We start from the raw sequence: 270,002 nt of genomic DNA, 5'->3' as shown, positions 1-270,002 counted from the left end.
CGTTTCGGAATGACCCAAAAACTTAGAGGAAACCTGGTTGGTAAATCTTGCAGACAAAGTATCTCTGAGTGTATGTTAAAGCGACTCACCCTTGGTGACGTTTTACCTAAAACCAGAATTTTAGCTTCACAGGATTGGGTTCCCTTCTTTAAAGAGGTTTATAACTCAGGAAGGTTCTGTGTTCTTTCCTTAGATAGGTACTTAGTTTCTTGTATTCAATTCTCGTGTATATGTATGTAATATTTTTTGTGCTCACAACACCCAAGATTTTTTGTGCAACAGTTACAAAGATGAGTAAAACAATCCCTTCTCTCGAGTACCTTACAATCTAATTAGAGCCTTGGGAGAAGGTTCAGAACAGTTTTTCACATGCCTTTAAAGAAAAAAAAAAATTAACTCCCCATAAAAGCTAAGGAGAGCTGGTCTGGGGAAAGCAAAGGTGGCCGAGACCCAGGCCCCTGCCCTCAAGAAGCTTCGAGAATGCATCCTCCTAAAGCAGCCAGGACTGGTCCCCTGAACAATATTCCCTGTCACTGAATGTGTCAGTTTGTTATTTAATTGGCCCTTTTCACGCCCAACTTTTCCCGAACTTTTCTTCTGTTTTAATCTGCCTGATGTCGAGTGGCTCAAGAGCTAACTCAGTTTATAAAAGTAAAACTGTGTCAACCGTGTAGGGGAGAATGATCATTTTTTATTGGTCATAAGAGAAGGATGCTCATGCTTAAAAAGTGAATCTGGCTGTTCAGACGGACAATAAAAGAAATCTAAAATATATTGCCTGTTTTACTTTTAATTTAGGAGTGGATGTCCTATGAAGGCAAGGATCATGCTTATTGTGGTTGCCACTGCTCCCCATCTCCCATCCTATGCCTGACAGAGAGCAAATGCTCCGTAAATATTAATTAACTCGATCAATTAAAGAATGAGTGGGTGATATGATGAGCGCACCGAGAGACAAGCCGTGTCTTCTGGCTTGTCTGTTACTATGTCAGAGTACAGGCCTTGAGGAAGATAAGAGCCGTCCGCAGCCAACACCCATCACGGTGTGTTTCTAGCCTGTGCCTGTCCTCTGGCTAAGGAGCTCTGGCATCCCCCCACCCCTACCCCAATCTGGCTAACTCACAGAGCTGGGGTTTTGTTCTGGGTGACAATGCTCCCAGTTCAGAGACACAGTCCTCCCCCTCCCCCGCTGTGAGAATGACCCAGGTTCCGGCCAAGAGTCTCTAAGTGGAGAATTTTGTGGGGGAAGGACTGAACAGAGCCAGACTCATCTGGAATGCTTGCCCCCTCGGCTCGCAGGAATCATTGGAGCCACAGCAGCCATCTTGCAACCATGAGAGCGAATTTCGTAGCTGAAGATGGTAGACGGGAGGTGAGACTCTGAGGCTTCCCGGCAATGCTGAACAGCGGCCCAGGCTGCCTTTGTCTGGACTTCTCGTTAGGTGAGAAAAAGAAACCCCTTTGTCGTTGTAGTTGGATATTTTGTTACCTGTCGCCTGATGTAGTGATTAGGAATCCGCTTCAGAAACTAAAAGCAAAAGATCTTACGTTGCTCTCACCTGCTTTCTCAGTAAGGACAAAGAGCACCATGTCGCTCAACAGCGAGCAGTTACACTTGGATCCCGCTTATGTCCCAGAGAAAAATATTAAAGTATGATGAAATGTGGGATAGAGTTTGAAGGAGATATCTACTAAACCAACACATCTGAAATGTGGAAAAAAAAAAAAAAAGCTTATAATTTGGGGGAAAAAATAGCATAAATGACACTCTGAGGCCGTTCCAGGGAACCTAGGCCGCGTTCATTAGGGGAAGGGGCTTGTCGCTCCGTGGGGAGCTTTTGGAGGCAAAATATCTTTTCCCAGAACCCTTTTCAGCCTGAGGGCTCTTATCAAAAGTGTTGTAAATGAGGTCACTGGAATCTAGCTGGGGAGCGCTCACGGAGCCACGAATGCCCAGAAAGCAAACTGCCAGAGATAAGAGTCAAAGAAAGAAAACACCGTCCTCCACGGAGGGAGACGCGTCGTCCTGGTTCCGTCTGTTGCCCGGGTGACTGTGTCTTCAAACCTGCCTTCGGTATTGGTCCCGCCGTTAGCCTACTCCTGGATCCCTAACAGGGTCCCGGCGCCCCTGAAAGAGATCACACTCCTGGGCCTCGGTCCGCTACCTAAGACAGGAGCTGAGTCCCTGGGTTTCCACCCTGTATGGTCAGCCCCAAACATTGTGTCCTGCCCCATCAGAGAGCTCGAAACATCGGTGTCAACTGGTTGGCATTCCAGGGCTCCTAAATTCTAATCCCTTTTTAAAAATACGCAAAGATGTCGTAGACGACGTTAAGCGAGTAGTCTTTTTACAGTAGAAAGTGGGACTGGCCTGTTCCATGCGGAGCTTGCAAATCTAATTTAAAAGTGATAATATCATGGCATTAATCTTAAGGGTGTTTTGTTTGTTTGTTTGTTTTTCAGAATTGTGGATAGCTACACATTAGAACAGGGTACATGAATGATTGATCTGTGGCGTTACTCCAGGGACTTGACAACAACAAATACTGAACATATACTGTAAAAAATAGTAACACCAAAAAAGAAAAGTAATGCCAGCATAAGACCACGCAGAGAGAAAACAAAATGACTTAGCTGTTTATAAGTATTTACTGTATGATTAAGTTGATAGATCAGTGGGGGGATATACTAATTCATTCAATCATTGGTTAAATATTTGAAAAAAAAAAGATAAAATTCAATTCTGATGGATCAAAAACTCAAGGATTTTTTTTTAAGATTTTATTTATTTATTTGACAGAGAGAGATCACAAGTAGGCAGAGAGGCAGGCAGAGAGAGAGGGGGAAGCAGGCTCCCCACTGAGCGGAGAGCCCGATGCGGGACTCGATCCCAGGACCCCGGGATCATGACCTGAGCCAAAGGCAGAGGCTTAACCTACTGAGCCACCCAGGCGCCCCCTCAAGGATGATTTTATGACACCGAAGGACAAGCGGAAAATAGAAATGAAAATTTACGTATTTTGAGCATAAATCAAAGGCAGAAACCACAAAAGAAAAAAAAAAAGATCAGGGATTTGACTGCGTAAGTTTTCAGTCTTCTAAATGCAGAAACATCTACAGATGATGTATTGTGGAAGATATGCTGTAAAAAAGTCCTCTGGGGAAGAGGAGAGGAGGGAAGATACACGTGAAGGGAAGCTGATGAGTGTGATTTGATAATTAAGGCATTTCAGTGATGAGTTGATGGGCACATAAGGCTGTGATGTGTTATTCTGTACTTTAGACAAAAGTTTGAGATTCTCCACACTAAAAAATTTACATCCTCTAATCTTCAGAATTCTGAGGAACTAGGCAAAAATATTTGCTCTAAGTTCATTTAAAATAAAAGACCCCGGAGCGCCCAGGTGGCTTAGTCAGTTAAGCATCTGACTCTTGATCTCAGCTCAGGTCATGATCTCAAGGTCTGGAGTTCAAGCCCCAAGCTGGGGGAGCCCGGTTCTAGGCACGGAGCCTGTTTAAAAAAAAAAAAAAAATTAACTTTAAAAAAAAAAAAAACCCAACAAGGAAAAGGGGCAACATGCACGGACAAGAATTTTATTACAGTGATCAGGGGCGCCTGGGTGGCTCAGTGGGTTAAGCCTCTGCCTTCGGCTCAGGTCAAGATCCCAGGATCCTGGGATCGAGCCCTGCATCAGGCTCTCTGCTCAGTGGTGAACCTACTTCCCCCTCTCTCTCTGCCTGCCTCTCTGCCTGCTTGTGATCTCTGTCTGTCAAATAAATAAATAAAATCTTTAAAAAAAAAAAAAGAATTTTATTATAGTGATCATAGGTACTATATGAAAGAAGGAATAATCTCCTTAGTTTTTTAAATTTTATTTTATTTATTTATTTGAGAACGCACGCATGGGGGAGGGGCAGAGAAAGAATGAGAAAGGAGAGAGAGAGAGAGAGAGAGAAGCAGACTCCTGCTGAGCAGAGAGCCTGATGCGGGGCTCAATCCCAGGACCCTGGGATCATGACCAGAGCCGAAGGCAGACGCCTTAACCCACTGAGCCACCCAGGCGCCCCTAGATTCCTTAGTTTTTAAACAGCATATTTTAAATACATATATTAACCTTCTTCAGTTGATCCAAAAAACTTTTGAAGGAGGTCAGCGACCCCTAGAACTCTGTGGGACGTGATGTGGAAAAGCAAGCGCTCTGATCTCCAGCCTTCAGGCGGGCGTGTTCATTGATAGGCTTTCTAGAAGGAAACTTGACAATACATACCGGAGGACTTGAAAGCATACCACATCTATAGTCAAGAAATTCTGCTTGGAATGTAGCCTAAGGAAATAACTTGTTTTGAACATAGATTTTTAAATAGTAGGATGTTTATGACAGCCTAGTTTATAATAGCCAAGAAAAAAAAATGGACAGCATCAAAGCCTGAAGTAAGTGATAGCACGTTCAGACGATGGACCAACGTCTGTCGTTAGAACAGAAATTGAGGGACCGCGTTTAGTATCATAGGAAAACATCTGTAATGAGCTGAATAAACACAGAGCACAAAATAGGTACAACGCCGTGTAAATATACTTTAAAAGTTTAAGCTTGGGGGGCGGGGAGTGGAATCTGTCCCTGGCCAGTGAGATTACAGAGTTTTTTTTTTTAATTTGGTTGGTTGTTCATTTCTGGTGTGTACATTCTGTAAGCTCTAGGCATGTCCTATTTTTATAATTAGGTGGGGATAATAAAGGTCATTTTAAGCCAAACAGGAGAACGGAAGAGGAAAGAAAGTGCTCTAGAGTAATGAAGATGTTCTAGTTATTCCAAGATCCTTCAGAAGTTAACATCCCAAAGATTGAGTAAACGTTCCAGTCACATGGGAGTAAGATGCTGTTATGACGGCCGAGGTCAGCGGAGCTTGGCTGAGACCTACTATGCTCCAGGAATGTGTGGTTCCTGCCGCAAATGCAAAGAGAGACGAGATCCCAGAGGACCTGTTTTTCTTCTCTCTGCTTCGGAGTCTGCGTTATCTGATCGTAGGACCTTTCTGGTACGTGTGCCCAGCCCAGGAATGCGCTTCCTGTCTGCGGTGTTTTCTGCACTGGCTTCCTCCCTCCCTCTCCACCCTTCTCTGACTTCCTTTCCCTGATGATGAAGCTGGTCTCCGTGACCGCCGCCGCAATTTGGAGGGAGAGCCAGGACTCCTCTGTGGGCCCGTGTCTCCTGATCTCTTCCCGCTTCTCCACGGAACTGCTCACAGACGTTATCATCCGCTGGACCTTGTCCACACCTGGCACTCCGTCATGGCTGGAGGGTGAACTTCCTTCCCCGCCTGCAAGTGCCTCCTCTTCTGCCCCCTTTCCTTCCGTCCCGCTGAACCTCTTCCACATTCTCTGGTTGTCCCCCCCCCCCATCATACCGCCCAGGATGGCCAAATGGACGGGAGCTCACGTCTATCACATTCTTGTTGGCACCTTCTCACGCACTCTGCACCACCCTTGTTGTCCCTCTGCCATGCCCACTTTGCTGGGTCCCTTCCCTGGTTAGACCAAATGTTCCACAAAACATTATCGAGCACCCGTTCAACGCAGGAAAGAGCTGGAATACCCCGATCTCGTCCTTTTTTAAGAACTGCTTTTCTGTGGTTGAGTGTAGTAGAGTGGGAGATAGCTGGGTTCAGTGCAGTAGCCCAGGGTAGGGCATGGGACCGACCGGATTAGAGTCCAGACGTTACCACGTAGGGCAGATTCCTTCTCTGGCCTCTAGTTACCCCATCTGTAGAAGGGAGTGACCGTACCTCTTAGGAAAGAAGTGCCTTGTAAACTGGTAAAAGCTCAAAGGTCAGGAAGGGAAACACTTGTGCAGGCTTGAACTCCAGCCTCTCAGCAACAGCTACTGCACCCTCCCCCCACCCCCGTCCTGGGCTTCATGACTGATAATTCTTGTGACTTTACATCCTTTGTGTGGATGTATTGAAACTACGCCTTCAGTCAAAACGACCCTGGTTTTCAGTCCCCAGAGTGGGGAACCCAGATGCAGAGGGAGCTACTTGCCGAGCCCCCGTCAGCCGGTCATAATCCGCGTGTTCTTGATCTGATCCACGGGCTCCGGCTTCCCAGCACGGAGACGCATTCTGCACCTCCACTCTCTTGAATTCAGGTTCCCCTGTGTTTGCTCCAAGGAGCAGAACACGGTAGGCGTGATTCTGCCAGACTTCCCACGCTGGGTTCCAAGGAGCCTCCCAGCTTCTGTCGGACCCTCGTGATCCGTTTCCTTTGGGGAAAGCCGGCTGCCATGCTGGGAGGAAACTCACATTATCCGCAAGGGGAGAGACATCAGAGCACCCCCAGCCCCTGCAACCACGCGGGCCGGGTGGCGGACACGCTCCGTGGGAGAGAAGGTGGCAGCCCCAGCCATCAGCTGACGCAGCCTTGGGAAGGACGGCACTTGGGAACCGCCTAGCTAAGCCCGTCAGCCCGTGAAAACAAGGGGAGATGAGAAATCATCTTGGCCCCCAAGCTTTGGAGCGACTTGCCACGTACATTAGATAACGGGGGCCAGAATATTTTTCATCATGCCACTGAAAATCGTCTTTATTAGAACCCATTGGGAGAGGTTTGCATTGAAGCTGGATGCCAAACAGACTTGAGGAACGAGTCGTCCCTCTGTCGTCCACTCACTTCCAACCACCACTGTGAGTCTTACGGTCCAGACGCCATCCTTTCACGTTGGCTGGACCAGAAAGCTCAGAGCCGTAGGCTGCCCTTTTCGAAGATGGCATGTAGGTGATACTTCGCAAGTATGGTTTCTTTTGTATTCTATTCTTTGGCCTCTCTGTTTTCTTTTTTCCCTTTATTTTTAAACCCCTGCTTTCTTGCTAACTTAAAATTTCCATACCCCCGTAAGCTTTCTGAAATCATTTCTGTAAAAAGGTAGGGAGTAAGCCACTTAAATAAATAGAGTATTTTCCAGGAACTGCACGGAACTTCCAAAGAGGTCACAAAGTTGAATGAGGCTAAGGTTCTTACAGAAATGTCTCTTGTGGATGTTATATAACCCTCATGATAACCATGACAGGAGAAATGTAGAAAGTGCTCCAAGAATACAGAATAATTCGCTCCCATGTGGGGTTGGCGGTAGACACCTGCTCTGAGCTGGGCGTGGAAGGAACGAGGGGTCGTTCTAAGCAGAGAGTACACTACAAAGAATAGGTATTTTCTCCTCCTAAGATACATTCCCCCACTACTGCCACTGACCCGTCCGCTCCAGGATTATTCTAGAAACTTCTCACACTATCCGCTTTCATCTTTACCATGCCCTGGAGTCTTTCCTTTAGCTGACAAGGATTTCCAAGTTTCCCCACCTTGTAAACCAACAAACAGAGCCTCATCTTCCTGGCACCCTCCTATCCCTCAGGCTTCTGTGCCTGTGTCCCTTCACCGCCACGCTTTTGGAAAGAGCGGTCCACACTCACGACCTCCACTTCGTCCACACCCGGTGGTTCTCAGACTGGACGACCCATTAAAACTCTGAGTATTTCTTTAAACTTCCAGAGCCCAGGGTACACCCCAGAGCGATGATCACAATCTCTGGGGGCAGGACCCGGGAGTTCGTGTGTGAAACTCCCCCAGGAAATGCCAGTTTCGGTTGGGAGTCCCTGCCACGGCCCCTGGCAGCCGCTTTCCTCCAAGGCCACCGGTCACGTGACTCTCCCCGGGCTGAATCCGTCGCTACCTTCTGACCCTTGACCCTGCCTTGTCCCGAAGCGTTGAAAGTAATTGCCCACCAGCCGAGTACGAAGTCCGAGCGTTCAAAGCCTTCCACGCCGTGACCTCTCACCGAGCCCGAGCTGGCGCTGCTCAGCTACACGGCTTCGGTGGGACGGAAGAGAAAGCGCTGGGGCGGGACTCGGAACCCAGAGACGATGCCCGTTCTGTAACCTGGAACGCGCCCAGGAGGGTGGGCCCGGCCTGCGACCGCAGGGCGGCATCCCGGGAGGCAGGCAGAACGCGTCTGTTCACTCGGCACCCATGCTGTTCCCGGTCCGTGCAGGCGCGGGGGACGCGCTGGTGCAGGCAAACAGGAAAGGCTGGGGGTGCCCGGGGCGTGCTCGCGCTCCGCCCCGGGGAAGGGCTCCGCAGACAGAGTCCCTCCGGAGCCAGAGTCAGGGTCCAGAGCGTGTAGGGACAGGCGGTGTCCGTGGCAGGCAGGATTCCGGGGGAGAGAATTCCCACCCGTGGAGCCCCACCCCTGTACCAGGCAGTAAATAGGACATTGTCCGCTCCGCGCCCGAGGAGGCAGACTGCGTCTCTGAGACAGAGATAAGCCTGTAGGAAGTGGACGGGGCAGTGCTCTTGACACCGGCCCGTGAAAGGGAGGGGGACGGGAATGGACGAGTGGGGAAGCTGGAGGGTTCTCCGGCTGGTGCTCGAGCCGCACGCGTGGTTCTCTGCCCGGAGGACGAGCAGGGGACAAGGCTGGAAGGGCTGACACGGAGAGCTGAGGCCCGGAGCCTCGCACTGGAATGTGACAGTGTGTGACCAGCAGCAGCGAGGACCGGGCGGAGGCTCCAGAAAGCCAGTCATTGAGACAGAACTTGGCTGAGTCATGACGTTGCCCGAACCGGCCTGCCGAGCTTGACCAACCCTCGAGCTTCCCGAGGGATCTCGGGGCAGGGTCTTCATCTTTGAAATGACTCACCTAATTTAAAAAAGCAAAACCTAAGCATCACGTCCACCAGAAGGGGAAAAAACAAAAACAAAACAGCGCACATTGGGTTGGCTCCATAGTCCGTGCCGAAAACATTTCTAACAGATCCACCCCCGCATTCAAGTAACTGCCAGATCGGCGAACCTGGGGCATGCGATGGACGCGTTGCAGTGAAAGAAGGAAATCTGGGGAGACTTGAGAGGGGCGGTCGTGCTCTCCAGTCGGATAGGGAAGGGCAGGGGGGTGTCCCTTCCCTACAGATCCTGCCGTAGATTCGGGGGACGGCTGGGCAGAGAACGTCTCGTATCCATGCGCCTTGCTGTGCCCTTGAACTGCACATGACTCCAAGAGCTGCTGGGACCCCACCAGTACCTCCGTGGGGCTGCTGCCGGTCAGAGTGGTCACCGTATCCGTTCATGAACACAGTTCTGTCCGAGTCTCTGCAGTCAGGGTCCGTGCTCATTCTGTCGGGGGGATCAGCAAGGGCGAGGATGGTGGGATCCTACATTCTTATTTCAGATGCAGACAACCCTCCCTTCCCTGCCCCGAGCTCCACTGTCCAGTCGGGAGATGTGGGAGACCCAGGACGGACTAGCGAGCTCTTAGACCCAGGCGACGAAGGACCAAAGACACCAGAGCTAGCTCAGCCTAAAGGAGAGGGGGAGCCTTGTGACTGCTCTTGGCTTGATGTGCTGGTGGGAGCCAAGACTGTAGGCTCCGGATGTTCCAGTGCTCGGGTTGGGCAAGTCCGGTCCTCAGAAGTTTGAGCTGAAGAAAGTATGTTTCTGCCGTGAGGCTGGAGTCTCAGTGTCCCATTACCCTACACAACCCTGCCCAACAGACCTTTGCCTTGGTCCCGGTGCTTAACCTCCACCAAGCTGCCCAGGTGACCTGGGAATGCGACTCACAGGTGCCGTCCTTAGAGCACTGGTCCGTGCCCTGTTTCTCCATCTGGACGAGCCGGAGAACAGGAACGTCTGGTACCCCACGTATGTTGAAAGATTTAGATTAAGGCAACCCACATACAACATGATTAAAGAGCACTGCGAAAATGTCAAATGCTATAAATATGGATAATATAATGATAACTGAGAAGCAGCTTGGTTAATTGAAGCCAGTCCCCAGAGCTCTCCTGTAATTATGGGATGCTTGTGTCGGATCTGCCCCGAAGCGCGGCAGGGACCTCTTATGCAAACAGGCAGGTCACATAATTTGCATCTCGCAAGTATCTGAGATACAGCTTAAACCCAGGGGACGGCGAGACGCATTCCTACGAGTTTTGACACGTCAAGAGGATTTCTTGACCCGAGCGCTGTTTGTCTATCTGTCTTTATAGCGTGTGACCTCAGTCAAAGACCAGCAGTTCTGAGACGGGGCACTCCACAAACCCACCTGAGTGTGAACGCCCAGGAAAGGGCTCCCTTCGGCCTGGACCGGTGCAAAAGAAATAGGAAACCTCAGGGATAAGGGAAATACACTTTGAAGGTCGACAATTCCTAAATCAGTGACTAGGTCTTCAGTGTTTACAGTAACATGACCTGCGGATGTGTTACTAGACTTTTGGCTTCTGCATTCAGATCTTGATGTGTTCCCGTGTCCCCCAAGAAGGCGATGACGTTCTCAATTTGGCAGACTGGAACCGAACCCGTGTAGATCTATTTATTTAAAAAGGAAAATGTTGTTGAGGAGTGAGTCTGGATGGGACTGGTGTCAACACTCGTACCCACACCACAGTGTACCACAGACCGAAGTGCACATAGGATTTCACTGTGGGACGTCTTGCCGGATGACCTCGGCCTCCAGGTCTTGAACACCAGCACCCTCTCTCCTCACCCCTGGGATCCCCGAGGGGTCCCAGGCCTCTTCTACTCAACACGTCCGCATCTGAGCTCAGTTTCCTTTCTGACCCCCACTCCACAAAGTCAGAACCTCCTCCCGTGTTCCCACTCACTGTCTAGAAGCCAGAGCCCGAAGTTCTGGTATTATCTTCGATGTCTTCCGTTCCCACTCCCTGTTTCCAGCTAATGTGGGTTTGCCAGCTCTGATTTCCGTCATTGACTCCACCCCCACCTTAGTCCACATTATGATCCTTTCTCGCCTAGATCTCCGTCTTAGTTTCCAGGCTCTGGAAACTCCATTCTTACTGCCCATTAAATTTGACCACGACGTCCCTGCTTCAGTTATAGAATATAAAATCCTTCCATTGTGTCCTTGGATACCAGATAAGGTCTAAATTCCTTTATATGGCCTCTGAGCCCCTTCTTCTCTCCCCAGCTTCATCACTGGTCACTCCCTAGCTCACAAGAACCTCCTCTCAATCCTTCCTACACTCTCCCACTAGACCGTAGGCTCCGTGAGGGCAGGAAACGTGTCTGTCTCAAACACCATCCCATCCCCAGGACCGGGTGCGTCGCCCTCAATCCACAGCGTGCTCTATATGCCTGGAACCCTATTCCACTTTCCCTTCTAAGTGATCATTGAAAAAAAAAAAGTTTGCCCTTTTTAATCCCTGTACTCCTGCCCTGAGTTCTTATCACACCAAGTCACCTGATCTTTGTGAGCCTCTATCGCGACCTCAAATCACATTACTGCTGGAGAAGTGTGCGTTGCTCTGTAGGCGGCCTGGGCCACACCCATCCTTTATGGCCCTCTTACAAATCCCTTTCCCGGGTCACGGGGAGGCTCCTGCTGTGTAAGTCCCACCTGCCCTCCACAGCAACTGGCTTCCCAGGTCTGTCTGGGCATCCGTCACCCTCTTCTAAATCCAGTCTGAAGCCCTGCTGAGCAGGTCACACTGCCTCCAGGACACCAGCGTCCATCCCAACACTCCCAACGGGCGTTCCTTCCTTAGTCGAGGGGCAGGGGGCTGTTTCAAAGAATGCTGGTGTTGGGCTTGGTTGCTGTGTTATTTAGAGACCCCGACAGTCAGAATTTCTTCTTTATGGCTACCAAGTTACTCTGGCTCTAATTTCAAGTATTCCTCCCCTTTGAGACTGTCAGCCGGGGAAGGGAGAGTTTCACACGTCCTCCCACTTGATCCCCACCTTCACCCCCAAACTAAGAGTAGAGACCCCTGAAGGGACGGGTCTCTTCCTTCACTGCACCTGGCCCTGCAGCCTGATTCTCACTTGTTTACAGAAGAACCCTGATCACGGGTGACTCAGAAATTCCACTTTGTTTTTGAACATCTAATGACATGAGGTTTATTTTATTGTTTAATATAATCTCTATTAAAAGAATCATTGATCTGTCATGCTTTAAGACATATATTATTTGGAATATAACGTGAAAAATCCCCTGCCATTTGCCATGTCAAATAAATTTTTATTTATTTTTTTAAAGATTTTTTTTTAAATTTGACAGACAGAGATCACAAGTAGGCAGAGAGGCAGGCAGAAAGAGGAGGGAGCAGGCTCCCCGCTGAGCAGAGAGCCCGATGCGGAGCCCGATCCCACGACCCTGGGATCATGACCTGAGCCGAAGGCAGAGGCTTTAACCCACTGAGCCACCCAGGTGCCCCTGTCAAATAAATTTTTAAAAAAATCAGATCAGTGCCCTCTAGTTCCATCCACGTCATTGCAAATGGCAAGATTTCATTTTTGATGGCTGCATAGTATTCCATTGTGTGTGTGTGTGTGTGTGTGTGTGTGTGTGTGTGTGTATACAACATCTTGTTTATCCATTCATCTGTCTGTGGACATCTGGAGGGTATTATGCTAAGCAAAATAAGTCAATCAGAAAAACACAACTATCATATGATCTCACTGATATGTGGAATTTAAGTGAAACAGAGGATCGTAGGGGAAGAGAAGAAAAAATAAAATACGACACAACCAGAGATGGAGACAAACCATAAGAGACTCTTAACTCCAGGAAACAAACTGAGGGTTGCTGGAGGGGAGGGCGTGAAGGGATGGGGTAGTTGGGCGACCGGCATTAACGAGCAGGTGAGGTAAGAGCCTTGAGTCTTATATAAGACTAATGAATCACAGGCCTGTACCTCTGAAAACAATGACACATTCTATGTTAATTTTTTTAAAAAGGAAGAAAAAAAAGTCAAGGCACATTTTGTTTTAAAAAACAGATCAACAAACTCTGAGAATGTAGAGCAGAAAATCTGGTCAAATTCGCTTTAGATGCCGCAGCCTTCGGCAAGGAAGGGACTGAGAGGATGGTGTGAGGGAGAGGGTGGGATGGGGCGGCACGGATTTCCAGAGTGGTTCTGTCCTTCGCCTCCTGCTCTTACCTGCCCGTCCTCAGTCTTGGATTAATGTAAGCCCCGTCCCCTGTGTTCTTCATCGGGGACGGCCACGCAGTGCGATGAAAAACTGGACCATGTTCCGCAACATCAAGTCTGCCCTCAGCACCACCCACGGTCCTCCCACTCCTTGCTCATGGCCGTTCCCAAGACACCCGCACCTGAGTGTCGCGTGCGACTCCAGAGCCGCGGCTCCAGGGAGACGGAGACGAGCTGACCCATGCTCGGAGGCTCCCGGACTCAATCCCGGCCTCCCGAGGGTTCTTGGAAGAGTGCTGGGTGTGGAGCCCGAGGCACAGCAGAGCTGGTGTCTGAGGTCGGGTAGTGCTTCAGGAGGTGGTGAGGAGGAGAGCTCGGGCTGACTGGCCAGAGCGGCCGAGAGCAGCGTTCGAGGGTCGGTCTAGGAAAGGACGTTGCAAGAGCTCTCCACAAACGGAGTGGGTTGTGTCAGGAGACAGTTTCCTCTCGCTGGAGCCGACGGTATCGGTCTTATCTTCAACAGGCGGCTGGACTAGAGTTCGGGAGCCCTCAAAATCAGGAGAGCCCATTCTGTACTGTAGCCTTCCCGGGTACTAAGAGATTCACTCGAGGGACGCCGGCGGGGCTCAGTCGGTTGGGCCTCTGCCTTCTGCTCAGGTCATGATCCTGGGGTCCTGGGATCGAGTCCCGCATCGGGCTCTCTGCTCAGAGGGGAGGCTGCTTGCCCCTCTCCCACTCCCCCTGCTTGTGTTCCCTCTCTCGCTGTGTCTCTGTCAAATAAATTAAAAAATTAAAAAAAAGAGAGAGAGAGAGTCACTCGGCACGTACAAGGGATATGCTCCTCGTAACTGAGAGTGGGGGGTAGGCGGATACAAACGTGAAAAGGTCACTGCCGTGTGATATTGGAAATGCCACACTTGGAGGGTCGGTGAGACAGCTTGTGGGAGGCTGCGCACAGCTTGAGAAGTCAGAGAAGGTTTTCTATCAAAGAGATGAGTTTCCAACTCAGTCTTGTCAAATTTGGCCAGCGTGATCGTAAAGAGGAGGGGGCATGTGGAGAAGGGCAGAAGCAGACGCAGGCGTGCGTGTGCATATGTCCAATGGTGCAAACGGCAAGAGGCTTTAAAGGCAGTCTAAGACCAGATTGTAAGTGGCCGTGATGCCTCACGGTGGTTGGGCAACATCGGAGCCCAGAACACAGTCAGTACGCTGGCGTGGTGGGCGGCGGGAGGGGTTGTGTGAGCTAGTGTGGGCTCCGGGGCGGGAGAGGCTGGGAGGATTCTGTATCGGGGCGTGGAGCAGGGGTAAGGAGGACGAGGAGGAGGAGATAATATTTCAGAGGTCGAATCCACAAAGCTGAGAGATGAGTCTGGGGTGGGGAAGCCGGGTGGGTTGAAAACGACTCAGAAATTTCTGGCTGGAGCGGCTCAGTGGAGGAGGAGCCGACCGGCAGGACGGGAACGTGGTTGAGGTCGAGTCTGAGCACATCGAGGTACTGGTGCCCACGGGACTACTGGTGCCCACGGGACATCCTCAGAAGTGTGGGCCCAGAGCCCAGGGGAGAGCAGCAGGTAGCAGACCGTCAGACGTCAGCATGGACTGGGGGTGCGGCTCTGCCTGGGCTCCCTTCCTCCCTCTCTGTGCAGACAGAACCCCTTTTTGTCTGGCAATGGCGCTAACCTTCCTGCCCCATAGTCCGAGACATGAGGTTCTCACCAGAGCCAAGTGCGCACGTCACCACGCGTCCTGCACATGTGGCTTGACCCAAGGTTGGTCCAAGACACATGAACCCGATTCCTTCGTGGAATGTAAAGAAAATTTCCAACGTATGTGAAGGTGGGGCACATGCATGAGACAGCCCCGGGCCGGGAATCCGCGGCTTCCGCAAGGACCGACTCGTGGCCAGTCGTGTTTCCTGCATCTACGTCCTCTCCTCCCATGTTATTTTGTCTCGAGTCCCAGACACCTGGGGGCTCGCTCTCTGGTACAGGAAGGTGTGGGATGTGTGTAAAAGACAGGAATTTCTGCGGTCGTGTTGCTGTCGTGTTTGAAGCCTGTCTGACGTAAGAGAGCGTGAAACCGGCCTGAAGACGCGCTCGAGAGAAAGAGCCCTGGCCCCCTTGGCTTCTGTGGTTCCCGAGTCCCAGAGCCCTCCTCACTGTCTGGAGCCCATGGATCCAGCCCATGGATTCCCTGAGTCCAAAATCGCTCTTCCTGCCTTCACCAGGTCAAGTGGGGTTTCTGTCCCTGCAACCCAGCTTCCCAACTAACACACATCCGCGTTCCCCGACCGACGGCAGCGGTGCCGGCGAGTGTGTCCTGTAAAAACACCCTCCTCCACCCGTGAGCGTCCAAATCCCCCAGTGCCTCCTTAACGAGAGCTTCCGTCACCTCGGGATTACAGGGTCATGACTCACCTTCCCTGTTGTCCCACAGCCGTGCGGGTGTGCCTGTTGGCACTCTGCCCCAGACCGGGAGCCCCCAAAACAGGGGCTTGTCCATAGCTCTTCTCCCCCGCTTCACCCCCCAACATCACCCACAGGGTCGGTTCTCACAAATCTGCAGGCTGAGGGGGGCCCGGGTGGCTCAGTCTTCAAGCGTCCACCTTCGGCTCAGGTCATGATCCCAGGGTCCTGGGATCGAGCCCCGCATCGGGCTCCCTGCTCAGTGGGGAGCCTGCTTCTCCCTCTCCCACCCCCCCTGCTTGTGCTCCCTCTCTCGCTGTCTCTCTCTGGCAATTAATTAAATAAATAAAGTCCTTTTTAAAAACCCTGCTGGCTGAATGAAAAAGCAAGGTTTAATTTTGTTAAACAAAGGTTCAACGCCACCTCGAGCCTGAGAGACATGGACAGAGAGACATTTCGGGCAGTTTCTCCAGGGTTCTTTCAAATCAATCCGTGCCGTGGAGAGGGAGTCCGGGACGATGGTTCAGAAATTAAGCCCTAATAAAACCAAGAGAGCAACATTAGTCACATGATATTAATTTAATGAGAACCCAAAGGCCACCAACTCCTGCCCTGCTCGGTAACTCCCACCGGGGAAATGTCCCGGACCGTGTTTCCTTCTGGTAAAGCAGAACCGCATGTTTTCTATCAGATGCTTCTGGGCCTGGAGCTTGAGCTGTGCTCTTCCTCGGGGTCTGCGTCAGTAGGCCTGGCCCCCGGCCGAGGCGAGGCCCTACTGATGCTCACGCCGCGGGCTCGTGGGCCACGTGCTGAGTGTGGACGCTGCCGACCAGCGCCCTCGGCCTACAGCCACGCGCCCAGACCTCAGCTTTCCCACCCCCAGATGTTGTGGCTTGACGCCCCAGGGGTGTGGCTGGGCTTTGGAAATTCTAAAAACACCCTCAAGGGATGTGAGCGTGCCGACAAGTTTGGGAACCTCAGCACTCTCTTCAAGACAGAATTAGAGTCCCAACAGCCGGCCGTGGGTCCCACATCTGCCACTTTGTGAGGACAGGTCATCGTGGGCAAGACAGCTCACCTGTCTGAGCAGCGTGGAGGTGATCAAACACACCTCTCCTCTCTCTCTCTTGCTCCCTCCCGCTCTCTCAAGGAATAATTTAGAAAACCTCTCAAGTTTACGGTGGGAGGGAGGCATTCCTGGGGCCGCGTCCGGATCGGAGCGCTCCCGCTCACCGCCCGCCACCCACAACTGTCGGCCCTCGACGTGTCACTGGTGCCTCCTGTCGACAATATTTCCGATATTCTGGATTAAACTAAATATATTATTAAAATTCATTTTGCCCGTTTCATTTTCTCCTTTTGCAATGTGGCCGCTGGAGAACGTACGTAACGTACGTAGCTCGCGTCGTGTCTGTGCTGGAGAGCGCTGGCCTGGACCCCTGGAAGGGACGGTAGGTGATACGTTGCCGAAGAGGAACTCCGAACTCCTCGGGCAGGCCGGTAAATGCATAAAAGAATGTCTGCAATGAATGGGCTACTCCTCTGCCCTGGCGGTCGGTGGCCGGACGTAGATTTAGTTTCAAGGTGCTCATGGGGAAGAGGCTGTCGGAGGAGGCGGAACGCAAACCATAAACTGTGTCCTCAAAAGGGAAAAGAGATCGATGGACCCTGAAACAGATGTGGTGCCGGAGAACACCGTCATCGGGCGGGGAGCGTGGCCGACAGGATCTGGGACCTCTGCCCCCACCCCTCCTTCCCCCTGGGCCTCCTGGGCCTTTCCACGGTCCTACAAGACAACCTGACTTCTGGCCGCCCGGGCTTCCCGGCCAGAGCCCACGGCAAAAAGAACGCTGCCCCGGGTTCGGGACGGCGATACAAGCAGCCCCACCACGAGGGCCACAGGATTCAGCACATTTCACGGGGCCAGTGGATTTCACAGCAGTCGGAGTCCCTCTGAAGTCGGAGGGTCCAGCCCTGCTCCCGGTCCAGCCCTGCTCCCGGTCCAGCCCTGCTCCCGGAGCTCTGAACAGGCCGCGTCACCCACAGCAGAGAACTAGTCTCCATTTGAAAAGCAGATCCCGGCACGCTCCTGGGTCCTAGGTGAGAGTGTGTGTTGGATGTGAGTCACTGAAGGGCCAAGCCTGCCCTTACGATCTGGGTGCTGGGAACCCCCCGAGCCATTGGGGACGGGGCACAGGAGCCGTGCGCCACGGGGATGGTGGGGCTGAGGCGGGTCTGAATGGGGCGGAGGCAGAAGTAAGTTCACACACGGGACCCGAGTCCAGTCCGCCGCCTCTGTCCCACTAAGGCAACAGCTCACACCGTGGCCTCCTGGGGAGAGCTCCCAACGACGGCTAGTGGGGGAAGGAGGAACCGAGGTCGGATCATGAAGCGGTCAGCTCAGTGTGTTGGTTCCTGCCCCAGAGGGGCTGCGGCCGGGACAGGGACACCAGGTGGTCCTGAGAACAGCAGGAAAGGAACAGATGGGGCCCCTCGCGGAGCACAACGTCCGAACACGCACCTGGTCGTTCCCTGACATGAAGGGAGAAGTCGCTCAAGACAGTAAAATTGTCATCCTGGAAAAGAGAAAAGCAAACCTCCTCAAGAAAAAATGGGCTTGGGACGTCTGCATGGCTCAGTTGCTAAGTGTCTGCCTTTGGCTCAGATTATGATCCCAGGGTCCTGGGATGGAGCCCCGCCTCGGGCTCCCTGCTCCGCGGGAGGCCTGCTTCTCCCTCTCCCACTCCCCCTGCTCGTGTTCCCTCTCTCGCTGTGTCTCTGTCAAATAAATAAGTAAATTTTTTTTAAAAGAAAAAGAAAGGAAAGAAGAAAGAAAAATGGGCTTGTCGAGCGGTGCCGGTTCAGCTTGTGGGGATGACTTCTAAGCCGAACGTGTCGCCCAGAGTCTCGCGCACCCTGGTGTAGCCACACTCAGGGGGTCGGAAGCAGGTGCAAGGAAAGCCGTGGGGTGGGTCCGGCCCGGACTGGAGTCTGGCCGGCCAGCTCTGACAGGGGACAAAGGGCGAAGGGAAGTGACAGTAATTGAAAGAACGGATGGCAATGGTGGCAAGCAAAGAGGCAGGGCGGGGACGGGACCTGCAGATAAAAGAGGGAGGGGACCTGGAGGATTGATGTCAAAGGTTATTGAAGTGGATTCCAGAGACGGTAGGTCAGAAGGAGACCAGGCTGCTTGAAACGAAGTTTCCCGCAAAGGAAAATTTACCGGGTGTGCTAGGTCTGGACCCTGATGATGCCACGGGGCTGCGCTGGGGTGGACAGAAGGAGGTGAAGGGACGGCGAGGCCGACGCTGGATAGTTAGAGACCGAAGTCCGCAGGAGGAGGCAGGAGCGTGGGTGGGGAGGAAGACAGCCGGGGGCCCAAGCCCTTCACCGATGGGGCAAGAGGGACCTAGAGGTCAGCGGGTATCTGCGGGGAGGTAGGAGGCTGCTCAGAGGGCTGGATGGAAGGAGCTGGAAGGCACTGGGTGCAGGGAGGGCGGGAGGCGGGGAGTCAGAAGAGGTTTGGAAAGGGCAGTGGGGCCCAAATAAGATCTCTGGGCTCCCCTGCTGGTTCCCTGTAAATCTGCAGTTGGGCTTGGTTTAAGCAGCTCTCGGTCGTTGGGAATTTATTGCTCAACAATAGCTCAACTGTGGGAGAGCCCAGGGGTCCTCCGACGGCTGAATGGATAAAGATGTGGAGTGTGCGTGTGCGTGTGCGTGCGTGCGCGCGCGTGTGTGTGTGTGCGTGTGTGTGTGTGTGATGGACTATTACTCAGCCATCAAAAAGAATGAAATCCTGCCATCTGCGACGGCGTGGATGGACCTCGAGTGGATTACACTAGGCAAACTAAGACAGAGATAGATACCGTATGATTTCACTTTAATTTAGGAAACAAAACAGATGAACCTACAAGAATGGGGATAAAAAGGAGAGAGGGAGGCAAACCACAAGACACTCTTTTTAAATTTAATTTTATTTTTCCAGCGTTCCCAGATTCCTTGTTCATGCACCACACCCAGTGTTCCACGCAATCCGTCCCTCCGTAATACCCACCACCAGGCTCCCCCAACCCCCACCGCCCTCCCCTCCAAAACCCTGTTTGTTTCTCAGAGTCCACAGAGGCCTCAGGGTCTCTCCTGGGTCGAAGAGACTCTTAAATATAGAGAACAAACTGAGGGTTGACGGAGGGAGGTGGGCGGGGGATGGGCTAGGTGGGGGATGGGCGTCAACGAGGCTCCTGTTGGGACGGGCACTGGGTGTTGTAGGCAGGTGATGAACCACTGAATTCTACTCCTGAAACCAATACTGCACTGCATCTTTGCGAAGTCAAATTTAAATAAAAATTTTTTTAGAAACAATTGATTGCCAACCGCAAATAAAGCAGAAACCCTCTGACGTAGGTATCATTCCCATTTCACGGATTCGGAAGCAGAGGAATTCCCGTACCCCCACGGCACAGACGCACGGCCAAGTGGGCGACTCAGGTGCACTTGGCTTAAACTGAATTAGTAGCTTTAAGTAAGAGAAAACTTTCGTGAAAACTTCCAGATCTTCAAGCTGCTGGTGAGGGAGGAGTTCTTATTACGAAAACAATACATGTGTGTGGCAACGTGTGAACACAGGCGGGCAGAGAACACAAAGAAACCGGCAATCTGACCGACTGTGTCACCTGTCACTAATTCGTCAACATGTGTCCTGCCGACCAGGCCCATGCATCTATGTGTCTATGCACACACAAAGAATTACGTTTCCACCCCAGTAGAATCATATTCTACCATTCTTTGATTCACCATAATTGATGTAAGCAATCTGCCCGTTTGGAGACATTTATGTTGTTGGAAGAGCTGGTTTTTTAAACTGTTCTGTGCTCAGTTTCTGTGCTACACTACGGATTTCGCCAATTGCTTTATTCTGTTTTTATTTGAGCATTTTTTTCTTATGATCTCAGCCATTTGCATTTCTTTTAAGATTTCATTTTTCAAGTCATCTCTACACCCAGCGTGGGGCTCAAACTCACAACCCCGAGATCGAGAGTTACCGGCTTTTCTGAGCCAGCCAGGTACCCCAATTTGCATTTTTAATTAAATATTCTGTTCAATCTTCCTGCTTTTATTTCTATTACGAAAGGTCAAAATTCATTACATAATCTTGCAAGTCAAAATTACTACAATGCACTTCATAACAACTGCAGGCTCGTTTTCAAGCTGAGTCCTACAATTTGTTTTGTTTTGTTTTGCTAACATGGTCCTTGTGTTTTCTGGTTGGTTGCCAAATTTGGGACTGAACCAAAGTGTCTTCCGACCACTTTCAGACTCTGCTCTCCAGAGGATAGAGAGGGAGGTCAATCTTGCCCCCTCTCTGTATCCTTCGTGTGCAAGAACTTCACCCCTAAACCTGAAATTAACATTTAAATGCACCATGTCCAGCTTAATTTGGGAAATCTAGTAAGCATTCAACCGGAATGTTCCTCCAGGTTTGTTCTATCTTTTCAGACCTTAACGTATCCCCTCCGTTAGGTGGTAAGTTTTCCGGATGTTGATATTCCACGCCACAGGAAAGCCACTCCCCATTCTATATCATCCCTGGGGCTCTTCTCTGAGCCTCCTTTACGGCCACTCTGGGATAACAGAGCATCTCAGGCTGTAATTCATTTTCCGACCTTCCTTTCCTTTCCGTGGGCTCCATATGGAGGCGGACAAATGGGAACATGGGAGGGTTGAACTGAAGCTCAGAAACTCTCTCAAAACCGGGGTGCAGGGAAGCAGGGCCACAGAGACCAGGCATCTTGCCCTGTGCATTGGAGTTTAGGCCCAGCGGTTGCTGGGCTTTGGGGTCAGTGTACCTATAAGAAGAGAGCCTCAGAAAAGGAGTGAAAAAAAATCTGCAAAAACAAATTTTCCCCATCATACCTTTGGCGGAGCCCTACACAGTGCCTGGTAGGCGGAGACCCAGGGTCAGCTGGAGGCTGTGGGGTGGGGAAGGGTTTCAGAGATGGTGCAGGGCTGAGTAAGCCCATGGTGCAGGAGCGGCCAGAGGAGACCTGCGGAGTCAGCGCCTGAGCCCTGGGCCGAGGCTCCGGAAGGACCACACCCTCGCAGTGAGGACAGGTACTGGGAGGAAGGGCTGCACCCTCACCGCGGGGGTAGGACTGCAAAGACTTGCTCTAACCGAGCCTGAAACCAGCGCTCACGTCTCAACATGACCAAGGCAACGCTTCGGGGATTTCATTGTGGGCAAGAACAGAACCTCCTCGTCTCCAGAGGAATCAGACAACCCAGGGCCTGTCATCTGCTGTGTACAGCATTTGGTGAAAGAGAAAATCAGTAGACGTGCGAAGGGACGGGGTAAAGAGACCAACGAACAAGAAATGAAACAGTCCTTAGATGCGGGCTCTGAGATGACCTTCAGGCCAGAGAGGTAGAAGACAGAGTTGCTTTTGAGCTATGTTTTTGAGAAAATAGAGGGGGAAAATGGATGAAAAGGATAGACGTTTCAATAGCGAACTAAAATACTTTTTTGAATTTTTAAAAGATTTTATTTATTTATTTATTTGAGAGAGAGAAGACGCACACGAGCAGGGGGGGCAACAGAGGGAGAAGCAGACTCTCCGCTGAGCAAGGAGCCCCATGTGGGACTCGATCCCACGCCCCCGAGATCATGACCTGAGCTGAAGGCAGATGCTTAACCAACTAAGCCATCCAGGTGCCCCTAAAATATACTTTTAAAGAATGTTCTAGAAATATGAAACACAGCGTCTGAAGTTGGTGCTTATTAGAACGGCTTGCAGGAGACGGAGCAGAGCAGGGAACAGAATTAAGTGCAGGTGGGGACAAATCGATTGGAGCACAGAGTGGGGAAAGGAGCAGAGTTTCCTCTTGTCTCTCCACTCCCCGAGACGGCCCCGGGGAGTGATGAGGATCTCCAGGCTCGTTAACAATTGCAACTTCTCTTTCCTTCCAGGTTGAGAGTGTCCCTCCTTCCTTCTGCAGCTCTGAACTGGACAGGCTGAAGGAGGCTTGTCCTCCTCACCCTGTTCTCCTGCCTCTCCTCACACATCTTGCGAGCCACTCTCTGCTCTCCAGAGCTGGAGCCGGGCAGGCTGCAGGGCAGAATGGAGGGGGAAATTTCCCCATGGGTGACCCCCTGGGCACGACAGGGTTGGATGGTTACCCTTTCTCTTTCATAGCATTTAAAAGCGTTCTTCAAAAACCCCTCCATTCCCCATCTCTGGCTTGATGCATTTTTTCCTGGTTGGTTGCTTACAGCTCCTTCCTTCACCCCTGAGAATCCCATGGTCTGGTCCCCTGTTGGACTAACCTTGACCAGGACCTAAGAAGATCCTAAACTGACTCTCTCTTTCCCTCCTGCCACTGGAAACACTCACCTGTTTTTGGTTCCAGAATACTCTGGGAGGGCCGTCAGATCCCAAGGCCTGGTCGCCAGAGCGGCCACGCCAGTGTTTCCTAAGTTAGATTCCTCAGGTGTCAATCAAGCATCAGTCCCTCGGTTTCTGAAACTTCTAGACACATGCCTGGATCTTCAGTGGTCCCTTCCGAGCCCATTTTCCTCAGAAAGTTCGGCAAGTCTGAAGCGAGGGGCAGGCTGCCCAGACAGCCCAGTCTCTCCAAACCTTTCCTGGAGTTTTCTGGAGCCTGGAGGTAGGTGGTTGCCTAAGGCTCACAAAATCTTCTACAAATGCCAGTGGTGGTCTCGCATCTCACTTTGGGTTGGTCCAGGGTTGGACAATAAAGGGTTAACTCAGCAGGCCTGCGATAGTCATGCTTGCACATTCCGAAGGAAGGACTAGGCCGTCTCAGTCTCCTGTGATGTAACCTATGAGTCCCTGGAATGTTCTGCCTGATAAGACTATCTTCACGTACCTGGGACCTCGGACCACACCAGATAGCTTCCTGTTAACAATGTGCTTTCTGATGAGGGTCTCGGGCTGCAGTGTATCTCTCTGACCTCTGGAGATCCAGAAGCTGTGGCTAAGGTCCGCTGAGCAGGTGCTCCGTGCCCACATGACCGACCCTGGGTAAGCCCCGGGCACCAGCACGCGGCCGAGCTTTCCGGGTCGGGGAACATTGCGTGCGTTGTCACACCTCATTTCTGAGAGAATTCAGTGCTACCCGCACGGCGGTGCTGGGAGAGGACAAAGGAAGCTCATTCCCCGTCGCCCAGACTCTGCCCTACTTCCCTTTTTCCCTTTGCGGCGTCTCCCCTCGGTCCTTCTGCCACGCGACACTCTCCGTCCTGCGGCTTCCCCGGGTTCTGCGCACCGTCCGGATCGAGGACTCTGAAAACGGTTCTGGAAACCCCAACACGGGACCCGCAGTAGAACTGCCGCCGTCAGTCTCAGAACAGCTGCGGTATTAAAAAAATCTCAAACCCCCAGAAAATCACGAAAATAATGAACACCCATGCACCCATCACACAGAACAAATGAACAAATTTTGTCACACTTGCTTCACTTCCTTGTTTTCTTTTTTTGGTTAAGAAATAAAACCTACTAGGGGCGCCTGGGGGGCTCCGTGGGTTAAAGCCTCTGCCTTCAGCTCAGGTCACGATCCCTGGGTCCTGGGATCGAGCCCCGCATTGGGCTCTCCGCTCAGCGGGGGCCTGCTTCCTCCTCTCTCTCTGCCTGCCTCTCTGCCTGCTTGTGATCTCTGTCTGTCCAATAAATAAATAAAATCTTTTAAAAAAAGAAAGAAAGAAAGAAAGAAAGAAAGAAAGAAAGAAAGAAAGAAAACCTACTAGACACAAATCAGATTTCCTGGAACCCACCCCGGTCCTGGTCCCCGTGGCGGTCATTACTCTTGGGCTGGTGTATGGTCTTCCTTTCTGGGTGTTTGTATTTATTCCTGTATACGTGCATCTCCCTTGACGGAGCTGTACGGCCTCGGAGCGCGGAGGTCTGGCTGTCTTCGTTGTATCATCCCAGTTCTGACAGACAACTTGGCGGAATGCGCGTTCGTAACTTAACTTCAGCCCAGCACGTGTGTATCACACAGTGCTCGCTCGCAAAGTGCCAGGCACCGGGGCTGGGGACACGACGGGGTCGCTCTGCTGCACTCGTGGGAACTTCTATCCTGGGGAAGGTAGAGACAGTAAAGCTTGCTGAATCCAATACCCGTTTTCTGAACGGTCCTTCCTAACACCCCCCATGCCTACATCCCCAGAGGATTCGTCCCCCGAGTCACGCACGGCAGGGGAGAGTATGGGGATCAGATCAAGGGTGTGGTCGGGTGCAGTGCTCTGCGATATGGCTTGATCAGACCCCGCCGTGTCTTATCTAGAAGGTGAATACAGGTGAGACCCGCTTTCTTGGCCCTTGACTTGCCTTGATGAATCCTTCTGTGTCTCTCCGTCTTGGTTTCCCGATCTCTGCTCGGAGGGCTGTGCCAACCCTCACATCCTAGGCCTCGAAAACTCTGTGGACCTCAAAATAGCAACAACATGAATGAGGAAATTCTGCGAACCTCACAGTGAGTGAAAGATGAAGATATTACGGACAGGGCATGGGGTCTCAGAGTCAATGGTCTTCCCTAGAACATTGGGAATATTGCTTCTGACAATGTAAGAGAAAAAAAAAAAAAGGATCCTGGTACACAGAATATTCCAGAATGATTCTTTCCATGCTGCTATGAACAAAATCGGTTCAGTTTTCTGCTAACATGCATTCGGTGATCCCTGACTGAGCACTTCCCACATGCCAGGCCATTTGCCCTGGAGTGGACAAGGGGAAAGGGGTGGGGGTAAAAGAGAGGCTCGGACTCGTGTAGAAAACCCTCCCAGGTTGGAAGGATCACGGAAGTCTTCCTGGAGAAGGTGGCATAGCAAATGTATTCCTTAGATATTTATATTTAATTACTACGCATTTTTGAGCCATTACTGTGTCCCATGCCCTGCACAATGTGAAGGCCGAGGGGCTACCGTGATGAATACAACAAAGCCAGACCCCGCCTCTGCAGAGTTCCTACCAAGCGTGGGTCACCTAGTGTGTGGCAGAGGTGAACGGAAGGCCCTACAGCCGGGGGAGGGACAGGTCACCGCCCCAAGGACGGGCTTGTGAAAGCTTCGGAGACAGGGCCAGGGCCAGCCTTGTGCTTGAAGGATGTACAAGATCGATGGAAGCAGAGAGTGAAAGGAAAGGCACTCTGCAAAGCCCGCAGCACGTGCAAAGGCACGGTGGTAGGAGGGAGGTCCTCGGTCGATCTTCCCAGAGCAGACCGGCTGCGATAGAAAGTGACTCAGTGAATGGCGGGGGTCTGTTTAAGATGAGCTGAGGGATGCCTGAACGTGGACAGCTGCTCGGCAAAGTGAACCTAGTGGAATAAAACCCAGGAGAGAACGGCGGGCACGCGTATCGGACGCCTCACATTTCTCGCGTGACGATCATCCCTCACGTGTGACTTAAAGACTCATCTTGGGAAAAAAGGAGAGGAAATGGGACTTATCACGTATCGGACAATTGAATTTTCCATTTTCTCCTAACACGGAGCTCGCTTCTCTGCCGGAAAGCCACAAGCCACAGCAGAGGAGTCTAAATGAGGCACCGACATTAACACACGTCCCCGAAGGGCAGTCGGTGGACAAAGGCTTCCTCAGGACACGCGCCAGCTGATGTCATAGCGAAGTCAGACACAATTACTCATCACCGTTCCGTTAACAAACGGAGAAGGGGGGAAACCCGGGGAAGGTTAAGAAAACCGTGGATTACAAATTATTCCAGGCACAGACACTGTACCAGGCCCCTCTGCGTGTGCTCTCCTGCGGCAACGAAGGGAAGATTCTTCTGGAAGCTGCTCTTTCTGTGCTCACCCCTGGGGTCCCTCTGGATTACAGCGGCCTTGGACCGTGCCGTCATCCAAGCCCAGAGTCACGGAGCAGAACAGCCTCTCGGGGGGTCTGGCTCGGTCACTCCGTGCTCTGCCCGGAGGGCAGACCTGCTGCAGGCCTGTTTTTAATCCCGTTCCAGGGCCCTGAGTCCTGCCCTCCCTCCGCATGGCCCTCGCTGCTGCTCTACCGCTTGTGAACTGAACAGAGCCGCCTTCCTCCGGCTCCTTCCAGAAATCCCCATACAGCCACCCACCTCCCTCTTCTCTGAACCCACTCGTGCTCTTCTACAGCTGAACCAAGGCCGTGGGATTTTAGTTTGCATCAGTAGAAATGCAGACCCCAGGAGGAGAGGACTGCCCCGCTCCGAGCCGTCCCAGCAACCCAGTGGCAGGGTGGTGCTGAGGGTCGCGCGTGGGGCACGCAGCACGGTGGCCAGTACTGTGCAGTGTACAGTCATCATCTGTTATTAGTATTATTGTTCTGTTCTTGGAACGGCGTCGCCTGCCACACACAGCCCAGGACCGCAGCCCCAAGGCATCCGTGCGTCTCTGCGACAATCTGCGCCAGGGACGCCTAGGCCCGGTGGGTCAGCGTCTCCACCTCCAGGAAGCCCCACGTGTGGCAGGAGGAAGAGGAGGCTCCACAGAGAGTTTCAGGGAAAGCAGAGGGTCGGAAGGGGGCTGAAAGAAACGGCCCTCTCCCGGACGAATCCCACCAGCGGTGTTTGCTCCCGGAGGGGAGCCCGAGGTGGTCAGCCAGGCCTGGGGCAGCCCGCCTCCAGGCGGGGCTGCTGGAGCCCCTGTCCGGACCTGAGCCCCCACATGCGTCCAGGTTGGTCCCAGTCCCAGTGTGATGGGCAAGTGGCCCAGCAACCCCCCAAGGGGCCCTGGATGGAGGCGGCAGGGGACCTTCCCTCCCTCCATGAAAGCACCACGAAGATGCAGATCGGGTCTCGCAGCCAGTCGCTAAGGAACCGCCCATCCCTCACCCCTGCCCTTGGCTGGCTGGGTCCCGGGCAGCTCCATGGTCCACAGACTTGGAAGAGAAGGAAGAGGGTAGACAACGTCCCTGTGGTCATAGCCACTCATCCAGCTCATGACCATTGGGTCACCACGAGCCAGTGACGTTCCTTATGCAGCAGGGGGATGGGGCTCGCCGGGCCCTCCTGGGAAGCAGACCCCACCTCCCCCGTGCAGACGCCGCAGACCTCAGGAGGCTGGGCTAAGTCTACACGGTCAGACACAACCACATTTGGAAACTGTGAGGGGAGAGCTCAGGTGACCGTGAGTCAGCCTTCTGGTGCTCCCCAGCCCTGGCCGGCAAGGACGCGTTCACAGAGCGGGACGCTCATGGTACCTGGGTGACCGGCCACCACTTTGCCCGGGTCTGAGGGATTCCCAGGGTGTGGGGTCTTCAGTGCTAAACACATAGCAGCTTGGTCCATTCCCCAGCCGGGCCTGTCGTCTATGGGGCAGTTAGTCACACACCCTACTCCCATCTCTACCGCCCCTGACAGCGGCTGGCGCTCAGGGCTGGCTGCCGGCCGGCCCTCTTCTGCACGGTGTGTGCGTGTGCCTGTGCATGTGTCTGTGTGTGCACATGTGTGTCTGTGGGTTTGTGTGTGTGTATGCGTGTCTCTGTGTGTGCGGGCGTGTGTGTATGCGTGTCTGTGTGTTTTTGCGTGCGTGTCTCTGTATGTGCGTGTGTGTGTGTGCGTGTGTGTGTCTGTGTGTGTGTGCGTGCGTGTGCGGGCGTGTGTGTGTGTGCGTGTGCGTGTGTTTGCCCGTGGAGTCCTCAGAGCCAGCGTAGGAGGCAGGACACTGTCATCTCCGTTTTGCAGAGGGGGACACAGAAGAGGCAGGATTTGAACCGGGAACCCGCAATCCGACCCCTTGCGGCTCTCACTCACGCGCTGCGCCCCCTTTCCTCACGATGTCCCACGCATTGCTCCAGGAGCTTAAACCGTGCTAATTCAGTTATTTCTCACAATGACCCCGTGAGCGCTATCACGGACCAAGAAGAAAGGACGGCTCTCCAGGGAGAGCGGGAGCCCGGGGCACGGGCTGGGCACGGGCTGGGCGGGCTCTGTCGTTGGTGTCGAGAGCCCACGGGCCAGAAGCCTCCCCGGACCAGCAAACCAGGGCTCTTCTGCTGCATAGACGCTAATACACAGCAGCTAGCGTTCCCCCACCCCGCCCCCCCGACCACCCCAGAGGGGTGTGATTAGCCAACGGGAGCACAGATACAGGTGCCTCCTTCCCGGTGATCAAGGAGATGTAGAAAGCATCACAGTGAACGTCAACGCTTAGCCGGTGAGTCATCGTTTCCAGGGACCGTAAGGGCACCAGCAGGCAGGTTTGGGGATGCTGCGGGCTCCCGCGGGGTCCCGGGGGGAGCGGGAACAGCTGAGTTCAGACCTGGGCCGGGCTGTGTTGACCACAACGTAACATTTTTGCATAAATGTCACCGGGGCTTGGAAAGGAACTTGGAAAAATAAAAGCCTCTCATGTGTGGGGGGAACCTGCAGTGATCTTCCCGCTTTTCCCCTCGTTTGCGTCGTTGCTGTTTGTTTGTGGCAGGGCAAGGCCGACAGCCCACACTGACTCATCCAGTGTGCGCAGTCCTGCCCCTCCTCACCCCCCACCCAGGCCTCCTCCCTGCACACCCCCCACCCCAGGCTCCTGCTTCCCCTGCTCAGGGTCCTTCCTTCCAGGGTGTAGCCTGGGGCCTGCAGGGGCGGAGCAGGGCCCCTCCCCCTCCCTCTGGGCCCAGCAAACGGGACCCGGGACAGCCAGGAGAGGTTAGACGGCTCCAAGTGCCCCACAGCGGCTGGAAGGGAGCCCGTGAGTGGGGACGAGCGAGGTAATTCGGAATCCCTCAGGGAGGTGGGACCCACGAAGGCAGAATACCAGTCCATTCCGCTGGCCCACAGCCTGTGGGAATGAGGGAGGGAAACACGGGGGACGCATGTCCCCTCGGGCCCACCCAGCCCCACCTCCCACCTCGTCGGTGCAGGACCTGCTGTCGGCCAGGCCTACGCCCTTCTGTGTCCCCCCGAGGGCTGGCTTCGGCCCCAGCAGCAGCTGTCCCTCCAGCCTGCTAAAGCACCGGAAATTTCCGTCATCCCTGAGTCAGTGGTTCCCTCTGGGAATCTCATTTTCATCCACGGAGGTCACAGGAAGTATTAGTCCAGTTTCTTGAAAGTGACCCCTTGTGAGCCATTGTGGACACGGTTATCTCAGGCTGGGTCACTCTATGCGAGGGCCACCCTTCCCCAGGCCCAGGTGGACTTGGGAAAGGAAGGGGATAGACTTGCATGGGAAACGGGACTAGGGAGTGAAACCCAGAGCGGTTGGCTGGCAGAAGGAGGGAGGTGGGTGGGGACAGCCAGGTGCCGTCAGGGGGACACCCCCCCCCGGGGGCCTCTTCCGGGTAATCACCCATGATCTTGAGCAAGGCCTTCTGAGAGCCGGCTTCCTCATTCCCAGAAGGGGGTGGTGGCCGCAGCCCTCACTGACGGCTACGGAAAGGGTCAAAGGAGACAAGGTCCCAGCACAGCTGGGCCGGGAAAGAGAGAGGTGCTCGCTCAAGGTCACGGGGCAGGTCCCGCAGGCGAAGCTGGGGCTACAGCAGTCTGTCACCCAGTCCCAGTGTCTCATGGCGGCTATGAGAGGCCTTTGATGACCACAGAAAATGCTGAGGATTCTCACACAATCAGAGTAATCGCCGGGTGGGCTGTCAGCAGGGTTTGGTGGGTCGGATGAGTGGCTGTGTTTTGGGCAAGAATGTTCAGAAATCACTGGTCTAGACACTCCCCCCTCCCTTCCTTCCTTCTAGATTTTATCTATTTGACAGAGAGAGAGAGAGAGAGACGGCGAGAGAGGGAACACAAGCAGGGGGAGTGGGAGAGGGAGAAGCAGACTCCCCACCAAGCAGGGAGCCCGATGCGGGACTCGATCCCTGGACCCCGAGATCATGACCAGAGCCGAAGGCAGGTGCTTCACCAGCTGAGCCACCCGGGTGCCCCGAGACACTCCTCTCTGCTCCCAGATCCCAAACTGCTGTCTTCCCTCTTTTGTGGACCGAGCGGCCTTCCCCACCACCAGCGTGTGAGGGGTCAGTGCCTTCTCCCAGGACCCGGGGGAAACGGAGTGCCAGGGCCGGAAGCAGGAACAAGGTCCCAGCTCAGGTTCTGCTCTGTGTCTCCTGGGAATTAACCCACTGGGTCCTCCCACTAGCTCTGCGAGTCCACATTTTACAGAGGAGGAAACTGAGGCACAGAGTGGTTCTCACAGCTCGTGCCAGTGGAGGCAGGATCTGAACCTGCACCTGGGGACGCCGAGCGGTCCTGCATGTCACCACTCGCATGAGACAGCCACCTGGTGACAATGGAGACTGTTGTCCCCACTGCGTCATCTGCAAAGTCACACCTAATGGAGGTGGCAAGAGGCTGGTCCCGTTCCCAGCTCCTGATCTCTCGCCCAACCCTGAGCACCGCCCTGGGAGGCTGTCGGGGTCTCGGGGTCTCAGTGCCCCAGCTGCGGAACGGGGGTTGCTGGGGGAGCCCTCAGCTCCTCTGTGGAAACTTCCCGGCAGCACTACCGGCTGTCCGCTTAGGTCCGCAGAGGCAGACTCGACCGGAGGCTCGAGGCTTCCAAAGTGGAGAACAGTTGTTTTGCAAAACAGTCTCAAAGATGAACAGAACTTGTCGAAAGCAATGGAGGCATTTTCTTTTATTTCCAAAGGAAGTGATTCAACCTAAGGAAAGGTCACTCTTGAAAGAGAGGAGTTCGGTCACGTAAACATCAGAGATACCGCAGCTGTTGCCAGCAGGCGGGAGGGACAGCCTGGGCTTGTGCCGTGTGGTGTGTGTGTGTGTGTGTGTGTGCGCGCGTGCGTGCATGGGTGCCTGTTTCCTTCTTCAAGCTTCCGCCCAAAACTTTCCTCTTTAAAAGTGTGGTCTTTGGGGTGCCTGGGTGGCTCCGTGGGTTAAAGCCTCTGCCTTCGGCTCAGGTCATGATCTCAGGGTCCCGGGATCGAGCCCCGCATCGGGCTCTCTGCTCGGCGGGGAGCCTGCTTCCCCCCTCTCTCTCTCTGCCTGCCTCTCTGCCTACTTGCGATCTCTGTCTGTCAAATAAATAAATAAAATCTTAAAAAATAAATAAATAAATCAAAGTGTGGTCTTCAAACGCGGCTGCGCAGAGCTCCGCGGAGAACTTAACAAGCCCCCAGTGACTGGGGCACACTGGAAGCCGCTAGAAGGGGCTCGCCCAGGCTGTGGAGTCCAGACATCGGCCAGTGTTCAGCCAGAGGTTTCCCACTCTGCTCGCGTGAGCTCTCGCGGCCGCGCACTTGGACCTGGAAAGAGCCGCGGGGACCAGCGCAGACTGCGGCTCGCTGGCGGGAGAGCAAGGGAGGGCGGAGGCCTTTCCCCAGCGCGCGGGGCCGCACCAGGAGTTTAAGGAGCTGATCGTCTTTCAGAAACAGGGCACGGCGGGACCATCTCGGGATTCGTTCTCCAGGGAAGAGCCGCTGGTCTTTTGTGAGGGGAATTTACATTTACAAGGGAAATCCGCATCTGTAAGGGTGTCCCCATTCGTACCTCTGGCCCAGAGGAAGCGGATTCCAGTCACTAGAAACACTTTCCCACCGGAGCCCCGCAGACCTCCATCGGCATAGCAAGCCTTACCCCTGCGGACCGGGCCCTTCCTGGGAACCCTGACACTGCCCCCCACCCGCTCCCGACAGCTTTCTTTTGCTTTCAGCCCAAAATGATATTTCAAGTGGTGGCTCGGGGAATTTTACTCTGTTTTCCTGGGTTTCTCCCACATATATGAGGTTTCCTGTAATTAAACTTCTGTTGGTTTTTCCTCGCTAACCTGCCTTTTATAACATGGGGTCTCAGCCACGGAAGCTAGAGGGTAGAGGGGGAGTTACGGCCCCCACCGCACAGCAGCACCGTCCCACATCGGGCCCGGGGGTCCCAGGGGCGGGAGTGGGGGTGGGGGGCCCTGAGGGGTGGGCCGCCGAGCTGGGAGAGGCTGCAGGAGGCTGGCGGGCAGGGCAGCTCTGCACCCCACTGCCTTGCCTACCTGTTGGGTTCCTTGACACACTTACTCAGCGCCATCTTGATGTGTGGAAGCTTCTGGACCCACGTCTCCCGGAGGCAATGACAGAGTCCAATAGGTGGTTCCGTCTTGGCTTCCGGCTGTGACCCACCGTGCTTACCCCTTTTTAGGAAGCACGATAGAACCAACTGAGACAGAATGTTCGTCCTTCCGATACCCCGGGGATGGCTGGCCCAGGGGAAATCATGCCAGCCTCACACAGCCCCGATGCCCCGACCCCAGCAGAATGTTCCCGGCTCCTTTGCCATGAGCCCGACCTGGGGACTCCTCGAGAACCAGGTGCACCAAGAGATGGGAGCCACTCACACAAATATGCCTACATTTTGGAGGTGGGGAGACCGTGTAGACTAGGCTAGGACGTGTTCTGCAAGCCTGACTGTGCCTTGTCATCACCTGACATGTTCCCCTGAGACCCGAGTCCCACCCACTCAGTCAGAATGACCATTTAATTGGTTTGGGGCGTAGCCGGGACATAGGAGCCTTAAGAAACCTCCCTTTAAAAAAAACATCTTTCATACATGTACGTGCATTGTGCTTGTGTGTGTAGATGCACATAGTACACACGTACTATGCATTAAATATGTATTATGTATTATACAGATATGTATTATGTATTAAATACACGTGTGTATGTGTATTTAATACAAGCAGACTCATTCCACATGCACCCACTATTTATTTTTAAATTGGTGGGCTTTCTAGTTTTTTTGTTTTTTTTTTTACTTTATCAAGTAATATTATTCTACAGACATTTCTAGGTCAGTAGGTACTCATTTACGGGACTATTTTAATATACTATTTAGACATTTTAAGGGTACTATTACATTCAGACTAAGTAGTACATTTAATACATTTTAAACATATTATTTAGACATCTAAATGCCTAAAAAGTATTTTGTGTTATGGACTTACAGTAATTTATTTAATGTCATGCTACTATCAGTTGTCTGGGTTACTCGAACTTCTTATTAACTTCTTCACCACCGTGAATAACCATCGAATACACAACCCATTACGTAATCTATTTTGCTCCATTAATGATAATTTACTGAGAATCAATGGTTATCACCCTGATAACTTTGTGAACATAGGTGGAAAACGGCATTTCTTTTTTTTATTAATTATTTTTATTAACATATAATGTATTATTAGCTCCAGGGGTACAGGTCTGTGAGTCGTCAGGTTTACACACTTCACAGCACTCACCATAGCACATCCCCTCCCTAATGTCCATAACCCCACCCCCCTCTCCCGACCCCCTCCCCGCTCCCCCCAGCAACCCTCAGTTTGTTTTGTGAGATTAAGAGTCTCTTATGGTTTGTCTCCCTCCCGATCCCATCTTGTTTCATTTATTCTTTTCCTGCCCCCCAAACCCTCCACGTTGCCTCTCAACTTCCTCATATCAGGGAGATCATACGATAGTTGTCTTTCTCCGATTGACTTATTTCGCCAAGCACGATACCCTCTAGTTCCATCCACATTGTCACAAATGGCAAGATTTCATTTCTTTTGATGGCTGCATAGTATTCTGTTGTATATATATACCACCTCTTCTTTTTTTTTTTTTTAAGATTTTATTTTATTTGACAGAGAGAGAGAGAGATCACAAGTAGGCAGAGAGGCAGGCAGAGAGAGAGGAGGAAGCAGGCCCCCCGCTGAGCAGAGAGCCCAATGCGGGGCTCGATCCCAGGACCCTGGGATCATGACCTGAGCCTAAGGCAGAGGCTTTAACCCACTGAGCCACCCAGGCGCCCCTATACCACCTCTTCTTTATCCATTCATCTGTTGATGGACATCTAGATTCTTTCCGTAGTTTGGCTAGTGTGGACATTGCTGCTATAAACATTTGGGTGTGCGTGCCCCTTCGGATCACTACGTTTGTGTCTTTAGGGTAAATACCCAGTAGTGCAATTGCAGGGTCATAGGGTAGCTCTATTTTCAACTTTTGGAGGAACCTCCATGCTGTTTTCCAGAGCGGCTGCACCAGCTTGCATTCCCACCAGCAGTGTAGGAAGGTTCCCCTCTCTCCGCATCCTCGCCAGCATCTGTCATTTCCTGACTTGTTAATTTTAGCCATTCTGACTGGTGTGAGGTGGTAACTCACTGTGGTTTTGATTTCTATTTCCCTGATGCCGAGTGATGTGGAGCACTTTCTCATGGGTCTGTTGGCCATCTGGATGTCTCCTTTGCAGAAATGTCTGTTCATGGGAAACAGCACTTCTGATTTTTCATTCCTTTTTAAGACATGTTGGTAGAGTTGAACACGTCTGTACGTGGCTGACTGCATTAGATTTTGTTTTGTTTCAGCCATTCATGCGTTTTTCTCTGAATTGCCTCTTTGAGTCCTTCGTCCTCCGTGTGTGGGGGGAGCTGGCGTCCTAGGTGTGCCTTGCTTCTTGCGGTGATATGTGCCCCGGTTCGTCCAGAGCCTGACAGACATGTTCGGGGTGACCGTCTAGAACTTCTGATGCCACTTGATTTGTCCCTCAGACCTGGCGTTCCATAGGCAGGGCTGGTCCTGGGGGTGCCGGAGGAGGTCGGAGGCAGAGGCAGAGGCAGAGGCCGCTGCTGGCTGGAGGAGTCCCCCTCCTCCCTCCTCTCTGCTTTCCATTTCTCTCTAGTGCCGCCTTTTGGCAAAACCTAAAAGGCATCCATCTGGCCAGTGATTCTGGAAAATTGGGTTTGCCAGCCCCAGCCCCAGCCCCAGCCGCATCAAGTAGCGCGTATAAGGGCGGATCTGTAAGCAGCACGTGGAAGGGAGAGGCATGGGCCACACTCATGGGGTGCAGCTCTCCGGGTTTCTGTCCCCCATCTGTCCCGTCTGCTTCTCTGAGCTCCTGACACTGGCAGGGCCCTCGCAGGGGTGGTCCATTCCAGGGCGGGGAGGCTCCTCCACACACCAGCTGCTGCCCTGCCCTGCGCCGCGCCTCCCCCTGCGGGCTGGCCACTCCCCTGCCAACTCTGGTTTTGGAACGAGGCTTCACCAAGGCCCACCAAGTCGATGTAACTTCAGCCACAAAATGTTACGTGCCAGACAGGAAATGAAATATTTCGCTGTCACATCCACGGGACAGAGCGAGGCCAGCAGCCTTCGGATTTTCACACAATGACGTATGGACCCACACACCTGCGGCTTCCCTCCTCCTGCTGAGTCTCTGCACTGAGGCCACTCTGGCCACAGGCCACTCCGTGGCCGAGCACAGCAGAAGCGTGCTGACCGGCTGACAGCCACCGGGCTCTCCTCTAGGACACGCGCTGGGTTTGCCCACGTGGAAGTCAGGCTGCTGTCCGGAGCCCTGCGGCTTCCCAGTGCCGCCTGCTTCTCCCATGCATCCGTCCGTCTGTCCTTCTTCTGCGCTCTGTCTGCAACTCAGCACCTGGCCCCAGAGATCCAGAGACCAGGGATGGGAGGAACTGCAACTCTGCACCTGGCTCACCGGGAGTGTCACCTGCCGGGCAGTCCTGGCAGCGGCTCAGCAGGCGTCTGGAAGGTCTCTACGGGACCCAGCATCCCACCAGCTGAACTGGACCGTCCCCCCACGTCCAGGAGTGAGACCACAGGGCAGGTAGGGGAGGAATCGTCAGCGATCTGGGAAGCCCTCCTCTGCCCTGGCACGGCCTCGCCCCTCCCCCCGTGCCTCTGGGGACCTTCTCAGAGCTCCCCTCCCGAGCCCCCGATTCTGTTGCTGACTCACTGCTGTGGACCCGTCACTGCGGAGTCCTTTTCTGTCTTTTGCTTTCTCTTCCGGGCTCCACCTTGGGCACTCCCTTGCTTTCATGCCCACCCCGCCCAGCCTAGCTCACCTCCATTCCCTGGGGCCACTCTGACCTGCAGATCGACCTCTTCCTCAAGGGCCTTCGTTCCCTTTCCTCGGGTCTGCCCTTCCCGGCTCCCACAGAGGTTTCTCTGACTCTGTTTGAGGCCCTTGCCGGAGGAGCTGGAAGCTGATTTTGAAGGACGAAAATGGGCCGGGCCGGGCCTAGGGCCTCTTCTTGCCGTCATCGGTCCTCTCTCCCCCCCCAGCACGAAGCGATGGGAACTGCAGGACACAACTCGGCAGAGCCCCGCTCCCCAGCCCACCGTCTGCCACCCGTCCTGACATCCAGGAGGTTGGGCACTGGGGAGCTCATCTCATCCCTGCGAACGCTGCCCAGGACACCTGTCCTTCCTCCAGATTCCCAAGCACCTGCAGGAGCCTTACGGCCGACAGCCATGACCCTTGCCGGCCCCCCGGCTCCTCTCTGATGTCTCTGCCGGAAGCCGACAGGGAGACTGGCTGTGAACCCCATCGTAGAAGTGGGTTGTTACAGAACATGACAAACCCCATTTAGAGTTCAGTGCCAGAGAAGGTCCCGTTCGAAACCAGAGGCTGGGTTTCTCTGTCTTTTTATCAAAAAGAGTGATGCGAAACCAGGCTCTGCTCTCCCCAGGGTACACCGAGCCAGGAGTGATGACAGAATGGACAACAGAATCAGCCTCCTGGTCCATTCACAGAGCCCCCTTGGGTTGCCACCATCCTGTCCCCTGTCCCACCATCCGGGCCCCAGGGCCCCAGGCTCTGTGAGGGGCAAAGGATCCCAGGGAGCACTGGCAATCACAAACAGGGGCTCTGTGCACCGTGAGTGGGATGAGAGAAAAACCCAGCAGGCGCACCTGCCAATGCCTGAGTGAATGTGTAGGGCCGATGTCCTCCAAGTTCACGTTCTGCCCAGGGTGGGTGCACAGGAGGTCGTTTCTGTCTCTGTCTCAGTGTCTCGGGCCCTGAGAGGTTCTGCACTCTCTGAGCTGGTCATTTGCCCCCCCACCCCAGCCCCATTACCCCCTCCTCCAGGGGCAGGAGGCTGCGACCCCACACACTGCCCTTAGACGCTGCCTCCTGGTTCCCGGTGGTCCCTGGGGAAGGGGGCACCTGCAGGAGACCGGAAGGCGGGAGGCAGAGTAGCCCTTCCTGGTGAGGGTTCCTGCAGCAGGGGGCAGGCGGGATTCCCTTCCAACAGCAGCAGCGCGCACGGCACCCTCTCCACAGTGAGATGCTGGGTGGGGCCGGGGCACAGCTCTGGCTGCGTCATGGCCGGCGGGGGCGGGGGGCGGGGGAGACCTGGCTGGCTGCCCGCCCCCAATAGCAGCATCAGGGGCAGCATCAAGCCCCCTCCTCGTGCATCATGAATCTAGATCCCAGACTCCAGGGTGGCCCCATGGCCCTGGTAGCACTCTTGTCCAAGAGGCACCCCCGAGCCCCCGAGGCCCCCTGCCCCTTGAATCTGCTCTTCCAGCTCTTCCGGGGCTGCTGTCTTCTGTTCCCTCTGCGGGGTCACACGGAGCAACGTCTGTTTCCCCGAAGGACAGGGACCCACACCCTCACCTCTGTGGCTCAGGGACGGCACCGAGACCGCCTTGAACGTTATCCCCTAACACATGGGCACCTGCAAGTGAGCGGGAGTGGGGCAGCCGTCGGTGGGTGGGTCTGTGCAGGCTTCGAGGAGGCTGGCTCTTCCCCGAAGACGCACGCCACCGTCTGTCGGCTCCTGCTGGCGAGGCAGGACGGGTCCCCGTGGCTGCAGTGGACAGAGGCGACCTACCTCCAGGCTCCGGGGGGAGGCGGCCGGGCCGGCAGCTCAGTCAGGCTGCCGGAAGTATGGTTCACCCCGCTGGGCGACGTCCCACCTTCTGAGCTCCACACCAGTCTCCTCGCCCCTCGCCCAGGGGCTCAGATCGGGGGCGGCAGGCTGAGGCCACACAGCAAACGTGCTTTGGTTAGCCTCAGTGGTTTCTAAAGACGGGGAGGCGCCCCCCCAACCCAGATTTTCTGGAAGTAAAAGCAACCCAGAGGCTTGGGCATCCCTGGGCCAGCATCCCACACGTGGCCACCCTCGTCTGGAGCTGAGTAGCCCCAGGGTGTGGTCTGCGTGGGATGCGAGGTCCTCGGGTGGCCCCTGTGCCCCCTCTCGGCTCCTCACCCTTCACTTCACCTACTTGGGCCCCAGAGAGGCAAGGACGCCCGGCGGGTGGAGGAACCCAGCCTCTGGACAGCTGCTCACTAACCCTCCCACCAGGCACTGCCCAGAGCTGTCTATCTAGACAATAGGGTCCCCAAACTTGGCTGTGCAGGAGAATCACCTGCCGATGTTGTTCCTTTTAATTCCAAAGCCTGGCCCCTCCGCAGACCCCTGAGTCCACAGTCTCTGGAGGTGGGGGGTGGGCACGGGCAGCGGTGCACCGGTCAGAGCTGAACAACTGGCTCCCCGGTCGGCAGCATCTGCTACCTTCTGTGGCATGAACAGCCCCGAGGGGCTAGTTTTCACCTGCCTGCTGAACGCGGAGTCGGGAGGAGACGCCGGGTGCCGAAACCATTGCACAGCGTTTTCATCCCGCAGATGAAGACAGGTATAAGTACTCTCAAGGATATCGATCCTAGTAAAATGCGGTAAGATAATTTGGAGGAGATGAGTTTTGAATACTTACTATTTTTAATAAATGCAACTGCAAGTGTGTGTCTGATTTCCAGGGCGTCTGTGCTAAAAACCTGGGCTGGGTGCCCACATTTTCTGAAATTTTTAACAATCGGCTCTTGTGAGCTGGCAGGGACTGGTTCCAGTCCACTACCTGGACAGCCATCAGAATTTTCTGGAAATCCCCAGTTAGATAAATTGGATTAGATAAATTAGATTAGATAAATTTGGAATCCACCGCTTTTGAACAATGCTCAAACTTTAACTCGCACCGGGACAGGGTCCTGGGATGGAGCCCTGCATCAGGCTCCCTGCTCCATGGGGGGTCTGCCTCTCCCTCTCTCTCTGCCCTTCCCCCTGCTTATGCTCTCTATCTCTCAAATAAATAAAATCTTTTTTATTTTTTAAAGATTTTATTTATTTATCTGTCAGAGAGAGAGTACACACAAGCAGGCAGAGAGGCAGGCAGAGGCAGAGAGAGAAGCAGGCTCCACGTTGAGCAAGGAGCCAGATCCGGGACTTGATCCCACGACCCTGGGATCATGACCTGAGCCGAAGGCAGCAGCTGAACCTCTGAGCCATCTAGGCATCTCATCAAATAAATAAAATCTTATTTAAAAAATTGGAAAAAGAAAGAAAAATAATTCTGTAAAAAAATTCTGTAGAAGACTAATGATATGAAAATAAATAGTTGGAAAAAATACAGGCTCTACAACATGACATTCTTAATTTTAAAGCTTTTTTTTTTTGAAGATTGTATTTATTTATTTGACAGACAGAGATCACAGGTAGGCAGAGAGGCAGGCAGAGAGAGAGGGGAAGGGAAGCAGGTTCCCTGCTGAGCAGAGAGCCTGATGCGGGGCTCAATCCCAGGACCCTGGGATCATGACCTGAGCCGAAGGCAGAGGCTTAACCCACTGAGCCACCCAGGTGCCCTAACATTCTTAATTTTATTTAAAAATGTATATATATATGGAAAAAGGGCTGTAAAAATGTACACCAGAATGCTAACCATGGTTATGGATAGTTTTTTGTTGTTAACAGCTTTTGGAAATGTAATTCACATACTACAAGATTCATCTATTTAAGATACACAATTCAGTGATGTTCGTACATTCACAGGTGGGCAACCATTAGTGCAATCAATTTCAGAACATCTTTGTCACCCCCAGAAGAAGCTCCGTACCAATTAGCAGTCGCTCTCCATGTTGCACCTGCTCCCCTAGACCGAGGCAAGCAGTTAACTGACTTTGTCTCTCCCGATTTGTCGAAGCTGCACATTTCATGCCCATGAAATCATACAGTATGTGGTCTTCCGTGTCTGGCTTCTTTCACTCAGAATAATGCTTTCCACGTTTATCCCTGTTGCAGCCTGACTCACGACCTCCTCACTCTTTTATGACTGAATAATACTATATTGCATGGCTATACCACACACTGTATTTATTCGTTCATTGCTTGATTGAAATTTGGGCTTGATTGAAATTTCCGCTCTCAGCTGCTAGGAATGATGCTGCTATGAACATTCAGGTACAAGTTTTCACGTGGATATATGTTTGCATTTCTCTTGGGTGTGTTCCTAGGAGCGGAGCCGCTGGGTCCTGTGGTAACTCTGTGTCTTCTGAGAAACTAACTGCCAGACTGTCTCTACACCACTTTACAATCCCTCCAACCGTGCATGGCAGTTACATTTGATTACCTTTTTAAGACCTCATCCGGTGTGAGGTAGGGGTCCAATTCTGCTTTTGCATGTGCATATACAGTGTTCCAGAACCGTTCTTGGAAACACTGTTCATTCCCCAGCACAGGGTCTTGGCAGTCTTGTGGAAAACCGATTGGCTGTAGGCGTGAGGGCTTGTTTCTGGACTCTCGGTTCTATTCTGTTGACCTATGACCTTTCTTCAGTACAACAGTTCTGCAGTAAGTTTAAAATTGGGAAGTCTGAGTTTCCCAGCTTCGTTCTCTTCTTCTTAAAAGTGCTTTGGCCAGGGGCTGCCGGCTGGCTCGGCCAGTGGATCATACAACTCTCGATCTCAGGCTTGGGTGTGGAGAAAACTTAAAAATCTCGAAAGGAAATTTTTGGCTAGTCTGAGTCCCTTAAATTTCCACATAAATTTTAGAATTGGCTCATCATTCTGCCAAGAGGTTGACTGAGGTTGTGACGAGCACTGCGTTGGACCTGGAGATCACTTTGCATGGGTCCCGTCTGTACTGACACCCTAACAATTAGTTACGTCTTCTAGTTCATGAACAGAAGACACTTTTGATTTATTTAGATCTTCTACACTTTTTCTTTCAACAACTTTTGATGGTTTTTGGAGTATAGGTTTTGTACTTGTTTTTTTAATGGATAATTTTTTCTTATGATAAAAGATACATCATGTGGAACTTACCATTTTATCCATTTTTAAATGTGCAGCTCAGCGGTGGTAAATACATCCCCTTGCTGTGAACGAGCCTCCAGAACTCCATCTTCCCAGAGCGAAACTCTGTGCGCACGAAACAGTAGCCACCCACCTACTTTCGGTCCCTACTAATTTGATTACTGTTGTCACCTCATATGAGTGAAGTCATACAACATTTTTCTTTTTCGCTTTAGTGTATTTCATTAGCACATTGTCTTCAAAGTTCCTCTATGTTGCAGCAGGTGTCAGAACTCCTTCCCTTTTAGGGTTGAGTAATAAATAACCCATTGTGTGTGTGCTGGAGTTAATCCATGCCTCTGTGTGCGCACGCCTGGGTTGTTTCCACTTTTTGACTCTTGTGACTGATGTTGCTATGAACATGGGTGTGGATGTATCTGTCTGAGTCCCTGGTTTCAAATCTTTTGAATATATGCCTCGAAGTAGAATTTCTGGGTCCCACGGCAATTCTATGTTTAATTATTTGAGGAATGGATCGCTTTAATTCATCACTGTCTGTTTTTATGCTTTTTCGTATTTCTTATATAATCTACAAACTATTCTTAAGAATCAATTATGTGTCGTAAATGGACATTTGGAAGCCCTTCAACACTTCCCATAATCTGTGAACTAGCCTGTATTTGCAATGGAGCCACTGGGTTTCACGTAGTCACTTTACCGACGGCTTGAAAACCTGTTGTCATTCCTTCCTCACACTTGGGGGTCAGAACAGGGTTGACATAGGTCCTCCGGCTTTGTTTTGTCTTTTTCTGAGAAGTGAGATTGGACTCGTGTCTACTCTACACTCTCACCCCACCTTCCTGACCCAGTACCTGGGGGATTTATGCCCATTCCCGGGTATGGAACAGTGACGGAGAGTTCATTGACCTGTTGCCTGGTGACCCCAACTGTGTGGTCTTCCTTTTCCCCAGCAGCACATAAAATGGAAGGGAAAATGAGTTCAACCAAGCTGCTTTGACGAACAAGCCAACACGCAAACAGGAACAAGAGCCCTGGGACTTTCCTAAGACAAACAAAGGGTTTGAGAGAAATAACAATATTTAGCAAAAATCAAAACTCCCACTTCCAGATTAAGAAAAACAACTTGCTGCAAACAACTTAAAATAATATTGAAAGTAGCTCTGGGGTTTTACAAAAGCTCTATCGTAACACCGAAAGTTGCTTAGATTGAGTTTGGGGAATGTTTGTAAGATTGGAAAATACCTGTTTTTAGCTCAAAGAAGATCTACTGCGTCCTCAGCTGGTCCAGCTCAATGGCCCGTTCCAGCTCTGGGTTCGCTCCAGCTTCTCCGAGGGCCTCGCTTCCCATTAAAACGCTATTGTCCCTAAACCTCCAGGTCTTTTCTTAATCACAGATCCTCCACTAGGAAATTAACTTTTAGGCATTTTCCCTTTTGCAGCCATGAGTCAAAGCTCAAGACAGCTGTCAGATATTCCCCTCGTGCCAGCCAAGCCTTCCAAGGAGTCACACTACAAAGTTAAGACGCAAACGGATGTGATGAGGCGGCTGATGTTGGGCTTGGCACGGCCATGGGCAGAGGAGTGGGGATGCAGAGGAAGAAACCATGCTGAGACAGGATGCACATTATCTCCAAAGGAGTCATCAAGGATATACGTTCCACACGACCCAAATTCAGAGTCTGGAGCCCACAGCCCTTTGGCAGATCATACGGTCCAGAGTCTCTGACCCTGGCTGACAACTAGGATCAGTGAACGTTCTAGAACAGCTGTCTGAAAACTATGGCGTGTGGGCTAACTTATGGTCTTCTGCCTGTTTTTTATAGCTGGGCAACCTAGGAATGATTTTTAAATTTTTAAATATCTGAAAAACATAGGTAATGTTTTTGAAGCTAAGATTGTATAAAATTCAAATTTCAGTGTCCAACATTAATGTTTTGTTGATCACGATACCCATTCGTCTTGGCTGCTTTCTTGCCACAGTGGAAGGGTAGCATTGTGTCCGAAACTATATGGCCCCAAAGCCTAAAATATTTCCTCTCTGGCCTTTGTCATCTCTCTTTAAAGTTCTTTTTCACAAAACGCAGCAGCGACAGAAGAGAGAGGAGCAGGGGAAGGAAGAGCCAAGCCATAACCATCACCTCCAAGATGGGGAACGTAGGCTTGCTGGGGAGGAACGGGCTTGGGAATCACTGGTTAGGTCTGGCCACTGTGTTTCCGTAAGGGATGCTCTGGTTGCAGCAAGAGGATGGGACAGACCCAGTGACTGTCCTACTGAGCTTCTCACCCTGTGAAGTCCTTTCCTCATCACTGTGTCTCCGGACCATCATTAGGAGAGTTATTCCTTCTTAGGTCCCAAGGGGAGAAAAACACCTCAATTCAGGTCCATTTGAGAAAAACGTAGCAGGTGGAGAATTTAGATGTTGGTTCAAGAAGGACCTTAGATGGAGAAGCAGCAGTGCTGAGTGCCACAAACATACTCATGGCCGGTCCCCTCTCTGCATCCAGCTCCCATGCTAGCCCCTCGTCGAGTCCCAGGGCTCAGTCCTGTGTCCTGGTGCAGCCCAGCACGGGGGGCATTGTCTCTAGACACTTTGAAGGCCATCTTGTGGAGGACAGTTCTATGGGGATCCAAAATAGTACCAATCGGCAGAGTCATCATAAACTTGGACTCAACTCGGAGAAGACTTTGTTCACTTTGTTCACAGTGTTTTCTGAGCAGAGCTGGGACAAGCTGCCTTGGGAGGCAAGGGGCTTGCTGCTTTCGCAGGAACGCTAACGTCGGTCAGAAAGGTGGTGCACGAGATGCCTCGGGGTGCTAGAATTACACGACTCAGAGAGCATGTGCGGGTCAAGGGGGTGGGGGAGTGAGAGGACTCCGATGTCGCCCACAGTAGCCAAGAGCGTGGGCTTTGAAGTCAAAGCAGAAAGCAGTTCAGATCACTGCTCTGTCACCCAGCGGCGTGTTGGTAGAATTAGCAGGGATGGGGTTCAGCTCCACATCCGTAAACTGTGGATTCCGGTCATGACCTCACCGGGATGCTGTGAGGGATCCTTACAGGGCATCCAGGTCGACAAAGGGCGGCTGCTGTAGAACATGGCAGGGAGGCTGACTGCCTTGTCTACCAACCGAGTCCAGCACTTGGTAGGAAAATGCCTTTTTTTTTTTTTTAAACTTCCTCAATGTCAAAGTCATTTGAGGGCAGGGAAGAAAGGAAATGAAGAAACACAAAACAGAGCTCTCTGGGATTATGTACCAGGCTTCAGCAGGAGAGGGTGACTGTCCTGTGTGTGTGTCTCCCTGGGCTCAGGGACATCAATGTGCCCTTCCTCGGGACTTCTGCCTCAGTCGGACTGTCAAGTCTCACCCCAGGACTCAAAAGGCTTGGGCAGGGAGGAGAGACGCTCGTCCCTTGCCAGACTGGCGATGTGTTACAGATGGCGGTTGGCAGGGATTCGGGAATCAGACAACATCACGTTAAATTGTTTTTATATTCTCCCCAAGTGTTTTACAAAACCATTAATCAAGAAGCCCGGTTTGGCTGAAAAGCAAATGTCAGCGGTGAGTAACGGCTACCAGCTTCCATCATAGCTGCCCTTTTCGGTAGTTTCTGACGTTCTGGGTTCGCTGGCTTCACGGTTGAGCTGCCACCAAGGGAGAGTTTCATAAACTGCGGGGTCGACAGGCCGTTTTCCCGACGTCCGGTGAACGACGAGCCGAGCTCAGGCAGGACAGCTCAGCATCTGCTGTGGAAAGCAGATTTCTTAGCTCGTTTTAATTCAGCTCCTACTGGGTGCCAAGCCCAGTAGGACACACGGGAGACACAGAGGTGAGTGTGACATGGCCCTTGCCCCTTAAGAGGACCATCCGGTGCGAAATACACCAGGTCCTTCCGTGCACGGGAGCGAGTGTGTGCGTGTGCCCTGGAGCGCCCCGCATGGGCCGGGGGGCCAGGAAAGGTTTCCCGGACGGGTCGTGCTTAAGCTGAGTTGTACAGGGCCTTGAACCGAGGCGAAGGCATTGGAAGCAGAGCTGCTGAGTGGTCAGCGGCCGGCCGCATGGCCGACAGAGGCAGCGCGCACCTGCAGAAGTAGCCGAGCGGAGGTAATGCCGGCGGGGGCGGGGGGGGGAGGAGCTGGGGCTGGGGTGATGAGTGGGGCTCTGAGGGCAAGCCTGGGAGGCCAAGTGGGAGAGCCCGGATTCCTCGGGGAAGGAAAGCACAGCGGCAGCCAGGAAAGGCTCTAGGAAGAGCTGTGGGTCGAAGGGACTTGCACATGTAGGTCGCTACCTGGGGACCCACAGTGTGGAAGATGGGCTAGAAGGGATGCGCCAGGGCTGTGAGTTCGCCAAGGGACGGCTCCCCTCCCTCTGCGGCGCTCACCATCCGCCTGGGGTCATGTCCTCACGGGGTCACCCCGTCTTCACCGACCGAGGTGGACGTTGTCCAGCAGGCCCACGTGTCCTGGAGAGGCGCTGACAGCCAAGCCGTGCGTGTGACTGTGTGTGCGTGCGCGTGTGAGGGGGCTTCCCGCTGACCCCAACAACGACGGGAGGCCAGGCATGCCTGAGCTGCCCCGCACGACAAAGTCACACGGGAGTCATTTGCATTTTGAGTTCAAGAGGCCCTCATTTACGTCCTCTGGGGAGGACCCATCGCCTCCAGCCCTCAGCCTACTCGATCATGATCACGGTCACACTTGGTGCTCACAGGTGCCGCGGGCAAGAGGGAGGGGTGCAGGCTTCATCGCCAGGCTGGCGGAAGACGGGGCACACGGATGGCGGGAGGCGGGTTCCCGGGTGCAGGCGGCATTTCCCACAGGCAGCAGTTCCCTGTGTCCAGAGCAGCACGGTGACACTCCCGTCTACACCCGAAGACCCCGGCGTTCACAAACGAGAAGTAGGGCACCCACGGGAGGTGCACAGACACGCTCCGGACGCATCTGGGATTCTGGCTGCTCCCGCTCCGTCCACGGGAGGAAAGCCAGGGAGCAGCCGCACTGTAGGAGAGCCCCCCCCCATTTGATAATGACGGCCCTCCCCACAGCATGAGGCTGCCGTCCTCTAGCCAGCAGGGCGGGCTGGACAAGCGGCCCCCAAAGATGTCCACGTCTCAACCCCTGGAACCGCAAATGTGTTACCTTCCCCGGCAAAAGACACTTTGCAAATGTGACATAAAGATCCCGAGAGGGGAAGAGAGTCCCGGACATCCGGGTGGGTCCAAGGCAGGCGCAGTGTCCTCTGAAAGCGGGTCAAGAGGGTCGGGACTCGTCGCTGTGACCCTGCAAACAGGAGGTGACCCTCTTGTGAGGAAGGGATTCAGGAGCGGAGGAAACCGGGCACCCGTAGGGGCGGGAAAGGTGGGGAAGAGATTCTCCCCGGACCCTCCCCAGGCAACCAGCCGGCCGACACCCCGATTTTCACCCAGTGAGATTGGTTTTGGACTTCCAGCCTCCAGAAAGACTGGAGATAAATGCCTTCATGGTGATTCGTTACAGTAGCACCCGGACCTCGCAGGTTTGGAAACAGGGTCCAACCCAGGCTGCTGATTCAAAGCTTCTTGGAAAAACCTATTTCGGAGGAGCTAATGGATCTGATGCTACATTTGCTCTTTGGAATAAATATCCTCAGTGGTAGTGTGAGCCCACCTTTGTGGTGACGTTCGGCAAATAGTCGCTGAGCCACCGAGGTCAGGCTCCGGCCCCGCTGAACCCAAGGTAGAGTCCGCAGTTCCCATTCAGGGAGCTCCGGGTCTGCGAAGGGAGCCGATGGACGTGCACCGACGGCGGGAATGGAGGCAGAAAATGCTCTCACAGAGGCTCGCGGTGCAGCGATGAGAATCACGTGGGAGGCCTCTCCGGGGTCGGGAGGGCTGTGGACGGTCGGAAATGAGCTTGGATTTGGGATGGGGCCCAGGGGCAAACCGAGGCAGGCCTGGGTGAGGCAGAGGCCTGGAAGTGCCCCGGGGAGGTAGCTGGGGTCCAGTGAGGTGGTAGGAGTGGGGCCCTCCTCCAGGAGGACTGGTGTCGTGAAGGATAAGGAAGAGCCGCGGGGGAGCTCCGTCCCCGCACACACGGAGGAAAGGGGCCGAGGAGGCAGCCGTTGCGAGCCGGAGCCAGGACCCCGTCCCGCTGCGCCGGCATCTGGGGCGTCCAGCCTTGGGGCTCTGAGAAGACCCGTCTCCGCTAGGGAAGGCAGCAGCTCTGGCGGTCCCCCCGGCATCCGGAGTGGAGGGGACACAGAGGTCCCTGAGCCGGCAGGGTCGATGGGCCCACAGGATGACGGGGAGGGGCAGTGAGGGTCAGAGCGTCTGAGCAGAACCTTGGAGAAAACCCCGAGTCCTTCAGAGGTCAGCCTGGGGGAGGATACGAGTGAGGGGCCGGGTGGGGGCAACTGGGGTCAAGGCTGCGCGCTCCCTTCCAAGGGCAGGTCCAGGAACGATGGGCCGAGCCGCCAGACTGGGGTCAGCAGAACGCAGTGGAAAGGGCTCTTCTTCTTCTTCCGGCCAAAGAGCGGCGGTGGGGTAAGCAAGGTGTGTTGGTTCCTCGGGGCTGTCTTGGGGAGGGACAGTGTGGAAGCTGGGGGTGGGGAGGGGCCCTCTGCGTTCCCACCTCCAGACCCCTGCAGCGCACACACACAGACACGCACAGACACGCACGGACACGCCCCAACGAGGATGCCCTCTGGTGTCAGCCCCTGGCCTGGATGGCTTTGCTCTTGGACTTGGTCCCCCGCCCCTCCCCCGTGCCTGCCCTGTTAATCCAAACACGGTCTTGGAAATGCCGAGACGCCCAGGCAGAAGCAGGGACCTAAGTCCTGCTTTGCTTTCTCTGCTTCCCAGACGCCCTGGACACGTCTGCACGGGCTGCTGGCGGACGCAGCTGTCGCTTTGGTGTGGTGTTCCAACACCGGCCGGATTTCCTCCAAGGTTGGAGGGGCCAGTCTGCGGGAGTGGCCAGCGGTCGGCTCGATGACAGGAGGACACGGGGTCCCGGTCGCCTGGAAGGACCCGTCTCTTGCTCCTGGAGGAACAGCTCGGGCTTAGCGTAGCTCTCGTAGGAGAGCCCAGAAACCTGTGCCCCCCGATTCCCGGCCACACCTCCCCGTGCGACGCAGCCACACACCACTGCGGCCGAAACGGACGGACGGTTCCGAATCCTTCGCTCTCCCACGCGCGCAGCTCACCACACAACCCCTTGTCCGGCCGCCAGAGAGCTCCCCGCGACAGCGCACCCGACACGCACACCCACGCGTCCTCCGCGGGCGGATGTGGCTTCCGTGCCTGGGACTGGACTGAGCTGGGCTCCAGAGACGGCAGGAAACCATCCTCCACTCAGTGTTGCTTCAAAAGGATCTTTTGGATCCAGTTTGAGACTCTCCCCATTCTTTCCTTTCCGGGGCCCAAGGGGCTACTTCTTTGTGCCATTCTCTGTTGTGTCGAGGCTGGGGGCGTGCGGGTTTGGAGCCTGGGGGCGGGCATCGGCAGCTGATGTCCACGGTCCCCGGCTTTGGTCAACAGGAGACTATGTTCCCTGTGTCATCCTCGTTCCAACCCCACACCTCTGAGGCCACCAGCGTCCTCAGCCTTGCTGCAACCCCCGTGGACAGAGGGGCCCGCACACACCCTCGGCGCCCACCTGACCCTTCCCGCCTTCAGTTTAGGTGCTGAGCTGCTTTGCTATCAAGGAGGCAGAGCCCTGCTGGTCAGGGACACCCACCAACCCTGGGGACGGTCACCACATGGGGGCCAGGCTTCCTCGAGATCTCAGCATCGGCGCTCCAGGCTTGCCCATTCCCAGTCTCCTCTCTGGTCTGCAGGACAGTCTCTTACTCCCCTCCGGGTGTGCAGGGGAGGAAATACCATTTCCCCGCGACTCCTCTAGATCCTTGCCCGAGACACCCCCAGGCCCTCGCTAGAGTAACAGGAGAAAGACGAACGACTCACATGTGCGCATACGGGCAGGAGCCCACGGGACGGGAGACTCAGGGCAGTGGCCAGAGCAGGAGGCGTTCATACGTGTTGGACAAAGAATCCCTACGTTTGTGAAGAACGGACAAGACGAGGGGCTTGGGGCGTGGGAGGTGAGTGCCGAGGAGGTCCCAAGGCCTTCTCGCTCCTCGGTTCCCCGTCTCAGCGGATGGGTCCCGCCCACCCGCCGTTCTCGGGGGGGGGGCCGGGTCTCCTGCTTGCAGGGGTAAACGAAGGAGGGGTGGTGCCCTTGCGCATGCGGTTTCTCAAGCTCCTGCCAAAGCGGTCCCTCTCGGGGTGACATATTCTGAGCCCCCAGCCCCCAGTTTCCGATCACTCTTGGGGAAGGAGCTCGAGTCTTCCTTCCTCAATGGGAAGTTAAAACTCCACTCGGCTCTCCAAGCTTCTCACTTTTGAATTCCAGATCCTGGAATACCTAGAAAACGCTTTTAAGCTTTCGGTAAAGGTTGGATCTCGCAAAGTACCTTGACTTGTGCCTTGTGTACCTCGGGTCGTCACGTCACCCCTGCATTTCCTTCTGAGCCACTTTCTAGCAGGAGAGAAGGGCGGGGGGCTCTTCCTGCGACCGGAGTGGAGGTGGGTAGAGACAAAGGCAGCTGGTATTAAATCGTTACCCTATCACGTAAATGGAGCTGAAATGAAGAATTTTGTGGGTTTAGCTCTTCCTTCTACTGAGTAATAAATTCCCAGGTCCTGGGTGAGCGGGTGGGGGTGCACACAGAGGTCTGGTGGCTTCTGACCTCCCGCTGAACAGCAGGCAGGAACCTGCAATGGTCTTTTCTGGGCCCCGGGGGACCGGTGCTCTATGGCCGAGATCAATAATGACCACTTAGCAGAGGAAGAACAGCCCACGCAGGTCCCATTTTTTATGTTCCCGACAGTTGCAGAATGCCGTGCTTTGAGGCCACGTGCAACCTGCGTGAGCACGTGAGCTGGGACCCTTGTGGGTTTCCGTGACGAGCCTCGTGCCCCGCGAGCCGGTGCTTGTGTGTGCGGAAGCGTCCGTCGGGCCCCCGGCCTCATCCCCGGCTCCTCCCCGCTGCGGTCACGTCCGCCTGCGGGTTGTGTCCAGCTCCCGGAGCCATCGGGCCAACTTGCCGTTCCGTCCACTGGTGCAGCCTTGTCTCTGAAATCTAGGTGTCGCCTTGGGCTCCCCGGGTGGCGGTCGTGCTGGTATCTTTTTCCCGGTGTCTGGATCCTGTTCTGAATGCCCTCCAGGGCTTAGTCCTCAAGGACAAGGCACCTGACCCCTGCCTCGCCCTCGCTGCTGGATTTCACTTGCTGGGTCCCCAGGGACTCCTGAACTCCAGAGCCCGTGGACACTTCCCAGGTCAGATCTTGATAGCAACGTCCTCAGACACAGCTGATGCCACTTCCTTAATACACGTCTGCTACAAAAAATGATGGTTCCCTCTTGGCCTTCCTGAGTGTCGGGAGCGAGCTCACGCTAGCACGACGGGAAAGCACGAGGGGCAGAGCGGGAGCTGGAAAAGCGTTTTGTAGTTTATAAATACGCTGCATTTAGGCTGCGCCAAAGCCCCGTTTTAAAACGGACTCTCTATTTTGAACGAATTCTAGATTCGCAGGAGTTGCAAAGAAAGGTCGGGAGGGGGTGGGAGGCGCCCCTTTCTTGCCCCTGCCCCCTCGTTCCCTCTGACGGGTTTCTACAGACATAGAACAGTGTCCTGACACAGGGACCCTGGGGCGACCCAGAGCTCACCGGGAGTTCTCCGGTTCTAGACACACTCGTATGAGTGTGCGCTGCGTGTGCATGAGTGTGTGCAGGATGCAGCTGTACCAACAGCCCGGCTCTTGTTGCCCTCCATAGCCTCACCCCTACTCCCCGCAACTGCCCGCCCATTCCCTGTTCCTGGACTGTTCCTCTCTGAACGTCACAGTAACTAGAATCAAGCAGCAGGTGTCCTCTCGCTCAGCTCGACTTCCCTGAGGATTAGCCGAGGCCTCATGCGAACCAACACCTCGTTCCCTTTACTGGCTGGGTCGATTCTATGGTATGGAGGCCGCCTAGGGGCTTTGGGTTTTTTTTGTTGTGTTTTGTTTTTATCCATTGAAGAACACTTTTACTTATGCATAAAGCTGTTAGGAACATTCCTTTATAAATTCTTGGGTGAAAAAAAAAGTCTTGGGGCGCCTGGGTGGCTCACTGGGTTAAAGCCTCTGCCTTTGGCTCAGGTCATGGTCTCAGGGTCCTGGGATCAAGCCCCACGTCAGGCTCTCTGCTCAGCGGGGAGCCTGCTTCCTCCTCTCTCTCTGCCTACTTGTGATCTCTCTGTCAAACAAATAAATAAAATCTTAAAAAAAAAAAAAAAGTCTTCATTTTCCCGGGACGAAAGGCTAACACTGCAACGGCTGGGTCATGGTACCTCTACTCGCAGTTTTGAAAGGACCCGCTGAATGACCTCTGAGTGGCCAAACCGTTTCCTGTCCCCATGGGCCCCCTCTGGGTAACCCGTCTTCATGCCCGTGCTGGCACTCGGCGCTGTCATTCTGGTTCACTTTCGCCGTACTATTGTCTCATCCACGTGTTAATTTAGCGAATCCTCTCATGGCCGAAAATCCCATATTGTTAACAGGAAAAGCTTAGCTTTGAACTTGGACATCCTCTACATCAAAAGACGTCCGTCCGTTGCAGTGGGCACGAGGCCTAAAGTCGGGTGGAGAATATCTTGGAGTCACCTGCTCATGTCTTTTCCCGTTTAGCAAAGTGGGTGTTCTCCTTCTGTGGGCCCTTCTGTCATTAGGCAGATTGCACGGGGACTCTAACCCCAAGGAGAGGGAGGGGGGCTGCGACCTAGAACAGTACAGTCCTTTGTACCCAATAGGAAGAAAAAGAAAAGAAAAAGAAAAGTTTTGCGGCAGACAAGAGAGGGAAATTCAGAAGTAAGTAATTTAGCAAATACTGTGTATCCCCCACTTGTCCGGTAATACATCCTCTGCTCTTGGGACCAAAACAAGATCCTGGACCTCACGGAGCTGAGGATGCCGCCCTCGGCCTAAAGGAGGACGGAGGAAACAAACCCAGAAACGAAAGAGACCGCTTGCAGCCGCACTCTGGAGGGAAGGATCGGAGACGATCTTTGCTGGCTTCCGCGTCCCCCTGCCGCAGCCAGCCTGGGCCGGGCCAGGACCTTGGGGGACAGCGGGCAACTGTACGAGGATGCAGGTGGGAGAAAGGGTCAGAACAGGTGTCTAGCCCCTCCCAGCAGCGAGCAGTTCCCAATGCCCCACACAGCGGGATTCACAGGTGCAAGGAGACCCCCAGAGTGGCAGGTCTGGGGCTTGGGCGGGAGCGGGGGGAGATGGGGCCCTACGGTCGGAGGCTGAGGCCAGCTTCAGGCTTCCGCATAGATACCAGCCTGACTCCAAAAAGTGAGGCAGGAGGCATCTGCTTCTAGCCGAGGTGGAGAAACAGGGGCTCCTCCCTGAGTCAGATAACCCAGAGAAAATGCATGAAACAGGGGTTCTGCAACGCTGGTGACAGGAGACAGCGACTCCCAAGGGAGCGGAAGCGGAGGTTAGCGGAGGTTAATGCCCCAGTGTAGGGCCTGTGTTTCTTCTAGAATGCTGCACAGAGAGAGAGGGCATCTGGGCAGTGTCTGGGGCCGCTGGACTTAAGAGAAAGAGCTTGGAGTCCAGGGAGGCCCAGGAGGCTGGTGTCTGCGGGGCACAGTGTCAGCTCGAGACCGTGGGGCACAGGCATGCACGCACCTTACCGGCCTCTGTTCTGATCACGGGGCTCTTCAGAGAGGGTTTCTTGAGGCTTCCCTCGGCGAGAGTAATCAAGGAGGGAACGGTTTAAGTTCAGGGAAAGAGCAGCCCGAGAGGAGCAGAGAGTGTGTCTCTTGGTGCCCCCACAGATCAGGGACTGGCTCCGGCATCCAGAGCTGGAAACGGGAGCTTCACAGTCCGCGGCATCGGTGGGGGGGGGGGACACGCTCCGAGGGCACCACCTCATGAAAGGGCAACAGTGACCTATCCCTCCTGCAACAGCTTAAAAGCAAGATTCGAAAGACTCAGCCCGTTTCTGTGACTCCGCTGTGTTCCAGAACAAAACTGCGGATATGTGTGAGGACAGGAAGCGACCCAGCGTCCACAAAGATGAAGCCGATGTCTGTCATCCAGCCAAAACCGCCGAGGCCCTTGAAGAAACAGGGAAATGCCACCATGACGAGTAGGCAATTCAGCGACAGATAATGATGCAGGTGACAAAATGAGCAGAAAAGAACCTCAAACCCATTTTTATCGTGTAGTCAACACGGGGCCAGAGGGGGCCCCGGGATGATGTTCCCTAGACGCACAGGAGATGTCAAAAAGCCCCGCTTGGACTTGTAGGTGAAAACCACAATGTCTGAGATGAGAAAGAATAGGGAGGGGGCTTCACGGAGGACGGGCCCTGCCGAGGGAAAGGGCCTGTCACGGACACGCGCCGCATTCGTAGAACGGGGGACGGAAGCCTCGTCGATGATCGTAGCAAACGCAATTGAGGCAGAAGAAACACTGCACAAAATCCAGCACCCTTGAGCACAGAAACACGCACCAAACGAGGGTGGGGGCATTTGCAAAGAGCACATCGCACTGGGCGATGGCAGAACGAAGGGTTTTCCCTCCAGGTCAGGAGCGAGCCAGGGCCACCGGCTCTCAGGGCAGCCGTGCGACCCTGAGCTGGAGCTTCTGCCTGCCCGGGGAGGTAGAGAACGAAGCAAGAGCCATCCCAGCTGGAAAGCAGGAGAGAAACTACGTCTATTCGCAGGGGACATGATCTCTACCGATACCGAGAAACCGCAAGGTGTCTGCGGACGGGCAAAAGGCCACTGGAACCCCTCAGTGAGTCGCCAAGGCCTCGAGGCCCAAGATGGGTGCGCATGTCGGCGGTGTTTGCACCAGCAATGAGTGTCCGGAAAACGAAAGCCGGACGGCGATTGCATTTACACGATCAAGAGCCATTTGGGAATAAATCAAACAACAGACGTGTACGACTCGGACGCTTGAAACTAAAAGGTAATTAGTTTTTTAATTAATTAATAAAAATTAATCAAGCAAGCAGGCAAGCAACCGTATAAAAAAGAAAAAAGGAAACTAAAACCTTGTTGAAGGAACTAAAAACCTAAATAAATGAACCGAGTTCCGTGTTTGTGGGTTGTGAGGCCAAGTGCTGTTAAGAGAGTGAGCCCCCGAACGGATCCACGGGCTGCCTGCTACGTCTGCAGAGCCCCAGCTGCCCTTCCGCTAGAGCGACGAGCCGGTTCTAGAATTACTCCTATTCATAGACGGGCACATTCCTGGTCATAAAATTCATTCATTCACGCAGAAATGCAAGGGACCGGAGGAGTCAAGCAGGCCTTCGGGGAAACAGAGAGGGAGGGCTCGTAACTTCCCAATTTCGAAAATCCCCATGAAGCTGCAGCAAGTCAAGACTGGGGGGCTGGCGCGAGTGTAGACAGGTCTATCATCGGAATGAAACGGAGAGTCTAGGGGCGCCTGGGTGGCTCCGTGGGTTAAAGCCTCTGCCTTAGGCTCAGGTCATGATCCCAGGGTCCTGGGATCGAGCCCCACATCGGGCTCTCTGCTCAACAGGGAGCCTGCTTCCTCCTCTCTCTCTGCCTGCCTCTCTGCCTACTTGTGATCTCTGCCTGTCAAATAAATAAATAAAATCTTTTAAAAAAAAACAAAGAAAGAAAGAAAGAAACGGAGAGTCTAGAACCGAATCCTCACACCGATGGTTTGCTTCCCGCCCCGGGGGAAGAGGAGCGAGGCCTCTGTGACAAACAGGGCCGGGACAGCTGCATTTCTACGTGCAGAAGGACCCATTTGGACCACCACCTCATCCACAAAAATTAACTCAACACGGGCCTAAGCGCAAAGCAGAGGGCAGAAACGATACAAGTCCTACAACAACCATGGGTGCCGGGCTCTTTGACCCCAGCGTGGACACCGGTTTCTTCCATACGACTCTGAAGGCACGAAAAGAACCGCAGAAGGTAGATGGGACCCATCAAAACTGGGGACCTTCATGCTTCACAGGACACCCCACCAAGAAGGTGAGGAGAGAAGCGCGGAGTGGGAGAGAAACGTTGCAAATCATAACTCTTACACCTCAGCCGTACCAAAGACAAAAGATCCAATTCAATACGAGCAAAGGATCTGAACGGGCATTTCTCCAAAGCAGCTGGACCCACGGACATTGAATACGCGAGGAGACATCGACGCCGTCAGCCGTCAAGGCCGTGTGAAGAAACCGCCGGGGAGCTACCCACGACCCCCACTAGCGCGGCGACAAAGTCAGAGGTGGGAGGGGGATGGGCAGGGGAGACCAGGGCCGCTGATGGTGGCAGGGGCGGCTCCTCAGAAAGGGAAATGCGGCCTTACCCCGCGACCCCGCAGCGACCCCACCCTTCCCCGTCGTCCGCACCAACCGTGAACGGACGCTCAGCCTGATTTTACCCACAATATCCAAAATGTGGAAACGATCCCAAAGGGCCACCAGGGAATAAGATCTGGCAATAGAAGGGCCGAGACACGGAGAAGCTCCAGGAGGGGTGAGGCTCGCGCAGACACAAGAGGTCACATGCAGCCCGGCTCCTCGGCCCGCAGGCTCCAGCGCAGACGTGGCCGTCAGGCAGGCGCTGAGGCAACAAGGCAAGAGGGACTGAGGCTAACGGGCACGGGTGTCCTCGCGGGACGACGAGACGGTCGGGAGGAACACGCCGATGGCCACACAAGCTTGTTCGTGGTCTGAAACCACCGGACCGTCCAATTTAACACGGTGGACTTGACGGTATGTGAATTTTATCTCAAAAACATACAATGTAGGGGCATCGGGCTGGATCAGTCGGAAGCACACGTGACTTGTGGACTGGGGTTGTGGGTTCGAGCCCCACCTTGGGGGTAGAGATGACTTAAAAATAGAATCTTCAAAAAAAACACAAGGTGCATCACGGGACATTTCAGTAAAGGACACGTAACGATCGCCCTCTTTCCAGAATAACCCTCCTAAAACACACTCCATCCATGTTTATGTTTTTCCTCATGAACAGAAAGGAGGGAAGACATCTTGAGTGACGCACCTCTTCAGAACAGGTAGTGCTCCCCAACTCCGAACTCGTGGGCGTGCTCCCTAACTCAGTACTCCGTGCTCCCTAACTCATGCAGCACGCTCCCTAACTCGGTGCTTCAGGTCCCTAACGCGGTGCTCCAGGGTGGGTGCTGTCCCCAGCACAGCCTCTCGCCCGCGCGGGAAGCCAGGCCGTGTCTCCATGGGGTCAGCACGGGCTCTCCCTCTGACGCTAGGAGACATGTGTGTCCTCACCCCGTTGAGCTGGAAACAGGCTTCTCCTTCGGGAACCGCCCTCACAGGGGGTCGCTGTTCCTGAGAAACGCAGACGCACGGCACATGGGACAATCCCACATGGGGCACCCCGCCCCCATCACGCTCCATTCCGCAGACGCCTTTCTCCTCCCAAATCACACTCAGCCTCCTCTCAGCGGGCGCTCAGACTCGGCGCTGCAGTGAGGCCTGGCTAGGCCCCACACCCTCTGTGTTTCCCCCTCCCACACCTGTTGTGCCCGCGCATTCGGGGGCGTTTTCAGCACATACTTCCCCAGGTCCCCACCCAGCAGCGAGGGGGCGATGGGCCACTCCTGAATTCCGGGACCTTCCATTTGGCCATCTCCGTGCTTCTGAACAGTCCGCATTCCTGCCAGCCTTTGCAGAAGACCCGGCCACCAAAACTGTCCCTCGCGCCTTGCTGCGTGCACTGGGTTGAGCTGTGTTTCCCGAAATAGGTCCGAGTCGTCGGTCCCGGTGCACGGAAAGTGGCCTTACCTGGAAATAGGGTCTTCGCAGACATAATGAGGTTAAGGATCCTGAAATTAGATCCCGGATTTACGGTCAGCTCTACACCAGCGGGTGGGTCCCTGTAAGAGAAAGGAGGGGGAGATGGGAGACCCAGGGACTCAGGAAGGTCTTGCGGACACGCAGGCGGAGACTGGGGCTGACACGCGCTGAGGAACACCGAGGCTGGCTGGCAGCCACCAAAACCTTGGAGAGGCACAGCTCAGACGCTCCCTTGCGACTTCCGGGCCGAGCCCGCCCTGCCAGCACCCTGATTCCAGAGCGCGGTCTCCAGAAGCCCAAGAACGCACCGCCGCTGGCTGAAGCCGCCCGGGCTGTGCCAGCTTGTCACGGAGGCCCGGGGGGAGACGTGGCCTCCATGTGGGACTCTCTGTGGCGGGCCGAGCACTGGGCCATGCGCTCTGTGTGGCCCCCGCCCGCGGCCTGTCTGCCCCGGGCCTCTTCCCCTTCTCCTCCCCTGGGACAGGCTCTGGGTCCTCAGGGTCCTCCGAGGGGCTGCTGAGACCACAGGGATCGTGTGCTGGGTTTCCTCAGGGTGGACACTGCTATTCCGCACAGAAAACCAGCCTCGAAGACTCCAGGCTTCCCTCAACAGACCAAGCTGCCAGGCTGGGTGGCCTTCTCGGCCGTTCCCTTGCCATCCTTCTTGGGTGGGACACGCGCCGCTGCCCCGGGTCAGGGGGGACGCGTCATTCTCCACAGGCCCGGAAGTTCACCCGTTGCTGGTGGCCTGGAAGATCCTGGCTTTGGAACGCCCGGGCGGCTCCGTCGGTGAGGCGTCCGACTCTTGATCTCGGGGGTGTGGGTTCAGGTCCTGAATGGGGATCCAGGCTGGGCTAGATCCTAGCTGAAAGGAAAAAAAGAAAGAAAGAAAATCCCCCACTTTCTGTGGGATCCGTGCGGGTCTGATTAGCGGCCTCATTCATCGAGACCATCAGGGCCGAGAGGAGCCTTCCTCTACGGCTAAACGTTCTGGGAAACAAGGCAAGATTCGGGTGAACTTCCGGCCTCCCTTTCCTCTCCTGTCACCTAAGAATGCTGCTCTCAGTTCCCACGGAAATCTTGTACCGCTCCAGCCATCTGCAGTCTTGCGAAAGCTTGTCGGTGTCTTTCTTCCTGTCCAGGGCGCTGCTGTCACTGCCAGCAAACAGTGGGGTCCCCGGTGGGTGACCCGATGTCCTTGTCTTCTTTGTTTTGGGGATGTGGGCTCCCACGGCTGCGACTGGAAAGTCCCAGGTAAACGGGGGGTGAGCTACTCTTCCAGGCCCTGGAAAGGAATACTCGAGGGCAGAGTCCCGTCCCAGGCACAGCATCAAATATTACCAAAAATATTTGTGTTTTTATTGACAAGTAATGACTCAATCCTCTGTATGAACAGCTCTTTTTTTTTTTTTAAAGATTTTATTTATTTATTTGACAGACAGAGATCACAAGGAGGCAGAGAGGCAGGCAGAGAGAGAGAAGGAAGCAGGCTCCCCACTGAGCAGAGAGCCCGATGCGGGGCTCGATCCCAGGACGCTGGGATCATGACCTGAGCCGAAGGCAGCGGCTTTAACCCACGGAGCCCTCCAGGCGCCCCTGTACAGCTCTTTACAAGACGTCTTCTTTTCTTTTGTTCTGCCAGAACGATGCGGCGGCCGCGTGTTCTGAATTCTATGTCCGTGTTTGGTGTGAGGCTGGGGTCTCCAGAAGCAGCTCTAAGAAGCGTGTTCTCGTGCGAGGGCTCCAAGGGCCCCCCAGGAAGGCCGGGCCGGGAGGAGGCTCGTCCGTCTGCCATCACCTCCACCGTGCAGCCGTCCGGGCTGGAGGGGGCACTGCTCACGGAGACTCGGGATGGCGGATCTTGACCGCCAGGGAAGGGAGACACCTCCCCGCTCGGCGAGTGGGATCGGAAAGGGAGACAGAGCAGGTCCCGGTGTCCGGCAAATAGGGTTTCCACAGAGGGTCAGTGTATCTCCGTCTCCCAGGAAGGCTCGAGCACCCAGAGAGCACCCGGACAGCACCCGGACAGGACAGTGTGGAGAGTCCTCAGCAGGGAGTGAGGGAGCAGGGCAGCAGGGGAGCGGGGGAGCGGGGGAGCGGGGGAGCGGGGGAGCGGGGGCTTTTGGCACCCCTGCACCCGTGGGTCCTTGCTAAGGGGCAGCTCCTGTTGAGATAGAAGATCCCAGGCGCCCCGGCCTTGTACGTTGGCAGAGTGCGGCCCAGGAGCCGAGGACAGTCCTTCCACAGAGCTGGGGTTCCTACGCCCGAGAGGGAAGGCCGAGAGGGCTGGAGTGAGGGAGAGCGGACAGCAGGGCCCCCAGCAGCTTGTCCCCCACTGGCCGTCCGTGGTCTCCTCAGAGGGGGCTGTGTTCTCCTCCCGCCGGCCCGTGCCCTGTGCTCAGGACCCTCTGGGGCCTGGAGTCCTTGGGTCCAGGACACACTGGGGACCAGCGTCCCTATTCGGGCCTGGGCCACAGTCTGACCTGCCTTTCCCCCATTGCTTCTTGCCTTCAGATTTTCCGTCCCAGGTGTGGCCTCTCTTGTCAGGCGACAGGGAGGGCCTCCATGCCTGGGTGTCCCAGCCTTCCCAGGTCGTCCCTCCCCAGGCCGCCTTCCGAGCCTGGCTCGGGTCAAACGCCCGCCTCCCCTCATACGGCCTCCCTGCCTCACTCACATGGAGGGGAAAACAGTCCCCTGGACGTTTCTGGCGATAAACAGGGCCATGCTCCGTGGTCCCAGAGGGGAGGCGCTTGTGTCCCATTCCTGCTGACCGCGGTCCTTGTCCACACGGCCCCAGACGGGCCGTCTGCCTGGGGCTCAGTCGGTGGCCACCAGCTGTGACTCCCCGACTCTCGGCTGCCCTCCCTCTTGTCTGTGCAGGAGCCACAGGCCTGCAGGTGCCACCCCACCTGGGCAGACACCCCACCCCGCACCTCCACCGGCCCCTGCGAGCTCAGATCTTGATGGTTGCTGGGCTGACCGGCCCCCACCGTGGCTCCGTGGCTCCGCCTAGCCCGGACATGGCCACGGGGCGAACCCGGTGGCCATTCTGGGGGCAGCGGTTCCATGAGGCCCAGTAGTGGACGCGGGTCCTGTGCCCGAGGACCCTCGTGGAGGAGGACTGCTCTGGTGCTGGCGGACGGCCACTGTGCACCTGCTGCGTTCTCCCCCGGGGCAGCCTCTGGCCGCCCTCTTGGCTTTCCAGGCCCACGTGTGACTCGGCCGTGAAATCCCTGGGAAGAACGGGGAGCTGGGCTGTAACCAGAGGGAGTGGTGTTCCAGGACTTTCCCACCGGTGTCCCGCCGAGGGGCGGCATACCCGCTCCGGGGCCTGTAAGGGACGGGGCCTTAGAGGTGGGAACCCGTGAAGTGTCGTCTGAGCCCCCAGGCTGGGCTCTCGGGGGAAGGCTGTGTGGTTGACGGGCCCAGCCAGGCCCTGTTGGTGGAGCCAAACCCATCAGGCCCTTCCACACGCCCCGGGCCTCCCCCGCCCCTGCTCCCTGTCCGTGCTGGTGCGGGAGGGGGTCCTCTCCACCCAAACCCTTCGCACATTCTGGAATGTCATATTCTGTCTGCCCACCTCTCTCCCCGGGAACGGGGTTTCCAGGGGTGCGGCGCGTCTTCCCTGGGGAGCCCCAGCCCCCTGCCAGCAGGTGGTCTGAGAACACGCGGGGGAGAGTCCGGGAGAGAAACAGGCTCACAACGGTCAGGCCCGAAGCAGGATGGCTCTGTGTGTGTTCACACACGGAGGTGACGCTGTGTGACATTTAATGGAAGGGTTTTTTTTTTTTTTTTAGATTTTATATATTTATTTGACAGACAGAGATCACAAGTAGGCAGAGAGGCAGCAGAGAGAGAGGGGGAAAAGCAGGCTCCCCGCTGAGCAGAGAGCCCGATGCGGGGCTCAATTCCAGGACCCTGAGATCATGATCTGAGCCGAAGGCAGAAGCTTAACCCACTGAGCCCCGCAGCCGTCCTGGAAGGATCGTTTTTGATTTGTGTTTCCCTGAGACTGAATAGCTACTTTCTCATTTACTGACTTGGGGCACTTATCAGCTGTTTCCAGAACACGGCAGATCTGAGAGAAGGGGCCATACTCTGTCCACCGTCGTCTCGGCTCGGCGCCCAGATGAGACCCGCTGTTGGACGTTTTGCCCTAACTCTTCAGATCCCTTCCTTCTGCCCTTGACTTTCGAACCACCCCCTTCTTTCTTAATCCATTTGAAGAAACTCAGCCGTAGAAGCCATCTCTTCTGGTCACACCATCCCTTCGCCGCTCTATCCGGGGCTGTACCTGTCGGTCCGTCCACGAGACTCTTCTCCAGACTCGAACTACTCATCTGTTTATGCACAAAATAGGTGATTGTGCTGAGTTACAAAAATACAAAGCATATTTTAAATTCGGTGCCCAGTTTTAGAGCTTTTGCACGCTGCAACGAGACCCCTTTCCGGGCCACAGCACATCCCTGTGTGTGACGAGATGAGTTTATTCTTGTCTCCACCGAGGGACGGTTCCGTGTCTCTCACTTTTCGCTGCTACGCGTGGCATGACGAATCCCCTTTTCACTGTCGTCTCCCGCTCCTGCAGGACGCTTCCTAGGACAGGGCTTGGAGTTGGGGTCCCTGAGGCAGGGGTCCCGTACATCCCTGACCTGCTGGGATGTCTCCTAACTCGCCAGAGCGTCCTGCCCACTTCCCACCAGCAGGCCTCCCTGCTTCCCCACATCCTCAGTAACAACTGTGTTTATCAGAGCTGGGTGGGTCCGAGGACGTGGTTATCTTGTTTCAGTTTTGCATTTCCCTGATTACTAGGGAGGTCCGGCCCCTCCTGATGTGTTTGGGCCATGCGAGTTTTATGAATGGACAGCTGAGACCCTGTGGTCGGGTTGTATTTTTCTCATCGGTTTTAATGAATCCTTCACATACGCCGAGTACTTTGTCCCGATACTACTCTGTTGGGCACAGACAATGTAAATCACAAACACTTCCTACCACTTCACACCGGTTGTCTTTTCACATATTTTTAAGCTGGGCATTTTTTTAGTGAGTTCAAACACTCACTGGGGTTGAGGGCCTGTGGTCTCCTGGTGTGAGAAATCCCAGATTTGATTCCATAAATATAGTTTCCTAGTTTCGTTTTGTTTTCCCTAAATGTTCTAATGTACCACTTTCCGACGTTCAGGTATTCTCACCTTGGTGGAGCGTCTTTTCTGCAGACTGCATTTTGCAACTTGTGTGAGTGAGATAAGGATCAAATGTTTTGTTTCTGCCCTTTCCCTGCCACCACTGACGGGTAGCCTGGGCCCCGTGACCCGTGGTGTGGGCTCTCCTCTCCTCTCCCAAAGGACGATCTGACTTCTGACTGCGTGTCCTCCTGGGTTCTTTGCCATGTTCCCCTGGTCTAGGGTTCCAGACCCACGCCAAAACCACATTTTTCATCACAAGGCTTCTGGGGTCTGGAAGGCTAAATGCTCCATTTTTCTCCTCTTTTTCCTCTTCCTCCTTCTCTCCTTTAAATATCTCATTCAATTAAATGTCTTGGCTATTGTTTTTCTTTATTTCCATAGGAAATTTGGGATTATCTTACAAATGGCACAATAAACCTCCCCTCTGATTATTTTTATATCAACTTAATTCGGGTAGAATTTAAACATATTAGAACTTAAAGGGCCCCTCTTCAGTGGACAGTTTGATGATTTACATCATTTGTATACACCTCTGTGACCACCCATCAAATCTAGAACTGTCCCATCCCCTCTTCTGTCCTCCTTCCCTCCAGCCCCAGAACCACGGACATGCTTCCCGTCCTGCTGATTAGCTGGTTCTTTCCTGAAATGTCGTCTCTTCGCAATCAGGTCGCACCTTTGTGCCTGGACGCTTTTGTTCTGTGATGTTTTTGAGATCTATCTTATCGTCACTTACATCCACACTCTGTTCCCGTCGTCGCTGAGTAGTGTTCATTGTGTGGATCTACCCCGATTTCCCCACTCACCTTGTGATGGACATTTTAGGTGGTTTCTGGGTCTCGGTGATTACAAACACAGCTGCAATGAATAGTCCCATTGCGGTCTTGGTGGGGAAACATGTTTTCATTTCCGCTGGGAAAATAAACACCTAGATGTGGAAAGACTAGGTCATTTGGTGCGTGCGTGCTTAACTTTATAAGAAGCTGCCTCGCTGTTGTGCAAAGGGACTGCGGCACTAGCAGTACGTGGGGATGTCTAGGCACTCCACAGGCTGGACAAGATCTGCTGCCATCAGTCTGTTTAAATGTTAGAACATTCTAACAGCTCGTGGAATTAGAATGTGCATTTCCCTGATGACGAATGACCCCGGCCACGTTTTCCTGAGTTTATTTCCCACTTCATATCTTCTTTGGTGAAGTGTCTGTCCAAATCTTATTTTTATTTTTTAAGATTTTATTTATTTATTTATTTGACAGACAGAGATCACAAGTAGGCAGAGAGGCAGGCAGAGAGAGAGGGGGAAGCAGGCTCCCCGCTGAGCAGAGAGCCCGATGCGGGGCTCGATCACCAGGACCCTGAGATCATGACCTGAGCCGAAGGCAGAGGCTTAACCCACGGAGCCACCCAGGCGCCCTGTCTGTCCAAATCTTTTGCCTGCTTTGTACTGACTTGTTTATTGAATCATAAGCGTTCTTAACATATTTTGGATACAAGTCCTTTGTCAGATACATGGCTCACAAACGTTTCCTCCCAGTCGATGGGGGATCTTTCCATCCTGCTAACTGTGTCCTTAAAGAGCAAAGGTTTGAATTTTTTTAAAAGTCCAATTTGTAATTTTATTCTTCTATAGATCATGCTTTGGGTGGCTTATCTAAGCCTAACTCAAGGTCACAGAATTTTCTCCCGTGTATGCTTTAAATACATGCGGTTTATTTTGTATCAATCATAGCTCAACAAAGCTGTAAAAAAAATAGGACTGGTAGACGTTTAGTGGGAAAGCGTTTAAATGATTTCACTCTGGCATTTTGCTAGACCCCAAATAGTCATCTCTCCACAGAGAAAGGTTAGAATTTGTAAGTATTTCCTAGAGGCATGAGCATATTGAAATACTAACGTATGGAAGAATTTTTTAAAAATTAAAAAAAAATAAAAAGAGCATTTGAAGAAGACGGCAGATACAGGGTTTAGAATGAGGGCTGAGATCAAATCCCGGATCTGCCACTTCCTTCCTGTCTGTTCTCAGGTAGTCCCTGCGCTTCTCGAGTCCCGGTTCATGATGGAGGAACTGGGACTGACAAGCAAGTAGCCCAGGTCTGCCACGATTCACGGGGCAGCACAGAGCCTTCTGGAGAGCTGTGCCTGCCGACAAGGGCAAGCACCTTCCTCTCCTATGTAGCCAGACCCCCGGAAGGGCCCCTTGTTAGTGCCCAGGGACTCTCCGCTCCTGGCTGGCACTGAGAGACGGAGCAGAGCCCTCAGCAAGAGCGAGAGGCGTGAACCCGGATACACCCCCGAGTCCAGGAGAAGGCTCCCCGGGCCGCTCAGTCACGACGCTGGCCGCGCGGTTCACTGTTCAGAGCAAAGTCATCTTTATTGTGAGGAAATCTGAAAAGGCAGTTACATTAGTTACACATATACACAACCAACTCAATAACCGTTAGTCTGAGAGAACATTCCAGAAATACACAGGAGGATGTATCCACAGCACAGCTCACAGCCATACGAAGAAAGGCTACAAGGGAAATGACGGCGTGCTCACAGCGTCCACGGAAGCCCGTCCTCGCCGAAGAACAAGGCTGTCCCGGGGAGCCAGTCGCCCCACATCCGGCCAGCCTGGCCCCTCCCCAGTGGGTGGCCCCACGCAGGCTTTGGGGGGCTGTGGGACTGCAACACCAGCTTTGGCCACCAGACCCAGGCACATCTCTAGGCGAACAGCGGCCTGCAGCCCGGCGGGGTGCCTCTCTGAGTTGTGTCGGGCCCCGAGCAGCCGAGGGAAAGGTGGAGCGGCCCCTTAGCCCACCCCACGAGGATCTGGCAGAGGGAGGAGGGAAGGGACCCCTGGCCAGGAACGACCAGACTCAGGGTTTCTGGTGCAACCAAGCCCACTTGTGCCCTGACTCGTGACCCATCAGCACTTTGGTCGGTCTGGCTACGTGACAGGTCATACTGGCAGGGAGCCTGTGGGCCGGGCAGAGCTCGGCTGCTCCCAGGGGCTGGCGTACAAGGATGAGGCCACGGCTCATTTCCCCGGGGTTGTCCCATCACTTGGCGAAGGCTCGCGGACGTGGATGGGAGGTCCCAGGCACACGTGGCTAATCTGGGGGAGACACGGTCTCTTCACTGGCTGAGAGGTCCGAGCCCCCGAAGGAAGTTCCCTCAACTCTCAGCAGCTCCCACTCTGTAACGGGCGCGTGAAACAGCGTAGAGGGTGTGTTTAACGTCTCGGGAAGCCGAGGAGAATGCGGCTGTTTGTGATGGTGCTGTCACTCCCTGAAACCGCAGCTAAAGACAAAACTCGTGGGAGGGACACATAGGTGGAATGTTCTAGAACCTCCTTGCCCATGGCCACCATCACTAGCCAAGTCTTGGGTGAGCCTCAAAATGGCTGCTTCGTGTCCTCGCCCAGGGCCCAGGCCTGTTCTGTGGAAGGCCTACCCTCAGGGCTCAAGGAGGGCGGGCGTGAGTGAGGGAGTGAGTCCCGGCCCAGCTGCGCTGCGTCTCCGGCGGGACAGGAGTCTGGGCTGGGCCTGGCTGGAGGACGTGCCAACAGCTGGGTCCACGCACGGTCCCCGCTTGGCTGCACCGGCCTGGCACGGGGCGCTCCCCTCCAAACCGGGGTGAGACCCCCAGCAGCCTGGACTCTTCTTCTGCTCTGTCACAAGATTCCTCGAGGGGACATCTCTTGGGTCAGAGATCCTCCCAGTCCTGTTTTTGTACTGGCCACGGGATGGCTTCCAGGAATCACAAGCAAGGAGCAGGGTGGGGAGTGGCGAGGCCAGAGCACTCACGCCGGCCCGTCGGACTGCCATCGGCCTCCCTGTGGCCGCTCCTGGGACGGGGCTGGGAGGCCGGGAGGCCGGGCCGCCCAGTCACGACATTCCCCATCATGCCCGGCCTACGGTCACCGGCGGTCCCCACCTTCCGGGACTGAGCCTTCAGTGACAGACAGAAGTGGCTGCAGGGCTGTCGGGGACCAGGCTCGCCCGCCACGCCCACACCGCCTCGGTGTCCAGCGTAGCCCCGGGTCACAGCGTTGGGGCGAGGGGCACCTCTCAGGAAACCCCCCAGTTCTCTCCAGGAAACGAAAAAACAAACACGAAAGCCTGAAACTTCCAAACTCACAGGTGAAAGGCCGCAGAAAGTCTTTTTTCGTTTCACGGAGAAACCATTCTTTGATCTGAAAGCGATTTCTGTGCCTTTCTTGGAAATGATCGTGCCCCTGCTTGGGGTTGGCTCAGGCTGCGGGGACGGAGGGGACCCCAAGGGCGGGGCCCACACGGGGGAACCCCTCTGGCTCTGGCACTGTTGCGGTGCATGGGGTTGGCTCCACCCAAGTCCTGGGGGGAAAAGGACCTTGAACCCAGGACGCGATCACCGCTGTGCGCCAAGGACTAAGAGCGGCTCTGGGAGCGGTTCAGCCCCGCACGCTGGGCTCACTCTGCCCTCAAGCAGCTCAGAAGCCCCCGCACTCCCTGGGGTCTTCCGAAATCCCAGGGTGGGGCATTTCTGAGCCAGTGCCTGGAGGGCCCTGGGAGGGACGCAGGGACTTCCTGGGGGGAGGACGCCTCCACCTGCCCGGGGCGAGCGTGGCTTCCGTCCCACACGGGAGTCCGCGAGCCCCCGCATGGGGAGGACAAATGGAAGCGTGGCTGTCAGGAAAGTCAGAGACGAGAGGCTGGGAGCCCGCCTCAGGGCACGGCGCACGGGGGACGCGAGGTCACCGAGTACAGGGAAACACAGCAAGCCAGGGACCATGGGCTCAGCCGGGCAGAAGCTTCTAGAGTCACTCTTCCTCCGGTCTTGAGACCACCTGGACAGCGCAAGGCCCCAGGGAGCGTGTACCAGAATCAGACCGCGAAGCCCAGCCTTGTGCCTCACAGACCTGTACTTGGCCCCCACGAGGCGCCACCGTCCCCAGCGGCCTGGCGGGAGGCTTTTCTGAGCGCCTGTCTCTGCACAGGGATCCGCGCCTGAACCTGTCCAGGGTCGTCGAGAGCGCTGCGGCTGCCACGGCGGGCGCTGGGGGAGGAGGCACAGAAGGACGGGGAGGCCCGGACATCCCGCCTTCCCTCGGGCTCTGTGACCTCAAGGGGGCCCTCGGCAGGCGCGGGCTGGGAGCCGGGTAGGGGACGCCTGCGGTAAGCGGGAAGGGCCCGCACTCCCTCGGGGGCCTCCTGGAAGAGGAGGTGGCCGCCTCCTCTCAGGGGGCGCCTGGACGCGGGAGTGGACCCATTAAAGCAAGCAGGTTCCCAGCCAGGACTCGGGTGACACTGAAATGCCAGCCTGCTCTGCCCAGCCCGCCAGCCCAGCGCCCAGATCGTGGGTCAAGCACAGTCCGGCCGGGGCACTGCCGAGCTGGAGGCGAGGGCTGTCCGTGCGGGCCCTCAGCCACAACGCACCCCGGATCCTGGCTGCTCACTCTGGCTACATGACACACACGGGGCACAGCACACCCACTGGGACAGGGATTCATGTCACATTGCACAGAGCACACACACCCCACAGCACGAGGGACGGACGGACAGATGCACACACAGACTTGGCTGAGCTGGGGACGGAAGGGGGGGCCTTCTCTGGGTCCGAGCTCGGAGAACAAAGGCCGTGCGTCCTGCTCACCCCCCTTCCAGCGCCCAAGCCCCACCTGTCCACAGATGTTGAAGGCAAGAAACCCGATTCCCGTGTCCCAGACAGGCCTAGGCACTCGGGACTGGGACTGGACGTCTTCCAGGTGAACAGGATCGACCACGACATTATTCACAACCAGACCTCGAAGGCCCAGCGGACTCACCTCCCAAACATACACAGAGAAAGTACAATAAATACAACGGCGCCCCCATGTCTACCAGGGCTCCCGGTGGGCGGCTGGGCATCCCTGGCCGTGGGCTGAGCGATGTTGTGACAGGGGTGGCAGGGGGGTGAGATGCCTTCTGCTGGGGGGTCCCGCGGCGGGGCAAGCGGGGTGTGGGAGGGCCCCGCCAACATGGGGGGCGCCGGCGTCGCGCGCGGGGCTCGGCCCAGCGCCGGCCGCACTCTGCCTGCCGCTACTCAGAAAACGGCGGGAACATGCCCAGGTCTGCGAAGTCTTCGATGTTATAGTTGCCGGTCCCCTGGGTCGGATCTCCGGGCATGGGCAGCATGTCCTGCGGGAGGGCAGAGAAGAAAGCCGCGGGGGTCAGCCCATCGTCCCGGGCACTTGCATGCCCCAGGAGCCCAGCCTGCCACTCGCCCTCGTGCTCATCCATCCCCCTGCCCAGGGGGCAGCCCCGCGACGGGCTCCAGGTGTCTGGGGGACACTCTCGGGGTCCTCAAATGCCCAGAGGCGGGAAGCTGCTCTCCCTGGGGAGTGGCGTCTCAGCAGCTCGACACAACCTCAGGACATAACCCGTGTCTGTGAGGCTGAGCCAGGACACGGGGTGGACAGGGACCCCGTTGGGGTTGTGAATCTGGCCGGGCACCCAGCAAGGGACCCATGGCCGAAGCTCAAAATGCAACATAAACTCAGGGCCAGGCTCGCGCGTATTGTGAGGGCACAGCCAGATGCCTGTGTGGTCGGGCTTCACTTTCAAAAAGCCTGTCAGGTTCTGTGGGCCTCAGACCGCCCACCTAGAGAATGGGAATAGCACTACTTCAATCCCCTCTGGCAAATTTCTCATTTGCCCTGTGAGATACTCTCGGAGAAAAGAATTCTGTGGATGAGGGAGTTTGGGAAATGGCACACTCTGCCTACCTCCTAAAAATCCTCAGTGCTTATTAGTATAATAAAGGCTCTGATAAGGACCGCAGGCAAGAAGCTGAATAATTTGCTTAGCTAGTGTTTCACGAACTTATCTGACCAAGAATTCCTTTTAGCCTTGTGACCATGAACAATCCGGTGGGGAATTCTGCCTTACACATGGCTGTGAGGCGTAAGGACCGAGAAGGGAGGTCAGAACGCTGCCTCTCTGGAGATCTAGAGGGACCTCTGGGTTCTAGACCTTTGTTTGAGAAGATGTTGCTTGGCTGGGTGGGACAGGTGCTAGGGACAAGGAGAGTGGCCCCTCCCGTGGGAAGGTGGGGTTACCAACTGGGGGGCCTCCAATCCCTCCCTCCAAGGGCTTCCTGCCTATCCTTGCTTTGCTGGGCAGACCTGGAGCTCTGGGAGTGATGGTGACAGGGATGGGGGGGAGGTGCCTCGGCTCTAGGGGAGGAGCTCCTCACGCGGGCCGGTGGGACAGGCCAAGCCCTTGGCTCAGGGGGCACTGACAGGCTCGTGCCTCCACCTGGAACCTCCCTCCAGTGGAAACTTCTGGCTGAAGGTGGGGCAAGGGAAACCCCCTGGGGCCCGAGCACTGCTCTGAGGGGCTGTCACAGGGTCCCCTCCAGCTGCACAGCTAGGTCAGGGCTGCCATCACAAGGGATGGCCAGGAGGGTCTCCAATAACGACCGCTGTGAGGGGCCCAGGTGTCCTCAAGCAGGGAGGACAGCTGAGGCCTCAGCTCCCGGCCCCTCCCCCCGGGCTGGGCCAGGACCCGGACCCCTAAGGACCAGCAGGGGCTGCAGCAGAGAGCGAGGGGAAAGGAAGCAGAGAGAAGGCGCCGGTACCTACGAGAAGGCTGTGCTGGCTCGATTTACCTGGAACACTTCGGTCTGACCGGGCTGCTGGTGGGAGTGCTGCTCACCGCTCTGCTGACCGTGGTGCTGGCTTTGCCACTGCGACCAGACTTCCGACGGCCGCCCTTGGAACTGGCCGCTACTCTGTCCACTCTCGGCTGAAAGACCCGACGCACAGGACACCGCCTTTAAAAGCCGTGTTGTGGCCCCGCGAGACCGAGAGCCACGGCAGCCCAGCGTACCCCACGCTTGTGAGCGGCGCGCTCCATCAGGCTGGCGGGACACGTGTGTCCACGGTCCCCTGCGTGCTCGCGTGCTCACACGGACCGACGGGTTTGCACCACACGGCTGGGGGTGAGACTGAAGCGGGAGCTCTCTGTCAAGGGGCGGAGGCACAGGGTGGAGGGGGCTCTCCCAGAGCGCACCTGCCGGGGGCCGGGGGCTCGAAGCCTTGGAGCGCTGGTGCCCTGGGTGGGCTCGCACGGAGCTTGGGCGGGGGTGTGTCTGGGGGGGCCCTGAGTGTGGGCGGAGACAAGCCCTCCCCACAGCACCCCTGCAGGCCCCGGGAGGGAAGGCCTCTCTGCCCCTCCAGACCCCTCGTCCCCAGGCTGCTCTCTGCAGGAGCCTGACTCGGCCGGAGGAGGAGGTCACCTCAGCGTGCCCTGAGCTCCGCCACCCTCACGGGTTTCGGGTAACTTGCTGAGGCCACACGTGGCATTCCACGAGGTCCTTCCACAGGCGCCCAGAGCCACGGCCTCTCCTCTTGCCTCCGAGGGTTTCTTAGCACCGGACGGCTTGAGGGCAAAGGCATCGGGGCTCAGACACGAAGCGCTTCCTTGTAGGAATCAGCATGTTAACGTGTAAGGACGGCGGCCTGGCCTCTTACACCTCACAGGGACACGCAACAGAGGAGCCCAGTAGGAAACAGGGGCACAAACCTGTCTAAAGCGTTTTAAAGTTTCAGCCTAAGAGGATGGTTATCCGGAGGCTCAGCCAGAAGAGCTCAGGAACGTCTCTGCTTGTTCGGAACCACCTGCCACCACTCGGGAGGCAGCGGGCTCTCCGCCAGGTTCGGGGTGCAGGACAGGTCCCCACCTGCTCTTTCCAACGGCTGTGCCCACCGCGGGCCACCCTCCTGCCCGAGGACGGGAGCTGGGCTCCTGGAGCTGAGGCCACTAAGTGTTCAGGGAGAGCCCCAGCCTTCCCCTCTGTCCCTGTCTCTGTCTTACACACACACATCTGACACACGACCCGAGACACCAAAGTTATAACGAAACACCAACGTTCTCCTTAAGGCCTCCCGACGGGTGCTTCCCGAACTCCGCATAGTAACAGCTGGGAAGAGGCCCCTACAATCAGACAGGGACATGACACCCTGGTTCTGGATCAGGGATTAAAATCGACTGTGCTCACGGGACTCTGCTGTTTAAGAAAAGTGCATCTTTTCCTCACACTCATGAGATCCCAAGGCCAGGGGACTTCTTTTAAAGCAGCGTGTCCGTGGGCCGGTTTGGGCATCCAAACACCTAGAACAGGCCTGGTCCACGCAGCAGTGCCAGGGGCGGGGGTGCCGTGAGGAGGCCGCCTGAGGCACAGGCCAGCCCACCTGCTGCCCAGGGGAGTGTGGAGGGGCCCGGTCACCCTCGCAGGAGGCAACGGCGGGGCAGACCAGGGGAGCTGTCATAACAGACCTGGCGGGGGGCGGGGGTGATGACCGCTGCTCAGGAGGCCACGCATGGCCCCCGCCGGCCACAATAGTGACTCCTTGATGGGGTACTGCCCCTCAGGAATTAATTCCCTCCACTTTTCCTTCCGGGTATGGCCACCACTGAGTCCCCCCGATTCATACGCTGGGGTCCTGGGCTCTGGCCCCAACCCAGGTTTGGTGCAGGTGTGCACACAGGTGGGAGAGCAGGACAGCGCCTCTGGGGGAGCTCACGGCATGGTGGGGGAAGGGGAAAGGCGGTGCCACACCGGCGGGAGCCACTGTGACCCAGGAGAGCAGGGGGACACGTAACCTGTTCCAGAAGTAGAAGAGCCCGGTAAGGGGACAGTCAGCAGCTGAGCGGGTGCGGGGCTCAGGCGGCCCCGCCCAGGGACCCGCAGGTGGCTCCGGAGATAACGGTCTGAGTGTGATGGGCTGAGGGTGAGCCACGGCTCGGGTGCCCAGCTGTGAGGGTGGCAGGAACCCGGGGTTCCCAGGCACGTGGAGGAGTGGCCTGCACACCCCTGCGCGTTCAGGGTACGGCCGTCCCGGCGCCAAGAGGCAAGAAAGGAACCGGTCAGGAGGAGGCCACTGTGGGGATGTCCGTACGACCCACGGTGCCCGAGTCCTGGAGCACAGAGTGGCGGAAGGAGCCAACGGAGCCGGCGGACGACCAGGAGCCGTGTGGTTCACGTGTGGTCCGCGTGTGGTCCGCGTGTGGTCCGCGTCTCCACTGGTCGGATGTGCACCGTCTGCTTCTCTAGTCTCCCAGCCTGGGGCCACGGCCAAGTCTCCGAGAAGCGCCCGGGGTCCCCGTGCCTGAAGCCAGCATCTCCCCTCCCCTGACCCTCCAGGTGGGGAAAAGCCCAGCTGAGGACGCTCGCGCCTAGCCCTCGGCCCTAAACGCCGCATCTCTGGGCCCCTCGGCTTCCCTCCGACCCAGGCCGGCAGCTGTCTCCGGAATCCACAGCTCCCCCCATCTTCCTAAAACTGCCCCAAACCAGCCCAGCCCGCCAGGGCCCCGAGGGCCCGCGTAGCCCCACCTCTGCTTTGTACCCACCCCACCCCCTGCCACCCCTTCCCGGGTGGCCCGCCTGCCCCCAGCCACGGACCCCCTCTGTGCTAGGAGGGTTCTGCCCGCGTCCAGAGCCCCACTGGATGCGAGCTTCCCGAACCCACTCTCCGCTTCCGTGGCCTTGTGTCCCCTCCACAGCGTGGCCACGACTGTGCGGACCCCCTCCCCCCCCCACCACGTCATGTGTAACTAAAGGCCACCCTGTGCTCGGTACAGGAAAATCTAGGTAGCTGTTTGCCGAGGGACCGAATGGAAACCATGAGGAGGAGAAAGAGAGCAGGAAGAAGGAGGAAACGTGAACATCCCCTCGACCCTTACTTCTGCTCCCACGGATGCTCCCCGGCGCTCATCGGTGCGGAACCGGAGAAGGGAACGCACTTTCCCACGTCAGTCTCAGGGACCACCGGAGACCGGGCAGGTGGTGGGGCCGAAGCCAGGGGAAAGACGGGCTCACTTCTACTCATCGCACACGCACGCTTGCAGATCAGTTCTTAAACTTCCGGGAAAAGACAGGCTCTTCTTAAATGTTTGCCGTAGAACCAGTCAACGGGATGGCTTCGGGAACGGCACGAAGGAGCGCAGGAAGGAGGGACGCGGTACTTCTGGAAACAGGCGTGTGCCGGGCTTCGACCTTATCTCATTTCCTCTTGCCTCTGACGGTGAGACGGCCGCATCTCCCACCGCTTCCCGACAAGGAACGGAAGCCTCCGGAAATCTGCCCGCTCGCTCCCGCTGAAATGCCGGAGCCCCCTTGGAACCGAGGTCTCTCTGACACAGGGCCCGCGTGCGTTCACTTGGGACACTGAGAGTTTACATCCGACGCCCTCCAGGCCCCGCACACGGAGCGGAGAGCCTCGGCCATGGGGGCGACCAAGTCCAGCCGCTCTGCAGGGGCAGCAGACGAGGGTCTGGGCCATCAGGACAGCCCCGAGCGTGGCAAGGGGGTGTAGGCTGGTGGGGCGACAGGGAAGCGGATGTCACAGCTGATGGTCTTCCTCGGGGAAGCCGCCTCCCGGGCCGTGACCAGCGGGCTGCGTTCACGCCGTCGGACGGGAGGGTCCGGGGAGGCCGTTCTTCCGGCCCCGTTATGGAAACCGCGTAGCTCTGAGCCGCACGCGTGACCTCCGCGCTCACGGAACAGCAGTGACTACGACACGCAGCGCCGGGTGCTCTCAGCCCAGACCTCGGCCGCGGAGCCACACCACCCGACCACAGACCGATGCTGAGCAGGCAAGCGACGTAGTCTGCACCCGCCATGCGTCCACAAGCCACTTTCTGGAGAAAGCCCCAGGGGTCACGGACATCCTCGGAAGCCGCGCGTGTACGGCTGCTAACTGTGAGCCGGGCTCCGGCCGCTCCGTCTCCGCTCTGCCGGCTTCCTGAGCCAGTCCGGGCTGCTGCGGCCCCGGCTGAACCTGGGGGCCCCGTCAGCCCCGCAGCCAAGCAGAGCACGCGCGGCGTCGCCACCGTCAGGGCCAGATGGGTGGCCTTTCGGACCAGACTTCAGGACCCGGAGAAGCGTGTGGGTTCCTAGGCTGTAGCAGGAAGGGACGACATCTTCTTCCCGGGACAGCCGTTCGCGTCCGAGGCCCTCAGGTCACTTGCTGACGGTTTCCTGGTGAGCCTCCCCTGAGGATCCCGGAGCTGCTCCAACTGCTGCCAGAGGTCCTCTGCGGCGGTGGGGGGCACAGCGGGTCTACCCAGGGCTGACCCTGCCGTGCAGGGGACACATCTAGAGACACCTCTTGTGGCCATAAACTCAGGGGGGCGGGTAGGGGGAGGCCGGGGACGCAGCTGAACAGCCACACGAACAAGGTAGCTCCTGAGACAGAGAATTATGTGGCTCAAAACGTCCACAGCACTGACGCCGGGAGGCCCCGTGGACAGAGTCAGCCAAGAGCATCCAAGCGCCAGCTTGTTCTAGAAATGCCTCCGGGTGGGGGGCTCCTGTAGGTCACGCCAAGGACACGTTTCCCATGCTTTGTGGACAAGACCTCATTGTTCATCGCTGAGAGCGGTGGGAAGGTCTCTGATTCCCTAAATTGCTGGTGAGAAGGCACACGGCCGAGAGCCGAGGGCAGGACCTGGGGGTTCGGGGTGTGGTGTCTGCAAACGTTCCAGGTCATGGAAATGCCAACCCCTCCCCCACCGCGCCTGCCCGGCCCCGCCCCTCATTTTTCATCCCTCTTCCCGCTGCAAACATCTTCAGACTCCTGAGGAAGGACACGTTCTCTCAGTCTTCCTCTCCGAAGCAGGCGTGCAGACGGACAGGCTCCTTCCGGGAAGGCCGGTGACGTGACCGACGCATTTCTTGGGCCTCAGAAAAGACGCTCGCACTCACATCGTCATGTTATCTGCTGTGACCCGAGAGGATCTGCACGGACTCATGCCGGGCAGGAGCGGGATGTGTCAGCTGCCCCTTCCTAAACTGGGACACACGGAGGGCAGGAAGCAATGGCTGGTCCCTGCCTGCCCGGTCTCTGTGTCTGGAAGCACGCGGGTGAGGCGGTCACGTCATTTAGACCCTGGGCGAGTCTGAGGAGGAGCGCCTGGTCTGCCCTGGCCCCTTGGGCCACTTTCACTACGCAGCCGTGTGCTTGGCCCCTGCATTTCCCCAAGACACACGGACGCATCGGCAGGCAGGTGGCGGAGACGGAGACGCTGCCGTTCAGGGACCTCAGGTCTCAGGGCTCACCACGTGCTGTGGGTTTACTGCCTCTTGGCTCCACACTCTTCCCTCTTCGCCCTGCCTTGTGGGGTAGGAGCTGCACGCTGGAAACACGTCTCCCTCACCCGCTGGGCGAGGTTAGGCTTTGTCCGCAGAAGGTGCTGGAGAGACCCACAGGTGCACCGAGAAAGGGCCTTCCCTCCTGGTTCAGATGTTTTTCTGTCTGCAGCATGTGGACCGGCGGCGTGCAGGAGGCCCAGCGGCAGCTCCTCTGGGCTCTGGTCCGAGTGTACCCCCTGGGGAGCGACCAGCCGTGGCGCCCAGCCCCTGGCCAGTCCACGTACCGCCGCGAGGCTCTGTCCCCCCCCACAGACACACCTTCGGGGACGTGGGATCTCCAGGCTTGGAGCAGAAAGCTGCCACACAGGTTCACCTGCCTGTCCTTGTCAGGGCGTTCCGGCAACCCCATTAGCTAAGGGTCACTGTAGGAAACGCCCCGAGCCATGACGGCAGGTGTAGCGTCTGTGTCCTGTCTGCACCCCGACGGCCGCACCCTCCCCACCCAGCTGTTAGGAAGCCAACGCCTGCACTTGTCAGCCCCTCGGTGAAGGGTTCTGGTCCTGCTTCCAGACGCTCCCCGTCAAATGAGGTAAGACCCACGGTGAGCCAAAACCGGAACCAGGACTGGAAACGCAAATGCATCAGTCGCACGGCTTGGGGTCCATCCACAGCCCCGAAATGGCGGGAGGGCTTTGGTCTGACTCCTGGGAGCCAGGGGAGCGAAGGAGCCTGTGGCTCACAGAAGGGGCCAGAACGAGGAGGCTGGGTTCCTCATTCAAGGAGGGAACCCCATGCACCGGCCACCTCGAGGAGCCCCTGCAGGAGCCCAGGCACAGCCTGCCCCCGCTGATGTCAGTTCCCCCGGCCCCCACTTGGTGACGGTCAGCTCCCCAGCTCTCCCGGACTCCTGCCCGTGAGACAGGGCTGTCGGGGCTCCGGAATCCGGCCCAGGACAACTCGCTGAGCTGGGTACTGTGGGGGGTTGGGGGGCTGGGCCTGCGCACCCTCCGGGCCCGAGCAGCAGGCCCCGCAGCACCGCTATCTCGTCCGTGCCCTTGGAGGGGGCACTTGGGTCCCACGCACGGCAAGGCGAGAGTGCCCTGCTCGCATGAGCGCTGCTGGCGGGTTCACGGGCTTGTGTTCATTCAATGGCTGGCACCCTCAACAGGCACCTCTGTCCCTTCCCCACGCACCCCTTCTTTACCACTGTCTTCCCTGCACCCCTCCCACTGTGCTCGGGAGCACGTCCTCGTTCACGAACCACAGGCACACTCTCTTCTCTCTGACCTGACCAAAGCCTGCCCCCCATGCCCACCTCCGCAGACCCCGTTTCCCTAGAGCCCCTTGGAGTCGAGGCTGTTTGTTTTCCACTGGCCGCACGTCCCGTGCACGGCCCACCCTACCCTCTGGGCCCCTCTGCACCACTGTCCACTCCTCTGCTGGGGCCCCCTGCCACTGACCCACAGCTGTCCTTGGGGAGCCCAGGCCCACCAAGACCGGCCCCACCCCAAGCTCCTCCCCTGTTCCCTGACCCTCTTCCCCAGGGCCTGGTTTCCAAACACGGGCGACCGTTTCCTCCTGCCCTGCTGGATCAAGGTCAACAACGGAGGGACTGATGTTGAGACCGCAGGAACTCTGTCCATGGTCTCCGTGCACTCACGCAGTGGGGCCCAGCCCCCTCATTGGTATGAGTCAAGAAACCTCTGCCGGGACACCCAGTCCCCACCTAAGTCCCATGTGCCCCTAACAACAGATCAGAGGACAGGGGCAAGCGGAGTCCGGAGACAAGTGCACTGTGACCTCTCTCTGACCTCACCATGCCTCAGTTTATCTATCTATGAAATGGGAGAAATCGGGCATGTCCCTCTTCGACTGCCGTTAAGAGTTACAGGAATTCAAACGTGCCTGTGCCGAGCACGTAGTGAGCGTCTGGTAAGCACCAGCCGTGGTCCTAACTGTAGGTGGCGTCATGTGAGTGCAGGGCAGCCAGGAGCCAATGGGGACATGGCCGCTGTGCCCGGATGGGGACCCCCCGTCTGCTGAGGCCCGCCTTCAGGGTGAGGCGGGGGAACCTCTCCCATTGGCAGCCGAGGCAGAGACTGCAGAGGGTAGGGGCTCCTTGGGGGCCAGCGGCTTCGAGTCCGGAGGCTTCTGAGTTGGGTGTCGGCAGGCTGGAACGAGCAAGAGGCCGGGGGCCCGTCCCTCCGGAAACGGGGACCATGAGGCTGTGCTCCCGCTCGGGGACAATACTGAAGCTCGGCTTGAGGTCGAGCAGGAGAACCTGCTCCGTGTGCACGAACAGGGGCACGGCTGGCGAGGGTTCAGGAAGAGCTGTGCCCGGGGCGGGACAGGGAGCGGGCAGCGGCGGGCACAGCGGCTCCCCTGGGGCTGACTTGCCAGGTGGAAACCCGGGTGTGTGGGCTCAGCCCCGCGCTCGCCTGAGGGCGTCCGTCCTGCAGAGAGACGCCCCGTGAGCCGCACGGGTGGGTCACGGTGGCCGCGCTGAGAGAGGATGAGCCCCAGCTCAGGAGGCTCAGGGCGCCTGGCAGCCCCTCCCGAGGCGAGGTGGGGCCCGGGCCCATCAGACCCACACGGAAGCAGCACCACGGGGAGTGGCCACTTAACCCCTTATGGCCTGAGGTTCTGTGAAGCTGGGAGAGGAGCTCTGACACCGGATGGGATCCTTCCTGGGACGTTCAGCAGAGAGAGAACCTTACAGCGTCTCTTATTTACACGACGGACCCACAGAATTGGCCCCCCGGGTGTCTGAAGCAAGATGAGGGCGCTCTGGACACGGGGCACGCGAACGTCCTGGCCAAGGGCCATAAAGGGTAAAACAGCACTTCGGCACACAGAGCCTTGAAAATGACAAAGTCACTCTACAAAGCCGAGACCCAAGCCCCCAGCGTCCGAGGAACAGCACGGCCCCTGGAAACCCCTAGGCTTGGTCCCCGGGTTCCGGGAACTCGGGGCTCACTCCCCCGAACCCAGGACGTTCAGAAAGCGTTTCTGCAGGCTCTCCCGGGAGTCCTGCCCTCACCCCCACCTACCGAACCCTGGCGTCCGGTTGGCGAGACTGGAGTAGGCGCTCCCGCTGGGCGAGGAGGTGGCTGGGCTGGAGAGGGGGCTGTAGGAGGACGGGTCCGCCGGGTAGGTGTGGCTTGTGCCAATCCCAAAGGGAGATGACTGAGTCTTGCCGGACTGGGAAGGGATTTGCTATAATCAGGACACAGCAAAGAGAAGGGAAGCATCACCAGCAGGCCTCTGGCCCGGTCCCCAGGCCGCACGGGTTGACGGCAACTCCGCACGGCTCTCCTGCCCACCTGGGTCCAAACCTGGCGTCCGCCCGGCATGTGCGGGTCCGGAAACTGCGGCGGGTCTGGGTGAAGTCACCCCCGCCCTACAAGGATGGGGGTCCTACGGCTTTTGCTAATGGGGGCCTGGTACTACGAACACATGGAGAAGTCCCCTGGGCCACCGCGCCCGTGTCACAGTGCCTACCAGGGAGCAGCGTGTGTCCCGGGGCTGGGGGTCCTCACGCGCTCTGGCTCGGGCAGACGGGGGTCCAGAGTGGTGAGGGGGTTCGCTCCTCACAGAGCGTCTGTGGATCTGCCCCTTCCCCCAGCTTCCCGTCCACGGCAGGACTCAGACCGCGGAAAGCACACGGGACTCTGCTGTTGGGCCCCTCCGGGGCAGAGGGAGGGGGCTGGTACTCAGAGCGCTAACCTGTGTCGGAGCCGGGATCCGAAGGAAGTGGGTCCCGGGTGCTCTGACCCGCCTGGACCTGGGAACACCTCCCTCCCCGGAGCCCGTACCTGTCCGGGAAAGGGCGGCCGGCTCCCCGTCCAGGCCACCTGACTCTGGTTCAGCTGCCGGGAGATCTGGGACATGTTCTGGCCGGTCGACGAGGAAGACTGGATGTCATTCACGCCGGGCACGTGGACCACGGAAGAGCTGGCACGGATGAAACCGCGTTTGTCCTGAGGAGACGCCTCACCCCCCAGCAGGCCCCTCGGAGGCAGCCCCCGTTCGCTTGCAGCAGCCGCCTCTGTCCGTCCGTCTCTCTCTCTAGCACAGAACCGGCCGGGACAAGGCGGCCCACGCGTGGCCAGCCCCCTCGTGCTCCTCCTCTGCCCTGCGACCCTCTGTGTCACCTCTGTGGCCTGCCTCATGCTCCCCCCTGGACCCTGGGCCCCACTCTCCCCTCCGGGCCGCCCACCCCATGCGTCTCCAAGGGAGAAGCTCCTTAGCGTGAAAATCAGCCTCGGTGTGGACCCAGTGCCCTGTGCGCTGGTTAATTCGTCCCCGTGGGGCGCCTACGGGCTCTGGACTGTGGGACTGGGCCACGGGCTGTCAAGGGGTTGGTCTTGAACAGGACAGCCTGTCGGGGGACGCCCCGCCCGGAGGACGCTGTGGGGTGCCGGCCCCCCACCCCCCTGTGTCTCCCACGGCCTCCGGTCTGCACGGGGCACTGGCTGGTGAGTCCCAGGTGCCTCTGTGCCGGGCCCCCGCAGGTGCCACCTCTGACCTGCCGTCTGGGCTCCCAGGCCCGCGGCACGGCCCGCAGCACACCCCGCCGCCTGCAGCGTTTTCCAGCCGTGGCGATGATACAGTATTCCACGACACGCATGATAAAGGGGGGAAGGTGGGAGCTTCTGTCTGGCCTCATGCCCTTCGTCCTGGAGCGGCTCAGGGCGGGACAGCGCTGTGGGCCCAGGAGGGAGCCAAGGGTGGGGGACCGGGCTGAGCGCCGGTGTGGGTTTCAAAGAAAGGCAGTGTACGGGCCGGCAGAGAAGAGTGGGTACGGTCTTACTGCTTGTGTTATCATACTTATTCTGTGCGCTCTGGTCCCTCGTAAGATAGGGACGCTCCGAGTGTGTCTGTCCTCCTTGTCCCAGCCATCCCCCAAGCGGACAGCATTCTTCCTGCTGCCACCCCCTCCCTCAACGTAAGGGCCCTTCCCCACCCTCCTGCCTGATGAGCCGATGGCCTCGGAAAGCCTTTACTGATCCCTGTTCTCTATGGTTCGGGGGCTCTCCCCACCCACTCAGCCCTCACGTCCTCCCAGGGCACTGGTGGACGAGGGCCGGACCCTGTGCCCAGCAAGCCCCTGCCCAGCACTCCCCAGAACCCCCAGGGACGCCTGCTTCAGTGCACACAGGCTGGGTCACGGCTGCCAGGCCCACGGCAGGGCTCAGCGTGAGGACACACTCAGGGACCTGCGGTGACACCACTCCGCCGGAGCTCAGGGCGACTGACCTCCGACTGCCACATCCATCCCGCACCCTTCCCGCTCCCGCCAGCCCAGGCCCCTCAGATTTACAGGAAATCCGGCTCATGGCCCAGGCCTAGCAGCTCACGGACGTCCATCTCTCCCTGCCTCCACCCACCCCTCCTTCCCTCCCTCCCTCCCTCCTTCCTTCAACCCATCCATGCATCTCTCTCCCTCCATCCGTCCTTCCCTCCCGCCCTTCCACAGACAAGCAGTGAGAGAGGCTTTCCCGAGGCCAGACTGTGGGCAGGGGCCGCCGTCCCGACCCCTTCCTCGCACGGCCAGCTGGCCACAAGCTCTCCTCCGTCACTGCCCTCCGACTCCCGTTTCTACGACAACAGCCTCACCCCGGCTCAGCATCTCGAGCTGGACCATGTGTCCTATGAACCGCCGGCACCTCCCTTTCCACGCCGCCCCCTCGGACCTTCTCCCGGAACCCACTTCCCCAAGCCCCTCTTCCCCTCCGGCTCCCCAGCGTGGCATTCAAGGCCTCCGCACCCTCCTCCTGCTTCGCCCAGACCCCGAGCCTCTCCCTGCCTGTGGCCTCCCAAGCCTCGTTCAGCGCGTTCCGGAGGCGGTCCCTCTGCGTCCCCAAGTGGCCACGTGACCTTTACTCCCAGGCTCGGCTCACAGTCGGCCAGGCCTCCCCCGCTCTGCTCCCGTCCCCAACGGCCCCCTCCTCACCTCCGGCCTCCGCCCCCTCCCTGCTGCCTCTGTCCAGACCGAGGATCTGGCAGCCGGGGTCGTGGTCGGGGTCGGGAGGACCCGATGAGCAGGTGCAGGCTGACTGGCGGTGAGGACAGCACGCCAGCCACTCCCTGGGGGACCCCGCCTCGTCCTGCTGGACCCAGACCAGAGGTGCTGCCCCTGGCCCCCAGCCCCCCAGCCAGTGCGTACCTGAAGGCCTTCCCGGAGTGCCCCGGGGGGAACGGGCTCCCCTGGGAGTAGATCTGCTGCGTTCCGGCCGCGGATGCTGAGCTCATCATCTTCTTCTCCGCTAGAAGAGCACAGTGAGGGTCACACTCAAGGGCTCCCCGTCCTCCAGACCACGGGGTGGGCAGCCGGGGGGCAGGTGCGGGGCTGGGCGTCCCCAAGCAGGACAGACCCATCCTGCTGCCCGTCCATGTATCCCTGTCCCGCCCTCGCCTCGGCACCCTCCATCTCCCAGGGCCTTCTGCGCACAGGAGGGCACTGGGCTGTCCTCCAACACTGAGGCCTGGCCATGCGCCCCGGAAAGCAGGCCCGTTCCAAGACTTGGGAAGATGGAAAGGACCAACAGACGTTCTTCCTCAGACACAACTACTGACTCCTTCCGCGCCCGTGGAGGAAACACGGAACCGTGGCTCGGAGGAGCGGCTCTGGTGCTCAGAGCCCAGCTCCGCCCTACGATGGGGCAGGGGGTTGGACATATTTGTTCTAGAGCCTCTCACTGCCCTACGATGTCAAAACTCCTGCGCCCGTTGCTCCCACAACCCCTGACAGCCCACGTACAAGACACGGGAATGAAGGACGTCAATGTTAGTCACGTGGCAAGGATTTGGGGCCTACACAGACCCCTCGCCTGTACCCATCTCTGGCTTGGTGGGGGATCCCCCACTGGGTGGACATGAGCAGCGATGGACGCTCAGGCTCGGGGGCTTGCGGCCGAGGGGACAGGCGCCAGTGGTCATGGTCTCAATCTCCCACACGTGCAAACCTCCTCTGAGACGTTTTGTCACGCTGAAGCCCTGAGCAGTCTCCCTGGTCCGTTCCCTTTGCTGTGATGACAGGGCGCCTGGAGGAAAGGCCTACAGGGCGGAAGGGCCCGGCCTCTCGGCGTGCACGTCCACGCGGTCCGCAGGCCCGAGTCTTGCAGATGAAGACGCAGCTCGAGGTCCCGGGGACGGCGCCCGAGGGACTTCTCGTGACTTTTCACTTAACGTAAGCGATTCTTCTCACGTATTCTGGGTTTTTGGTGGTTTGGGTAAACGAGAAGCACACTTTTTCCTAACTGCTCCAAAACATTGGTAGAGCACAAAACTGTGCGTGTGAAAAGTCTTGATTTTATTTGATCTTCTATATTTTTCTCCGTGTTGTGACTTTGATCTGCTTGATGTGTCGGAGATGAAGAAAAGCACCTTGAGATCTCCCGCTGCAACGTGGCTTTATCGGGATTTTCATGTATTTCCAGTTACTCTTTCCCACGTTCCAGAGCTCACGACACACGCACCTCCCCGTCAGGTCACGGTGTAGAGCAGCCCAGTCGCCCACAGCGTTCGGACGACGGTTCCTTCTGGGGTCCACGGGCACCAGGCCCCACCCCTCCGTGCCCCACAGTGCGGTTGGGACTCGGCCCATTTGGCAGCACGTGATCCAGGAGCTGCCCGTCGGGTCCTCGGACACCCACGGAGTCTACCGTCATGACATTCAGACTTTCTTATGATTTCACTTTTTTCCTGAGTGTTCTGCAATTTGCTAAAAACGTCCCCGTCTTTTCTTGGAAGCGAGACTTCCTGCTTTCTTTTCTCTTCCCTCCTGTCAAGAGTGGCTATTTTTGAACACACTGGAAGCTACGCGGCTCTAGAAATATCAGAGGAAAAAAACATACAGGCCAACGAGAAATTTCTGTTTATGACCCTAACCTGAGATGCGCCCGGGTCTTTGCCCACTCGGTTGGGTTCTGGTTTTTCCGTATATTCTGTATCTTCCGGCCATCTGTACCCTGGTCGTCGGGGTTCTCGGTGTCCTCTTCGCACTCCTGCTTTCTCAGCCCGCCCCTTCCAGCCCCGCGTTCTGTGTTTTGCTTCACCCCACAGACAAGCCCAGTCCCTGGCCAGCCGCGTGCTCGGGGGTCTGGGTCGATGGCGCGAGTCCGGGAGCGTCGACCCGCGGCCTCCCAGGTGCGGGCGCAGCCTGGCGGCTGGACACGTGGGGGCTCTCCCGTTCTCCTTGTCGGCCCACTCTCCCACTTCGGTCACCTACGTGGGAATGTGTCTTGTCTGTGTCACACCACAACTTCATGTGGATTTCCTAGAAACATTGCAGGGTCTGGTCCGGCGCCTCAGGCTTCTCCGGCGGGGAGAGAAGACTTTGAGACGTGCTACCGTTGGCTCTCTTCTCCGCCAACATCGAGAGCCCCTGATGAAGGTGGGCAGCGTGTCTGGGGGCCAACAGGTCACCGCGCCCCACGGGTCAGCACGCGTCGCCCTCGTGGGAGACGGCGCTGCCCCTTCCTCGGCTGCGCAGCGGCTGGTTACAGCGGGAACGACGGCCCCGTCTGCAGCGCACGTGCGGACGCCAGGAGGGCTGAGCCTGGCTCTTCCCTCGGCTTCTCTCCTCAGCGGATGCCCACTGCACTGCCACTCGCAGAAATTCCTTGACTCCCACAAAATGGGATCCTTCTGCTGAATTTTGGAATGATTCAGACCTTCCCAGGTGGTGTACTTTGCTGACCTTAATGGTAATCTGACTGGAAGGGGCAACGGCGCGCACGGGTGTCACGGGACAGCTCGATCCAGTACGCGCGACCTTCTCCGGCGACGGCGCTGATGGAGGCAGAGACCACCTGACGACCGCGACTGAGTGACTACTGGGCGACCACGTGCCATTCGTTTCCAACCCTCGAATGCAGGAGGCGTGCGGTCCGGGGCCCCAGGGAACGGGCAGCGAGGGGCAAGGGTCCACCGGGCTCCTGTACTGGGTGTTCTCGCACACGGAAAACCCATCCACGGGGGCCTCTCCTGGGGGGGCGTCTCCCAACGGCCCAGCCGCAGCGTCCCGCCCCGCACCCCCGCCGTCGGGAAACTTACATGCACTGATCCCTGCAAACATCTCAGCGAACCGGGGGTCCCTTTCCTGGGAGAAGATGGCATCCGCCTTTTCCACGGACTTCCCGGCTTCATGAACACCAGCTGGCAGGTTGGGGACGGGAACCTGTTTGCACATGAAAATACGACCGTGGCCCACGTGTGAGACACAGAACATCACCTTCGTTGGGTCCCCTCCCTCCTGTCTCACTGACATTTTGGGCTGGACGGTTTTACCGGTGGGGGGTGGGGGGGCTTTTCTGTTGACAGAGGCCAAGGACAGTCGGGGTGGGGGTGTGAGCTGGAGGTCATGGAAAGGATGACGGGGTCACGCCGATCACTTCTAGGAAGATTAACATACTAATCCATGCTCTAAAAACCAGGAGACGTGTGGTTTCCGGAGGAGGCCCGCTCTCTGACACAGCGGAAAAGGCAGAGGGAAAAGGAGGGGACCAGGGAGAAGGGAGAAGGGAGGGGGACAGCGCAGGGAGAGGGGGCCCAGGGCAGGACCAGGCGTGCGAGCAGGTGGGGACTGGACCAAAGCAGGACAGACGGCCGGGCAGGGGAGGGCTGACAGGGTCCGGGGCTGCCTCCCCGGCTTCCTGGTTTGTGAGATAGAGTCCAGAAAGCTACCACTGGCCCCGCCATCTCCGTACTGGCCAAAACCTGCCACCCGGGCTTCACGGGTCCTGCCTCCTTCATGGCCCTGTTCTGCAGAAGGGTCGCGGGAGACCCCCAGGGGAGCAAGGCCTCCGCACCGGGTGGCTGGACGGAACGGTTGCGCCTGCGTGGCCGGGGCGGCGGGGGAGCGGTGGGAGAATCAAGCTAAGGGTCGAATGCAGTCCCCGGTCCCTTGGGCTGCAGACAGTTCCCAGGAGCTCACCTGCGATAAGTCGTAGGACGACAGCCCGTCCCGCTGGTGCACTTCCAGCTCCGCTTGCTGCTGCTGGAGCTGCCTAAGGGACAGGACGGCGACAGCGTCACCGAGAACGGTGGCACCCGCCAGGCCGGGCCAGAGTCCGCCCCGAGCCCCACGCGCAGAGGAGACACCCGATGCACCCCTAGACGGGCTCAGTTTTTATTTACTTTATTTTATGAAGACTCTCTAATGCCTCAAATCAAGACCCCAAGCTCTGAACCGAGACTGCCCGCATTTAGGGAATAAACTCTGGTTTATGATTTCTTCGTATGCAAATAAAAACCCTCAGGTCGAGTTCTGATCGACACAGAAACTCCGGTGACTCTGGACTCCCGCCGCGTTCCTGTCCCCCACGTGAGAGGTTCAGAGCGGCTGCCGGGCCTGCCGGCCCACGGGTGTGAGTTCACGGAGCCTGGACCTTGCCTGGCCCAGGGCACACCCCGAGCTGCTCCTTCGGGGACAGAAAGAGCCTCCTTACAGGTAACGGCTGCTTTATGTTTCAGACGATGGAAACCGCGTTCCTTCCAAGGGGCAGCGAGCCCTATAGCAGCTGAGAGCCTAAAAATGGGGCGGGACGACAGCGTCGCTTTCAACTCTAAACGCCAACGAGAACGAGAGGCCAACGGCAATCAAGGAAATACTGACCAACATCACACACACACCCGTGCCCAGGGGTAAACGGGGAGGACGCGAGGGACGGTTAGAGCGTAAACACGCAGGCACGACACAGAGACCGGCTGCTCATAGAATCGGCAGGAACAGGAACCGCTTCCACCTTTCGGACAGCGAGGAAGCGCGGGTCGGAGCAAACTCATAGAATAAGTCTTCACGACCAGGCGGGGAAACCACGCTGAGCGCGCTGGCCTGGTGCGGAAAGGCCACGCTCCGCTGGGGAAGTGCGCGGGCACACGGCCTTCCTGGCGTCCCCGGCAGGTCCCGAGACACGTCCACTCCTTCCAGGAGTCGCCCTGCTGCTGGGGCTTGTGCAGGGAATGTACCCAGCGGCCGGAGACGAGCGCGGTCTACACGGAGTCGGCGGTGAGAGGGCAGCGACCGTGTGGACGTGTCTGTCGATTCACGGAGCGCGCGCTCCTCGCTATCCCATGGCGGCCGCTGCGAGGACTGTCGTGGATGCAAGAAGGTGTGGTCAGAGTGTTTGGACGAGCTCAGGACAAAATCTGTGCGCTTGGGACTACAGCCATGGACAGCACATGGCCCACGTGGCGAACAAAATTTGGAGAACGTCTCTTCCGTGTTTGCGTTAACTGGCCAGACTTTTCTTATCCATCGTCACCGTGTGTTTCGAAGCCAGAGCGATCTGCGTGGGTCCCTTCTGAACATCTGGGAGGGGTGGGTCGTCTCCCCCACACCCGCCCCATGCTCTGAGCCCGAAGGCAGGGGGAAGCCCTCAAAGACGCCCCCTTCGCTGGGGGCCGGAGGCATGGGGGATGGGGGGAGGCACAGAAGAGGCAAATCTGCCGGCGAGGGCAGAGCCAGCAGAGGAGTGTCCCCGCAGAGGGGGTCCTGTGGGGGGTCCTGCGAGGCCGTGTGGTCTGGGGAGCTGCCGACTGCGGCAGGCCAGCAGGAAGGACACCTGCGTCCTCTGCACACTTGCCCCGGGCCCCTGCTCTCACGGCAACTCTTGCCAGACTCAGACAGGGAGCCCCGAGCCCTCCCTGAGGACGTCTGCCGAACTCCCTTCACAACAGAGCGCACCGAGGCCTGGAGAAGCAGGGTGCGTGGAGAAGCCCCAGTGCTCTGAAGAGGGTTTGGGGCAGTGGCCACCTCATGGCATGGAGGACACCCCACCGGGGAGCCACTGTGCTGACCGGCGACGAGACTGGTGGGACATGTGGCCGGCTGGGAGCCTGGCCTCAGCGGCAGCTGCACTCCTCCTGCCCTGGGACAGGGGAGCCTGCAGACTCTCACCTCGCCGCCGCCGGCCAGTCCCTCCAGTGGCTGGACAGCTGGAGGCCCGAGGAGAAGGGGCGCACGTCGTCCTGTCCACTAAGGTTAATGGCGGCTTGAGGACATCCAGGTGCCCCGAGGCTGCGGGTGGTGTAGACGGAGCACACTAGGCCGTGTAGGTCCAGGAGTGGCTGTCCAGCTGGCTGACCACGTCCGCTCCCCGAGCAGAGCAAGAGCCGGTCCGCAGCCCCCACCCGAGACAGGGACCCCACGGGCCAGTCTCGGCTTCCATCCTCTGCTGGGGCGCTCACTGCGTCCCGAGGCAGCCTGCTCCCTCCTTAGGCGGAGCTGATCATGAAAATCTGTGCCACCGACAGCCCGAATCCACCTCCTGCCGCTCCCGCCTTGAGTCCCAATCCCACCGCCCGAGAAGCACAACATAAGCTGAATTCTGTCCCTGAACTCTTCTCCCCGCGGCCAGAGAGAGGGACAGTGTAGACACCACTCACCCCCGCACCACGCCCTTCACGTGTGTGGCCCCCCCCGGGAAGACCTCTCTGAAGAGGACCTCGCTGGGGGACCCCTGACCAGTGTATTGAGATCCAACCCGGGCGGGCTGTCCATCCCGGGAAGCTACTAAAACGTCCACACCAGGCTCTGGGTTAGACCCAGAGGAGAGGACGGGACGTACAGACCCATGGGGTAGGGGTCCTCACGGCGTGGACAGCGTCTGGGAGGACAGTTGGCAAGAAGTGTGGTGTGTTGCCCAGGTGCGGGGAGAACAGACAGCTTGTCTCCCGCCCTGGGTGCGAGAGCCCAGGGGAAAGGTGAGCCAGAAAACATGGCACGTTCCCCCAGGCTGTCTGCACCCACACCCGCAACGCCCGGAAACAGGGGCACTCAAAAGAATTTTTAATTGCTATTTCAAAGAATTTTAGAAAAGAACGTAATGATCTGTAGAAAAATCATAACTTTCTTTCTTTCCTTATTCTTGCTCTAGGGTTTTATTAGTTTGGTTACACGCCGAGGGCATCACCCACCGTCACTCACTCGTGGGGCCCCTGCCCACACCGTCCTCCCTTCGCAGCCTGCCCATTGCACGGTGCAGAATGTGGGGCTCAGAGTCCCAAACACGTGCCTGGGACGGTGCACGCAGGACTCAGACCCGTCTGTGTGCTACGGACCCCGCATTCAGTCCCACGACGTAACAAGGACCATCACCCCACATCTTCCATTCCAGAGCGGCAGAATTGAGAACAGACCTGTGCTTTGGGGTTTCTGTGGGATCAGACCAGTGAATGCCTCTCTCCTCCTTCACAACTTTCCCAGAGCCCAGGCTTCAGCCCACCTGCGCTTGTCCAAGGAACACCGGCCGGTCCCGCCTGTGGCCCAGCCCATGTCCCACCAGGGCACAGACCATCGGGGAGGGGGCAAGACCATGGCGTGGGGCCGAGTGCCGGGCGCCCCCGTGTAGGTCGGTGCTGCAGGGAGGAAGGACCCGCACTTCCACTGTGTGCGAGGGCGCCAGCAAGGGCCACGGGCATGGGGGTGGGAGCTTGTTCTCTGCTCTGTCCCCTTCTGGGCCCGAGGAAGCTCCTTCCAGGGGGAGGTAGGAACCAGGGTCTCTGGTGTGGCCGGCAGGTCCCCAGGGGTCTGACCCCGCCCCTGTGGTCCGGACACAGCCGCCCCATCCGGCTGACTTTGACTCGGTGCCCACAGCGACACACCCGTGGAGGAAATGCTGACTTGCAGGCTGCCCGTCCTGGGAAGAAGTCTGATGGGCTTCCTTGGACGTTTCACGGCAATGGAATAAAAATAAACTTTGGTAGGTCTGCAAATTCCGGGGGGGTGGGGGAGGACGTGGCCGCTCCGAGCTCCATCAACAGCATGTGCACGGGACCCCGCGGCCCACCTCCCAGTCTGCTGGGGACGAGAGCCCAGGATCCCGCACCAGGGCCGTCAGGCCCGGGCTTCCCGTCAGCGCGGCCTCCCTGCAGCAGAGGTGTCCGGGGCCCGGCTGAGGCGGTGGGGGCGACCGACGCTCCCCGGACAAACGGTCTTCGTCAGCCTGAGGAAGAGCGCGACCCGCCACCACGGTGTCAGAGGCAGCAGAGACCGCGGCTCTGGGAGAACTGGGATCTGGCGAGGAGATCTGGGGCTCCCTGAGCCTGACCGACTGGACTGAGGCTAACGGTGCCCGTCGCTGGCTGAGCGCCGTCTACACGCCCACCGGGAGGACCCCGAGTGCCCGTCCTGGGGTTTGGAGTTGATTCTACAGAGGAGTGGCGGGAGCGCGTGTGACGGCGACAGCTCCTGGGGCCACATGGGCTGCTCGGTGTGGGCTGGACCGAAGGCAGGGGGAGCTGGTCAGGAAGGGGACGGAGGATCCCCCGACACAGGGCGGAGGTCTCCGCGGGGCACTGGGGAAGAGGCAGGGGAGGATGAGATGGCCCAGAGAGGCTCCCAGACAGAAGCTCTGGGCCCCGTTCTCTGCCAGGTCGTCTTCTGCAGGTGCCTGGGAGGCTGGGACGGGGGACAAGTCCCAGGCTGGGGCTTGGTGACTGGGAGCGCGGGCCCGTCCCTGGCTAAGGTCTGCAGAGATGAGGAAGGTCACCCGCTCTCACAGCCCACTCCTAGGCTCCAGTCTCCTGCAGTCCCGGGGGGTGGGGGGTTGCTGGACTGGGTGGACCCTCACTGAGCATGTGCGGACCGACGGCTGGCAGCGGGCGAGGGACGCCACACGACCAGATGTAGTCGGGGCCTGAGGAAGCACGCAGACCAGCACAGAGAGCATCCGTGGTCACGAAGACCTACGGTGGCCTTGGAACAAGGCCGTCAGGACCTGCCAAGGGAGGGCTTCACAAGCCCCCGAAGACGAGGCGGCACGGGCACCGGCCAGCCGCTGGCTCGCGCGTGTGCAGAAGCACCGGCCTCCGCTCCGAGCCCACGCTGTGTCTCCACAAGACTGACGGGGCCCCGAGCACACACACCGCACGGACACGGGTGCTGTGAGCAGCAGGCAAGACCCCGGACTGTGCTTCCTGCCCTTCTCCCTCCGATGTCATGGGAGGCAGCGCACGGGGCACAGAGACCTTCCTCTCGGCAGCCTCGCACACGTGCTAAGCATGGCACACTCCGTTCTCCAGGCGGTTCCTTCCACACACTCCTGCCCGATGGCAGCATGCCTCTCTGGCCCCGAGCGTGAGCACAGACTGACCTTCCTGCGGCGGTGAGTCTGCCTGCTGCCGGCCGAGCCCAGCCAACACGTGCAGCGGGCCGCGCGGGCTCGCCTCCTGGTCGTCACTGCCCTCTGCTGCCCGCAGCGGACATCTCCCGCCACCGTCACCAGGAAAAGGTCGCCGTCATGTCTGAGGGGGTGTTCTCATCCCCTCCAACCCCACAGGGCTGCCTGGAGCAGCTGTCCTGAGACACGGGACACGGGACACGGCCCGTTGGCCCCAGGCCCCTGCCTCAGAGCTCACAGCAGAGCCTCTGCGGTCCCTGAGGAGGACGGTCCCGCCTGTCCTTCTGGGCCCTGGGGCAGCGCTACTCACGGGAAGGCTGAATCGGAGGCTGTGGGCGGACATGTTCCCTCTCTGCCCCTGCGTCCTCACCGCGTGCCTCTGTCCAGGGAACATGGCCCCTCCTTGGCGGTGGGTGCCCCACGCGTCCTGGAACCTGCCACGGGCCTCTGTCCTCCCGAGGGGCTCTGGGAGCATCCGTCACCAAGAGTACCCAGCCCGGATGGCTGATGCCCGTACAAACATGGGGCTCAATGAGGAACAGTGGAAAGTAGAACAGAAATAAAAACCCAGGAAGGTGGGCTTCACCCGCCCTCTGACCCAAACCAAGAGGACTCTGCCAGATGCCTGGCTAGAATCGGGTCTGAACCCCACGGGGGGCCCAGACACGCTGCAGAGCTGACTCGTGCACAGGCCAGCCTCAGGTCTGAGAGCAGGGTGCAGGCCGTCCCCACGATGCCCTGGGATTCCTCTCATCACCTGGGGGGGGGACAGCCCTCAGCCCCCACAAGCCAGGTAGCGGGCACTCGGCAGCACACAGGTGTGGGGGGACGCGAGGCAGCAGGGCGGATGGGTGACGGGGCTGCATCAGAGACCGGGCGGCTCTCACCGACCCCCCAGCCAGCATGCTGACATGAGAAGAATGAAGGTTCTAGAACTGCACCCAGGGCCCCGCGTCCTAGACAGGTTTGCCCGTCTGCACGGCCGACGGCGGCAGCGGATGTGGCTGCAGAGGGGCCGGGACAGAAGGTGCCAGCGACAGCGTGAGCAGACACTGACTGAGCCAAGCCGGCGTCCTCCCACCGGGGCTCCCACTGCCCCCACCGGCTGCCCCAGGCGTGAGCTCATGGTCACCCCAGCCACGAGGCCCTGGGAGGGAGACGGGCCCGGGGCTGCTGTTGCTTCTCTGCTCTCTCAGCAAGGACCCTCCTCCCCACACGGGGGAGGCCGGCAGTGACAGACCCCCCGGTCATACCGAGTTTACCACGTAGCTGCAAGACCCTCTCGGACACGGGGGAAACACAGCCCGGATCTGCGGCTGCCGCGCGCGCCCGCTCCTCCTACAGCCCAGAACGGCGCGGCCGGAAGACGGAGAAGAGCCAGAGAGCCGGGCAGGCCAAGGAGGCCGAGGCAGAGGGACGAGACGGGTCACACCGTTCGGGGGAATGACCACGATGAGCTGCCCGGTCGCTACGGCGGCTGGGGAAGCGAACGAGCGGAGCCGGGGGCCAAGGCCAGGCTGTGAGGGGGACGAGGGGATGGGGCCCCACGGAGGGCTGGCAGGGCCGGCCGGCAGAGGAAGCCTGGGAGGCCGGGTGCTCCCCGTTCGGGAAGCCGGAGCCGGTGCCAAGTCTCGGGAGGAGCCTGTGGCAGGGCCTAGAGAGAAGCGTGGCCCACAGGAGACGGAGGATGTGCTGGGAGGGCCCGGTCGGCTCCGGGGACCCTCACTCCTGCCACCAGGAGGAGGCAGGACGATCTGCCCGGAGCTTGAGGAAGCAAGCGCACCTCTGGAGTCCACAGTGGTTTGGGGCAGCCCGGGAGGGGCGACCCGGGACACAGTGGCAGGCGCCACTCCATGCATCAACACGGTTCCTGTCAGCCGCGGCCGGCCCCACACGCCAGGTCCAGCCCCGGGCCCGCCATCCCCCGGCACGGCTTCACACGCACCATCTACAGGCAGGACCCAAGGCACGAGGCTGTTCTCCCCACTTCCCAGACAACTGAGCCTTGGACGACACAGCGAGCTGTCCAGCGGGGGCCGGCATCGAAACGCAGGTCAGCCGCGCCGAGGGGCCTCGCGTGAGTGGACCGACTGTCCATCTCGGGGCCTTGTGGGCCAGGAGCAGGGCTGACACTAAGACACAGGGTGGGACTGCCCAGGGAGGAGGCCAGTGCAGGGGGCACCCTGAGGGGAACGCCCCAATCCAGGCAGCTGAGAGACACAACGGGGCCAGAGCCCTGAGCAAGCTGGCAAGCTGTGGTCGCCAGCCGGGGCACCATCACCGGGACGGCTGTCAGAAGAGGAGGGGAGATGGCAGGGGTGACACCTGTCAGAGCTGAGCCTGGGAAGGCACAGGACAGCAGCGCCACGGACCCATGTGGGCACAGAGGGACAGTTTGATGTCAGCTCCTCTCACGCCCTGGCACATGGTGAGGCCCCGACACCAGCTCAGGTAGCCTTGGACGTCATTTTGCCTTTGATCATGCTGGTTTGTTGCCCTTGCGTCCCTCGAGAACAAATCCTGGGAGGCAGCGTGACCTGCCTGTAGCTGGGAGCCTGACCTCCGGCCTCATGGCAGCCCCACGGAAGCGCTGTCACACCCCTTTGCGCGGACAGGGCAGTGAGCTCTGAGAGGTGACCCGACACACAATTCCGGGTCACAGGAAGCGGGGTCGAGCCTGGAGCCCGGGCTCTGGCGGACATGCATGCACACAGGGGCAAGCGGTGAGCTGGGACCACGGCGCCTGGAGCAGGAGGAATGTGTGTGGATGACTGAGCAGCAGGCGGCCCGTGTGTCCCTGTGTTGCCACCCCCCAGACCCCGGGGCTGCCGCAGCCCCAGCCTTGCTCCCCGGCCCTGCTTCCAAAGGGCCAAGAAATCAGGCCCTCGCGGCAGGGATGCCTGGAGCCGGAGGGCACCTGGCTCAGCCCTGCTGGGCTCTGCGTGCCGGGGGCATAGCGAGGCCCAGCAAGCAGGACACCTGCATCAAGGCTAGGGAGTGGGGCAGCCATGGGGGCCGTCCCTCGGGCTTGGGAAGCAGGGGCAGGAGCGTGGCAGGGCAAGGGAGGGGAAGCCGTGACGTGGCCCACAGCCCCCCTCAGCCCCAGGCCTGCTCCTCAGGTCCCGCGGGGACCACCGGCCGTGGGGGCGCCGGAGCCCATGGGGAGAGAGAGCTCCAGCCCCAGACTCAGGAAAGGTGCCCAGACCTGGCTGGGGGCGGGGCGGGGGCACGGTAAGCACGTACTTGACATTGGTGTTGGTGCAGATGACGTACTCCATCTCGTCCGAGTAGGGGTTCTGGAACGTGAAACTGCTGGTGCGGATCAGCATCCACTCGCGCGTCTTCGTGCGCAGCCGGTACATGACCGACAGCACCTGGCCTTTGAGCTTCACCACCTGCCGAGACAGCGGTGGAAGGAGGTCAGTGCCCGGCGGGGGGCGAAGCCCCGGGGGGCTCAGAACGGGTGCACGGGGGGACCGGCAGGCCAGGGACGGGGAACGAGCGCGGCTGGGGGCATTCCCCCATCTCCGGAGCGGGCCGCACTCTGCCACACGCTCAGCGACACCCGCCTTGTATCGGGACCCCTCAGCTTTTTCAAATGGCTCATGACGCTCTATACGCCGAGCGCCCTCCTCTCCCCCCAGGCGGCTAGGGTGCTCTGGGCTGATACCAGCAGCGCCCGCGCCCCCCGCCCACGTTAGGTGCGTGGTTACATTGTCTCGGGGCACTTGCTGCTTCCTACCGCACGGCCGTAACCCTGCGTCTATGCCACAGCGGGGCTTGCACACCACTTCCCGGTGTACATCCTCACCGGGGTGTGACTGCTCACAAAGGTTGAATACCAAGTCCTAGAGAAAGTAAGTCCGCTGCCGCGGATCAGACGACACAGCGGGAAAAGCTCGGAAGGAACCAAGGTCTTGCTTCCGAACTACAACGTGTTTTGCCTGCCCTTGTTCTGCCCTCAGACACACACGATCCAGGCACAAGCAGATGCTGAGCTGTGGGTGTGCATGCACAGAGGTAGCAGGGGTGTGCATGGCGCCCGCGCAGGGGCAGAAGGCACACTCGGCCGGCAGCTCTCGAGGCTGCAGCAGAAACAGGAGAGGCTACGAATGACTGGCGGGTGGGCGGAGGCTTGGGTGTGAACACACGCCCAGGACAAAGCAAGGCGGAGGGGCTCTCCTCCCCGCGGGCCTGAGTACTCCAGATTCTGGGGCTGCTCGGGACAGAGAAGGCTCTGGGCTTGGCGCAGCCGGGCTGACTGACCATGAGTCCAAAGTATGATCAGAGATAAGAACAGGGCCCTGGCCCCAGGGTCAGGGAGGGCCCGTCCGTCCTCCTTAACTCGGTGACTTGGTAGTTTATTTCCGGCTGAATGTCTGTGGACAGCCTACGGACAGGGACAGGAGGGACCTCTTGGTCACCTGAGTCCTGTCCCCCCCACCCCCCCGGCCCTCAGCCCCAAGCTTGGCAGGGAGTGGGCACGTGGAGCAGATTCTGAATTCTCGACAGGCTTTCTGGCCCCATGAGCCGGGCTGACGCAGCCTGGGCACCCACCCTCTTTCGGAATTGCCCCTGGGGAAGCCGGACAGAATGAAACGTGGGGCTTGGACTCCCTGGTGGAGAGCCCGAGCGATAAGGAAACCAGACCAGGGCCCAGAAGGACGCGCACACCGGGTGAGGCGAGGCGGGAGGCTCAGGGGCCACGCCTGGCGGCAGGGCTGTGGTCCCGGCAGGGCTGCGGTCCCGGCAGGAGGCTGGCTCTTTCCTCCCGGGGCCAGGGCTCCAGGCCACATGCCCCTGAGGTCACCATTTCTGAGGGGGTCCCATGGGACTAGACACAGGGAAAACCAGCGGTCACCTTGCCCCCTCTGAGACCTGTGTCCTTGGGTTCCCTGAAGACGCCACACACAGTGTCTGCCCTCACGGAACGCCCGAGACGGTGGGGGACCCCTTAGCTTCCACGAGGCAGACACTTGCAAGGCGCCTTCTGTGCGCGAAGCTGGGCCCTCAGGCGGGAGAAGGAGCAGCGGGAGGGAGCAGCAGCCCCGCACCCTCCCGGGGCCTGGTTCCGACCCAGGTCACCTTGTGTGGGTCTCCCTAGGGCACTGTGCACGTCCGGCATCTGAGCCCCGATGGAGTTAAACGAGCCACCAAGGCCTCCTGACTAAGCCGTGCCTGAGGCAGGTCCGGGATCTGGATCCCCGGACCCCACGGCTTACGGTCTCCACGAGCACCTTGGCCGATGGAGGAGCCCAGACACGGTAGGCCGAGCCCCAGGTCAGAGCCACACCATCAAGAGGACACCGCGGGGTCCAGAGAGGGTTCCTTAGGGAGGGGCGGAAGTCCCGGAGGGCGGGGAGGCGGGGACGCGGTGGGCGAGGGAGGCTCCCTGGCAGGAGGCACACGCTCTGTGCGCGGGAACCCGGGGCGCGGCGGAGGCTGGGGGCTCGGGTGGGGCAGGGCCGCCCCGGGGACCCACCATTGTGCCCCTCAGGGGCCTGTGCCCCTCATCGTGCCCTCCTGGGTCTGGGTCTCGCTGGGTCCCCCCCTTCCACGCGGCTGCCAAGAGAAAGGAAAGCCGGCGAAGGTCCAAGAGCGAGTCAAGGGCAGACTCGTGTCCCCTGCGTGGGCACAGGCCACCCCACCCAACCCAAATTCCTCAGGAACTCGACGGCACTCCGAGGGTCTCACGTCCGGGCCACGCAAATGCTCTGGTTTCAATCCCGAGAGTTCCAAGGCTGACTCCGGGCTGACACAGCTCCCTCGGCACTTCTGCAAAAACAAGCCACTTCCCTCTATCAACATTCGTCCCCCAGTGGCTGGGGCCCAAAGAACACACACGAGGGGCCGAGGCTGGTGCTCCAGGATGTCTCTGCCCGCTGAGCGCTGTGACCACGGGGCCCCCGGCTTTCAGGCGCGGCTCCGGCTCCGGGTCCCGCCTGCTGTGGGCTGGCCGCGCCCCGGGGTGAGAGGTGTGTGAGCCGGCGCCGCAGGATCGGGGGTAACGTTCCTCCTGTCTCCGTCCAGAACCTCCCGGCTTCTGCTGCCGTCGCCACGCGGTCCGGTGGAGAGGCCTGTGTGCACGGTGACAGGAGAACGTGCTGGGAGCGGCAGCTCCGGCCCTCGCTCTGTTAACGCCCTGCTGAGGGTCTCGGGGCAGGCGACGGAAACTCTCTGCGTCCTGCCGTCCACCGTGAAGAGCGCGACTGACGACAGACAGTGAGGAAGGAGGACCGCCCGAGACCGTGTGCGACCAGGGGTCTGCCTGGTCGCCAGCCGTGGAGGGACGCCTGTTGCTGCCAGAGCTTCGTTCCCACAGACCCAGAAAAGGGAAGCTGACCCGGGCCACCGTGTAGCAAAATCTCCAGGCATCTGGCAAAGACGAGGTACGAGGGACGCACTCTGGCCGTGCCTCACGGTTCTCCGTTCACACTGTTCCGGAATGAAAGTCGCCGTCCACTTAGACTGCGTTCTCGTGGGCCGCTCACCCACGAGCAGGCTGCACACGCGGTGGTGGTCACGGGACGTGGGACCTGCCCGCAGGGAGCTGATGTGTCAGTAGACAGGATGGGGTGGGGAGGGGATCAGCGGAGAAACAATTACCAACTGGAACTGTTCTGTAGGAAAAACAGGAGGCTGAGAAGGGGGCTGGGGGCTTTCTTCACTAGCATGGCCGTTGATGGCATCTCTGAGAGGGCAGGAGTTAAAACCCAATCAGTAAGAAGACATCGGTCCTGGGAAGAGTGAGGGCATTGCATTCTAGTCCAGAGGAACACGTGCAAAGGCCCTGAGGTGGAAAATAGCATGATGTGCTCAAGGCACCAGAAGACCCATGTGACCACGGGCCATGAACGAGTGTTGGTAACACACGTGCAGCAAGGGTCACCCTGGGCTGGCAGCAGTGGTACGGAGCTTGGATTGGATTCCAGGAGCACTGGAAAGCCACGGACACGTTTACACGAAGATGTGGCAGAGCTGAATTCATGTCTCCCAAATGGCGTGGGGTGGGCAGGAGCCAAGCAGGGAGCCCAGCAAGGACACTGCCGCGCTGTTGAAGATGAGAGGGGGGCGGCCTGGTCAAGGTTGGTGGGAAGGAGCACAGGGAGAAGGGGCCGGTGGCACATGCCTTTTGGGGGAAGAGGACGTGAAGGCTGCACGTGGGCAGTGAGACCAGAGGAGGAGGGCAGACTGTGTCTTGGTTCTGGGCCTGCGGAAGCGGGGGCACGGGGGGCATGAGGGGGACATGGGCGGCACAGGGGGACAAGGATGGGACGGGCAAGCCTCTGGAGGCCGCGGGGGCTCAGAGCAGGTGTGGCAGGAGCAGAATGTCAGTGACAGTCTGTGCTGTCCCTGGATAAAGTCGCCAAGGGAGACGCTGCAGGGAGAAGGGGAGAGAAGGCAGGCAAGGACCGAGCCCAAGGGGCAGGCGGGGGGCTCAGAGACCACCCAGCACGGGGCACGAACAAAGCAGCAGGTGTCGAGGGGAGCTGGCCATCGAGAGCCTGTCCCATCAGACGACTGAGAGACTATCAGCCCCTCCTAGAACGGATCTCCAAGGCCCGTGTCCTGTAACAAGGCCCGGTCCTCTCTTTCCTGGGGCTCTTGTGAGCCCCCCAAGGTCTCGGAGGAGGAACTTGTTCTCTGCCATCAGGGCCGAGTGTGGGCCCAGGAGGCGACAGGCCCTCAGACTCCCGGGCCTCACGTGCCCACCGTGTGGTCTTAGGCAGTCCTACTTCCCCGAGGCTCCCCTTTCTCTCCCGTGACTCGACGGCGACGATGTCCCCCCAGGACAAGCACACGGGATGCACGCAGGTGTCTGTGGGGCCCGAGCACAACACAGAGCAGGAGCTCGGCACCACACGGTGCCACTCGGGCCGCTCACGGTGGCGACAGGGTGACCCTGAACGACTCAGTGACAGGCGGCCTCCCTCCCGGCTCCCCTCACTGCCCCGCCCAGAGCGCCACCAAGCCTACAATGGTGACCTTAGGCTGCGCCCCCACCTGTCCTCTCCTCCCTGGACCGTCCACAGCTTCCCACGGCACCTCTGTTCCCGGGGTTCCCCACACCTGCTCCCCGTGAACCCGCGGCGTCTTTCAGACCCACTGCTCCGCTCACGGTCCTCGGCGGAGCCCTCCCGGAAACGACGAGGGGAGAACGTCCGCCCCTCCGGGGGGCTCAGCAGCCTCTACCGCGGGCCCCCCCCCACCCGGCGGTAAGTGTCACTCCAGACCAAGGGGCTACATGTGACTCCCCAATAGGCCACGTCCTTCCGCCTCTCTGGGGGCCGGCCACCCATCTGGAATGTTCTGTCGGGGGCGGGCTCATCCTGTCCCCAGTTCCCTCCCCCGGGGGACCCTCCCTGCTTCTTCCCCACACCCCTGACCTCCCATCGTCCGCCCTTTGGACACAGGCACGGCTTCCCGATGGGTCTCCCCTCCCCCTCAACTGGGAGCCCTGGCAGCCAGGCCCCTGACCAATGCCTGCGGCAGCCCCCTTGCAGCCTGCCTGGCGTGTCCCGCCGGCCACCTGCCCGGGCCCCCGGTGCCACAGTAGCCGTCGGCGAGCGCTGGCGGTACCTGCTGAAAGCTCTCGCGCAGGTGGCTCTGGTCCTCGGAGTGGCAGAATTCCAGAATGTCCTTCCCTAGAAGATCCTGAAGAAAGAGACAAGCCGTGAGACCCCACGATTCCCATGGCGGACGTATAGCCGTCGGACGGCCGTGTCCTTACACCCCCTTCGCCCCACGTCCCTCGGTCCCCCAGCGCGCAGGATATCCCTGGGGCGGTGAGGGGGCCCGCTTCGATGCCCTGCCTGCCGTCCTGGGCGCTCCCGCCCACTCCGATCTCGCCAGGGCCCTGGACCAGCACTGCCAGAGGGTGATTTCGTTTCCATTTGCCTTCGAGAGGCAAACCATCACAAATATATTATAATAAACACAAGAAGAAAGCAAATAGCACGAGGACAGACATGCCTGCAGTTGCTGAAATGCGGCCACGGACACCCCCGGGGCCGGACGGTGCTGGGACCCCACGGTAACCGTACCGACTGTCACCCACTTCTTACTCAGAGCACCTGGCACGAGCCCAGGACAAAAACCAGCCAGACTCAGATAAACTGTCGCAAGGCAGCTCCACGCGGGGGACGGGAAAGGGGTCCCGTGGATGAGTCTCAGGCAGCCAAGGAGAAAAAGGACCTTGTTGGCCAGAACCCAAACCCACGACAGCCTCCACGGGAGCGGACACGGACGTGGGCAGCAGGTCTTGTCTGTGCGCCAAGAAGCGTCTCGACGCTCGGGGGTGCGGGTGCGTAAACGAATCTGGAAACACCGCCGGCCGAGGCGACGGTGACCTTGGAATTCGTGTCCCCTCACTCCTCCCAACAATCTCAAGTTTGCATCAAACTAGAGATGTAGAATTACTCGCATGGTTCTCTACTTCACGTTGGACTGTTTCTAGGTCGTCGTCTTCTTCTTTGAACGTTTATTTATTTAAGTAGTCTCCAACCCAACACGGGGCTTGAACTCACCACCCTGACATCAAGGGCTGCACGCTCTTCGGACGGAGCTGGCCGGGCGCCCCTGGACTGTTTCTAGCTCTCAGATAATACGTGTGCTTGAAGTGCCCACATGGACGTGTCCCAGCTTTGTTCCTCAGAACAGAGATCTTTCCCTTCCTTTCTTTTTTTAAAGGTTTCTTATTTTGGAAGAAATTTGAATCTATGTAAAAATTGAAAGGATCATGTGAAAAACCCCTGAATATCCAGTCCCTAGATAGTCGCCTCTGCATTCTTCTATCTTTCGGATGTGTATGAATATGAATATATATAAATGAAAGCCACGGAAGTATACACAAATGAAATATCTTTCGTATCTACAGACACACTGATAAAGCTCTTACTGATTCATTTGGAAGAAGCAGACAGTAGGACACCTGTCTCCAAAGTGTGTATCTCAAAAAAACGACATCCTCCAAAACCCTAACATTCCACATTACACGTAAAAAAAATCAATAATTGTTCGATTCAATCACCTGATATTCCACACATATTAACCTTCCTTCGATTATCTCCCAAATGTCTCCTCTGGTGACCTGTCTTCAGCCCCAGGGCCTGCTGAAGGCTCTCACAACACATCCTGTGATTTTTCTCTTTGGTTTATCCTTTTTTAAAATTTTATTTTTTTATCTGACAGAGAGAAAGAGAGTGAGCGCGTGCGCACACACAAGCAGGGAGAATGGCAGGCAGAGGGAGAAGCAGATTCCCCACCGAGCAGAGAGCCCGACGCGGGACTCGATCCCAGGACCCTGAGATCATGACAGCTGAAGGCAGCTTAACCCACTGAGCCCCCCAGGTGCACTTCTCTTTGGTTTATTTTAATCTAGATTAATTTCTCCTGTCTTTTGGTGTTTCTTCTGATGCTGACTTTAAAAAAAAAGGTCTGGGGGCACCTGGGTAGCTCAGTGGGCTAAAGCCTCTTCTTTGGCTCGGGTCATGATCTCAGGGTCCTGGGATCGAGCCCCGCATCGGGCTCCCTGCTCCGTGGGGAGCCTGCTTCCTCCTCTCTCTCTGCCTGCCTCTCTGCCTACTTGTGATCTCTGCCTGTCAAATAGATGAATGAAATCTTAAAAAAAAAAAAAAATGTCTGGAACAGAGACCTGAAAATATGCCCCTATAGACGCAAGTTCCAAACACATTTGAGAAACAAGGGATTAGGCAAAAATAAGTGAACATCTTTCATGATGTTTCAGAGCCCTTCACGTTAATCTCGTTTTTGAGGTTTGCAAGAAGGAGATGTCCTGTCTGCTGCTCATCTAAGCTCAGTGACTCCCACGGAGCATCTTAACTCTGGTTTGTGAACAGCCAGTGAGACGGGCAGGAGGGTTAGGGCAAAAACCGAAGAGTTAATTGTAAGAGTTAATGCTTTTCTTGCTTTGGAAGAACAGAGCTGTCTCCAGGCAGCAAGCTGGATTTTTCTGCCGTGTGCCATCCGCCGTCATTCCGCTGGCTCTCGAATGACTGAGACAAGTGCATCTTAAGTGAAGTTAAATCTCTAGCTGACTGCCATGGGCTCAGAACCGCGTACCTGGGGTTGGTAGCCGATCACGCTGATGCATCTCGGGTCCACGAATGTGATGATCCCATCAGAGTTATGCCGGGATAAGAACTCCGTGGGCACTGACATCCCACTCATGTCCATGCACACGGGAGAACTGGTCACCTGGAAAGGGGACAGTCACACTGAGGTGCTTCTGGTGGAGACAGAGACAGGGGCAGCAAGACAGATGATGGGAAGAACCCACGTGGTGTCTACGTCATAGATCCGAGCCCCAGTGTTCAAAGCTCACTGGCCACACCTCCCACTAATGGCCACCACGCGCGGCCTTGCACTGCTGAGGGCCCGTGTCCTTATCAGGCAGTGGGAATCACGAACCGTGTATCTCAGAGGGTGGGGCGAGATTCTGCACGCCAAACCCCGGCACAACGCCTGGCACGTTGCTGGCGCTTGGGAACGCTAACACCCTTCCCTCCTCCCACCGTCCCCTTACTGAGGAGCCTGAGGAACTGGTCAACGTATTCGCAAAGCAGACATTTGCAGAGCGGATGCACTTCACCCACCTGTACAGAATAAGCCATGCTTATCACGTGCGAATAAAACCTCTTATTCCTTTGTCTGAGGGTGGACAGGCTAGCGTGCTCTGGGCACCCACCACCGGCAGGGGAAGGGCTGGCGGGGCCACAGGGCAAACGAGGAGGGGTCCAGCCCACTGAGTGGCTACCGTGTGCGCCAGATATCGAGCCCATGGGCTTTATGGACATGATGTGACACATTTCATTTTCACGAGATTAAAAAGCCACGTTTCCCACGTGGCTTTTGGGAGGAGAGCTTCCAGGGAAGGGGCATGCCCTCCGCTAAGAAGACGGACTATAAGGAAGGAAAGCCGATGGGTGAGCTCATTGCAGGAAGCACAGGGAAGAAGGAACGACTGATTCTGATGACGTGGATAAAGGCGTCCCCCCAGCGGGACCTTGGAGGAGGCATAAATATGAGTGAAAGGAGGGGAAGAAAGGGAACAGGGAACAGCAGGCAGCCGAAACAGCCCGCGGGGCCCACAGGTGGGGGAGGAGCCTGCTGGGTCTGCAGAAAAGGCATACAGGGGCATGGGAATCAAGCACGAGGGGGACGGGAGGGATGAGGCTGGGGGAGGACTTAGTGCTTCATCTTGAGGACCTTGGGGAAGCGTTCAAGGTGATCGGCCGGCTGCCCTGGGAGCAGAGGCTGACTCTGCCGTGGCCGGCGCCCGAGTGGGAATGGACTGAGTGGGGCCTTCTGTATGGCAAGGACTCCGTGGTTCACCACGTGTCTCCCTGTGTTCTCCCAGATCCAGCCTCACCCCTGTGCAGACAGGGACGGGAAGGCAGAGAACGCTGGGCACCCGGGGGTCAGAGTGGGCAGAGCTGCATGCACGTGCTCCCTGGAATCACAAGCCCCTCTCTGGCCCTGCAGAGAGCCGTGCCCTCGCCCTCACCTGGAGTCTTCCGATGGCCACGAGGCAGTACTTGCTGCCCTGCCCTACCTCGGCATCCTCCTCGGGGATAGTCATTCCTGGAATGAGAAAAGCCAGTGTCAGCGACGTGCCCAAGGTGGGCAGCAAAGGGGCAAGAGTGTCCAGATGTTTATCCATGAACCCAAAATGCAGATCCACACGGTCCCTCGGGGTCTGGAAGGAAGCGAGTGAATTAGCTGATGCCCACTCCTGTCCGGCTCCCCTCTGCCTGACACCTCCGATAACTTCGTGGGGGCTGGAGCCTGGGCATCTGTGCACGGGACAGAGGAGCTCAAGGAAGATGAGATGCCCATGACTCATTTACACATTTGCAAAATTTGGCCAACACATCGAGCTACAAGGGAAATCTCAGGACAAGGTGTAAGTGGGCATTTGCGGTCATGCAAATACCTCCTTTACAGGGACTAAAAGGAGAAATGGGTGATGGTTACTCAGCACTGGTAAACAGGGCTCTACGGGGCCGTCTGGCTGCCTCCATTGGGGCAGCCTGCAACTCTTGATATCAGGGTTGTGAGTTCGAGCCCCATGTTGGGTGTAGAGATGACTTAAAAACAAAGTATTTAAAAAGAAAAGAAAAGAAAACCAGTGCTGTGGGTGGGCGGGACTTGGTTAAAACAATCCTCCGTGTTCTTTGGTCAGGAAAGAGTCTTCTGCTCTGGGCAGTAGGGCCTGGCATTCGGTTGCTCACAGTGCAAGGTTTCAAGCATCTGCAGTTGGTTTTAACAGTTGTAGGGAGGCAAGCACCTTTCATGCTGCCCAACACCTCACAGTGTCTCTGAGGACACTGGGCTCTGCTTCTTTGGGAGCAGGATGAGGCCAGAGGACATGTCCATCTAGGTGGCCTCAACACACACCCGTCGAGCCGCTGCCCAGATCTAAGTGCCGGGGAACGCGGGAGGCAGCTGCAGATGAGTGGGGGGAAGAAGGGGTGGGCATGGGCGTCAGCAGGAGGAGACAATGAGGACCACCCTCCATTCTGACGCAGCGCCGCTGGCCGGGTGGTACCGAGCAATCTTCAGGTTATCACCCGGATGTCTGGATTTCTTCTATTTTCCAAGAGTCCCTTGTGCAGTACTCTCAAGTAATACATGATCTCTAAACACAGTTTTGACTCAGGCCCCAGCAATAAAAAGACAGATATTTCCAAGGAAAAATGAGGAAGGGATCTGAACGTTACTCCAAAAAAGATACATAGATGACTAATAAGCACATGGAGAGATGCTCAACATCATGAGTCACTGCGAAATGCAAATCAAAACAACAGTGAGATACCACCGCACACCTCTCACAATGACTCCAACAGAAAAACATGCAATAACAAGTGTTGGTAAAGACATGGAGAAATTAGAGCCCCGTACACCCCTGGCAGGAATGTAAAATGGTGCCAGGGCTCTGGAAAACAGTCTGGCAGCTCCGTCATGAGGCTAACCACCAGTCCACTGTATGACCATTCCACCCCAAGTGGTACATCCAAGAGAAATAAAAACATCTGCCCACACAAAACCTGTGCAGGAACGCTCACGGCAGCACCATTCACAGTAGCCCCCCAAAGTGGAAACAACCCTAATATCTAAAACCCACTGATGAGTGGATGAGCAAAATGGGTAACTCCATACAATGGAATAGTCTCCAGTCACAAATAGGGAGTGTGACTCGCACTACAGCATGGGTGAACCTCGACAGCATTGCAGGGAGGGAAAAAAGGCAGACACGAAAGATCACACACCCCATGGGTCTATAGGAAATGTCCAGACGATGCACGTCCAGATATGGAAAGCAGGTGCCCAGAACTTGGGGGAGAAGGGGACTAGCTGTCATTGTGTACGGAGTTCCTTACTGCGGTGACAGAAATATCCTAAAATTAATTGTGTTGACAGCTGTAAAACTATCTGGGTGCACCAAAATTCAAATAACGAAACACTGGAAATGGGTGATGGAGGCATGTAAAGAACCCGGTCCTTTAAGGAAGTTCAGGTTTACTGAAGATTTGATGATGTGTGCATTATATCTCAATAAAACTGGTAAAAAAAATGATTTTGGGGGAAAAAAAAAAGAAGTGGCATTGAAGGAGTAAGAAACCATTCCAAAGTCCCATCAAAAAAAAAAATATATATATATATATATATATATATGGGGTCCTGGGTGGCTCAGTGGGTTAAAGCCCCTGCCTTCGGCTCAGGTCATGATCTTGGGACCCTGGGATCAAGCCCCGCATCGGGCTCTCTGCTCAGCAGGGAGCCTGCTTCCCCCTCTCTCTGACTGCCTCTCTGCCTACTTGTGATCTCTGTCAAATAAATAAATAAAATCTTAAAAGAAAAAAAAATATATATCAAGGGCAACATTTTGGTATACATCTGTCCAGTCTTTCTGGAGCAATTGTTGAAATTAGAAAAATAAAAGAAAAGCGTTAAAATTAACCTTAATTATGTTAATACTCTTTATGCCCTTTACTGTGTGTCTATATATATAATGAGATGCCTTTTTTTTTTCCTTATATTGTTTTGTAACCTGCTTTGGAAACTGTAGAACTTGCTGGGAAAACCTTTCAACATGCTAGAACATCTGTCTTTCACGTTTTCTTCATACGGATGCACCGTCATTCATCCGACCCCGTCTCTATGGTTCTTCCCCATGGGGTGCCCCAGCTCGCTGCTCGCCTCCGTAATGCAACAGTACACATCCTTCTAGAAAAGTCTCTGGGCATAATGAGGGCTTCCTTCCTATCAGATTCCTAGAAGTGAAATCGCTGGTTTGAAGAACATATATGGTACTTTACTATCGGTTATATCTGCCTGTCTTTTATTTCATCTGATTCAGACTTATTTTCCATTTGTTCCTGGGAAGGCATTTGTCGTACAAAAGATCCGTCTGGGGTTTTTCCCTCACGGATTTTGAAACTCTCCTTACATAGTAAGAATGTATGGGTCCCAGGCAAGTTTCTTATTAAGTGTGTTTCCTATAAAGTATTTTCTCTATTTGTTTGTTTTTTATATAGAATATGATTAAAGTACAGAGAATCCAAACTGTCAGTTTTTACTCTCCCATTCCTGCTTTTGGTGTTCATTCTCTGAAATGACCTCTAACCTACAGTTACGGAAAATATTCACCCACATTTTCATAGAGTATTTTTTTTAAAGATTTTATTTATTTATTTGACATAGAGACATCACAAGTAGGCAGAGAGGCAGGCAGAGGGGGAGGGGGAAGCAGGCTCCCCGCTGAGCAGAGAGCCCAATGCGGGGCTCGATCCCAGGACCCTGAGATCGTGACCTGAGCCGAAGGCAGAGGGTTAACTCACTGAGCCACCCAGGCGCCCTTCATAGAGTAGTTTTAAAGTTTCATATTTATCTTTAATAAATCTGAAATTTATTTTTGATATGTTTGACTTCATGTTTTCCCAAACGATTAGTCAGTTGTCCTCAAATGATGTACTGCTGACTAATTTTTTCCTTTTCCCACTAACTAAAATGCTTCCTTCATCACACAGCACATTTCTAAAGAGACTTGGGTCTCTTGTAGGTCTTTGGTTCAATAATTTGATTTTTAAGTTCAATTTATCACATTTTAATTATTCAGGCTTTAACACACACATTTTCAGGTTTGGTATAGCAATTTTTCCTCAGTACTCTGCTTATCAGGATTTTGTTGGCTATTTTTATATTTATTGGCCCATACGAATTTCAGAATTAACTTTCACTTAAAAGAAATGTCAGTGGGACAATTACTGAGATGGTAGCAAATCTACACACGGGTTTGGCATGAACTAAAATGTCTGTAATGTTAAACCTTCATATCAAAGAGCACGCGTGATGCTCCACTTAAATGGGTCCCACGTGTCCCTCAGCATTATTCGGCAGTTCAAGCGCTCTTATATATTTCATGTTAATATTTTTAACACATACGCTGCAACATTGCTCTCTTTACAAACGGGTAATTTTCATATTGTACTTTTCTAACTTTTCTAACTTTTTCTATATTGATTTTTTTTTCTTTTCTTTCTTTCTTCTTCACTTTCTTCTTCTATTTTCTAAATGGCTCGTAGTCTCCGGGAAGACCTTCCCTGATTGGATTCAGTTTTTCAGAGAGATCATCACATCACCTGCAAGTCGTTTATGAAATGTTAATTTCATCTTCCTTTTCTTTCTTCTCTCCCTTTCAGTCGTAATTATGCCTCCTTCCCTCCTCTTTACTGCCGTGGGTAGGAGTCACACAGTGTTGCTGAGTGAGCGTGAGAGCGAGCCTTACCCCTCCCCCGCCCCCAGTGGAGACCCAACCAGCCAGCGGTTCCCATTCTGTCAGGTGCTGATGGGCGGGTCCAGCATTCGTTCTGTCTCTGTTAAGGAAATCCAGTTCTATTATTAGTTTATAAAGATATTTATTTTTAAAGTTTACTAACTGAAATGAATTTTTGTCACACAGGCTTTCTCCTTCGGTTAATTAATTACATCAACAGATTTTCTAATGTTAAACCACTTAGTCTTGTGATCATTATGTATAACTATTCATTTGGTTTGCGAACACTTGTATTTAGTGTCTCATATTGACAAATAAAATTCGGTTCATAGTTTTGGGTTTTTTTTTGTTTTTTTTTGTTTTTTAATATACCCTTAACAGTTTTTGTACCAAAGTCGTACTAACTTGAACAAAGCAGTGCACTTTCCGTCTCTTCCTCTACTCTGCAAGTGTCTAAATAATTTGCCCATAAAACCTCCAAGCCTGGTACCAGGTAGAGAGCAATTTTTTGCCAGTTTTTACAATTTTTTTAATCTACCTTTGATTTTTTTTTCTTTTCTTTATTCAAATCTGGTTACATAGTTTCCCAGAAATTAGCTCTCTTCCTAAAAATCTTAACATGCAGAAATCTCAATTATCCACATGGTTTGTTCCTAAGTTTTTACCTATTCTCTGATAAATCTCTTCATTCTTAACATGCATTTATTTTTATTCTTTTTTTAAAATTAGAATTAGATTGTCAGAGGTTTCCTCCGTTACAAGTCTTCATGGAGAACTATGCATCACTGGGGCAAGACTTCTGTTTTCAAATAAGATTTTTTCATTTTTCCTGCTTCGTTAACTGCATCTTCTTAGTCCACTCGTGACATTTTGTTCTCTTTTCCTTGCTTGTAGGTCAAATAAGTTCTACTTGCATAAATTAAATTCCCAATTTTTAAGTTAAATTCCTAATTTCCCCACATTGAATAGTGAAAACATTTCAAGACACAGCTCTCTTTAAACCCTGTTTCAGCCACGCGCCCCAAGTCTCGAGATGTTGTGGGGCCATGGTTGCTAATTACAAAATAGCTTGTAATTAGGGTTTCATTTTGATTTCCATCCTTCACCAAAAGTTACTCAGGATGGATTCCTTTATACCAATAGTTGATTTGCCCTTTTATAAGGATACCAGTTATACGGGATCAGGATCCCACCATACTTCAGTACGAGCTCTTTTTCACTTAACTAATTACATCTGCAAGGACTCTATATCCAAAGAGGTCAAATTCTGAAATACTGGGGCTTAGGACTTCAACCTATGAATTTTGGGAGGACAGCATTCAACCTCTAGCGCCTTCCATGAGTCTGTGTCTGATCTTGCCCTTCCTAGTGGGTTCGCCATGACACAGACGCTGCACGTGAACAGAGACAGTGCCCTCCTGTGTCCCTGACAAGCATCACGAATTGAGCGTGGGCTTTTTCCCACTCATTAGAGAAGCAGACCCAAAACAGTCCATCAGAATGGGCCATAAAACAAAACCGATTTGCCATTTCTGTTTTCTTACTTAGTGTTTCGTTACAAAGTTGCATAATTCTTTCAAACAGTAATGATTAAATAAAAATGTTAAACAGTGATATTGGTAAATCTGGGAGCCTCCCAGATTGGTACTGCAGGGCGTGTGATCAGGAGATGCAAAGAGAGACTTAGGTACCAAACACTCGCCAGCTCCCTCCTATGCTCTAAGCCCCGTGCCCGCGGTTTATATACCGCACAAATGTGTACGACGTGGTCCTTGCCCTCCAGGTGCACCGCAGAAGCTGGGAAAACAGATGCAAACCAGCTGTAATAGTAGCCATGACAGGATGTCAATGAGGTGTCTGGGAGGTCAGCGGAACCCCGGGGAAGGCTTTACAGACAAGGATTGGCGAGAATCGGGTGCGTCTGTCTGGTGGGACTGGCAGGCCCTGGGGACGGATGGCTCTGGATGGCACCAGAGAAAGGAGGTTTCGCATGGTGTCATGGTGACTCTGGTGTGGTTATACCGACTTCTGGGCTCTGAGCACCCGTGCCATCAGGGGTCTCGCATGTAAGGCAAAAACCTATACACACCTCATCCATCTGGAAAGTACTCGCTATCATCTCAGCAACCAGAACGAGGTTTCTGTGCTTCCCTCACAGATGTCCCGAGGCCATTCACTACAGCGTGTGCACTCTGCTCTCAGAACGGGCTGCCAGTGCCCAACCCATAGCCTGTGCTATTCCCTTTTATGCAGGAGGCCGGCACATGGGCTGTGTGGTTGTTTAGGCCATGAAGGATGAGAAACAGCAGTTTGTGATCTGCTGGAGACACGATAAAAACAGGCACATGGGAAGAAACAAGTGTCAGCCACCAGCAGACGGACTTGACAACAGCAAATCCTACAGAGTGCAAAAAGAAACAAACTAAAGCAACCACCAATGAAACAACACCATCGGGGGTAGCAGCAGGCTAAAAAGCCCTGAAGACATTGCTGAATTGTATCCAGCCCTGGAAGTCTGTCACAAGAGCTCTGAACCAGCAGGGAGAGATGAGACCATGTTCTGTGTCCCTGGTTCATCCCATGCAGCAAAAAACAATACAAACAAAATCAGAAACTAAATGTCAGGCTAGAAGAATATACTTGCAACATACAATAAACAAAGGTTTAATATTCATAACGTTATAAAGTCCTCCTCTAAGTAAATGAAGAAAACACACCACTTGACAGGAAAATGGGCATACACCATGAACAAGCAACTTGCAGGGAAATACAGAGAGTCAACATACCCAGGGAAAGACATTCAACCTTGCTAAGGAAAAATATCCAATTTGAAATACATCCTTTCCCCCTACACTATCAGACTGGCAAAACTTACAAAACAATGGAATCATTGTCGGTGGGAATGTGGGAAGACAGACACACTCCCATCCTGCCTTGTAGGGTAAATACGGCAGTTTCTATAAAAAAGGACTTATATGCTTGTTATTCCAATGCTGAGGTGACCCGGCATACACACCAGCACTCGTGGGTCAAGAAGTGCTCAAGGACATTCACTGAAGAATCTCCTGCAGGAGCCCCAACCTAAAAACCACCTCAGTGCTCCCATCTGAGGAATGGCGCTGAGCTACTGTGCAGCCACTTTAGAGAAGGAAGTAGCGCTACATGTCCTACCTTGGAAACATATTTATGATACCCACGAGAAGTTAAAAAACAATAAAATATACAGGAGCTTCAACCGTACACACACACATACACACACAGAATAAGAAGCACTGGGATGTTACCACTTGGTTCTCCAGGATGGGACCTGGGTAGGAAGGGAGACTTATTTTTAGTTCATTACCTCTTAAAGATTTTAAAAAATAGGTTTGTGGGTGAATTTTACTGTGTTTTCAAAGATTTTATAGACCTTTTAAGTTTCCTTAATGGAGATGGGTTAGTTTTGTCATAGTTATCGGAAGAAAATAAAGACAACAGGATAAAAATAAAGGCCAGCACATGCCGTCTGGTACTTGAAAAGGGGTCTTCTGAGGTGGTGCCCTGTTCTCCCACGGTGCCAGGAACGTGCGCATGGTGTACTTCGACCCAGACGTTAGAACTCCACCCCTTGACTCCCCACACTGGGAGAAAATGCACCCCATGGTGCTAGAAGTTCAATTCTAAAACAACTGGCAGAATTGCAACACTGCTTTCCAAATGAACTGCTCCTAAATCTTGACAATTTACATGCATCATTTTTTGTCTAAAAGGAAAGTCGTAAATGAGTATCTTCTGTTTATATTTGAACTCAGAAGCTACAGCTTTGTTTCCAATAAATCATGATCTGCAGACAAAAGGCTAGCCAGCAAGGGCTGAGCCACTCAGGCCACACGGAGGGGCAGCGGGGACATCGGGAGAAAGGGACAGGGGGCACACCAGCAGCCCCTCGCCAGGCCTCAGCTTCACTGTCCATAAGGGGAGGAGGGGGCTGTGGCCCCACCCACTGTGAGACTGAGGCCCTGTCACCTTCCTTGCGGGGGGGGGGGGCTTCAATGGAACGCAGTGGGCTGTTTTCCAAGGGAAGCAAAGGACACTGAGCCTCTCGTGCTCCCCACCCTGGCGGCAGGACCTCACGGTGACTTTCAGCTCTCACAGACACAATGAGGCGCCCCACCAGCTGCCTTCTAGAATCAAACACCTCCCACCAGTGCAGAAGGTGAGGCCGGCGGTCCGCACGCCCAGCCTCAGGCCTGCTGGGGGCTGTGCTGCTGCTCCCCCCACCACCCCAACAGCACTGGGCTCGCTGGGCGCTGGCTGGCACCCCCAATCCCACCGCTCGCCTCCGCCTGCCCCTCGGGCAGCCCCGCGCCGGTTCTGTCCGCGCCCCTCACCTTCCCCGGCGTCTCACTGCTTTCCGCTCCATCGTCTGCCCCCATGAACACCAGGCCCCACTCGCCCCTGCTGGCCTTTCTCAAACTAACTGGCTCCCAGACGAGCCCCTTCCACTCGGCCCTCGGAAGATGTGTTCTTCGCAACCCAAGCCCGAGGCCACCCGCCTCTTGCAGGCCCTGAGACCCGGCTGCATCCAGGGCACCTTCACCATGGGGACCACTGCCCAGCAGGGCTGCTCCCTCCTCCCCCAGCAGGGATGCTCCTTCCTCCCACGGACCTCAGTCCTCCACCCCCAGGGCTGCCTCCACACGCCTGTCCCGTCGCTGTGCTCTCCCCCAACCCCCTCCTATCCCACCTCCCCCAGCCACGGTCCACGCTATTGCCATGTCCACACCCCACCAAAGCACCATCTCAATCCAATTTCAAGCCCCTTTTTGGAAAACCTCAGAAGGCTCCCCGCTGGTCGCCGATTTCAGTGCCGTTGATTCCCATCTGTGAAAGCACACCTCCAGCTCGTCCAAGGAGGAATCTTCCCAAATACAGGAAGGGCAAAGACTTTTGGTAGAAGACAGTAATTTTCTGCTACAGGTTGGCTGAGCTCCCCTTCTGGTCTCTCCCTACAGTGTACTGGCCCCATGGGACCTCTGAGAAAATGGCCCTCGGCCCAAGCAAGGAGCTAAAGAAGACGCGTGTGTCCTTTGGAGAGCATGTCTCAGAGCACAGCAGCTGAGCTCTGCGGGTCACCCCATACCCCCCGATACAGGGAGGCGCAAATGGCCTTCATATTTGAAATGGCGGTGACAGGGTCTTCTCTGGATGACAGGCTGCTGCAAGGCCTCCCAGTGAGTGCCCCGAGTAGCCAAACTGGTTCCAGGAAAGATGCTTCAGGGAAAAGTGGTCCTCGTGGCTGACACCAAATCACAGAAGACACATCTTTGGTGTGTCTGTTTATGTTTAAAGTAGGCTCCATGCCCGTCGTGGGGCTTGAACTCATGACCCTGAGGTCAGAAGCCGCGTGGTCTACCGACTGAGCCAGCCAGGCACCCCAGAAGACAAGTCCTTGGGAAGAGAGTGGCTCGACGGTGATGAAGGGCTCCCGTGCCGGAGGACAGGAGCCCTGACTCGGCGTCCTGACTCTCCTGCATCCCGACTGCAGAGCCTCCAGCCTCCCGGAGGCTCAGGAACTGGACTAAGGACAGTTGCAGTCTGTGAAATGGAGCTGCAGTGCACTGGGTGAGAGCACATCCACGAGCAGAGAGCACAGTGCCCAGCACCCGGAAATCAGTACAACCAGTTCCTGCTTGCACTGGGACGTGGAAGGTGCCGTCCTAGCACTCCTCAAAAGGGGTAGCCTCTGCTTGGCTACAGGCTTCCTCTGGGGTCGGGGGCGGGGGAGGGATGCTGGGGTCCACGGAGACAGAGTCTTGTGGGACTCTGGTTCTACCTCTGCATGCAGGAGGGGCTGGCCCGAGGCGACGTGCAAGGTTCTCTGTGGCTCTGGCATTCTGTGGGTCCAAAGGCCAGGTCCAAGTTCAGTCATGTCCCCCGTCATGTTTGATACACTTTGGGAGCTCCTCCTCCGGGGCCGTGGCCGGGCTGCCCTGAGATTCAGTGGTGCATGAGACCCGGCGCCTTCTCTCAAGGAGTTCACTGGCTGCCAGGGGGACACAGAGAGCCAGATCACCATGGTGCCATGTGGTTAGTATTAGAACAGAGAGACGAGTGCTGGGCTGCTCGGTGGGATGCCAGAGCCGGCAGGAAATGGTGTCAGGAGGGAACAGTTCCTGGCAGGAGCCACAACATTTATCCAAGTGGGTTTTAATAGGAATGGGATAATTCCAGCCATTTTAACAGATTCCAGTCATTCCCTAATCGGTGTCACAAGCTCATTTTGCCCCACGTTCAATTACCTTTCCTTCGGAAACTCACTGCACTAACACCAGGTTTAAATAAATCCTGAGTCATGCAAAACAAGTGTGTAACTGGAAACCTCTGTTTGGGATAAAACCCCACCATTGGCCAGAAATGTGTGTTCATCTCTTACCCGGGCTTGCGCGAACCCTGTGCAGACACTCATGGAAAGTTGGCCTGTGCTTCAGTAGCACTGGATGGAGTCTGTCCTGGACTGACATCTTCATATGAATTAAGACGTATCCGTGCCCTCCGCCAGATGCAGGGGAGAAACAACTACCTCTGCAAGTGCTTCCAGCCACTCCCTCATAACATGCTTCCAAGATATTCTCTGAGGAATAGTAATATGTTTTAGAAAAAAAAAAAAGGTTTCTCTGGCCAAATACATTTGGGAAGCATAGTTTCAACAAAGATAACGAGGTTTCATCACTTGGACCTACACAGAGCATTTAGTATGCTTCTCTAGGAAGGGAAAACAGAACATGAAGTTTCCCACATCACTGACCACAGGATCTTTGCTTCATGGTGCACCTCTGGGGACGTGCAATCTCAGAAGCTATTTTGGGAAACGCTGACCTGCAGGTATGTTGCATTTCCGCAACCCTGCTGGTGCCTCTAAAGAAATGGGTCCCCTCACTTTGCAAAGCAGAGCTCTGGAGATCAAAAGAACAAACAGAGACCATTTGAGAAATGACCTGAACCTCGCAAATGACAGTGGAAGTGACCAGGGACTGAGCTAAGAGAATCTACGTCAGTACCGGAAACCGGGAGGGTTGCCCTAGGCTGACTCGCAAGTGTGAGGAAATCTGGGGGTGCGTGGTTAGGGCAAGACCGGACGGAGGGAAGAGCGGACCAAGACACAAGTCCCCTGTGTCTGGAGGGAAAGGACACCTGGAGTGTGTGTGGAAGGACCCCAGTAAGGCCAACCCATGAGCTTCGTGCTACGGTGGCTTGAGATTAGTGCGGAACGGGGGCAAATCATGAGGGAGAGCCAGGCTTGAACCCACACCTCCCAGAAGGCAGCATGGCGGCTGCATGACCGTGTGTCTGACCGGGGCCCTATGTGACCTCAGTCATCTCCTGTCCCCACCTCTGTCCTCGGGTGCAAATGGACCCTTGGTCGGGTAATAGGAAAGGGAAGCATTCCTCTTCTGCCCTTGCCAGGGCCTGAGAGATTGAACTGGAACCCACACGGCCAGTGACGGAAGCAGTCCCAAGCCTCGCAACGGGCAACCACGCGGCAGCCTCTGGAGGGCGAGCCACGTGGGAAAATACAAGCATGTGAAAAAGGGGAGACGGAGTGGAAAACCCCCAAACTCAATGACCCGGCATGACGCAAGAGGACGTTACGAAAAGGTCACAGCCTTAACTCAGCAAGTGCTGAGTTCACGTGAAACGTACCATTGCGGAGTTTCACAAACTTAAACGGGCATCACACGTAGAGGATTCGGACTGAGAAGCTCCCCAAGAACTTGGAAGAAAAGGTTTCTGACCAGCGTAAGTGGGAGGGGAGCCGACGGGGGGATCGACGCGGCCGCAGGTGTGAGCGGGGCGGGCCGAGAAGCAGGCTAGAGCCGTCCAGATGAACTTCCCCGTGGAGAAGACAGACCCCACTGTGCGAGCGCGAGGGCCCACCCAGCACCAGTTAAGAGGAATGAAAACAGCCCGACCCTGGATGCCATGTGAGTGAAAGTCTTGAATTCCAGGGATACACTCAAAACAACCTACAAACGGCACAGCGGGAGAAAGGAGAAGCAGACTGACAGAAAAGGGAAACAAAAGCCCGTCTCTGCCCTCTCCGGAGAGGGAGCCCCTCGACCCAGGAGTTCCCGGGGCGGCCACGGGGAGGCTCCAGGGAGGACGGCGCAGACGGGGGAGGAACTGGGCATGGCACGCCCTCTCACTCCTGCTGCAAGAGACCACAGGCTCAGGCCAGCAGTGAGGGAGACAAGACGGCGGAGGGAACGCAGTCCAGAGATGAGGCTGAGCCAGCGGGGCCGACCAAGCGTGGGTGACCAACTTCTGGAAACACAGATGATGTAAGACGATGCCCACATGGCTGATCTCTGTGTTACGCGTCTAAAGCCCCAGGTTATCTCCACACCCATCCGCACGGGTAAGGGGAGGCAGTCTTGTGCACCCCTAGGCACGGGGCCTCTGGAATCCATCGTGGACCCAGACCCTGCCAGCCGCACTCACAGCTCACACCTGCTTTTCCCGCATCCCACATCCGCCTCCCTCTGCAAGGCATGGCCTGATTCGGGCACGATTTCTCCCTGGGTGAGTCTCCTCCGGTCCCCTGGCCTCCGGGCCCATCCCTGCTCCTCCTCCCACTTTACTCCAACATGCAGACTGATCTGTAAGAACCTTCAGTGGCCTTCAGTGACGTTCCGTGGACTGAAGGGCAGGGTCCACACTCCCTGCCTGGCCCATGGGGCCCCGACCCCTGGACTGGACTCAACCATCTCCCTCGCCAGCTGCGGTGAGCCACCCAGGGCGGCCAGCCCAGTTCCCCTCCCACTGGCAGCGAGCAGAGCACCGTGGTGAGCGCGTCAGGAAGGCCTGGTTTCACAGCCCAGCCGTCCCGCTTGTGGCTGGGGACTGGGCTCATGACGGCACCACTCGGGTCTTTGGTGTCTCCTCTGTAAAATTTCTCGTAAAAATTACAGAGCGTGAGCACACAGAGGCCATTCCTAGAGCCCCGCAGGCAGCGAGCAGTCACCAAGGGAGCTGTGGTCGTTACTCAAACCCCAGACCCTCACCCACACCAGCTCTGGGCCTGCAGAACATTTTTTTCAATTAGGAAATTCCTACATCTCCTTCATGCCTACATTTCAGCTCTGGTGTTACCCCCTCCTTGCCTGTGGGGCTCTCCATGAGGGCTGGCCACAGTGGGGAGGAGAGAGAAGCCGACTGTGACGCTCCCATCGGATGGGAGCCTGCCTCCCCACCTGTGCCCCTCTGCTGACCCCCGACGCCAGGCTCTGCCGATACCTGCATGCCTGCCTGTCCCCTCCCCTGGCCAGTGAGCTACCAAGGCAGGACCCGTGCCAGCCGAGCCGGCCCCAGGGGCCCCAGGACCTCGCAAAGTGCCTGGCCTGTGGCGGGACCTCGAGCACCTTCACTGAAGGACGCAGAGCGGTGGCCGTGCCCGGCCCAGGAGCGAGGAGTTGGACTACGTCCGCAGCTGCTGCTTGGGCTCTCCTGGCTGTGCTGTCTGACCAGGGCCTTGGCTCGCCTGCTGGGGCAAGAGCTGGTCCCCAAGGGGCACGGAGGTGTGCGGGCACCACAGATAGGACAGGGTGGCCGAGGATCAAAGAGCAGGGGTGCAGCCACCACCTGGCGGGTCAGGGGTCTCCATTCAGATGAAGCAGCTTTTGGAGATTTTCAAATGAAGGCAAGACACACACACACGCTGTGTCCCACAAGAGACGTTCAAGAAGCGCAGGGCCGTTGGGGATGAGCTTGCGGCTGGGCTGGGCTCTCAGGTGAGGGGACAGCGCTGGCCCGGCCACAGCAGATGCTGACCCTAACCCCCAACCCCCTCAGGCCCCTGGCACGCTGTGGCTGAGGCTCACCGATAGCAGAGGGAGCCTGAACATGAGAGGCACGAGCCACGGAGCCCCCTCCCCACCGTGCAGCCCGAGGGAGGGGCCAGATCCGGTCAGCGCCCCCCTCAGACCCAGCGCCCCTGGGTCGGACCATGGATCCCCTGGGCAGACGCGTGGCCTCATGTGCAGAGATCCCCCCAGGCCCCCCACGGATCATCGGGGGTGAAGCAAGCCGGTCAGAGCACAGTCCCTGAGGACAGGCCTGCAGGGAGGTGGCCTCTGGCTCAAGGCCGGATGTCTGTCTGAAACGCAAGGCAGCAGGGCAATGACAACCAGCTGGGGCAAAAAATGTCATCTTCCCAACGTCGGCATTTCCCTGAGCTCCGAGCACGCCTCACAAGAGGTGAACTTCCTCACTGTCTGAGCCTGCTGGCCACGGCGCATCTGCTTCTAGAGACGAAGCAGGTGCAGAAGTAGAGGGGACTGTTTTGGAACCCTGCTCTTTCTTCCCGTCGCACCCCAAACATTTCAAATGAAACCCACGTAGTACACAGCACAGCGAGGGGGACCGGGGAGGCCACCGTGTCACAGATGGGGCTCGGGACCCACGGGAAGGCACAGTGGTGTCGGCGGGCCCCAGGCAGAGTTCTGAGTGCTCCGCCAGCCGGCTGCGTAGGAGGCCCATGGGCCGCACGTGGGTCGTCCAGGACTCCTTTCCGAGGCCCTTGTCTGCTGCACGAGGTCTACCTCTTCTGCTCACCTCTAGAGATGTCCAAGGGCGCCCATCAATAGATCTTCAGCAACATGGGTGCTTAGGACTTCAGCCTTTCTAGTCACATTTGTAATTAAGGAGCTTGGGGCGAGCAGGGATAGCAAGGCTCCAGAGCACTCGTGAGGCCCCATGGAAGTGGGGGGGGGGAGTCACTGCTCCAGTCCCATGACCTTATCCCGGGGTGAGCGTGCCAATGACCTCACTGCAGCCACCTCATTGTGGCCCCATGACTCTCTCTTCCAGCTTAAAAGGCTTCTGGGAAAGTAGATTGTACAAGCGCCTTTGGAAATTCTGGCATGAAATTCTTTCCCATATCCACCCCCGTAGGTCAACTATTCTGTTTCCGTCTTTCCTTCTCCCCTTTCATCCATCCATCCATCCCTCCGTCCATCTGTCCAGTCTATAGGAAATACACACTGGCTTGCTTCACCCCCGACGATCCGTGGGGGGACTGGGGGGATCTCTGCACATGAGGCCATGCGTCTGCCCAGGGGACCCATGGTCCGACCCAGGGGAGGGGGGCGCTGACCGGATCTGGCCCCTCCTTTGGACTGCACAGTGGGGAGGGGGCTCTGTGGCTCGTGCCTCTCATGCTCAGGCTCCCTCTGCTATCGGTGAGCCTCAGCCACAGCGTGCCAGGTCCGAGCTAAGCACTGGGGTGGGAAGTGAGTGCAGCGTGCACGCCGTCTAGAGAGATCTCTGTGGGAAGCGCGAAGTGTCACACGTGCTGAGAGTGTGGTTATCCACCAAGGGCCAGCGTATCCTCAGCCACAGAATAGGCGGCATCAGCTGAGCACCCCCGAGGCAGGCTGTAATCATCACGTGTGGATGCAGGCTTGTGTTCTAGAACCTTCTCCTTCGTAGAAGCACAGCAGTGAAATTCAACAACAAAACAAAACCAAAACGCAAACAAAAAAGACGTAATTTCTGAATTCAGTGCAAGCCACTTAATCCAACCGTCTGGAATGTGCTTTAGAAAATTCAGATTGGCTGCTGCTTCTTCCTCTTCTTCTTCTTTTTAAGAGAGAGAGAGTGTGTGTGAGCAGGGGGGAGGCACAGAAGGGGAGAGAATCCCAAGCAGACTCCCCGCTGAGCATGGCGCCCAACGTGGGGCTCGATCTCACGACCCTGAGATCATGACCTGAGCCGAAAGCAAGAGCCAGGGCTTAGCTGGCTGAGCCACCCAGGTGTCCCCAGACTGACTTCTTTAAAACATCATTTTCTGGGGTGCCTGGGTGGCTCAGTGGGTTGAAGCCTCTGCCTTTGGCTTGGGTCGTGATCCCAGGGTCCTGGGATCGAGTCCCGCATCGGGCTCTCTGCTTGGCAGGGAGCCTGCTTCCTCCTCTCTCTCTGCCTGCCTCTCTGCCTACTTGCGATCTCTGTCTGTCAAATAAATAAATAAAATCTTTTAAAAAAACAAAAACATCATTTTTTGTGATTATGAAAATCCCATACAAGCCAGGCAAATGCAAGCGTGAAGAGAGAAGAGACAAGGAAGGAACGCGGCGCCCCACAGGATTAACAGTGGGTTACATTATACGTACAATTTATCAACGCGGAGACACGCTGCTCACTTCCGACAAAGGTAAACATGGGATCTGTTTCTGCTGCATAACCTGCCATTCTTGTTCACACTTCCTAGCACTCTGCTTCGTTCTTAAGTATCCTTTGACAGCACATATAGTTTGTGGTCACGTACCCCATCAGATGCTCTGTGCTGCTTTCAACCAACTCTCCGTCCCCGAAATTTAGACTAATTGAATACTTTTACGATTATATATAATGCTGAAACATATATATATAACATATGATATATATAACAGATAACAGATAATAGATAAATGTGTACATAACACGTAAAGCTTAAACTTCTCAGATTTATTTCCTGGACTGAATTCCTACAAAAGCAGTCCTGTCCACTGGGGAATGGACATCTTCAAGCACTTGGTAACGCCAGCAAACGAGTCTATAGGTCTGCGCTGATTTATAAAATCTCCACCAGCAGTACCTCAAGGTGTCTGTTTTTCTGAATATTACCAATGCTGTGTATTTTGTCTTTTTTGCTTTTTGCCGTTTGATAGGTAAGAGAAGACCATATCAAATTATTTCGATTTGCAGCTCTAACAGGGAACTAAACATTTCCCATCTGCTTAGTGTGTGTATGTGTTTATATTTATGTGTTTAATACCCTGTTCACATCCTTTGCTCATTTCTTCCAACTGAGTTAAAATCTGCCTTTTGGTAACTTTCCTCTTTTGGTCCCAACTGTGCCTTCCGGAACTATCCTAAGTAAGATTAATTCCTCCTTCATATGACACCCCCTCAAATACTTCAAGACAGACATCATGCCTTGCTTTCTCCAAGACAAACACCCTGGCTCCTTCAACCCTTTCTCACTTGGCACAATTACAGGCGGTCGCCAAAGATGTCATGCTAAGTCCTGCTGTGCCATACCCTGACCACGCCAAACGCTCGTGGGGACAGACCTCATGCGACTCCAGGAAGGCCCGCCTGGGGTCCCCTGTGCAGGCTCCAGGGGTAAACACCAGCCCGCACCCTGGGTCTCAGACTCATCTCTTCTGCTCATTCCAAAAGGATCCTCTGAGTTAGACTCATGACCATCGTGGCGTTTCTCATGATACCCTAGGTCTGGAGCCCAGACAAAGTGGTCAGAAGGAGAGCACCCTGTGGCCAGAAACAGGATGAGGGATTCGCCTGGTATGATGAGAATGATTAACGACTTCCGAAGAGGAAGACATTAAGAACAGGACAGGCTCCCCAGAGCTGGATTTGGTGGTACCGACCCGCCCAGGGACAAGCCTTGTCCGGGAAACTCCCCTGACCCTGGGGTCACTTGGGGTGCGGGTCCCACCTCTGTCCCCAGAGCTTGTGGTTTCACCTCACTCTCCCGTGGTCATCTCTGTAGGTGCTGCCCTCCCTCCACCCCAGCCACACATCTCTGTGCTCCCCCAGGGACAGGCCCATGTCTGGAGCTGGACAGCCTTGCTCAGCAACGGGCACACATGCGGCCATCATGTGTGCTCATGAGCCGCACGGCTGTGGGAAGTCTGTCTCCCGGTTGTCCACACCTTCTGAGACACATCTGGTCTCACAAGTAGCGCAGAAGCTCACAGGTTCCCTGAACCACAGACAGGAGCGTCCGTGTCAGAGACCAGGTAACCCCACAGCATGGCAGGACCGCGCCCGAGGAAGACGTCAGCTTCTGAGGGCTCTCCCACGTCCTCTGGGGCTGACCAGTTCTAGAGCGCCGTCACGACCGTTTCTAGATCTACAGAGCAGAGGTCCGGGCTCTGAGCACTGTGAGGCAGTGCGGCTTTATGAGTTCCTGTCTCGAGTCAAGCTTGGGCCCTTGGGCAAGCAGCACCCTGACAATTTTGTGCATTATGGTTTATGTAGGAGAAAACATATAAATAAAAAGTACATAAACTAAGAAATATATATACTTTATGTATTTATGTCAAGCTGGTATACATATGTGTGTGTGTATATGTACACACAGCCAACATTTAACACAGCCAACTCCTGGAAAAATTAAATTAAACTGTGCACTACGACCTATATACCTCAGCCACTATTACCCACACGTCACATCTGGATCTCAGCATAGATTGACAAGGTGTGCTTAAAGGCAAGAAAAAACACAGCCCGAGGAGACAAAGTAAGCATCATTACCAGACTCAGATATGAATGACACAGACCTTGAAATTACTAGACGGGCAATTTAAAATAACTGCAATTAATACGGCAAGGGCTCTACTGGGAGAACAGACAATAGCAAAAACAGATGGGTAACGCAAGCAGAGGGATGGAAACTCCAGGAGGAAAACAGAAGGAAATGTTAGAAATAACGAACACTGCAGAAACGGGGGCCGCCTTTGATAGATTCATCAGTAGACTGGATGCCGCCAAAGAAAGACTCAGTGAGCTTGAAGACGTGTCTACTGAAAGTCCCAAAAATAAAATGCAGAGAGACAAAAACAGAGAGAAAAAAATCCAGAACACGATACCCCCAACTCGTAGCACCATTTCAGACAATATAATGCCTGGACATTCGCAATGCCAGAAAGAGAAGGAAGCGAATAGAACCAAAGGACTTGTGAAGAAATAATGTCTGGGAATTTTTTAGAATTAATGACACCAAACCACAGATGCAGGAAACTCAGACATGACCAAGAAGTAGAAATAACCAAAAAGCAAAACAAAATGAAGTCCTGAGGCACGTTGTGGAACAACTGAGGTTTTCTGCAGAAAACCAAAGACAAAGAAAAAATCTTGAAAGAAGCCAGAAAATTAAAAAAAAAAACAAAACAAAAAAGGCCCACACTACCTGTGGAAACACAAGGATAAGAGTTCTGTGGACTTCTCATCAGAAACCGTGGACACAAGGAGAGAGAATATTCACTCATTCATTCATTCATTCATTCATCATTTAGCAGGCTCCACGCCCAGCACGGAGCTCAACGTGGGGCTCAAACTCAACACCACGAGACTGAGACCTGAGCCAAGATGAAGCGTCAGACACTTGACCGAGCCATCCAGACGCCCTAAGAAGAGACAATATTTAAAGTATTGGAGGAAAACATGCACCAACCTAAAATCCAATATCCAGTAAAATTATCCTTCAAGAGTGAGGGGAAAAAAAATGGCTTTCTGTGAAAAACAGAAATAGAGAGAACTCATCACCAGCGGAGCTGTCCGGCAAGAAACGTTACAAGAGGTTCTTCAGGAAGAAGGAAACAACGCGGGTTAGAAACACGGATCCGCTAAGAGAAGGAAGAGTGTCAGAGAAAGAATAAATTTAGGTAAAATAACTTTATTTTTATTACTCTTAATTGAGCTAATATACTTCTGCGCGTTCCAAGTAATAACCTAACAATGCATAGGGTGACGAGGCCCACGGATACGTGAGCCGCATGGGGCAGAGCCGCGGGTGATGCGGGAGGAGGGGGAAAGGAAAGCCGCATGACGCCGTCCTTGCAGCACCCATGAAGTGGTACGCAGCTGTGTGCCCATCACCCCTACCTGATTCCAGAACCTCTGTGTCACCCTGACGAGAAACGCCATACCCACGACCTGTCATTTCCCCGGCACCCGGAAACCAAACTATTTTCGTCGGGAAGGACCCGTCTTGTCGGGATGTGACACATAAACGGAATCGGATCACGTGTTGCCTGTGTATCTGGCCTCTCTTCCCGGCTCGGCGTGACGTTTTCCAGGCTCACCAGCGTGGCAGCATGGGTCCGCCCCTCGCTTCCTCGATAGGCTGAATAATGTTGTGTCACACGGACACTTCATCTTCTATTTATCCATTCGTCATCAGACGAGCACATTTCCGTTGCTTCCACATTCTGGCCATGAACATGGCTGTGAACGTTCATGTGCACGTGTCTTGGTGGACAAATGCTTTGGGGTCTCCTGCGCTCCCCTGGGAGTGGGACTCCTCCGTCACAGGGCAGCTCTATGACTGACACTGTGACGACCGGCCACCCGGTTCCCTAAGCAGCGGCGCCGTTTTCCACCCCCACCCGCCCTGTCTGAGGGTTGCCAGGAGGGTTCCACACCCTCAGCAGACCCTGCCGTGGTCCGTCTGTCTGTCTGAACGCTCCCAGTGAGTGTCGTCGGAGGTACCATCTGAAAAGCCACTTCACCCTGGGCTCCGGGTGACAGAACTCAGAAACAGCTGAGGCTCCCACCACCCTTGCAGGATTGCTTTCCAGAAACCTTTGCTTCAAGAAGCACGATTTTTTCCAGTTATGAAGATTGTTATGTTCTTACCGCAAAGAAGAGCTTTCTGCCTCTCTCCATAGGAAGACGTCCCTAGTGGGAAAGCAGGGTAAGGTGAGAAGAGCGCCTGCCTCCCTTGGGATGAGTGTGTGGCTCCCACTTACCTGCTGGGGGCCACGCCTTGATGTACCCGGTGCAGTGGACCACAGCATACTGGGCCTCCCCTTCTTTCACGGGACCAAGGCCGTTCCTAAAGAAAGAGCATTTGTGAGACGGCTCTCGGCACCTGGCGGGCAGGCAAGGCCACAGATGGCTCCTCCGCGGTCTAAACCGCAGGGGTCACGCTTGCCTTGCGGGTTTGGATGTTGCCTTCCCAGCAGCCTGCTTTCCCTCCTGCGAAGCTGCACCCAGCTCCCCGCTACCCTCGCGTGTGCAGCCCCGAGGCGCGTGCCCCACGCCGCTCCCTGCGCTCAGCCCCTCTCCGGGTCCCACCGCCCCGTGGCTCAGCGCACTCAGTCCTTCTCCAAGCATGGCCCCAGACCCATGTCAGAAAAGCCTACTGACCTGAATCTTTTTCTCATGGTGGTTATTCTGTTCAGAGGGAGGTGGTCCAGAGGAGCGTTTCCACACCTGAGATCAGAAACAGTCAGAATGAGTAAAGGCTTCAGCAAGCCTCTACAGCCTAGAGCGCTGCGGTCAGAAAGGTGGGTCTGCCGTGATGCTCACACACGGACCCGCGAGCCCGGCAGCCAGCTCCCTTCCGGAGTGTCGACGCGGGCCTGCGTGTGCCCTGGAACCTGGACTGTCCCTGAAGGCCAGGGCAGTGTGGCCCCCTGGGCCCGGATCGGGGCCCGGCCCGGAGGCCGGGGACACAGAAAGACTCTAGGGAACCCTGGCCACGCTCCAAACGCAGACTCACGTCTGTGCCACTGGGGGGCTTTCAGGAAAGCGGGCAAGTGGGCGGCGACCGCAGCGATGTGGTTTCAGGCCTCAGCAGCGACAGCAACTCCACACACACGGGGCCCGCGGGTGACAAGAAACATCTCAGGCTCGGGCCGCCGTCCGGGGACACTGCCTACTGCCTGCACTGCTCTGCCCTGCAGTCCCACGGCCACTGATGGCAAAGGGCAGACTGCGGACAGAGGGCGGAACGGCCTTTCCGAGGGTCCTTCCGGGGAGGCCAGGCTGCTCTGGGGGCCTTTCCAGCCTCTGTGCTCCATGGGCCCCCAGGCTCCGGACAGCCAGGTCTGCCCTGCTGCGAGAAGCGGGTCACTCCTTGGTCTACCGCCCTTACGTGGGCTCCCCGTTCCCAGCTCCGTGACCGCTAACGCTCTGGGTGTCGGCCATGCTACACAGCCAAGATAAGGGTCCACGTGTCCTCAGCCTGGGGCAGCGGCCAGCACACGCGTGCGCCCCCAGTAGGGTCAATCCAGGACCTCAACGCCTGGGCGAGCTGGCCTGGCTCTCGGCATCATCCTCAAACTAACCCCGCTTTGGAGGACCAGGTCGTGCGCTCAGCAGATGGCAGTGCCGCCCGCCTCACGGGAATCCGGGTCGTGTGGAGCTGGGACCACAAAAAGCCACCAGACTGTCTCCTGGAGCGCCCCAGGGCAGGGAGGGGGCTGCCTGAGCCGGCGTGACGGGGCAGCGCTTATGGCACGGACACTACTCGGGGACGCTCCCAGGGAGGGCCTTCACGGGGGATGGCTTGGGGCGGCAGCTCAGAAAGTCCGCAGCGGGCGCTGTCCTGGAGGCCCGCCACACGGGGATGGGTGTGCACACCGACCCAGGCACCCGTGCGTTGTACCAACGGCCTCCCGTGTCATTCAGAGTAGAAGCTGATGTCTTATGATGACCTGACATCCCGACCTTCCAGACCAGTGTTCCCATCACCATGCCCCATTCACTCAGCTCCTGGGAGAGTGGCCCCTTCGTCCCTTGAGCAGGCCAAGAACACCCCTGCCTCAGGGCCTTTGCACTTGCTATTTCCTCTACCTGGTGTTTTCTTTCCCCAGATACTCCCAAGTCTCCACTCAAAATGTCACGGTAGCCACAGGCCCTCCCCTCACCTACCTAAAAACCAAGGCATAAGCCAGTAACTCCCACTCCTTCCTACTCCTTCAATTTGTTTTATTTTCCTCAGCAGCACTCACAGTCCGAGCATCTATGTGGCACTTCCGTGTCCCTGACTGAAGTCACGCTCTGCAGGATCGGGGATTTTGTTCGCCTTATTCTGGGCTGAACCCCAGCACCGCGACAGCCCCCTGGCACAGGCAGGCCCGCAGGGAAAACGTGTTGCATAACTGAACGAATGAGGGAGAACCGCTGCCTGGTTTCAGAGCCTCCAGAGTCCCTCGGGCCAGATGGACTCCCCGTCAGCCACCTCCCGGGCCCCCCAACATGGCCTGGGGCACAGGGCGGTCTCAGCTGGCTGGGAAGTCTCAAAACCCTTGTTCTTTCTTCTTCAGGGACAGAAACTTCTCTCATTACCCCCAATTCAGTCGCTCGGGCATCCCCGCAGCAGGTCACGGGGCGCTCAGGGAGGGTTAACTCAAAGCCCCTCTCTTCAGGGCAACTGGCACTCACTCCCGGAGCCAAGATATTTACACCGAGAACGTCAGTCGGCAGAATCATGATTAAATTCTAATAAAAATGTATCATTCGGCCCAGGAAACATAAGAGGAAGTATACAATTGATCAATCCTACGTAAACTACAGTGAGAAATATGGAAGCTGGACGGGTTGAAGGACCGGTAGACAGTTGAGACCTGGGGGACAGGGGCAGCCAGCCCGGGAGGGGGCAGAGCTCGCGGGAAGTCAGACACGGCGGGACGCAAGGACCAGGGACGAGGGCCCTCTCCGACGGACCCTGACGTGTGGCTGCAGCAGAGCCCGGGGCGGGACAGGAGATGCGGACCACCCCCCCAGCGCCCCCCCCCCAGCGCCCCGGTCCCCCACAGACCTCATCCTGCAGATGAAGGACCTCCGCGAGCCCATGCACATCCTCATGGAAGACTGCTGTCCCTCCTTCTTGACTGTCCCCGTCTTCAGGTCCAGGATCCGGCCTAAGTGAGAGAGGGACACAGGTGTAAGCCTCTGCCTTTGATGGGGTTGAGGGCGGAGGGGCGGAGGCTTTCTTCAAACGCTCCGCAAAGGGGGACAAACGGAGCTGTGCGACTTGTTTCTCGGATACCCGCTCTTCCGTCCGGGAGCGCGTGGAGCCGCGAGGCCCGTACGATTCTGCGTGGCTCTTCCTCGGACGCCGCCTCTGCCTGCCGTCCCCGCTCCGTCGGACGCCGCTGTCCGCACCCTACTCTGGTCTCTCCCCAGCATTTCGTGGAGGCGGCGTTTGCCGAAATCACCAGCACCTTCCTGGCTGCTGATCCCAACACCCTCTTCCTCGGTCTCCGCTCCTCTCCTTCCTCCCCTCCCGCCCCGGAGACCTCGGTGGCCCACCGTCTCTCCTCCCACTGGGCCCCCCGTCAGCTTTATCCGCTCCAGGGACGGCTGCCTCTGTACGCTGAGAATCCTGCCCGCACGCCCCCAGCACCCACCCTTCCGTCCCTCCGCCCCAGGCCCAGACCACCAGCCGCACGTCAAGGCCGGCACCAGCCGCTGCTCCCCGACCTGAGGTGCCGCCATCCACAGGGACGTCGGGGTCCGAAGGCTGGACGCCCTGCGAGAGTCCTTCCCTCCACCCCCGCCTGCGTGCCCGCCTGTCTCTCCATCGCCTCCGCCCTCCTGCCATCCCTCGGCTGAGGCTCACGGGCTCCCAGCCTCCAGCTTCCCGCCTGCACGTGGCCGCCAGCTGTGTGGACCACACGCATCGGACGGCCCACCTGTGTTCCCGGCTGCGGCGCCGCTGTGAGCTCCTCCCAGGCTGCCCGGGGATTCGGCCCTGCCTGCCCCTCCCCCTCGCTTCCGCCCCACTTCCCGGTACCCCGCCCAAGAGAAAAGTCGGAGCCGCCCGTGTAACTCTGCATGTCCTAGCAGGCCCACGTTTAAAGACGTCAGAAGAAACGGGGACACGGTTTTCAACGACACACCTGGCGTGTTACCGTTTCGGCACGTGAAGCACCTCGGGGTACTTTGCATTGTTTCGCTCCCTGAGGCTTTGACGTTGGTGTGTCTCACGCACACAGGGCACGTCTCCGTTCCAACGCCCCCTGTCCCGGGTGCCCCGCGAGCGCCCGTGGCCAGTGGCCTCCGGACTGGGTGCGTGCGGCTCCAGACACGGCCAGCATCCCCGCCCCTCAAAGGGCCTCCCGCCTTGCACGTGTACAGACACGCGCTTTCTGCCCCAAGTCCGCACCCTGTGAGGGGCGCCCTGGTGAGCTCCTGCTCGTCCTTCGCACCCGCTCGCCTGTCACGGCCTCTGGGAGGCCTCCTCCGGGTTGCGCAGGCCGAGCTTCCCACCCCCGCCTATCCAGCCGCCCCCTCCCTCCCTCCCTCAGTATTTATCACGAGTTTCTGCAGATCCAGGCACCCCGTGAGGCCCTGGGGGTGCAAACGTGAGCCAGGCACCATCACGTCTGCGGGAGGAAACAGACATCCCCACCACTTGCCACGCCGCACCGGATCGACTTGCTCGCTCGCCCGTTTACCATGACCTCGAGCTCCGAACCCTGCGGGAAGGTATTGATTGATTGAGTGGAAAACTGTGTCCTAGCACCGTGGACAGTTCCTGGCCCAGGGCACGTGGCTGAACCCAACCTGTGTGCGTCCATCCAGGAAAGGACTTTGCGACAAAGTGGCATTAAGTAATGTGAGTATCGATGGGTTTTTACTTCTATTTCCATTTCTGCATCAAAACGCTTAAAAAGGGGCACCTGGGTGGCTCAGTGGGTTGAGCCTCTGCCTTCAGCTCCGGTCATGATCTCAGGGTCCTGGGATTGAGCCCCACATCGGGCTCTCTGCTCAGCGGGGAGCCTGCTTCCTCCTCTCCCTCTGCCTGCCTCTCTGCCTACTTGTGATCTCTCTCTGTTAAATAAACCAGGGGCGCCTGGGTGGCTTTAAGCCGCTGCCTTGGGCTCAGGTTATTTAAAAAAAAAAAAAAACGCTTAAAAACTGACCTGCACCCATCCCCCACCCGGCTCCCACTGCAGAGGAAATGCGGCACCTCCACGGGAGACCGTGGGCCTCGCTCCGTCCCCCAGACCCTCCCACCTGGCCCCTCCACTCCTCAAACGCGTCAGATTGTCACTGATTGGGGGAGGGGACAAACAAAACCCTTCTCGGACCCTGAGGCTCCCTGTGCTCTGTCCACACTCTCGTCCAGCCCGCGGGCAGCTCTTGTCCAGTCACCGGGGTGCTGTGTGCAGGCAAACTGAACAGATAGTAAGCAGTCCCTCTCAACCTGGTCCTGTCCTCAACCAGTCCCTCTTTCCTGGACCCTCCCATGCCGAACCTCTCCCGCCTCCCCATTGCTGGTGGCACTCCGGAGCCTGGGCCCTCTGTCCCATTCTCCCCGGGCCCTCGGGGCTGAGGACACCAAGACAGCATCTCCAGCAGGACCTCTCTCAGAACCTCCTGTGTGTCCGTCGGACATTCCAGACACGTCACAGTGGGCGGGAACCAGAAACCTCGTGGGCTCCCCCCGACCCAGCACCCACAGTAGCAGGGAGGCCGCAGGGCACACGGCCGGGCCCACAGCGGCCCAGACATCTCCAGGCAGGACACGTCCACCAGAACTCAGCCCCGAGCAGAGGCCCGCCCCACCGTCTGCTAAGGGTTTGGCGCTGCCCGTGCGGGGCCCCAGGCGGGGGCTCGGGTCTGGGCGGGCGGCCGCCCCAGGGCTGACACCTGTCTGTCTTGCTCACAGACGCCGGCTCCTCGCAGCTGCTCCCAGGGTAAACTGTCACTCGCTTTATCATCTACCAAATGGCAAAGGGTTTCAGCTGCGAAGCAGGCCAGCCTGAGAGTCTGTCAAATTCCGGAGCCTGCTCTGAAAATAAATCGCAGCTGTGGGACACATGAGCCGTGGAACACGAGGAAATGAGAAAACACATTTCCATGACCTGCTGTCAGGACCCCGAGAGACCACGGCAGCACGTTTGTTTCTCTGGGTGCTTCTCCAGTTTCCTCGGGCATCGGAGCCCCTTCCCGGGTTCCATGGGGGGAAGCACGCTTAGCTTTATACCGCGGATGCGCTCCTGAGAGGTCTGGGAAACTGGGCTTTTGACCCGAAAGCAGCGTAGACGTATGGAGGCAAGGGGCCGCCCCCCAACTCTGGGCAGTGAGTCCCGGGAAAGGGGACCGGGGATCACTCTCTGTCCCCCCGGCAATGGGCTGTCGGGCTTACTTGCCATGGGGCTCCCCAGTAGGAAGGGAACACGGAGAAGAGGCTGCTACGTGCATTGCTTCCAGTCTTCTCTCCTGGCCCACAGAACCCTCGGGTCGGCTTAGAACCACGGGGCTGCATTCCCAGGGCTGGTCCCAGTGGGTCCCTCAAAGCACAATCAGTCCGGGCCAAGGCCGACCCCTTCCAGAGTCCAGCCACATCCCCGGGTCGGAGGACTCACTCTGCAATGCTGCCCCGAGGTGGCCCCAGCACCCATCCCAGCCCGCTCCCCTCCGCGGGTGCTGAACGCCCAGCCCCTCGGCCGCCTCTCGTCTCCGCACTCCTCACCGTGACTCCTGCTTCCCTCCTCCCTCTCTCCTACAGGGTGCCGTCTGCAATGTCCCTTCTGCAACAAACAAACCCCCACACCCTTGGATTCTTGGAGAAGTTCCCTGAACCCCAAGTTAGCAGACCAGCCTGACCGACCGCTTCCCAGCAGCGTGTCTCCCGGAGGGAATGCGGACATGGGCTCCCACAGCCCGGATGCCCTGTGGTCCAAGGCGGGTCTGGATCGTCCTCAGGCCCCAGAGCACTTCCACACGGTGCTCCCGGCATACCATCCGCAGCTCCTCCCAGACTCCCGCATCCGCCCCGTGCACCTGCTACGTCTTGGTCGTCCCACCTGCGGGTCACTCTTCCTCCACGTCGGACGCCAGCTTGTCCCCCGGCTTTCCCTTCACTTCTAGAGCTGCCATCATCGGACTCGGTCCCAGCACCGAGTGGAGGGCCCCCCAGCATCCCCACTCAGGGCTAGCCCTCCTCCCACGGCGGTGCCTCTCCCAGCACGATGTTGTGGAGCGTGAGGCGTCTACGACGCGCTGTCCGAGGTCTTGTGTTCGAGCACACTGGCAGCGCCCCCGCTCTGGTCCGCACTTCACTGAGGGTCCTGCGCCAGAACCCTCACCCCGATCGGCTTCCGTCCGTGCGGAAGTGCTGAGCGTCCCTCCGGTGTGGACCCGTCCTCGGCGCCGGCAGTGCCCGGGGACCCGGTGGCCAGCTCCAGCCCCGACGCCAGCGTCCCGCACGGCCACGGCAGAAGCAAATACTTTCCTGGGTTGATGCACAAAGGGGGACCATTGGTGAGTGAACGGCAGAGCCCACCCCCGAGGTATCCGACTCCAGAGGGAAGCGGCAGCCGGGACAGACGCGCAGCCCCGGCGCGAGTGGGTCTGGGGGAAGGGCCAGCGGCTCCCCCTTCTCTCAGCCGGAAGACAGGACCGGACACGCCTGCGCTGACGGTTACGCGCGGCGTGGAAGACTGACACGCAGACACCCCATCGGCCGCCCGCACGAACGTGAGAAGCAGTCAGTGGCTCCAGGCGGCAGCTCTGTGAGCCCCTAGATGAGGACTGCGCCCCGGACTGGAGAGCCACAGGGAGGGAGGCTCCCCTGCAGCCGGCCCAGCCCTGGCCTCCGGCTCCTCTGAGTGAAGAGAACATTCTGGAAGGTTTTCGCCTGTGTCAGGCGAAAAGGTTGAAGAAGTACTTATTTCTCCCTTAAAGTGCTTCTATTCTAAAACTAAAGTGGTCTTTGGGAAAAACCACACACACACACACACACACACACACACACACACACACAGAGTAAAAACCCCAGACACTTTCTCCCTTGAGAAGAACAGTATTAACATTTGGGCGTTCCTGCAAATCTTCTCTGCGCATGCCTGTTTTTTCTTTGAATTAACCAAGGTGTCATGGTGTATGTTTTTCCTCCTTATGTCATAACATCAACTCACAAAATTGTGATCACGGACGTTATCTGGAAGGCTCTACGACACCGTTTTGCTCAGACGGTTTACCGTTGGACATGACGTTATTCCCAGGTTTTCCCCGTGGCAAATAACGCCATGGTCAGTCACTGGGTGGGGAAAAATCCCCATATCCAGACCTTCTTAGGCTACATTCCCCCAAAATGGAATTATGGCATCCCACGAGGACAGGCTGTCAGCACCAACACCCGGGCTGCTCTCAGCCCCCCGTGAACCCGCGGTGAGCTCTGGACTCCACTCGGTGACACGGGGACAAGTACGACACGTCTCGAGGGTTACAAAGACCGTTTTTCTAAGTCGAAAGTGTGAAATGCTTTAGAACGGGAGCCGGCAAACTGTGACTTCAGACCCCAACCTGGTTCACTCTGTTATTTAAGTATTTACTGGAACCCGGCCACAGACTCGTGCAGGTTTACTTATCGTCTCTGGCTGCTTTCGCGCTACAACGGTCAGGCCAAGTCGTTGTGAAAGAAAGTGGATGACGGACTCAGAGGGTCGAGCATCTCGGCTCCCCGGCCTCTGACCAAACACATCTGCTGACTCCGGCTTTGGAAGAGCGCTCCCAGGTCCCCAGGGCAGGGCACCTTTCTCTGCAGGCAAAGGGCCCTTCTGCCATTGTTTTCAGTACACGGATTTTTGTATTATTTACATCAGCAGTAACTTTTTTAAAAAAGGAGCACCCGAAGTTTGTGTTGGACGAGATCACAAAGGAAGGCACTGAGCTTCATGAAGCGGCTCCTCCGCGGGCCGCGGCAGGAGCACGAACAGAAACCAGAATGAGTTCATCGAAGGAATCCTTGAGAAAACTGGACACCTCTCATCTCGGTTTCAAAAGAAGAAAGCGAGGCCGGGAAGGAGAAAAACAAGGGACGTTACCAGCGACAGAAGCAAAGCGACGGCCCCAGGACGGACACGCTTTGATGTCGCTCTAAAGACGTGTGTCCCCCTGAACGGGGGCCCAGAGGCTGGAGGGGGCTCGGGCTGCTGTCCCGGTGACAACGTGCGCTTGTTCTCGGGGGCTGACCCCAGCGGCCGGGGCAGCTGTGCACGTCGGCCCCAACGCGCTCCTGCACGGGAGTCCAGGCCGAGCACGTGGGGCCCCTCAGGAGCGGACACCAGGATGGGAGTGGCACCCACAGAGCCTCCTGCTGAGGGCCGGTGTCCCCCCCCGAGGACACCAGCTCCCAGGTCGTAGCCAAACTGCTTCTTCCCACAGCAGAAGGGGCTCTGGGTGGGCAGCGGCATCGTCCCAGAGCTCCTGCAACCAGCGCTCTCGTGCTGGTCCTTCACTAGGACCGTCGGGAAAGGGTTCGCCATCGTCTTACAGGAACCCACCTGCCCGGCCACAGTGACTGGTGGAGCCCTGGGCACCTGACACAAGCTCGACTAGTCCCAGTACCTCATTCCTCCTCTGGCCTGTCCCCAACTAGGACAGGATCCAGCTAATCAGAGACCTCCACAGGCAAAATGTGGCCACTCCCACTTCACTCCTGCACTGCCGTAGGACCATGAGCCTCGCCATTTCGCAGCAGCGACTCCGGCTTCATGGAGAACCGGGTCTGGGACAGAGACACCGGCTCCACGAAAGCGAAGACAGCATTCGCTGGCGAAGATGACCGTCACAGTGTGCAAACCTCTGGTGCCAACAACCCCCTTTTCCTACATACATTAACTCCATGTTAGTGCCCGTCACCTACTCCAGAGCAGTGCGGACGGATGCAGGTGTCCCAGGACTTGGACAGAAGAGGAAGGACGAAGGGTTGGCCCTTCCTGTGGACTTCACGGAGGCCCAGGTGTCACGAGACAACTCCTGTGTGTGACTCGTGTGACCAGCATGGGGCAGGCAGGCGACAGGCATCAAGGGCGGCACAGGATGGCACGAGCATGGAGTGTCGTAGGAGACGGAGGCACCACTGACCTCGTCCTCCGAAACCAGTGATACGCTACATGTCAATTAGCTGAACTTAAACTTAAAAAAAAAGCCTTTAGCACGGCAATCAAAAAATGATTTTCCGTGGGACTCACATCACAGTGCAGGAAGCAGGTTAGGGGACGCGCCAGCATGAGGCGGGGGAGGAGGGCGCTGCGAGAGGCCGGAGGGCAGACACTGTGTAGCCCCATCTGCCGAGAACTGCCAGTCGTGGCCATGGTAAGAAGCAGATGAACGTGGCGTGGGCTTCAGGGTTGTTTTAAATTCCTGGTGAACAACGCCCCGTCCCGGCTAGACCCCTCAGGGCTGCAGTGTTTCCGAAGCAGACAGAAGCCCAGAGACCCCGAACAACGCCACCAAGGCTGGCCTCCCCGTGGGCACGTGAGAGTCCGAGCTCCTCACTGCCCCGAACGCTCGAGAACCATCCCGCCTGATGGCACAAAGCAGGATCACGGCCACCAGACAGCAGCAGCCAGGAACGGGGGGACAGGAGGTCACCGTGGCGCGGATGGTGGCCAGCCTCCACCCGCTTCAGCATCACACACCCCGACTGGGAAAACCCGACAGTGCTTTCCTGCTTCAAACCTTCTGTGTGTGTCTACGCCTTTCTCGGGGTTTTCTCCGGTTTCCGTAGACACCGTCAGGTTACTCGAGCCCATCTCAGCCATCCCCAGGTGGCTCCCGGGCAGGGGTCTGCATCCACAGGGGGCTAGAGTTAGGGGAGGGCAGTACCCCTCAGGGCAGGCACGGCCCAGGGGAGTTATTAGGAGAGTCTCTCCGCTCCTACAGTGCTCAGGTTTGCATGACACATGACATATCTATGATCCCTCTTTACAAGGTGACGGCAGAGTGAGACACGGATCCCGCCCCCAGAAGCTTGACAAACAGCTGGATTCCAGGCCACCTCGCCCTCCCACCCGTCACTCAGGCTCCTCGGGTCCTAGACGGGTACACCCCTCGTCGTCAGCAACAGGGGACAGTCCTCTAACTGTCCCTGGGAAGAAACGGTGTGCCAGGAACGCAGTCCCGGGTTCCGCCCGACAATGTCACAAAGGGCCCCTCCCAGGTCAGTAAGCGGGGAGCTAACGCTCAGAGTTGGAGAAAAGCCCCTCGGCCCCACATAGAGCGGCGGCTGTCCCTCAGCCCACCCTGGCTTCAAGCGCACGGGGCTAACAGCGCCAGGAGCATCGCGGGACTCGGATCCGGGGCCATAGCTGGTCGCACGCACTTAGAGATGAACCCGACGGGGCGGCCACAGAATGAGACGTCCTGGAAAGGGCTTTCCTTCCCTGTCCCTCTTCAAGTTCTGCTCTGGAAGGAAAGCCCTTCTGCCTCACACTTCCCTCATCAGGAAAAACCCCTCGTCGTCCTGGTGACATCGCTCTGCTCGTCCAGATGCACACCCCATCATCTCACGGCGAGGACGGGCCAAGAGCTTCTCGAGGGGGGAGCAGGGGCCCTGTCTATTCCTTTGGGAAACCCCGCGGCCCCAGAGTGGGCGCCGTCCTTGTCTCTACTGCCATGTAGCAGGTTCCCGCAAATCCAGATGCATAAAACAACATCCATCTATTAGCTCACAGTTCGTTGGGTCCAAGTCCTGGGTGGGCTTGACTGGGGTCTCTGCTCGGGGCCCCCAAGGCCAAAACTGAGGCGGTGGCTGGGCTGGGCTCCTCTCTGGAGGTTCTGGGCAGGAATCTGTCTCCAGGCTCGTCCGAGCTCCCAGCAGAGCCGGTTCCCTCCAGCGGCTGGCCTGAGGGGCCCCATTCCTCGCTGGGTGTCAGGAGGGGGTCCCTCCCAGGAGGCTCCCCCACACCTCTGCTCACAGCCCCCTCCATCGTCAAAGCCAGCAGCGGTACACGGAGTCCTCTTTGGGCCTGGACTCTCTGCCTTTCCTCCTGTCACCAACCAGATACAATCCTTTGCTCTCTATAATGGCTCACCCAACTGGGTCAGACCTACTTGGACGATCTCCATTTTTTAAGGTCAACTGACTTGAGGCTTTAATTAACTCAGTAAGATCCCGTCCCGGCAGAGCCTAGATGCACACTGAACTGAATACCCAGGAGGGGGACCCCAGAAGAGCCTGTGAAGATACTGGCTGCCAGGACCCCCAACAGGGGGGACCTGGGACCCAGGGAGAGGCTCGGCCCATGGCCGGCCGGGATCATGGAATTCACAGTTCTGGAAGACACGCAGGTGGCTGGCCCGGTGTGTGTGTGTATGGGGTGGGGGAGATCTAGGCTCCGGGGTGGGGGGGCGAATGGCAGGGTATGTGTGTGTCCCACTGGCCAGCCCACAACCCCTTTACCCACTAGGGACGCTGGCACTGGCATCGGCAAGCGGTTTTGTAAGGACACGTGGTTTCACAGCAGCGACCGCTCGTGGTTTCACGCAGCTCGCCTTGCAGGCTGCACCACACTCTACCCTCCCAGACCACACGCGGGCGGGCTGCTCCCACGGCACAGAGGAGACGTGCCACTCAGGCTGGGAGGGCATCGGGCTGTGGGGAGGTGGTGAATTCTGGCAGAAATGGAACTATGAAAGACAGCCCCACCACGCTGGGGTGGGAATCACCACACAGAGCAATGGATTCTTCCAGAACAATGTTGTCACAAGAGGGTACATGGAAGCTTGTGGGGGTGGGGGCCTGAGAATGGGGCCGAGTTCCATCCAGCTGGAGCTCGGTGGGAGAGGAGCTGGTGACCGGAGCTGGGCTGGCAGAAGCCCCCTGGGGAGCCAGGCCTCAGGCTGCCTGTCACTCACCCAGAGGCCGGACAGCAGGGCCGTCCAGATGTTTAGCGAACGTGCTTCCGAAAGCCCCACCCGTCCCTGCGTGTTGGTGGCAGTAAATTTTGACTGTGCTTCTCAAAGGCCACTCCATACAGCAAAAGCAAAACTTCTAACCGGCTCAGCACTGTCTGGGGAAATGCATGTGATTTGTGTTTTAAATGTAAGTCTATCAATAATTCAGATTTGAGAAGCAAACACTTGTAAGACTAGCATTAATATTTAAGGCTGCTCTCTGAGAGCGTGGAGGAGAGAAGCCCGGCCGCGGGGACTGAGTCCCTGCGCATCTGCAGCAGACGATGCTGGAAGCCATGACCATGGATGACAGTGGTCACGGTCCTTGAGCGGAACACTGCTCCCGGCCAGCCCCGAGAAGGAAACGATTCCAGGGAGCAGGGACAGGCCTGCAGGGAACCATCCCTCCTCCGGGTTTGGACTCCAGGCTCTGGCCATGGGGCAGCACAAAACAAAGGGACCTGTGATTAGGGCTGGCGACAGGGACTGAGCACGGCCACCAACAGGCCCCACTGACAGCCTTTTTGCCAAGCAGCCTGATTTCTGGTGGGTCCTTCCTCAGAACCACCCTGCCCTCTAGGGACGGCACCAAGGACGCCTGAGCCAGGCAGGTCTGCACGGAACATGGCAGAGACGACCGTGTCCCACAGTCCCAAGGCCAGGATGAGCTCTGGAGCACATCCACAGCAAGAAGCGGAGCTCCACGGCGGGTGAGCGGCCCCAGCACCTTGCCACCAACAACCCAGCTGGCAGGGCCCCCTTGGAAAGTGCACAGCTCACTAACCTTCTCCCGCGGCGCACAATCCAGGCAGGATGACGGCGGGGGCTCTGACCTGTGTTACAAAGTGGCCACCACCCCCCCACCCCCCAGCGGCTGGGCGTCCTCACCCCCCCAGTCCTCCCTCCCTCCCCTCTGTCACCCCCCAGCCTCCACCCCCCACAGGCTTCTGCTATTTAATCTGCAGGCAAAAGTACAAACGCTTCATCTTGTTTAGAATGTGCTGGGCTGTGCTGGAAAGAAACACATTCCTCCCCGAGTGTCACGCTACAAAAATGCCAGAAACGCAGGCCTGAGGGCTTTCATTTTACCGGTAAGTGATTAACCCTCCTCTCCCTCTCTGGCTGCAGAGGGGCCGCCTGGCGTGTGGGAGACGCCCGGGCCAACATGTTCTTCCAGAAGATAGTTTCAGGCCAAGCCTGGCCTCCCCAGCAAACTGCTGATGAAATGATAAAAAAATACAAAAATAGCAATAAAAATCTGCCTCCATGCACAAAAACAGTGTTGAGGGCCCTGAAGAGAGGGGAAGCCTGAGGGGTTTGTTTTCAAGGAACAGGGCAGGTAGGAGGGTGGGGAGAACACGGGCAGCCCTGTGGCGTAAGAAATACAAAGGGGTCTCCTGGAAGAAGCAGAAGGGTCCCCAGCAGAAGCCTCCAAACCTATAAGCAGGGAAGAGACCGGGGGGTCCGGAAGCAGAGCAGTGTCCCAGGGTCTGGACAGAGAGGCCTGAGGCAGAGCCGTCTTGTCCCTTGACTTCCAGCAGCCCACCGGCCCCATGAAGAGGACGACGGCTGCCTCCGAGGGGCGGCGTTCCAGCGAGAGGGCCGCCGAGGCCCCTGCCCACCCGGGCCTCCGCAGCCTCCTAGCTCCCCTCGCCCCCAGCAACTGGTCTCCAATGTAGAAAAGTTAAGTTTCCAAGAAATACGTGCTGAGCGAGACCATTTCAACTCGTAACACACATCAGAGACCGGGGATGGATAAAAAAGTGAGGAAGAGAGAAGATGGACGGACGCGTGAGAAGATTCAGGATCTAACAAGGTCTAAGGGGCCCCTCGTGCCAAGCTGCCCGGCAGATCCCCACCCCGATCTGAGGAATTAAGGAATCACAACACCCCCCGCCCCCCATGAAACACAGAGAAGCAGGCAATACGGAAATGCCCAGTCTTGGCGACACGGAGGAGATCTTCCACGGATAAAAAGAAAATGACCTGAAACCAAGAAAGGTTGCTTTTAGGTGAAAAACAAGATTTCAGATTCGAAACCGGAACGACACGACGTTGCTGGAGGGGACGTCCGGCCGCAGCCCAGGCAGACGGCCCAGACTGAGCGGGCCGGGCGGGGGACGTGCCCCCCGGGGACCGGGGAGCCAGGGTGGCCGGGAGAACCAGCGAGGGAGGCTCATGCAGGGAGCCCCCCGCCCCAAGGCCAAGGAAGGCATCAGTGGAAGGACGGAAGGGTGAGGACGGCACGGAAGTCCTGCCCTTGGAGACGGCCAAGCCTCAGACGGAAAACACACAAGATGGGGAAAAGGGCCAGTGAGGTATGTCGGAAAAAAGGATGCATGCACTTGAACACAGAGGAAAAAGAACGATTTAAGTTGAAATACACAGAGATAAAAAGGGATTTGAAACGATCACGAGAGCATCTGTGAGCTGCGGGACGGCACGCTCGGGCTCAGGTGCTTGTAACTGGAGTCCCAAGAGCGGCGGGGGAGATAGCAGGAGAAACATCCAAAGAATGGAAAGCTGGTATTTCTTATAAACATGATGAAAACCATAAGCCCAAAGATTAAGAAAGCTAAATGAACACCAAGTACGATAAACATAAGGAAACCATCCTCAGGCAAACCATAACCCAACTGTTCAACACCACTTACAGCAAGAAAAACCTAAACCAGCCAGATAAAAGAGGTGTTTTGCACAGAAGGAGGGAGACGAGGATGACACCGAGTTTCTCACACGAGCCTATGCCAGTGAGTGCGTTCAGGACAGCAGAGAAGACCACAGGTCCCCATCCCGCACGAACCAGCTACAAGAATCCGCACACAAAATGTTAGCAAATCAAACCCCACCGCAAACAAAAAGTGTCTTACGTCATTATCCAAGCGTGGTTTGTCTCAGGAATGAAAGGCGGGCTTCACTCCAGAACACCAAACAATGTAACTCACCCCGTGAACAAACTAACAAGGAAAAACCAGACTGTCATCACGCTAGATGTCACCAAGGTATTGGACAAAACCCAGCACCCATTCTTCATAAAACACTCAGCAAACTTGGAGCAGGAGGCACTTGCTCCAGCTGATCAAGGACGAGCGTGAGAACTTGCGCGGGCTCAGGAAGGAATGAGGAAAGACGAGTTCTTTGTGCAGTCGGGGAACAAAGCTGTGCCCTCTCACCACTTCCATTCTGCCTCAGGCTCTACGTGTGATACACGTCTGAAACAGTGCAAGCAGGCAAGAAAAGGAGTTCTCGTTCCGTGCCCTATCACTGAGCAATTCGAAACTGAAACAGAAACCCCCGTCGACGTGGGCACAAAAGGTACAAAATACTTAGAGATAAATCTGTCCACGGCCCGTACACGGACGATAACAGAGGAACGCTCCATGAAATGAAAGGAAAGACAAGTAAATGGACGGAAGCTCAGTGCTTGTGGGTCACAAGACTCAAGATGCTGCCGGCTCTTGCCAGACAGATCTGCAGATCTGATGCACCCCAGGCAAGTCCCCGTCGGGCTTCTCCGTACAGCCAGGCAGGCTGATCGTGTAACTCGTGTGGAAATAAATGCAGAGAACCCGCAGGAGCCAAAATTATGCTGGAAAAGAGGAACAACGTAGGGAGACGAGCGCAGCCTGATGTCAGGACGCAGCGGCAGGAGTCAAGACAGGACGGAACCGGCGTGGGAGCAGGTAGGTCGACGGGCCGGCACGGAGTCTAGAAACAGACGCCCCCCGCATGCACAGAGAACTGATTTTTGGCAAAGGAGCACGGGCCCCCCACTGGAGGAAGGACAGTCTTTTCAACAAAGGTGCTAGAACAACCAGACCTCCATTAGCTGAAAAATACGTAAGTAACTAAGTAATCACCACGACGGATTAAGTAAGAAGCATGTGTGAAGTTACATCACACGGCACTTCATGCAGTATGCTCATTCCCTTTCTTCTTGGATTCCAAAAACACAACACGACGATCTCCTCCCCTGCACCAGGAAAGTCTCTGCATCCTTCCAGGGACTGATTTTTGTGCTCTTAGTAAATTCTAAAAGCACTGTGCTCCCCCCCGTGGCTGTCACCGGCCCAACCTCCCCCTCATCACACGCCACGGTCCTCGTCATCTTCCCAGACTGGATAATGCCTTCCTGCCACAGGGCCTTTGCACATGCCATCCTTACGGCTGGGAAACTGCTTGACACTCCCAGGCCCTGCCCATGGCTGATCTCCATCCACCACCTCTGATCCCAGTGTTAACATCATTTCCTCGAGAGCCTTTACCCTGCTCCCCCACCACTTCCAACACGGGAATGAGGGGTCCCCGCTAGTGTGTTCATAGCTTCCTGATGTCCCCCCTTGGAACACATTACCATTTTCATCCTGCATTGATCGCATGACTGCCTGTCTGTTCTCTCCCTCGCCGCAAGGACAGCTCCTTCATGGACGGCGACTGTTTGGCTCACTGATGTGCTCTCAGTCTCTGGCTCATGCTAAGCAAGTAACAGGGGATTCACAGCGAGACATGCACTCCGCCTCCTGTAATGTGGTTTCCCTTCATCCATGAAGACTCGGTGCTCAAGGCCCGGGAGCTGGCGGTCCGGAGAGGGGGCCCAGAGGCGTCCCGCCCCAGCCAGAGCCTCAGCTGCTCTCGTGGGCACGCCTGGGGGTCGCCATCTCCACCTGTGGCTGGCTCCCAGCCTTGCGGGCCTGTCGTGGACACTGCTGGTGTCCCAGGCGGATCCCCGGGCCCCCCGGGCCAAGCTGACCAGCAGATCCCCACCCCGGTGCCGACGGGGCTTCAACTCACTGCTCACACCGCCTCTTCTCAGATGCTTGTCCCTGAAGCTACTTGGAAGCGGCCTGGCTTGTGGATGCCTGGGAGCGTCACCCACCCCTCAGGGGTCTGTGACCAAGGACAGCCCGCTCTCTTGCCTCCGACGGGACAGCCTGTAGAGTAACGTAGCCCCGACTCCCTGCAGCATCCGGCTGAGGCTGGACCTTTCCTGAACCGCATCTTGGCTGGTTCCTCCCCTGACCTGCTCGGCTTCCCCCCGACCATTCCCCGAGGGGGCACTACTCTCCAGAAGCGCGCACACAAATGTCCACGCAGGCTTGGTGTCCAGAAACTCGGCCAGGCGAAGGCTGTTGGCCACGAGGAAAGGAGGGTAGCCAGTTCCGACTGAGCTCTGGGCCTGCTGGCTCAGGCACCGTCCTCACGCCACCCCTGAGCAGGAAACCGGGGCCCCGAGATTGGGTGGTCTGGGATAAAACCAGGCCCCGTGGCAGCCTCTGGCTCCAAAGCCCATGGTCTTGACTTGCCCCCCGAGTCCATACGTGTGCACACTGGGTGGTATGTGTCCATTCCTAATCCCGTCCCGCAGTGTCAGCTGGGCTGTCGGGCACAGAGACGGGTGACCAAGAGGGACTTCACACCGAGCACAAACCTATCATCCCAAGCAGACGGGGCTGTCTCCTGACACGACCAGCTCTGTCACTGTGTGCACCCAAAAGAGGCCAGGTGGGGACTTTCTAGGTGCTTCTGCAGGGAGCACGTGACCCCCAGAAGACCCAGTCCACGGGAGCTCTGAGGACCCCACGACACGGGGCTCTCATGAGTCTAGGTCCTCAGAACGTGTGCACTTGAGCCAAGGTTAACGAATGACATTGTAAACAGCTCACTGGAGACTAATTTCTGTCATCGCCAGGAAGGGGGAAACTGAAAGCCATCCGTCGGTCACCGCCTGAGTCAACGGCTGGCAGGCAAGGCTTTGCGTTGGTGTATAAGAAAAGGATCCACAAAAATAAAGGACAAACTGAATGCAGATGTTTGCCTCAATTAGCTTCCACGGAGGAAGCAATAAACAGGAAAGATCACGGCTGTACGTGCATTTTTATTTCACCGTTGGGTGTGAATCATGACATTTCAGAGAGAAATATGTCTCTTTTTTTAGTAAGGCCGAAGGAAACTATTTTAATTTTCTTGATCCTGGTGCAGTTTCTGCAATCAAGTTATTTTTAACCGAAGCATTACCAAACACAGCCGTCACGTGAGAATATTACTGAAACCCGCGTCACGCCAGGAAGAAGCAATGATTCCATTTGTCTTTTCGTTTGCCCTAAAGTAACTCAAAATAATTGTATCTGCCTCAAAACTATCCTACCAGTAGGTTATTTTTGTCATCGTTTCCTTTTACAGATGGAGAAAAAAAGTCTTTGTTTACTTCTGGAGCATCAGAGTTAGGACAAAAGATGCTTGGTTAAAAATTCATCGCTTGCAAGGAGGGTTTAAAAGCTCGTGCTGCTCATTTTTCAACATTGTTGCTGACTGATGACATTGTTAACATTTTGTTTCTTTTTTGTTCTGACCTTGTTGAAATTTCTGTCCTGCTATAAAAAACAATTCGGACTGTCTTCTTTCATTTCATTTCGGGTTTTTGTTTGTTTTTTTGGTGTGGGTACGGTAGTTCACAACCTTTGGCTGACACCGAAATCATCAGGGCTGCTTTCAAAGGTACCGACGCCTGGACTTTGCCACAACAGGGTCGAGTTCCAAGACACGGGCCGGAGCGCCCGCCCTGGAAGGTCTGTGAGAGCCAGGGGAGTCCTGATGTGTGCCCAGACGGAGACCCGCTGCTGTAGGGCTGCGGATCTTCAACACTTACTCACGACGAAGCTGCTGGCTTTCAAGCACGACCTGGATGTTGCCCCTTTCAAGGAGAGCCACGTACACAGAGGGGAGCACAGAGCACAGACCTCGCGAAGGGATTCTTAGCGCTACAGAGGAACGCGCCAACGGTCCGGGGAGGGGTGAAATCTCTGGGCGAACTTGGAGCCAGACTGAGAGTTCCCAGTTCACGGTACACGCGTGGGTAAGGGGATGGCAAATACGAATACTGACGCATTTGAGAGCGCTTAACCCCATCCCCGCCTTATTCAGGCCCCGCTCACTGCTCTCGGGGGCTGCCAGCAGGTGCTTCCCTGCCTGGACGCTGTGGAGCCCGCGCCCCCTTCTCTGGGGGTTCCTGACGGAACAACAGCACGACTCAGGTGTGGCCGGGAGGGCTCTGGGCTCCCCGGCTCACCCACAGTGAACCCCAGCCTCGCCTGACTCCCCTAGAGCCCCACTGTGAAGGGGGCTGCGGGCCCCTCTGTGACTTCTGGCACAGGGTGTGCTCCGTGGCCCGTGGGCCGTCCGGTCTCGGCCGCCACTAGCACGTCAAGCCTTGCAGAGCCTGGCACGCTCCCGTGTCAGACCCCCGACCCTGACCGGCTGTGAGTCTGGGCCACACGTGCTAGGGCCTCAGGCATAGGAGGTAAGGACAGGAAGAGAGAGGGGTTTGCGCCCGGTGACAGCGCAGGGTGCCATGCCCTGCGTCACGGCCCAGCTGCAAGGGAAGCCTCGGGAAACGGGGCACAGCGCCTGGCATCCGCGAGCCGACACCTGCTAGGCCCTCCATCCAGACGCTGGCTCTGTACATTGGAGACTGGCAGAACGGGACCTGAGTGGCCCAGATCCCTGTCGCAGCAGAAGAGGTCCCAAGCTGGGGGCCAAACTTCCCCTCACCCACCCACTGTCCGCTGTGTGCCCCTGCCGCCCCACCTCGGGCATCCCAGCACACCCCCCCGCCCCCGGCTTGCCCCGAACCCTGCCTCCGGACCTGCCCTCAGCCTACAGCGGCGACCTTCTACCGTTCTCTGCAGACACGGTCTCGGCCCTGGCTCTGGACTATGTCTGGCCCTGATTCTGTCCACAAAGACAGTGCCGAGTGGCAGGTGCGGCCCGAGGAATGACCCAGGCGTCACGCAGTGAATCATGTCAGAAGGAATGGAGGTGAGGGGCTGGAGTGAGCGTGGGGGGGGGGGTGCGCAACCAGCAAAGAAGCACTTCTGAGAAACCAAACACTCCCACCAGAGCTGGCTGGGGGACTGACGTCCAGGTCCCACCAGATCCTAGAGGTGCGGAGAAGCAGGGGAGAAGGTGTGCTCCTTATCCCGCCTCGGGTGGGCCTCACCCCCCTGCCCACAGAGGACAAGCAGCGGCAGGTGCTTGGCAGGAGGAGGAAGCAGGGTCAGGAGAACGTGGCAGAGGAGCGGACATGATGACACCCGTGGTGCACTCTCCGTGATGCTCGCACCTAAGCGAGCGCTGTGTGAGGGTGGGGAGGGGCCTGGGAGACCCTCACCTGGGGCTGTGACCCTGACAGACGGCCCCGGGCACCCCCACTTCCCAGCTGGGCACACACAGCACGTCCTGCCCTGCAGTCACGTCTGTCCACGAGCACGGGCTGAGGGGTCTGCAGGCGCCCACAGGTGATGCAAACGCATCCGCGACGGGGGTGGTCTCGTGGCCCGGTTCGACACGGCACGTTGGGGCCACTGAGAAGGAGCCTCCTGCTCTCACCGCAGCTGAATGCATTTCCGGCAGAAGAGATGCGTCAGACACAATGGGGCTGGCAAGGCAGGGTCCCCAAGGACCCTCAACACTCAGCTCTCTTAACGTCATTCGGGTAGAGAGAGGGCCGCGGCGAGTGGACTGGCTTCCCTGCTGCCAGTCCTGCGCGAGAACCCGAGTCCCCACTACCGCTGCCCCGGGCTGCACAGTGTGCCCCAAAATGCATGTCTCCCTAGAACCTGCGACTGTGGTCTCGCCTACAAACAGGGTCTCTGTAGACATAAACCGGTTCAAATGACTCAGAACGGGTTGGGGACAGGTCCTGAAGACAAGAGGACAATCTGGACCCAGAGACACAGGGAGAACGCCGTGCGTGGCCGAGGCGGAGACAGGAGGGACGGGTCTAGAAGCCGTGAGCGTCAGCACTGCCGCCGCCCCCCCCCCCCCCGGGTACCAGGAGAGAGGCACAGAGCAGAAGCCCCGCAGAGCCTACAAACTGCAGCCGGCCGGACCCAGCCTGCTGACACCCTGGTGTCACCCCTCTCACCTCTGGCACCGTGAGAATCCACGCCTGGGGTTTTTAGCTGCCCGGTTTGTGCTGAGGGCAGAGCCCTACAGCGCCCCAGCCCCAGCATCCTGTCCCTGCTGCATACTGTCAGCGACCTCACCACCTCGACACCCCCCCAGCTGCTCCCGCCCCCTTACAACCCATTCTGCACCCTGCAGCTCGGTCACAGGTCTCCTCGGGCGTTCACGGCCATGGGACCAAAGGTCCACTCTCCCCACCCTCTAGCATGTCCCACGGCCCCCTCCAGCTCCTCACACACTCCCGAGGGCCCCGTCCCACCTGCCAGACAAGCCTGGTCCCATATTACTTGTCGTCAAAGCCCCATGGACTTTTCCTGACTAACACATATCACGATGTGTGATGTGTGTTCTACGTGATTATCTCTTTGGAATCTCTCTTCACTCCTAGACCATCAACTCCCCGAGAGCCAGACGGCACCAGCCAGAGCTCTACATCCCCAACATTCTGCACAGCACCCACACAAAGTGAGTTAGAACTCAGTCCACATGTGCTGGATGGGTGGGTGCGTGAAAAAGCGGAAATTCAGCATGTCGGCACGCCCTCCTGCTCCTCCGGACCTGTGATGTTCTCTGCAGGCTGGAAGGCAGAATGCCGTCCCATGACCCCTGGGCAAAGCTGGGAAGGCTCAAAGTCTACCGGCCTTCCCTTGGCAGCAGTGCCAAGACCCTCTGGCCCATTCGAGAGGCGTAAGAACACAGAGCAAAGTGAGACAGACGGTCTGAAAGACCACCAGTGTTTCAATACAATTTCCCATCACTGAAAAGTGACAGCAAGCTCTACATTCCCCAAACACTCTCCTTAACACCACCCCAACGGGTCACTCATGCACACTTCAGGGCAGTCCTACGGGGCTACAGTGCCGCCCGCACTTACAGATGAGGAAACTGAGGCCCGGGGGTGGTCAAGTAACTGACCCAAACTAAACGGCCAGTAACTGGCACCAGGTCCCTCTGCCTCCAAGTGCAGGGACACTTCCACCACCGGCGCTGCCTCCCCTCTGCCCCCTAGCCCACCCCAGCCTAACCCGAGTCCCCGGAGAGCGTGCGCACGGGGTGGGGGGGGGGCGTGGAGAAGCGGGCCCTGCAGCCGGGTCTGCCACGGGCACATGGACTCTGCTCCCACCCCTTTATCGGCTGGGACCCCAGAGGGAGCCTGAACCCAGCCGCCCCAGCTGGAAGTCTGTCCAGATCCATGAAATATCTCTCCACATACAATATGAGAGCAAAAGACAAACAGTGCGGCAGCTTAGCATGCTGTGCACGAAGCAAAAAAAACAAGCCAGGTCATATCAATATTGAGCCACGAGAAAGGACTGAACGGACGCCCGAGCAACGTCTGGGGAAAGACATCGAAGCAGGCTGCCGTTTCTAGCGGGGAAGTCACCGGGACGGTTCCAAAGATGACCAGCCCGTGACTCTCAGCCTTCCCCCTCGTGCGTTTCCGGAACACCTCGGGCGACACAACTCCCAGAGCTTTCTGCGGCGGCCCGAGTGTTTGCTCCGCCGTTGGGCAATTACCAAGGGGCCGAAATCAAATAAACATGCTTTTCTCGCCACTAAAACACTTTATTTCTATTTCAAGCAACAGAAACTCAATAACACCGCTAATAGCTGACTCAGATAAAACCAGGATTTTTTTTTCCATTTATATGTGTTACCTAATAAGGCAAGGAACGGACGGCGGAGTGTGTTTTGGATTTCAGACTTTGGCATCAGTCCAAGGACAAAGCCCGGGTGTTGCAAAGAAAATAAGCTATCTACTTGCAAGTATGGTTTTCATGAAGTTACCGTCTTGACGGACAGTTGGAAAGAGACGGTCTTTTGTCCGGAACTGATACCGCAGGGCTGGACTTCACAGGTCACAGAGCCCCTGAGGGACCAGTGATCTGCCTGTCATTCTTCCCCTGAAAGGCTTAATGGTGCAGCTGAGGTCAACCTGGTTTGTTCCTCACCGTCTTCTGCAAAGTGTCCCGAACGGGCTGAGCCGGAAGGCGGATGCCGGCCGGCTGCTATCCCAGGCCATGCACACCAGGCGCTGTCCCAGGCCATGCACGCCGGGCTCAGTGGCATCGTGCACAACTGGGCTCATTTCTGCTCTAGCCTGGGTCCTCCAGCCCTCGGTGCCTGGCTCTCCTCCCGCTCTGTGCTGGCAGCCAGCTGTCTACCCTGCAAAGCTCCTCCTGGTCCCGGGGGCAAGTCTGTGACAAGTGGACGTGCAGAGCGAGGTCCCAGGGCTGGTGCAGGGAGCGACGGACAGCAAGCACGAGAGACGGCTCGTGCTCCGACGGCTCTCCCCACATTCTGGCCCCGCCTGAGACCCCTGGCCAACGCGGGCAGTCGAAGGCTGTCCCCAGCCCTAGCGGCTGCCAGCCCCCAGCACACCTTGCTGAATTCCTCAGGGCACACATCTCGTGTCTGTGCATATAAATCACTCGGGGGTCTTTACAACGATGTGGGGCTGAGTCAGGCACCCCGGGATGAGGCCTGTGGTTCTGTATTTCCCCGAGGCTCCCGGACATGCAGGCACTGCCGGCCCGCGGGGCGCCCACTGGATCCTGCCAGGCGTTACCTTCCAGGCACCGACACACACTTGCCCTGAGGTTCAGCCGACACACTTCACGAGCCTTACGCTCCCACCTCCCCGAGGAGGAAAGTTCTAGTCGGAGATGGGAAAACCCGACAAGGGCAAACAGGGGTGGACTCAGTCCAGGTGAAGGGGGGTCGAGTGCCGGGGCGGGGGCCCTAGACCGGCGGTTGTCAAACTTCAAGCGTGCGTCAGTACGACACGGGGGGCGAGTCGAAATACAAATCACCGGAACCTCCAAGCTCCGGATGGGGTAAGTCCGGGTTCCCGCCGAGAATGTGTGTCCCCGACAGGCTCACGGGTGACGCTCAGGCAGCGAGACCAGAGATCACGCGGGACCCAGAGGCCAGAGTTCTGACACTGTTCACCGTCCGTACGCCCTGAACCCCACTGACTGTTGTCTACCTGCCCCTGTGTCAGGAGCCCCAAAGGCCCAAGCTGACCACTTTGGCCGGACTGGCCGCTCCGGGCCATGCCGAGGCTCTTGAGGGTGGCCGCAGACACACAGGCTTTGTCTTCACCGACAGCGAGCTCCACTCTGCGGCACCCGTCTGGCCTTAGCTGGGGACCCCGGGCAACTGCCGGGGAGCCCGAGTTTCACGCTCCCCTCCTGTGATGGGGGTCAACTGCTCCCCCTGCACCGGGCTGTGACGAGGCCACGCGAGCAGCGGTTCTCAGCCTGACCTGTGCATCGGAGCCACCTAGGACGCTCTTCTAGAATAATCATGCCCAGCGTTGCCCCAGAGCCCGGGAGGGTAACGGTCACCTCTCCCTGTGTGATTGGTTCTAATGTCCAGCCAAGGCTGAGATCCACTAAACTGGTTTAAAAAAAAAAAAAAAATACCCAGTGTAAAAATGTAGGAGCATCCATGACCGTCGTTAACATCTCGCTGTTAGCATGAATGAGAAACGAACGCAAAATGCACCGAGTCCACAGATGTCTCCTCTCCCAGACGAGGGGGAGACTGGAGCGAATGACCGGCCTGAATCCCTCCTAGAAACAAGGATGACAGGTCAATGAGCAGAGATGCCTGACCAGGGGTCCCCGGGGGCCCGCGCTCATGAGCTGCTATCTGGGCCCAGACCGTGGCCCGGCCAAGTCCTGTGACCCAAGCCTGAAAGCATCTCTGGACGTCGGGAGATGGGGGCCCTTAATCACAGCTGATTGGGACTTGTGACTCATGCACGAGGGGCTTTCCGGCCGGACCCACACGGCCCAGGCTGTCCCCGGATTATCACAAAGAATCTGGGCTGGAAGAGCTAGGAAAGGGGGGTCCGTTGGCTCACCAGCAGCCGGGACCTCCTGTCGCGGGTGGGGAAGGACAGGCTGCATCCCACAAGACCTTTCCACGGCTGTGCAAACACATGTTTGTTGAAGGGATGGATAAATAGTTAAATGAATTAGCAACTGGGTAAAAAAAGGGAGGGAAGGAGGAAAGGGGGAACAGGGCAGGAGGGAAGAATTAATCCTGCTTTGGCTCACAGACATGCCCAGCACCACGCAGCACTAACTATTGCAAAGTTTTTCCCTACACTGAAGCAAAACGCTGACCCAGTTCTTTGAATAAAGCAAGAAGGGAGAGCAGAGGTGCGGTGCCGGGGGAAACGAGCCAAACAAACCTGGCTCCTTACAGTCCATGGGTTACCCTCCTCCACACCCGTGGCCCTGCGGAAAATGGGCACTTCCCACACAGGGCAGTACTCCAGGTCCCGGATGGGAGGGCTCCAGTTCCTGCTCCCCGCGATCAAGGTCTGCCAGAGCTCGGTGGCCTCGGGCCGGGGTGAGGGGGGACCTGGGAAGGCCACGGATGCAGAGAACTCGCTCCCTCTGGGCTCCATCGGGTGGGCAGCTCACAATGCTGCTTGCCCTCTGAACCCCAGCCCTTGCGGCAGGATCACCTGGAAAGCGCCAGGCCTTTCCTCGCCTCCCCTCCTTCCTGACGGCACGTGGGCTGGGGCCTGGGTCACTCAGACGTGCACAAGAGATATATCCACAGCAGGGACGCATCTGGGTGCAGCCAGGAGTTGGGGGACTCAGTGGGTTAAGCCTCTGCCTTTGGCTCAGGTCATGGTCCCAGGGTCCTAGGATCGAGCCCCGCATCGGGCTCTCTGCTCGGCGGGGAGCCTTCTTCCCCCTCTCTCTCCGCCTGCCTCTCTGCCTACTTGCGCTGTCTATCAAATAAATAAATAAGATCTTCAAAAAAAAAAAAAATTCTGCAGCAAACCACCCCCGAACTTGTATGATCCCTCCCACCTTCCATCCCTGACTCCAGCTCCACTCCCAAATCAGGGGCCTGTAACCCAACTATCTTCCCTGGAAGAGGAGAATGTGCCCCCGCATCTGGCAGAAAGCCCTGTCCGTCCCCATAAGGATCACCTCTAACGTCACGGAGGCCAGCTCTCCCCACCGGCCAGTAAGCCTTCCTCTCGTCGGTGACAGTGCCCCGATATCCCGTAGGGAGTCACCTCCCCCCAACTTTTACCCCACATGCCTGGGGTAGAGACGCTGGCCTCACACCCTAGCTGAGACTCCCTGGCCACTGGAGCCGGGCAGGGCAGGGCAGGCGGCCCTCGCAGGACCCAGAGAGCAGGTCCTGCGATATTTGCTGGAACGACTGGAGAAGGCCGTCTGCGTCGGCGTCGGCGTCGGCTTCGGCTTCGGCTTCGGCTTCCTGAGCTGCCCCTGGGAACTTAGAGCTGCTAAGAAACGCCTGTGTTCCATGAGGGGGGCCTGCCCAAGGCTCTGCCCTGCCCAGGCAACCCCCCTTCTAGGTACAGTGTCTACCCCAGAAGAACCACAATCAGGATCTCAAACGGGTGTCTGCACCCCACGTTCACAACAGCCAAAACACAGAAACAAGCCCGATGCCCACGGACAGATGGGGACGGAACAGGAGGAACACGCATACAGTGGTATTACGCAGCCTTGGAAAGGAAGAAATCTCATTTGTGACAGCATGGATGAACTTGGAGGCCCTTATGCTACCTGATGTGAGGCTGTCACAGGAGAACTACTGTACAATTCCCTTCCGGAGACAGCTAAAGTAGCCGCCGCAGAAGCAGAGAAGAGAAGGGCGGTTTCCAGAGGCCGGGGACAGATGATGGGCCTTGGCGCCGAAGGGTCACACAGTCGCAATCACGCCAGGTGGATGCATTCTCGAGTCTACTGGTAACACTGTGTCTGTCGCTAACGGGGCAGGAATGCCTGCTTTGAAACATGATAGGAGGACAGAGCTCCCGACCAGTGTTCTTTTTTTTTTTTTAATTAATTTATTTTTTTAAATTTATTTGACAGAGAGAGAGATCACAGTAGGCAGAGAGGCAGGCAGAGAGAGGGGGGGAAGCAGGCTCCCCGTTGAGCAGAGATTCTGATGCGGGGCTCGATCCCAGGACCCTGAGATCATGACCTGAGCCAAAGGCAGAGGCTTAACCCACTGAGCCACCCAGGTGCCCCCCGACCAGTGTTCTTACCACAAAAACAAGAAAGAAATAGAGAAGAAAAGAAAAAAGCCATAAAAAGACACAAGGAAATTTCTGGAGGTGCAGACATGCTCAGTCCCTTGATGATGGTGATGGTGTCGTGGGTGCATGCGTGTATGCACACTCGTCGAGATCTATGCCCTGAATATGTGCAAGGTTTTGTACGTCAGCATGCCTTAAACCACAGAGCTAGCCCGGACACGGAGGAAAAGATTCTTGTCATCTACTGTGGTTACGTTTTATCGTCACGGCAGACACCAAGTCAGCAAACACAGAGCCGCTGCTCCCGGGGAAACCGGCTCCTGCCGGCCTCTGGACACAGCCTGAGGGTTACCCCCGTGGGTACAGAACCGTGTCTTAGGTGTGTTTCTGTGTAAAGACACCTTACCTAATACTGCTGCCCCCTGGCCCCCGAACTGCCGGCCACCAGCACCGCCCCTCACATCCGGGAGAAGGTGCTTGGACACACGACCACCCCCGCCCCCCAGCAGAGCCCGCACTCAAGGCCACCACCGCCTGCGCTCCGGCTTCTCCCCCAGCTCCCCCCATTTCTTGAATCAGTGCACTGAATTCTACATGGGGGCCATGGGCAAGAGTGGCGAAGGGGAGCTAGGGATTTCCTGGGCGGAGAGAGGGGAAGGAGGGTCAGGGAGAGACCCAGGATGGAGCCTGCCCAGCTCCTTCTCTGCCAGCAACGTTGCTGTGGGTGAGGACGCCACCTTCTCCCCTCCTGGCTGAACCCCGACAGACAGACCTAGCCCACGCTACTGCAAGATGTCCCCCACGAGAAGTCATCACCACCTCTGCAGGGAGGACAGGTGACCCTGCCACCATCCCTGTGACTCTGCACAAGCACCCCTCCCTGGGGGCCCTGGCCCAGGGGAGCCGGCGTGGGAGTCTGTGGGCCCAGTGCTGTCACGAGGCGACTTGCCCTCTCCCACAGAGCCCACTCAATGCCCCACTAGCCAGCCCAAGCCACCTGCCATTCCCACGGACGAGGCCTGGACCCTGCCCGACACGCTCCCGCCCTGACCCCACCGGGGGAGGGGAGCATGGCCCTGCTTGCCAGGCCTGCAGTGAAGGGACAGGAGGGCTTGAGACTCCCATCCAACGACCAAAAGCATCAAGTCATCCCCGAGGTTTGTTATTCTGAGTTTTAGGATAGCTACGTGTTGGCCGGTCCCAGAGCCTGTCCCTGTCCCGTGTCCTGAGAGCCCGCAAAACCCCCAGCCCATCCACCGCACTGAGCTCTTCCAAGCTCCCCACCAGGTCTACGAGCTTTTAGGTTGCAGTGCTGGGAGTCACATCACGTCTCTCCAGCCCTGGGAGAGCCAGTCCCCCCTTCTCCCCTGAGCACAGGACCCCCTCCCTAGCCGGCCCGGCTCCTCGTGAGAGGACCTCAAGCAGACGGAGGCTCAGAGGCCTCGCTGGCCACCGAGTACCAGGTCTTCTGTCTTTCCGGAGGAATGCCTGCACCGCCCCCGCTCAGGCAGCTGGGGCCACCGTCCAGGGCCCACCCCAAGGATACTCTGTCCAAATGGGGTTCACGCTGCCCCTTTAAACTCTGTCATTAAAGTTGCCCAGGGACACAGGGTCCACTGAGCTCTGGTGAGTCAGCTCGCTAAACCCATGGCCAGAGCCTGACCTCCCCATGACCATCGCCTCCCCCCACCCTGCATCTGCCCCAGCCCGGGCTCCTGACTGGGTTTCAAAAAGCCACATCCTGTGGTCAGACGCAGAAGTCTAAGGAAAGTAGGGAAAGGCGGCTCTTTCCGGAGAAGGTGATTTCAGCTGTCAACAGTTCCCGGCTGATTTATTTTCCTTTTCATATCCCTCTGGAAGGCTTAACTTTGTCAGGTGTCTTCCTTAGAATTTCTACGTGGAACTCTCTAACTGGGCTCCAGGCTGGGACAGCAGAGCGCGTCTGAGTCTGTCGTACCGTCATTGTTTGACCCACGCGTGGTGCTCCATGCCGGGCCGGGGGACACGGTTACAGAGACGTGGAGGGGAGCACAGCACAGAGGCCGGCCTCACACCCGAACCCTCCCCTCCCCTCCTCTCATAGGGCACAGACACACCGAGAACACCACTACTGTCGTCCAGAAACAGCTGTATTCTGTCACTGCGGAAAACATGCACTCGGTCTTAGCAGCAGTGCCGTGGGCTGGACTGGGGCCTCGGTCAGTACATTGAAGCCCTAAGCCCCAGAAGCTCGGGACGCGACTGCATCTGGACACGGGGCCTTTAAGGAGGTGATTCCCATTAAATGAAGCCCTGAGAGCGGGGCGTCATCTAGGACTGGTGTCCTTATCGGAGAAGAGATGTGGCGGGGGGCGGGGCACGGCCACCAAGCAGACCCGTGAGGACGCGGCGAGCAGGCGCCGTCGACGAGGCAAAGGGAGAGGCTCAGCAAAAACCAAACCTGCCGACATCAGATGCTTCTAGAGTCCGGAACGGTGAGAAAATACATTTCTGCCGATGAGGCCACCTTCCGAGGCGTTTTTCTCTGACAGCCCGGGAGGACTGATGTAATCAGCCCAGCGCGGACTCTCGTGCCCCAGGCTTCGGCCGAATGCCTGCCTGGGCAGCGAGGCTCGTGGGCTGACACAGAGAACGCAGGCCCGGCTGCTCCCACCACGGCGGGGACCGGACGGCCCAGATGTACCCCGACACCGCGGAACGCGAACATCACAGCACAGTCAGCGCTACCGCAACGGTCGTGCGGAAAATGCGAAGGTGCTCCCGTGCTGGCTATGGGAGAACGATCTGAGTCGAATGTGAATTTTGTGTCTGCTTGGGAATGAGTTTGTTCACAGGGAAGATGAACACAGAGAAGCACACGGGGCCGAACGGAACCGCCTGGGCGCGGAGATGCTCCCCCAGGCCGGCGTGTGTTCTGAGCCCCCATCTGTGCCCGCTGTCCCGGCTCTCTTCTGACCTCCCACTTCCCAGCACCGTCCTCGTACCACCACACAAACACACCAAGGCAACCCTTCCAAGACTCCCCTCCACAAGCAAGTGTCACACCAGCCTCAAGGTCCCGTCTAGGATCCTACTCTTGTTTTTAACTGTCAGGGATCTCTCTTGACTGGGTGGTCCTAACACGCGTCTTCCCCACAATGGTTTTTATCTCATGAGTCTGCATACTGCAGTTACTTCCAGGAACGTGCACGTTGCATTATAGCAGAACTGACTTTATTTAAATGGTGCAGTAATGAACTTCCTGGTAGGGAGCTGAAGCTTAAGTAATAAACGCCCTGATCATGATCACACGTAATTAAACACTTGAGGCATAAACCTCATTACAGACTACGTGGTTCTGGCCAACGTACCGATATCGCCTCCTAGTGACCACATCTCCTAACTGCAGGTAAAATACAGAAAAAAATGAATTTTAAAAATTCATGTAATAAAAATGACTTTTAAAAAATGTTATGGGGTAAATGAAGCCATTGCACCAACCAAGTCAAAGGCAAGTACAATTGACATCCAAATATGATCTGTTTACTGAAAGACATTTGTCTCCAAGGTCAAACGGCCTCGTGGGGGGAGCCACACCGACCTGTCATGGAGGTCTCTGAGGTGCACAGCTGCTCTCGGAGCTTGTCCACGTCGTCAGGGTGCACCTGTTCGTACAGGGTGCTCCCAAACCACTCTGACTGGGGCTGGTTCAGCACAGGGGTGACGGAGTCAGACACGTAAATCACCCGTCCGGTCTCGGCCGCCACCACGAACAGAAAGCCGTCTGCTGCTTCGAGAATGAGGTGCTTCAGTTCCTGGGAAGAAAAGATCGAGAGGAGGACTGAGCGCGGACGACCCCCGTCTAATTAAATTTGCACTTCAGCAACCTTCCACTTTTGCTCCCTCGTTGTGATACGCAACTAGTTTTAGAAACTTTGATTCCTTTTTATAACTGAAAAATAAGCTTAAAAAGACACACAGCTTGTCCCAGCTCTAAGATACAGCTACTGCAAACACGGCTGGCCCTGATTTAACCAGCCCTCTCTTGGAGAGAGAGGAAACTTCCAGCCCAGGGAGCTGATGGAAAGCAAGGAGCGATCACCAGACTGTGTCGGGAGGCCAGAGGTGTGAAACTGCAGCCACGTCCCTGGGGCACGAGAGGGACCCAGCACACAGTGCTCGGTACAAAAGGTGCTGCTGGAAGGAAGGGAGGGGAAGAGAGAGCGGAGAGCGGGGAGGACAGTCTCCCAGCCACTGCTCCCACGCTGGGGGTGCACTCCCGCCCCGCTCCTCCTGCCCTCCCGGCTGAATGCCGGCAGTGGGTACAAGGGTCTCTCCTTACATTGGCACATCTGTCAAACTTCCAGAACTCCTGCACAGGCTCTCAGAGCAATGCTGGGGGACGGCCCGGCACCCCCCATTGTCCGTATCTCCTACAGTGAGGAGAGAGTTTAGCAGCACCAGCCCGGAGGTCACGCGGACTCACCAGGCTCGCGACTGTCAGTACAGGCAGGGAGGAGCTGCTTGGCATTGCTGGGTGGGCAGCAGGACGCCCTGCCATCGTCCCCGGAGGGGCATGAATGGCGCCAAGTCAACTTTGCTAAAAGAAGTCTTTTCTTTGCCTGGAGGCAGCGCACGCGTGGCCGCCCACCGTGTCATTCTCGTGTTAAGCTCAACGCCGTGGCTCCGTCCTCCAGGGCCTGAGAAGCTAATTCCCCCACATGCCCCTGTGCCCTCAGGGGTGCCTCCAAACACCCCAGACGCCGATAACTGATGCCCTTCCGAAGAGCAAAGGTCAGCCGTCGGCAAGCACTTCTTGCCGGGAACCCTTCGTTCAGGTGTCGCCCGATACAGAAGCCTCACGGAAACCCCACACAGACGCCGAAGGTGGGACTCTGACGCCACGGGCCCGGCTGAGGGCGCTCCAAGGACCCAAAGCCCAGAAAACGGGGGTCTGCTGGTGAGCAGAATCCGGGAAGCCCTGAGCCCTCGGCTGGGTCAGAATCCTCACACCGTCTGCCTGGGAACCTAGGGCCGAAGGAGACTATACAGCATCTTCTGGGGAAAAGTTTATTTTGTTCATTTCTCTTGCTTTGCACTTCTGCTGACCCACTCACTTAGCTCAGCGAACGGGTCAGCAGTTTTCTCTTCAGGATCGGAAGACGGACGTTTCCAACAGGAGGGACCACAACACAGAGCAGGAGGTCCGGGAAAGCCGCGAGTGCTGAGGCCAGGGGCCGAGGCTGACGGCTGTGGGAAGGTTTCGGGACGGAGCCTCACCTTCATCACGGCCCCCCTGTCTACGCTGCCTGCCCCCCCCCACCAGATGTGTCTCCCGGGAGCCTGTCACGGGCCATCGAGGTCCCCAGCCTCCGCTCTCCGATTCAACCGACAGGAAGGCTCGCGAGCGTGGGCTCTGGAGGAGAAGAGGCCCCAGCCACGGCTCTGAGCCGTGCACCTCTGGGTACGTTACCGTCCTCAGCTTCCCTTTCTTCCCACGGTTCTTCTCAGTGGGAGTTTGAGAGGTTAAATGAGGTCTTGTCAACTATCACATGATTTCACTTACATGGGGAATTTAAGAAACAAAACAAAGATCATAGGGGAAGAGAGGAAAAAACAAAACAAGATGAAATCGGAGAGGGAGACAAACCATACGGGACTCTTAACTCTAGGAAACACACTGAGGGTTGCTGGAAGGGAGTTTGGTGGGGGCTGGGGTAACCGGGGGTTGGGCATGGAGGGGGCACGAGAGGGAATGAGCACTGGGTGTTACACGCGAGTGATGAATCCCTCACCTCTAGCTCTGAAACTAACAATACACTGTATGTTAACTAACTGAATTTAAATTAAACTAAAAAAATAAAAATAAATGAAGTCTTATGTGTGGAGGCTTGGTAAGGGCTTGGCACACAGGTGGTGCTTAATAGATGCAGCTGCGTTCACACCAACCACGTGCCCAGGGACCAAGGGAGAAGTAGGGGCCGGACGTGCGGATCCGCATGGCCGCCTGCTCTCCTCGCTGCCGAATGCTCGGTCACGGACACCGGGAGAGTCATTTCAAACATGGACCTGGCAACATTTTTGTGAATCAAATGCAGATAAAAAGGTTTGTTCTACTGAAAAAAAAAAAAAAAAAGTTAAAAAAAAAAAGTTTGTTCTTACCCCAGCGACTAGGGGGCGCGTAACACGTTTCTGCCCCCCATGGAGACACCCAGAGGGAGCCCCACCATCACAGGAGGTGAGAGCGGCCCCTGCGTCCGCCGAGGAGGACACAGGGCTGGGCGCCAGGCTCCCCGTCCTCCCGGTCATGGTCATGGCACAGCCACACACCCTCACCCCTGTGAGGGGAGGCACCCCTGGGCCCCCAGGATGGCAGAAAAGGACGCCTCTGCCGCAGGGTAGGCGGTCACCTGTGTCGGTTCCTTTTCCATGTCCTTTCTCTGAACCTCACGCCCCCAACTCGAACAGGTCTCAGCCCAGCAGGAGCAGACGGTCTGTCTCCAGACTCGCCTTTCGCTCCTGCCTCCCAGGCCCTGCCCTCACGTCCCCCTCATGTCAAGGGGTGCATGAGCTCTTCATCTCTCCAAGTGCACTCTGGGGCCCCTCAGAACCCAGTGATGCTGGGGAACCCCAGGAATGGGATATCCTCCCTCACGTGGGGCTCCCCCGGCTCCTGCACCCCAAGCACATTGTCCCACGACCGCCTGGCGGCCAGTCCCACGCCCACCACCACACACCAAGGCCCTCTAGACCCTTCCATTGACCCGTTGATCCTGTAAAAGCCCTCGGGGTGGGGGGTGGGATGGGGAGGCCCAAAGCTCCTGTTCGCTTCAAAGATGCGCCAAGCGAGGCTAACAGCGTCTGTGGGTCTGCCCTCCCTGCGGCGCCCGTAAGGGCAGAGAATAGAGCCCAGGCCCTGGGTTCACACGGTGGTTTATAACGTCTGTAACATGCGACCCCCCCCCCACCCAAGCCATGCTAACACCTCTGCTCTCCCCAAGTCCTCAAGGCCTGTCCAGCTGTGAGAAGGATGGCCCGGGGCCCAGGCTACCTGAGCCGTCGGTGGACACGCTTGGGGCCACCGGCAGACCCCTTCTAAGCTGCTGCCCTCGTCTACACAGCAGGAACCAATACTAGCGGCTTCTCACTTGGCTAGAACGAGAAGCACACGCGAAAACGCAGAGACACAGGACCCCGGCCCAGCTCGGAGGACAGGCCCACGGAGCGCCCGCCACGCGGATCCTGTCACATGGGTCACCACGACTGTCCGCCGGCCTGGCAGCCGCACCAGTGCCCAGCAGCACCACCGCCCAGCTGCACCACCGCCCAGCAGCACCACCGCCCAGCAGCACCAGCGAGCTCCGGACCAGCGCAGCGCCCGCCCCGCGCCCAACGGACGTTTCCAGCGAAGCCTCATGAGGGTTTAGGGGAAACATAAAAGCCAAAGACACAGAGGTCACACAAGCACCGCCCTGAAGAAAGCAAATAAAATCTGATCTCGGTCCCCCGCGCAGCGTCTCTCCCCGGGGACAGCTACTCTGTCCCCGCCCCGGACGGTGTCGGGACTGCGGTACCTGCTCCGTCAGGAAGGAGGGCTTGTAGGCGCCGTCCGTGGACTTGTTGCCGGTGCCCCTCATGGACTTCATGTGCGACACGGCCATGCGGAGGATGGTGAGTTTGTCCGGCTTGCGGGCCAGCGCGCTGCACGTGGGCACCATGTCCGACAGCTCCGTGATGTACTGCGTCATCTTGTTCCGCCGCCGCCTCTCGATCTCGCTGTGGTTCTCTCTTCCCGAAAGCATAAGAACAGGGCAGGGGCGGGGAAAGAGACGCGTCAGAGCAGGGGTCACCGCCAGCGGGACAAAACGGGGCACATCCGCGAGCGCCAAGTGACCAGGAGCCACGCGCGCCCAGGGGCTGGCGCCTGGCATGCTCGCGGCGGCGCTCGGGGTCCGGGCGGCCCGTGTCCCTGCATGGGGGGAGGGGGGTGCACAGGCCGCCACGGGGACCTCCGTCTCCCCTCGGAGTGTGTCCCGAACCTGCCCTTCGTTCCCAAGCACCCAAGTACGCTCTCTAAGCACACAGTATTCTGGCGTTATCCTTCGGCCGCGGGAGGTGAGGCGGCCCGCGCTCCATCCGCGCACCGGGATCCGCACGCAGCGGTCCACGCACCAGGACCTGCACACTGCGATCCGCACGCCGGGACCCGTGCACTGGGATCCGCACACCCAACCCGCACGCCGGGACCCGCGCACCAGGATCGACACACCCGATTCACACACTTTGACCTGCACACCTGATCCACGCGCCAGGATCAACGCATCAGGATCCGCACCCCCGATCCACGCGCCGGGACCCACGCGCCGGGACCCACGCGCCGGGATCCGCACCCCAGATCCACGCGCCAGGATCCATGCATCAGGATCCACACACCCAATCCGCACGCCGGGACCCACGCGCCGGGATCCGCACACTCGATTTGCACACCGTGACCTGCACACCCGATCCACGCGCCAGGATCCACGCACCGGGATCCGCACACCTGATCTGCACACCAGGCCCTGCGCACCTGGACCCACACGTGGTGGGCGCGCTCGGACCTGCACACAGGGGGAGCTACCCCCGCGGGGATGTGTGCTTTCCTTTGGCCCCAGTGTGAGAAGCACCGCGGGGCCCCGCCATCCTTCCATCAGACAAAACTTTGCTCTGGGCCCCGCACATCTTCTACGGCCTAGGACAGGCTCTCCCCTGGCTCATTAACCGGCCCACAGCCAATTAATCATTAAAAGGCAGTGAAGGATTACTGAAGTCAATCTCTGTGGTGGGTTACGACAGAAGACTAGTAGAGAGGACGGTGGAATGTTTGCATCTTGCTATCACTACTTTTAGGATGAAAGAGTAGGTGCCAACTCAGCTCCACACCCCGGCACAATCTGTTACCTGGGTTTAAAGAATGGTCTAGAAAGACATGAGATGTCTGCAGGAGGACTTAGGGTCTCACTGGGGCTCCGAGCAGGAGAGGGACACGGACAGCACAGGGTGGATGAGGCTGCCTGCCCACCCCGTGTCTACCAAGTGGGCTGAACACCCACCCTCCCAACCGGGCAATACACCGGCCATTGGGCACAACCACGCGCCAGCCGTGCGCCAGCCGCACACACTGAGGGCCGCTGCCTGCGCCAGCAGGGGAAGGCAGGCCCACAGCGGAGCTCATGGCACTGGTACGAGCTGACCAGCCCGGTGGGCACTTTCCACCCTCTCCACCCCAGGAGCAGTGAGCCGGGCACTGCAGGCGAGGGGACGAGAGGAGACAAGGATCACTCATGCCCCTCCTCCAGCAGCCGGGGGGTTAACTAGGAGGGAGAGGAATTGCCTTGCACAGTCTAGAAATGAAGCCAGGATAGAGTTAAACCCTGTGAAAGTATGTGGAACATAAAAACCATGGGGCAGGAGGAGAAAGGACAGAGGCGGTGGCCCAGGGGGCCACAGGGCCGGAGGGGTGGGCCGAGACCAGGAAGTGTAGTGTGGGAGGAGACCAACGGGATCAGAAAGGTGCAGGCAGGCCGGGTGCGGGGCAGGCTCAACCCGGAAAGCAGTGAGGAACAGGGAGCATGAGAAGTCGGGGGGCTGCCTGAGCCCAGAGGGAAAGCTGGGAGAACCCACGAGCTGAGAGCTGAGCAGTGGGACCAGTGCAAATGCCCCGTGGCAGCACCCGCTCCTCAGGGCAGACCCCAGGGCAGGGAAGGATGCCCATTATTTAGGAGAAATGGCTCTTGGGTAATTGGACAGGGCTTGGTTACCATGGGGAGAAGAGAGGTAACCACTTGGTCAGGGGAGTCCCATGTGCTGCATCAAACTCCGAGTCGTTCCCTGGAAGATACAGGGAAGATCCTCTCCCTCCTCTCCGCCATTCCAAAGCAGGTAAAGAAGCCGCAGGAGCCCACCCAGACCTGGCCTTCCTCACCATCCCTCCCCTGGACCCTGCACCATGCACCCGTCACGGGAGGCATGGGGCACTGGCCCTGGGACTCCGGGAAAGGCTTGCTGAACTTGCCTGGGGCGCCCCCCACCCCCCCAGGCCAGCCTGCAGACAAGCAGGAGACTGTGCAGAAAACGCGGCCCGAGGCTGTGGAAGGGGGTATGGCACAGGGCAGGAAGCCTGGCCACTCGGGGATGGCGGTCACGATGCAGGGTGCAGCCCGCCCACCCCTCCGACCTCCTGCCCAGAGGCTCTCCTGAGGAGGCGATCGTGCCTCCTCCTCCCCGATAGCAGGAGGGGAGTTCTATCCTGCTGGGCTTTCAGGGAACACCCTTCCCGTCCCGGCCAGCCCTCCCCGGGCAGCAGGGCGGGATGTCAGGAGAGCCGAGAAGACCCGAGGAAAGCCATTCTGTGCAGCCCCACAACGAGGCTGGCCACGGGCCCTGGGAGGACCCATAGAGCCGTATCCAGGTGGGTGTTTCCCCGGCTCCCAAGGCTTCTCCGGAAGGGGCAAAGGAGGGCCCTCCCCGGGCAGCCGGCAGGCGCCCTGTCCCCCGAGCTCCACGCTAGGCAGTTTTCTGCAAGGTGGCTGGGAGGCACCCGTACGCTAGGCTGAAGGTAAGGTTCCTGTGCAACACAGAGAGGGAGGCGGAGAAAGCCTCATTCCTCCAGAGGGGCCAAGCCCAGCCTCTGATCACCCCTGCCCCCCCGCGGGACACGCCCCCTCCGTGTTTCTACAGCTGCTCCCAGCTGAGCGGCCTCAGCGATCCCCGCCTCTGACCCCCTGCAACCACGCTCTGTGGAAGGGGGGCCTGAGGCTCAGAGGTCACTTAGCGGGACCAGACCAGGCTCCTCACCACCCTGCTCCCTGGTCCTGGATCCGGAGCCAGAACGCCCCTGCCTGAGAGGAGCAGTTGCCGCATCACGGGGGACGGAAATGCCGAGCCGCTCCCAGAGAGACACAGCTCAGCACCACTGATGACCCCGGAGAGGACTTCCACCCTGACCAAGCCTGCTGCTATCCGGACACTCTCCCTGCAAGTCAAGCTTCGTCTCTGCAGGACGGAGGCGGAGGAGCGGGCAGCTGGACGAGGGGAGAAGGGCATCGCAACCGCCTCAGTCACACGAGCACCAGACATCGCTCCGGAGAGACGGCGGGCTCCACCGGACACAGATTTCCGTCCGAAGCATCTTGACCCTAATCCCAGCCCCGACCTACGGAAACCGGGCGTCCCAACCACACCCCTGCCCTTCTGGTTGCTCGTGGGCCGCCCTCTTCCAGGGTCAACCCAGCTTGTCGGCAACACCTTCCGGCTCATGAGACCCAAAGATGCTGGGGCACAGAGGAGTCTAGAAAGTCTGGGAACGTTCCTCTCGGGTCCGCTGAATCCCTCCTTGCTGTCAAGAGAGCTCCCGTGGCCAATGCACGTGTCCCACATGTGGCGGCAGGTCAGATGACAGAGGACAACCCTTGCTGCTTCCTGGCTGTCCTCCCCGCCTCAGAAGGACTTTGGGCATCTTCCGACCTAGGAACAAACTAGCCAGCTTCCTCAGCTAAGTCTAGAAGCTTCTCAGCACAGTCTGAGAATTCCGCTCCATCGGCCAGGAGAGATCCCGGCAGGACACGCCCGCCACGCAAATGTCTTCCCCCGTCCGCGGGGCTGTAATCACCACACCTGCCAAGGGAACAGGTGGTAAATCCACACGGAAGGGTTCAAACCAAAATACCATCACACCCCCGAAGTGGAGAAAGCGCGCGCCAGCGTCCAAACCACACAGAGTCAAGCGGGAAGTATCAGAGATCAGAGTAGGTGGGATGAAACACAGGAGGCCGTGCCCGGGGGCGGCTGCCCGTCACAACTCCCCCCTCTGGATGACGTTAGGGTCGCTGGCTACACTCCGCAGACGTAACCGAAACTCCGGCAGGCGGAGCCGGGTGCTGCAGGCGTCCCGGACGAGAGGCCACCCGACCGTGGGACCTCAGGAAGGTCACGTAGACCCACTCCCGAAGGGTGAGAGAGCCCTGTGACACCGCCAGGGTTTTGGCTCCGAGCTTACTGGTCACCCCACGCCCGTGGCATCACAGCCACAGCCTCAAGAGCGCCTGCGAGGTCGTTTGGATGTTTGGAGAAAGGGTACAGAACGAGCCCAAATACAGCAAAAATGGGGTCGACAAGAATGACGGCAGTGAGCACTCGGTTGTTCTAAGTCGTAAAGCTCACGTTACAAATATGTGTCTAACGGAAACGTTACAAGTACATTTCTGTTCCTTTCTTTTAACGAACCGCACACACACGCATACACACGTATATGTAAGTCACACGAAGGACACGGCATGCGGCTCTGACCGGTGGTGACAGCACGGAGGTCAGCTGTCCGTCCCACCGGGACGACAATACTCACGCCCCTCCCCACGGGCGGCAGCGGAGCGCAGCAGCGGGCGCAGGAAGAAACCCCGGACTCATCCGAAGACGGGCTGCCGGGGGGCGGGCCACGAAGGAGGAAGATGGTCTGAACCACAGAGGAGGGGGCTGGACCTCTCCTCCAGGGGGGCTCTCGGTCTTGCTGGGTGGGATGGGTGCTCACCACCCCCCAGGTGGGCTGGGGCACCCATCCCGGGCCAGAGCCAGAGGGTCTCGGGGCTGGCCTCCCCAGAGGGTCTGCCCCACTCCCAGAGGCCAGAGAAACTCCTCTTTGGAGAAAGGCTTTGCGCTGTGTGATGGGTTTTCCTGGAGACGGAGAGCCTGTCACCCTCCGCCGTGGGGGACCATGACTGGGCAACGGGGACTCCTCGAGGCGCCCATGAGGTCAGGCTGCCCTCCCCAGACTCAGCCTAGGAGAAAGGTCGCTCTGCACCCCTGCTCCTCCTGGCCTCTCTGGCCAAGACGCCCCTCCCGAGACACGCAGGCCCCCCCGTCTCTACCAGCCTCGGGGCCCTCGTCCCTGCGGCCCATGGGCTGCACCAGCAGACGCCGCACAGTGCAGGGGACCGGCACCAGCACGCCAGCAGGCTCGGTGTGAGGGGGCAGGTCGCGCACCCTCCAGCGGACCTCCGCCAAACCCCCGACAGCTTCAGCGTCCCCTGTGTGCACACGGCTCCCGGCCGCTCCCCTCCGCTCCGTCCCCCTTCCTCGTCGGGGGTGGGCGAGGCTAACACCGTGCCCGAGACGGGGGTCTGGGGAGCCCAGGGTGGACCCCGAGGTTGCCTCCAGAGGAAGGGGTGGGAGAACGGGACGGCCCAACGGCCGCTGCCGACGGCGGCTCCCTTCTGTGAGTGTCCAGTCGCCCCCCGCTCTCCCACGGGATCGACCTCACGCCTTCCCAACTCCTGGCTTCGCTCTGGCCGCTCTGGAGCTGGGCCTGGGGCTCAGCCCCCTCAGCTGTCCTCTCCTTGGCGCCCACCGTTGGGGCCGCTGTCCCCCCGCTGCACCTGAAGGTCCTCCAGCCCTCGTCTGCGGGCCGTGGGCATCCCTGGGATCCAAGCAGGGGGCCGTCGCTCTAAGAAAACAGACGACTGACCTCCTCTGTGACTGTGGCCATATTTCCCGGAGAAGAACTGAGACGGGAGGTCTGAGGGCAGGCAGGACGGTCGAATTTCAGACCACCCTCGAGGAAGCCTGGGAAAGTCGGCTGGGCAGGCCTCAGGGCAGGGAAGGCACAGCTCAGCCTCCGCAGCCCCGAACCGCGCCGGGGGCCATCCCAGCACCTCGGCCACCCTCCTTCACGGGGCCAGCCGGAGGGCCTCTTCAGGGCTGAAGAGCAGACGGGCAGGGGGGCAGAAGCTGCCCCCGACGGGTAGCGCACCACGCTGGTGGGAGGGCACCCCTGCAGATGCCCTGCCGCTCCCCTTCATGGCCGCTGTGGCCCCTCGCCCAGGGGAGGGTGGGGGTGGTCCGTGCCGTGGCCCCAACCCTGAGGGGCTCAGGTGCACCCACCGGCTGACGGGTCTTCGGCCACTCCCCCCCGGGAGATGGTGATGTGACCCCAGGATCCTGCAAATTCTCCCAGAAACAGCAGCGAACGGCGCACACCCGTCCCGTCCTCCCTCCGGTTTGTCCGCAAGGGGGCAAGGCCGCAGCCTTTAGAAGCCTCAGTCTGCGCTCTGATGCGCTGACGGCCTGAGCGGACCGCGGCCCAGAGGAGAAGGATTGTCTCTTAATGCGGGGCCTGCAGACAGTGAGCTCCTTGTGTCCGCACAGTGACTTAACCACGGACACTGGTCCTCGGTGTCGAGCGGACATCCCTCTGTGTCTCTCCTCCTGTTCGTCCGGAGACCCCAGAAGTCATCATTTCCTGAGCTCAACATGGTCTAGAATGTTATCTCGAGGGGGATCCTGACACGGAGACACCAAGAGTCCTCCCGTCCTCAGGAAGGGAGGCTGTGGGAGGTGAGCAGACCAGGGGGGTGCCCGTGCCCTCATCCGAGGCTAGCTCTGCTTCGGGAACGAAGCTTTTCCCAAGAAGCGGGTGCCATCCAAGCTGAGGCTCTCTCGGCACCGGGGGACAGCACCCCATGCTTCTGTTACCCAAACTCATGTCTTGTTCTGATGAGAAAACACAGGGTCATCAGCACCGCACAGCAGTCACCGTGTCCTCTCTGCTGTCTCCCTGAGCGCTGGGGGGGACATACACACTGTGGGTCCTACGGACATGTGACTCCGGGAGGCCAAGGCAACGGGACGCCTACACCTCTCCAGTCCAGGGGGCCCGGGGGGAGCGTACTCAGTCACTGCCACGGGGTGAGCAGACCAGGGGGTCCACGGGCCCAGGGCTCCCCAGGGACATCGTTCTAAGAACTTTGAAAAAATAACCCAGAGCATCATTCCAAGCTGTGAAGTGCAGAGAGCAGAGGAAGGGACCCATCACCCGGGGCAGGGGTTCAAGTTCGTCAGCAACCCGGTGTTAGGACTGCCTGGAGTTGAGGACGGATGTCCAGGCAGGCCCCTCCGTGAGTGACCAATAGAGAGGGGCACTCTGCTAAGATTGATGGCGTGATCCGTGCCTCTCTCAACACTCCCAAATCCGACTAACTTCAACCAAACAAAGCCAGAAAAAAAGAGAGAAAGAGGACCAGTCTGCAGGGTTGTCTCTGCCTTACCATACCCGATGGACAGACCACCACCTACCCCGTGACCCCCTGTCCTCTCAGGGACACAGTCTGCACTCAGGTCAGCCCCTTGAGCCCGGCTCCCACGCTGTCACACGGCCGGTGAGCAACACGGCTCTGAGGCCCCCACGGGGCAGTCTTACAGCCCGTGCCCAGGACGGGGCCACCCCGTGTCCTTACGGGGGCTGCACCGCCCGTAGCAGCAGAAGAGGCCATACCTTGAGAGTCTGTCCCAGACTTGAGCTCTAGCCTGCGTCACCATAAAGCTCGGCGGTCACTGTCTCAGTTAAAGGCCAACCCAGCTAATACCCCGTTAGTGACATTTTGAGGCCAAGCGTCCTCCCTCGGTGACATCGGCCGGGCATGGCCCATGCCGGATCACCCGCAGGCACAGGACGAGGGGCAAGCAAGGGCTCTGATGACAGGCAACGGCTTCCTCAGCAACAGAAGACCCTGAAATCCCTGCGATCGCCCCGCAGAGACGGCTAGCCGCTGGCCTCTTGAAGACCAAGGAACGTAAACTCACCTTGAAAATTTGCTGGGTCCTTCTCCGTCTTCATCGTCAAAGTCCATCCTGAAAAGCCAAGAGCACGAGGAGCTTCAGTACAGACAGAACATTTCACGGGCGACCCGAGGGGCTGGCCCCACCCAGGGGGCCTCGTTCGGCCGGCCAGTCCCAGGCCCAGCCCTCAGGAAACACCACCTGCGTTTCGCCCTTTATCTGATGCTCCGCTGTCAGCAGGCTCAGAAAGCTCGTGGGGAACCGGAGGCTCTCGGGGCTCTAACGTGCTGCCGGACGACGTGGCCACTCTGGGTGAGTCAGAGAGGGGCGTTCCAGGCCACTGTCCCCTAACGTCCAAACCCAAACAAAGGCTTGGGGACCGAGAAACAGTCATCTGGGCCCGGAGCGACCCGAAGGACCCGCCTGCTCATTAAAACTCACCCAATACTCAGAACCCACTTCCCTGAGCCTCTCAGTATAAACATAAATGAAAAAGTCTTGATGGGTATGTGTTTCACTAATAGCCCAAAACTGTCCTTCTCGAAACACCAGTCCCCTCTGAGGTCAGTTAACATTACCCCGAAGACGCTGGGGTAATTCATTAGTAGGAACTGTACCCGGAACTTCTTCCAAGGACAAAAGGCGAAACAGCACAGATCTCCCCGTTCTCTGGGATGTTCAGGGGAATGCTCGGGGGGAACGCCCCGGAGCCACAGCATCGCCATCCCGCTCTCAGTGGACCCGAGGGGCCAGGCGATGTGCAGTCCCATGGGCTCCACACGGAAGGGAGGCTGGCCTGCCCGGCAGCCGGCACAGAGAGCTGAGCCCAGGAATGAGGGTCTGCCGGCCTCGTGGGGAACGGGACCCCCACCCCCGGCTCTAGGTGGGTAACGGTGACTCGGGGAACGAACAGGAGGCCCAGGGCACAAGGAAGGGCCAGGGTGCAGAGGCAGAGCTCTGCCCACATGCATGCACACACACACACACGCCCACACATACATACACACACAGAGACACACGTGCATGCACATGCACCCACACGCACGTGTGCACATGCACCCCCCACACGTGTATGCACACACACGTGCACATATACACCCACGCACACATACATGCACACGCAGACACCCACCCACCCCCACACACACACAGGAGAGGACCCTTATGAGACACGATCTTCTCTCAGCTGGGCACTAACTCGGGGAACTTAGGAACTGGATTTAAGACAAAGGAGTATCTTCTTCTTTAAAATGGGACCATTCACTGATTTTTGTTTTGCATATGTGCTGGGTGGCCACGGCCCAAATCTGGGCACCCGTCTGTCTGGGATGACCGGAGGGACTAGAGTCCCTCATTTCCAGGCACGTGGGCCACACGGGCTTCCAGAAGCAGAAGAGCAAAGGCTAAGTTAGAGGAGAGCAGGGACAGGCGACAGCAGTGAAAACGGACACACCACGGCCCCTGGGGCCCAGCAGGCCGGGAGGACACGCGGTTGGGAAGGGAGAGGAGAGTGAAAGACGGCGCGCACATCCTGCAGTGACACACGGCCCCCAGGTGGCCGCGGGAGACCCCCCTGCACTGTGGGCAAGTGGGGACCAAACGCAGGGACTCCCGCTCGGAGCGAAGCCATCCGCAGCCTACGTAGCCACCACGCCACCACTTCCCCTCTACCAGAAGTGACAGCGTCACTGACCCACCAAAAATGCCCCGGGGCCACAGAGCCGTGGAGCCACACTGACCCCCAGTGCTCACCGCGGGAACAGCAGCACACGGACATGACCCAATCCCCAGGGCCACGGACATGACCCAATCCCCGGGCCACAGACATTTCAGAGTTGCGGGAAAGAAACTGCATTTTCAAAATTCCTCAGGACGTATGTTAGCAGGTGGCAAAGCCTCGCGTGAGCGTGAGATGCCAGCACAAGTTCACGGGAGGGTGATAACCGGGCTCTGGCAAGGTGCCATGTATCGGTCAGCCCCTTGGCCTCATCCTGCAGGATTTTTGGGGTGTTCGGGGTGAAAAGCATCCCGATTTTCCCGGAGGTGAGAGCATCCCAGGATGCAGGCCTTCAGTGCTAAAACTGGGAAAAACCCAGGCCAACCAGGGTGGTTGGTCTCCCTGGTTTTCGGGAGGACCATTGTATTCTTTACCCTGGACCCTGATCACCCAGACAGGCGGGGACACGGTCCCACTGAGGCCAGGTGAGCTGTGGCTCCGTGGAGGGAGCCGAGGGTGTAAGGAAGGGGCAGCCCTGCTCTGGAACCAGGGTTTCCTGGTGTCGGGGGGAGCTCGGGTTTGTCTACAGAAACTTAGAGACCACGAAATGGGGCCTCCCCGTCCGTGCATAGGAGGTCACACACGTGCAGTGATCAGATTCCGTCATTCGGAAGAGCGTGATGTGGGCGTGAGCCCCGAAGAGACATCAGTCCACGGACGACTGGTCAGGTCCTCGGGGCGACGCCCCTGACCCCACCAGTCTCGCGCTCCTGGGGGCGCAGGTTCCTCAGAGCGTCACCCCCCAGGACACTGCCATGGCCGTCCATCACCACGGCCGATCCCCTGCTTTAACCGTGCCCGTAATAGCTGGGCTTCTTTCTTCTGCTATAAAAACTCTAAGTAAATCATCCTTTGTTTTATGTCTCTTACGTGCCTCTATTCCCCTGAAGCACCTGGCTAATGAGAGAAACCCAGCTACGACTCCGACGTCCCACTGTGTTCACGCTGAAGAATTCGGAACGACACGTGGATGCTGTGAGAGTCTTCAAAGGATGGGCTGAAGCCGCACTGCCTCCCTTTCCTGTCAATGAGCGAGAATTCTCGGTTGATAAAACACCAGGAAAGCACCTCTGAACCTGGAACTAGTCAAGAGTGTGCGACGGGAGTCCCCAGGACCGGGACTGGGTAACAATCACGCATTATCGAAGGGCCGTCATCAGACGCTCTTAGGAAAAGGGCAGGTCCCGGAGCGGCAGCACCGGAGGGCCCTGGGCCACCCGAGGCTCCGGCTAACAGCACGGGCGGTCACGGGAGCAGGAACAGAGCTGCCCGAGACTGGCCCGGCCCCCGCGGCCACAGCGGAGCCAGAACAAGCATCTGGCTTTGGGGGCAGAGCCCGTCCCACCCCCGCCACTGTCCCCTTCCCCAGAAGCGGGCCCCAACACCCTGGTGCTGAGATCGGGGAGGTCTCGACAGACAAGAACAGGGTGCCTCGCGTCCACTCCTCTCTCCCGAGCGTGTGGAGTCACTTTTCAAAGAATCTGAAACTCCGGCACCTTCACCTTGTGTCCCGGGGCCGGCGGGGCGCTCAGCTTGCCGACGCCCTGGGGGAGGCCATCAGGGGAGGGGGAGCACGTTCAAGCCCGAGGGACCCACAGGGATGGGCCAGGCAGGCGGCCAGTGGCCCCCAAATCTGCCAGGGGGCAGCTCTGCGGGGCTGGAAGCACTGGGACGGGGGGGAGGCCAGCCCCGGCAGCCGGGTTAGGGACGGGGGCAGGAAGCAGATCCTCGCCTCTTGCCCGTTCCCCCCCACAACCCCCCCCCCGCTCCGAGCCCTCTGTCTCTCCAGCGCCCCACAGGCTCGCACGGCGTTTAACTAGGTGTTTCGGCTGCTGGGGCGTAATCAGGAGCAGACACGCCGCGTCCGACGGCAGCTGGGAATTATCCTGCGAACAGCCCCGCGCAAGTGCACGTTTCCCCGCCTAGACCCAGAAGAGAAGCCCCTCGGTCGCTAGGGTTTAGCAGAAGGAACCGGCTTGCGAGCTCCCTCCCGGTGACAGGGAAAAGCAAGCAGGAAGTTCCCCTGAAGGAGGACAGTGGGGGCCAGGCCTCCTGTCTGCCTTAAAGGGCCCACGCCGTGCCTACACAGGTGGCCAGCGTGTCGGCCGCTGCTGTCCCTGCCGTTGAATCTCTCGTGTCTTTTCTTGATGTTTGACTCCCGTGGCTGGAGGTGGGATGACCTCCAGGCTCTGTGTCAGCCCACTCGGGGTCCTCCCCTACCTCCCGTGCACGCCGTGAGTGTGTGTGTGCGTGTGTGTGTGTGTGTGCGAGCACGCATGCGTGTGAGATCAGGTAGGCAAGGGACAGCCGGGGACAAAGTCTTCAGAAAAGAGCCTGATCCATGTCCAGTCATCAGCCAGGTAGGCCAGTGGAAGTCAGGGCCTGGCCGTGGGCTAGGGTTGGCTCCGGGGCCAGCAGCCCAGCCCTGCGCACAGACCCCCCAGCACCGTGCGGGGTGGGAGGAGCGAGCACAGGAACTCCTGATGGGGGCCCAGAACCGGCCCAGAGGGGCTGCTCGCCCTGCCGAGAGGGGTTGGCCTGAGCATCTCTGCCCGTGCCAGACCCTGCCCCCACCTCCCTGTGCCAGCCTCTCCGGAAACAGGAGTGGGCCCGCCCCGGCGTTCTGTCTCCCGGGAACGGAAGTGAGAGAGTACACACATTGAAAATAATCTTAAAACACCTGGACTGTGTGAAGAGACGTCAGCACGCTGACATGTCGACAGGGCCCGTCTCCCCGCAGCGGCACAGATGCGCACAGCTCGGCGCCCGTTGGCTGGGAGAGCTGCTTCCGACAGGACGGCGGTGGGGGGGGGGGGTTTGCAGGGAGACCCTGGACTTGAGGATCTGCCCAGCTGGGCCCCAGGCGCCGACTCAGTGTACCGAGGGCCCGCCCCGAGCACCAGCCCCCCGCCCGCTGCATCGGCCCCTGGGGAGGGAGCCCTGACTCCGGGGAAAGCTGGCGCGGGGGCCACTGAGCTCGGTGTCTCAGCCCTTCGCACACTCTCAGTACGAACCCAAGGCTGAGACCCTCCTCTCAAGACCGTGGAGCGCACACAGCAGCGTTCCCCCCGCGATCCAGACTTGCGGCGAGGGTACGCACCCCACTCCAGGCCTCCCCGTACGCCCGTCCCCCGCCCCTTCCGGAGCCACACTGGGCAGAGCCACACTGGGCAGAGGGATGCAGGTCCGGAGCACGGCCGGCCGGCACCGGAGCCCACCCTGCAGGCCTGGGGCTGGGGGCAGTGCGCTCCCTGCTCCTGGGGAGCCCTGGGCTGTCGGAAGCGGCACTAAGGGGAGAAGCTGGCTCTACTTCCCGAGAACCGTTATTCTCCAGTTCATTGAAAAACACACGGATGCGATGTGGAGAGGGGCCCGGGGGACAGCGGGGTGTGAATGCATAGGTCTCGTTGTCCCTGCAGGGACTTTTGTTAGCTGGCTGGTGTTTCCGTCTGGAACTAGAGGAGCCACAACCATGAGCAGATGTGGTTTTGGGGTCCATCAGCCCAAGGGCAATGTCCCCGTGGCTTCTGGTCCTGGCATGTCCCACCGTCAGCGGCTTTACCAGCAATGCAGTGCATGAGGCACACCCCTGGCCTTCGGCTGCGGGGCCAGAGGGGCCGATGTTCTGAGAGTTCCCGCACACCAGCCGGCAGAGACCGGCTTCCCCGGACACACGAGCGATGGGGCCTCCTCGTGACCCCCGGGGGCTGGGGCTCAGGTCCGCAGCGCTGCCCTCGGCTGGCGTGCTCACACAGGGGTCCCCATGAGCTCCCTGCTCCCAGAGACGGCCTGAGCAGGGCCCAGCAGGACCATAGAGCCCGTCCCCACCAGGAGGCAAACAAGCAGGAGGCCCCCGCTGGCCGCTGGGGCGGACACGTAGAGGCAAATCACATGCATACTTGGGGATCTTGCAAAATCTCAACAAGCAGGCAGACCGCTGAGCTTTTACTCTCCGGGAGGGGAGAGACAGCATTTCCCTGACAGGTGGAGTGTTGGGCAACAGGTATAAAGCCGTTCCTGGAAACGCTGTTTGCTCACCCAGAACGCCGCTTTCCTCCCCGGGCGGGCATGGCCCCGGCCATCCTCACGGGTCCGGTGGCCGCCATGGGGGCCACAGGCAACGTCACCGATCCAGGGATATCAGAAGCCATTTCTGGAACACAGCAAAGAAGAGAGGGTTTATCAGTGCCGGGAGCAAGCAAGAAACTCGTCCAGTGGTCCCCAAAGCAGCAGGCGCAAGGAGAGCCCATGGCCCTGGGGCCACTCAGCCTGGGCTGGTTATGTGACTCAGGGGAGCCCTTCCCCCAGCGGGGCTCCACCCTCCTGCTTCGGAACAGGACCCCATCCCAGGCAGAAGCCCCACGCTCCGTGTCAGTGGTTAAGAAGAGCGCGGACTCGCAGCTTTCAGAAGGGACGCCAGGTGACCCGGCGGCGGGTAAGACTCCCCCGGCTCCAGGCAGCGTGGCCAGAGTCCGAGCAACCTTCCAGACGGAGCAAACCCACAGGAGTCGGGTGTCTGTCCCCTGTGGCCAGGACCGCGGTGAGCTGCCTTCACCCTGGGCCCTTGCCTGCACGTGGAAAGGCTGTTTCCCATCCTGAATCCTCAGAGCCGTGACCAAAGGGCCCCGTGCGGCCCCAGCACTCATGGCAAGGCCAGCGAGTGCCCACACAGACTCCACGACGGCCCGTCCGAGGGGCCCGGCCCTCCACAGCCGGGCCTCCCCAGGATACGGACTACTGCCGGGATAAGCAGGTGTGGGGTTAGAGTCTCGCCTTTCCTGGCCCCACGACCCTGGGGCACTACTTCTTACGAGCTAGAAGCTTCTGGAAGCTCGTTGAGGCCATGTCGAGCATGCCCAGTTTCGGCGAAGCCACACAGTTCAAGAACTTCCCTTCCTCCTTGCGGAGGGTTCTTCAACCCAGGCACCACTTTCCTCCAGATATTAAATAGCAAAATAAATATTCAAGAGTCCTCTCCGACGCTGCCTCCTGCTCTTGAGGGAAACTCCCCCAGGGCTCGCCTGCCCCAGCTCGGCTCTCACACAGCTCAGAAGGGACGCCACGGTCTACGAGAATGTATTTCAAGAAAACGGGTCAGGATAAATAAGGGAATCCGGGCCCTTGTCAGGGGGACGGGCAGTGCTCACACGGGGTGGGCCTCTGCCCTCTGCCTCCTTCCAGAAACCAGGGAGGCACCGGACAGCTGTCCCACGTAACATCCGAAGACATCGTGTTTAATAAACACATTCTAAGACCAACTCAAACTATTCCACTGAAAACTTTTGAAGGAGAATTCTCGAATACTGACAGACAACATCTTAATTTAGCCGCTCTACTCTGTTCACAAAAACTGGAGAGCTGTTACAGTTGCTGGGTTGGTTTTTTTTAACCTACTGCACACAACTGCGAAGTACTCAAGGGAGAAAAATCCATTTCTTAAAGGAATCCTCTCCCCTTGCAACAGTTTCAACTTAATCTGAAACAGATTAAGTCCACTGACACCTCCCCCCAAAGTGGAGGGCAGAGCAGCCACCAGCACGAACAGGAGTGAGGACAAAAGTCACCACTTCCCAAAATAAGCCACAGAGAACCTCAGTCCCTTACGACTCTCCGAGAAAAAGGTCCCCTGGTTCAGCAAAGTAGGAAAACCACACGCTTGTCCTTGGAGATTCCAACATCCTTTAAAAACGTACTGAGAAGTCCTGTATCAGGAAGTTGCGCTTAACTTTGATTAGACCGGTGTATCATAAAAGGGGGGAAAGGTGGGGGAGACAATGTGTAGTTTAGACAAAACGACAGTCATCCAATTTTACTTTAGGAAAGCAAAAATATTGCTTTTGTAATACAAGTTACAGAAAGTAAAGCGCCATGAAATCCAGCTACGAGACGAGGGCTTGGGAACACCTGCCGTCCAATCCCGTCCTCGGACAACTGCTCACGCGTGGTCAGGGCAGGGCGGGTCCGGTCTTCCCCGCACGTCGGCATCCTGTCTGCTCCCCGGGACCCTCCACGTGGGTCGGCCTCCGCTGCCCAGCAGAGGGGCCGGCTGTGTGAGGGAAGGCCCACGACCACCTGCTCCCAAAGACCCCACTGAGCACACCCCAGAGCCCCCCACGCCTGTGCGGGACAGGAGGGCAAGCTGACAGGACACCAGCAGGCTCTGCCGTGGGACACGGTGCCCTTCGTGGAGGCGACGTGGCAGGCGGGTGTGCTGAGACAGCCCGATTCTTCACCGGCAACGTGCAGCTGTCACCAAGCGCCCTCAAGCCGGGGCTGAGGCCTCCCATCACAGGGGAAAGGTGAGAGGCTCCCACCGGCCCAGGGGTGCGACGGCGGCAGCGGCGGCGGCGGTGGCCCAGCACCGGAGGCCAGTGCCAGGCGTCCAGGAAATCCTCTCCTCCCAAGACTCGGTGTTTCCTCCTCATCTGTCTGCACAACCCCCTTCGGTAAGGAAGAGAGAACTTTGGCGTATGTTCTGAAAACACTTGATGGCATTTTTGTCCAGTCCGCCACTTGCTCTTAAGGTGGAGAGTCTTCATTAGTGCGAGAGAAAGCTTTCGGAGGGAGAGGCTGAAGGAGAGGCGCGGGTCAGCTCCGGCCGCTGTAACACAACGGACTTCCGTTTTCTCACGGTCTGGGGACTGGGAAGTCCGAGGTCAAGGTGCCAGCCAGCTCACGTCCCGGCGGCCGCCCTCTCCCTGGCTTGCAGACAGCCACCTCCTCTTCGTGGCCTTGACGTCCTCCTCTCAGCAGGCCACCAAGCCCACGGCCCTCTCCTCACCGCCTCACTTCTCCTCAGTTACCAACTAAAAGCTCTTCCTTCAGATTCGGTCACACTAGGGGCTGGGGCCTCGACACGGGAATTTTGGGGACATAATTCAGTCCTCAGCAGAAGCAAAGGTCACTTGTCCCAAGCTCAGTTCATTCGGGAATCCTTCTTCTACCTACGAGGGCCGCGATGTCCCACGTTGTGTTTGAACGTGGCTCTGCCTCGAGCGTCTCGGTGTCTCCGCCGGTCGCCGTGGTCTGTGCTTGCTCTCGCCACACCGCCCTCCGGTACCAGCAGGGGACCTTCTCCCGCTGCCCTCACCGTCCAGTTCCCTCCTTTCTTCTTCCCGGTTGATTCTTCCATTTAGATTCCAGAACACTGGGGCGCCTGGGTGGCTCTGTCAGTTAAGCTTTTGACTCTCAGTTTGGGCTCAGGTCATGATCTCAGGGCCATGAGATCACACCCCAGCCCCACATCTGGCCCTGCACTCAGGGCTCAGCATGGGGTCGGCCCGAGATCCCCTCCCCCCTCCCTCCCCCGTCACTCCCCCCATCACAGCCGCAAAGGAGCCGCTTCTCTTCCCACCCTCGCCGTTCTGCGTGTCCCCCTTCCAAAAATGCACATGCCCGGCTGAAGGGGGTCTAGGGTCCCCATCCTGTGTCCTGCCATCCCACCGAATTCTAGCTTGTTCTAATCATTTTTTGGTTGATTCTTGTGAACTTTCTAAGTTCACAAAGCCTGTGGACTCCAAGGAAGGATGCTATGTTCCTTTCCAACAGAGAAATGTTTCGTTTCTTTTTCATGTCTTATTTCATTAGCCAGAACTTCAGAACAATGTTCAGTAATAATGGCCCAGACCTGGGTAACCCAAGACCCTGGGCTTTGCCGTCAAACATACCTGGTGTCAAATCACAACTCAACACTTCCCAACTATGACAGTGACCAGGCCACTCTGGTCAAAAAGTCACGATAACCCGAAGGGTCGTTCTAAAAATTAAGAATAGCGCATGTGCAGAGCCCAACACAGGGCCTGGGAGGAAAGAAATGCCGCTCATGAAACAATGATTAAAATGGTCATAATTATGGTGCTGGTGAGCAACCTTGCTTGGGCCTTGATTGAACGGGATGACCAGCTTGTTTAAGATAGAAATGCTTGTTTGAGATAAGGAAATCCGCTCCTATTCCTATTAAGGTTTATTTCAGGAATAAACCTTATTTATTTTGTCATTTTATGAAATGCCATTTTGGTCACTGAAATAGTGTTCTGGATTCCAATAAGCCAAGTGGAAGTTTCAATCAATGAGACTAAAATTCACTTTTCTAAAGGTTAAACCTCAGTGTCTTTCAGGAGCCACCCTCCGTGCATTCCCGTAAAAGACATTACGGAAACGTGTTTCTCTCCTCTGTAACCCATGCCCGAATCCCGTGGGATCAGCTGTCGGCCTTCCTTGGAAAAGTGGACACCTGCTCCCCAAATCTGGCAACTTTTCTACGTGACTTGACTAGAAGGGAGGATAACTCCTGGGATGTCCCCTCGGGAAAGGCAGATGGGGGAAGGTCTCCCATCAGGTCAGAGGTGAGGGTCTCCGAGGCAGGGCTTGAAGCCACCTTGTAAGCACACTGTAGATTTGCTCCAAGTTCACCCCAAAATGAAGGAAAGTGGAACCTAAGCGTTGCACCAGGCAGAGGGGAAATGAACCCAGATGCCCGCCGCCCTCCCCTGCCCCTGCGGGGCGCACGTGAGCTCTGCCTTTCCGAGGGTGGCGCTGGCAGCATGGACCCTGAGACCCAAGCACGTCCTAGCGTGGTGTGTGAGGCTACCTGCCTGGGACGGGACCGGAAGCCAAATGCAGGGACAGCGGCGTGTTACCGTGGCCCTTTCTGGGGTGGGAACCTGAGTGGGGTTTTATGTTCTCTTCAAAGCTCTTTCCGTTTTTGCATATAGGTTTTTTTTTTTTTTTGCAATGAACATGTGTTACTTTAATGTGAGTCTAATGATGTGTTAATTTAATGACCACGGCGAGAATAACAAACATCTTCCGAGGGTTTCTGGTAGAAAATATGGTGAAAAGCATAGACATCTGGAGAACGAGAAGCGGCGAACAAACAAGACAAAGAAAGGGGAAACCCTTTTCACCAACAGGACGGGCCGACAACAGAATGGATGGGCTTATGGATAATGATAAAAATCTTATATGCCAATAATTAAAATATTTTTGCATGAAGACGGCAAGGTTTATGTTGGGTGCCGACCACGTTCTGAGCTGTTCACATGTGTTGGTGCTCCCCCGTACAAGACAGGAGTAAACTCAGCCCATTTTAGAGATGAGGGATGTGAGCGGAGAGAGGCAGGAGCCACACAGCCGGTGAGGGGCCAAGCGGGCTCTCGTGCGCCCGGCCAGCCACCATAGGGCCCTCACCACACAGGGTGCCCGGACAGAGCCTGGGCAAGCAGCCCGCCCTCTGCCGGGGCGACAAGGGACGTCCTGAGGTCAGAAGCCCAGACAGAAAGTCATGTGATGTGCAGGAAACCTTCATGTTTTGGGGTCACTCCATCTAGCCCTGGGGTCGTGGGCAAGCGACTTATCCTCCCTATGCTGCAGAGTCCCCATCTGCGACATCAGGAACTCTGCTACGTTCTCGTACCCTTGTTTGGGGGATTGAGGAAGGTCACTGATGTGGGACGCCCGGCAGAAGTAATTTCCACTCTGCCCTTTTTTCCCCCAAGAGAAGGCTGTTAAAGCAGACGTTGTGTGCGCGTGTGCGTGCGTGTGTTTCCGGAACCCTTGAGCACATCACCTGTCTGTGCCTCCGCTACTAACTACAAAAGGGGCCTCCTAGCGGGAAGGACCTCAGGAAGTTGTTTGGAAGATGAAAGAGGCTCATATCCGTAGTGCCCCGGAGTGATGCTGGGCACAAAGTATCAGTTCATTTAAATGTGGCCTAAGTCAACACACGCGCACACACACACACACACACACACACACACACGCCGACACAACCTGCCGCCGTCGTCTTTACTGTAACGAACTAAGTTGCTTCTGTGATTTCCGTTTTACACGCTGGGCCACGAGCGGGGACGGCGCGGAGAGGCCTTCCCGAAGGCTCAGCGGCCCCGCTCACGACACGGCCCTGGGAGGCCGCGGCAAGAGGCCGTGAGGAGGGGGAGCACAGAGGAGACTGCTCCGGGCCATCCCTCGCACCACCACCCTGCACGGCATGGGGCCTCCAAACCCCCAGGGGCCCAGGCACCACGGCAGGGAGCAGGGAGGGGGGTCTGCAGACAGACCCTGAACGTGCCCGCTCCCGGCCTCCCCGACCTCTCCCCTGCCCGGGGCCCCACAGGGCTTCACACGCAGACGCACACGTGAGCCCCGTCCCAAGCCTGCCACGGACACAGCCCACGGAGCGCCTCCGCGAGCAGGTGCACCCGTGGGGCTCAGAAGCCCCAGGCCCCAGTTTTCTGGGGCAACCCCAGCAGCCGCAGGGGAGGGAGGCCCATGGTCCTCACCCTGACCTCCCCATGCCAGTGAGGGCTGACCACGCGGAAAAAGGAGAGTCGTCTCCCGCAGCATGGAGCCAAGAGCGCCTCCTACTGACAGAACGTTACGCAGCGACACTTAAATCGAGGTTGGAAACCGGTTTTCCATCGTACAAATGGAAGTCGGTCATGTGGAGAAGTTACCCGCTCCCCTTGTGTCTCACCCTGAGGCCTCCTGGCCTCCCACGCAGCCCTCCACAGTCAGACCTCTGACCCCGTCACCTGCTAGAGAGCTGCCCGTCACAGGGCCCCTCCCCTGCCAGACCCTCTCTGGGGGGGACCCCCCACCCGCCCACCTCCCTCCTCAGCTTGCAGGAGCACCGCTGCCCCCTCCCGCCCCCAGGCCCCACCTTCTCGGCCTCCTCTGGGCCCCCTCCACATCTCCCCACCTCTCTTCTCCCCAGGGCACCTCTTCTCATTCAGGAGCGTGGCCACGATCCCACACACAGCTGTCAGATCCTGCTGTTACCCCCCAAAGATCTCTCCATCTCTGGGGTCTGCTGCTGGCCCCCGCTCAGGACCTCCTCCCTAGGCCTCCCCACATCTACTCTCCCTCATCCATCCTCGTGGAAGCCAGATCTGCCGAGGCCAGCCTTTGCTTCTATCCTCCAGCGGCTTCTCTGTGCTCCTGGAACACACGTGGAGCTCCCTGCCACGATCAGCCCATCCCCACGTGGCCAGGCTGCCGTCCACCCCTCCAGCACACCTCCTGAGATCCGGCTACACTGCTCCGTCAGCTTCTTGAACACACCACATTCCCACCCACCTCAGGGCCTTTGCACCTGCTATACCCCAGGGGAGGAAAGCTCTCCTTCCTTCTTCACTGAGCTAACTCCCAACAGTCATTCAGTTCAGCTCCAATATTACTTTCCCGGGGAAGCCTGTCCCCGGCCAGTCCCTTCCCCACCCAGTCGAGGTCTGGTGCCCCGTGGTTTACCCTTACCATCCCTGTACTTCTCCTGTGACGCCAGGGAGGTCGCAGCCGTCCAGGTAGAAGATGGCAGGGCCAGAGCGACGGAATTGCAAAGAGGGCATCCAGGAGGAAAGAGATGATGTCAATGCCTCAAAATACTCCCTATGTCACCGTCAGCTCCCAGAAAGGGAAGATTCGAAAGAGCCGGATCACCTGATCCTCCTACACCGAGACCAGATGGGGCAAAAAATTTCCGGAGGAGGAAGAACAATATGTTGGGTCGGCGGCGGGTTTACGTCCGCCTTGCCGCACGCCTGCCCCGCGGGGACTCTGCGGCCAGGGCCAGGCACGCGCCTTCACACCTCCCTCCATCCGTCGACTCGGAGGGTCGTGCGCCAACGCGGGGCTGGTCCGAGCTCCAGCTTCCCCGTGCGTGACTCTGTTTCTCCACCTGTTCTCCCGCTAACAACCAGGGTTCACCGGGACCTCCCCTCCTCCTGCAGAAGCATCTGTAAGAGACGGGACCCTGTTTCCGTTACAAACGGCCTTTGAAAGCTCTGAGCCGGCAGCTGTGGCAGAAGCCAGGTACTCGAGAGGAAAAGAGCCCCCAGCCCACCCCGCCCGCGGCGGAGACACACAGTCGGGCAACTTCCTGGCGAGAGCCGCGCGCTGGGCTGAGCGACTGGCGTTGTGGGAATGACCGGGAGGATCCGAGAAGGCTTCCTAGAGGAGCCACGGTTGTGCCTTCCTGGCAACGAAAACGCCCTGGGAGCCATGAAACAGGACGTAAAAGGTGCCTTTTCCTAAATGGATTCCTTTAATTGCTGCGGATTTTCTGGGCAGACCCACCCAGTCCCGCCCTCCAGGGGCGTGCTCCCCAGTTCATGCCCAGTCCCTGGACCTTGCTCCGACTCCCATGAGACCTAGAATTACTCCCCGGCCTCACACGCAGCCCTTAGCTACAGACCTCGGCGCGGGGTCCCAGGTTACAGCCAACAGCAAATGCACAAGCAGTGAGAACACCTCTCTCCTCGGCAGTCTGCCTGCAAACGCACACGGCCCCCTGCCCCCCGGGGAAGCACGGTTCCCCGTGACACACACGGGCAAAAGGACCACCCGCCCCATGCGAAATTGGTGAGGTCTCCGGCTCATTTTAACATCAGCGCAAGCCGAGGGTTTGAAAGCTTCGCCATGACACAGAATACAGAGCTGGCTGACGGTGTAGCATCCCTCCCCAGACCATCTCACATTTCAGATGCAGACATATTGTGCAGGATTCCTCCGACACAGCACAGGCGGCGAAAACACGGGGAAAGGGGAACGGGAGAGCATTCCAGATACAAGGAACATGAGGGAGTGACAGACATGCCGTCCCCCTATCACTGCAGGGGCATCTCAGGACGAAAAACACCCCTCGATCTTCACATTGGGAAAAAAAATCAATCACATGCAAACTTTCACAGGACAACAACATGATGTTTTCATGATAATTTCACCAGATGAAAGGCCAGAAGGGTCTCTCCGCGGGTGGGGGCGAGGGGGCGGCTCAGCGGGGAAAACCCTCCCCCCAACAGCCGTCTCTCCCAGAACCGTTCTTCCCCCAGAAAGCACAGCACACGTTACAGCCCTACCTTTTCCGAGGATTAAACAAAGATCTCTCTTCCTTGTGACCAGCACCTTCTTGGGAGAATGTGTTATCCGTGCAGAAGAAATGTTAGGGACCTCTGGGAGGAAATGAGCTGCATTTGTATTCTGCTCAGAAAATGTCATCACAGATCTGTTTACCTTAACTGTGGACCATGATTCAGCCGTGACAACTGTCTTGCATACTGATCAATTTATTTGCAGCAAAATTTCTAACATTAACTGCTTAGGTTCTGAAAAACCGGAGACTTGGATTTCTTGTGCAACCACCATATACGTTTCAATTGTCTACATTATTATTAACACATCTGGGGGGGGGGGTGGATTAGAAGGGATTCGTCCTGAAAGGAGAGCCAGGGAGGCTCCCTTCTGCTTCGGAAAGGAAGGCGGGGCACACGATTCCCCAAGGCCCTCCGTGGGGTGGGATTTTTATAGCACGATGTACAGAAAGATCATGAGCCTGAGAGCCGGGTGACTGAACCTGGGTCCTTGCTACATTTCAACCAGCCCATGTCGTCTGCGAGGCAGCCCCGTCCAACAGGCAGGCCCTGGGTCTCTGCAGCAGGGAGGAGGCGGCAGATATGGAACGAGGCCAGGCCCTGCCTCTACCCGCTGGTGCCTCCAGCCTGGACACCGGGCATCCGGCCGTGTCTGAGCTGCTCCCAGCCGGCAGGCAGGTTTTAGCATTTAACAACCGGAACCAGTTCCAAGGCAGCCCCCGCCTCAGCTAAGGGGGCTGCGGAGGCACAGCCCTGCCGCCCGGGCTGCCCCAGGCGTGCGTCGCGCCCTCTGGAACGTGGGCGCCGCGCCAGAGCCCGCTCGGGGGTCCACGCCCGCGCCGCCACTAGAGTCCCCGGCCACCCTGCCGCCTGAAGTCCCAGCGCCCCTGCCCTGACGGTGGAAAACACAGACTCAGCAAGAAGACAGGGAGGTGGTCGTTCCAGGAGAAAGAGAGGAAGGAGGTCACTGTGGGGATCACAACTCCGGAGCAGGACGACGAGCGCAAACGCCACCCCCGCCCCCCCGTGTGATGGTCCCCCACCCCCACCTGTCTCGGGCTGGAGTCTACTCTGATGGCCAGAGGCCATCCCAGGAAAGGGGGTCTCTGCAGCCACGCGAAGACGGGCCGGAGCACCCGCGGGGAAGGGTCGGGTCTGTCAGTGGATGGGCTGCCCCGAAGGAGGGCTTTCTGGCGGCCCTGGCTGAGACCCTGTGGTGACACACGAGGCCTGAGTCATCAGGACCGGAGAGTGGCACAGCAGGGCTGACGCCCCAGCAGAAAGGGCCGGGCCCGGGCCAGCGGTGGGAGTCTACAGGGGGCTCTGACTCGCAGACTGGAAAGCACCAGAAAGGCCGGGGGCTGGCGAAGAGTCCAGACGCGGGGTGGAGGAAAGCCTGCAGACCAGACCACGCTCAGCTTCTGCAGGAGCCTGAGGCAGGAGCGACGACAGCGAAAGGGACAAGGGCCACTCGTGACCCCCGCAGGGCCTCCGTGTGGCGGCTGGGGCCGCGAGGGGCGAGGCGTCGGCCGTGCACATACAGTGGGGAGTCGGGCAGAAACCAAATCCACTAAAATGTCCGGCGTAAAGCGAGGAGCTGACGCAGGACGGAACGGCCACCCCGAGAAGAACCACTCCGCTGTTGACCGTCACAACGGCCAGGACTAACGCTGCAGGAAAACGCTCACGGCGCAAAATCTCGCACGCGAACAGCGGTCTGCCGGGGTCCACCGGAGCTCGCCTCCCGCCGCGCTCCTGCCTCCAACCTTCTCTCCGGCCCGGCCTCCTGCACCAGCGCCTGGGCCTTGGAAAGGACAGCCTGTGGAATCCCCCCGAAGGACGGTCTCCAGCACCCCTGCCCTGGTGTGCAAGCCGGGACCACTGACCACACCGGTCACTGTCACGCCTGCGCCCGCAGTCACCACCCTCAGTGCTCCGAACAAGGCGCGCCGCGTGCGCTCACCCTGCAAGCCCGAACGCTCACTTCCGACCGTCGGTGTGCCCCAGACGAACTAACCCGCAGACGGCGTGCGTGGGACCCGTCCCCACTCCCCCAACCGGGTGGTTGGTTTACAGATGCGCTGCTACGGGAGTGAAACGCATGGTCATCCGTGGCCGAACGGTGAAAGCGCTAAATTACATGTACAAAACCAATTATTAAGAACTTTCAAATACTTAAATGCAAAAGGACATGTGGAAACAGCAGAAATACTGAGGGAATGCATTCACTTGCTACCTGTCGATGACCGTACCACCCTCCCAGAACCAACAGGTGCACCGAACCAGAAACAGAGATACAAAGCAGAAGGAGAGGGATTATCACGGTGTGTTGTAACGAGCACGTGTCCCTGTGGAATTGTTTGCTGTTCTGGCCTTCGTGATCATAAACGACTATTACCATTAAAACAGTTTTTTAAATTTCTGTTTAGGTCGCGCCCTTTCAAGAAAAAGTTCTCCCTGGAAGGTTTCGTGTCTTTGTAAGGAGGACCTGACAACCAACTTTTCAACTTTGCTACCCCAAGAGTACACCCGGGGAGCCTTCGGAACCAGGCACCCCAAGTCAATCTACAGGAACCCATCATCCATCTGAACACAACAAAGAAAACAAAGCGACTAAGGAAAGGGAGGGAACGGAGACATGAGGGAAACAGAAAACCGCCAACGCAGAGTCCCGCCACCAGACTCCGCTGCGAACAGACATAGCTTTGGTCCGGCGGACGGGACGCCGCGCGGGGAGCACGGGGCAGCCTGGCCGTGGACGGATGTAAGAGGGCAGGGGTGGGGATGGGTGGTAGAGGGCAAGGGAGAGGAAGGCAAGGGCAGAGCAGAGGAAGGATGAGAGAGGGAAGGGGCAGGGAGGGGAGGGCAGGGAAAGGATGGGAAGGGACAGAAGAGGGATGGGAGAGGGCAGGGGAGGGGATGGGAGGACAGGGGAAGCAGGGGAGGGGTGGGGGAGGGCAGGGCAGGGTCTCAGCCCCAGAGGAGGTGTCCCCCGCAGGCTCCTGAGCACCCACAGTAAGGCAGTGGCTCTCAGCCATGACCATGTTATGATTCCCTGACTAGAGCGGGAGTAGCATGAGCTCCTCAGGGCAGTTCGGGATGGGGAGGGGAGGCCACACAAGAGGAAAGGGGACAAACACGACGTGAGAAACGACGGTGATGCCTCAGCAGACACAGGGAATCAGTTCCTCGAGGCGGGGGCATGCCGCCAGCTCACAGGCGGGGACAAAGGGTCACAGTGGCCACGGGAACACGCGTGTCCCTCCAGGGAGCGACCCTGTGCCTTTCCTCAGCTCCTTGGTGCCAGGAGTGACAGGGACGGGAGGTTCTGTCCTCTCCACAGAGAGGGGCCGGCTGACGACCCGGCAGCTTTCCCCTGGTCTCTACCCGTGCGTGTCCGTGGTAACCGCCATCCTCTGGGAACCAGGTACGGGGCCAGACCCTCACACACGGAGAGGAAACACAGAGCGCACCGCGATCAAGAAGTCCTGCCAGGGCAGACCGGGGCCGCAGCGGGCACAGAGGACCCCGTGTGCCGGGGGTCCTGCTCAGCTGTGTCACCAGGAACCAGCAAAGTCGGTCAGACTTGTCTCCCAGACATTGTGGCCTCATCACCGGTTGCCCAGACAGGGGAAGCTCGGGAGGGGCGCGGCTCAAACTGTAAACGAGACAGCAGGTTCCTCGCAGGACGCCGGCCAGCCACGACGAAGGGGGCCATGTCTCTGGGGCCAGGACCCGCCCAAACCATGAGCCAGGACACTCCGTGGTTAATAATCTGGGGGGATTCAGGTGACCCGGGAAAACCATGCCTACTCAGACTCCCCACACCGCCCAGCCACCCAGACCTGCCACCGCGTCCACTCAAACCCTAGGGAGACGGCACCTTGCCACGAACATGGGGACGCATGGGGTCAAACCATACCACATGCTTACAGGCCGGCTCTCGCCGAGTCAGTGCTCCCCGAGGGCAGGGTGCCACGAGTATTCACACATCCTTCAAGGACAGCCACGTTTCCCTGGTTGCCATGTGGGAGGTCAGCGGGGTCCCCTGGAGCAGTGCTCAGATCGCCAGCTCTGGCTCGAGCATGTCGCCCTCCTGTACAGACGGCACCTGTGCAGCCCCCCAAACTCCATGTCCGCAGTCCGACCCCCCATGGACCGGGAGCCCTCGTGGGGATTACGGCCCTTTTGTCCAGACGCAGGAGGGTTTGCTTCCCTTCCCTCTGCCCTCTGCCAGGGGAAGCCACAGCCACAAGACGTCCACCCGCAAACCCCCGCCAGACACGCCGACGGCGGGCACCTTGATCCTGGACCTCCCAGCCTGCGGGACCCTCAGAAACAAGCGCCTGCCGGCTGGGCCCCTGGTCCGCGGCGTTCCTGTTGCTGGAGCTGGACCAAACCAGGACGCCACCAGCGCCAGAGGCGGCAAGAAACGGAGCGCCCGCAGGGAAGGAGGCAGGACAGCACCCCGGGCCGGTGCGGCCCGGCTGGACGAGGCATCGGTCCCAGACTCGCAGCCCACGCAGCGTGGCAGGCGAACGGGAGGACAAAGCTCTAATCGGCAGGCCCTGGGCAGGGCCAGGGCAGACAGATGGGTACCGCCAGGGGAGTTTCTGGGCGGTTGGGTCAAGGTCAGATGTTCACGGCCGCACACGTGCCAGGCCGCAGGGCTGGGTATGTGGGGCACCCTATACCTGGTTTTTACAGGAATGAATGAATAAGTGAATGAATGAATTTTACTCTAAGGCTGGGTGCTGCCTGGAAAGGCACACACACAGCGGATTCTCAATTATTCAGGTAAAAAATCAATGCCGAGTCACCAAGGGCCATTTCAGAACAGTCTCTGAGCGCACGAGACCCCCACCTCTGCCAGTAATGGCCCCAGAGAGAGTATCATCCGTGTGGACGGAGAGGGGAGCCCAGGCCCCTGAGACGGGGCTGTGAGAAGGGCTGTGGGGTCCCAGGTGTGCACGGAGGGCGACTGCTGTGTGGCCGGCAGGAAGGGAGACAAGGAGCCGCCCAGCCTCCACGCAGCAGCGCTGAGCTCGGGAGCCGCGGAAGCAGAAACGGGCCCACGGGCAGCTCTTCCCGGAGGGCGTTACGGTGGCCGGAAGGCCGGAGCCCAAGGAGGCTGGAAGAGCGAAACCCAAAACGAAAGGAGCCAATGTCCCGGGTCGCCAGGCTCTCTAACCCGCAGAAGGAGAGAACCGCAGGCGAGAGCGGGGGCCGGGAGGCAGGAGGACGGGGTGCGCCAGACCAGCAGCCCGCAGGGAAACGCAGGGTGGAGGCTGGCCGAGGGCCGGGGCTGTGTGTGGCCGGGCGGCACTGGAGACCCACTGTGTGTGAGGACACCTGGGGACTGGGGGCTCCCCGGGAACCGGGCCTCAGCGAGGGTGAGACGTCCAGCTGTCCAGATGAGCCTGGACAGGAACCCAGACCCGGGGGTCCCGGGGGCTCACCCCGCAGGGAGCGGTGCAGCGGCTGCCCCCAGGGCCGGGCCTTGGGAAGAACACAGGAGGAGGGGTCTTGGACTGCCCCACCTTCCACCTGACCCCCCACCCCTCCCCCACACACACCTTGCACTCAAGACTCACAGAAAACCCATGAAACGCCTTCCCGAAGCTGAGACGTTTTACCTTCCTTCACCCCGGCTCCTGGCCTCACCTGCTAACTCTAGCCTACTCCTGCCGTCTCCTCCTCTCCATCCCGGATCCCACCCGTGTCCCTACAGGCCCCTGCCCCCTGCTACTCTCCCTGCCCTGCCCTCCCCGCCTCAGGTTTTCCCCAGATCCTTCCCTCCATCCCTCCCTTCTGCTTCCCCGAGCCCCCCAATCCGAGCTGCCCTGGAGTCTCTGATGCCCACGAATGCTCAGACTCTCCTGGACACAGAAGCACCCAGGAACAGACACACCCTCAGCCCAGCTCTCTCTGAGGCCTCCCCGCCCTGGGTCTGCCCCTCTCGACTCAGCCTCAGGCTCTGGCAGTGCAGGTGCACACACACGGCCGCCCACAGCACACCAGTGCCGGTGCAGTAAGGGGCGCCCGGAAGGGCAGCTTTGTTCCTCGGCCTCGCACAGATGCCCAGTTACGGAGCCCCCGGGGGAGGGGGGACCCGGAGAACCCTAACAAAACCAGATGACCCACCCTGGTCCTGAAATGCAATTCTTTCTGTAAAAATGCCTTCCTTGAATAGGGGGAAAAAATAAACGTGAACACACCCCATTTGCACAACAAACCGATTAAGGAAATCACATATCTTTCCACAGATACAACGTCCTCTCGGAAACCATCTATGAAACAAAGCGGTTTTCTTGCTGAATGTGTGCCTTGATGAATGTATTCGTGCGTCATCTGATAAAGAGATTTTTACGTTCAATTTTAAACAGTGAATTACTCTCTAACTGTGAAATATACAGAATAGTAAAAATGCACGGAAGGCTCTGGAATCTCTTTTCTGTTCTTGTGCTCTTCGGCGCTACAGACCAACTGGGCTTTGTCCTCAGTGGCCCGACCTCTGCCTGCGGCCCAGTTCTCCAAGAAGGCAGTGGGTGGGCTCCCGGAGGACAGACTGCTGGGGCTCCCCGCGCCCCTGGGAAGCCCGGGCTGCAGAGGCCCTCAGGGCCCATGAGACTCGCCCTCTGGCTGCAGAAGACCAGGGCTCCCGGAGCTCACGGGATGGTCATTCAGTGTCCAGAGGCTCTGGCCCCAGCAGCGGGTCCCCTCGGCCCGGAGCATCTGTGCGGGGGCCAGTGTGCTTCCTGCGAGGGTCAGGGAGTGGCTGTCTCAGGCTTCGGAGGCCACAGGATCTCCGTGGCCACTACTCACTCACGTGGTTCTTGTCCACCAGCAACCACAGATGCCGTGTGCACGAGCGTGCCCGGCTGGGCACCAGTTGACGAACATCAGAATTAGAATGTCATGTAATTTCCACATCACGAGAGACCGTTCCCGTATGCCCCCCCAACACGGATCACTTAAGAATGTGAAACTATTTCCCAGTTTGCGGGGCACAGAAAAAAAGGAGCGGGCCAGATGCGGCCGATCGGGCCTAATTTGCCAACCTCCGGCCTCCGCCAAGGAGCCCAGGCATCTGGCCCCGGAAGCAGCCCGGGGGCTGAGCTCACACAGCCGGCCGACCGCAGGCGCACAGCTATTTCATCCCAGCCCGCGCCCTGCAGCAGCTGAGCTGTGGAGAACCCACCCTGCACGTTCACCCCTGAGAAAGAACCATTCTTGGAGGCCGGGCTCCCAGGAGAGCACGGCCGGGCTCTGCACCGAGCCAGACCCTTCCCCGGGTTGCGGTCCGTCCCACGGGCCATCTGAAGAGGCTGCCGTGCCAGACAAGTCGGAGGCAGAGGCCCGGGGATGCACTGTCGTCCTCGAAAGCTGTCCCGAGAGGGAACACACCCAGTGACCTCCCAGGAGAGGAAGGGCTTACCCTGGACAGCTCTGCCATGGACTGGACAGTCCGGCTGGACCAGACACATGACACACGGTCGATGCTTGCAGTCTCCCGCGGGGCTCCCTCAGACTGGGAGTCCGGAAGAGAGGGGGTAGCCAGGCCTGGGGGTGGCGGGCAGGTACCAGGAGAGGCTAGCTGGGCCTGGGGAGCGGGAAAGCCACAGGACCAATCCCGCTCACATTAGCGCATGCCTGGGAAGGCTGTGTATGGTGGTGCCATCGAGACAGAAGGCCTGGGGGGGGGGGCGGTGTCCCTGGGACAGTGGTTTTAGTCTTGGGGAACAGCCCCGAAGTGCTAAGAGAAGGACAGACCCTAATGATGGCTTGGGGGTGGGGGAAGGAAGAGGCACCTGTGGCCACCTTTTCAGGGTGATGTCTTGTGGGTGTGACCATAAGAGCGGAGGGACCAGGAGAGGCAGGAGGAGCTGTGGGGGCACAGGGGCCTCTGCTTCCTACCCAGAGGGCTGGTCAGGACCCCGGAGGTGAGGAGAAAGGGCGGGCAGAGGCTGCTCATGAATGTCGGACCACGGCCACCCCAGTGGGTTCTGATGCCCGCACCGGTCGAGCTCATTTCCCCTGCTCTCTACCCAGAAAGCCGAGACCGCGGGTCCTGTGCTCCGAGAGGCGGTATCTCCCAGTGACACTCACCGTATGAAAGCAAACCCTCCGTCTGTCCAGTCCACTTCCCGGCGTAAAGATGGTGACAGATCAATCCCGAGGGTTCAGGTCATTCCTTGCGGAAACATTACTGCTGGGCGGCTCCAGAGACCGGCGCGGCCACGGGGAGGGGACACGGAGAGAAAGCTGGGCTTGTCTGTAAAGGGACGTTGGCTTGTGATCAACAGTAGCTCTTGCTTCCCTCAGGGTCCTCTTCCAGAAGAGAACAGAGCACAGAGCTCCCTCCTATCAAACCGAAAATGTCTGCCGTGTGCACATGTGTCTGGGGTGGGACACGGAGCCCAGGGGCAGGCTCCCCCTCCCTGGGACCCCGGCCCTCCTCGAGTCCCAGCATTAACACAGATCAGACAAGGACACTTCAGCCAATAAGGTCATTCCTGCACCATTACGGTGTCGGGCTGAACACGGGTCAGCAGCTGGGACGCGGGAGAAGCTCCAGGCTCCTGCCCCGCGTTCCTAGGACACCAGGTGAGTCACAGTCTGACTCTGTCCATCTGTAAGTCATGCAGCCCGCATCCTCATGCCGCATGAGATAATGTCCCAGGAACTGTCAGCAGGTCGAACGCACAGAAGCACTGACGGTGACACCGCTGGGCGGCTTCCCTGCGACACCTGGGGTCCACGTGCGGACGTGGACGGAGTACGTGAGTGCCCAGCCCTGCCTCGTGCGGGGCTGGGTAGAGGCGGCCTCTGGCCCACGAGGAATGCTGGACGCCATCGCCAACACGTGCTGCTTTACTATGCAAACAGCGGTGGTGTGTAAGCCCCCGCAATAGGCCCACGGGGGCACAGAGCACACACGAGGACTGTACCCACCGTGCTCACGATGGGCTGGTGGGGACGGCCCTAAGAGGAGCCCCAGAGAGGTCAGTGGGCGGCAGGGCCGTGGGTCAATGGGCAGGAAGTAGGGAAGAGACACGCAGACCATGATCCCCCAGAGGTCAGAGTCAAGAACACAGAGAACTGTCAGGGAGACAGATTCCGAGGACTGGCAGAGAACTTTCCAAGACCTGACACGGCCTAAATGTTAAAAAAAAAAAAAAAAAAAAAAGGGCCTTGTAAGTTCCGTGTGTGTCCAAGAGTGCATCAAGCAAGCCCCAGGTGGCGAGCAGGCCGGGTGTCACCACGGGGACTCCTAAGACAGACGGCTCATACCTTCCTAAGACGAAGGACTCGGTGCCCTCCACTCCCTGGCGTACCATGCCACAGCTCCCACAGTTAACTCCCGTCTCCACAGAGAGGCCGGACTCGGTTTCTCCCCCAGACCCGGTGGCGAGCTGCCTCCGACTCGCTCCGTCGGCAGACGCTTGCTCTCCTTCTGTCAGAGGCTCAGCTCTCCCCCGGCCTTCCCGGACGGATTCTGGGCGCCTACTCTACCGGGTACCATACCAAGCACGTCCTCAAGCTCAGAATTGAGAGGGATGGTCCAATACAGAGTCAGTTTGAGCTGTGAACCAGAAAATAATTTTAAAACATGCCGTAGAAGACACATAGCTGAGGGACATAGGCACATGTGTCCGTGTCTTAGCGGAAGGAGCCCCCTGGCTGGGTCCTGACCAGCCACCTCTGTGGGCTCCCCTCCCTGATGTCACCTTCTTCTCACCTTTTCCTCTCGGGTTTATGACCTTATGGCCCAAATGTGGATCGCAACAGTAACATCCAACGAGACTAATTTTGCACCGGTGTTGTCAACTGCATTGTGCCCCACCCTACCCCCGACCTCACTCCAATTTGTGTGTCGAGACCCTGACCCCCCGACACGATGGCACATGGAGGCGGGGTCTCCGAGAGGAGACCAGGTTTGGAAGAGGGCTTGATAGTGAGGCCTCCTGCTGGGATTAGTGTCCTTTCGGGAAGAGGCAACAACAGAGAGCCCGTCCCCCCGTCCCCACCTGTGCGGACACAGCACATGCCAAGAGGGGGGCCTCGCACCAGGAGCCAGACCAGCCCGCACCTCAATTCTGCACTTCCCAGACTCCAAACGGAGGAAATGAGCTTGTGTCACCAGAGCCGTCTGGCCGACCGCACTTTGTCATGGCGGCTGGGTTGATAACACTGTTGCTCAACGGGACCGAGTCGAAAGGGATGATTCCCGTGTAGGAAGCATGTTCCCCTCAACACGGTAATTTAACCTGGTTAAGAGCACTGGAACGCTCTTTCCTCTTCACGGACCCCAAGGTAGAACGCTCACGTGACTAATGACCATAACCTTGCATCAACCACGCCTTCCCTTCCCTTAGCCCTGTCCACTCCCACAGAGTGGCCTTGGGGACAAGCGCCACCAAGAAGCTGGGGTTTGCCGGGACGGACAGAAGGTCAAGAGAGAGTGAATCCTGGTGGCAGCCGGGGCTCCCTTCTACCCTACAGAGATGATGCCCTAAAGCCAACTGTGCTCTTCCGGCTACGCTCAAAGTAGAAAGTACGGGGCGGCTGGACTGAGGCGTGGCTGCTGCCAGCAACCCACAGCCACGTAAAGAAGCAGCAGAGACCTCAACCATCTTCTCCCCTGGCCGCAGGAGGAAGACGACCCGCGTCACACACTCACAGGCCCACCTCTTCTCCTGTATCCGTGCACGGACACACAGAACTCTCTTCTTTCCTAAACGTCTGGTTGTGAGAAGTACTAATTCACTTGGACCTTGTGGATACACTTGGGGACCCGAAGTAGGACCCAAGACCCTGCAGATCACCCCATAGAAACGCCCCTGAAACGCCCACCTTCACGAAGAAGGTGGGAAAGAATCATACCCGTCAGGACTCCACGTGCACGTGGCCCCTTAGGGGCCACGGGAACAGAAGCCCACCGCACCTGAGCAAGCCAAGGACGGAGGGGCACCTCAGGCTGCTGGCACGGCGCTCCTGCTGGGAGCCATTCGGCGTCACGTGGAGTCCCCGTGCTCCCTTGGCCCTCTCTGTCTTTGCCACAGTCTGTTTTTACTACACTCAGTTTAGGTTTGCATTTCTTCTGATTTACCTTGCTCGGAACCCGCTGTAGCCCCGGACTCTGAGGCTCCGGGCCACTCATTCGTTGCAGAAAATGACCCGACCACCGGGGGCCCTGTCCGCGCTGCCGTCTCTGACGGGAGCTCCGCAGTGCCATGAAAGTAGGAGGCCTCCCCTCTGTCTCGTGGCCACGCACCCGTGCGTCCTCACTCTGTGTGCTAAATGCTCTGCAATTTCTCCCATTCCACTTTCTAATTCATTAATTTTCTATTCATCTGTGTTTAGTAGCTATTAAATCCGTCCATGGAGCCCCTCATTTTGTTTATTTTTTAACGCTATAATTTCCCAACAGCCCACTTGGATTTAACGACAGCTGGCCAGCTGGCTGCCTCCACGGGGCTCCTGGGCACCCCGGGGGACGAGTGTCTCACGAGGACCCCCGACTGACTCAACATCTCAGGCCCCTTTCCTGTGCCCCTGAGCTAGGGAAGGCCCAGGGGGTGGTAAATGACCCCAGGGAAAAGGTGCATCTCGCCCAGGAAAAACGAGATGGGAGGTTCTAAGAGCCAAGCGGGAGGGATAAGGCAGATTTAATTTGATGAGAAAAAAAAATTCAGTAAGATGGGGCCTGTGCATCACGAGAAATTCGTATCAGCTACAGAACATCAGTTCACGTGTTAAGGTTCAAAATCAGTAAATTACAGGCTAAAAATGGCCTTTGTACCATTCGATGTTTTGACATTAATTCTGTTTTTACTGACTTCAACACCGTGACCATGGCTTTCTTTGCCTGCACATGAGCCTGACAGACCACGGGCAATCCTTTAATTTTCAAACCTTTCAGTCCCTTTTTTCAAGCTGTAAATAGGAGAATACGGCTGTACAGCCAGGCATCTGTTGTTCCACTCAATTAGAGAATCCTCTTCTTTTAAAAGAAAAGATTAACCTAAATGCTTCTTTGAAAAGTCACCGTTTTCCAGTGGACGATGACACACCCGACTCCCGCCCGCCCTGTCTCTCCCCTCCTCCCGACACCCCGTCGACGACAGCGACCATGGCCCAATCCCAGAGGCCGACCGAGGGGCATTTTCTCTGGGAAAAGAAACGAGTGTCTGTTTTCTAAAGAAATTTACGTCTCCCCAAAGCAATCAAGCAGTTGGGGCGTGGGAAAGAGACGGGGAACCATTCTGAGAAGTCTGCATCCAGCTAACAATTTCTAGAAAGAGAGACGTAGGAGAAAGAATTTATTATTATTTTTTAAAGTATTCGGTCCTGAGAGTCAGAGACGCTAGGTGCAAAGGGCCCATCGACACCCCGAACAGAGAATGAAACAAATCCCCACCCCACAGACCAACCCTTCACTGTACAGATGAGAAAAAACCCAAGGAGAAAAGCGGGGCGCCGAGGGCCTGCGGCAGGACGGGACGCGGCGCTCCCCTCGCTCTCACAGGCCGCCCCGGGCCGCCTCACACCGTCGTCCCCCTCGCGGGACAGCCCGGTCGCTCACCCAGCGCCTTCCTCCCGCGGCGGCCGGGAGGGCCAGGGTGACGACCGCGGGGAGAGGGTGCGCCGGGCCGCAGAGCAGCCCCAGCACCGCCGGCTGTGACATGGGGCTCCTGAGCCCCGGCCACGGGGCAGACCCCCCAGACCATGGACCTGAAACAGGGGTGAGTGAGCCCCTGTGGCCTGCAGGGTGGTCCGGGAGCCCGGAGCACGAGCAGCACCCGGCGGCAGGTCGGAACGCAAAGGTCGCCTGCGGACAGGGGGCCTGGGACGGCCGAGGGGCCGCGCTCCCCGCGAACCCGCCGGACGCCGAAGCAGGCGCGAGCCGGGGCGGGTCCTGGGTGGCGGCGCCACCTAGTGGGGGACAGGCCTCACTGCCCCGCCGCGGCAAGGGACCGTCTCCACCCCGGCACCTTTGGCCCCATGACCCAGGGCAGACGCTGCCCTCCAGCAGACCGGACGTACGTGCACGAAGGCACAGACCCCGCCGTCCTTCCTAACTGTGCGTCCCAGCATCTAAGCCCCGTGATCGGCACCGGGCAGACAGGTGACAGACCCGCTGAACGGATGAAGGCCAGTCCTAACTTCTCGCTTGTCCACAAAGGGCGCAAACCCGATGGTCTTGGGGCCAGTTAAACAGGTGGAAGGAGGAGGAGGCACCGAGCCACCATGTACAAGGCCGAGTTCCAGGCCCAGGCTCGGGCCGGCCCCGTCCTGGTCTGTCCAGGGCATGGGAGCGGCTGGGAGGGACAGTGTGCTTGGGCGACAGCCCCCTCTCCCACCAGCGAGGACAGGGAGGAGACAGCATGGCTGGTCTGCACTTGGGGGCAGAACCAGGCTGGAGGGCAGCAGGTGGGGAGGAGCGGGGAAGAGGACACTCCCAACAGGACGGGAGTGCGGCCGTGTCCGGGAGGGGTGCTGGCTGTGAGCAGTGGGACAGCAGAGGCAGGGCCCGCGTTCCCAGAGACGAGACAGGCAGGAGGAGCTGCGTGCGCATGAGAGCCCCCCGACAGCCTGGGAGGGCCGCGGGCCATGGGGCTTCCTCACAAGAGCACACCTGCTTATGGGCTCCCCGAGTTCTTCCTGCTTCCCTTCGGAGCCCTTGTCCCAGTCCACGCCACTGTGGCACCGACAGGAACAGCAACAGTGAGAACTGGTACCGCCCCAAACACTGTGACATACAACCCTCCAGTCCTCACCACAAACCATCGAACGCCCCATTTCCCATGTCTGGGAGCGGCGGTGCTAAGAGCCATGGGCCGGGTACCCCAAGCCTGCTTCCAGCGCAAGGGGGTATCTTGCTCCCCTCCGAACCTGGAGCACACAGAACAGACCCCATGGCAGGCAATAAAGTAGCTGCCCCATTTTACAGATGGGTAAACAGAGGCCCTCGTCTGCACTGCCTCCCAGCAAACTGCATTCACGTCGCTCCCATGCACTGGGTTCTTACACACCTGCCCAGCGAGGTGAGCCACCAGGAACTACTGGGGTGGTCCCAACACCCCCCCGATTGGCTCTAGGGTCTCTGACAAGAGGAGGAGGGCAGTGGGGGGGGGGGCTTGTGAAAGAAGGGAGGAGGGAGAGGAGGAGGGAGAAGAAAAGAGAGAGAGAAGGATGAGGAAGGAATTCTCAGACTTCGGAAAACGCAGCAAGTTTCTTTAGGCAAATTACACCCAAAATTATTCTGGTTTTTAAGTTACGAGGTCTTTACAAAGTCACAGTCAAATACCAACTTGGTTTTAAGTGGGACATAGAAGAGCAAATTAACTTCCTTAACGCAGATGCAAACACGCGCAGAAGCCTGGCTGTGCACCAGCGACGGAGGACAGGACGAGCCTCGCACTAATCGCCGTCTGCCAACGGAGGACAGGACGAGCCTCGCACTAATCGCCGTCTGCAGGAAGATCCAGCTGCTGATTGCAGTGCGCTTCGGGCATTCCACATGAGCAACTTACCTGAAAAGCTTTTCAATTTGTATGTCGGGAAAGTTGGTAATTAAACACTTCAAATCCCTGTGACTTTGTTAGAGACATGATCATTCTTACATAGTTAGATGACAATTATTTTATTTGTCAAATGAAGTTGATATTTGGTTTAGGACAGCATTAGCCTTCCAGTATTTTTTAAAACTCCCCTGGGACCCGTACTCGCCGAGGAGTCTCTGGAACCACCCGTGAACTGTGTGCAGAGCCCAGAGACGAGGCTCAGCAAACATGCCAGGAGGGATGGTGGAAGTCGCTCATCCCCGTCCTCAGCCTTGTCTGCCCGGGACCCTGACTCATCCACCCAGAGACCCCCTTCGGAGTGACAACTGCTAAAAGTAGTCTTGTGACACAATGTCACTTTGGTGGCGTTTTTGATAAAAAATTTTAAAAAGCACCACGCCCACGCCACCCTGCGGCAACATCAAACAAAAGGAAACGAAGGGACATTTCACCAAATGACGGACCTGCCCTTGGCCACAACGTGAAGGCCACCGAAGGAAAAGAAAAGACAGAACAAGACCAGAAGAGGCCCCTGAGGAATCATTCCAGCACTGAGGGGGAGGCCGAAGGCATTGCGACGACGGACCTGGAGGGCAGGACGCAAAGCGGAGTACGTCCGACCGAGATAGACAAATGCCACGTGATCTCACTCACACGTGGAATACAAGAAATAAAACAAATGAATAAACAACAGAAACGAAACCAGATTTCTTAAATACATGGCACAAAGTGGTGGTTGGGGGTGGGGGGGTGACATGAACCAAAGGGGATGAAGAGGTACGAACGTCCAGTTATAGAACAAAGCGGTCGCAGCGAAGCCAAGTGCGGCGCGGGGAACGAGCTTGAACCCCGCGTGCACTTGACTGCGGCTAAAGTAACATTGTGCGTCAGTCACACTGCGCATCAGTCACACTGCGCGTCAGTGACACTGTGTGTCAGTCACACTGCGCGTCAGTCACACTGCGCGTCAGTGACACTGTGCGTCAGTCACACTGCGCGTCAGTCACACTTCCGTTAGAAAACGATACAAAGAGAGAGAGACGCCACAGCTAAATACAATTTGCAACCCCGGATTAAGCCCACGGCCAGGCAAACGACGTTTCTGGCTCTGAAGAACCGCACGGACAATACAGGTGAGGTCCGGGGGTCAGACGTCCCTGTCATATCAGCGCGGACTTCCTGATTCGGGTTGCAGACTGTCACTATGCGACAGAATGTCCTTATTCCTAGTGGTGCGGGGTCACCAAGTGCCATGGTCTTGAGACGACTTTGGTGCGAAAAAGGTGCTTTTAGGAAAGCACGGGGACGGTACGTGGGGGCAGAGCGAGCTGCCCCGGGAAGGTGAGGCGTGACTGATTCTGTGCTTTCGGGGTTGTGGATTCAGCGGGTAGAGATGACATAAGTTTCTAAGGAATTTCTGCATGCTGAGAGCAGGGTCTATGGGACCTTGGAGGTCTGGCTGTCCCCGAGATAAGGCCGCTTTTAGTCTCTCCAGGACCAGGAAGGCAGCTGTGCGTTCCCTGAGGAATGTCATGCCCGCGGGTCTCAGGTGACGGCGTAACTCTTCATTGGTTTGTCATCTGGGAGACAGGGACACCGATTCGGTCATCCACTCAAGAAATATGTATTAAGCACCAATTATGTGCCAGGCCTCGTGCGAGGGATGGGGACGCTGGGGTTTAAAAAACACGAAAGGTGCCAACTGGAACGGAAAACTCAGAGGTTTCTGGCAAATCCCCGCATCACCTGGGTGTTTTGAGCTCCGCACGCCCAAGAGCAAACGTGCTCCGCCGCCACCTCCCCCAGATACCCCCAAATTCCCAGACCTCATCGGCGTCCACTGCCTTGGAACATGGTGCCCTAACCCCCCCCCACACACGGGGCGCATCAGGAGCCCGGCGGCTCCCGCCCCTGCATCAGCTACGTCCAGCCCGGCTCAGTCGGCTTCACTCCTAACCTACCCCAGGGTCCCCCTGTCTCCCCCCATGTCCATGGCCCCCGGAGTGGGCTGCCCCCATCCCCCACCTGGACGGCCTATGCGGCCTTGAAGCCGGTGTCCCTCACCCAGCTGGCGGATGCGGCGGCTGGAGAGAGCTTTCCAGAACACGGCTCAGGGCACATCACACCCTGCTCACGACATTTCGGAAGCCGCCTGTTGCCTCTGAAACAAAGACTCCTTTCTTTCCTATTCCTTATTTTGCAGAGAGCCTCACACATGGGATCGTTTCATAAGCGGCCGACTCCCCGACCACACGGTGAGCTCCAGAAAAGCGGGAAAACCGCGCCTGGCTCTGCGCGCCGCTGGGAGCGCACGGTTGGCATGCAAATTAGTATTTGTTTAATTAGGTGGATAGGCAATTAAAATAATTAGTGTCTGGCTCTGGCCAGTGGATGGAGACTCATTACCACCGGGGACCGAGGAGGAGGAAGTAGAGGAGGTATGGGCTTGGCAGAGCCTCGGGGACACATAGACAGATAGGCCGGGCAGGGAGGTAGAGGCGGACGTTAGGGAAAGGCACAGGCTCCTGTCCCAGATGGAGCTCTCTGCCCCAAGCCCACCCTTTCAGCATCCTTCTCTGCCCGTCCGAGGAGCCGGCGGGGGTCTGCATGCCCTCTGCCCCCAGCGTGCTGTCGGTCACTTGCATAAACCTGCCCTGACAACACCTGCTCTCGAGAGCGGTCCAGAAGCCGCTGGCCACGCACGCAGCCGGCCTGTTGCGCTCAGCATCCTTCTATCCCCCGCATGGGGCACAGCACCCTTCAGGTGGGGGTGGGGGCACGGGGGGGAGGCTGCCTGAGCCGCGCTGGAAGTTTTCTGGTGCGAAATGCTTTCAAAAGGAGAGAACACAGCTGTGAGCCTTGATCACATTCATTCATTTTATCCTTTGGGGGCCCTGGACTCCATCAAGCATATCAAATTACAGCAAATGATTCCAGACTATGCCTCGTCTCAAACTGCTGATGGGATAGAAACATCAACGCTGTTCTAAAAATAATAATAAAAAATTCCTGCCATTCTGTTATTTCACATTTAAATTAACTTTCTTCATGGGTGTCATAATGATCTGAAGGGGATCGTCTCGTCCTTCCAGCCACCGGATTTTCTTACACTGGGCAGTGGTCGCAAGAGCCAGCCCCTTACCTCTCTGCTGGCCACTCGTCCCACAGACCTTCTGGGTCCCCTTTCCAGTTGCCACGGCCCAGAGGCGACAAGCAGTCCCATCCGCACAGACCAGAGCTTCCCGACCTGGGCACCAGTGCCATCCGGGTCTGGAGAAGTCTTTGTTGTACGGGGGGTGCCCCGTGACTGCAAGAGGTTAGGCAGCATCCCCACCCTGCCAAGGGCACCCCCACCCCAGGGCTGTGACAACCAGGAAGCCTCCAGACCACCGATGCCCCCTGCAGCTCTGCGTCACGTGGACTCGCCTCTGCCCCCCCATGCCAGCCTCCCCGGTGCTCTGCCACACAGCTCAGTCAGAGGTCCCTCCAAGAGGAGAAAGAGAGCATCATCCATGCACCATGAATTTAAAACAATGGGGGTGGGGCGCCCGGGGGGGGCTCAGTCGTTAAGTGACTGTCTTTGGCTCAGGTCATGATGCCGGGTCCTGGGATTGAGTCCCAAATCGGGGTCCCAGCTCAACGGGGGGGTCTGCTTCTCCCTCTTCCTCTGCCTCCTGCCCCCCCCTTGTGCTCTCTCTCCATCTCTCTGTCAAATGAATAAATAAAATCTTAAAAAAAAAATGGGGACATGAATCAATTTCAGGCCTCCTGGTGCATGGGAGTCTGGAATCCGCTCATTAGCTGAGGTCCTAACGAGCAGCCACATCGCTCTCCTGCCTCCCTTCGGTCACTTACCGCTTCGTGGCTTTTTCCACGCAGCAGTCCCGGTGCCCTCCGGGGGGGTCCTCCCCGGCTGTCCGACACCAAGCCTGTCTTTTGCCACCGGGGCCTGGGTAGAGAGCGGCCCAGTGCAGGAGGGACCAAATCGAACACACGCTTTCCCTCAGTCGCTCAAACCCCCTGAACCTGTGTCTGAAGCTGGAATAAGGGCCACCAACCGCCCAAGCCCCGACGCGCAGGCGGAGGGACAACGGCCCCCACCCTGCCGCGAGCTCTCTCAGCCCCGGGCACCGGGCGGCGGCCGGTCTGGTTGGAAACGTGTCCCGCTGGCCTCGGGGGAGGGGATGGCTATGAGGACGACAGAAGGGGGCCGGTCAGCAGGGGCGAGGGGACCCCGGGGCTCTGCCTGGCCACTCGCCCAGCACAACCGGAGTGAGAGAAGATGCCTCCTCTTGCTGGACAATGTACAAATATGGGAACCACTTGCTTGTGAACATTCTCACTTGTTTGTGGATTTGCCTGGAAAATGGTCAAGCTGTTGCAGTCTGGAAAGCCAGAGGCTCCTTATCGGTCCAGGGCTCCAGCCTCTGACTGCTACAACCACGCAGCCGCTGGTGGCGGGTGTGGGGGGGGGGTGGTCCTTTGAACAGAAATGAAGCTGCCCTGGCTCTGGCCAGTCCCAAGTGGACCTTATCTGCAGTGGCCAGTCACTATACAAGCCCCATCCGTGGTTCCACACACAGAAGGCAGGGAGAGGAGGACCCCTTCCAGGAGGACCCTAGCGGGACTCTAATAAGGGACCTGGTGGGGACAGGTCTTCTGCCACCCCCAGCTGGTGGCCAGGTCATGACCAGTCTGACCTCCCCTCCTGGGGAGGATGATAAGATTTGTGCTTCTCCAAGTTTCCTTTATAATGAGATAAAGGCTGGAAGAACTGGTTTGGGGAGGGACGACCCTGGTAGGATTTACAGATCAAAATCAGTTCCCACAAATAAAGACCAAAATCTAAATTAGACAGCTCCGGCCTACTGTTTCAGAGACCTGCAAAAACTATGTCCGCAGCCTTGCTTTCTTGTCTTCAAGGCAGGCATGTACAGGCATCCACATACGAAGCTGTGACACAATTCCCTGGCATCCATGCACCCATGCACCCAGGCACCCAGGCACCCACACACCCATGCAAGCACGCACCCATGCACCTATGCACCAGGCACCTATGCACTCATATACCCAGGTACCCATGCACCCAGGCACCCATGCACCCAGGCACCCATACAACCAGGCACCCATGCACCCAGGCACCCATACAACCAGGCACCCATGCACCCAGGCACCCATACAACCAGGCACTCATGCACCCAGGCACCCATACAACCAGGCACCCATGCACCCAGGCATCCTCGCACCCAGGCACCCAGGCACTCATGCACCCAGGCACCCACACACCCATGCAACCACGCACCCATGCACCTATGCACCAGGCACCTATGCACTCATATGCCCAGGTACCCATGCACCCAGGCACCCATACAACCAGGCACCCATGCACCCAGGCACCCAGGCACCCAGGTACTCATGCATCCATGCACCCAGGCACCCATGTATCCACCCTCCTGGATGCCCACTACACCAGACGCGACATGGCGGGTGCTGGGGCTGCACACTGAGTAAGGCGTTCCTTCCCCCATGGGGCTTCCAGGCCAGCAAGAGACCCAGGTGTCCCCCAATGACTGCACAATTGACCATCTCATTCCCAGTGAGGGGAACCGCTCCGGATGTGAAGTCCACCCGCAGGGCCCTGGCAGAGAGCAGTGCAGGCTTTGTCTGGATCGAGGCATCGGGAGAGGCCCCCCATCCCCCCAGCTGAGTAAGAATCCAAGCTGAGACCAGGAGAAACCAGTGTTGGACAAGGAAACACTCCTGGGGGGTGGGGGGGCAGGAGAGACAGGGGAACTGGGTGTCAGCAAAAGCCCTCGAATGCAGAGGTTGGGCCAGAGGCGGGAGACAGTTTGTGTTCACTCACAGGGAGCTCTGTGTGTCCGTGTCCGCCGGCCCACCCCGCGCAACGACCGCCCCACAGCCTCTGTCTGAAAGCCCCACATCTCCATGCACAGCGGTGCGCGGCCGGACCACACCAGGGCGTGCTCCTGACCTTACAGCCCCGCGCAGACGTGACCTTAGGGCAAGAGGAAGAGAGACAGAAAGGATGTCCCTAGGCAGGTGAGGGAGAGTCAGCACAGACCCACAGTAAAGAGGTAAGTGGGGGTGCTGCCGGGGACTGAGATGCTTCAGCCCCACTGTTCTGTCCTCTGGGGTCTCACTGCCCCCAAGAAAAGTGCTCGGCGGAGCTGGGGAAAGGCTAGTTGACGTCCCTCCCCGTGTGTTCATTCTGCAGCCCAGGTCCCTGGGGCCAGGTGGCCGCTGCCTCCCAGACAGCTCCAGCCCCGTGTCCCGGGGGCACCCCAACTTGTGTCCAATGCTGGAGCCTCAAGCACACCCCCCAGCCCCATGTGTCTCCACCTTCCTGCCTCCTCCCACCACCCAGGCGTCAGGATGGACGGCAGGGGCCTCCCCTACCCCTCCTCTTCCCTCTCACCCTCTCTCACCCCCTGCCGCAGGGTCCTGACAGCTCTGCCCAAAGACGGAGTTGCTGCAGGTGGCTACGGGGGGGGGGGGGGGCAGCCCCACTGTTCAGTGGACGAGGACGAGCCTGGTGCCCGCCGCGGTTCTGCGTGCCATGCCAGCCCCAACGTCCATCTCACCTCCGCCTACTTCTCTCCGTCTCCCCTGCTGGCCGGGCCACGTCGGCAACCTCCAGCTGGAGGCTTGCCTCACGTCCTGCCTTCCAATCTGCTCTCCACACAGCAGCCGGGGACAGCACGGTGACATGCAGGGCAGAGCACGTCCCTCCCCAGCTCCCGACCCCCTGGCAGCCTCCTGCTGCACCTAGAGTAAAGGCTGACGGACTCCACGGCCTTCCCTCTGGGAGCCGGCCTCCACCCACGCCTCCAGCCCTCTTCACCCGCTCCCGGACCACCGGCCACTCTGTACTGTTCTGGTTCCTCAAGGCAGACCCGCCCTTCAGACCTCAGGGCCTTTGCAGACGTTCTTCCCTTTGTCCGGACGCACCTCCTTGCCCGTGGTTCTCCTCGTCCCCCAGATCGCAGCTCACAGGCTGCCTCCTCAAGACAAGAATACAGAAGACAGTCTAGTCTCCTCAACACACGGTGCCAGCAGAACTGGACGGCCACGTGCGGGAGAGCAAAACGGCCCCTCGTACAGCGCGCACAGAACTCGACTCAAAGTGGAGGAAAGACCTAAACGTGAGACCCGAAACCACGCGACTCCTAAAAGGAAAAGTGAGCAGTCGTCTTGGACATCGGCCGTTGCAACATCTTTCTAGCTACATCTCCTCAGGCAGGGGAAACACGAGCAAAAATGAACCGGTGGGACTGCATCAAGATAAAATGCTTCTGCAGAGAAGAAAACGGTCAACAATCGAAAAGGCAGCCTGCGGAAGGGGAGGAGACACTTGCCAAATGACACAGCTGATAAAGGGTTAATATCTAAAATGCAGAGAGAACATACACGACTCAACACCAAACAACAAATAGTCTGATTAAAAAACGCGCAGAGGACCTGAACAGACACGTCTCCAAAGAAGACGCGCAGATGGCCAGCAGACACCCGAAAAGATGCTCCACATCACTCAGCATCGGGGAAAGGCAGATCGAAACCACAGTGAGGTCCCGCCTCACCCCGGTCCGAAGGGCTAAAATCAGTAACAGCAGAAACAACCAGTCCTGGCGATGATGCGGGGAAAGGGGACCCTCGTGCACTCTTGCTGGGAAAGCAAATGGGGACAGCCGCTCTGGAGAACAGCACAGGGCTTCCTCCAAAAAACTGAAAATAGACTTACCCTACAATCCCACAATCCCACCCCGGGCAGTTACCCAAAGAAAACAGAAACAAATTCAAAAGGATACAGGTAACTCTGTGTTCCCAGAAGCAGGATCCACGGTAGCCAAGGCAAGGAGGCAACGCAAGTGTCCGTGGACAGACGCACGGATGATGATGGGGCGCGTACACACGCATACACGCAACCGAGCAGGACTCGGCCGGAAAAAGAATGAGGCCTTGTCGTCTGTAAGGACGCAAAAGGACCTAGAAGGCGTTCTGCTAAGTGACAAAGTCGGACGGGGAAAGACAAACACTACATGATTCTACTTATAGGCGAGAGCTATAAGACCAGACCATGAACAAAAAAACTCACAAACACGGAGAACAAACTGGTGGTCACCAGACAGGAAGGGAGTCAGGGGACAGGCAAAATGCGTGAAGGGGAGTGGGAGGTCCGGGCTTCCAGCTACGGGACGAGTAAGTCACGGGAATGAAAGGAACAGCACAGGGAACGCAGTCAGCGGTATCCCGGCCGCGCTGGACGGCGACAGGTGGTAGCCGCACTTGGGATGAGCCCGGCGTGGCGCACCGTGTGCCACAGAATCACTAGGTGACAGGCCTGGAACTCACGCAACGTTGTGTGTTGACTACACTCGACCACAAAAAAAGAAAATCAAATACGTTTAATCTCAACCTGGAATGTAACCTCGTAAGGCATCTCATTACATCGTCCCCATCTACTCTGTCCATTTATACCTACTCCGCTTACAGATGCGTCCGCCCCCACGGCAGAATGTATTCTACATCCCCGCAGCCAACAGCGAGGGCTGGTCCCTTGACCCCCAAGGACTGCCTTACAGAACCTCTGCTACATTACGGATCAGATACCCGGCACCTCCGCCGGGCCCCACGGGATCCCACGGGACCCCCACACCCACCTGCTCTCACTTACAAAATGTCTGGGAGCGTGGGAGCAGCAACGACTTCCGTACGAAGTACACAGCTCTGACTGCTCGTGCAAGATAACCAGCAAACACCAGGACACCTCGATGAATACACCCAACTCTTAAAAACCGTGACCGCCTAGGGACCCAGGATAGAATGTCCTTTAACTTGCTTTGTAGGAACTGTCATATCAGAGCACTCTGATTCGAAATCTGGTGATCGATACCAAGTTTGCTGTCTCTGGGGTGATCGATAAGGGAAAGCAATACAATCAAATGCTAACAAAGAATTTTAAAAAAGGTTTCCCCTCCAAGAGGCAAGCCTCAAACCTCCTTCATTTCTTCACGCCGTTAACAATCTTATAACTAACACACCTGTGGGCTTCTTACGGCTGCGTGTGCCCGCGGGCAGCAAGGAGCTCAGCGGTCATGGCGGTCCTGGTTACGCACTGCTGACCACCCAGAACTGAGCTCTCAGTACCTGGCACATAGTAGTTGCTCAGTAAATACTGGCTGAGGGTTAGCCTCTTTCTCAGACATCACTCCTTTCACGGGGCAGGAGCCAACGGGCTGTCAGTGCATCGCCAGGCTCATGGCACATGGCTACAAGATCATCCTTAAAAAGATTCTTCACTGAAAAGCAGACCAACGCTGTATGTTAATTAATTGAATTTAAATGCAGTTTTTAAAAAAGAAGAAGACCATAGGTTTCACATGTGGATGGTCCAGCAGCAAAATGAACTTTTTTCTTAACGCACAGTACTTGACTGATTCTAAATGCACATTTTTAAACCAACCTGAGACGGACGCACCTTGCGTAACTGACGGAGAGTCTGGGCTGAACTGCAGAGCCTTCCCTCCAGGGTTCCTACAACAGCGATGTGTCTCGTGATTGATAGGCCCGTGAGTTCCGTGAAAAGCAATATGCAAAGAAATCGGGCCTCCAGGGTCTGCTGGGTTGGGCGCTCCTCCACCCTGGGGCAGGGGGGTGGGCAGGGCCACGGGGCCCCCCACAAGCTCTGTGGGCATCCCCCGGAGCTCTGAGTCCGCCGCATCCCTGGGCGTCCCTCTGGGTTCCCAGGAGCACTGCGAGGACTGCCCATGCCTTCCCCAGTCTGCCCATGTAACCCCAGCCTGGAATGACCCCATGTTCTCTGTAGGACAAGCTCTCTCCGCTCTAAACTCCCGGTTTCAGAAACTAGCGCCCCCAAGGCTTTGTGTGCGTTCCCAGCATCACGCAGCACCCCTGTCCCACACGCACTTCATGCTACTGTTTGTTACGAAGTCAGTTTCCTCGCGCCTCCCGTTAGCCTCAGAACTCCCTGAGGTCCAAGGGCATCCTTCCTACCTTCACCCTGGCCCAAACCCAGAGCAGGGCTTGGTGCATCCGAAGCGTCCGATGCCTCGGTTGAACCGACCCAAACGTCCCTTCGCCTACAGCTGTTTGCCCCGAGGACGACCTTCCCGTACCACACGCTCCATCTGGAGACCAGAAACACGGAGGGAAAAGATGTCATTGATTTCAGGAAAAAGTAGAAATACTGAGTCTCTGAAATCATACCTGTCGATTCCTTTGCCGCGTGCAAGCGAGCCTCATTAACTCCTCTGTAAATGCTCACTGCAGGGAACGTCCTGGTGGTGCCTAATTCCCGATGCTCTCGGGTCTCACTGTACCTGAGACCCTCCTGCTTCCGCTACAAAAGATGACGGTGGACTGCGGGCACCGGAAAGGCAGCCCCCTTGTCCGCTGTGCCCTTCCGGTTATGGATAACCATCCATGCGTGAAACGAAGCCAAACCTTCCCTATTCCATATAAATCAGAAGTGCTTAAATATCACCCAAAAAGGGAGTGAAACAAACGATGCACACACGCAACAGAAGATTCTGGAACACCATCCCCTGGTCTAGGGCACAGAGGTCGACCCCGGCCAGAGAGAACAGGGAGAATCAGCGAGCCGTGTAGGGCCTGGAGCGGGGAGGGGTCAGGCACAACTGGACACCCAGACAGGGGGGCACAAGCCAGGAGAACTCGGGGGAGCCCAGCCTTTCTCTCCTCAGAGACCACGGCTCCCCCAAGGAGCTGCTAGAATCCGGACCTGAAACCCAAACAGGAGATCTGCGAGCGGCAAATCAGAAGTTTAAATGGGGGTCCTATCACCCGAACACCCGCAGAATGGGAGGACCCCAGCTCCGTCCAGCATCGCAGCATCGCAGACCCAGAGCGCCCTCACCAAGCCTTCCGGAGACAGCTAACGGCGCAGGGGCCTGCCGGCGGACAGCCCCGGGCTGGGAAAACGGAACCAGTGGGCACGGGGGCAGAGGCGACAGGCTGTGGCCTTTGGACCCTGGGCACGAAGGAGCAGCACAAATAAATCTCAGTGCCTCCTGGTGCATTTGCCTGTGTTTACCAAGCTCTTACCCTTTGCAAAGCAACGACGTCCCGGGAGAGGGGAGAGGCAGGAAGGGGGGCGGTGTTCAAAGAAGCATATGGGACTTCCAGCCCTGGGGCAGTGGGCTCCGGTGACAGGCTTGGGGCCCTGCCTCTATAGTCAGTCCAATCTGCAGTCTCCCTGCTGTAAGGGGTTCCGCGTGTGGATATGCTAGCTATATGCCCGCTCTGACTCTGCTCCTCTTTCGGATGTAAGCCTCTACAGGATCTTCATTTAACTGCCTTTGCTTTTTTTTAATGTCATAACATTGAAGTCCATCGGTTTGCTATTGATTTTCCAGCAGCCGACCAGGTTGAAACCACAGACTCCGGGAACCAGCCAGCCGGAACAGCTGTGTCCACATGGGCCACGTCCGCTCATCGTTCTGGACCACCAGCTCCCGATCGGAGCGCCAAGACTCCCTGCGTCTCTCACGGAGCCTCCTTCCTTGGAATGCCTCCGACTCCCCACCTCTGTGTCTCCAGGGCCTCCCCCTTTACCCTTACCCACATCTGAGCTGTGCCAAGTCCAGCCCCCCCCCCCCGCCACCTGCCGTAGGGTGCTGTTCCCCTCTGTCCAGAGCCGGGTTCTGGACATCTCACCGTCCTCCCCCCGACCACGGCCCTCATTTCAACCAGCCTCCCTGACTCCAGGCTCGCGCCTTCCGATATTATCTAGAAGTCCACCTTCCTGAGGAACAGTGACCATGAGACTCCCTCGTTCAATACCACTGAGGACTCCTTCATGTGTGTGTTGGGGGGGGGGGTCCAGACTCCTCAAAGTGTCCTTCAAACACAAACAAGTCTGTGAAATCCCACCGTTCCCTCCTGTAACCCCAACGCTCCACGTACTCACTGAAACCTACCCAGTGCGCGTCTGCCACTCGAGCGGTCCCCTCCACCTGCAAGGACCGTGGGCCCCCAGCTCCGCACATGCGAACCCTCCAGTCCCACCGAGGTGGGCTGGGAAACGTCTCATCTCCAGAAGCTTCCCGGCCACCCAAGATGGAGGGGACCCTTTACTCCCAACTCTGATGACCCGTACTTTCTTCTTTACTAGGCATCCCCCCCCCACCTGAACCTCTAACACACGGACCTTTCCCCACTGGGAATTCCTGGAGGGTTGGCCTGGTCTGACTGCGGCCAGCATCCTCCTCGGGGACTTAGTGAGCACCAAGGCGGGATGGTGGCTGTGGGCACACAGCACCCAAGACTTGACAGCCGCCAGCCCGGGTGTCCCCCCGTCCCATCCTGGGGCGCCCCTCAGGGAATCCTTCTCACCAGGTGGGGCATTCCCCCCCGCCGGAAACAGAACCGCCCGCTCCCCTTCCCGAACAGATACACGCGCCCGCTCCTCGGGACCCAGTCACCCGTCCCAGATGTGCCAGGCGCGCGTGGGGGTCGCAGACCGCACCCTGAGGGCGGGTCCGCCCGCGGACGCAGCGGGCACGGGCCGGACCGGGCAGGGGTGCTCGGGCCGCCGCGGTGCTGCGGGCCGGGCGCCGGTGCCCGCCGAGGACCAGGGCGCGCGCGGGGACAGGGGGGCGCGGGGGGCCGGCGCGGGGGCGGGCCGCGCGGGGGAAGGCGCGACTTCCACCCCGGGCCACCCTGTTGAATCCGGCTCCAAACTTTTCCCGGCGCCCGCGCGGTGCCCTCCCGCCGCCCCGGCCGCCCCGGAGACGCCCGGGGCCCGGGGCGCGAACAGGCGGCGGCGCGCGATGGGGAAGCCCGGGCGGCTCTTCTCGGCAGCCGAGGGGTCGCGGGCCGGCGCTGCGCTTCCGGGGGCCGCGGGGCCGGTGCCGATGCCGCGACGCGCGGGCCCGGGGCGCGCCTGCCCCCGCCCCCACCGACCCCGGGGCGCGCGGGGCTCCGGCCGGGCCTGCGGGCGGGCGCGGCCGCTACTCACCCGGAGGGTTGACCGCCGCCGGGGTTGCCATCTTGCCGGGAGGCCGGGCGGCCGGGCGGGGCGGAGCGCGGCGCGGAGCCGGGCCCCGGAGGGCGGGCGGGCCCAGGCGCCGCCGCCGCCGCCACACAAAGGACGGCGCGGGCGGGCGCTGCCTCCGCTCCCCCCGCCGCCGCCCCGCCCCGCCCCCGCCTCCCGGGCCGGCCTTTGTCGCGCGGCGGGGGGCGCGGGCCGCCGCTCCCCGCCGGGCCGTAGCACCGCGAGACTTGCGCCGCGGACGCGGGCCCCCCGGGGCGGGTGGGGGTGCGGGGGGGTGCGGGTGCGTGCGGGTGGGGGTGCGGGTGCGGGTGGGGGGCGCCGCGCGCGCAGGTGCTCGGGCCGGCCCCGCGCAGGTGTGGGCGGGGGGCGAACCGGCCGGCGCTCGGGGGTCCCGGACGCAGCGCGGAGGCCGGGCGGGGCGCGGGGCGGGTGGGGCGAGAAGCCCATTAGGATGCAGAGGGACGCGGTCCTTGGAGGCGCGGGAACAAAGGCGCCCAGTGCGGCCCACTTAGCATGCCGGGGCCGTGCCGCCTGGCTCTCCGGGGCCGGAGCCGCGGCCGAGGGGTGGGCGCCCGCGCCCAGAGATGCCCAGGGCCCGGACAGCTCGGGAGCGCGCTCGGTGCACCCCCGGCCGGGAATCGCGGACGACTTAGCTCGGAGGAGGGCACGCAGCTCTGCTCCGCTGGCCCGGGGACCGGCCTTGGCGATGACCTGAGGTGGTTGCAAGAGCCGCGTGGACACCACCAGAGACAGAATTGAACAGATTTTTCAATGTTTTGATCTGCATGTCCTGGTGAGGTTACGCCGCGGAGCGCCGGGGGGACCCTCTGTTCTTCCCGCGGGCGCCCCGATGGCTGTGTCCCGAGCAGCTCATAGGAAGGAAACTGGGCGAGGCGGGAGCCCCAGGTGCAAAGCGCACGCGGGTGAACGAATCCATCCCAGGTGAGAGCCGGAGGAGGGCAACATGGCTCCTACCCGCAGACGCGTCTGCAGAAGCATCCGACCCTCTCCCACCCCTCCAAAGGAGCATGGGGGGAGGGTAGGAAAACAGTGCCTGGGATGTATTTCCAAATAGGCACTGTCTTTGGGGAGTATTTGTGACTATTGAGCTGACTAACAGGCGCTTAATGATATTCATTTGGTTATCGACGGGGCAGACCTCGGGGGTCTGCCGTGTGCCGGCTAGGTGCTGGGTGTGCGGTGGAAAGGAAGCCACGGGGGCTCTGTTCTCCCAGGGCCTAGCCTGGGGCTGGGGAGGAGAAGAGCCCCGAGAAGATAGTCCTACTCCGGGCGCACACAGTTGCTGCGGGGGGGTGGGGGTAGGCCGAAGGGACGCAGGCAGAGAGACCACGGAGGGAGTGATCCGGGAAAATGAAAACTGGGCTTTGATGAAATGAGCGGGGCGCGGAGAGGCGGATGGAGAAGGTGTTCCATTTCATGTCGCATTTGGCCCCGCAATGGGCCCGGCCCAGGGAGGTGATGAGAGAAAGAGCACCTCGGCCGTGGGCTGGCAGCCCCGGCATCCTTGAATGGAGTAGAATGTCCCCGGTGCTCCCAACGTGACGCCAAGTGAGAAGCTCCCTTTCTACAGACCCCGTCAGATACCCACACGCACCCGATACGCAGTACACCTGACTCAAGATTCCGTGCGGGAGGCACGAGGGCAAGTTCGCCTTGTCACACCACGTCAAAAGAGGGGAAATCCGTCTTAGATGTTCCCTTTCCGGCCCTGCTGGCCACGGGCGGCTGTGTCTGGTGGCGCGTCTCCATGCAGGGCACCCAGCCTCACCGCACCCCTGCTCCCACTGAGCTCTGCACGCTCCCACCCTCTGTGCCCCTTGGAAGTCAGCAAGCCCTTCTCCTGGGGGAGGGGGTCCCTATCAGCCGTGACCTGTGGCTCCCTTTGACATCGCCTGCAAACAAATGTATTTGTGATATTTGCCCTGAAAAAGGAATTTGGGGGGAACATAACGCATCACCACACACACACACACACACACACACACCCCTAGCACAGACACGCCTATTTGTTGACAAGCTTGACTTCTGTACTGTGCTGAGCCCTGCTGCCCATTTTGTAAAGGTTACTTGGCAGATATCTTTAATCCTCTTTGCCTTTGTCCTTTGCAAAAGACAGGTGGCACGTGGCTAGCCGCTCGGGGCTGCGACGTTTCCATACTCTGCTTCGAGTCTGTCCTGCTGTGGTGAGTAAGAACCGGTGTGACGTGAACAGAAGGAGACATTCCACCTTCTCCCGCAGTCCCTGCACCTCTCAGGTGGGTGATCTTTGACCTTGACCAACTCAGCCCTCGCCCTTTGCAGATCAGGGACCAGAGGCTCCAGGGAGAGACTCCCAAGGTCACGCAGCTCGGTAGCCTGGCAAGACTTGGAACCGGCTCACCCACAGTGCCGGGATTTGGCGGCTGGGCGGGGGAGGTGTCCCAAAGGGGTGGAGAAATGGGGGATCTGGGCCCTTACCTTCTGTCTCGTCTCTCTCGATCCCTCTCTTCCCTCTTGTTAAATAGGTAAATACCCAGAAACATCGATTGTGGAGGAAAGCCCCCGCTCCTGAGTAAACAGTCGGAAATGGGGCGGTTAGTCATTGCTGAATACTGAGTGGCGTTTACACAGCACAGTGGTCTCGTGCTAATTATGAGAGCCAGTAGACTGTGACCAGCTAACAGGCTCAGGAATTCTGCTCAACCTTTAAACAACCTAGAACTCTTTTAAATTCCGAAGGAGGCTGTTGAATTGGAAGCTGAGATTTGCATGTTTTAAAAAAAGGAATGAAGGCAGACCCGCTGGGCCCACAGCACGTGACCCGTGACCGGGAGCGCGCTTCTCCCAGAAGCGCCCTGGGCCGGCAGCCACCGCGCGGGCGACACTGGCGGAGGGAAGCAGCCGGTCACCTCGCCCTGCGTCCCAGCCCTGTGAATCCTGACACGAGAGACAGGACTCCCGTCGCACGATGTGTGGTGACCCCAGGATTGTTCTCTTCTCTTCCCCTTAAGATAGCAGGAGGCCGGGGATGAAAGCAGGACCTTCCTCCGGAAAAGAGGGCGCGGAAGGGCAGACAGACAGACGGCCAGGCTGCCGAATCTGCGAGCAGGGGCGCCTCTCTGCGGCTCGCTGCTCTGCCCGTCCCCCCCCCGTCCCCCCTCTTCCCAACTTGTTGCTCTTCTCCGGACACAAAGGAGGTGGAGCCCCCGGCTAGTGGGTCTCCCCGTTACCCTCAGAGGCAGGGACTTAGCCGAGAGCTGGATGGGGCCGCGGGTTTACAGAGAAACACAGGAGCACGGCCTTTGAAACAGAGCGTGGCCCAGGTGTCCTCTGTCACCAACGCACCCTGTTCCCTGCCCTGGAGCTTCGTGAAGCCCCTTACGGCGCCGGTACGGCAGGCGAGGCGAACCCCTGTGCTGAGTGCTAGCGACCGTGGACTTGAATGTGGCGATGTTGGTGCCCTGCACACATAGGAGGCTTTAGAAGGTGACTCGGATAACCCAGCAGAGAAGAAGGAACATGTGGCAGGAACCCCCCCACCACCCGAGAGAGATAGACAGACATAGAGAGACACACACGCACACACACACACACACAGGAAGGGGCAGAGCCTCTGGTTCCGCCCCAGGGAAAGCAGGGAGAGGAAGGGGGAGGACAGGCTGTCAGACCCACGTGCTCTGACTTCCATCTTCCGGCCCGAGTCCCAGCAGAGGCACCTCCATTGAGCTGATGGAAAAGCCAACCGCTGAGGGCTTCCCCCCGTTTGGAGCCCAGGAGGGGGACCATGCAGGATGGTTCTGGAGGGATTGAGGGATGCGGACAGAGAACTGGGCCCCCCGTGACGCTCCCGGCTCTGTGGAGCCTCCGCGTGGCCCCGCGTGCTGGAGATCCTTGCATTCCCGCAGGTGAGGGGACCCAGAGGTACTGAGTCTAGGCTCCCAGGCTCCTAGGGGAGGAGGACGAGTGGCTCAAGGAGCAGGGCTCATCGAACAAAGCCTCCAAACCAGGGCCCCAGATCTCAGCCACAATCCAGGCCTCCCAAAGATGCCTTCAATTTCACCGGCCAGTTGGCCACCCAGCCACTCGGAATGGAGGGGAGCAAGGATCCCAGGGCCCTTGCCCCCCACCAGCCCCTCCACAACCACCCAGGCACCTCCTTGAAGAGGGGGTGGCGGGATACAGGCCTCGGAAGGACCCTGCATTCCGTCTGAAGGAGGCCGCCGTCTGCACAGGAGATCCGTCTGTGTCAAGGTGAGGGTCTAGTTGCTTCAAGGAGTCTGGGATGAGTGGATTTCTGCCCCCGCACGTGGTACAAAGGGACATTCCGAAGCCAGAACATACCAGACACACACATCTACGGTGAAAATGCCCACAGGCAGGAGCTTCCTCCCTGGAGAATCCGTCCCCGGGAGCTGCTCTCGGGCTAGAAGAACCCGGTGTCCTATGACCTGGGCTTCTTCAGGCATGGGCGCGGCAGGTGCCTGTCCCCATCCTTGCCGGGGTCTCAGGCTTTCTCGGTCGCCAGCGGCATGCCGGTGGCCTTCCCGAGCGCGTGGAGCTCTGTAAACCGCGCTCTCAGATCGTGGCCTTGGGAGCCACATGGCCCGTGTGCAAACACCGTGTTCACCTGCCACGTGGCTACATCTCTCTGCCTCAGTTTCCTCGTGTGTGAAACAGGGAGAAAACAGTACTCACCCCACAGGGGTTTTGTGAGAACTAAGGAAGCTAACATTCAAGAAAGGCTTCGAACACGATTTCTCATGTGGTTGGCAAAATGTATTTGCTGATACTGGTTGTTATCCAAGAAGGAGGGTTCAGTAGCCAAGGATGAAAGGGGGCACATTTGGGGGGAGAAAAAGGAAATCCAAACCCACAGCGACTGGCAGTTGGGAAAATAGCGTCGAGACGCCTGCACATCAGAAGCCGCCCGCAGAGAAACAGTCACAGCCGCAAATACTTTCATTAAACAGGAATCGACGAAAACGAGTGAGCCCCATTCAGGTTAAAATGGTGGCGTCTGGGGGCACCTGGGTGGCTCAGTGGGTTAAGCCTCTGCCTTCAGCCCAGGTCATGGTCTCAGGGTCCTGGGATCGAGCCCTGCATCAGGCTCTCTGCTCCGCGGGGAGCCTGCTTTCCCCTCTCTCTCTGCCTGCCTCTCTGCCTACTTGTCATCTCTCTCTCTCAAAATAAATAAATATTTAAAAAATGCTTTAAAAAAAATGGTGGAGTCTGTCAGTAAGGACTTACCGCTTTGCACCTGAGAGCTCCGCAGCTCAACGTGGGGCCCACGGAAGACTCCAAAGGAGGAGTGAAGGACGCAAACACAGTCACACTTCAGGGACACCGGAACCGTGCCTCCGCGCGTCACCAGGACTCACTGTGCCTGTCTTCTCTGCTCCTCGTTACTCCCACCTTCCTGCACGTGGGGAAGACCCGGCTCCGGACACGGAGAGTTGGCACAGTCTCTGGCTCCCACGCGTGGAGAGGGACTGTATCTCTTCCTGCAGTAGAGTTCAAGGCTGGGGCTGCCCTGGCTTCGATGCCTACCCCCGGGATCAACCATACCATGGGTCAGTGACCATGTCCCCTCTCGGGATGGGAGACCCAGTCACATAAGAAGAAAGCGCCTCCCAGTGGGAGCCTGTGGCTCTAGAGAACAGGGACAGTGTCCTATTCTTTAACGCAAGGCTGTTTCCACAGTTGGCCACTACGACGAGGAAGAAAATGACCCGAGATCAATGCGGAGACTGACTTAGCAAGAAGTCGGAAATGTTTATAAGAAATAAAAAGAAGCATCTGTGAGTCAGTCCAAGGGCGGGTCTTTGGAAAGGAGCGCCACACACCCACCATCAGCCACGGCGCTCCAGTAAGGTCCAGCTCCCTGTCGTCCCCGGCACACGTCGCACACCGCGATGCCTCCTTTCCCAAGGTGCCCTTCTCCCCCGTGAGCTTCTGCTTCCTCGGGAACCGAGCATCGCCTCCTCTCTCCCGGCGGCAATTGGGGAGCTTCCTCCATGAAGGGCTCCGCGTCCCAGCTGTCCCCTTACTCCGCCACATGCCCACTGTGCTGGGATCCGTTTCTTGTTTATGCATATTTCATGAAGTTGTGAGCATGGGCTTTCATATTTTTGTCTCGTCCCTGGCCCCCAGCTCATATCCTGAGCCATAGGACATATTCTAGTATGATGGAGAGAGTGGGGGGGGCGGGATGCGGGGAAGGCGACCGTCTAACTGGACCACAGTGCTCGCAGAGCCCACCGCGCCTCTGGCCGGTGTCCTCCGCGGTAGGACACACGGTGAACGCTGCCGAGGGCGCTTCCCAGCACGTCCCTCACAACACCTCCTGGCTGGGCTTTCATCGTTTTTCCTGCTATAATCCGGATCGTGTTATATTAAAAGCTGCATCAGTCACTTGGAGAACAAGAAAGAAAGGAGCATGAGTAAGGGGCACTCCGAGCTCGGCGCCCTACTTGGGGGGAGTCCTCCTGCTCCCCAGGTGCGTGAGAAGGAGCTCCGTGGCTCTGTCTCCAGCGGCGATCGCATCCCCCGCTCCCGGATGCCCAGCTCTCTAGGACCATCCAGTCGCCTCACACCATGACTTCCCGGCTTGGGCATTTTTGAGTTGGCCTTGCTCGTGGCGAAATGCCGCCGTGTGCGTCAGATCTCTTAGGTAGCCACATTCCCATTTTATTAATCCATTTTGGACACCACCCTCACCGACGGCAATTTTTTTCCCAGCATAATAAGAGTGTCTGACCGTCTTAGAGGGTAATTCTAAAGAGGTGCCTTTGGGCTCATGTTGTTTGTAAAGAGGTCGTTTCTGCGTAAAAATGCCAAGTGAGTAATGGGGCCGGTTAACGATTACTCTCTGTCTCCAAGTGATCTTCGGCATCCTGCTGGCGCCCGCACGCACTCCGAGAGCACATGCCCAGACCAAGCTCATTATCCAGACGGCTGGTCTGCGACTGCTCCGTCGTTAGCCCGCGTGTTGCCACAAACAGGACGGGTGACGAGGGCTCCCTCCCCGCAGGTCACACTGACAGGGGGAGATAAGCGCATTTCTGTGGAAGAACGTTTAGTTTGAGCCCACAGAGTCTAACTCCTGCAGGGCTGAGATTTTGGTTTTCTGAATATCTACCTATTTTAAACACAGTCTTGGGATTTTAGAATTGAACTTTAAAAAAACCATCTCGAACGTAAGTTAGAGGCAAACCTTAGAAACTCTCCAGTTGTCCCTGCTTGCCGTCTCCATCAGGGGACCGAAGGTTAGAGAGGGACCAGCCCTGGGCCGCGTCAGCATCCCTGGTGCGGTGGGGGTTGCTGGGAAGGCGGGTCAGTTTCCATGGCTCCGTTGCTGTGTCTCAGAGGATGACATGAACTCCGCCTCTCCCCATTAGGAGGGGGTCTAGTCTTTCACAAGGTTTCCAGCCCCCGGTGTCTCCTGGGGTTCTCCAGGCATCTGAACTTCCCACGGCCTCACCGCTGTAGCCAGCCACCTCCCCACGACACCTGCCCCAGACCTGTCTTCTGGTCGGCACCTGTGTCTCCCGGGGATCCCGTTAGGAGGATCTGCTCTTCTGGGCAGCATTGCCCACAGCAGGGCTGCCGTCTCGGGCCGGCCGGAGGCCAGGCCTCTGTCTCATCCACAAAGGGCAGCTCCTCTTCTTCTCACCACCTGTGAACGGGACCAGAACCCACCGGGGTCTCCCGCTGCGGGGCCAGGTGCCGACGGCCCAGAAACCGGCCATTCTACGTGCTGCCGACCCACCTGCCTCGTGCACTCAAAACCCACTTGCCGTCAACTGAGCACCGAGCCAAACCGCAGAACAGGGGTGTGTCGGTGCCTCCGGCCTGCCCACCCCTGCGCCCACACCCCTTGCCCCACGTGCTCTAGCCTCCCCTGCTTCTTAAAGTCTCGAGCCCTGGTTTGCTCCACATCCCAGAGAGAGGGGAAATCCCTCCCTTGGCCAACTAGTTTAAGATCACCAGCTGCCTGAGCGGATGGCAAGGGGGGGCCGCCTTTCCTTCATGAACCACCAGGCTGTAGGTGCCTCTCTCTGCCCCTGCGGTCTCGACAAGACGACGGTGAGCCTGGCGGTGGTACCCTTCCCTACGCCCGCGCTTCTCGAGCGTAACATGGGATTATAAAGCAAACTCCCCGTTATATAGAAAAATCAGTGCTGGCTAGGGGAGGCGGGTGGCCAGGATGGGGCCATTCCCTCGTTCCCGTCACCGCTCAGTGAGCTGTAACCGACCGCGCCGCTGAGGGGAGACGAGCGAGAAAATGCCCAGGAGGAAGCACAGACCTTCACGTGTGTCCTGTGTCTCCCTCAAGCTTCTAAACTTGTGACTTGGGGCGCCTGGGGGGCTCAGGGGGTTAAGCCTCTGCCTTCCGCTCAGGTCATGATCTCCGCGTCCTGGGATCGAGCCCCGCATCGGGCTCTCTGCTCGGCGGGGAGCCTGCTTCCCCCTCCCTCTCTCTGTCTGCCTCTCTGCCTACTTGTGATCTCTGTCTGTCAGATAAATAAAATCTATAAATAAATAAATTAATTAATAAATGTGACTTAAGCAGAAGGTTCGTTGACCAAATCATCTTTGGCTCTATGATCCTTGAAGGGAAAAGTAATAATATTCAAAGTAATCATAATTTTTATTATTTAATCATTAAGAGATTCAATTTAAAAATGAAAATATTTGCTGTGAGAACCGTCGGCCTGACCGCCCTCACAGCCCCCGGGGCTTACTTCGTTCACACACCTCACAAGGATTTGCTCAGATGGGGAGCCCGCCCACGGGACCCCAGCCGCCTGGCCGGGAGTGACACATCCCAGACGCTGTTAGAGGGTGTCCTGAAACCCTCACGGTCTCTTTTTTCCCAGGGATGGGTGTGTTCCTCCTTGGGAGATTCCCTTGTGACTCTCTCGGTGCCCACAGAGAAGAGCCCTTTGCTGGGTCGGCGGGGTTGTTTCTGAGCGACTGAAAATCAAAGTCAGGACCCTGGGTTAGGACCGAGCTCAGGGCTCAGCTCGGAGGCGGAAAGCCAACCCGAAACTGGGAGAATCGTCCGAGGCTGATGTTGACTCGAAAGCTCTTTCTTCACTCACAAGCAGAAAGAACGGGAACCGAGAATCTGAGTATTGCCCTGACGATCAATGTACATTTGAAGGAGGAGGAGGAGGGCGGGAGGAGGAGGAAGAGAAGTTACAACTAACAGTTAAAACGGAAAACCGGACAGAAAACGAATAGAGTCAATGACTCCTTTGTGGACAGGAAGCCGTGGTCTGTGTCAGGGAAGCAGTGTGTGCCCAGGGCTCCCGTGGAGCCTGTCCACGTGGCCGGCTCCTCCCCTGGGCGGGGGATGCATTTGTCTATCGTTACGTAGTGACACGGGCCACGAGGCCACCTGTCTCATCTCCCGTCACTCCACACACCCCTCCTCTCCTTCCCCGGTATAATCCGGCTACTGAAGGAGGTTTGCTGTGAGGAGGTAAAGAGCTGGTCGGCCCACAGGAGCTGTTGTACTTTCTATTTTTGTTCCCATCAAAAATAAATTGGCATTTGGTCAGTTCAGTCTGTCTCTCAAGGTCTGATAAGTCTGCTTGCGTTTTAAAAAAAAAAAAAAAGAATGTTCCAGACCATGCACGAAGGTCATCCCCCAAGCTGATGCTGAGAACCTCTTGGCTGCCCTGGAGGGCACTGTGGTCTTGCTGGTTTCCAACTTTAATCAAAATGATGTAAATAACGACTATATCACGTTTATATTTATGTGACTGTGCAGGCTTGTATCTATACATATATTGTATCTACATAAAGTGCCTAAAAGATTCAAAATTATTTTTGTATGTGTTTTATTTAACCCTTTGTAACTTTTTAAGAAGATTTTATTTTATTTTATCTTAGAGACGAGCAGGGGGAGGAGCAGAGGGAGAGGGACAAGCAGATTCTGTGCCAAGCACAGACCCCAACTCAGGGTTCAACCCCACAACCCTGAGATTAGGACCTGATTGAAATGAAAAGTCAGACGCTGGACCGACTGAGTCACCCAGGTGTCCTACCCTTTGTAACTTAATTCACTTACTCTCTTTCTCATTTCGCAGGTCTGGTGAGTGATATTCAGAGAGGTTGAGTGACTTGCCCAAGGTCACACAGCGAATGAGTTCCAGAGCTAAGTACAGGAACCCAGACTGGTCTGCGTCCAAAGTGTTTGCTCCCTCAATCTCCAAGTATTAATTAATGCAAAAAAAAAAAAAAAAAGAGCCGGCCCTCTGATAGACGCTATCTCATTTTAACACGCAAACTTGAAATGGAGCTCCCTGGATTAACTTCATGAAGTAACTTGAAATACGATGCAGGAGGCTAGAAACTGTGGACACAAGTAGCGTGAGCAAGTGTGGGAAGGTGGGATGGTTCTTGTGCCCGGGGCGAGGTCGGTCCCCCGAGTGGCGGGAGCCTGGAGGCTGAGTGCTCCGAGGGCTGGTCACCTGGTCCCGCTGGTCACCTGGTCAGCACACCCTGTGATGAGTGTGTCGTCCCTGGTGCTGCTGGTGGTTTCGGTTGTCCAGATGGGTCCCCCAGCTGTGCTGGATTTTCGGGTGAGATCAGAAGCAAACTGACCTAACTTCTCGAAAACATAAAGTTGTGTTTCCAGAGGTCTGTGCCTGAACGTCTGTTTGGAGCATCCGCGGCCGGGTGAGGAGGTCTTCTGTTGGTGGTGGCCGAGCCCCCAAACACAGAGACGCAGGGACGGGGGAGAGCTGGAAAGTAGGACCTCTTCAAAATGAGTGTAATACCTCTTAGGTCCCTTTCAGTTCATTTGAAGTGGTTTACTTTCCCAACTTTTTGTACTCTTCTATTTCAAAATAATTTCAGACTCCCAGTAACGTTGTAAAAATAGTAGAAAGAATGATCCTACACATTTCACCCCAATTGTTAACATTTTACAACACTTGCTTTATTGCTTCCTCCCTGTATATCTTCATGTTATCTTTTTTCCGAACATCTGAGAATATCAGAGACATCGTAGCCCTTTCTGCCACACACTTCAGTGTGCGTTTCCTAAGAACAAGGGCTCACTTTTACATCACCACAGTATCACGATTATAATCAAGAAATTATCAAAAAAAGAGAAGTGATCAGGATGCAATGTAATTATCTAAGCTGCGAATATTATTCATTTTTCCCAAGTATCCAAAAAATGTTCTTTATGGAAAAAAGGAATTCTGGTTCAAGAGCCCGATCCAAAATTATACATAGTCACGTCTCTGGAGTCTCCTTTAATCTGGGAATGTTTCTACTTTTCCCTTTAGTCCACTTTATTTTTGTAGAACACTTTAAGGGTCACAGAAAAATTCCAAATGTCCGCTGCACCCACACGCACCATCCCCCTGTACCAACGTCCTGCACGACAGTGGGACATTTGTTCCATCGATGAATGGGTGACATTGACACATTATAATCACTCCAAGTCCATCGTTTACACTTGGGTTCACTTTTGGTGTTGTATGTTCTATGGGTTTTGACAGATGTTTAACGACGCTTATCCACCATGGCATACAAATCGTTTCACTGCCCTCAAAATACCCCATTCTCACGTCACTGCCCTGCTCTGACCCCGGCAACCCTCCTCTTTCCACCGCTTCCACATCTTCTCCTTTTGCAGAAGGTCATCAAGCTGGAACCCTGCAGCAGGTGGCCTCTTCAGCCTGGCTTCTCTAAGCGAGGTCCCTCCAGTCTTCGCATGGCTTGATCGCTCACTTGTTTTTAGTGCTGAATGGTAATCCCATTGCCTGGATGGACCACAGTGTGTTTGTCCCCTCACCTGCAGAAGGACGTCTGGGTTGCTTCCTCGTTTGGGTGATGATGAACAAAACTGCTGCTTTAGACATCCATGGGCAGATTTTGTATGGGCACGGGTGCCATTCCGAGATTCTGTTGCTGGTTTTCTCAGGATAGCCTGGGGAGGAAATTTCTAGAGCGGTACTTCATGGGTTTTGGATGCATACTTCCCGAAACAGGGTTTGCCTTAGAGTCACTGGGGTTCACAACCATTGTCACATAGATGTCATGGGAATTCCCTTTCCATGCGAAACTTGGGCAAAAAAACCTTTTGTTGGTCCTTTCTAGTAAGAGCTAGAAAGTACAGCATTGAGACTTGCAGAATGTCCTGAAGACAACAGTGAACGCTCTTGTAAGAAATACTGCCCTTTCCCAGCGTCTTGATGGCCCAGGGGACGATACCACAAGGAATCACAGGGGCATCGACAAGTCTGAGTTGAACATGATTCGGAAGAGCTCTGAACGCTTCCAACTTTTAGGACAAGAGGAACTAATGTGCGTGTAACAGAGATACACGAATGCAAACCAGAACGGTGATGAGATCCCACCGCACACCCGTCAGAAGGGCTAAAATCGACAACACAGGGAACAACAGACCTTGGCGAGGAGGCGGAGGAAGGAGAGCCCTCGTGCACGGTGGGTGGGAACACAAACTGTGCAGTCACTCTGCAAAACAGTATGGAGGCTCCTCAAAAAGTTAAACATAGAATTACCATGTGATGCAGGAATTCTACCCACGGGTACTTACCTAAAGCGTAAAAAATACTAAGTCAAAGGGCTATAGGCCCCCCAATGTTTATAGCAGCAATGTCCACAAGAGCCAAATTATGGAAAGAGCCCAAATGTCCATCAACTGATGAGTGGATAAAGAAGATGTGGTACACACACACACACACACACAGAGAGAGAGAGAGAGAGAGAGAGAGAGAGAGAGGAATACTATGCAGCCATCAAAAAGAATGAAATCTTGCCTTTTGCAATGAAGCGGATGGAGCTAGAGGGTATTATGCTGAGCGAAATAAATCCTTCAGAGAAAGTCAAATACCACATGATTTCCCTCACAATGTGGAATTTAGGAAACAAAGCAAATGACAGAGACAAACCAAGAACCAGACTGTTAACTATAGAGAACACAGGGATGGTGACCGGAGGGGAGCTGGTGGGGAAACGGTGGGCCTAGGGGCCAGGGTGAGGACTGCGCTGATGACAGGTGCGGAGCACTGCACGGAAGCGTTGAGTCGTACACGGCACACCTGAAACTAAAATCTCACCGTATGTGAACTATGCTGGAATTTCTTTAAAAGAATGGTATATGATGAAAAAAAGCTATCCAGATACATCCAGATACATCTAAAAGAACTCTTTCAGTAATATGAAAGAGGGATGTAGGTATTAAGGACACACGGCAGGGCTGTTTTCCTTTTGTTTTGCTGCATAGGCCAGCGACGGACCGCGCCGTCGTCGGTGTCTCTGAGACACACTTTCATTCCCCTGCCCGGAGGGGGATGAGAATGGGCTAAGCAGAGACAGAGCCGAGGTCTTCACTCAGGCCGGTCCGGCTCCACACCCCGGCTCTTAGCACTTTTCAAAGCGGCGTTTCCGACGTGACGGCAGCAGCTCCGTCTGCCGTGGGAGCCCCCGGATCGCAGTGCGGGCGCAGGGATGCGGGGAGGCTGTGGGAGCTCCCGACAGGCCCTCAGGCCTCTCACCGTGGTCTGGGGAGCAGGGAACCAGCATTCCTGGGGCCATTTGCAAATTGAAACGGCAGACGCGTCCGTCTCCTCTGGGAAACACCCATTGTCTCCGACAGAGCCCGGGCCTCTGGAGCTGCACGGTGACCTCAGAAGCGGTTATGACGGGCAGGACGATGGAAATCTCTGCCTAAGTCGAGTCAGGGAATAAAGAGAACAGGACATAACTTCGAGACAAACGTGGCGTTGGGGGCAACCTAAGGGGGGTAGCCTGTGCTCTTCCTCCCCGCGGCGCACCCCCAACACCGAGACCCCCGCACCAGCAGGGCCGCCGTGGCCGCGGCGCCCATGGGCCGGACTGGGCACCCTGCGCCGCGTGAATCCTCCTTTATTTGCTTCCAGTGCCTCATAAACACGACGGGTTGTTCGCACTGAATTGTACCCGAGCCCGCTCAGCCCCCGGGATAACGTTTCCGGCTCCCACGGGGCGTCTTCCCTCTTCGTCCCATGGCACGTTCAAGGAAAGCGCAGTCCAGGGCTACGGTCGTCCTTGCTGAAGGCAGAGCGTACAACACAGGACCTCACGCTTAATTAGCACATTAACATAATCACATCAAGGACAGACGGAGCGCTTGACAATAGGAAATTGGATACATCGATGCAAATGACTCCAGTCCCAGGCTTTATAATTAGACCAAAAAAAAAAAAAAACAACAACAACAGTCTGGCATAGACGCTGTCGGACGCACTCACGGTAGCTGTTCGCCATTCGTGACGCTGGAGTCGTTGACACCAAAGACCGCGGATTCGTCTTCGCAATTAAAGGAGCCGAAAGTGTGAGCCCGTGTTTTCCGACGCGCCGGCTCCTTTTTGACCTTCGGCGCGAAACGCAGATGCTCTTTTGCTCTCCACACAGCTGCCGATCTCTCCTGCTTCTCTGAGGAGTTTTGCAAATGAAAACAGGGAACCCTGCCGATTTCAAGGGCTCGGGATGCAAAAGGCCTAAAGCGGGCAGAGACAGTAGCCAGAACGAGATCAGGATGGCCCCCCGGGGCTAAAGTCCCAGGGTCCGGGGGATGGACCCGAGAAGGGCCCCGAGGAGCTGCACCCGGCCCGCCCGTTTGGAGGGTCGCGCCCGGCACAGGCACAGCACCTCCGAAGCGGTCGTTCCCAGAGCGTGTTCTGAGCCGTCTGTCTCCATACGTCCCTGCCCCCCCATCCTGTTTTTGGGACCCACGGTTGCTGCGATGACCCCCAAGCCTTCCCCGTCCGCTTTGGTGCGGCTTCCTTTCAGCCCCTAGCGGCTGAAGCATCCCTTCAGTTCCCGCCGTATTTCCATGTCTCCTGTCCCTTCCCGACCTGCTGTCACACCGTCTCCAGGCGGGACCCCCGCCACACTTGGTCCACACCGCCCCCGCCATGCGGGTTACGTTTTGCCATTTCCACCGCTGTCCGTGCAACGTGTGTGCCTCTCGCTGGACGGTCAGCTTCCTCGGGGCAAAGGCTGCATCCCCGCTCGTGTCCCAGCCTAGTGGTTACCCAGCGACTCCCCTTCGCCGAGGACGCTGCTCGCCGGCCGAGGGCCCGGTCCCCGCCCTGTTGTTCTAGAAGCTCCGCTAGGTTGCTACCGTGGTTTCCATTCAGGAAGACCCTTAACCGCCGTGGGGCAGCCGTCTCCCACCTGTGCCTGGGAAGGCGGACGGGAGACAGACAAGAGAGAAGCAGCCACGCCAGGAAGGAGGTCGGGGAGAGCTGTATGGGGGCTGAGGGCAGGTGGCTCTGGGCTCGCCGTGTGCTCCCCCGGGCGCTCTAGAAGCCCTCCTGAGCCACGTCCGCTGCTAGGCCTGAACTCATTTTCAGGTTCCCTTCTGTTGTCCCCCCTTCCCGGCAGCCCAACAGTGTGACTGTGACACGTACACACTCCACAGAAGTTTGGACTGCTTCGTGCGAGAGCTACTCCTGTGTCACGAAATCAGATGTGAGTGCTGGGTCCCGACGGTGCCGTGCCGAGCCCGGCTCTTCTTCCGGCGTTGCCCAAGCTCGTCCTTTAAGCTCGGTGGTGTCCCTCCTGCTCTGCCGTGTGATTCAGCGTTCAGGTGCCCGTGGACCCCAGCCGGCGGAGGGTTCTGGGAGACAGGAGTCCTGCCGACTCCTCGCTACAACCCGGATGTCGGTGGCAGGGTTGGGGGGAGGTCCACTTCTCGGCTGTCACGGCCGGCGCGACCACACGACCAGGGTCGAGAGGGTAAGAGGATGGTGAAATGAAGACGAGATGCAAAGAGATGGGGACAGAAGGGGCAACGTGGATGATGTCCAAGCAGTGCCAGTTTATTCACGCTGTGAGGCATTATATAACTAACAGCAACAGTCACAAGGAAGTATCTATTCTTAGCTGATTACTAAAGAATTTGTAACATACACATAAAACCCCTCAAGCTTCCCTATTATCTATTTCCCAAGCACTAATAGCAGATCCTCTGACTGCCAATGGTCTCTGTTTTCAGAAAACTCCTTAACCAGATGCACTCACTTCAAAGTGGCTCAAGATACAGTTTACAATGGTGCAGTTAATTGCCCGTGCAAGGACAGCACAGGCCCAGTATGAATTCATGACCAAGTCTGGTCAGTCTGTTCCAGACAAGCTCGTGTGGGCCGTCACGTAAGCGAGTTTCGGGTCCCATTGCTGAAGCTCTTTCTCAAGCGCTACTCAGCTTTTCGCCTGTAGGGTTGTTTACCCTTTTAGGCTTTTAGCAGGCGCAAGTCCGAGCCCGGTTTGGTCAACTCACTCGAGCTAGTTTGCGGCCGCCCACACGCGGCCCACCCGTGCCCGCCAAATGGGCAGTTTTGGGGTCCGCACGCTTGGAGGTTTGATGGGTCTGATGCTGCCCAGATTGTCCTCGGAGGGTGCGCGCCTGCTACGGAAGAGACGCTGTTCTCTGAAACAGCCTCGAAAGATGGGACGGGGTCTGCTTTCCCATTATTTTAGGGTTTCGGGGAACTCCCCAGCACTGTCTGCCAGTGATGACTGATGATTTAAAAATCCTTCCCACCACTGCTGTGGGACGAGAGACCATACCTGTCAATGACAAGAGACCAGATTCCCATTCACCCTGAGTGGGGCACAGCACAAGCTCCCGGTGCTTTCCTTTCAGGGCAAACGCGGACGGAAAACGTAACTTTCCCAGCACAGTCTAAAATAGGTTCTAAAACACAGATGCCTGACGCTGAGGACATATGCCGGCTCTGACCGAAGCTTCGCACACCGCGTTCGTCGGGAGCAATTATACTGCTTGCTGGGGCGTTTTGGGGAAATCCTGAGAACAAGCGTACACGTGTACGGGGCGTCCACTCTGCTCCCGGGACTTGATGTGATAAGTGCTCACGCTCCCAAATCCGGAGGAAGGGTTTTATTACCGCCCTTGGGCGTCTGGGGGATGGAAGGCTGCCCGAGGTAGCACAGCTGTAGCATGAAATTGTTTACAATGTATCTACACCACAGGTACCAGTAAATGCCCCACATCCGGGCATCCCCCCAACCCTCATTAGCCCATTGCTAACCCTTTAGCCGCACACCTCTGGCTGCGAAGCCCCTCGGCTCCAGCGGCTTAAAATCCCAATGGCCTGAGAGGTCCAAACCACACGTCAGCTAAACTGCCGAGCCCCTGACTCGGCGTTATACTCGGCAGGTGCTGCCGTGTGAGAGCGTCTTGGAGGAAACACCGTCCGCCCCACAGCTCCGAGGTGAGGGCTCCCTGTGAGAGAGAAGCCTGGACAAGCGTTCTCAAAGGAGGTCCCCGCACCAGAAGCATCAACATCACCTGGGAATGTGCTAGAATTTCAAACCCTGGGGACGCCCAGGTGGCTCAGTCAGTTAAGCATCCAGCTCTTGATTTCAGCTCAGGTCGTGATCGCGGGGTCATGGGATCGAGCCCTGCATCGATCGGGCTCCGTGCTCCACGCGGGGTCTGCTTGGGATTCTCTCTCCTTCTGCCCCTCCCCCACGCTCCCTCACACTCGTGCTCTTGCTCCATCTAAAACAAACATATAGATCTTCAAAAGAAATTCAAATCCTTAAGCTCTTCCCCCAGATCGTCCGAATAAGAAATTCTTGGGGGCTGAGACCCAGAGATGTGGGTTTGGACCAGCCCTCTGGGGATACTAATGCTTGCTGCACTCTGAGAACCACCAGGGCGGGCAGTGGTCACGAGGACTGTGTCCAGTCTGTGACACGAGACACACCCCGAATCAGGAGACGCTGTGTCAGGGGGTCAGGGCGGCTGGGACCGGAGCGCAGGATGGCAGAGCCTTGAATTCCGAGCAGCCCCGGCCGGTTCTGTGATGGCGATGGAGGGAACAGATTACATTCTCACCCACTGGTCTACACCACGTGGCAGTGTGCACGCTGGCGTTCCCACTCTCCCTCCACCGCCGTGTACCGACACGGTCATGCCTCCACGGTCATCTGGAGGTGGACAGAAGTCAGTCACCACCCCAAATCCTAGGTAGTTCCTGCTTTTGTCAGGGAACAGTGACCCGAGGCATGTGTGAGCAAGCGTCCCCTGAACCAGAAGAGAGAGGGAGCCCCTCGCCTCCCTGCGCCGGCCAGGCGAGCTTCCCTTGAAATGACACCACTCGCCTCTTGCAAATAACCCTACGGGCCACGATTCTCTCCATTATCCGGAGAAGGAAATAAAAGCTCGGGGAGGTAGAATGACGCTTCCGAAGACACACAGCCTTTAATCAAAGAGCAGGGCCAGGCGTGGGTCCAGGCTTTCCAGAGCTGATCGCAGTTCCCCGCTCCCCGTGCAGCTGGGCCTTTGCCTGGTGCGCCGTGGCTTGTGGCATTAATATTAATAGACAGCCCAGAAGACCGTGCCCGGCCTTCCGTCTCTGTTTGAGCTTCCCTTAGGGGAACAGCACCGCGTTTCTCCCGAGAGCAGCAGTCTGCTTTTTGGAAAGATACAAAGAGAGGATGAGACTTCTTTTTCCAAATTAAATCCGCATGTTGTAAAAAGTCATCATAAATTCCCTCCTCTGACCCGTGGGTAGGCTGGTGCCCGTTCCCGGGGCCTGGCTTCTCTGCGAAGCCGTGGGCGGCCTCCCGCCTGTGTTCTCGGTGATGAGCCCGGCTTCCAAGACCCGGGGAAGCTTATCACTACACGGTGGCACCCTTGAATGGTAGAACCGTGTATTCCATCAAATGAAGGAGAGATTCTGTTCCATTAGAACTTTTTTTTTTTAGATTTTATTTATTTATATGCCAGAGAGAGGGAGAGAGCGAGTGAGCACGAGCAGGGGGAGCGGCGAGGCCGATGGGGGTGGTGCCGGACAGCTCCTCCCCCGCCGTGGTGGGGAATTCGCGTGCCAAGGGCCGCCCGGCCGGCTCAGTCGGAAGAGTGTGCGACCCTTGATCTCAGGGTTGTGAGTTCAAGCTGTAGAGATGATGTAAGGCTAAAAATCTTAAAAAATAAGTAAAAAAAGAGTTTCTGCGGCCAATGTGTTGCCAGTAAGAGGCCCCGCCCGGCTAGATCTCAGAGACCCTGAGGGAGGCCGGACTCGAAGGAGTTCACGCAAAATCAACATCTTCGGCTGTTCGCTGGCCCAGGTGTGTGTCGGGCACGACTGGGGATGGCCTGCGTGTGACTCCCAGCTTGAACCTCCGTCCAGCCGGGTCATCTTGGGCCCGCAAAGTGGACGGGCTCACGGCAGGCCTGGGAATTTCCTGGCGGGCTCGCAGGACTCACTGTGGGTCGAGCTGGGCTCGCACCTGCTCGGCACCCGGCCTGCCACACTGAGCATGTTCGCCCCACCGGCCCGGTTCTCCCCACAGGCCTCTCCTCGCAGGGCCTCGTCCCCTTCTTACAGGTTTGTGGAAATGCCCGGGACTGGACCCTCCACCGTCCCTGCTCTGCCCGCTGCCCCAGCCTCCCCCGCTGGCGTCCTTCAGGTCTCAGCGGTGGTGTGGTCTGAGCCGGACGCTCCCGGTCTGTTTGCCCCCTTCTTTGTAAAGCCAGGCTGGGTCCTGGTTTCTTCCTTCCCCCCCCCCCCCCCCCCCCCCCCCCCCGCCAGCCTCCCTGCCTTTTCCTGCGCAGACGCGGCACTCAGCTGCGGGGGGAATGCGGCTCAGTAAGAGACGAGTGAAATCCGAGCCCTTCAGGCCTGGGTTTCGGAGACCCGCCCTACTGTTTGCGGGCTGAAAGGGTAGATCTTGATTGATCGGATCCACGGGGCACTGGGAAGAGGCGGAGGACTCGGCACAAGGGCCAGCCGGGCCAGTGTGGTCGGGAAGCCCACCGTTGCTCCTCCTCAACTACAGAAAGACATGCTGATGCCCGAACCCCAGGGGCGGGGGAGAGGCCGCAGCGTAGGCTTCTGTGTCACAGAGAAACGTGATTAAGCTTTCTGAGTGAGAACTTAATAAAAATGCCTTTGCTGTCGGTCTCCATGGTTGTGGGATGAGGGGAGAGAATACATTTCCAGGCGCACAAAAGGCCATCTGGGAGCTGGGCCGCGTGGAGGCCGTATTCCTCCTACTATCTGCTCCTGCGGCCGGCCGGCCGGCAGTGGAGTCCGGAAGGTGCTGGGGGAGCGTTGGCTTTCCAGGTCCTGAGCCGGTGGGAGCTTCTTCCCGAGCAAGGAGGAGACCTGACCTTGAGGAAGACTGGATTCCGGTCGACCCTGCTCGCTGCTGCTTCCGGGACAGCTGGCCTGGAGGACGGGACAGAGGCTGTCCCAGCTCCCAGCTCTTAGGAAACCCTTCTCATTCCAGAGGTCTGCGGCCCCGGGAAAGCCCCACGCTGATTCCACTTCTCTTTCCGTGTCCAGGTAGACAGGTGTCGTCCACGCCCCGCAGCAAAGGAGGACACGGCAGGAGCGGTAGAACCCGTGGCAGGCGAGGCGGCCACGTGTCTCCGGGAAAAGGCGGAGCCGCGGGGCCCCAATGCAGGGTCCCGCCTGTGACTCCGGTCCCAGGGCCACTTCTGTGATCCGGCCGACGTCTCCAGTGACCGGCCGCGGACACCTTTCCTTCTCCCACCTGCTCCGTGATGAGTCGCCTCCCCTTGTCCGGAGAGGCGCCCGGCGCAGAGCTCCTGCTCACGTGGCCTCTCCGTGCCTGTTTCCACATCTGTAAAATGGGTGTAGGGTCCGCTCTGTGGGGCGTCATCAGGGTTAACCGTTAATACGTTGATATTAACCGGAGACCTCCAGCGCCCGTGTGACGTCCTCACTATAATCTGAGAGTCTTTGTCATCGGTGACCCCCTCCTCCCAAATCCGCCCCGTCCCAGCAGGTCCTCCTGTGGCCCAGTGGCGGCTGGGCTCCCCCCTGCCGGCGCCGAGACCCTGCCTCCTGTCTCTTGCTCACGCCGCACCTCCAGCCCCTCAGTCACGGCTCCTGTCGCGACCGACCGCCGCCCATGCTCCAGGCCACCGGCACGAGTCACCTGTGCCGCCAGAAGTCCCCTTCCCACGCCCGGCCTCCCTCCACAGCCTCTTCGTGACAAGCAGAGGGACACTTCCGAGTTAAAAGTGGTGTCATGGGCCCGGGCTGTCACCTTCCAAGGGTCAGGAACCGTCATCCTCACCCACCCCAAACCCTGCCTGTCCGTCCCCGGACCGCCGTGCCGCCCTTGTGCCCCTTCTCTTGCTTGCTCTGCCTCCCCCATCCCGGCCCCAAAAGCCCCCCTCCGCCTGCCCAGTGCAGAAGGCCCCTGGCACCCCACAGTGCCGCAGGATCCCAGCCTGCTTCTCGCAACCCCTCCCGCAAACTGGCCCCCCACCTTGCCCCCCCATGTTGTTTTTCTCTTCGCTCCAGACCCAGCGGTTTGTTGGTCATCTCGTGTGCGAGGCTGGCAGGGCGTGAGGGCAGCGCTCGCGTCTTGTTCTCTGGTCTGCCCGTAACTCCTAACTAAAGCCCAAACACACGGCCGGGGCTGAGGGACCCCGATTCCCGTGCGGGGAGCGCTAGCTGCCATCACGAGCAGGAGTCGTAGGTGCGTCTTGGGTTTCCCGGGGAGCGGGGAACGCCCTCGCTCCTGACCCACAGACTGTCCCTTACTGAGTGGGCAGCATATCGGCAGCACGAACCTCCACTCCTTCCTTTACTCCGCTCCCCGGCCTTGTGAGGAAGTTTGGGTGTCCGGCTTTGCAGGTGCGGGAATGCTAGGTGGACGTCAAATTCCCGCCTGGCCCCGGGCTCCGGTGATGGGGCGGGAGGCACACCTTGCAGCCCCAGATCCGGTGCTCCTCCCGCCACGCCCTGGAGGCGGCTTGGAGCTCTCCCTTCTCAGGATGCCTGGAGTCCCTGCAGCTCACGTTTGATGGAAGGTTCAAGGCATCCCCCATGCACCACCGTCCCAGGCTGGCAGCCCGAGTTCCAGAGCGGGGAGCGGGGGAGACAGTGGAAAGTTTCCTAAGGGAGACAAAGATGAAGAGCTTACACCATGAGCCAGGCCCTCCTCTGGTTTACGATGTCTCTGGGTCTGGAATATCAGTAGAAATTAGGGCCCAATTAAAGATTTCCACTATGATCGCTCAGCATTAAGTAATTTTTGTATAGAAGCCCATCGGCTTCTCCCGGATATTAACACGGGGTTAAATACTTGCCGTGTTTTTCATCTGGTGCTGTCACTGTGGCCTCGCATCTCCTCCACTACTTGCTTCTGATATTAGAATAGGTAATTGCATTAATTATTTTATTTATTTGTATCCTTAATTATGTTATTGTGTTAATTAAAGGTATTTAATTAACTATGATTTTGCTTCTGATCGTGATAGTCATATCACTCAGTTTCACAAAACCTGAAGCTAGTTGTCGGTGAGATCGCCGTTCTGCTGTACGTGGACAGGAGCTACTCACAGGCCGGTCAGAAATGGAGCCCGTTCAGAGAGAGAAAGGTGATTTTCACGTATATTTGCTCTTCAGCTCCCAAACAGCACCTGCACGTTGTCTGAGGGCTTTAGTTTCATGAATTAGTTGGGTAAGGATATCAGTTTGATATTTTAATATTTCTGCCTATTTTCCTTTGATAAGGGACCATTTCAGCATCACAAAATTCTCTGCATTTTTTAAGGTTTGTCTTGTCCACTTAACCGTGTAGGAATCTCCTCTGTCCGCTTGGAATCTTACTAGAAGTTTCCTTGTTCCCTTCACGTTATCAGATGGGGGCTAGGATGGCGCGACTTCTCGATTCCGTCACGAGCAGCCGTCTGCTCCCCGTTTGCTGTGTTTGCCACCATGTACGGCAATTGCAGTTTGTTGGTTTTTTTTAATTACATCACAGAGTACAAAGGATGGTGTGGTACGGGTAGGTTTGAACCCTTTCAAAATGATGTCACAGTTTACTATGCAGAATGATACACAGTTTAGGGGCACCTGGGTGGCTCAGTGGGTTAAGCCTCTGCCTTCGGCTCAGGTCATGATCTCAGGGTCCTGGGATTGAGCCCCACATCAGGCTCTCTGCTCAGCGGGGGACCTGCTTTCCTCTCTCTCTGCCTGCCTCTCTGCCTACTTGTGATCTCTCTGTCAAATAAATTTTTTAAAAAATCTTAAAAAAAATGATACACAGTTTATGTGGGTATGTATACTTTTAACAGAAGGAAATGTTAATTTAAATACAGGTTAGCATGCAGTGCGCATAAATCTACGGAGAACAACAAAAACACAGTCTGGGGAATCCCCACACACTGCCTCAGAGTCAGACACCCCCGGCAGGAATAGGTATAAAGGCGATAGAGAGGTTGGGTACACTCGACCAATTCCTTTTCACTAATACATGCAGATTCTCACGCCCTTTGAAGAAGGGCTGGTTCTATCATAACCACACACCCCCACAGGAATGGATGGTTCTCTGCTTTCTCTCCATTTCGCTTTTTAAGTACATTGTTTCATACGCTGCAGCTCGTCTTTGCCCTTCTCTTTCGGACTTGAATGGGTTCCCCATCGGTCGTCTACTTAATGGCAATGAAGAATGCTCTGTTCACCGCCTCTCTATGACAAATCACCCCAACTTAGTCACATCCAAGAAAAAAGAAACGTACAGACTCTGTGGGCCATTTGGAAAAGACACAGCAAGCTTTGCTGCTCTCCGGCCCCTGCTAACCTCTGGGTGCAAGAGCTGGGGGGGGACCCTCTCTGCTTCACTCGCTCTGGGCTGGGCTGGGGTGGCCGTGGGAGGGGGGCCTGGGGGGGCTTCTCCGTGAGGTTTGGGGGATGCTGGGGTATGAGACAGAACGTCCAGGGAGAGGAGCTTCAGAAATTGAGCTTCCGAGGAAACCAGGAGGAAGCCTTTTCTGACTTGGCCGTGGGAGTCACACACGTCACTTCTGCCCTAACGGACGGGCTACAAGCATATTCTAAAGCCACCCCAGAGTCAAGGGGAGCGAGCCACCCCCTCACGGCTGGAGGCATGGGGAGGAATTCGTGGCTGTTTATAAAACGGCCACAAAGAATAAATATCACTTTTTTTTAATTTATTTTTTTAAGATTTTATTTATTTATTTGACAGAGAGAGATCACAAGTAGGCAGAGAGGCAAACAGAGAGAGAAGGGGAAGCAGGCTCCCCGCTGAGCAGAGACCCCCCCCGATGCGGGGCTTGATCCCAGGACCCTGAGATCATGATCTGAGCCGAAGGCAGAGGCTTAACCCACTGAGCCCCCAGGCGCCCCCACTTTTTGTTTTTTTTTAAAGTAGCCTCCACGTCCAGCAGGGAGCCCAGCACAGGGCTTGAACTCACGACCCTGAGATCAAGACATGAGCTGAGATCAAGAGTCGGACACGTAACCGACTGAGCCACCCAGGAACCCCAACAAATACAACTTGGAAGAAAGTTTGATTCACAATGGCAAACTTACTTTGGATGTAAATAGAGATGTTTGAGATCTTCTAGAAAAGGATTTAAATCTTTCTTGGAAAATATAAGGTCACCCTTGGTAAATGGAGAACTAGATCATGTTCTTGAATGGAAAAATTTCAGTTACGTAAAGACGACAGTTTTCCCAAAATGAATCTACAAACGCAATGCTGTGCGGATCTGAAGCCCCGCAGAACTCCTCGGGGACCTAAGAAGCCGACTCCTGAGTATACCTGGAAAAAACAAAAGACCAAAAGAAGCCAGGAAAACGTTACCCCAAAAAAACTTTGATTTGCCCAACTAGAAGTCAACATTTTTAAAAGCTGTAATAACGAAGAAGTAAGACTGGCAGAGGGATAGACAAACAAGTGAAACAGAAGAGAAAGCTGATGCACGCAGGATGGAAAATCTACTCCGTGGTGCAGGGGTCGGTACCCGGCGGGGGTGGGGAGCAGACAGGGATTGAGGTATTGATGGTGGGATTACTGGCTGTCCCGTCGTCTTCCCCGTCTCACTCCGTACTCAAGTTCACATCCAGGTGGATGGAAAACCTAATAACGTGAAAAACAAGCAAAAAAAAAGGACACAAATACAGAGGAACATGCTTGCATCCTAGGAATGACGAAGGTTTTTTTGTTTTGTTTTGTTTTTTGAGAAGACCAGAAAGTGTAAGCCTTTAAGGAAGATTCTGATAAATTTGATTGTATTAAAACTTTAGCCCCATCACAGTCCTCCAGGAGCAAAAAAAAAAAAAAAAAAAATCCTGAAATCCGTGAGTAAATGTTCCTGTGTGTGTGACTAACCGAGGGTGAGTATGGAGACTCTATGAAAGCGTTCTTACTCATCAATCAGACTAAAAACACCAACCCCATAAAAAAAAAAATGGGTAAATAGTATAAGAAGCATTTTATGGAAGAAAAAGGAGTTCCATAAACATGAAAATATTCTGAACATCTCTAATTATCAGGGACACATATATTTTTGAAATATTGTGTTACTGTTTTATACCTATCATGTTGAAAAAATTTTAAAGTTTGGCAATCCCAGTTCTTAGGTGGAAGTATGAATTAGTAAGAGCACTCAAAGACCATCTGCTGATATCCGTACCAGGGTAACAGCTGGGATAAGTGATGGGTAAGCCTGTCCTTCCTTCCTTCCTTCTTTTCTTTCTTTCTTTCTTTCTTTCAAGATTTCATCCATTTATTTGACAGAGAGGGAGAGTGAGGGAGCACAAGCAGGGAGAGCAGCAGAGGGAGAGGGAGAAACAGGGAGTCCGACTTGGGGCTCGATCTCAGGACCCTGGGATCGTGACCTGAGCCAAAGGCAGATCTTAACGGACTGAGCCACCCAGGTGCACGAAACCTGTCTTTTCCAAAACGGGAAAGAGCCATGGGGAACGCAGGAGCTCTCTTGGGCAGAGGGGTCTTAGGTGAGAAAAGGGAACGGGAAGTAGGGAAGTGTCGCACCTTTAGAAGATCCACACCCGCACACTCGCTGGAAGGATTTTCCTCCCCAAGTAACAGTTAGAAGCGCAGTGCTCCGCGATTGTTTATTGGGTCAGAATGTGTCGTTCAGGACAACGTGAGCATCTTGTCTGCCCGGATCTATTTGCTACTATAAGTCCTTAATCAGACTCTGGTTGATCCCTGTGTGTCTCCGGTGTCCTCAGTTCCACTCATGTCAGTCTGTCTGTCTATCCGTCTGTGTCTGAGCCAGCAGGACGGGAGTTGGACTTCGAACGTGGGTGTGTCGCTGAAACAGTATTGTTATTTTGTCATCTCGTGGTCATTCTGCCTCTCAGGGAGAGCCTCGGAGCTGACAGGATGCGGAGAAGGGCTGTGAGACAAGGAGAGTGAGAGGAGCTGCCTACAGAAGGACGAGGACTGTCAGACTCGGGGACCCGAAGATGAACCAATTCCCAGAGGCTCACTTTATGGAAAGAAATGTGTGTTTCTGTTCATAAACGGAATTATTTTGTTTATTCGCTTATTCTCATCATTTACGATAAATCTATTTATTTGAATGCGTAGTCCATGTACATGATTCAGACTCAAAAAGGGTAAATTCGAGGTAGAATGTCCTCCTCCCAGCTCTGCCCTTGCTCCGCTCTTTGTCCGGGTTCTCCAGAGGAGCGGGAACCGGTAGGACACAGACTGGACACTGGACACGCACTGGACACGGGAGGACACTCCTGGAGGAGCCGGCTCACGTGGTCATGGAGCTGAGAAGTCCCAGTCCACAAGCCGGAATCCCGGGAGGGCCGATGGTTGGCTCCGGTCCAAGTCCGAGGGCCGGAGAAGCGGGGCAGTGAGTGTAGGTGTCGGTCTTAAGTCGGAGGCAGGAGCCGACCGGGGTCCCAGCTGGATGACAGGTGGGCAGGGAGGGGGGGTTCTCTCTTACTCAGCCTTTTGTTAGTTAGTGCATGAGGACCACCCGGGGTGGGGGAGGCCAACCTGCTCTCCCCGCGACCCCCTCATGGGTCACTGTCATCCGAAAACGGCCTCCCAGCCACGCCGAGATAGTGTGGAACCCCACATCTGGGTGCCCCACGTCCCAGTCAAGGGGACACATAAGGTGAATCACTGCAGCTCCCAGTCCACTCCCCGGAGGACGTCGAGGAGAGACGCTCCTATGCCCGCCACCCAAGGACGCACACCGGTTCCTCTTTATTCCTCTTCCTTCCAGAACGGAATCGTACCATGCACGCGTCTACACCGAGCCTTCCTCACTTAGCGAAGTAGCAGGGAGACATTCCCATACAAGCACATGAAAACGCCCTCGTCCCATCTCGCGGCTGTGTTGTACTCCACTCAGCTCGTCGACACCGTGTGTTACCGACCTCTTTGACCTCTGCCAGCCCGCCGGGAGCCGCGCGCTCTGCATTTCTGGGATTATGGGGGACGCTGAGCGCCCGCTGAGCCATTCGCCCTCTCTTTTTTTTGTAAATTGTTTCTATCTTTTGCCCGTTTATTAAAACTTACTTTTTGCTTTGTCGAAGCGACATATGCACTCCGTTTGAAAAGTAAGTCGGCTGAGTCTGCAGGGCTTGCTGAGAAAAATAGAAGTTCCTGTCCCCACGTGATTTTTCCCGCTCCTCGACGCCGGCTTCTCCCAACGCCTTTGTGGGCTTCTCTCCTCGTCCACCTCTATCTCCAAGTGCTAGAGCAGCGCGCTGGAGGAAGAGGGTCCTTTAACACACGGGGCTGGGAAGGCGAGACCTCCTCATGCAGGAGAGCGAACCCAACACAGACCTCACGCCCTTCGCAGAAACTAGAAGGCGGATTCCACACCCAAATGTGAAAGACAAACAGTGAAATTCTCAGAGGACAATAGAAGAAAAATATAGAAGAAAAAATTATTAAGAATATGAGAAAAAATTCAGATAGTCTCGGATGTGGTTATAACTTTCAGATACAACACCAAAGACACAGTCTATGAAAAAAATACTCGATATGCTGGACTTCACTAAAATAAAAATTTATTTAAAAGAAACGTCTCTGTAAAAGACAATGGCAGGAGAATGAGAAGAAAAAGCCACAGACTGGGAAAAAGTATTTGCAAAAGACACATCTGGTAAAGAACTGTTACCAAAATATACAAAGAGCTCTGAAAATTCAACAATAAGAGAACAAATAGCCCAATTAAAATGGGACAAAGACCTCAGCAGACACCTCATCGAAGAAGATATCACAGACCCAAAATAACCACATGGAAAGATATCAAGGAAATGCCCAGTAAAAGAACATTGAGATATGGACGGAACTGGAGGGTGTTGCACTAAGAGAAACAAGTCATTCAGAGAAAGACAATTACCGCATGATTTCACTCGTGTGTGGAACTTAAGAAAACAGACGAACATGGGGGAAGGGAAGGAAAAATTACGTCAGATGAGAACAGAGGGAGACAAACCAGAAGAGACTCTGAATCACAGGAAACTCACTGAGGGTCGCTGGAAGGGGATGGGGGGTGGGGCAGCCGGGGGTGGGGCAGCCGGGGGACCGCATGGAGGAGGGCGCGTGATGTGCTGAGCACTGGGTGTTGTCTGCGACCGATGAACCGCGGACCTCCACCTCTGAAGCTAATAATAGAGTATATGTTCATTAAATTGAATTCAAATAAAAATTTAAAAAACAGCAACAACATAGAGATAGGACTACAGCCGTGTTAGGGCAGCTAAAATCCAGAGCACGGAAAACACCAAGCACTGGTGAGGCCGTGGGACTTTAGCTCATTCACGGCTGCGGGGAGCGCACCGTGGTGTGGCCGCTTCGGAGGACAGCCTGGCAGTCCTCGCAGACCTGGGATACTCTTACCAGCGACTTCGTCCACCCAAAAACCAGCACATCAGGCGCACTCATACCCCCCCAAACGTGGAAGCCAGCAACACGTCCTTCAGCGGGGGAATGGGTCACTCAGTTGTGGTGTGCGCCCAGACAATGGGATATTTTCAACACGGAAAGTACGAAGGAGCTTTCGAGCCATGAAAAGACACAAAGGACTCTTAAAAAGCTATTGCTAAGGGGAGGGACACACACTGAGAAGGCCGCTTAATGTGTGATTCCAGCTATAGGACACTCTGGGAACGGAAATGGCAACACTATGAAGACAGTCAAACGATCGGGGGTTGCCAGGGGCGCGGAGGGAGGACCAGAGCCACAGGAGAGCACAGACAGGGTATGATGGGTACAAGTCGTCACGTATCTCCCCAAGCCTTCCTGCGTTCCCAACCCTGGAGGTGAGAAAAGGTAGGAAACGTGCTGCCTTTAGAGGGTCTCTGCACATTCCCTTAAATACGTAGGATAACGCTTGAGATGCAAGAGGACGTCTCGGAATGAAAGACTGTGCAGCTACGCGCCTGGCCCGGCCACGGAGCCCACACGTGGGTCCAAGATGCCGAGGGTCTCCCTCCAGAATGAAGGGAGGGATGCATCCAATCCGTGCGGACAGAAAACACCTCGTCTGTCTACATTATTACTTCCCGTTGCAAATATTTATCTAACTATATTCGATAAATTATTCTAAATCTATATTGTATTATTATGAGTAATAATTATTTCGTTACATACATATGCATTGTGCGATAATTACAGTTACAGAAATACTTCTATTTTCGTATTTTAATAAAAGTTTTTTCCATCAGTTTTGCAAGCTCTCTCTTTTTTATCTAACCCTGAACTACATTGTGCCGATCTGCACACCCCTAGCCTTGTGTTCCTGGCTATTGATGAAGACGGCAGGACAAAGGAGAGAAGCCCGCAGCCCTCACTCCTGGGACTTCTCCTGGAGCACGTGCTGGGGGCCAGGCTCGGCTGGGGACACCCAGAGACAACCTGTGCTCGGAGGGCGTCTTGTGTGAAGGACGGATGACACGTCCCTGCACGGAGCAGCAGAGAAGGATGCTACCCCTGAGGGGTTCTCTCTCTCAGGACCCCCTTGGCACCGGGGCGGAGCCCTGAAGTAGAGTCCGGAAGGCAACCGTGGGACGCAATGTCATTGCTTCCTGCACCTGCTGTCACCTCCGGCACCCACGGGCTGTGTTCCCAGAATGCTGCCGTGGACAGCGGCACCCGGCTGCGGGGAGCACGCCGATGTGGGGGGCGACCTCTGGTGTGGGGGGTGACCGCCGGCCGCTGCTGCGGATCCCTCTAGAGCACCAGCCTCCCCCGCTCCCGCATCCTTTCCCACAGATTATGACACCTTTACACGTTCTGTTTCCTTCGTCTTAGAGCTCGTTCGTGGCCTGAAGGGGCTTCCTGTAGGGCCCCTGAACACGCGCCGAGAGATCATTTATTAGATCATTAGATCATTTATTAGATCATTAGATCATTTATTAGATCATTAGATCATTTATTAGACCATAACTGCCCGGGACATCTTCCCAGGCTCTTCTTCCTTCTCACCTCACGTCCAGGAGGTTCTGGGGCCCAGCAAGGCGGGCGCTGCCCAAAGTGTGGGGCTCTCTAGGTCTGGTCCAGAGCCTCACTCCCCACGTGCCCGCTCCCGGTGACCTGGGGGCACAGGGGCAGGCGGGGTGGGACGGATCCAGACTTGGGAGAGCAGCGCAGGCCCCCCTTCCTGCCAGTGCCCTGGAGGAGGGAGCGGCACCTCGGAGGGAAGCCGCGGCCTCTGGAGGACAAACCCCGGCAGGGGGCTCCCAGCTCAACCTCCCCTCCCTGGCTGGGGCTCTCCTGCACTCGGAGGGCGAGGGGACTCCAGGGCTGGACGACAACCCGCAGCGGGGTCCTCGGACATGCCTCAGACAGGCCGTGCGGGCGCGCCAGCTCGGGCAGCCGCCGGCTCAGCCTGGGGCTCGGCTCCCATCCCGGCCCCGAAGCCCCGGACTCTTCCTCGCCAGCCTGCACCAGCCTCCCCTCCGCCCAGCAGGTGCCGCTGGGCCAGCAGGTGGCACGGTCTGTGCTGCAGGGACTCTGGCTGCCTCCCCTGCGTCTCCCGGTAGAAGACACGGCCCCTGAAGCCACGGGGGCGCCTGGTCGGGCGCACGGCAGCAGGTGACCGGCCTCTCCGGGGCGCCGGCCGCACTCGCCTTGGGCCAGGCTGAGCCGAGAGCAGAGGGGTCCGCTTGTCTTCTGAGGCCTCTAGAATAGGGAACAGAAAGTTGGGGAACCCTTTGCAGGACGCGTTTGTGAAGACTGAGGGGAGCAGAGAGCAGCCCACAGCTCTGGGGGTGGAAAGCTCCAGTGGGCGGGGAGGCCAGTTCCTGCGCCTCTACAAGGGGGGACGGGACACGTCGGTGGAATCACCCGGAAGACAAAGCGTGCTTGTTCGGGGACCAGAGCGCCCTTCTGGCCTCATCCTGTCTCCCAGGCCATATTTCCCCTCCTGGCAGCCCACCCCCCACGTGCCCACATAGAGCCCGTGGGGGTTCAGGATGCCCCGGGCCATTTTCCACCCCCTCACCCTCGGGTCCCGTTTCCCGCCTCGGTTCCCCCGTGGCTTCCGGGATGACTGGTCCCTGACCAGCCCTGCGCAGGCACCCAGCCTCCGCCGTGCGCCCGTTCGACTGGGTGGTCCCTCGCTACAGCTGCCCCTGGGTGGGGTCTTCCCGAGGGGGTGGGAAAGTGGCCACTGACTCCGTGTCCTCGTGCCGTGGTGACGCTGCTCTCCCCTCCCTCCAGAGTAGGTGTCTCTGCTCCCTTGGGTAGGTCGCTGCTGGTCACAGGGACAGTGGCCGAGATGGTACCCGTCTTGCACACGGGCTTGCCGTCTTGACCTTCACCGTGCCCTTGAGAGACGGAGCGCCGGCCGGCCTCTGCTGCGAGCCAACATGCCAAGAGCACATCCCGCTTTCTCTCCCTGCTGAGCAGAGTCTTGAGCCCGGAGTGTCCTGCGGACCCGGCCGCTCTCTGCAGACACAGGAGCCCGTGCAGCTGAGGGCCGCTGGGCATGGCCTGGACCAGGAGAACCCAAACTGCCCCCCGCTGAGCCCTGAGCTCAGCGAGCGGTGGTGGTTTGACACATTGCATTTTGCCACTGCTTGTTACGCAGCGGGTATGCGTGTCCACGTGCAGACCGCAGGGAACCCTTTAATCTTTTCTAAATTCAAGCAGTTTTGGAGTGTCAGACACATGGCCACGATGTAGGGCATCCAGGCGGCCGAACGGTGACTGAACACCAGGCTACGCACAGACGTGAGCTCCCCACGAAGGCGCACACATGAGTGTGTCTCTCCACGGGGTCAGCTGTCTTCGATCGTCCGGCAAAGTTCACCGCCGTTGTAAAGCAGGTTCAGGATGCCAAACGCGATGACAGTTCCCTACGGGATGAAACGTGGCTTCTCACGCGGCCCACGGAGCCGGACAGAAGATAAGCCACAGAGCACACGAGGCAACGGAAGGGGGCGGGAGGCACCGAACCAAACGTCAAGTCAGTCTCCGGCACGTGGCTGAGATGCTCTCGGCCCCGACGGCTTCCCGTGTCCACGCAGGGAAGGATCCCGGTCCCGTTCGGAGACTCATCCGGCAGAGCCTGGGGGGCAGTTACCACTCTGAAGGGATCAGACAGAGAGGGGTCAGGTCTGCAGACTGACAGTTTGCTGCCCAAACCACCCCCTTTCTAAAGGGATTTCGTCGGTCCTGGGGCCCCGCAGACCTGCTCTGGTACTGCTGGCTATCGGTTCGGGGGGTCCGCTGATGTTGGTCCCGGCCGGGCCTCCCCGCCGCGGCACCCCTGCTTGCATCACGGCTTGACCTGGGCTCCCGCTCGACACGAGAAGCTCCATCTGGCTGTCGCCACTGCGTGAACATGTTAGAAAGGCCTTATTTCAGATTTTCTTTAAATAAACTCAATCTTCCTCAGACACTGTGCCTTCCAGGTTGATGACGATGATCCCCACTCTGTGTCAGGGGCCCCTCTCTGAGTTGTGCAGTGGTTTGTAGGGTCCAATGAGGAGCTCCCGGGCATGGGAGAGGGGCCTCAGCACACCCGCGGTCCAGCCTGCGTGGTGTCTCGAGACGGGCTGGGTGGCCTCCGTCCCCCACCGGGGTGTGGCTCCCTATGCCCTGAGCTGGCCTCGACAGGCTTTGTCCCCGGCTACAACACACTCAGTTTGTAGTGCTGGTTTAAGAGAAAACTTCTCAAAGTAAAACAATGTCCCTTGAGCCTCGTGGGATGAAAAATCATGGGGACTGTGTGTATTTGACAACATTCGCTGGTAAGGGTGTATGTGTCCCAAGAAATCTATACTTATGAAAGTCATTTCATGGCAAGGACGTGGGGGAACCGGGGCCCCCATCCAGCGCTGGTGGGAATGGAAAATGGCAAAACCACCTCGGCAAATGGTTTGGCCCTTTAGAAAATTGTTAAGCCGGCACTTGCCGTAAAACCCACCAATCACACGACTAAGTATTTACCCAAAATAAGTAAAAGCGTAAGTCTACGAAGCCCATTCATACAGACGTTTAGAGCAGCTCCATTTAGAGCCCAAAGCTGGAACGAGCCCCGTGCTCACCAACAGGGGAACGGACACGCAAATTTGCCGCATTCGTATTGTGGACCAGTACCCAGCGGTGGAAAGGAGTAAGCCTTCGGTCAGAGTCCCGACAACGAAGAGTTCGTGTTGGATAACTCCGTTTGTGAAAAATCCAGAAAATGCAAACCAATCAATGGTGTCTGGAAAGCAGGTCAGAGGTCGCCCGGATGGTGGGAGGGAGGGGCTGAGGGTCAGGAGGAAGGACGAGACCGAAGGCGCAAAGAAGAGCCCTTGGCGGTGGCCGTCCGTTCATCGTCTTGATGGTGCGACGGTTTCACGCGTGTGCGCGCACCAGGCTCCTCGGACTCTACGCTTGAACACGCGCCACTTGGTGTCAGCCAGTTGCACGTCACCAAAGCTGCCACGGTTTAAATCCAATAACAAACAGTGACCCTACGCATTTGGCGGCGCTCACTGGTCCGACACTCTGTGGGCACCAAGAAGACACACGTTTACGAAAATCGCTAACGTGCCTTCTCAGCTTCTGACTGCTGCTGTTCTAAGTAAATCCACCACCACCCCCCCCCCCCGCCCCGTGCTTAGCTGATGTGTAAACCACTAGCTTGAGCGCACAGGCGGATACACTCCAGAAATGACTTAAAATAGCGTGGTTGGTTTCAGTCAACGAAGGCTACTTTTGATGATTAAAAATTTCTCACCATGTGTTTTGTACGTCTTTTAGTCTGCCTCCAAAGACACATAGGCCATCCCAAATATGGACATTACCCTTCTTTTTCCTAGCGTTTGGTTCTCCGGGCGGCTTCCCAATAGCATATTATCCATTTATTATACCTCCAGCAAGTAAGCAGAGACAAGTACGCACAGCTAAACAAAATCACAAAAACAGAGTAATTCCCTTCTGTTTTAGTTTTGTGGTTGCAGTGAACTAATTTTCAAGAAAACACTGGTGTGAGTGTGATCTTGGGTTCACTGGTGCCCGGTGAAATCCCAGGTCTCCGCGCCGATTGCTAAGCTGGGTTTTCATTTAATGTCGTTCGCACACGGCTAAAGCCTTTCTTCTTGAAATGAAAATATAAAAAGTCAGTGTATCGGTTTCAAAAGGCACATCAAGCCACATCTGCGTAATGAAAGGAGAGAGAAAGTGCATTTACGGGTTCTCCGTTCACTAAATCCTAAGCAGCTTAATTAGACAATAAAGACGCGTTTGTAACGGGTGAGATGGGCTTTGCTGAGCACAGCCGCATTGGAAAGGTGATTTCTGGCTTGAACAGCACCAAGGGGCTTGAAAACCAGAAGGAAACTTCCGGTCCTGTGGCTCCCCAACTCGGCCTTTGCACTGGTCTGTGCCTTTGAAGATACGGATATTAGTACCTAAAGAGAGAGTGAAAAGACAATGCAGTACTATTTCAGAAAAGTAAATTGATTCAGTTTAAAGTCAAAGGTCAAACCAATAAATAAACACAAAATTGGGCATAAAGAGCTACTTTAGGACAAAACTGTTTTCCTTTGAAAAACGAAAAACCTGTGCTGATGATCTCTGTCACTGGGACAGACAGATTGCCAAGACGGTCCCCAGTGCCCCCGCTACTGGTGTCACACACTGATGGGATCCCTTCCCCAGAGTGTGGGCTGCACTTAGTGACCTGTTTCTGGTGAATAGAGTAGAAGAGGCAGTGATGTATGGCTCCTCGAAGATTCAAGCGTGGACGGCCATGACCTCCCCCTTAGCGGGCACGCCTCACCTCTCTCATGGAGAGGCCCATGGGGCAAGGACCTGAGGCGGCCCTGGGAGCTTGTAGCACACCCTCCCCCGTCCACCAGGCGGTCACTGGAGCGCAGCCAACAGCGGATCGCAGCCTTGGGGGAGACCCAGAACCCAGGCACCCAGCAAAGTCACACCGAGGACCCCATCCCACACAAGACACGGTCACTGTTACTTAAGCCACAGAAAATCCTTCCTGCTGCTCTGAGCGCATCTCATCGCTTCTGTGCGTGTTGTCGTGCCAAGACAATAAATCAGAAGTGAGAAGAGAGAGGATAAACACATTTGTTTTCAGGATAATGCTGTTTTAATTTTACATGGCAAGCGATACAGAATTCAAAACAACCCGCTTGTATTTCACAGAGGAAACTGTATATTATAAATTCAGCAGACAAACGGTAGACTGGGAAAAAATTCAACTCCTATGGTAGAGAAAAGAATCAGTTATCTGTAACGTCCAAATTAATTTTAAAAGGATAAGAATCGGCAATTAACAGAGAAGAGCCTAGTGTCCAAGAAGCCCGCGAACAGACACTCGACGTCCTCTGAAGTCTGCAAATTGCCAAATAAATAATGCATCATCGTGTCAGGCCCATCAGACTGACAGAATGAAAATAAATGGTAAACTCTCCCTCCGGTAAGCTTTCAGGGAAAGCTGCTGACATCCGGGGATGGAAACGGGAAAGGTTTCAGACCATTGGGAAACAGTCTGGCAGGAAGTTCTTCAGTGAAAATGAAAAACACACTCCTTGATGCTCCGATCTCACTCCTGGGACCAGAGGGGGAAAAGTACCAAAAACCCAAGACGTCACGTGCAAGGGTGTTTACTACCACAAAGAGTGGCCCGGCCCGGAAACAAGGGGCGTGCGTGTCCGGAAAGGAGACGGTGACGAGGCGGGACACCCCACCCTCCTGGCATGTGTGCACCGGACAGGGAGCTGTGTGCCCGAGCCTGCGGACCCAGAACGGTGGGGGCACGGAGGCGTGCGTGAGGCGGTCTCGTCCATCCAAATCAAGGCCCCCAGTCCAAGTCTGCTTGCAGATAGGCAGGGGGACGATCGGTCGATAGATGGATGGATGGATGGGTAATAGAGAGGTGATAGATGGATGATACGTAGACAGACAGATGGTAGATGGACGGGCATAGGAATGGAGAGAGAGGAATGGAAAACACCCATTAGGTTCTTCCCACACGCTGGGGACAGGGTTTAGACAGGGAGGCGGAGGAGAGACGTGAGAAGACGAGGGGCGGCCGAAACGAACGGGGAACTTCAGAAAGCCCTTAAAAGGGCGTCTTCAGTAAATGCAGCGTAATTGAGTGTGTGAGAGCGTGTGTGTGTGTGTGTGTGAGTGTGAGTGTGTGTGAGTGTGTCGGTGAGGAGCTGGACACAAGGATGATGACAGAGAAGGCGACGGTGACTCTCAGGAGGCCTGATTTCAGGGAGTTCATCCTCTGCACCCGAGGCTGAGGCAGAAGGGGGTTCTCCCATCTGGTTCCCAGAAAGAAACGCAGCCTCTTTGGGGCACCGTTCTTCCTGGGAGAATCCCTGTGAATACTCAGGCTTCCTCTCTCCTCTGGCTGCTTCCTAGTCTTGCCTTAAAAACCACCCGAGGCTGTGGGGTGGACAGCAGGTGCGTTCTTGCCGGTTCCCGGGGTCCAAGCCACCACCTCCAGGCTGTCCTAAGCAATCCTGCGACGCGGGGCTGAGGTCGGTCATACCTGCACCGCAGGGCAAAGCGAACCACAAAGGCAGTGAGAACGCCTCTCTGTATTCTCTGAACGTCTAGAAAGGGGCGTGAGAACAGGGCTGGGAGAGCAGTGGGACGCACGGACAGACAGACTTTCCCCTTCTGGGGAGTTCACAGAGCTCCCAGGAAAAGGCCTTCCGGGGCTGGGCTGGTGGGTTCGTCGGAGGCATTCTGATCCAAAACGGTATCAGACCGAGAGGCAGGAGCCCCGGGGGCTGAAGACTAGGGAGGGACTTGTCCAAAGACCGGAAATGCGGACCCACCCCGAGAGCCAAGAGCACAAGGAAAGATGCTCCCCCACCCCATGGCGGGGACAGACCAGGGACCCGCCGGTGCATGAGTAATGGATTCTTGTGCCATGGGCCAGGCTGAAGATTATTTCGCTTAGCTCACAATTTTTCAATCAACTCAGAGAACCGGTGGCAGAATAATTCATGATCGCACTGCGCTTGGCAGACTGTAATATCCTCCTTGTCCTTCGAGCCTCCCAGGAGCGATTTGTTTTAGGGTAAAGATATTAAATTCATGCTTGAGAGCATCAAAGGAAGACAAACGGTCTCGGGGGAACAAACGACTCTGAAAGGAAAATTCCTCTTGAGTCGCCGTAACATCGCATCTTCGAACCGTTTCCAGGGTGGGATTAGAGTCCCGTTCTGTCGTCGCTTCCGTTGGATCGCGGGTCCTGCGTCTCCCGTTCGCGCCGGCCCTGGAGAGCCGGCCCATGTGCGCGTCTCCCCCGGGCCCCATCCGTCGTCTCCGCGTGACGCGTCTCAGCCGTGTGTTTGCAGTTCATCGATCCGGAATTGGCAATGAAGGTGCGAGCCCCCGGAGGTGTGCACTGTTCCGCCCGACGTCGGAGGGAGCCAGGCCGGCTTGTTTAAAGAAGGAGACGCTTTTGCTTAAGAGAATGAATCTAAGCTCTCCTTTCACGTGATTGAAAGATAAATGTCACGGTCTGAGTTCTCTTAAATTCGGTTTATTAAGCTACAGACCACGCGCCGGGTGCATATTAATGCGCTGTTTTCGGTTTTGTTCAATATCACGAGGAATGAATGTTATATCAGTTCACGGCCCGGGAATGAGATTAGGCGAGCTCGGTAGAAATTAAAAACGAAACAGCAGCCCGTGAATCACTCCTCTGTGGACACAAATCGTTGCTTCTACATTTCCCATTTTCCTGCTCAACCACTTCGCAAGTACCACTCTTTGATTCGGAAGTCGCTGATCTAGAAGACTGCGGCTTATTAGCCCGCAGCCTTTGGCCCGCCGTCGTCTGTCACCCTGTGCCTACGGGGGCTGCCTTCCCCGGCCGTGGGAGCAGGGAGCTCCGCGGGATGGTGCACCATCTGGGGACACAGCCGGTCCTGTCCTCGTTGGGACGGCCCGTCTCTGGAAGGGCGCGTGGTTGAGACCCACAGCGAGACACGGGCACGACTTGCATAACTGGCCTGGTTCTGTGTGTCACTCAGGCATTGATTCTTTGACGGTATAGAAGACCTGCTCTCCCTGGGCTCCGTGAACTCCAAACACGAGGACGGGTCCCTGCCTTCGAGGGCAGAGGCCGGGGGAACTCCCTCCTGCAGGGTAGACGTCCTTTCCCGTCCCTCTGGCCCCCGTGGTTTTCTGTTCCTGCAGCGATACGAGAACTTTGAGAATCTTTAGTTTCCCCCTCTGCCTTCCCCTCGGGTGATGCTGCCCGCCGGCCTGCCGCCAGGTACCCTCAAGCTTACGGTACCTGCTCAAGGTCCCCTCCCGATACTGCCACACATGTGGAAGGCCTCGCCACGTATCTGTTGGTTATTTCTGGGGTAGACGACGTGATCGCGTGACCCCCAAGGTTATACTTGCGGCCGGGGCATCGCACGGAGTCAGGTGACCCTGTGGTTGGAGGCGCAGCGTTCAGATTGCAGAGACCCTCGATTACGGGTGCCCCGTGAGGGTCCAGGGAGATGCCGTTTAATCTGAGGGGTTAAACCCACAGCCGGAGGTGTAACAGTTGGGAAATGAGACACGGAATAGCGACACACAGCATAGGAACACAACATTTCGGGATACACAAAGGCACGAAAATCTTGCATGTTGCCTAAAATAGAGTGGGTGCTCGAAACACATTTCATGAGGGCCTTCTCAGCGGATTTCCAGAATCCCGGCTGGGCTTTGAAGGGTCCACTTGGTGTGGCCGTCACTGCAGCTCTCGGCGGGAGGACGGGCAGGGGACGCTGGTTTCGAGAGCACAGGCACGCAGCCAGGCGGGTTTTTATTTCGAGGGCGCGTGTCTCCGGATGGTGCTGGGAGCTGCTGGCTGATCTCGGTCTAGGTGCAGAAACGGACGCCTCCTCCACACTCACCTGCGCTGCCCTCGGGACTGAGAGACTGAACGCAGCGTTCTCTTGCACGGCAGGTGAAACAAGTAACCTGGAAACCTCGTTTGAATAAATACTGAACCAGTAGAATACTGTGTGTATTATGACTCGTGTGTGTGTGTGTGTGCACGTGTACACGCTAATACATACGAAACTCTGGGCCCCGCAGGGCACCGTACCGTATGTTCAAGTCACAGTTCATCATTTAGAAACACGGTTCTTAAACCTGATCTGAAAGTAGGGCTCTGAGGAACCACTGTCAACACTCGGGAGCCCCTGGACAACAAGCGGCAAAGTCAAAGCAGGGGCCAGGACGTCGGTGAGGCGCCTCCTCCGAAGCGGCCAGACGTGTCCCCCAGAGCTGCGTCCTCTACGACGTGTGCCCAGGTAGAGCGGGGACCCAGCCGCGCCACGGGTCCACAGGACCCCTCAGCTGTCGTCACAGCAGGAAGGTCTCACGTACGGGAAACACACCGCCGTGCGCAACGGAACGACACGATGAACACGTGCACAATTTGAGACGTTCTAGCTGCCGGATACGACCAGGGGAAACAACGCAAGTTAGTTTCATAATAAGGCGTAACCCAGCGTGTCAAAAATACTGATTCAACATGTAATCAATACAGATGTCTATTAAGGAGATTTTTGCATTTTACGTTTTCCATGCTGAGTCTTCAAACTCCCAGGTGAGTTTATACCGGGGGCACGTCTCCGTCTGGACAAGCGCGCGTCCAAGGGCTCAGCCCCGCGGGGCAAGGAGCTACTCTGTTTCAGCACAGATACGTGTCCTAGGGAAGACCCTACGATGTTGTGTCTTCTCAGGAAGGAGAGTCTCATTTTTTCCTTTATCTTCTAAATTTTCCAGGATGAGCATATATTGCTTCCTAAATAATGATAAAATAGCAAGAAGTGTGTCACGGCGGCTCCTCCAGGAGCATGCTCAGTAACGTGATGATGGAGGGGGATGGGAGATCCCGCCTTGTCCGCCACAAAGATCCGGCTTTGACATTCGTTCCTCAGTGATGTGGGATTTGGAGATGTGTGTGTGTCCCAGAAGGGGGTCCCAGACTTGGGACCTATGGTTCTGACTATTCAAATCTGCCATCATGGTGATACCGAAAGCCTTGAGAGCTATGGCAGGTGCCAACGGCAAAGCCAAAATAATGTCCACAGCCTGGACCGATAGTGCAAATCTAACAGAACGAAACGTGTACTTGAAACAATGTACTGTGTCCTCATGTGGAGAAATACGGGTGTTGTAGCTCAGTGAAGTCATTCCTCAAAGGAATGGAAGGTTAGACTGACTCCAAACGTAATAGCAGTCAGTTGTTGTGGAAGCTTCCAAAAGTGGATGAGGACAGGCGCCCGGGGGGCTCAGCCCTTAAGCGTCTGCCTTCGGCTCAGGTCACGGTCTCAGGGTCCTGGGATCCAGCCCCACGTCGGACTCTCTGCTCAGGGGGCGTCTGCTTCTCCCTCTGCCCCTCATCCCACTTGTTCTCTCTCTCAAATAAATAAATAACATCTTTTTTTTAAACAAATGGATGCCGAGGTTGTATTCATAGAAGCAGAGTGTCCAGAACCAGGGAGAAGCCGGTCTTGGGCCGCACTCCTGGCTCCCGGCTCGGCCGTGGGAGCATCTCGCCGCGCTGCGTATCACCCGGGGGAGAGATCTGTCGGGTGAGACGTCCCCGGACGGAAGCAAGCAGCAGGGACAACTAGAAATACGAAGGGCCGGGGCCGGGGCCGGGGCCGGGGCCGGGGCCGGGGAGCGAGCGGAAGTGTGAGGGGCTCTTCGCACAGAAATGCTCAGCCTCACGGGGGACAAGACGGACGCGATGTAAGCCAGCCCTGAGGCACCACGACCCGGCGGTTGGCGAGGCTGCCGTGATGTGCTGCGATGACAGAGTCCACCATGAGCTTACTGGGGTCCCCGTACACACGCTGGGGTGGAGAAAACAGCGGACGTGCACGGACACCCCGAGCAGACCGTACTCCACAGCCCCTCCCCTCGCCAGGAGTCATTTTCAGTGAATGAGAACGAACACAGAGTTATTGTGTCCAGAAAGAAACGCAGTCATCTTTTTCTTTTCTTGGACTTCTCACACATAATAAATCACACCAGCAAAAAGATTAAAAGGCACATAAAATAACATGACCACTGCAGTTTAAAAAATGACCTAATGCTTTTTTATGTCATTAACTTTTTTTTAAAAAACCTACATATTGGTCTGTCCCAGTAACAAATAATACTATGCAGTTACTTTTTTTTTTTTAGATTTTATTTATTTATTTGACAGACAGAGATCACAAGTAGACAGAGAAGCAGGCAGAGAGAGGGAGGGAAGCAGGCTCCCCACGGAGCAGAGAGCCCGATGCGGGGCTCGATCCCAGGACCCCGAGATCACGACCTGAGCTGAAGGCAGAGGCTTTAACCCACGGAGCCACCCTGGCGCCCCAGTAATACGCAGTTATTTTTGAGTTTTAAGACTAACTTCTGCAAATTTTTAAGGTTTAAATGCAAATAGAAGATTTAAGTGATGACACGGAAAGACCGAATTGAAGTCACTCCAGTCCAAAGGCAGGCGTGTGTAGGGTGGGGGGCTGTGGGCAGGGCTGTACTGGTAGTGAGCCTCCTGACACGCTCTTGCCGCCTCCAGGACCATTCTCTCTCAATCTATGTAGACAGGAGGCCAGGATCACATGTAGGGGCGCCTGCGGGGCTCAGTCGGTGAAGCCTCTGCCTTCAGCTCAGGTCGTGATCCCAGGGTCCTGGGATGGAGCCCCGTGTCGGGCTCCCTGCACGACGGGGAGCCTGCTTCTCCCTCTGCTGCTCCCCCTACTTGTGTTCTCTCGCTCTCTCTGACAAGTGAATAAATATCTTAAAAAAAAAAAAAAAGATCTCTTGTAGATGATGAATACCCAATGGTCACTGCAATGATCCTGGAGAAGTTAGACCAACCAAAGATCTTTGCAGGGATAATTTTATCATTGACTGTAGACTTTCCAAGTCAGTGTCAAAAAGTAGCACACCAATTCTTACTTGGTTTTATGATCGGTTTTTAAGTTTTGTACAGACAATGCATCCCTTGTTGCCTTCACGGGGGGGCAGATGCTGCCCTCTCCCTGACTCAGTGTGCCACTGTGGGGAGCAGAGATTGGCAAACACCCCCCCGCCCCCCTCCCAGTGGGGGAGGATGTGTGGCTCTCTGCCCCCGTTACGACTGCCTTTGCTCCGTCACCCACCAATTCCACACTTGCAAATGGTCCCTCCGATAGCCTAGCACCCCTACAAAATAACGTACGTGCCACATTAGTCATTGTGGCCTGAAGTTTAAAAGATTAAAAATGACCCAAATATCCATCAGAAGAAAACTGGTTAATGGACTAGTCTCTCCTGATGAGGTGGGAGGGGGAGGCGGATCTGTTTTCTCGCAAAATTAGAGCGCCATAAAACTAACAACAGGGTGCAGAACAGTGTGACTGTATGCCGCCTTCTCCTTCGAGGAGAGAGGACGTGAACTTAAATTTGTATTTGGAGAGACAGGTCGGTAATTAATGACTGTGGGCGTGGGGGGGAGGAGACCGAGGGCTGGAGGGACGGACAGAAGAGGAAGGAAGGGGATCGAAACAAAGGCGTCTCAGAGGGGACAGGAAGTGCCCTCACATCTGTGCAAGGCTCATGTCCCAGCTGCCCCAGGTGTCTCCAGGGCCTGGAGGGGGGCCCCTGGCGTTAGGAGAGCGATGGCGATGGCACTTGCCTCCCTGTCTGGGAGGAGCGCGGGGAGGAGGGTGGGGGAAGGTGAGGATAAAGTTGAGTAGGAGTTTGGACACTCAAGGGATCGAGCTCCAAGCTGGAGCTCTCTAGAGGGGGTGCGCTAGGCTTCCCCCCGCACACGGGCACCCCCAGCTCCCCGTGCCGGAAGTCAGGTAACAACCCCCATCCCGGGCTTCCTCTGTGCAAAACTTGCAAGTTCCACGTGAGCACGTGGCCGCTTTGCCAGGAGGCTCCCCAGCTCAGGTACATGTCGCTGAGCGCTTTTTTCTGGCGAGTTTATAATTTTAATGAAGAACCCATTCTGTTGGTCTCTCTATCTGTCCTGCCATAAACTTGGCGAGGTCTCCGGGGACCTCCCGGGAAGCAGTTCTGATGAGCTGCGTCCCGACGCCGAAAGGAGTGGGAGAATGTTCCTTCTCCACCTCACTTGACACCAGAAATTGCTCCTCAGGACGCCGGAGCATCAGTATTCTCCTCAGACCGGGGGGACGGGTGGGCATCCATTACGGGTAATTCGCGCTGGTGTTGTCTCCCGGCCCTTCCAGCTGGCCGAGGCTAATTGCGTCTCATCTGTCCATCTGCACACGCCGCACGCGCGTCCGACATTGCCAGAAAGAGAAGCAGGCGAGCGGGGGTGGGAGATGAGACCGTGGCCGTTCACGCACCAGGCTACGCCCACACGCGGCGGAAGGAAAATGCAGCGTCTCGCGTCCGCCCGGAGGACAGAGACGGTCCTTTGGACAGGAAGAGTCCGGAGGCTGCAAATTTATTATTAGAATCTTGGAGAATGTCCACCAGTAGGACGTGCACTGAAAGTAGAGGAAACTGGTCTCCCGGCTGAGTGCGGTGGCGATTTCAGAACGGTCCACTACTTAGTTCATAGTAACTGCTCACTTACCCTGAAAAGAAACATTTCGTTGGAATGAAAAGCACTGTGGCTTTTGCTTCCACATTTTCTTCGAAGGGTCTTTCTTCAAATGTATGAATTTGAGGGGCGGGGGTCACGGATATTTAGAGCACAGCATGAGACAGCCGTGATCGGACGCAGTCGGGAAGTTCGGACTTGCGTCCCTGCTACAGCAGAGTGGATTTGACCGGAAAGTAATGTCTATTTTTTTTTTTTTCTAGAGAAATCGTAGAGGAAGATTGTGAGAAGGGATCTCATCCTAGCAGAGAAAGTGAACTGGGGGACGCAGGGAGAAAGGATTACGAGAACGAACACACGAGCACTCTCCTTGCATAAAAATCTATCGTATTTCTGCGCGCTGGTGCTCAGAGATGAAACCGAGAAACAGCTCTGGTCACAGGAACACTAAAAAGACTCGAATACTTCGGAATACATGTGACCAAGGTCCAGAGCTTGTACCCTGAAAACCACAAAGCAATGCTGAAGCGCACTAAAGGAGATCCACGTAGACGGGAAGGCAATCCCCGTTGATGACCAGAAGACCTATGGCCATTGTTACAAAGGCCGCACGCCCCAGCGCGGTCCCCACCAAAACTCCAACTGACTTCTTTGCACACTTTGGCAAGTTCATCCCTAAATGTCTACAGAATGACAAGGGGTCCTGAGTGGCCAAAACCCTGAGGAATAAGAACAGAGCCAGAGGAATCCCACTTCCTAACTGTGAAACTCCCTACAAAGCTACGGCAATGGCGATAGTGAGGTACGGGCACAGAGGTCCAGATCCGCGGAACAGAGATGAGAGTCCAGAAACAAGCCCTCCCGTTCACATCAGCCGATTTTGGGCAACCGATTTTAATGAGGAGAGGACAGTCTTTCCAGCTGGGACCGCTGTATGTTCCTGTGCAGAAGAAGGAAGCCAGACCTCTTCCTCACACCATCTAGAAAACTTGAGTCGAAGACCTCGGTGTCAGAGCTGACGTACAGCTCTGTAGCAAGATGATGCAAGCACTCATCTTCGTGACTCGGATGAAAAGGTGATTTCTGATTCTCATCCCCGCTATTATCTGTGCACACGGGTCCCCAGATATCCCCTCTTCGGGATTCCTGACTTGCTTATGGACCCGCCAACCCAACATGCCCCCGTGGAGATGCCCGGGGTCTCTCGTGCTGCACACGCCCAAACCTGAACTCAAGATCCGTGCCCACACTTCCAGCTGCCCCCTCGTCTCTCTGCCCAGGGTCAGTGCCAGCCTAGGAGACCCAGCCACGACCACATCACGTCCTCTGCCGCGCACCCATCACTCTCGAGCACTGATCCCTCTGCTTTCCAAAACCTGGCCGATATAACTGAAAGTCACCAGAGAGATGGGGAGCATACATAATTCACACCTGCCTGTCCCACACCCTGCACTCACTGGGCTTGTTTTATGCAGAACACGAAAGTGGAGAAGACACGGAAATAGAGGCAGCGGCCACGAGACCCCTATTATGAGTGACACGTCACGATCGTCAAAGTGACACGTGGGGATCAGATGGAGTTTAGGATAGCACAGACAGAGGAAGGTCTTTCTTCTGTCCAGCACATGCACACACGCACGCGCACACACACACACACACACACACACACACAGGCACACAAATATTTTCCAAAAATGGAATCCTGTCATGAAGGATATCATCACATGTGACTATTTAAAGAAGCATAGAAGCAATATTTTCCTTTTGTTCCAGAAACCATAAGACAGTGCCACTAACAGGGGAAAATGAGAAGGAAGACCAGTGAAAGGGGAGGCCTGAGCCCAGGTCTTGACGTCTTGGGACTCCCGGGTGCGCCTTAGGGGGCTGGACGGGGCGGGGTGGGGGCGGCGGTTGCTGACGTCTTACGTGCGATGATGCAAAGTCACGTGGAACCCAGCACCGGGGGGCTTGTCGTCCGGTTCCCCCGGCATCGCAGGGAAGGTCTCCTGTAGGAGGAGAGAAGACGCGGTGCCCAGCCGCTGCGTTCACGTGTGGGGAAACAGGCTGCTGGGACCCCAGAGCCTGGGAGCGCCTGCGGCAGGAGGACGAAAGCGCAGGGCGGAAGGGGCACGGGAAGATGGTGTGGAAAACCTGGCCCGCGGTCACACTGGGAGGACGAAGTGAACCTAAGCCTCAGGGCTTCAACATCCGTCTCTGTAGAGCGGGCGCAGAGGGTGGGAGCGGGCCGGGTGGTTCTCAGACGCCCTCCGGCACACAGGTGCAGGGACGGTCCAGCAGAAACCTCAACCCCCACCGCTCTTCGAGAAAGAACGTCCCCAGCGTTCACAGGGACAGTGCCCCCCGTCGCCCAGCTATGGAAGGAGCGCAGACGTCCGTCGACGGATGAACGGGTAAAGAGGATAAAGACGGATGTATCTATACATCATATAGATAAAACAGAATAAAATCCGACTGTTTGCAACGACGTGGACTAGAGGGCATCGTGCGAAGAGAAATAAGTCAGCCAGAAAAAGACAATTATCATACGACCTCACTCGGATGCGGAATTGAAGACACAAAACACAGGATCCTAGGGAAGGGAGGGAAACATAAAATAAGACAAAAACATAGAGGGAGAAAACCACGAGACTGTTAAATCCAGGAAATACACTGGGGGCTGCTGGAGGAGAGAGGGGTGGGGGACGGGGTCACCGGGGGACGGGCGTTGAGGACGTGACATCATGAGCACTGGGTGCTACATGCAACTGGTGAATCACTAAATTCTACCCCTGAAACTAATAAAAAAAAAAAAAAAGGAAGGAAGGAAGAAAAAAAGAGCATTAAAGAAGTTTATCAGAGACCAATACTGTCGGAGACAGAAAGGGAGAACCAGTCGAATCTACAATGGGAAGAGAGTCTGTGACACGTGGTACATCCCTTAGTTCTCTTGCTACTGACAAGTTTATTCTCATTTTACAAGTAGGAGTCGAGGAATGAAGTTAAACCGGTCCCCGGGGCCAGGAGCCCTCAGGCAGGAGGAATGATACGTGGGTCGGACAAGAATGTTCTGGAGAACTAGCCTGGTTCCCGCCCTGGGGTCTCTTGTAAATAGGCTTGGGGGAGGCAGGTGAAGGAGGGCAGCAGGTCGGGTCCCCACTGCTCAGGGAGACCTGGGTGGGGAAGCCTCAGCCCTTCTCCTGACGGCCCCGGGCCCTTCCGCCCCGGGACGGCCCGTCCAGGCGGCTCCCGGGCCCCCGGAAGCTTCTCCGGTGTCCGTCTCTCCCTCTCACCCTTAGATGAGGGGCAGTTCTGGAAGCTCCATCAACTTCTTTCTTTTCATCCCAGAACTGTTTTTCTTAATCACACACGTTTTATTGCACAAATTGTAGGCAATTTAGAAATTTACAGGAGGGCGAAAAGAAGATGAACGTCACTCGTAACTCCGCTGTGCGGAGAGAAGGCTCCTACCTGTCCGATCTATTTTAATACTTTATCAGTTTAATTTTTACAAAAGCGGAATAGGATTCCGCATGGGCGCCGAGTTCCCTTTATACTGAAAGAGTTGTCTTGGCCATTTTCCTGGAGCAGTACGTGTCCTTTTCCGATGCGAGTTTACCGCAGTGTATATCGTCAATAAACGTGGGGGCCTTCGGTGACCCGTTTCCTCCCGTTCTTACCGTTAGCTCTTCGGGCACAGCCGCAAGTAGGTAAACTGCGAAGAGAAGTGCTGGCTGAGATGATTTGCACAAAGACACATCTCGGTGGCATTTTATAGACCACGGGGTCGCTGTCCAGGACAGGGGTCTCCCCCTCCTCCCGGCGCCCGAGACCCCCGGTCCCGAGGACTGCAGCAACGCTTGTTACCTTCGGCACCGCGGGTGTCGCCTTCATTCAATTTGTGTGTCCAAGAAGGGCGCGTGCACCCTCCCGTCAACCACCGCGTCCACGCTTCTTCGAGAACTGCTGGTTTTTCCCCGGGGAGGACCGGTGATTTCCAAATGTTCGTCTGACACGGAAAATACTGTTCCTTCATTGCGTGTGCGGCAAATCCCTTTTCCAGTGGGCACTGGAGTTTTTAGGTTTTGTGGTTTTGTTGTTTTAAAGGCGGCAGAAGCCGCAGGGCCGCGTGCCGTGAGGCGTTCCCATGGGTCCCGCCCGCAAGCACGGCTGGACGGGAGCGGCTGGGCGGGAGCGGCTGGGCCAGGGCGCCGGCCGAGGAACCCACACTCCAGAGGCGGCCCTGCACACGCAGCCCCTCCCCGCTGTCTCTGGGGCTCCGTTCCTCACCTTACTGACTCTCACGGGTAAGTACTTTGTCCGCCTGGAGTTAACTTTGGGATAAATACCCGAGGTTCCTGCTTTCTTTTTATTTTTATTTAAATCTGCACATCCGTTTTTGACCTTTCCTAGGTATCCCTTATTGCTATTATCAAGTTAAATGCATGTTTGAGGGGTTTTTTTGTATTTAGGGGAGGGATAATTGGACCCTCTGTATCCTTGGACTGATCATGGAAACAAGCCAACTTATACCAGAATTCCACGGAGCCGCATTTCAGGCCCGCGCCTGTGTTCGTTCATTCATTCGGCCTGTCCTTCCGCACACCCGCTCTGTGCTGGGGACTCCGCTGCACCTGTCACCCACAGACGAACCGCCAGGAGCCCGAGGCCCGTCGGGGCGGCCCCCCCAGGAAGATGCCGCCGGAGGCCCCCCCATTCCCACAGCTCGAGTCTGAGGCTTTGGCGGGTTCCCCTGTACCCGAGCCTTTCTGCAGCTTCTTCCTGTCCGTTGACTTTGACCCTGCACCCCCTCCCTCCCCTACCTCCAGTGTGCTCTCGGGACCGGTGAGCTTGGCTTCCTTGTGCTTGTTCCGAGATCCCACATGTAAGTGAGCTCATGGGGTGTCTGTCGTGCTCGGATCTACCTCACCGAGCGTAATGCCCTGAGGTCCATCCGTGCGGTCACAAAGGGCAGGATTTCATCTCCGGAGGCTGAGAAATATTCCCTCGTGTACTCACCCCGCGCCTTCCTCATCCTTCCTCGGTCCACGGACACGGCTGCTTGCACGGCCGGGCTGCTCTAAATCGGGCTGTAATGGACACTGGCGCGCTCAGGCCTTTCTGAGTTGGTGTTTTCATTTTCTCGGGTGAACACCTAGGATCGGTATTCCTGGATGATACAATAATTCTATTTTTAATTTGGGGGGGAGCTCTGCACTGTTTCCCACAGAGGCCACACCCATCTGCATTCCGGCCAACAGTCAGATATTTTATAGTAAAAAATGAATATTAAAAAGGGGGGCCTGGCTGTCTCCCCTGGAGGAGTGCGCAGCTCTTGATCTCGGTCAAGGTCACGGGTTCGAGCCCACGTCAGGTGTGGAGATGACTTAAATACATGAATAAACTTCAAAAAAACGAACATTATTTCACCCAGTGCTACGAAGTGCCATCTTCACCATATCTCAATTTTTAAAAAAATATTTGGTTTCTTTTCTCTCCATCTGGTTATTCCTGAACCGGACCGTTCGCACCGTCTTCGCTTTCAGCCGACGCTCGGAGCAAAACGCTGACATCAGTAATTCTATTTCCTCCAACAACGTCTTGGCGTCTTTGTGAGCACTTCTCCTTTCCATGAACTGAGATCCGCTCGACACGTTCGAAAATGACCTCCTCGCGTTTGCATTAGAATCACATTCAATGTATGAATCAGTTTTCGGAGAGCGGCTGCCTTGGCGATGACCCTTCCTCGCATAGATTTTCTCTGCATTTATTCACGTTGACGTTTATGTCCCCCAGTTAAGAAAAATGCTTAAAAATAAAGACCCAGCCAGTTTCTTATTAAGTTCACTCCTAAGTAGTTTATAAATTATCTCGCTCTCTGCTCGTGGAGCCCTGGACCTTTTCCGTGTAATTATTGCGACGACGATCGAGGACTCGACTATTTACTTTGTATCCACTTGGTTTGAATTCTGAAGTGGTTGGGTTTCTTCCCTCAGCTTTCTAGGTGGACACGTCTTACCCGTAAGCCCATCATACTTCCTCTTCTCTTTCCTCATGATGACACTTCCTTCCAGAACCTTCCAGAAGACGCTGCGTGGGTAGCAGTGTGTAACCACCACCTTCATTCGGCTCCTGGCTCAGCGGGACAAGCCTCTCTGGTTGGTCAGGCAGCGGCTCCTCACGGGGCCCCAGAGACAGGGAGAAGGAGCTGGATGGAGGCCGCCTTTTTCGGGGTCCTGTGTTTCTTGAAGGAGCGCCTGGTGATGTCTTCTCAGTCTGACCCCATCTGTCCCCACACACCCTGAGTGTCCCCCCCGTGCCATCTACATGATTGTGTTCATGGGTTGGGCCCTCCTCGGGGGATCTGCAGACCCCAGGGCATCAGACCTCCACGGTCACCCCTCCTTCCAACCCGCATTCCAGGGAGAGCTGACCATGACCCCCTCTCCGGGCCAGTGGCGCTTCCTTCCATCCTCGGTGCTCCCATCTACACGAAGGACCCGCCCCGTCCTCGGCTCCCAAAAGTGTAGCCTGCCTACCCGCGTGTGCGCATAGCAGACTTCCCGTGACGATGTGGGGTGCGGAGGGAAGACCCGCCAAGCCCACTGCGGGGTGTGCATGCCGCAGGATTGAAACGGGGATCTCGAAGAGCTAGGAGGACCCCCACGTGCATCCCCGGTCACTCCCAACCGCCAAAACGGGGAGACAGTCCGTCCATCAGTCAACAGCTGTGTGGATGGAAGAAACGTGGTAAATGCATACAATGGCATGGGATACCATTCAGTCTTTGAAAAGAAGGAAATCCTGCTGTTTGTGACAACACGGATTAACCTGGAGGACGTCCTCTGGGTGAAATAAGGCAGGTGCAGAAGGGAAATCCTACACAATCCCCTTCTGTGAGCTACACTAGGAGCAGCAGACAGTTGTGGGGGGTCTGGGTGGCGCCGTCCGTTACGAGTCTGACTCTTGATTTCGGCTCAGGTCATGATCTCGGGGTCGGGAGATCGAGTCCCGCCTCGGGCTCCGTGCTGGGCATGGAGCCTGCTAGGGACTCTCTCTCCCTCTGCCTCTCCCCTTCCTCCCTCTTTCCCTCCCTCTCATTCTCTCTCTTCCTCTGCTCCTCCCCTTAAAAAAAAAAAAAAAGAAAACGCAGGAGTAGAGTGGGGTTGCCAGGGCTGGGGGGAGGCGGAAATAAAGCCGCGCTAACCAAGGGGCATAAAATCCGTCCTTTAGAGGAAGGAACTATAGTGCGGGCAGGCGACAGCACTGGGCTCTGCCCTTCAAAATCGGCTGAGAGGGCGGGTGTCCCCCTCGCGTTCCGCCCACAATATAATTGTTTTAAAAAGATGACTCCCTGCGAGAGTGAACAACTTGAACTGAGTGTTAGCTCGAGCTCTTTTCTCCATTAGAAGCCCGGCCGACCTCAGAAAAGGCTCCTCCCACCTCCCCAGGAGCCAGGAGTCCTCAAGCACCTGTTATTTTTACTTTTGAGATCAACGCTGTCCCTGCTACTGTACGGGTCAACGCTGGGGCTCCTCTGGGGCTTGAGAAGCGGTGGTCCCTCGGCCCGTCCGAGGGTGCGGCCCCCCCTTGCTCCCTGTCTCAGTTTCTCGGGCCAGTCAAGAGCGGCACCCTGTTGAGCCGGACATCTGGGGACCAAATCTGGTCCTCGAGTCCCATTTGCCGACCGAGGGACCGAGGGCTGTTTCAGCCCAGGAGGGCGGCTGCCTTGTGCCCTCGCCCAGCTCGGGGTCCCGGCAAACCACTACGTGGGCTGTGCAACCTTCCCAGGGATACGAGCCACAGCATTGACTCCGGGGTGCTACGATTTACAAAAGATTTCGTGGCACGGCAAGGCCGAGGGCAGGCCCCCCAGTATTTGCTCCCTCTTTCCTGGTAGAGCCTGGAGGCTAATGTTCCTCAGCCTCGGTGCGTGGGCTGGGCTCAGGCGGGCTCGTCCCTGGGTGTGCGTTGGGGCAGCTCTGTGGGCTCGTAGCTGATCTAATGCCTTCCCTGGGGTGGCTGGAACGGGTCGGGGCTGGCGGGGCCTTTCTCTGTCCCCAAGGGAGCCTGGACCCCAGGATGGGGCAGAGGACCCTGCCAGGCCTCCAAAGGGCCGGCTGAGAAATCACACTAGATTCTACTCGTTAACACAAGTCACAGGCCAAGAGGGCCCGTCAATTGATAAAACTGAAGAATTCCTATGAATCGGTCTCCTACGATTTCCTGACAAATGTCCTGGTCGGGTTTGGCTGATCTGGGGGGGATGTGGGCGGACGTCACTGCTTCCCACTGTAGGTCCACGGGCTGGCGTATATTCTGCCTGGGACCCGCGGATGGGTGAGGGCTTCTCGCTCCTGGGGTGGTGGGGCACAGGAGGACTAGCACAAAAGGGCAAGCACGTTTGAAGGTCAAACTCAGAACTGGTATCTTTTTGTGTCCGACAACGTACTCCTAGCCAAGACAAGTCACACGACCACCTCCAAAGTCAAGGGCGGGAGAAGGGCACCCCATCCCAGATTCGTCATGGCGCAGTTGTGGGCAGGGGGAGGCATGTTACGGTACGCAGCTCACACACCCCCCCCCACACACACACAAAGAAACCAGTCCAGTTAAAATTAGGACTCTAGGAAAAGCAGAGACAAATAATAAAACACATGATAATAAACCTATGAAATGGGTAGTTAGGTTTAAAGAACCCCCATTAATGTGGGCATTAAGTCAAGGCAAACATTACGTACCCACCCCCGCAAGGAGGTTGTAGGAGGAAGGGCTGTTAACGATAACGCCATCTAAAAGCCTAGATTATTCCAAGAAAACAGAGTGTTGAATGGGGACAGGAGGAGAGATTTAAAGGCGTATTAAATTTCTTGCTTTACTTAGGGAGAGGAGAGCTATTCTTCATTTAAGTCGAGAAAGACAATTTCAAATTTATGTTTTTTCCTTAAAGGTAACAACTAGTGTAGTCGAACAAGACCTGTAGCTTCTAAGACACGGAAGGGAAGAAGCAGCAGGACACAGATTCGCAGCTGCACAAAGAACGATCGGGGAAGGACGGGGAAGCTTAGAGACTGAAGCCCGGAGAGTCCCCGCAAGCGCACGTGGAGGGCGGCCCGTTCGGGGCTCAGGGCGCCAGGCCCCCGGGACCAGCACTGCCTCCCTGACCAGGTGCTGCTCTGGGGACCCTGAGGTGTCAGAGTAATGTGTCTGCAAGTTACAGACTAATTAATTCTGCAGCGAGAAAGAGGCGGAGGTGGGACCTGATGTCTCAGCGCTTAAGACAGCGTCATTTGGAATCGCAGACTTGGGACCCTCGTACTAACTGACCCTGGGCCTGCTTCTCGGGCGCTGTGAGAAAACAGACTCCCGGGGCGCCTGGGGGCTCGTTGGTGAAGCCTCTGCCTTCGGCTCAGGCCATGATCCCGGGGTCCTGGGATCGAGACCCGCGTAGGGCTCCCTTCTCAGTAGGGAGCCTGCTTCCGCCTCTCCTCCCCGCTCGTGCCCTCTCCTGTCTCTCTCTGTGTCAAATAAATAAATAAAATCTAAAAGAAAAGAAAAGGAAAGGAAAGCAGACCCCCAGGGCCGGTTGTAAACAATGACAAACGGTAACAACCAACCCGGCTCTGCTGTTAACGCGAGACCTTCTCCGTCCCTGGGTCCCATCTACGTCCCATCACTGAGACTTCCCGAGGGTCCCTTCTGGCTGATCTGCCCACTGCCAGCCCCCAGCCCCAGTAAACTCCACATTCCCAGAAGACAGGGTCACCGATGACTGTATTTGTTCACCGTTGCATCTCCAGACGCGGAAACGGAGCCTGGCCCAAGACAGGCACCAGACACGTGTGTGTGTGGGCTCCGTGGGCGAGCGTGCCTGGTGGGGACAGGGGAGAGGAAGACATTGTCCAACGAGCAGGGGTTGGAAGTGGGAGGCCGGGCTCCAGAGCAGAGGTGGGGGGCCGGAAGCGGGAGGAGGACACTCGGCCCCTCCTGTGGGGCAGGAAAGCAGAGCCCATAGGTGCCGTGCAGGCGAGCTGCTAAGGTTGGGTTTGCAAGGGGCTGCTGCCCCCGGGGAAGCTCCGTATGACCTTCAGAATAACACTTGGACCTCAGCATCGGCAAGTGACACGGGACTCGGGTCCCCAGCGGTCGCAGGACCGCTGTCTGGAGGGACTCGCCCGTCTCACTGAGCAAGCTCACAAGGACTCCCGTGGACACACACACGTCTGGGAGTCCGGCGCCCGAGCGTGTCCCCTGCTTGCCCCCACCCCAGCCGCGGGTGACACTCCACAAGCCCTCACGGGATGAGTTAAGACAGGGCACCGCTCTGTACCAAACCCCTCCTCTCCCTGCCAGGACGAGAGACTGCTGGCCCTGCTGTGCATGAAGGTGAGGGCGCAGACTGGGGCCCCCGCCCGGACCCCCGGGGCTGCCGCAGCCCACGGAGCAGGGAATGGCGGGAGGGGCTGGAGACGCGTTGTGTCCCGGACTTGAGACTTGAAACAACGGGGCCCATATGGGCAGGAAATTATTTTTAAATGGCTGAAATGTCTAATTTCCATAACCTGCATTTCTTGTTCACATTTGCACGCGGGGGCGTTGTATGAGTAGTGGAAGAGTTGGCGGCTCATTCATGTAACTCGCTCGGGCCTCCCGTTGAGAAGGGTTCAAATGCCTTGGTTTGGGGTTTGTTTTTTGTTTTTTTTTTTTTAGGCTGCCAGTATATAAAAAAGTTTAAAACTGTCAGAGTGGGTTTAGGGAAATTATAGTAAATCTTAAATGTTTACATTTAATGAAACAACACTTTTTTCTTTGAGCTTTTCTTTTTTTAAATTTATTTAAATTCTATTAACTTACAGGGCCACTTAGCATGTGGTCCCCTTCGGATAAAACACTCTCCTGGACCAGAAATCGGAAGAGGAGGAACTAACCCCCCCCCCGACTTTGTCACTGTCCAGAGTCACCTGGGGCCGTGCTTTCCTGGACCCGGATAAGGAAGGGAGGTCCAGTGGCCTCCAAGGCCCTTCCCTCCCCTGACCACTCGACCACGCTCACGTTGGACTCCCGATGGGTTTTTCATCAAGAGTTTTGCTTCCTGGGGCACCTGGGTGGCTCAGTGGGTTAAAGCCGCTGCCTTCGGCTCAGGTCGTGATCCCAGGGTCCTGGGATCGAGCCCCGCATCGGGGTCTCTGCTCCGCGGGGAGCCTGCTTCCGCCTCTCTCTCTCCGCCTGCCTCTCTGCCTACTTGTGATCTCTCTCTGTCAGATAAATAAATAAAATCTTTTTTAAAAAAATAGTTTTGCTTCCTGGTACATCACAGGGCTGGTTTTACAACCAAACCTTCGGACCGACCATGTCTCCGTCTGCCGCACGCGATGGCCTGACGTTGCCCCTGCCTCTCACCGTGTCTGTGGGGGGTCCTCTGTGGGTGCCGGCAGCTCCCCGCAGACGCTGATTCCTGGGGGGAAGGGGAGACGGAGGAGGTGGCCGACCTCCTCGCACCCCAGCCCCTGACACGCTCAGACCACCCTGCCCCCCCCCGCCCCCAGCACCAAGCCGCGTTTGTCTATTCGCTTGTCTCTGGAGGAGGCGGGAAGTGCTTGCAGAGGGCCCCCAGCCACGTGGGCTTCACCGTGGGCAAAGATCACTAAAAGCCCTACTACAAGTAAAATTGGCCGAAACATGACCATATACACTCCTGCGTTTGAAAACTCACAGGAGTGACTCGCGTGCACAAAGACAAGTCTCTCCCTTCACGCTCGCTGGGGTGTCCACGGCCGGCACAGCCCCGTGCCCTGACCAACCGGGACTTCCCGGCTTCAGAGCCCCTCCGCCCCTCCTGCTCCCCACGGCCGGTGGGTGGTCTCCGCGGCCGGGCAGAGCACCCCGTGGACTGGGTCAGAGGAACATGAGTCGGGGGAGCAGCCACGCAGATGACCGTGGGACAGAAGTGCGGCGGCTTATGTCCGTGTGCCGTGTGCCGGACGCGGGTTCCCCAGAAGCAGACACAGGCCGGGGTGTGTGTGTTACCTAGCGGGGGAGACTGGGCTGCAGTCCTGACGGGTCTCAGGGGCAGCAGGCTCTGGCTGGAGGGGGTCTGAGGCGCATCCCTGTGGTGGGGACAGTCCCCATGTGCCCCTGACAGACACAGAGGTGCCTTGTTACAATGCCCTCTCCCCGCCCCAAGTCCCTTCCTCTGTGAGGTGGTCTCACCCCGACCCTTCCTGGGCGGAGGGAGAGTCTGACGGATCTTCCAGAATGTGCTCTTTGTCCCACAGACCTTCGCCGAGGGCCAAGCCAACTCCTGGGGCCTCAGTCCTCGAGATTGGCCCTCGTTGGGGACGGAGCGTGTCCCACAGGCCACATGGGGCTTGCCTGTGCCACTGGGTAGTGGAGAGGGCTGCTGGCGGGCAGCACCTCCGAAACCCCTCCAGCCCACGGAGCATAAAGGGGTACGGAGGGAGACGAGGCCGGGGGGCAGCTCACAGCATCCGTAGGCTTAGCTGAACCCCCAGGCCTCAGGGAGGGCAGAGCCACCACAATGTCAACGGCCTTGGCCCCAGAAGCCCATGATCCTCTCAATGTCACTGCCATGGACAGACCCCGCCTGCATGTCTCCGAGTCTCAAAGTCCCAGATGCTCCCACAGAGGGTCAGTGGTGACCACACGCCCATCAGCGGGTGGCCGGGACCGGTCGTGGACCCACAGAGCCCTGGGATGGTTCTCCAGGGAGACGGGTCGTGAGCCAGGCCACCGGCCAGATGGTGTCGACGAGTGACGGGGGAGTGATGACTCGTCTCCGGGACCACGAGGACTAAGAGGGTGAATCAGGTTTCAGTGCCCGGGAGGCCTTGCCAGCTGGGCCCACGGCGGGTGGTGGGAAGCCTGAGACCAGGAAGTTACTCCGCTGCCTGAACCCAGATGCCGCTCGAACCTCAGCCCGGCTTCCTGCAAACACGTGTCCTTGGTCGCCGACAGAATGTCCCCCACCTCCTCCCATTCCAAGTCCACCCTAGGAATCCTGGCCGAGAGCCTCCGGCCAGGGAGGGCACGACTGTCCCGTGTCACCCGTGTCCTCAGGACACTCCCCGGGCCCCCCACATGCCCCGGTCCTCTGTGACGGTCCCCGGTCCCACCGCACACCGTGCCAGCCACACTGTCCTGCTCACAGTTTCTGTTTGTCTCCGTAACCCTATCAAGACGGAATCCACCCGCCACCGCACTCACTTTTTCTTCGAGGTATAAAACCCGGTGTTCACGTTCACGGAGCTGCAGCCCACCACCGTGTTTGATTTCTGTGTAGTCTCATGTCCCCAGAGAGATCCCACCCCCAGCAGCAGCCACTCCCAGCTCCCCCGTCCCCCCGCTTCTGGAAACGACTCATCTACTCCTGCCCCCACCCTTCTCCTGCTTCCTGTCTCTCCGGTCAGCGGACTCCTTGCATCTTCAGCGTGGCAGGACGTTTCCAGCCTCCCCGCGTGTCGCCGCGTGCTTCGGGGACAGCTTCCTTCCCGCGGCGGGATCCCGCGTCACCGTTCTCCTGACCAGGGCTGACAGCGCTGCTCTGGACGCCCGTGCATGAGTTGTGCGAGGACCTGTGTTTCTTGTGCTCCCTGGAGTGGAACTCCCCGCTGCACGTCACCCCTGCGTCCCACCTCGTGAGGAGCTGCCCAGGTGTTCATCGAAGTAAACGCGCCATTTTGCTGTCCCTCCCGCAGCGCCAGGGCCCCCAATTCTCCCCACCCCCACCGACACTCCGTACCAGCTCCTTCTCCCGGGAGCCGTCCTGGCAGCTGTGGGGCCCCAGGTTTGCATTTCCCCCACGACGGATGGTGTCAAGCATCTTTTCCCGTGCTTATTGTCCATCTGAAATACTGTCTTCAGAGACCCCTGTTGCCCATTCTTTTTTTTTTTTTTTTTTAAGATTTTATTTATTTGACAGAGAGAGAGAGGGATCACAACTAGGTAAAGGGGCAGGCAGAGAGGGCGGAAGCAGGCTCCCTGCTGAGCAGAGCTGGATGTGGAGCTCGATCCCAGGACCCTGAGATCATGACCTGAGCCGAAGGCAGAGGCTTAACCCACTGAGCCACTCAGGTGTCCCTTGTTGCCCATTCTTTAATGGGGCTGTTTGTCCTTTTATTGTTGGGTCATGAGGGCTCTTTACATATTCTGGATACAAGTTCCTTATCCAGTGTAGGACTGGCAGAAAGGCCTAAAACTCTTCCTGAGACCACGGCCAGCCCTGTGGCCAGCCACCACCCCCCGACCCCCGCCAGAGGCCTGCAGCCTCCCTCTAACACCTGCCGCTAACCATGTTTTCTCTCACACGAAACAAAAGACCTTACAGATTGTGCGGCTGAAGAGAGTGGTGTGTACGCCTGTCTGAAGGAAAGATGAGCTCAGACATCAGCAGACAGTGTACGCGGGGCTTGCGAGACTGTGGCGGGCAGCTGCCGTGCTGGTCTTCCGGGGACTGTCTGGCCCGGCACAGCTCCCCTCCCCCCACCCCTCCCCCCGTGCCGAGCCCACCGCCTGTGACGGGCGGGAGGGATCGTCACATCCCAGCCTCGGTGACCGATCATGTCTGCCTCCGGAGGGAATGATGGGATTAGAGCAACGTCAGCCTTCGAGACAGCTGCAGGTAAAACCCTCTGGGTGCGATCACCCCCTTCAAAATAATAATAATAATAATAATAATCGTGTCCAGAACTCCTCGGGCTACAAGCAAATACCATTTCCCCCTCCGAAGGCTGAATGGAGGTTGCCATCAGAACGGCCTGAGGTCTGGTCTCCACTCTCCGTGTCTTGAAATTCCCTCCTCATTTTAGCGTAGAACTGAAATGAGTTCTGGGACAAAGAAAGGACACAATGTGGATGTCCGCGAGGCCCCGACGTGCCACCTGCCCACCGCTGTGGCTCAAGCCCGGGGAGACTGGGACCATCTCGAAGTTTCCCGCAGGAGAACGACGAGCTCCGAGTTGCCTTCTCAGAAGGTCACATCAACCACGCGCTGAAGAACGGAATGAGGACGGGCGCGCCCGCAAATAAGGAAAGGCAGAGGCGAGGGGCCGTGACGGCAAGGGTGACGGGACGGAGGGCAGGTCCCGGGGCCGGGAGTCGGGTGTGTGGAGTGGGAACACAGCGGGCCTCACGAGCGACTCCCACATCGGGCTGAGAAACCGGGCGGGACGAGGATGAGACACACGGGAAGGGGAGCTCGAAGGAGGGAGGCGATGGGCTGGGCCCCGACGGCGGAGGCCGAGCTGCCCTGTGACGGGAACGGTGGGCCTGCTGGTCAGGAGGGGGACAGTGACCCTGGAGGAGGAGGACACACCGACCAAGACACGTGTCACGGAGGACAGAGAACGTGGAGTCAGGGGAGGAGGGAGGGCACTGCAGACCCAACGTCTGTGTCTCCCCCAAATTCATGCGTTGTGCCCCCATTCCCAATATGGCGGGATGGAGAGGTGGGACCTTTGGGGGTGACTCGGTTCGGATGAGGTCATGAGGGGGAACAGGAAGAGGCAGGACATCTTCCTCCTTCCAGCACGCAAGGGCGGGGCGGGAGGGGGCGGCCTGAAGCCCTGGGGCCTCCATCTCGGCCTGCAGCCTGTTTCCCGGCGACGGATCAGCCCCGTCTCTGAGCCCCCGGCTGTGGCATCGGGCTACAGCAGCCCGAGCATCCCAGGACAGAGGGCGCGCGGCCTGAGCCGAACGCAGACATCAGGCAGGGAGGGGGAAGGAATTTTTCAGAGGGGCCCTGGCATCTGGGGTCCTCGGGAGCTTCGTGGGGCTTTCGGAGCCCTGCGAAGGGGAAGCCCGCGTCAGCGAAGGGGGAGCGAGGGTGGCCTGCGACGGCCAGCGGAGGCACGTCCGAAGGCGGCGGCAGGGCGGGGAGAGGTCCCCGGGGACCCGTCCAGGAGCTGCAACGCCCTGCCTTGGGCTCCACTTCTTGGCTGTCCAGAATTCGGTGCTTGGCTGTTAAACCTGACTTGATTATGTGTCTGCCTCCCCGGGTGGCCCTTAGACGCCCATCAAACAGGGACAGTCGGCGTCCCTTCCGTGGGCGCAGTGGCGCCTAACACAAGGGAGCGGCCCAGTGCAGGCTGGGAGCCTTTAGTGGAGGCTTTTCTGAATGGCAGAGAGAGCGTGGGCTGGAGCACCCTGCGCCCGCTCGCGCGGACGAAACGCGGCTTGGGTGACTCGTTCCCACGGCATTTGGGAGGAGGCGGCCGTGTTCCTCCGCTGAATGGAAAGCGCACTGAGCAGGCCCCGCCGTGGGGGGGAATTCATCCTGCTTTCTGCCATATGGCCTGGTGCCCATGACAGTGAGCTCCCTGGGGCGCCAGGATGTGCAGGACGTGGGGACAGGAACACAGCGGGGGCAGAAAGGGCCTTGCACCTTGCTCGGTGTCACCGTGCCCCAGCGGCCCAGAGGCCTCCTGCCGTTTTCTACAACGTTCCCAGGGATGCACTCGCCTCCTGGCCGGTCGAGGTGGTGGGACCTGAGGTTCTGCTCCACCGGCCCAGAACGTCCTTGGAAATGGCACCGGGTCCCTTCGTACCACCTCCAGCGACCTTCACGGTCTCCAGGGCAGCACAGACCATGACCCATCACCACGTTGTTCTCCTTGGCAGCCTGCAGGATGGAGGACGGCGACCCCGTCCGGGAGCGAGACGGACTTGACTCAGCCCTGACCCTGAGCTCGGGTCACACCCAGATGGAGTTGTCACTGGGAGATGGGTTCTCGGTGGACAGGAAGGACGTGGCTCCGTGGGGTCTGCCACGTGTCGGGGCTAACCCTCCCCTGCCCCTCCCCACTCCTTGCCTCAGCCCTGCCGAACTGGCAGCCGACACACACCCCTTCATGAGACAGCCCGTCCCTGACATCAGGTCGTGCCAGCAGGAGACTGGAGAAGGCTTAAGTCTCCCACGTTGTG

The 270,002-nt window shown here is 57.1% G+C and overlaps 1 protein-coding gene across 1 annotated transcript; it reads right to left on the bottom strand.

Annotated features, from left to right (window-relative positions):
• Positions 1 to 68,207: 68,207 nt before the first annotated feature.
• On the bottom strand, positions 68,208 to 209,222 carry ARNT2 (aryl hydrocarbon receptor nuclear translocator 2; the record flags this gene model as incomplete). The annotated part of the gene is made up of 19 exons (XM_080808935.1): positions 209,189 to 209,222; positions 172,773 to 172,887; positions 166,982 to 167,029; positions 158,944 to 159,157; positions 154,971 to 155,184; positions 126,503 to 126,605; positions 124,105 to 124,170; positions 123,705 to 123,790; positions 102,919 to 102,995; positions 101,475 to 101,609; positions 98,973 to 99,047; positions 93,636 to 93,787; positions 85,205 to 85,277; positions 84,325 to 84,448; positions 81,434 to 81,533; positions 79,080 to 79,218; positions 78,315 to 78,480; positions 69,778 to 69,914; positions 68,208 to 68,306 (listed from the first exon to the last, which is right to left on the bottom strand). The coding sequence occupies exons 1-19, from the start codon at positions 209,217 to 209,219 to the stop codon at positions 68,208 to 68,210; spliced, it is 2,154 nt and encodes a 717-aa protein (XP_080665061.1). The 5' UTR covers positions 209,220 to 209,222.
• Positions 209,223 to 270,002: the final 60,780 nt, after the last annotated feature.

This window comes from Martes martes (genome assembly GCF_963455335.1).
Source record: "Martes martes genome assembly, chromosome: 7".
In the NCBI taxonomy this organism is placed as follows: Eukaryota; Metazoa; Chordata; class Mammalia; order Carnivora; family Mustelidae; genus Martes; species Martes martes.
This window is presented reverse-complemented; position numbering and strand designations above follow the sequence as displayed.